We start from the raw sequence: 288,358 nt of genomic DNA, 5'->3' as shown, positions 1-288,358 counted from the left end.
AATTTGAAATTGTGTTAAAACTGCTGCTCTATCTGAATCATAAAAGTTTATTTTGACTTGAGTGTCCCTTTAAAGATGCACAAAAGCTGTCACTCGGCACTCCCTGTATTGCTAGAGTATGTGACCGTACCAGTCAGATATAATTAATTTCCATTACTTTGTACTTATGCGTCACATAGTGTAAGAACACAAATGAAAGATTGGATATTCAAAATGATTTAACAGTGTTTTCTTACTTAAATATTCCAACAAGCCTGATAAGAAGTCACTTTATAAAACCAAGGCCTTTTTCATCCAAATTAAGGCCCAGATTATGAGTTTTGCATTAGAGGCTATGCGGTGCTAATGAGCAGTTTTCCCTCAACGCTCACTTACCTGCCGCGCTGGTATTACGAGTTTTCAGAAAACCGTCGTTAAAAGACAAGAAGTGAGCGTTGAGCAAAATTTTGCTCATTACCGCACTCCAATACCAGCGCTGCTTAAGTCAGCGGTGAGCTGGTGTAACGTGCACAATTTCACTATTGGAATCAACGGGGAGAGCCGGCTGAAAAAAAGTCTAACACCTGCAAAAAAGCAGCGTAAAACTCCTTAACGCAGCCCCATTGATTCCTATGGGAAAATAAAATTTATGTCTACACCTAACACCCTAACATGAACCCCGAGTCTAAACACCCCTAATCTTACACTTATTAACCCCTAATCTGCTGCCCCGACACCTAAATTATAATTATTAACCCTTAATCTGCCGCTATGGACACTGCCGCCACCTACATTATACTTATGAACCCCCTAATCTGCTGCCCCCAACATCGCCAAACCCTACATTATATTTATTAAACCCTACTCTCCCAATGTCGCCGCCACCTACCTACACTTATTAACCCCTAATATGCCACCCCCAACGTTGCCGCCACCATAATAAACATATTAACCCCTAAACCACCGCACTCCCGCCTCACAAACATTAGTTAAATATTATTAACCCCTAATCTGCCGTCCCTAACATCACCGCCACCTACCTACACTTATTAACCCCTAATCTGCCGCCCCAACGTCCCCGCCACTATATTAAAGTTATTAACCCCTAAACCTAAGTCTAACCCTAAACCTAACACCCCCTAACTTAAATATAATTTAAATAAATCGAAATAAATATTCCTATCATTAACTAAATTATTCCTATTTAAAACTAAATACTTACCTGTAAAATAAACCCTAATCTAGCTAAAATATAACTAATAGTTACATTGTATCTAGCTTAGGGTTTATTTTTATTTTACAGGCAAGTTTGTATTTATTTTAGCTAGGTAGAATAGTTATTAAATAGTTATTAACTATTTAATAACTACCTAGTTAAAATAAAGATAAATTTACCTGTAAAATAAAACCTAACCTAAGTTACACTAACACCTAACACTACACTATAATTAAATAAATTAAATAAATTAAATACAATTACCTAAATTAAATTAAATTAGCTAAAGTACAAAAAAAACACACTAAATTACAGAAAATAATAAACAAATTACAGATATTTAAACTAATTACACCTAATCTAATAGCCCTATTAAAATAAAAAAGCCCCCCAAAATAAAAAAAAACCCTAGCCTAAAATGAACTACCAATAGCCCTTTAAAAGGGCCTTTTGCAGGGCATTGCCCCAAAGTAATCAGCTCTTTTACCTGTAAAAAAAATACAAACAACCCCCCCAACAGTAAAACCCACCACCCACACAACCAGCCCCCCAAATAAAATACTAGCTAAAAAAACCTAAGCTCCCCATGGCCCTGAAAAGGGCATTTGGATGGGCATTGCCCTTAAAAGGGTAGTTATCTCTTTTGCAAGCCCAAACCCCTAATCTAAAAAATAAACCCACCCAATACACCCTTAAAAAAACCTAACACTAACCCCCTGAAGGTCAACTTACCGGGAGACGTCTTCATCCAAGCCGGGCGAAGTGGTCCTCTAGACGGGCAGAAGTCTTCATCCAAGCCGGGCAGAAGTGGTCCTCCAGACGGGCAGAAGTCTTCATCCAGACGGCATCTTCTATCTTCATCCATCCGGCGTGGAGCGGGTCCACCTTCAAGACATCCGATGCGGAGCATCCTCTTCATCTGACGACTAACACAGAATGAAGGTACCTTTAAGTGACGTCATCCAAGATGGCGTCCCTTAGATTCTGATTGGCTGATAGAATTCTATCAGCCAATCGGAATTAAGGTAGAAAAAATCCAATCAGCCAAAAGGATTGAAGTTCAATCCTATTGGCTGTTCCAATCAGCCAATAGGATTGAGCTCGCATTCTATTGGCTGTTCCAATCAGCCAATAGAATGCAAGCTCAATCCTATTGGCTGATAGGATCAGCCAATAGGATTGAAGTTCAATCCTACTGTCTGATTGCATCAGACAATAGGATTTTTTTCTACCTTAATTTCGATTGGCTGATAGAATTCTATCAGCCAATCGGAATCTAAGGGACGCCATCTTGGATGACGTCACTTAAAGGTACCTTCATTCTGTGTTATTCGTCGGATGAAGAGGATGCTCCTCGTCGAATGTCTTGGAGATGGACCGCTCCGCGCCGGATGGATGAAGTTAGAAGATGCCGTCTGGATGAAGACTTCTGCCCGTCTGGAGGACCACTTCTGTCCGGCTTGGATGAAGACTTCTGCCCGTCTGGAGGACCACTTTGCCCGGTTTGGATGAAGACGTCTCCCGATAAGTCGATATTCAGGGGGTTAGTGTTAAATTAGTGTTAGGTTTTTTTCAGGGTGTATTGGGTGGGTTTATTTTTTAGATTAGGGGTTTGGGCTTGCAAAAGAGCTAACTGCCCTTTTAAGGGCAATGCCCATCCAAAAGCCCTTTTCAGGGCAATGGGGAGCTTAGGTTTCTTTAGCTAGTATTTTATTTGGGGGGTTGGTTGTGTGGGTGGTGGGTTTGACTGTTGGGGGGGTTGTTTGTATTTTTTTTACAGGTAAAAGAGCTGATTACTTTGGGGGGGGGCTTTTTTATTTTAATAGGGCTATTAGATTAGGTGTAATTAGTTTACATATCTGTAATTTGTTTATTATTTTCTGTAATTTAGTGTTTTGTTTTTTTTGTACTTTAGCTAATTTAATTTAGGTAATTGTATGTAATTTATTTCATTGTATTTAATTTAGTTAATTTATTTAATTATAGTGTAGTGTTAGGTGTAATTGTAACTTAGGTTAGGTTCTATTTTACTGGTACTTTTGTATTTATTTTAGCTAGGTAGTTATTAAATAGTAAATAACTATTTAGTAACTATTCTACCTAGTTAAAAAAACATACAAACTTGCCTGTAAAATAAAAATAAACCCTAAGCTAGATACAATGTAACTATTAGTTATATTGTAGCTATCTTAGGGTTTATTTTACAGGTAAGTATTTAGTTTTAAATAGGAATAATTTAGTTAATGATAGGAATTTTTAGATAGATTTCTTTTAATTATATTTAAGTTAGGGGGTGTTAGGGTTAGGGTTAGACTTAGATATAGGGGTTAATAACTTTAATATAGTGGCGGCGACGTTGGGGACGGCAGATTAGGGGTTAATAAATGTAGGTAGGTGGCGGCGATGTTAGGATGGCAGATTAGGGGTTAATAATATTGAACTAGTGTTTGCGAGGCGGGAGTGCGGCGGTTTAGGGGTTAATATATTTATTATAGTGGCGGCGATGTCCAGTTCGGCAGATTAGGGGTTCACATTTTTCTTTTAGTGTTTGCGATGTGGGAGGGCCTCGGTTTAGGGGTTAATAGGTAGTTTATGGGTGTTAGTGTACTTTTTAGCACTTTAGTTAAGAGTTGTATGCTACGGCGTTGTAGTGTAAAACTCTTAACTACTGACTTTAAAATGCGGTACCAGTCTTGACAGGAGAGGGTGTACCGCTCACTTTTTGGCAGACTCGTAATACCGGCGCTATGCAAGTCCCATTAAAAAAAGAGGATACGCAATTTACGTAAGTGGATTTGCGGTATTTCCAAGTCTGGCCAAAAAAGTGAGCGGTACACCTGTACCTGCAAGACTCGTAATACCAGCGGGCGTTAAAATTCAACGTTAGGAACGGCTAACGCTGCTTTTTAAACCTAACGCAAAACTCGTAATCTAGCCGTAAATATTTTATTGGAAATGAAGCAGCATCCTCTATGTTTGAGCCTTTATCTTTATAAGATTGTTTAGAGGAAGTTACTCAGCAGCAAAGTTCTTCCGCTGAGTGAGACAAGAGTGAATATATTATCAATATAAAGATAAAGTGTTCCTTACACATTTAATAAAGGGTTGTCTCATTCAGAATCAGTGTCTGTTGTTTATTAAAGTTTTAGAAACCATAAAAGGATTTTTCTTTGTGCTTCTTGAGAATAATCTAAGAAATATCTTCATTTAATCTTCATTAGTCACATGTTTGTAGGAAATAACAGGGCTCTCTGGAAAGCAGCATCTTACAGTGACTGATGTGTTTGACATGATAGCCTATAGCAAAAGCTCTTAGTCTGAATCAAACACACAGTAAAATGTGATTTTAGTGCAGTTTAATTTGTATCCACCTATGCTGGGTCACAGTGTGTGTAAGTGAGAGCGCACTGGGGTGATTGTATGTGTGTTTAGAAGACTGTGTGTGTGTAAGTGAGAGCACACTGAGGTGATTGTATGTGTGTTTAGAAGACTGTGTGTGTGTAAGTGAGAGCACACTGAGGTGATTGTATGTGTGTTTAGAAGACTGTGTGTGTGTAAGTGAGAGCGCACTGAGGTGATTGTATGTGTGTTTAGAAGAGTGTGTGTGTGTGTGTAAGTGAGAGCACACTGAGGTGATTGTATGTGTGTTTAGAAGACTGTGTGTGTGTGTGTAAGTGAGAGCGCACTGAGGTGATTGTATGTGTGTTTAGAAGACTGGGTGTGTGTAAGTGAGAGCACACTGGAGTGATTGTATGTGTGTTTAGAAGACTGGGTGTGTGTAAGTGACAGCGCACTGGGGTGATTGTATGTGTGTTTAGAAGACTCGGTGTGTGTAAGTGAGAGAGCACTGGGGTGATTGTATGTGTGTTTAGAAGACTGTGTGTATGTAAGTGAGAGCACACTGGGGTGATTGTATGTGTGTTTAGAAGACTGGGTGTGTGTAAGTGAGAGCGCACTGGGGTGATTGTATGTGTGTTTAGAAGACTGGGTGTGTGTAAGTGAGAGCGCACTGGGGTGATTGTATGTGTGTTTAGAAGACTGTGTGTGTGTAAGTGAGAGAGCATTGGGGTGATTGTATGTGTGTTTAGAAGACTGGGTGTGTGTAAGTGAGAGCGCACTGAGGTGATTGTATATATGTTTAGAAGACTGTGTGTGTGTGTAAGTGAGAGCGTACTGAGGTGATTGTATGTGTGTTTAGAAGACTGGGTGTGTGTAAGTGAGAGAGCATTGGGGTGATTGTATGTGTGTTTAGAAGACTGGGTGTGTGTAAGTGAGAGCGCACTGAGGGTGATTATATGTGTGTTTAGAAGACTGGATGTGTGTAAGTGAGAGTGCACTGGGGGTGTTTGTATGTGTGTTTAGAAGACTGGGTATGTGTAAGTGAGAGAGCATTGGGGTGATTGTATGTGTGTTTAGAAGACTGGGTGTGTGTAAGTGAGAGAGCATTGAGGTGATTGTATGTGTGTTTAGAAGACTGGGTGTGTGTAAGTGAGAGAGCATTGGGGTGATTGTATGTGTGTTTAGAAGACTGTGTGTGTGTAAGTGAGAGAGCATTTAGGTGATTGTATATGTGTTTAGAAGACTGGGTGTGTGTAAGTGAGAGAGCATTGGGGTGATTGTATGTGTGTTTAGAAAACTGTGTGTGTGTGTAAGTGAGAGCGCACTGGATGACTGTATGTGTGTTTAGAAGACTGGGTTTGTGTAAGTGAGAGTGCACTGGGGTGATTGTATGTGTGTTTAGAAGACTGGGTGTGTGTAAGTGAGAGAGCATTGGGGTGATTGTATGTGTGTTTAGAAGACTGGGTGTATGTAAGTGAGAGAGCATTGGGGTGATTGTATGTGTGTTTAGAAGACTGTGTGTGTAAGTGAGAGAGCATTGGGGTGATTGTATGTGTGTTTAGAAGACTGGGTGTGTGTAAGTGAGAGAGCACTAGAGGTGATTGTATGTGTGTTTAGAAGACTGGGTGTGCGTGAGAGCGCACTGGGGTGATTGTATGTGTGTTTAGAAGACTTAGTGTGTGTAAGTGAGAGAACACTAGAGGTGATTGTATGTGTGGTTAGAAGACTGGGTGTGTGAGAGCACACTGGGTGATTGTATGTGTGTTTAGAAGACTGGGTGTGTGTAAGTGAGAGCGCACTGGGGGTGATTGTATGTGTGTTTAGAAGACTGTGTGTGTGTAAGTGAGAGAGCGTTGAGGTGATTGTATGTGTGTTTAGAAGACTGGGTGTGTGTAAGTGAGAGAGCATTGAGGTGATTGTATGTGTGTTTAGAAGACTGGGTGTGTGTAAGTGAAAGAGCCGTGGGGTGATTGTATGTGTGTTTAGAAGACTGGGTTTGTGTAAGTAAGAGAGCATTGAGGTGATTGTATGTGTGTTTAGAAGACTGGGTGTGTGTAAGTGGGAGAGCATTGAGTTAATTGTACGTGTGTTTAGAAGACTTGGTGTGTGTAAGTGAGAGAGCATTGGGGTGATTGTATGTGTGTTTAGAAGACTGGGTGTGTGTAAGTGAGAGAGTATTGAGGTGATTGTATGTGTGTTTAGAAGACTGGGTGTGTGTAAGTGAGAGAGCACTGGGGTGATTGTATGTGTGTTTAGAAGACTGGGTGTGTGTAAGTGAGAGCGCACTGAGGTGATTGTATATATGTTTAGAAGACTGTGTGTGTGTGTAAGTGAGAGCGTACTGAGGTAATTGTATGTGTGTTTAGAAGACTGGGTGTGTGTAAGTGAGAGAGCATTGGGGTGATTGTATGTGTGTTTAGAAGACTGGGTGTGTGTAAGTGAGAGCGCACTGAGGTGATTGTATGTGTGTTTAGAAGACTGTGTGTGTAAGTGAGAGCGCACTGGGGGTGATTATATGTGTGTTTAGAAGACTGGATGTGTGTAAGTGAGAGCGCACTGGGGGTGTTTGTATGTGTGTTTAGAAGACTGGGTATGTGTGAGAGAGCATTGGGGTGATGTATGTGTGTTTAGAAGACTGGGTGTGTGTAAGTGAGAGAGCATTGAGGTGATTGTATGTGTGTTTAGAAGACTGTGTGTGTGTAAGTGAGAGAGCATTTAGGTGACTGTATATGTGTTTAGAAGACTGGGTGTGTGTAAGTGAGAGCACACTGGGGGTTATTGAATGTGTGTTTAGAAGACTGGGTGTGTGTAAGTGAGAGAGCATTGGGGTGATTGTATGTGTGTTTAGAAAACTGTGTGTGTGTGTAAGTGAGAGCGCACTGGATGACTGTATGTGTGTTTAGAAGACTGGGTGTGTGTAAGTGAGAGAGCATTGGGGTGATTGTATGTGTGTTTAGAAGACTGGGTGTATGTAAGTGAGAGAGCATTGGGGTGATTGTATGTGTGTTTAGAAGACTGGGCGTGTGTAAGTGAGAGCGCACTGGGGTGATTGTATGTGTGTTTAGAAGACTGTGTGTGTAAGTGAGAGAGCATTGGGGTGATTGTATGTGTGTTTAGAAGACTGGGTGTGTGTAAGTGAGAGAGCACTAGAGGTGATTGTATGTGTGTTTAGAAGACTGGGTGTGCGTGAGAGCGCACTGGGGTGATTGTATGTGTGTTTAGAAGACTGAGTGTGTGTAAGTGAGAGAACACTAGAGGTGATTGTATGTGTGTTTAGAAGACTGGGTGTGTGAGAGCACACTGGGTGATTGTATGTGTGTTTAGAAGACTGGGTGTGTGTAAGTGAGAGCGCACTGGGGGTGATTGTATGTGTGTTTAGAAGACTGTGTGTGTGTAAGTGAGAGAGCGTTGAGGTGATTATATGTGTGTTTAGAAGACTGGGTGTGTGTAAGTGGGAGAGCATTGAGTTGATTGTATGTGTGTTTAGAAGACTTGATGTGTGTAAGTGAGAGAGCATTGGGGTGATTGTATGTGTGTTTAGAAGACTGGGTGTGTGTAAGTGAGAGAGTATTGAGGTGATTGTATGTGTGTTTAGAAGACTGGGTGTGTGTAAGTGAGAGAGCACTGGGGTGATTGTATGTGTGTTTAGAAGACTGGGTGTGTGTAAGTGAGAGAGCATTGGGGTGATTGTATGTGTGTTTAGAAGAGTGTGTGTGTGTGTAAGTGAGAGCGCACTGGAGTGATTGTATGTGTGTTTAGAATACTGGGTGTATGTAAGTGAGAGAGCATTGGGGTGATTGTATGTGTTTTTAGAAGACTGGGTGTGTGTAAGTGAGAGAGCATTGGGGTGATTGTATGTGTGTTTAGAAGACTGTGTGTGTGTAAGTGAGAGAGCATTGAGGTGATTGTATGTGTGTTTAGAAGACTGGGTGTGTGTAAGTGAGAGAGCATTGAGGTGATTGTATGTGTGTTTAGAAGACTGAGTGTGTGTAAGTGAGAGAGTATTGAGGTGATTGTATGTGTGTTTAGAAGACTGGGTGTATGTAAGTGAGAGAGCATTGGGGTGATTGTATGTGTGTTTAGAAGACTGTGTGTGTGTAAGTGAGAGCGCACTGGGGTAATTGTATGTGTGTTTAGAAGACTGGGTGTGTGTAAGTGAGAGCGCACTGGGGGTGATTGTATTTGTGTTTAGAAGACTGGGTGTGTGTAAGTGAGAGAGCATTGGGGTGGTTGTATGTGTGTTTAGAAGACTGGGTGTGTGTAAGTGAGAGCGCACTGGGGAAATTGTATGTGTGTTTAGAAGACTGTGTGTATTTAAGTGAGAGCGCACTGGGGGTGAGTGTATGTGTGTTTTGAAGACTGGGTGTGTGTAAGTGAGAGAGCACTGGGGGTGATTGTATGTGTGTTTAGAAGACTGGGTGTGTGTAAGTGAGAGAGCATTGAGGTGATTTTATGTTTGTTTAGAAGAATGGGTGTGTGTAAGTGAGAGAGCATTGAGGTGATTGTATGTGTGTTTAGAAGACTGGGTGTGTGTAAGTGAGAGAGCATTGGGGTGATTGTATGTGTGTTTAGAAGACTGTGTGTGTGTAAGTGAGAGCGCACTGGGGTGATTGTATGTGTGTTTAGAAGACTGGTTTTGTGTAAATGAGAGAGCATTGGGGTGATTGTATGTGTGTTTAGAAGACTGGGTGTATGTAAGTGAGAGAGCACTGGGGGTGATTGTATGTGTGTTTAGAAGACTGTATGTGTGTAAGTGAGAGAGCATTGGGGTGATTGTATGTGTGTTTAGAAGACTGGGTGTGTGTAAGTGAGAGCACACTGGGGTGATTGTGTGTGTGTTTAGAAGACTGGGTGTGTGTAAGTGAGAGCGCACTGGGGTGAGTGTATGTGTGTTTAGAAGACTGGGTGTGCGTAAGTGAGAGCGCACTGGGGTGATTGTATGTGTGTTTAGAAGACTGGGTGTGTGGAAGTGAAAGCCCACTGGGGTGAGTGTATGTGTCTTTAGAAGACTGGGTGTGTGTAAGTGAGAGCTCACTGGGGTGATTGTATGTGTGTTTAGAAGACTGGGTGTGTGTAAGTGAGAGCGCACTGGGGTGATTGTATGTGTGTTTAGAAGACGGTGTGTGTGAGAGAGCATTGGGGTGATTGTATGTGTGTTTAGAAGACTGGGTGTGTTTATGTGAGAGCGCACCGGGGGTGATTGTATGTGTGTTTAGAAGACTGTGTGTGTGTGAGAGAGCATTGGGGTGATTGTATGTGTGTTTAGAAGACTGGGTGTGTGTAAGTGAGAGCGCACTGGGGTGAGTGTATGTGTCTTTAGAAGACTGGGTGTGTGTAAGTGAGAGCTCACTTGCGTGATTGTATGTGTGTTTAGAAGACTGGGTGTAAGTGAGAGCGCACTGGGGTGATTGTATGTGTGTTTAGAAGACTGTGTGTGTGAGAGAGCATTGGGGTGATTGTATGTGTGTTTAGAAGACTGGGTGTGTTTATGTGAGAGCGCACCGGGGGTGATTGTATGTGTGTTTAGAAGACTGTGTGTGTGTGAGAGAGCATTGGGGTGATTGTATGTGTGTTTAGAAGACTGGGTGTGTGTAAGTGAGAGCGCATTGGGGTGAGTGTATGTGTGTTTAGAAGACTGTGTGTGTGTAAGTGAGAGTGCACTGGGGTGATTGTATGTGTGTTTAGAAGACTGGGTATGTGTAAGTGAGAGCGCACTGGGGTGATTGTATGTGTGTTTAGAAGACTGGGTGTGTGTAAGTGAGAGAGCATTGAGGTGATTGTATGTGTGTTTAGAAGACTGGGTGTGTGTAAGTGTGAGAGCACTGGGGTGATTGTATGTGTGTTTAGAAGACTGTGTGTGTGTAAGTGAGAGAGCATTGGGGTGGTTGTATGTGTGTTTAGAAGACTGGGTGTGTGTGTAAGTGAGAGTGCACTGGGGTGTTTGTATGTGAGTTTAGAAGACTGGGTGTGTGTAAGTGAGAGAGCACTGGGGTGATTGTATGTGTGTTTAGAAGACTGGGTGTGTGTAAGTGAGAGAGCATTGGGGTGATTGTATTTGTGTTTAGAAGACTGGGTGTGTGTGAGAGTGCACTGGGGTGATTGTATGTGTGTTTAGAAGACTGGGTGTGTGTAAGTGAGAGAGCACTGGGGTGATTGTGTATGTATGTTTAGAAGACTGTGTGTGTAAGTGAGAGAGCACTGGGGTGATTGTATTTGTGTTTAGAAGACTGGATGTGTGTAATTGAGAGCGCATTAGGGTGATTGTATGTGTGTTTAGAAGACTGGGTGTGTGTAAGTGAGAGCGCACTGGGGGTGATTGTATGTGTGTTTAGAAGAATGGGTGTGTGTAAGTGAGAGAGCATTGGGGTGATTGTTTGTGTGTAAGTGAGAGAGCATTGGGGTGATTGTATGTGTGTTTAGAAAACTGTGTGTGTGTAAATGAGAGTGCACTGGGGTGATTGTATGTGTGTTTAGAAGACTGGGTGTGTGTAAGTGAGAGAGCATTGGGGTGAATGTATGTGTGTTTAGAAGACTGGGTGTGTGTAAGTGAGAGAGTATTGGGGTGATTGTATGTGTGTTTAGAAGACTGTGTGTGTGTGTAAGTGAGAGCGCACTTGGGGTGATTGTATGTGTGTTTAGAAGACTGTGTGTGTGTAAGTGAGAGAGCACTGGGGTGATTGTATGTGTGTTTAGAAGACTGGGTGTGTGTAAGTGAGAGAGTATTGGGGTGATTGTATGTGTGTTTAGAAGACTGTGTGTGTGTGTGTGTGTAAGTGAGAGCGCACTGGGGTGTTTGTATGTGTGTTTAGAAGACTGGGTGTGTGTAAGTGAGAGAGCATTGGGGTGATTGTATGTGTGTTTAGAAGACTGGGTGTGTGTGAGAGTGCACTGGGGTGATTGTATGTGTGTTTAGAAGACTGGGTGTGTGTAAGTGAGAGAGCACTGGGGTGATTGTATGTGTGTTTAGAAGACTTGGTGTGTGTAAGTGAGAGAGCATTGGGGTGATTGTATTTGTGTTTAGAAGACTGGGTGTGTGTGAGAGTGCACTGGGGTGATTGTATGTGTGTTTAGAAGACTGTGTGTGTGTGTAAGTGAGAGAGCAGTGGGGTGATTGTATGTGTGTTTAGAAGACTATGAGGGGTACTTATCAAGCTGTCAACCTCAAATACGCTGGAATTCTGCAGCGTATTTGTGGCGAGGCTGATTCGCCTTAGTTATCAAGCCCTAGATACCGGCAAAAGTAGAATTTTGTGACGTAAGCTTCGATCCGCCGGACTCAGTCCGACACAGATCGATTCTTACGTCACTCCAGATGTTCCACACACAAGTGCGGCACAGTCTGACTACTTTTGCTAGTTATAAAAAAACTAGCAGGTACGCTCGGCACTTTTCCGGCCCAGCGTACCTGGTTTTCAATCCGCCACCCTGGAGGCGGCGGATCCCATAGGAATCAATGGGAGTCTGACCAAAGTTCAGGTTCGCTGCTGCCAGACATCCCATTGATTTCTATGGGAAACGTCTGCACCTAACACCCTAACATGTACCCCGAGTCTAAACACCCCTAATCTGTCCCCCCCTACACCGCCGCAACTAAATAAAGTTATTACCCCCTAAACCGCCGCTCCCGGAGCCCACCGCCACTCTAATAAACTTATTACCCCCTAAACCGCCTCTCCCGGAGCCCACCGCAAGCTATAATAAATGTATTAACCCCTAAACCGCCGCTCCCGGTCCCCTCCGCAACTATAATATATGTATTAACCCCTAAACCGCCGCTCCCAGACCCCGCCGCCACCTACATTATACCTATTAACCCCTATCCTGCCCCCCCTATACCGCCGCCCTCTATAATAAAGTTATTAACCCCTATCCTGCTGATCCCGGACCCCGCCGCAACTAAATAAATAGTTTAACCCCTAAACGGCCACTCCCGGAGCCCGTCGCAACCTATCTTAAATTTATTAACCCCTAATCTGCCCCCCCTACACCGTCGCCACCTATAATAAATTTATTAACCCCTATCCTGCCCCCACCTACACCGCCGCCACTGTAATAAAATTATTAACCCCTAAACCTAAGTGTAACCCCTAACCCTAACACCCCCCTAATTTAAATATTAATTAAATAAATATAAATAATATTTCTCTTATTAACTAAATTAATCCTATTTAAAACTAAATACTTACCTTTAAAATAAACCCTAATATAGCTACAATATAAATAATAATTATATTGTAGCTATCTTAGGATTTATTTTTATTTTACAGGAAACTTTCAATTTATTTTAACTAGGTACAATAGCTATTAAATAGTTATTAACTATTTAATAGCTACCTAGCTAAAATAAGAGAAATTTACCTGTAAAATAAATCCTAACCTAAGTTACAATTACACCTAACACTACACTATACTTTAATAAATTAATCCTATTTAAAACTAAATATTTACCTGTAAAATAAACCCTAAGATAGCTACAATGTAATTAATAATTACATTGTAGCTATTTTAGGATTTATATTTATTTTACAGGTAACTTTGTATTTATTTTAGCTAGTTAGAATAGTTATTAAATAGTTATTAACTATTTAATAACTACCTAGCTAAAAGAAATACAAAATTACCTGTAAAATAAATCCTAACCTAAGTTACAATTAAACCTAACACTACACTATCATTAAATGAATTAAATAAATGAGCTACAAATAACTACAATTAAATACAATTCAATAAACTAACTAAAGTAAAAAAAATAAAAAAAGCTAAGTTACAAAAAATAAAAAAAAATAAGTTACAAACATTTAAAAAATATTACAACAATTTTAAGCTACTTACACCTAATCTAAGCCCCCTAATAAAATAACAAAGCCCCCCAAAATAAAAAAATTCCCTACCCTATTCTACATTAAAAAGTAAACAGCTCTTTTGCCTTACCAACCTTTAAAAGGGCCTTTTGCGGGGCATGCCCCAAATAAAACAGCTCTTTTGCCTGTAAAAGAAAAATACAACCCCCCCCCAACATTAAAACCCACCACCCACATACCCCTAATCTAACCCAAACCCCCCTTAAATAAACCTAACACTACCCCCCTGAAGATCATCCTACCTTGAGTCGTCTTCACTCAGCCGAGCATTGTAGCTATCTTACGCCTAGATTTAGAGTTTTGTCGGTAACGACCCGCGTAGCTAATGCATGCTTTTTTTCCCCCGCACCTTTTAAATACCGCTGGTATTTAGAGTTCACAGAATGGCTGGGTTTTCAGTGCGTTAGGCTCCAAATAGGGAGCCTAGAGCATAATTTAACGCCACTGCAACTCTCGATACCAGCGGTGCTTATGGACGCGGCCAGCTTCAAAAACGTGCTCTTGCACGATTCCCCCATAGAAAACAATGGGGCTGTTTGAGCTGAAAAAAACCTAACACCTGCAAAAAAGCCGCGTTCAGCTCTTAACGCAGCCCCATTGTTTCCTATGGGGAAACACTTCCTACGTCTGCACCTAACACTCTAACATGTACCCCGAGTCTAAACACCCCTAACCTTACACTTATTAACCCCTAATCTGCCGCCCCCGCTATCGCTGACCCCTGCATATTATTATTAACCCCTAATCTGCTGCTCCGTACACCCCCGCCACCTACGTTATCCCTATGTACCCCTAATCTGCTGCCCTAACATCGCCGACCCCTATATTATATTTATTAACCCCTAATCTGCCGCCCCCAATGTCGCCTCCACCTAACTACACTTATTAACCCCTAATCTGCCGACCGGACCTGAGCGCTACTATAATAAAGTTATTAACCCCTAATCCGCCTCACTCCCGCCTCAATAACCCTATAAGAAATAGTATTAACCCCTAATCTGCCCTCCCTAACATTGCTGACACCTAACTTCAAGTATTAACCCCTAATCTGCCGATCGGAGCTCACCGCTACTCTAATAAATTTTTTAACCCCTAAAGCTAATTCTAACCCTAACCCTAACACCCCCCTAAGTTAAATATAATTTTATTCTAACAAAATAAATTAACTCTTATTAAATAACTTATTCCTATTTAAAGCTAAATACTTACCTGTAAAGTAAACCCTAATATAGCTACAATATAAATTATAATTATATTGTAGCTATTTTAGGATTAATATTTATTTTACAGGCAATTTTGTAATTATTTTAACCAGGTACAATAGCTATTAAATAGTTAATAACTATTTAATAGTTACCTATTTAAAATAATAACAAAATTACCTGTAAAATAAATCCTAACCTAAGTTACAATTAAACCTAACACTACACTATCAATAAATTAATTAAATACAATTCCTACAAATAAATACAATTAAATAAACTAACTAAAGTACAAAAAATAAAAAAATATTTACAAACATTAGAAAAAAATTACAACAATTTTAAACTAATTACACCTACTCTAAGCCCCCTAAATATAAATATAATATAGGGGTCGGCGGTGTTAGGGGCAGCAGATTAGGGGTTCATAGGGATAACGTAGGTGGCAGCCTAGAGTGGCGGCACCTCAGTTTAGGGGTACATAGGTAGTTTATGGGTGTTAGTGTACTTTAGAGCACAGTAGTTAAGAGCTTTATGAACCGGCGTTAGCCCAGAAAGCTCTTAACTACTGACTTTTTTCTGCGGCTGGAGTTTTGTCGTTAGAGTTCTAACTCTCACTCCAGCCACGACTCTAAATACCGGCGTTAGAAAGATCCCATTGAAAAGATAGGATACGCAATTGACGTAAGGGGATCTGCGGTATGGAAAAGTCGCGGCTGGAAAGTGAGCGTTAGACCCTTTAATGACTGACTCTAAATACCGGCGGTAGCCCAAAACCAGCGTTAGGAGCCTCTAACGTTGGTTTTGACGGCTACCGCCCAACTCTAAATCTAGCTGTTAGGGTTTATTTTACAGGTAAGTATTTAGTTTTAAATAGGATTCATTTATTAAAGTATAGTGTAGTGTTAGGTGTAATTGTAACTTAGGTTAGGATTTATTTTACAGGTTAATTTCTCTTTATTTTAACTAGGTAGCTATTAAATAGTTAATAACTATTTAATAACTATTGTACCTAGTTAAAATAAATTGAAAGTTGCCTGTAAAATAAATATAAATCCTAAGATAGCTACAATATAATTATTATTTATATTGTAGCTTTATTAGGGTTTATTTTAAGGTAAGCATTTAGTTTTAAATAGGATTCATTTAGTTAATAAGAGTTAAATTTATTTAGATGTATTTAATTAATATTTAAGTTAGGGGGGTGTTAGGGTTAGTGTTAGACTTAGGTTTAGGGGTTAATAATTTTATTAGAGTTGCGGCGGTGTAGGGGGTCAGTATAGGGGTTAATAAATTTATTATAGGTGGCGACGGTGTAGGGGGCGCAGATTAGGGGTTAATATGTTTAATATAGGTTGCGGCGGGGTCCGGGAGCGGCAGTTTAGCGGTTAAACTATTTATTTAGTTGCGGCGGGGTCCGGGATCCGCAGGATAGGGGTTAATAAATTTATTATAGGTGGCGGCGGTATAGGGGGGGCAGGATAGGGGTTACTAGGTATAATGTAGGTGGCGGCGGTGTCCGGGAGCGGCGGTTTAGGGGTTAATACATTTATAAGAGTTGCGGCGGGGTCTAGGAGTGGCTGTTTAGGGGTTACTAACTTTATTTAGTTGCGGGGGGCTCCGGGGGCACCGGTATAGGAGGTAGAACAGTGTATTTAGTGTGAGTGCTTAGTGACAGGGGTATCAATAAACCTGTGAAAAAGCCGAAGAGCAGCGAGATCGGATGAGTGATAACTATCACAGTCCGCTGCTCATCGCCCCGTACTTGGTGCGCAGCTTTTTGACAGCTTTTTTGATAACTTAGGCGAACGTATTCAGGTCCGCGGCGGCGATGTGAGTCGAGCTTAGGCGGGCATATTGGACCGGCGAAGGCAGGTAAAGTAGACGGCTTGATAAGTACCCCTCTGTGTGTGTAAGTGAGAGAGCATTGGGGTGATTGTATGTGTGTTTAAAAGACTGGGTGTGTGTAAGTGAAAGAGCATTGGGGTGAATGTATGTGTGTTTAGAAGACTGTGTGTGTGTAAGTGAGAGAGCAGTGGGGTGATTGTATGTGTGTTTAGCAGACTGGGTGTATGTAAGTGAGAGAGCATTGGGGTGATTGTATATGTGTTTAGCAGACTGGGTGTGTGTAAGTGAGAGCGAACTGGGGTGATTGTATGTGCGTTTAGAAGACTGTGAGTGTGTAAGTGAGAGAGCACTGGGGTGATTGTATGTGTGTTTAGAAGACTGTGTGTGTATGTGTGAGAGAGCACTGGGATGATTGTATGTGTGTTTAGAAGACTGGGTGTGTGTAAGTAAGAGCACACTGGGGTGATTGTATGTGTGTTTAGAAGACTGTGTGTGTGTAAGTGAGAGAGCATTGGGGTGATTGTATGTGTGTTTAGAAGACTGGGTGTGTGTAAGTGAGAGAGCATTGGGGTTATTGTATGTGTGTTTAGAAGCCTGGGTGTGTGTGAGAGCATTGGGGTGATTGTATGTGTGTTTAGAAGACTGGGTGTGTGTAAGTGAGAGCGCACTGAGGTGATTGTATATATGTTTAGAAGACTGTGTGTGTGTGTGTAAGTGAGAGCGTACTGAGGTGATTGTGTGTTTAGAAGACTGGGTGTGTGTAAGTGAGAGAGCATTGGGGTGATTGTATGTGTGTTTAGAAGACTGGGTGTGTGTAAGTGAGAGCGCACTGAGGTGATTGTATGTGTGTTTAGAAGACTGTGTGTGTGTGTGTAAGTGAGAGCGCACTGAGGTGATTGTATGTGTGTTTAGAAGTCTGTGTGTGTGTGTAAGTGAGAGCGCACTGAGATGATTGTATGTGTGTTTAGAAGACTGGGTGTGTGTAAGTGAGAGAGCATTGGGGTGATTGTATGTGTGTTTAGAAGACTGTGTGTGTGTAAGTGAGAGAGCATTGCGGTGATTGTATGTGTGTTTAGAAGACTGTGTGTGTGTGTGTAAGTGAGAGAGCATTGGGGTGATTGTATGTGTGTTTAGAAGACTGTGTGTGTGTAAGTGAGAGAGCATTGGGGTGATTGTATGTGTGTTTAGAAGACTGTGTGTGTGTGTAAGTGAGAGCGCACTGAGGTGATTGTATGTGTGTTTAGCAGACTGTGTGTGTGTAAGTGAGAGAGCGTTGAGGTGATGTATGTGTGTTTAGAAGACTGTGTGTGTGTAAGTCAGAGAGCATTGGGGTGATGTATGTGTGTTTAGAAGACTCGGTGTGTGTAAGTGAGAGAGCGTTGAGGTGATATATGTGTGTTTAGAAGACTGTGTGTGTGTAAGTGAGAGAGCATTGGGGTGATGTATGTGTGTTTAGAAGACTGGGTGTGTGTAAGTGAGAGAGCATTGGGGTGATGTATGTGTGTTTAGAAGACTGGGTGTAAGTGAGAGAGCATTGGGGTGATTGTATGTGTGTTTTGAAGACTGGGTGTGTGTAAGTGAGAGCGCACTGGGGTGATTGTATGTGTGTTTAGAAGACTGGGTGTGTGTTGCTTAAAATTAAATTAAAGCACTGGCTTTCAAACCTGTCCTCAGGCCTCCCCAACAGGCCAGGTTTTCAGGATTGCCTTGGATTAGAGCAGGTAAAATAACATAATTTATGTAAGAACTTACCTGATAAATTCATTTCTTTCATATTGGCAAGAGTCCATGAGCTAGTGACATATGGGATATACAATCCTACCAGGAGGGGCAAAGTTTCCCAAACCTCAAAATGCCTATAAATACACCCCTCACCACACCCACAATTCAGTTTAACGAATAGCCAAGCAGTGGGGTGATAAAGAAAGGAGTAGAAAGCATCAACAAAGGAAATTTGGAAATAATTGTGCTTTATACAAAAAATCATAACCACCATAAAAAGGGTGGGCCTCATGGACTCTTTCTTACATAAATTATGTTTTCTTTCATGTAATTGGCAAGAGTCCATGAGCTAGTGACATATGGGATATCAATACCCAAGATGTGGAGTCTTCCACTCAAGAGTCACTAGAGAGGGAGGGAATAAAACAAAAAACAGCCATATTCCGCTGAGAAAATAATCCACAACCCAAAAATAAGTTATTTTCACTTTTGAAGAAAAAAACTTAAATCAAAAAGCAGAAGAATCAAACTAACTTTTCTACCAAAAACTGCTTCCAAAGAAGCAAATACATCAAAATGGTAGAATTTAGTAAATGTATGCAAAAGAGGACCAAGTGGCTGTTTTGCAAATCTGATCAACTGAAGCTTCATTCTTAAAAGCCCATGAAGTAGAGACTAATCTAGTAGAATGAGCTGTAATTCTCTGAGGCGGGGTTTGACCCGACTCCAAATAAGCTTGATGAATCAAAAGTTTCAACCAAGAAGCCAAGGAAATAGCAGAAGCTTTCTGACCTTTCCTAGGACCAGAAAATAAAACAAATAGACTAGAAGTCTTCCTGAAATTTTTAGTAGCTTCCACATAATATTTCAAAGCTCTTACCACATCCAAAGAATGCAAGGATTTCTCCAAAGAATTCTTAGGATTAGGACATAAAGAAGGGACAAAAATTTCTCTACTAATATTGTTAGAATTCACAACCTTAGGTAAAAATTGAAAAGAAGTCCGCAAAACTGCCTTATCCTGATGAAAAATCAGAAAAGGAGACTCACAAGAAAGAGCATATAGTTTAGAAACACTTCTAGCAGAAGAGATAGCGAAAAGGAACAACACTTTCCAAGAAAGTAGTTTAATGTCCAAAGAATGCATAGGTTCAAATGGAGGAGCCTGTAAAGCCCTCAGAACCAAATTAAGACTCCAAGGAGGAGAAATTGACTTAATGACAGGCTAAATACGAACTAAAGCCTGTACAAAACAGTGTATATCAGGAAGTATAGCAATTTTTTTGTGAAATAAAACAGAAAGAGCGGAGATTTGTCCTTTCAAGGAACTTGCAGACAAACCCTTATCCAAACCATCCTGAAGAAACTGCAAAATTCTAGGAATTCTAAAAGAATGCCAGGAGAAATTATGAGAAGAACACCATGAAATGTAAGTCTTCCAAACTCTATAATAAATCTTTCTAGAGACAGACTTAGGAGCTTGTAACATAGTATTAATCACTGAATCAGAGAAACCTCTATGACTTAGAACTAAACGTTCAATTTCCATACCTTCAAATTTAATGATTTCAGATCCTGATGGAAAAACGGACCTTGAGATAGTAGGTCCGGCCGTAACGGAAGTGGCCAAGGCGGGCAACTGGACATCCGAACCAGATCCGCATACCAAAAACCTGTGAGGCCATGCTGGAGCCACCAGCAACACAAAAGACTGTTCCATGATGATTTTGGAAATCACTCTTGGAAGAAGAACTAGAGGCGGGAAGATGTAAGCAGGTTGATAACACCAAGGAAGTGTCAGCGCATCCACTGCTTACCGCCTGAACATCCCTGGACCTGGACAGGTATCTGGGAAGTTTCTTGTTTAGATGAGAAGCCATGAGATCTATCTCTGGAAGACCCCACATCTGAACAATCTGAGAAAACACATATGGATGGAGAGACCACTCCCCTGGATGTAAAGTCTGGCGGCTGAGATAATCCGCCTCCCAATTGTCTACACCTGGGATATGCACCGCAGAGATTAGACTGGAGCTGGATTCCGCCCAAGCAAGTATCCGAGATACTTCTTTCATAGCTTGGGGACTGTGAGTCCCACCCTGATGATTGACATAAGCCACAGTTGTGATATTGTCTGTCTGAAAACAAATTAACGGTTCTCTCGTTAGTAGAGGCCAGAACTGAAGAGCCCTCAGAATTGCACGGAGTTCTAAAATATTTATTGGTAATCTCGCCTCTTGAGATTTCCAAACCCCTTGTGCTGTCAGAGACCCCAAAACAGCTCCCCAACCTGAAAGACTCGCATCTGTTGTGATCACAGTCCAGGTTGGGCGAACAAAAGAAGCCCCTTGAACCAAACGATGGTGATCTATCCACCATGTCAGAGAGTGTCGTACATTGGGATTCAAGGATATTAATTGTGATATCTTTGTATAATCCCTGCACCATTGATTCAGCATACAAAGCTGTAGAGGTCTCATGTGAAAACGAGCAAAGGGGATTGCGTCCGATGCTGCAGTCATGAGACCTAAAACTTCCATTCACATAGGTACTGAAGGGAATGACTGAGACTGAAGGTACCGGCATGCTGCGACCAATCTTAAACGTCTCTTGTCTGTTAGAGACAGAGTCATGGACACTGAATCTATCTGGAAGCCTAAAAAGGTGACCCTTGTCTGAGGAATCAAGAAACTTTTTGGTAAATTGATCCTCCAACCATGTTTCCGAAGAAACAACACTAGTTGATTCGTGTGAGATTCTGCAGTATGTAAAGACTGAGCTAGTACCAAGATATCGTCCAAATAAGGAAACACCGCAATACCCTGTTCTCTGATTACAGATAATAGGGCACCCAGAACCTTTGAAAAGATTCTTGGAGCTGTTGCTAGGCCAAATGGAAGAGCAACAAATTGGTAATGCTTGTCTAGAAAAGAGAATCTCAGAAACTGAAAGTGTTCTGGATGAATCGGAATATGAAGGTATGCATCCTGCAAGTCTATTGTGGACATATAATGTCCTTGCTGAACAAAAGGCAGAATAGTCGTTAAAGTCACCATCTTGAAAGTTGGTACTCTTACATAATGATTCAAAATTTTCAGATCCAGAACTGGTCTGAACAAATTTTCTTTCTTTGGTACAATGAATAGGTTCGAATAAAACCCCAAACCTTGTTCCTGAGGAGGAACTGGCATGATCACCCCTGAAGACTCCAGGTCTGAAACACACTTCAGAAAAGCCTGAGCTTTTACTGGATTTACAGGAATGTGTGAGAGAAAAAATCTTCTCACAGGAGGTCTTACTTTGAATCCTATCCGATACCCAATGATTTTGGACAGATTTTTTTTTTTTTTCAAAATGTTTTTATTAAGAATCCAATCAGTAATAGTTTACAACATCTCAAAGAAAAATTAGTTACAAATCAAATACAGTTTCATGTACATTTTCAGATGACATGTAATTAAAGGAGACATTCCTGTGCGTTTCTAGTACAACTTAGCATGTTTCTTGGATTCTAGTTTTATTACTCTAGTTCTTTTAACTAATTTACATAACTTAAACATAAGAGTCTCAATGTTTCCAGCCATCACAGCTATCAATGAGTTCTAATATTTCTGAAAATATAATAGCCATTCACTAATAAGTCACATTGAGTCAAGGAGATACAGGTTTAGACATTAGGCAAGACAGAGATTTAGTTCAACAAGTTTTTAGGTACTGTTCCCAAGTATTCTGTAGTTCTATAAAACAATCTCTTTTATTTAAGGTGTAGGAGCCATATTCCTCTAGTTCAATTAGTTCAGTAACTTTATTTTGCCACATTTTTATTGAGGGGACCTCTTTAGATTTCCAATTCTGTGCTACCAGTGTTTTAACCCCATTGATCATGATTCTTAAGAGTGGTTTATGGTGAGCCTGTGGGAGCTTGATTGATTTATTAAGTAGCCACACGAGAGGGTCTAGGGGGAGGATTATTTGAAAAATACTTTCTATCTCAGCTATTATATTTCTCCACAGGTAATTTAGGTGAGAGCACCACCACCACATGTGGCCCATGCCACTACCCACATGACCGCATCTCCAGCAAGTATTATTGGTGTTAGGAAATAATTTATGAATCCTCTTGGGGGTCATATACCAAGAATGGAGAATTTTGAGGTTTATTTCCTTTATTCGGGATGATGTGGAGCAGGCCTTGGTATTGTGAAAGATATTGGTGGCTGTTTGGGGCATTATTGGAAGCCCTAGTTCTTTTTCCCAAGCCTCTATGGATTGAGTAAGATCGCCCGGGGGAGGGTGAGTGATAATGCTATATAAATAAGAGAGACTATGTCTGAGTGGTGGGGATGAGGAAAATAATTTTTCTATTACTGTCAATGGTCTAGTCATGTTAGGGTGATGTTCGTGTGTTGTCACGTAATGGTGTACCCTTCTATATGAGAACCAATTAGCGGCCCATGAGTATTCTTTTTCCAGCATCTGGGCTTGGGTGTTTATTTGCTCATTAGCAGTAATTTGGGCAATGACAGTCTCTTTTATTATGTCTTCTTCTACCCCATTTCTAGCAAGCGGAAGCAGTGAAAACTCATCATTGTACGCAAGAGATGTCAGGGGGCTAGGGCATGAAGTCAGATAAGGGTTCATTCTAGTGGCATATTCCCAGACCCTAAGGGTCTCCTGCATAAATGGGTTAGTAATCCGACCACTGGAGACATGAAAATTAGGTTTCCAGCAGATTGAGGGGAGGTGAACCCCCTCATTGAGTCTCTCCTCTAGTCGGATCCACCTCTTATGTGCACTGTGTATTCTCCAGTCTAAAATTCTCTGCAAGAATATAGACCTACGGTAACTCTCAATTTCTGGGACCCCAAGGCCTCCCTGTGTCACTGAGCGAGTCATAATACGTTTATTAATCCTGGGGGGACGTCTATTCCATATGAACGACCCGAACAAACGCTGCATTTGCTGGGTGTAATTATTGGGGATAGGTATGGGAAGTGTATGCATAATATAAAGTAAGCGGGGGAAAGCATTCATCTTAACTCTATGAATTCTTCCTAGCCAGGAGAGATTTCTCCTCGTCCATGACGAGAGATCCCTCATCAAAGCTGTTTTAATCGGGGTGTAGTTTAATGAAAAAAGTGTGTCTACATTATCTGTAAGTTGGACTCCTAGGTATGTCAGGGACCCTTTACACCATTTAAATGAACATCTATTGGAGATCAACGTGTCGTAGAGTCTAGGGCAACCCCTAACATTTCTGATTTGGTTTTGTTTATTTTGAAATTTGTTAGCTTATTGAATAACTCCAATTCTTCTAACAGTGGTGGGATAGAATCTATAGGGTTTTGTAGTGAAAACAGAATGTCATCTGCGTATAATGACATCTTATATACCTCCCCACCTATGGGGAATCCCTGTATATTTCTATTTGATCTAATTTTAGTTGCTAGGGCTTCTATGAGGCAGGCAAACAGCAGTGGGGACAAGGGGCATCCCTGTCTCGTCCCATTTGTTATTTGCAATGAGTCAGATATGATACCATTAAGAGTAATCTGGGCACTAGGTTTGTTGTATAGAGCAAAGATTTTGTGTATAGTCTTAGCCCCTAGCCCAAATGAGTTGAGTACGGCTTTAAGGAAAGGCCATCCGACACGGTCGAAGACCTTTTCCGCATCCGTGGACAGCCAAACAGAGGGAATATTATGCGAACGGGCATACCATAGTAAATGTAGGTTGCGCACTGTGTTATCTTTGGCTTCACGGAAAGGGACAAAGCCCACCTGGTCTTGGTGAATAATTTGGGGCAGTACTTTATTCAGGCGATTTGCCATAATTTTAGCATATATTTTAATGTCTGAATTAAATAAAGAAATAGGTCTGTAATTTGGGATAAACAAGCATTATTTATTTGGTTTCGCTATCAAAGTTATTTTAGCTTGTAAAGCTATGGGGGGAAACATACAGTCCTCTTCAATCGTATGGAAATATCGTAGAAGGTAGGGAGTCAAGAGGTCTTTAAAAGTGGTATAATACTCATTTCCAAAGCCGTCCGGTCCCGGTGCTTTGCCCCCCTTAAGGGATTTGATTGCATTCAGAATCTCAGATGATGTGAAAGGGGCGTCTAAGTCATCTTTTTGTTCTGATGTGATTTTGGGGAGGCCTAATTGTGCTAAATAATCTTGTATGGCATTGTCTGTTGGGGCTGTATCACTACGATTCAGGTTATATAATGATTCATAGTACTGTCTGAACTTTTCTGCTATGTCCACAGATGTATAACAGTCCTTGCCCTTTTCATCCTTAATATGTGTGATATATCTACTAAGTGTTTTTCTCTTCAGTTGTCTGGCTAACATCCTCCCTTGCTTGTTTGCCCCCTCATAGAATTTCTTCTTTAGATATAAAGCGTTTCGTTTAGCTTCCTTGCCTAGGTAGCAATTGAGCTGTTGCCTCTTATGGTCTAGACTGTCTAATAGGGAACGATCACTAGGGAAGGCCTTATGTATTTCCTGTAATTTGTTTAAATCTGCCAATAGAGAAGAAAGGTAAATATGGTTTTGTTTTATTTTGGCAGATTTCATAGCTATTAGTTCTCCACGTAAAAAGCACTTATGTGCATTCCATAAGTGTTGGGGATTAATGCCAGGAGTATCATTTAGCTTGAAATACTCTTCTAGTTTGTTGGCCATTTGAATTCTGATCATGGGATCTTTTAAAAGGGTCTCATCTAGTCTCCAGGTTCGCTGCAGGTGGGGTTGCAGTGGGAAGTTTAGTGTACAACTAATCATGGCGTGGTCTGACCACGTTATGGGAAGAATCTCTGTTCGTGTAACTTGTGCCAGGCTGGTGACATCGATCATGAGATAGTCTATCCTGGAGTAATGTTGGTGTGGGTAGGAATAGAAGGTGTAGTCTCTAACTTTAGGATGGTGCAGGCGCCAAGCATCATGAACTGCTAAGGAGGAGAGATGGGTTTTGACTAGGTGTAGGACTTTGGTAGAGGTTGAATATGTGCCTGTGGAGCAATCTATTAATGGGTCTAAGGCTATGTTAAAATCACCACCAATCATCAAACAACCTTGGCGTGTGTCCATAATTCTTTTACATATATGCTGAAAAAAACTAGGGGAGTCTAGGCTGGGGGCATAGATATAAACTAATGTAATATTTTTATGGTGGAAAGACCCCGTGAGAATTAAATACCTACCCTCCCTGTCCCTGGTAACTGAGTTAACCTTAAGGGGGGTGTTTTTATTGATTAGTATTCCTACACCATTATGCTTAGTGGAGTTTGAGGCAAAATATGTAGGGCCAAATTTCAAAAAGGAGGATTTGGGCTCATGGCCTCTTTTAAAGTGGGTCTCTTGAATCATCACCACATCACAGTGTAGTCTTTTATAGTCTTTAACTGCCACAGATCTTTTTTGCGGAATATTGAGATCCTTTACGTTATGGGACAAGATTTTAAGATTATTCATTGTTATTGTTGACATGAATTGTTAGCATGAAACTTATTTTGGATGACTTGAGATAATGGTATATCGAACTCCTGACTTTGGGATAAACACATGTTGGAACATTCGAGACTTCAAAAACATATATATCGAAACAGTAACAAACAGAAAAAAAACTGTAGTAAACATTTTCAACACATAGTGTATCTGTGAAATTATACACCATAATTGGGGGAAATGGTGTCGTATCTTTGCTCTAAACAAATATTATCAAGTTATAGTATAGGATAGCGGGGGGGGGGGGGTCTGTCTGTGAGAGAGGTGGATCTATTCTAAGCAAACAACATCTGCCTGGTCTATCCCTCTGATATCACAGTAAATGAGTATAAACAAGACTTTCATTACAACATGAAATACAAACTGAACATTATATCATTAGAACAATATTAGTGCTTTGTATGTGTAACATTTCTAGCATATAGGTCAGAATGACCCTTCTGGGCGAGCCCTATTGGTTTAACAGGTGAAGACTTAACTTAAATAATAAGGAAATTTAGCATTTAAGTCCCCGAGGGCATGATAAAAAAGGTTTTGGGGTAACCAAGGGGAAATATATTTTATACTTTTAAGTTAAACCTTTTATTAAGAATGTGTGAGAATCTCATTCAGTGTACAGCTTGCAACATGTTTGCATCACTGGAGCAGCTGCTTCTGGGATTATATGTTTGTGGCAAGTGTGAGCATATTGTCTCTTTAGAAACTCGTATTGGGGAACTGGAGGAACGAATTGCAACACTACATGAAATTCAGACACTTGAAAGGGAAATGGATAGGACTGAGCTGGTTGTTAATGGTTCCAGCAGTGGGAATGGGGAGGATTCAGATGAGGAGACTCCAGGATGTAGCTGGGTCACAGTCAGAGGGCGAAGTAAAGGTAAGCGGAAGAGACGGGCCAGTTCTGAGCTGGTACACCCCAATAGATTTGCCAGATTAAGTGAAGATGTTGGGGATATCAGTTCAGGGGTGGCAGTGTCAGAGAGGGCTGTGTTGCCTAGTATAGTGAACAGTCCTTTAGCTGTGGAAGAGGAGCATACTATGGTGGGCAGTCCTTCAGTCATGGAAGAGGGGCATACAAGTCAGGGCCAAAGGCAGATGTTGGTGGTAGGAGACTCTATTATTAGGAAGGTTGATAGGGTAATTTGTCATCCAGACCCTTTACATAGAACAGTTTGCTGTCTTCCAGGGGCTCGTGTTAGGCATATTGTGGAGCGTATTGATAGATTGTTAGAGGGATGTGGGTCTGATCCTGCAGTCATGGTGCATATTGGTACTAATGAAGGAATTGGTCCTAAAAAATGACTTCAGGGAGTTAGGTAGCAAGCTTAAAGCAAGGACCTCCAAAGTAATATTTTCTGAGATATTACCAGTGCCGTGTGCTAATTCAGTAAGGCAGAAGGAGTTAAGGTCTGTTAATTCATGGCTAAAAACATGGTGTAAAAATGAGGGGTTTGACTTTTTAGAACACTGGGCTGATTTTTCACTAGGGTACAATTTGTACAGTAAGGATGGATTGCACCTGAATGACATGGGTGCAGGTGTGTTGGGGGAAAGGATGGTAGCACGTTTAGAGAACCTTTTAAACTAGGCAAAGGGGGGGAGGGTCAGTTAGAACAAAATAGAACAGAGAGATCAGTCTGTGAATATGACAATCCCTTAATATCTCAAGGAAGGGATGACTTAAGAAATGTCACATTAGAAAATATAGAGGAAAGCACACCAAGTAGCAGCAGAAAGCACATGAAAATTAAATGTATGACAACAAATGCAAGAAGCATGACAGGTAAAATGGGGGAGCTGACGCTCTTAGTTGCAGAAGAGTACTATGATGTTATCAGTATAACTGAAACTTAGTGGGATGATTCACATGACTGGGCAGTTAACTTAGAGGGGTATACATTATTTAGGAGGGACAGGAATAACAAAAGGGGTGGAGGAATCTGCATGTATATTAAACCTAACCTTAAACCTACAATAAGGGAAGATATTTATGATACAAGTGACAATGTAGAGACCCTGTGGGTTGAAATAAAGAGTGGGGGGAAAAATCCTAAAAAAATATTACTAGGAACATGCTACAAGCCTCCCAACATTAGTGACCTGGAGGAAAATCAACTACTTATCCAAATAGGTAAGGCTTCTAATAATAGTGCTGTAATTATGGGAGATTTTAACTACCCTGATATAAACTGGGCCAATGAAACTAGTAATTCAGCTAAGGGGGATAGATTTTTAAATGTTCTCAGGGATAACTTCTTGTCACAATTAATAGAGGAGCCAACTAGGAGTAAAGCGATTTTGGATTTAGTGCTATCAAACAATACAGATATAATATCAAACATAGAAGTTAAAGAACATTTGGGTAACAGTGATCATAACATGGTCACATTTGAAATCTATTTTCAAATGCAGTGTTTTAAAGGCTTAACTAAGACTTTTAATTTCAAGAAAGCAAAATTCAACGATTTAAGGAAATCATTAAATAATATAAATTGGGACAATGTATTTTCTAATAAAAATACAGAGAATAAATGGATAATATTTAAAAATGTGTTAAATAAATATACATATCAACACATACCATATGGTTATAAAAATAAAAATAAAAAAACAAAGCTGTTATGGCTAAATAAAAATGTGTTAAGAGAAATTAGGAAAAAACGTAGGGCATTTAAATTATTAAAAGAAAATAGTACAGACTCAGCATACAATATTTATAAGGAATGTAACAAAGCATGCAAAAAAGCAATCAAATTAGCCAAAATTGAAAATGAAAAATTAATTGCCAAGGATTCTAAGTCTAACCCTAAAAGGTTCTTTAAGTACATAAATAGCAAAAAATCTAAGAAGGATAATATAGGTACATTAAAATGCGTGGAGGGTAGCATGATAAATAATGACAGGGAGAAGGCTGAGGTACTAAACCAGTTTTTTTCTTCAGTATACACAAGAGAGGAACCATTGAATGCTACTTTGGAACAGAATAGAACATGCCAGTCCATACCACTAACTGGGTTTTGTTTAGAGGATATCAGGAAAAAACTGGAAAATATTAAGGTAAATAAAACTCCAGGCCCAGATGGAATACACCCAAGGGTGTTAAGGGAACTTAGCACTGTTATAGACAAACCTTTACTCTTAATTTTTCAAGACTCATTATCCTCAGGCATGGTACCCCAGGATTGGCGTAAAGCTGATGTGGTGCCACTCTTCAAAAAGGGAAGCAAGGATGATCCAGGAAGCTATAGACCAGTTAGTCTGACATCAATAGTGGGGAAGATATTTGAAGGGATTATAAGGGATTATATTGATGAGCATATTCGTGTAAACAAGATTATGAGTTCTAATCAGCATGGCTTTAGGAGAAATAGATCATGTCAAAGTAATCTAATTAGATTATACGAGGAAGTAAGTAAAAATATAGATAAAGGGGAATCAGTTGATGTGATATACTTAGATTTTGCAAAGGCATTTGATACAGTGCCACATGAGAGATTAATGCACAAAATTAAGGGACTGGGAATAGCTGAAAATGTTAGCTCATGGATAAATAACTGGATAAAAGATAGGGAGCAACGAGTAGTAGTAAATGGATCATACTCAGATTGGACAAAGGTAATCAGTGGCGTCCCCCAGGGATCAGTACTGGGCCCTGTTCTTTTTAATATTTTTATAAATGACTTGGAGCAAGGATTAAATAGCGACATCTCTATTTTTGCAGATGATACTAAGTTAAGTAAGGTCATAAGGTCAGAGCAGGACGAACTCTCTTTACAAAGGGATTTGCTAAAATTAGAACTATGGGCAAGTGAATGGAAAATGAGATTTAATACGGAAAAATGCAAGGTTCTACATTTTGGAAGTAAAAATAAGCAGGCTACGTATTTTTTAAATGGGACAAGACTTAGCCAAACACAGGAGGAAAGGGATTTGGGAGTAGTAATAGATAGCAAGCTAAAGATGGGTGCACAATGCAGGGCAGCGGCTTCAAAGGCTAATAAGATACTAGCATGTATTAAAAGAGGCATTGATTCAAGGGAGGAAAGCATAATTCTGTCATTATATAAAGCCCTGGTAAGACCTCACCTTGAGTTTGGAGTGCAGTTCTGGGGACCAATTGCTAAAAAAGATATTGCAGAACTAGAAAAAGTTCAGAGAAGGGCCACAAAGCTAATAAGGGGATTGGAGAAATTAACCTATGAGGAGAGGTTAGCCAAACTGGGTCTGTTTTCTTTAGAAAAAAGGCGCTTGAGAGGTGACATGATTACTTTATACAAATATATTCAAGGCCCATATACAGAGATGGCAGAAGCTCTGTTTATTCCAAGAAAATTGTTTCTGACAAGAGGTCATAATTTAAGGTTGGAGGAAAGGAGATTTAATCTCCTGCAACGGAAACGTTTTTTCACTGTAAGAGCAATAAAATTGTGGAACTCATTACCAAAGGAGGTAGTGAATGCCAATACCATAGATACATTTAAAAATAGTCTGGATAAATTTCTGTATATAAACAAAATTCATGGATATGATTGCTAGTATTAAATGGGTCACATTTTAATGGGGTTATTTAAGCTTAACTGGAGCTTTTTGTAAGTATTTTAGATTTGTATAGGTTGAACTCGATGGACTTCAGTCTTTTTTCAACCTTATCTACTATGTTACTATGTATATTTGCATAGTCAATGAGGACCTCCTAGTAGAAAGAGGATCCCTTTCCATCTTTCTTGCTGTATGAATGTGTTATGCCCCTCTCTCCACTACATGAGAGAGTAGTGTGATGATGGAGGGACTGAATTGGGTAGGCCCCATAAGAAGCTTAGGGTAGGGGGATGCAATCAAAACTTTTTGTGGTGTTATTTAAACTAAACCAAACATCACATCCCAACAATATTTTTAACTTATGTCTTACCCAACCTTCATATTCAGGTACCTCCTTATGGAGTACTACAGTATGGTCGTTGTTGTAACCTTAGATTGAGGTATAATGTTAGGAGGTGTTTTCAAGGGCTTGTGAGTTAAAGGAAAAAGGTCCTTGTGAAGTTGCTAGTGGGAGTCCTCTCGAGGTGGAGGGTCTGTTTTACGTCTCTTAGGTTGTGATTTGATCCATTGAGATCGTTGCTCCCCGGGAGGGTCACGATTATTGTCTTTTAATTGGGAGGATGAGTTCAGGACATTATCCTCTGGGGGATGGATAGAGATATTTAATTTCTTGGAGAAATTTTCTAGGTCTTGGAAGTTCTTATATATGGCTTGAGTGCCCTGGTGAGTAGCTATTATACTGAAGGGGAAACCCCATCGATATCGAATGTCATTGTCCTGGAGAGCTTTTGTGATAAATCTCACCTCCTTCCTCCTCTGAATAGTATGCGGGCAGAGATCTTGATATATCTGCAAGGAACTGTCTCTGAACGAGATTTCTCTTCTAGCCTGTGCTGCGTGCCATAGATCTTCTTTAATGGTGTAGCGTAGAAACTTAATAATTATATCCCTGGGGGGTGCAGGCGGCTTTGAAGGTGGTCTAAGAGCCCTGTGTATTCGCTCAATGTCTTCGGTCTGGAGAGTAGGTGACCTTGGTAATAAAAAGGCGCATAAGTCCTTCAGATATGATTTTAATTGGTCTTGCTGGACCTCTTCTGGGACACCACGTATCCTAAGGTTATTGCGCCTTCCACAATTATCTAAGTCCTCTATCTTTTCCTGTAGGTTTTGGACAATTGAATCTTGTATTGATAACTGAGTTGTATTGGAGCTGACTAAATTATTAAGAGCATCTTGCCCCTCTTCCAGGTATTCAATTCGAGAACCCATATCTGTTAATTCTTTTTTAAGGTCCCTCATTTCTTCTTTGATAAAGGACTTTAAGGAAGCCAGGTCAGACTTAGAGGGAAGGTCTGCAAGTTGTGATTGTAGCATCTTTAATGTGTGATGATGCAAAGATGAAGATTCTATTTGTAAGTCTGAAGGGGACTTGTCTTGAGAGTGAGATGTTTCAGGGGGTGATGTCTCTGATGATTGGAAAAAAGTAGACACTGATGGCGTAGTCGATATTGCTTTAGGTGGTTTATCTGACTTTGGGCCTTTGCGTTGTGACATTTCAGCACCACCTGCAACTCGTCAGACGAATGGGTCAGGCCTAGACAGGATCTTGATCACTCACTCCCGGTGGCTGGTAAGAGGCCCGTTGATTATGGAGTGTTAGTTTATAGTTATGTAGGCCTTGGAGTTTTAAATTAGAAAATAGGCCAGATGAAATCTAGCAGATCGCATAGGCCTCGCAGGGGGTGGATAGATCGCCTCCTCTTTACACACCAAACTTGCAGGTATAATATGAGCTCTCTACAGTCTAAGTATTTCTGTTAGCGTGTAGTGTTTGCGGTGGGGCCCCCACAGTCTGGGCCGTGAAACTCACCCCTGCGTAGGCCGCAGATCGAAACGATGCGGTAGTACACCGGGCAGCTCAGTGGTCCTATGTTTAATCCAGGTGACAGAAACCATTCCGGTCGTGAGTGAGGAAAATGCGGGTGGCCCCTGTGTGGCTGGCTGTATCAGGTAGGTATTCCGTGAATGTGTTATGCGAGCGCCTGCAGAGTTTTCTCTCCTCTATGTAATCAAAGATGGCGGCCTCAAATTCTACCGGGTCAAACAAAAACCACACCTAAAATCTCCCCACGGGTCTGCAGACAGTAAATTCTTTCTCCGTTTCAGGGCTTAAGTGTTAGCTGTTTAGAAATGGCAAATTTAAGACCTCCGCTTATCCTTTATGTGTCATTAGAGCTACGACAGCTACGGAGCTCAGCTAGAACGCAGCCATGTTCCAGCACGGCTTGGCTCCGCCCCGATTTTGGACAGATTTTATCCAAAAATCCTTGAAAAACCTTAATCTGCCCCCTACCAGCTGAGCTGGAATGAGGGCCGCACCTTCATGCGGACTTAGGGGCGGACTTTGGTTTCCTAAATGGCTTGGATTTATTCCAATTTGAGGAAGGCTTCCAACTGGAAGCAGATTCCTTGGGAGGAGGATTTGTTGCTTATTCTGACGAAAGGAACAAAAACGGTTACAAACCTTAGATTTACCCTTAGGTTTTTTATCCTGAGGCAAAAAAACTCCTTTTCCTCCAGTGATAGTTGAAATAATAGAATCCAACTGAGAACCAAATAAATTATTACCTTGGAAAGAAAGAGATAGTAATCTAGATTTAGATGTCATATGAGCATTCCAAGATTTAAGCCACAAAGCTCTTCTAGCTAATACAGCTAAAGACATGGATCTAACATCAATTTTGATAATATCAAAAATGGCATCACAAATAAAATGATTAGCATGTTGTAGTAGGCGAACAATTCTAGATATGTCAGAATCCAATTCATGTTGCGCTAAATTTTCCAACCAGAAAGTTGATGCAGCCGCAACATCACCCAAAGAAATAGCAGGTCTGAGAAGATGACCTGAATATAAATAGGCCTTCCTTAGATAAGATTCAAGCTTCCTATCTAAAGGATCCTTAAAGGAAGTGCTATCTTCCATAGGAATAGTAGTACGTTTAGCAAGAGTAGAAATAGCCCCATCAACTTTGGGGATTTTTTCCCAAAACTCTATAGATTTTGCTGGTAAAGGATACAATCTCTTAAACCTTGAAGAAGGAATAAAGGAAGTACCTGGCTTATTCCATTCCCTAGAAATCATATCAGAAATAGCCTCAGGAATAGGAAAAACACCTGGAGAAACCGCAGGAGGTTTAAAAACAGCATTTAAACGTTTATTAGACTGAACGTCAATAGGACTGGTTACCTCAATATCCAAAGTAATTAACACTTCTTTTCATAAAGAACGCATATACTCTATTTTAAATAAATAAGTAGATTTGTCAGTGTCAATATCTGAGGAAGGATCTTCTGTTTCAGATAGATCCTCATCAGAAGAGGATGAATTATTATGTTGTTGGTCATTTGAAATTTCATCAGCTAAATGAGAAGTTTTAAAAGACCTTTAATGTTTATTAGAAGGTGGAAATGCAGACAAAGCCTTCATAATAGATTCAGAAACAAATTCTTTAAAATTTACAGGTATATCATGCACATTAGAAGTTGAAGGAACTGCAACTGGCAATGTATTAATTACTGATAGAAACACTATCTGCATGTAAAAGTTTATCATGACAACTATTACAAATGACATTCGGTGGAATAATTTCTACAATTTTACAACAAATGCACTTAGCTTTTGTAGAACCCATTTGGATTAGAGGTAATAAGCAGCACCGGAGACTTACGTATGCACTTAAAAGCTTCACTTTATTCAGGCAATTGGATCCTTTAACAAAGCAATAGATGTGTGACAATCTGTGCCAAAAGAGTTGCACCCCATGAGTGATGCCTATATTCAACTTTCTTCCGAAAGTGCACAAATCCCTGTCCAATGTGAAGGGACGTCCAATTATCAGTGGCATAGGCTCCATTTTGGAGCCCTTGTCACAGTGGTTGGACGCGATCCTACAGCCCATGGTACAGAGCCTGCAGAGTTACCTTAGGGACACTAAACAACTCTTAATGGAAATGGAAAATCTAGACTGGCAGGAAGGAAATAAATGGTTGACAATTGATGTCACCTCGCTTTATTCTAGTATACCTCATGCCAGAGGCCTAGAAGCGATCTCCTTTTTCTTAAAAAGACTTACGAATTATACCCCCGTGTTCTGTCAGTATATCCTTAGAGTCACTGAATTTCTACTAACGCACAATTTCTTCGCTTTTGAGGGGGTGCATTACCTCCAGAGATGTGGGACAGCTATGGGGGCGAAGTTTGCGCCCTCATACGCCAACCTGTTCATGGGTTGGTTTGAGCTGTCCCACATCTATGGATGTGATGGCCCTTGGAAAGCGAAGATTAGATATTACAGAAGATTCATAGACGATCTTCTGATTATTTGGCGAGGAGAAGAATCTGAGGCTCAGGATTTTGTTAATTACTTGAATAATAATACGGCAGGAATTAAGTTCACTTTTGAATTTGGACATACCAAAATTAATTTTTTGGATGTAACACTAACAGGAGAACAAGACAAAGTTTCCATACAGGTGTATAGGAAACCCATTTCCAGAAATACTCTGTTACATGCGAAGAGCAGTCACCCAAAGAGAGTATTTTATTCAGTGATGAAGGGACAATTTGTAAGGCTAAAAAGAAATAGCTCCACACAAGAGGAGTATGAAAGACAGGCTCAGGATTTAAAAACTAGACTAGTTGACAGGGGCTACAATAAGAAAGAAATAGCAAGAATAAGTAACCAAGTTAAATTAAGTGATAGAAAGACTCTTCTGGTACACAATGAAACAAATAAACAAAAGAAAACCTTTGAGGGTGTCACCTTTGTTACGCGCTATAGTTCTCAGTATCAAGATATTTGCAACATCATACGCAAACACTTTCACATGTTGAAAGCGGATGAAGAACTAATGAATATAGTCACAAAAGGGTGCAGATACGCCTTCAAGAAAGGTCTCTCAATAGGCAATATGGTAGCCCCTACGCAACTACCTACAATCCAGATTCCCAGCTCCTCTTGGTTAAAACACAATGGGGTTTTTAAATGCAGTTTTTCATCTTGCATAGCCTGCAGTCACCTACAAATTAACAATGAGGGCTTTTCAAGTATTATTACTGGAGAGAAATTTAATCACTATTCATGTCTTAATTGTAGAAGTAGATACATAGTATACCTATTGACATGTAATCTATGCAGGGTCCAATATACAGGTCTCACTACCAGAGAGGCACGTGAGAGGATAAGGGAGCACATCACAAACATCAAAGCAGGAAAAATCACTACGCCCCTTGTCCAACACTTTAAGACCCACCATAACAAAAGCCCAGCCTCATTAGAATGGACTATAATAGAGCAGGTGAAGAATAAAAAGAGAGGAGGGGACAGAGAAAGTATCCTGGCCAAAAGGGAAGTTTTCTGGATTCACCGCCTAAAAACCAGAACTCCCACAGGGCTAAATTCAGAATATGACATCATCAATTATTGGGAATAGTAAGTATTAACCTGATCTAAACTAAGTATAATAATTTAGGTTAGGCTAACCGTTATTAAAACAGTGTATCATAATATTCCAACTTATTTGTAGGTAAAAATAAATCCCTTCAATAGGTGGCATATAGTTTGTTGATAGAAAGGTAGTTGTACAAGTTATGGAAAAAATATAAGTATTGCAAAAAGGTTGATTGTAGACACTATCGTAAGTGGGCCCCCTAATAATTTTTTAGATTAAAGAGGGTTATTACTATGAGAGATCAAGACTAAGATTATTACATTAAAGTCTTGTACCATCAATTGCAATTTGACTTGAATAAATCATCTCTTAGTTCAGTAAAAGAGTGCCTTTTAGAATGTTAAGGTAAGCAGTAGCGTAACTATAAGGGTGAATAAATTATAAAAGTCAGTGCATGTTTATTCCTATGTACAATAATTCATCCAAATTGACATTGTTAATTTTGTTGTTAGCTTATTTCATGTGTGGTCATTGTTTAAATATTTATCAAAGAAAGCAATTGCACAGAATTCTAACAGTCAATGTGGCTAAAATGTATATGCAGCCATTTAAAGGGTTGCACCTTAGGTTTGTTTTTATCCAATCACGTATAAGCACAGGTGTATAAGTAGGTACAGGTGATTGTGAACCACAGCTACGATTACGGCCACAAGGGCTGAAACGCGTAAGCAACGGTTCATGGGGTGCAACTCTTTTGGCACAGATTGTCACACATCTATTGCTTTGTTAAAGGATCCAATTGCCTGAATAAAGTGAAGCTTTTAAGTGCATACGTAAGTCTCCGGTGCTGCTTATTACCTCTAATCCAGTTGACTCTGAAACCGAGCAAGCACGGAAGATTCTAAGGCACTACGGAACCTAGTGCACGCAATCACCACATACCCACTAGCCAAGTGGGAGTATCCCACAGAAAGGGATCGGCCAGCTGTCGCGAGCCAGCAGATGACGTCAGACGCCGAGTGCAGAGCGGTGCAGTGAGGAGCGGGCCTAGGAGGGGAGACACAACCCAGTGCAGGGAGAAAGTCTTGTGAAGAGAAGGATACTTCACTCGTGGAGAGACACTCCTTTGATCGAGGGTACCCCCGTGGACGGGCCGCTCCCAAATACCGCATTAGTTTGAAGCCGACACGGTACCGACAAGAAGCCGGGTGAGTCACCAGATGCTAAGCTGTTCTGAAATTTCATCACTGAACCACAACAGTTTGACACATTGATCTATTCCATTTGACTTTGCATCTGATGAGGTGGACTGTGGTTATCTAGTGCTAACACACAAGTGACTTTTTGTGTTTGTAGAACCCATGTCAGGCAGCAATGTTCCAGCAGAAACTTCAGAGACAGGATCGGATTGGGACATCTTGCTCAATGTAAAAGAAAAAACAACATATAAAGCAAAATTATCTATTTCCTTAAATGACAGTTTCAGGAATGGGAAAAAATGCAAAAGCATAGGCCTCTTGATAGAAAAGAAAGCAGGAGGCAAACAACAATGGGGTATTGAAATAATGAAGAAAAATTGGCGCCAAGTATGACGCACAATGTAAAGTAAACTTTTTTGGCACCAAAAATTACCGGAAATGACACACTTGCATCACTAATGATGCCGCCGTGTGAAAGGTCTCGACGTCACGTATGACGCCGGAAATGACGAAGTTGCGCCAAAAACGTAATTTCCCGTGCCAAAAAGTTCGCGCCAAAAATGACGCAATAAAGTCTAACATTTGACGCACCCGCGGGCCTAATACCCGCAAATGCAAAAGTAGTCAAATTGAAAAAAGACTAAACCCCAGGTAAGAAACACATTTCTTAAAGTGTTTATATTCCCAAATATGAAACTGACAGTCTGCAGAAGGAAATACATGAACCTGACTCATGGCAAATATAAGTACAATACATATATTTAGAACTTTATATAATTTGCATAAAGTGCCAAACCATAGCTGAGAGTGTCTTAAGTAAATGAAAACATACTTACCAAAAGTCACCCATCCACATATAGCAGATAGCCAAACCAGTACTAAAACAGTTCACTAGTAGAGGTAATGGTAAATTTGAGAGTATATCGTCGATCTGAAAAGGGAGGTAGGAGATGAATCTCTACGACCGATAACAGAGAACCCATGAAAAAGACCCCCGTTAGGGAAATCATCATATTCAATAGGTGATACTCCCTTCACGTCCCTCTGACATTCGCTGTACTCTGAGAGGAATCGGGCTTCAACAATGCTGAGAAGCGCATATCAACGTAGAAATCTTAGCACAAACTTACCACCTCCATAGGAGGCAAAGTTTGTAAAACTGAATTGTGGGTGTGGTGAGGGGTGTATTTATAGGCATTTTGAGGTTTGGGAAACTTTGCCCCTCCTGGTAGGATTGTATATCCCATACGTCACTAGCTCATGGACTCTTGCCAATTACATGAAAGAAAACTGTTTACTAATTAGCTGATTATTTCGCCTGTGCTCCAGTTCAGATATTCTCAAATTGTGGCCTGTTAGGGAGGCCTGAAGACAGGTTTGAAAACCAATGCATTAAAAGAATACGAAACCCAACATTTTCTTTTGTGATTCAGTATTTTCCAATTATTTTAAAAAGTTTCCAATTTATTTCTATGATCAAATTTGCAAATTTGATATTAGAAGTAAACTGGAACCTTTTTAACAATGGTATGCTCTGTCTGAATAACAAAATACATTTTTTTATTTCATATCCCTTTAACCATCTCTTGCTTTTGAGTAAAAGTTGTGTTTTTCCAACACTCCCTAGACTGACCTAAACCAGCTACTGTTTTGCACCGAGCTGAAAAAAGCCTACAATACAGAATTAGTTTTTTGGCCTTTCTATAGACTATGGGAAAACTCTTTATTTAGTTTACACAAAAGGAAGAGGTGTTTAATCTTTAGTTGATTTTTACAACATGATGAACATCAAAGAACAAAAAAACTAATTTAATTTTAGAATTTCTTTTTCTACCTTTTTTAATGTGTTTTATGTGTTCAGAGAAAACACATGAATACTTCTTTTCAGTGATACATGGTACAGAGGGGAATTTGGAGAGATAAAGTCACAAAGACGCAAGTGTGTTTTCTATCTGAGAAATACCTAATGAGATTAAAACACAATAAATAGTGAAATGGGATTTTGTTCATTTAAATTAATTTTTTCAATAGCAAGATTTACTGTCCAGCAGACTAGTAATGATTTACTGAACTGGTAATGAATTCTAATGAATATCTTGAAGCTATTATAGTCCTGGTAATTGAGTATAATTCAGCAAGACACTGAAAAAAAAAAAATAGCAGGGAGTAAAATGTATTCCTGGCTCGTACCTTGTGGACATACAAGAGCTTGGATCTTGTGACATTTCCTGAAGTTAAACTGCGTCAAACAATTTAGATTTAAATTAAATAGCACCTTAAGGTTAAGTGGGTGCCAGAACCGGTAATCGCAAATCTATAAAAGGAAACTGAGATTTAGTTTTGTAAAATCACCAGCAGATAATAACATAAACAGCAGATATGCACTGCCTAGTCATCAGCAAAATATTTAGTAGTAGAGGAAAATGAAAGTGTTGTGTATTAAAGGGATAGGTAAGACAAAATTAAACTTGCATGATTCAGATAGAGCGTGTCATTTTAAGACACTTTTAAATTCACTTCTATTTTCAAATGTGCTTTGTGCTCTTGATATCCCTTGTTGAAAAAAAATACGCACATATCCTACACTAGTGGGAGCTGCTGCTGATTGGTGACTGTACACATTTGTCTCTTGTGATTGGCTAACTAGCTGCCAATAGTGCATTGCTGTTCCTTCAGCAAAGGATAAACAGATAATAAAGCAAATTTGATTAAATTGATTTAGAATTAAATTGGAAAGTTGTTTAAAACTGTATATTCTAGCCAAATCATCAAAAAAATAAATTAGGGTTTCCTGTCCCTTTAAAATCATGACCTCCCATTCTATTCTAACAGCATTCCTCCTCAAATTGTCGTGCATTGCTTTTTACAAGATTGTAAAATTTGAAGGAATTCCATTTGAACATGTTGTGATAACCAAAAAGGTTCTCATATATATTTTTGTATAATGATAACAACCTCTATGCCTTGCATGGGGAAAGTTTGACACAACAATATTCGAGTAACTTTTTCATGTTAAAGGATGGCTAACTCCCCCCCCACACACACACACACAAACTGACAATAAATATCATATAACGTATCTAAATATAACATAATGTAGTTACTATTTTAATCCAACGATGCTGCATATCGTTATAAAATATACTTTTATTTTTTGGCGATGTCACAACATCCAACCCCCAAAAAGGGTCGTACATGCTCTAAATAAATGTCCAATCGTATGTCGATCTAATGAATATCATTATGTGACGATTTCTTCACCCTGCGCATGCGCATTTGGTTACTTTAATTCGCACATGTGCAATTACTCTCCCTGATTCCGAAATTACCTACACAGTAGTTTGAATAACGCATACACATTTGAGCGGGTCTCCTACACTCGGCAGAGACATCCAGCGAGTGACGTCTTCAATGACGTTAAGTGCCGCCATATTCCAACCTGGGTTGTCCGCCCAGATTGGACAACCTGCAACGGTACCCACGGAGTGGGTTTGGAAACCAATACAAAATAAAAATTTACATTGCAGCGAAAAGGTACATACAGTACAGTATTTAAAAAGAGAAGTACATTTAAAGGTTTTTTGTTTCTACACATTTAAACGATTTTTACTAACTTTTTTTTTTTTGATTAGTGTCCCTTTAACCTCTTGAAAAGCCATATTTTGTGTCAAGTGGCATTTTTTTCAGGTTTCTGTTCACCGTGTGGGGACTATAAGTATTTCAATAGAGGTTATATTATAATGCCCCATTAGTCACCATTCAATAAGATGCACAAATTAATTTGCCATGATTTTGTTAAGGGTCTAATTGTACCTACACATTGTCTTAATATTGCTTTGTATTTAATACTTATATTTGTTTTTCTTCCTGTAATTTGTTACAGTGAAAATTATTAAAACCTTTAATAAAAAACTAAATATAAAAAAAAAAAACTCAATAAAAACAGTCAACACTAACAAATGCAAAGACATTTGATAAATAGGCCTCTAGGGCCTCTAGTTATGAAGCCGTCTACTTACCTGCATTCGCCGGCCCAATACGCTCGCCTAAGTTCGCCTACCATCGCCGCCGCGGACCTGAATACGTTCGCCAAAGTTATCAAAAATCTGTCAAGAAGCGGACTGTTGTTAACTGACAGTCATCGATCTCGCTGCTCATCGGCTTCTTCGCAGCTTTTTTGATAGCCTGTCACTAAGCACCCACACTAAACTACACTGTTTTACCCCCTAAACCACCGCTCCTGGAGCCCCCCACAACTAAATAAAGTTATTACCCCCTAAACCGCCACTCCCGAACCCCGCCGCCACCTACATTATACTTATTAACCCCTATCCTGCCCCCCACAACACCACCGCCACCTATATTCAAGTTATTAACCCCTATCCTGCGGATCCTGGACCCTGCCGCAACTAAATAAATTGTTTAACCCCTAAACCGCCGCACCTGGAGCCCACCGCCACCTATATTAAAGTTATTAACCCCTATCCTGCCCCCCACTACACCGCCGCAACCTACATTAAACTCATTAACCCCTAAACTGCCACTCCCGGACCCCGCCGCAACTAAATTAAATGTTTAACCCCTAAACCGCCGCTCCCGGACCCCGCCGCCACCTATATTAAACTTATTAACCCCTAAACCTAAGTCTAACACTAACACCCCCTAACTTTAATATTATTTTAATAAATCTAAATAAAACTTACTATTATTAACTAAATTATTCCTATTTAAAACTAAATACTTTTCTGTAAAATAAACCCTAATATAGCTACAATATAACTAATAATTATATTGTAGCTATTTTAGGATTTATTTTTATTTTACAGGCAACTTTGTATTTATTTTAACTAGGTACAATAGTTATTAAATAGTTATTAACTATTTAATAGCTACCTAGTTAAAATACTTACAAAATTACCTGTAAAATAAATCCTAACCTAAGTTACAATTAAACCTAACACTACACTATCATTAAATAAATTAAATTACCTACAATTACCTAAAATTAAATAAAATAAACTAAACTATAGTACAAAAACAAACAAACACTAAATTACAGAAAATAAAAAAGAATTACAAGAAGTTTAAACTAATTACACCTATTCTAAGCACCCTAATAAAATAATAAAGCCCCCCAAAATAAGAAAATGCCCTACCCTATTCTAAATTACCAAGTAACCAGCTCTTTTACCAGCCCTTAAAAGGGCTTTTTGCGGGGCATTGCCCCAAAGTAATCAGCTCTTTTACCTGTAAAAAAAAATACAACCCCCCCAACATTAAAACCCACCACCCACATACCCCACTCTAACCCACCCAAACCCCCCTTAAAAAAACCTAACACTAACCCCCTGAAGATCACCCTACCTGGAGCCGTCTTCACCCAACCGGGCCGAAATCTTCATCCAAGTGGCGCAGAAGAGGTCCTCCATCCAGCAGAAGTCTTCATCCAGGTGGCGTCTTCAATCGTCATCTATCCGGAGCGGAGCGGAACCATCTTCAAAGGAGCTGACGCGGAGCCATCCTCTTCAACTGACGACTGAACGACGAATGAAGGTTCCTTTAAGGGACGTCATCCAAGATGGCGTCCCTCGAATTCCGATTGGCTGATTAGATTCTATCAGCCAAGCGGAATTAAGGTAGGAAAAATCTGATTGGCTGATTCAATCAGACAATCAGATTGAAGTTCAATCCGATTGGCTGATCCAATCAGCCAATCGGATTGAGCTTGCATTCTATTGGCTGATCTATTGTCAACCATCTTGGATGACGTCCCTTAAAGGAACCTTCATTCGTCGTTCAGTCGTCGGTTGAAGAGGATGGCTCCGCGTCGGCTCCTTTGAAGATGGCTCCGCTCCGGATGGATGAAGATTGAAGACGCCGCCTGGATGAAGACTTCTGCTGGATGAAGGACCTCTTCTGCGCCACTTGGATGAAGATTTCGGCCGGTTGGGTGAAGACGGCTCCAGGTAGGGTGATCTTCAGGGGGTTAGTGTTAGGTTTTTTAAGGGGGGTTTGGGTGGGTTAGAGTAGGGGTATGTGGGTGGTGTGTTTTAATGTTGGGGGGTGGTATTTTTTTTACAGGTAAAAGAGCTGATTACTTTGGGGCAATGCCCCGCAAAAAGCCCTTTTAAGGGCTGGTAAAAGAGCTGGTTACTTGGTAATTTAGAATAGGGTAGGGCATTTTTTTTTATTTTGGGGGGCTTTATTATTTTATTAGGGGGCTTAGATTAGGTGTAATTAGTTTAAACTTCTTGTAATTCTTTTTTATTTTCTGTAATTTAGTGTTGTTTTTTTTTTGTACTATAGTTTAGTTTATTTAATTTAATTTTAGGTAATTGTAGTTCATTTATTTTATTTATTTAATGATAGTGTAGTGTTTAATTGTACCTTAGGTTAGGATTTATTTTACAGGTAATTTTGTACTTATTTTAGCTAGGTAGTTATTAAATAGTTAATAACTATTTAATAACTATTGTACCTAGTTAAAATAAATACAAAGATGCCTGTAAAATAAAAATAAATCCTAAGCTAGCTACAATGTAATTATTAGTTATATTGTAGCTATCTTAGGGTTTATTTTACAGGTAAGTATTTAGTTTTAAATAGGATTAATTTAGTTAATCCGAGTAATATTATTTAGATTTATTTAAATAATATTTAAGTTGGGGGGGTTAGGGTTAGTGTTAGACTTAGGTTTAGGGGTTAATAATTTTAATATAGGTGGCGGCGGTATAGGGGGGGGCAGGATAGGGGTTAATAAGTTTAATATAGGTGGCGGCGGGGTCCGGGAGTGGCGGTTTAGGGGTTAAACAATTTATTTAGTTGCGACGGGGTCCGGGATCCGCAGGATAGGGGTTAATAAGTTTATGTAGGTGGCGGCGGTATAGGGAGCGGCAGATTAGGGGTCAATATGTATAATGTAGGTGGCGGCGGGGTCAGGGAGTGGCGGTTTAGGAGTTAACATGTTTATTATAGTTGCGGCGGGGTCCGGGAGCGGCGGTTTAGGGGGTAATAAATTTATTTAGTTGCGGCGGTATAGGGGGGGCCAGATTAGGGGTGTTTAGACTTGGGGCACATGTTAGGGTGTTAGGTGCAGACGTTTCCCATAGGAATCAATGGGATATCGGGCAGCAGCGAACATGAGCTTTCGCTATGGTCAGACTCCCATTGATTCCTATGAACGATTGAAATCCAGGTACGCTGGCCCGGAATAGTGGCGAGCGTACCTGGTAGTAGTTTGATACTTGCGTTCGGAGCATCTGTAGTGACGTAACCATCGATCTGTGTCGGACTGAGTCTGGCGGATCGTAGGTTACGTCACTATATTCTACTTTTGCCGGGCGGTAGGGCTTGATAACTATGGCGAATCAGCCTCGCCATAAATACGCTGCAGAATTTCAGCGTATTTGCGGTTGCTAGCTTGATAACTAGAGGCCTAGGTCTCTAGAACAACTTACACCCATCATCGGCCCATGGAGACACCTTTCGTTCCATCCAGCTAAATTACTTTACCATAACAAATGTTTTACAATTACACATATTTACATAATCCATGTATTGCTGCATGTTGTGATTGTGATTATTGATTTTCTGTGTTGCTAGCGGCTCATATTTGATGATCAAGATATCACGTATTGGGCACCTCAAGGATCTTTAGATGTTAACAACCGTAACGCTCACTAACGCAACACTGGAAAATGTAGGTGAAAAGATGCACAATAAATTTTGAACATGATATTTCCTTTACAACGAGGTTCCTCTGCAACCTGATAAGGATCTATTAACCTAGGCAATTATTTTATAATTATGGTTATCCCTATTGAGGGAGAATTAAAAGCAAGTATTGACTTCAGAGCAGAGATTCATATACAATATTTTTCTGCAATCATCAACAGAGCATGACCAAAATAAAAAATCTATTGAATTAACGAATAGGCTTTGTCCTGTGTGTTGTCTTTTAATTTAGTTTGAAAATGTTAAAGGGACAGCATGCTGTAAAATTGTTTTCCTCTTAATGTGTTAATTTCTGCTTGCTGATTGTAGCCTCAATCCATTTTTCTCAAGAACATGACCATCTAATCTTATCTCTCTCTCTTTAAAATTAAGGCCCGCTTATTTTAAATCTCTGACTATTCCACCCCCCCCCCCCACCTAAGAATGTGATTGCTGCCTCATATTTATATAGCTTTTCTATTGAGAATGCTAAAGTATGCATATTTTCAGTATAGGTAAAAGAGCTCTGTATAAACAAGAAAAGAAGAGAGAAATCTCTGCGCTGATTATCACTATTAAACAAGTGGGGAAAAACAGAGGAATCCCCAACCTCTGAACTGATAATACTAAAGTCTAAAAGATTATCCTCACCAAAGTGAGGAAAACCTTAACCCACAGCGCTAAAAAGCTTGAAACAGTGTTTCAGACAGATATAATATAATTGAAACAATATTAGGATACAAAGTGTATCAAATATAAAATATTTAATAAAAGCACAAATAAAATACATATAAAATGATACACTATAAATAACATATATGAGGATCAAAGGTATATCTAATTAAGTGTAGTAATCAAAAATGTACAATATATAATAAAAACGGACACAAAATGGATTAATTAAAACAAAAATAAGCTCAAAACAAAACACCCTTTCAGGTTAGTTGATGACTGATGTGGTCAAACGATGTGGAGCGGATTGCAAGTACAACGATATCCACAATGGTGTCAACGAAGGAAACCAGAGAGGTACTCAGATGTGTCTACGGTCCCTCCCTTCAGTGGCAACTGCTCCGTAATAATCCCTGGTAGAAGTGTGACTTTGTCCTGGCGTCTTCAAACTAAGCCGGTATATTTTACAAGCTCTACTGGATTACACAGTTTACGAAAGCCTTGGAGGGTCAAGAGAAGTTCAGTATTGGAGCAACGCGTTTCAGCCCGTGCAGGGCCTTTGTCAAGCTCCCGAAGAGAGAAAAAAGGTTAATTTTTAAAGGTAATAACTCCAATCTTATTGGTCCCTGTGTGGGTGGAGTAACTGGATACAATTCGCTACTCAAAGTGCATTACATACATTGTAACATATCAGTCAGTAATTCCGAGAGACATATGTTAAAAGTGGTGATTTAGATGACAATTAAAACAACAATTAGCATAGAACGAATGTATCATCTCTGCAAACATATACAGTATATCTAACCGTTGAAAACTCTCTAAAATATATGTAATAAGTGTAATAATAATATATGTTTGAAGAGATGATACATTCGTTCTATGCTATTTGTAGTTTTAATTGTCTAAATCGCCACTTTTAACATATGTATGGAAAACACAACCTTCTAAAATTTCTCTGTAGCCTAGATTATTTGTCTTGATTAGTCAATTAATATATGATTAGAACTTATCAGGAGCATTGTGTAAGGTGATCCATCTTTCCCAAATTTCATAGTGTAGATATGGGGTTCCCCTGTTTAGGAAAACACTTTCTTCAATGGATTTAAATTACTCAATGAGTTCTCATACTTTGAGAAGCATGGGGGCAGACTGTTGTTTACAATGTCTAGCTAGGGACAGTTTAACTGCCATCATAATATATATAAATAGATATTTTTTTGGTTTAGACATCTTTGGAAGGTGTAAATGGAGGAGGGATTGTTCTGGAGGAGAACCGATAGGGATGCCTAATCTTGTGCAAAGGGTCGCTGCTTGTAGCCAAAGGCTCCATATTTTAGGGCATTCCCACCATATATGGAGGTCTGTGCCTATCGCCCCTCCATATATGGAGGTCTGTGCCTATCGCCTGTCAGGGTACAGGTAAATACATATATATATATATATATATATATATGTCAATAGGACACGGAAATGTGTTTATGTATGAAACCATATTTTTATCAGATATTACTGAAATAGGGTTGAAATTCTGATGTCAGGATTTGATTCACAAAACCCCCACAAGTTTAAATAAACATTTCAGAACTAAATTGTAGACAGGATGTCACCAGAGACCCTGACACTGAAGCATTTGCTCTTAATCGGAAGTGCAAACTCATGTTCAGCTCTTCCCCCATTTAGTATGCAAAATTATTCTAAACACCCCAGTGAGGGAAATAAACATTTGGCTTATTTAACTTTAACAGCCATCTCAGGATACAATATGTTTTTCTACCTGGAAATGTGTGATAAACTCCCTACTCCTCACAGAGGAACCTGTTAGTCTAGTTTAAAGGGACATGTCTTGGGAAAACCTTAGCCTCACACTCAGGTGCAAATGAGCCCTGCTGTATAACGCTGACACTTGAATATACGTATTGTAGACATTGCGTCTAGGGGAGGATAACACACAGTGGAAACATATTTTAAATTCTACTCTTGGGAACTATTGTTAAGAGACAGCTTAAGTAAAATTAAATACATTTTGAAAAAGAAAAAAATGCCAATAGCTTCATGTGTGTTTGAAATAATTCAAATAACCCATATATGTATATATATGGAACTGAAACATATTATATTAAATGAAGATCTGTTGCAGTGAATAGATATAGGAATAAATAAATCCAAATCTATAATAGTTTAAATGGAAATTACAATAAACTCATTGTTAAAAGACAACATAGAAATTAATACATGTGTGTGCATATCTATAAAATAATTTTTCTATTTTTCAGATGGACCATAGAGGAATGCATGCAGGCAGAACTGGTTGGAAATGTGAAACATGCTATATCTACATGAATAAAATGTCATGATTTAAATATTATTAATTTCAGAATAATTAATAGGATAAATTATTTTAATATAATATAATGAAATTCAATTGTGAGTAAGGCTGGTTTAAAGATAAATTTGCATGAGCTTTGCATAGCATATTTTAAATAGTTTTTGTTTTCTTATTATTTCTTATTATTTCTAAATAGTTTTTGTTTTAACACATATCATATTGACTCCTATTTTGATCCTTACAAATATATATATACATATATATCTATGTGTCCATAGTTATTTACTAATAATAAATAATTCAGATATTTAGATTAATTTTATTGTCTTAGCAAATGTATGTTTGATTGTGGGTTTAGTTTAAAGAAAGATTGTTAAATATATCAGTTATAACCCTGCTATATACTCACATATTATTTGGAGAGTACTACTAAGATTTTTATAAATATACTGACATATTATATGGAGGCACTTGCGTGAGATATTATAAATAATTATCATATTGATATAGTATATTTGTGGTAAATAGAAATTATTATAGAAGAGAGAAAAATTTTCATATTTCGAATTGATATTTTGGAAATATAGAAGAATTTTTTTTTTAAATTGAAATATTGATTTTCATGTTCAAGATTGATATTAATATTTTGAAATATTATTAAAAATAAATTTTTGAAAAAATTGATAAAAATATTAATTTTTCATATTTCAAAATTCATAAAAACATTAATTTTTCATATTTCAAAATTCATAAAAATATTAATTTTTCATATTTCAAAATTAATTAAAAATATTAATTTTCATATTTCAAAATTCATAAAAATATTGATTTTTTATATTTCAAAATTAATAAAAATATTGATTTTTCATATTTCAAAATTGATATTGATATTTTGAAAAATATAATTTTCTTTCCTCTCTCTTATTGGTCAAGATTGTATTAGCGTTTTATCCTATTAAGTACAACACTAAAATAACGATGTCTTCAGCAAAAAGTAATGCTAGCGTTTCTGTACAAGATGAAATTGTGCCCTCCCCAAAATACTCTGTCCATGAAGTGATTCAGGAAAAAACGCTCAAATTAGAAGCCATGAACCACATCATGAATAGACTTGACATTGGGGACGATGTCTCCATGTATATTAATGAGTGTAAAGATAAGGCCAAAGATTAAGTTAGAAATATGTGGTTTGAAGATGGGGATTTATACCAAATGTTACTGCAACTTAATAAATGCACAGAATCTAGGGGGCGTGATGAATTAATTTTCGAAACTTGGACGATCCTAATGTATTTGAGCTGTGAGATGTCTAACCAAATGGCAGGACAGAACAGACAATTAGGGCGGCTAAGGGATGAAAATGATTCATTACGAGAATTTCAAGATGCCTTTATTCAGGCAAAGGTAGAGGTTTTCCACGCTAGCCAAAAGGCTTCTGACTTAAATAAATATAATCAGTAATTAGTGGCTGATTTTAAAGCTTTCAAAGAAGAATATGAAAAATGCCAAGATGAAAATAAAACTCTAAAAATTAGATATCGTGAAGCTGAAAAAGCATATGAACAGGCAATAGATAAATTAAAGAAACAAATTAGCAGTTATAAGGACTGGGACATAAATGAGTTTCAAGATACCAGGCGGGAGGATAGACAAAGATACCCAAACTATAGCCCTAATTCAGGCCCAGAGGTAACTTTTTCCCCTAGGCAATCACCTAACTCTGGGGAACCAGAAAATTATTACACCTCAGATGAAAGGCACCCTAACTCAAACAATAAGTCCCCAGTAAGATCCAGTAATGTTCCAAATAAAGTATATGACACCCCCACAATCATTAAATTCCTAAAGAATACAGTACGCCCATTTTCTAAAGGGGGGGCCACTTCCATAATTGGCCATTTAGAGGCTTTTGAAAATGCTTTATCTAAAATGAGTGTTACAAGTGAGCAGTTAAAAATTGAATTTCTACCCTGGGTATTTGAAAGTAAACATCACAAATGCTTAACTAAAGGATATGAATATTCATTCCTGGGGTGAAACAAAACGGCAGTGCAAAAAGGAATTTGGGCAACATCGCACTAAAACGGCAGCGAGAATAGCTGTATACGGTTTAAAATGTAGTGCGAATCAAAGTCCAATCGAGTTCCTTTCTGTATTGAAGAATGCGTACAGCATGGCTGAAGATGATCCCATATTTGAAGGCTCAGAGTTTGTGAATCTGTTTTTTGAAGCACTGCCCACACCCATCAAAATTAACTTAGCTAGAGATTTTGGTGAGAACTGTTCATTGGCTGATCAAAGAGAGTACAAAGTTATACTCTATTCAGCAGTCCAGTGAACAGGGGGATAAGAGGGAGAAAAAGCCCAGTCCTAAAATAGTGACCGAAACTAGGGTGTCCCCTGGCCCCCTAAATTTAGAGTCTAAAGAGAAAACCTACGCGGAAGTGGCCAGAGAAAACAGACCATCTTCACAGAGGTTTAACTCTACCCCTCCCCCAACATGGGATGAGGCGGAGAGAGACTATAGCCAAAGCGGGGGACATACTCAGGCGAATAATTACGCCCAAAGAGAATACCCACAGAATAATGGGTACCCACGCAAGGGTAGATACAATAGATTCTCAGGATAACCAGACACCCCAAGTAAATAATGCTCCCCAAAATAATAATGCTGAACAAATTGCACCCCAGGGGCAACCACGCCAAGATAGAAATAGCGGCTCTGATTCTGAGGGGAACCAATGGTCCAAGAATCATTATTATGGGGCGTCAAGGGATAGGCCCAGGAGTAGGGGTAACTTGTACAATCAAGTAGATCAGCTTAGTACCCAGCTAATTTGGTTGAGCGAACAAGTCGCTAATATAAGTCAAAAACTTACGGCTCAGCAACCGAACTACCGAATACTTTTTTAGGGGTACAGCCAGTGGTCAGCAGTCGACCACAGACACAGTCATAAACACTGTGGTATGACCTGAAAGGGAGGGGAGAGATATACAAAATGTAATAATAAATATAAAAAATGATACTAATCATGTTCTCTCCCCACAGACCGGAAACGGACGATTTAGCTGTGATGACAAGCAACCTCATCCGGGAAAAACTAACCAAATTCTTCCTTTGCAGCACTCTCTTAACTTTATCTCCACAGATGCGGTACACAAGAATCCAGCCGACCCTATCATGGAGTGAACCGGTAGGTACGAAGTTCTTTCTACACGGGAAAACACGACGGATTCAGGTAACACGTGGCGAAGCCCACAGATGTACAAAAATGCAAATTTTATATGTGAAATGATAGAAACTGCAGGGAGGTATTATGTATTAGCTGAGCTACAAGATTCAGTCTACAACCCTATCATGGGATTAATTGTTACTGGGTCTCAGGCAACTATTCTATCCCACAGGTACTACACACAGCTAAATGAGCTAACACCCCACAAACCTAAAATAAAAGAATTTGACGGTTCTCTAATAGGAGTTGGGGGTGACTCCCTAAAAGTTTACGGTATTGCCTGGTTAAAATTTAAATTGGGAAACAGGGTCATAAGACACCCTGTCATTTTAGTGGATCTGCCTACTGATCGTTTAATTATTGGTAGTGATCTCCTGAAGCGATTAAGCACCATAATTGATTGCATAAATAATGTAATTTGGTCACAAGTTAAGAGGCCTATCAATTATGAGAAATCTGGTATATCTCACCCCCGACATAACTGTCACGTGGTGGAAGAGAAACCAGATGCTGTGGAGATTAATTTCAGGAATAACTCCCTGAAATCACTATTTTACAAATAGATGATCAGACTCCTTTAAGTGGCTCTGATGGTAATACTTTTAAAATTTCGCCTGGACAGATTGCGAATATTTCCTTAGATGGCGATGTATTAACCATATCTCTCCACAAGGGGGATCATAAAATCCCTAAGGGGGGAGGCCACGCTCAATACCTCACAGGGATTGAAAGAGCTAAAGAGGATCTATTTATCCCTATACAAATGCATGACCTTGGTACAACAAAATATGCCAAGTTGAGTTTAAAACAGGAAGCTAGCTATATAAGCGAAGGCTTATTAGTGCTGATAGCTGAACCTAAAGTGATTAAATATCTTTCTCCCCAAGACCACTGTGTCCACAACCTGGATAACAGGTTTGAAAGCTATAACATCACAGCCAAATTCTTATTATCTGTATCTATAGGTAATAAATCAGTGAAGCACCTGTTTTTAGTTTTAAACACTCCCCATAATCAAATATACATTGGCAATGATATCTTACATAGATATGCCATACAAATAGATTTGATTAACTCTTGCCTCTGGAGCAGGTTAAAGGGGGACCCTGAAGTATTTCAGGATGAAAATGCAGCCCTGAAATCAAACCAGCAATTGCCATATGCTATGAATATGCAGGTGTCTAGCGATGTTGTAATTCCTGCCGGGGCTGATAAATTTCTTTTATCCTTACAGGTAAAGAGAGGTCAGAAATTAAAAACTTCTGAAACACTAATTTGCCTCTCCCATAGAATACAAAATCTGGGTGTCGCAGTGACCTACACTCCTATGGTGAATATTGGAACTGTTCCAATACATATTATTGTGCATAACATGACCCCACAGGATATAATATTATCCAAGGGAACTACCATAGGATATGCACTGGAATCAAGTTATTACACTTTTGGATTCCAGAATAATGTAATTGGGCTAATACCTGAAGGATACTTAACTGAAGAACAATTAATAGAACAATCCTTTGCATCTATGCCAGAGGGTCCATTTAATAATCAGTCTATTTATCCCTTCAGCTCAAAGGAAGGCATCTGTAAAATTGAAGAAGCCTCTCTAGTATTTGATCAGCCGATCAAACAGCAAGATTACCCTAATACCCAGAGTCATTGGGGAAATGTAAATTATAATCAAGGGGATCTCACCTCTAGGTTGGAAGAAGCCTATGAAATAGGACAGCCTGAAATCTTTCCAGGATTTCAGCAAATAGTCGAGGAGCAAATATCCTTAGCTAATGGCTGTTCCAGCGATGATGAACGCCAACTGCTGCGAGAACTCCTGTTGGAGTACAAGGATACTTTTGCTAGGGATTCTTACGACCGTGGTACTACAGACTTGCACATTGCAAGAATACGAACAGATCCCAATGCACCACCTGTATTTATCAAACAATACAGACTTCCTTTAGCCTCATATGATTCTCTTGCAGAAATCATAAGGAACCTGGAAGAAAGAGGTATTATCAGACAGGTGCACAGCTCTTACAACAATCCTATTCTAGGTGTTCTTAAGCCCAATGGAGAATGGCGTTTGTGTGCTGACTTAAGACAACTAAACAAACGAGTATACATGTCTGGCTGGCCTGTACCATACATTGACCAATGCCTAGCGCCGATGCAGGGATCCAAAATTTTCACTGACATTGATTGTGCACAGGGATATTGGACCATAAAGGTACATGAGGAGGACCAGTATAAGCTGGCATTCTCATTCCAAAAGGTCCAGTATGCATTTCAGAGACTTCCTTTTGGATACATAAATTCTGGACATGAATTTGCTGTATTCATGCATAAGGCTATGCCTGATGCTCTGGAAAGGGGGACCTTATCTTATGTTGATGATGTTTTAATCAAAAGTACAGACTTTGAAAAACACATAGCAGAGCTTAAACACGTCCTCAGCCAACTTAAAAGGGCAGGTGTCAAATTATCCCTACAGAAAGCTCAATGGTGCCGCACTTCTTGGGACATGAAGTTACTTCTGAAGGGCTAAATCCTCAGAAGAAAAAGGTGGAAGCTATAGTGAATTCTAAATACCCCACTAACTTAAAGGAATTGAGATCCTTCCTGGGTATGACAAATTATTCTTGCAAATTCATTGATAATTATGCAGAGTTAGCTAAACCACTACTACTTCTTCTAAAGAAGGATGTGAAATGGCACTGGAGTGAGTCTCAAGAGACAGCCATCAAAGAGCTGAAGAGAAAACTCACACAAGCACCTTGCCTAGCATACCCTGAAGGAGGTAAACCTTTCTTCTTAGAAACAGGTTACACAGATGTAAGCATGAGTGCTGTGTTATACCAAAAGCATGAAAATTTAAGCAAAGCCATAGCTTATGCGAGCAAAGCTCTATCCCCAGTAGAAATAAAATTTAGCGATTGCGAAAAAGCCCTCTTATCTACTGTATGTGCTCTACAAAATTTCCGCAGCTATATACAGGGCGAGAAAATTATTGTAGAAACGGCCCACCAGCCTTTGCTATATTTACAAAGTGAGAGAATAAGAGATGGGAATTTGTCAAATAGCCGCATAACAGCGTGGACTTTTTCCTTACAAGGCTGGCCTTTAGAAATTCGCTACAAGCAAAATAAAAAGAATCCAGTCGCACAGGGGCTTGCTGAGCTCCACGACTGTACTGCTAGAGATCCTGGGGAAGAATTATCAGAAGATGATTTCCTGGAGGAACAATTGCTTTCCCCATATAAAATGTACAATGAGGACCATTGTCAAACATTACCTTGGGTATATGTTGATGGTTGTTCTTACCATGCCACTATTGATAATGAGCGTAGATTAGTCGCTGGCATTGGTATAACTTGGGCAAATGGATTCTCAAATATATCTATGGGTTTTAACATTGGACCAAGATCCAGTCAAGTTGCAGAACTCACTGCTGTTCTCAAAACCATTGAAATGGCTATTGAACATGGTATTCATGAATTTGTGATCATAACTGACTCAAATTATGTGCGTTACAGTTTTGTTGAATACCTGCCAACTTGGAAAAGAAATGGCATGCAGAAAAGCAATAACAAACCAGTCAAGCATGGCAAGCTGTTATGCGAGATTGATAATCTGGTGGAATCCAATGATTTAACCATACACTGGAAAAAGACCAAGGGTCATTCCAGAATTCTAGGTCCTGATAAGGAAGGCAATGATCTTGCGGATTCATTAGCCAAACAAGGAGCCATAACTGGAGAACTCCTTAATATTGACCACTTAATGGGTGCAATTCAGGTAGAAGCCATCACCAGAAACCAAGCAAAACAACAGAGTGAGCCTAACTTGGTACAATGGAGTCAGGATTCTCCTAGTGAGGACCTGATCACTAGTCAAAAAGAAGACCCCATTGTAGGCATCTTCTATAAACACATAGAAGTGAAAAGCAACCCCATCTCAAAAGATGATTATATTGGCAAAGAAGATCTCAGAATCTTAATGAAATCCAGATCACAATTCAAGTTACAGGATGGTTTGTTAATTAGAACCTCCAAAACTGGAATCCAGCAATGGGTAGTACCCACCAAGTTCAGAGGTCTAATGCTTCAACATGCCCATGATGCTCCCACATCTGGTAATCGTGGTGCCAAACTCACGTATGAAATATTGTGTGATTATGCTTTTTGGCCACACATGTTGAAAGATGTTCAAACCTACTGTCAAGGTTGTTTAATCTGTCCACAGTTCCAACCCACTGCGCCAACGCATAGAGCGCCTTTGCAGAAAAGGGGGATGGTAATGCCATGGTCAGATATACAAATTGATTTTATCGGTCCAGTGACTAGGTCATCAAGAGGTAACAAATACATGTTAACAGTGACATGCCTGTTCACTAAATGGGTAGAGTGCATCAGTGCACCTAACAATAGTGCTGAAACATGTGCAGCATTGCTCATCAACCACGTGTTTTCCAGATTTGGTTTACCCCAAAGAATCGAATCAGATCGGGGAACCCACTTCACTAGCAAAGTGATGACAAAAATGTGGAAAATACTAGGGGTTAAAAGAAAACTCCATATTGCTTATAGAGCTGCCTCAAGTGGTGGTGTAGAGTGTTACAACCAGTCCATTGTTAAAATCCTCAAAAAGTTTGTGAGTGAAACGGGTAAAGACTGGGATGTAAAACTACCTCTAGTCTTAATGGCATTAAGAGCAACTCCAAGTAGTGCTACCAAGATGTCACCTTTTGAACTGATGACTGGTAGTAGAATGGTTCTACCTCAGCATCTGCTGTACCGTACATCAGACCAAAACTTGAAACACGCTGCCAATACACATCAATATGTGGAGAACCTAAGGCCTAGATTTGGAGTTCGGCGGTAGCCGTCAAAACCAGCGTTAGAGGCTCCTAACGCTGGTTTTGGGCGCCCGCTGGTATTTGGAGTCAGTGATTAAAGGGTCTAACGCTCACTTTTCAGCCGCGACTTTTCCATACCGCAGATCCCCCTACGCCATTTGCGTATCCTATCTTTTCAATGGGATCTTTCTAACGCTGGTATTTAGAGTCGTTTCTGAAGTGAGCGTTAGAGCTCTAACGACAAAACTCCAGCCGCCTGAAAAAAGCAGGAGTTAAGAGCTTTCTGAGCTAACGCCGGTTCATAAAGCTCTTAACTACTGTACCCTAAAGTACACTAACACCCATAAACTACCTATGTACCCCTAAACCGAGGTCCCCCCACATCGCCGCCACTCGATTAAAATTTTTAACCCCTAATCTGCCGACCGCCACCTACGTTATACTTATGTACCCCTAATCTGCTACCCCTAACACCGCCGACCCCTATATTATATTTATTAACCCCTAACCTGCCCCCCACAACATCGCCGCCAGCTACTTAAAATAATTAACCCCTAATCTTCCGACCGCAAAGCGCCGCCACCTACGTTATCCCTATGTACCCCTAATCTGCTACCCCTAACACCGCCGACCCCTATATTATATTTATTAACCCCTAATCTGCCCCCCACAACGTCGCCGACACCTGCCTACACTTATTAACTCCTAATCTGCCGAGCGGACCTGAGCGCTACTATAATAAATTGTAAAATAGGATAAAACCAAATGGTGTAAGGCAAAGATTGCCGAGCGAGTCTTTAAGAAAGGCAATAGAAAATGTTAAAACCATAGGATTGCTAGCAACATTAAAAGAATAATAAAAAACACTTGATGTTCATATAATTATAATTAGCGTAGAAATCTGAGGTGCGTAAAAAAGGGGCAATTGGCTGTCTAAGAATTGAGTCAGTTATGGATCCATATTTGCGTGTGTACTGTGATGAATTGTGGGTGGTGCGTGCAATAATTGAAGAGTATCCCTATTCCAGAGTAGACCTGGGTGTGGATGCTTGAAAGCTCCCAGAGGACAAATACAATGTGGTTAATTACAACACAGTCAAAATGATAACAAGTGGAATGCAACACAGTGGTGAAGATGATAAAACTGGATATAAAATCAACAAAAAAGTGCACATAAAATAATGACAAAAGGAAACTAGGACTCCGACACAAAAACAGAAGGAATCCAAGTCCAAACAAATGGTGAGATATCCTAAAAAAAGATGAGGTAGCGCTTAAAGTCAAATATAAAGTCAATGAAGCATAAAAAATATAACAATAAAAAAAAAAAAAAAAAAACCAAAAAATTGGTGTTCAACAAAGGAGGCTGGAGAACAAAGTGGGTGCAAAAATCGGTGCGAAAAAATCAGAAAAAGACAAGCATAAAAAGTTAAACCATTTGTAATTCAAATATGGCCAATAGGTGATCCAGATATATCACAGTGGTGGAAAAAAATCAAAGTCTAACCACAACTAAGCAAAGTGGAAAAATTGAAAAAAAGTTGAAAAAATATATATAGTGTCAAACAATAAGATGAAGGTAGAAGAATATATGTATTGGGTGAGACAAGGTAAATTCCAGGGATCCCAATGAACTTTAGGCAATCAACGGCTCAATATTGTCGTCCCCAGTAGATTCCTGTAACCCAAAATAACAACATAGCGTAATACAGTAAAAAATATAGGTAATCGGGTTGAAAAGATGCTTACCAAAGGGTCTACGCGTTTCGGTCCTCCAAAAGACCTTTTTCAAGACTCTTGAAAAAGGTCTTTTGGAGGACCGAAACGCGTAGACCCTTTGGTAAGCATCTTTTCAACCCGATTACCTATATTTTTTACTGTATTACGCTATGTTGTTATTTTGGGTTACAGGAATCTACTGGGGACGACAATATTGAGCCGTTGATTGCCTAAAGTTCATTGGGATCCCTGGAATTTACCTTGTCTCACCCAATACATATATTCTTCTACCTTCATCTTATTGTTTGACACTATATATATTTTTTCAACTTTTTTTCAATTTTTCCACTTTGCTTAGTTGTGGTTAGACTTTGATTTTTTTCCACCACTGTGATATATCTGGATCACCTATTGGCCATATTTGGATTACAAATGGTTTAACTTTTTATGCTTGTCTTTTTCTGATTTTTTCGCACCGATTTTTGCACCCACTTTGTTCTCCAGCCTCCTTTGTTGAACACCAATTTTTTTTTTTTTTTTTTTTTTTTTTTATTGTTATATTTTTTATGCTTCATTGACTTTATATTTGACTTTAAGCGCTACCTCATCTTTTTTTAGGATATCTCACCATTTGTTTGGACTTGGATTCCTTCTGTTTTTGTGTCGGAGTCCTAGTTTCCTTTTGTCATTATTTTATGTGCACTTTTTTGTTGATTTTATATCCAGTTTTATCATCTTCACCACTGTGTTGCATTCCACTTGTTATCATTTTGACTGTGTTGTAATTAACCACATTGTATTTGTCCTCTGGGAGCTTTCAAGCATCCACACCCAGGTCTACTCTGGAATAGGGATACTCTTCAATTATTGCACGCACCACCCACAATTCATCACAGTACACACGCAAATATGGATCCATAACTGACTCAATTCTTAGACAGCCAATTGCCCCTTTTTTACGCACCTCAGATTTCTACGCTAATTATAATTATATGAACATCAAGTGTTTTTTATTATTCTTTTAATGTTGCTAGCAATCCTATGGTTTTAACATTTTCTATTGCCTTTCTTAAAGACTCGCTCGGCAATCTTTGCCTTACACCATTTGGTTTTATCCTATTTTACAATTTATGACGTGTATTGTTTTATCTGATTGTAATAAATCCTCATTTTAAACGTATCGGCAGTTTTGTATATTTGTCCCTTGGCCTTTTTGGCGCTGTACCATTCCCTGTGTTTCAGTATTACTTTTTTCTGGGGGAGGTTAGACCCCATTTTTTTGGTTACAGCTTAGGGCATTCTTAGCGCTTGAATACCACTACTATTATCTACCGCTACTATAATAAAGTTATTAACCCCTAATCCGCCTCACTAACCCTATCATAAATATTATTAACCCCTAATCTGCCCTCCCTAACATCGCCGACACCTACCTTCAATTATTAACCCCTAATCTTCCGATTGGAGCTCACCGCTATTCTAATAAATGTATTAACCCCTAAAGCTAAGTCTAACCCTAACACTAACACCCCCCTAAGTTAAATATAATTTTTATCTAACGAAATAAATTAACTCTTATTAAATAAATGATTCCTATTTAAAGCTAAATACTTACCTGTAAAATAAATCCTAATATAGCTACAATATAAATTATAATTATATTATAGCTATTTTAGGATTAATATTTATTTTACAGGCAACTTTGTAATTATTTTAACCAGGTACAATAGCTATTAAATAGTTAAGCTGATCGGAACAGCCAATAGAATGCGAGCTCAATCTGATTGGCTGATTGGATCAGCCAATCGGATTGAACTAGATTCTGATTGGCTGATTCCATCAGCCAATCAGAAAATTCCTACCTTAATTCCGATTGGCTGATAGAATCCTATCAGCCAATCGGAATTCGAGGGACGCCATCTTGGATGACGTCCCTTAAAGGAACAGTCATTCGTCGTTCAGTCGTCGGTCCGGATGGATGTTCCGCGCTGGAGGTCTTCAGGATCCTGCCACTTCGCTCCGGATGGAAGAAGATCGAAGATGCCGCTTGGAGAAGATGTTTGCCGGTCTGGATGTCCTCTTTTTGCCGGATAGGATGAAGACTTTGGAGCCTCTTCTGGACCTCTTCAGCACCGGATTATGGATCGCCAACCCCCGCTTGGGTTGGATGAAGATCTTGGAGCCAGGACGGATCGGTGATACCTGGATGGTGAAGACAAGGTAGGAAGATCTTCAGGGGATTAGTGTTAGGTTTATTTAAGGGGGGTTTGGGTTAGATTAGGGGTATGTGGGTGGTGGGTTGTAATGTTGGGGGGGGGGTATTGTATGTTTTTTTTACAGGCAAAAGAGCTGAAATTCTTGGGGCATGCCCCGCAAAGGGCCCTGTTCAGGGCTGGTAAGGTAAAAGAGCTTGTAACTTTTTAAATTTAGAATAGGGTAGGGAATTTTTTATTTTGGGGGGCTTTGTTATTTTATTAGGGGGCTTAGAGTAGGTGTAATTAGTTTAAAATTGTTGTAATATTTTTCTTATGTTTGTAAATATTTTTTTATTTTCTGTAACTTAGTTCTTTTTTATTTTTTGTACTTTAGCTAGTTTATTTAATTGTATTTATTTGTAGCAATTGTGTTTAATTAATTTATTGATAGTGTAGTGTTAGGTTAATTGTAGGTAATTGTAGGTAGTTTATTTAATTATTTTATTGATAGGGTAGTGTTAGGTTTAATTATATCTTAGGTTAGGATTTATTTTACAGGTAAATTTGTAATTATTTTAACTAGGTAACTATTAAATAGTTCTTAACTATTTAATAGCTATTGTACCTGGTTAAAATAATTACAAAGTTGCCTGTAAAATAAATATAAATCCTAAAATAGCTATAATATAATTATAATTTATATTGTAGCTATATTAGGATTTATTTTACAGGTAAGTATTTAGCTTTAAATAGGAATCATTTATTTAATAAGAGTTAATTTATTTCGTTAGATAAAAATTATATTTAACTTAGGGGGGTGTTAGTGTTAGGGTTAGACTTAGCTTTAGGGGTTAATACATTTATTAGAATAGCGGTGAGCTCCGGTCGTCAGATTAGGGGTTAATAATTGAAGTTAGGTGTCGGCGATGTTAGGGAGGGCAGATTAGGGGTTAATACTATTTATGATAGGGTTAGTGAGGCGGGTTAGGGGTTAATAACTTTATTATAGTAGCGCTCAGGTCCGCTCGGCAGATTAGGGGTTAATAAGTGTAGGCAGGTGTCGGCGACGTTGAGGGGGGCAGATTAGGGGTTAATAAATATAATATAGGGGTCGGCGATGTTAGGGCAGCAGATTAGGGGTACATAGGGATAACGTAGGTTGCGGCGGTTTACGGAGCGGCAGATTAGGGGTTTAAAAAAATATGCAGGGGTCAGCGATAGCGGGGGCGGCAGATTAGGGGTTAATAAGTGTAAGGTTAGGGGTGTTTAGACTTGGGGTACATGTTAGAGTGTTAGGTGCAGACGTAGGAAGTGTTTCCCCATAGGAAACAATGGGGCTGCGTTAGGAGCTGAACGCTGCTTTTTTGCAGGTGTTAGGTTTTTTTTCAGCTCAAACAGCCCCATTGTTTCCTATGGGGGAATCGTGCACGAGCACGTTTTTGAGGCCGGCCGCGTCCGTAAGCAACTCTGGTATCGAGAGTTGCATTTGCGGTAAAAATGCTCTACGCTCCTTTTTTGGAGCCTAACGCAGCATTTGTTTGAACTCTCGATACCAGAGTTAAATTTATGGTGCGGCCAGAAAAAAGCCCGCGGAGCGTTAACAGCCCTTTTACCGCCGAACTCCAAATCTAGGCCTAAGAAAGCACCTGCAATATGCCTTTGCATTTGCTCAAAGGAATTTAGAAAGAGCCGCAACTGCCACTAAAACCTATGATGATCTCAAAACGTCCAAAAAGGAATATAAAATAAATGATAAAGTTTATCTTTATAACTTTGGAAGAAATCAGGTTAGGGAGAAGAAATTTCTTCCCTCATGGAAAGGTCCTTTTGTCATTACTGACAAAATATCTCCAGTGGCCTATAAAATACGGATCCCCAAAAATGAAAGTTTCATAGATAAATGGGTCCATATCAATCAATTACGGGCATGTCACCCTAGGTCCCAACTACAAGTCATAGAGGGAGAATGAAGTGTCATATCCCCAAATGCACTAAAAACATACTGTAGTTTAAAGATGCCTAGCTGATAAACATGAAGGATAAAAAAATCGACAGACTTTCTACATAGAAGACTGTCTATGATGCATACGGCCAACATCCTCACCAAGTACCACTGACTTTGATCCAATTCAAATACATGCGTCCTACATATATTTGAATTTGAAAGGGGGAATTATGTCAGGGTACAGGTAAATACATATATATATATATATATATATATGTCAATAGGACAGCGAAATGTGTTTATGTATGAAACCATATTTTTATCAGATATTACTGAAATAGGGTTGAAATTCTGATGTCAGGATTTGATTCACAAAACCCCCACAAGTTTGAATAAACATTTCAGAACTAAATTGTAGACAGGATGTCTCCAGAGACCCTGACACTGAAGCATTTGCTCTTAATTGGAAGTGCAAACTCATGTTCAGCTCTTCCCCCATTTAGGATGCAAAATTATTCAAACACCCCAGTGAGGGAAATAAAAATTTGGCTTATTTAACTTTAACAGCCATCTCAGGATACAATATGTTTTTCTACCTGGAAATGTATGATAAACTCCCTACTCCTCACAGAGGAACCTGTTAGTCTAGTTTAAAGTGACATGTCTTGGGAAAACCTTAGCCTCACACTCAGGTGCAAATGAGCCCTGCTGTATAACGCTGACACTTGAATATACGTAATGTAGACGTTGCGTCTAGGGGAGGATAACACACAGTGGAAACACATATTTTAAATTCTACTCTTGGGAACCATTGTTAAGAGACAGCTTAAGTAAAATTAAATACATTTTTAAAAAGAAAAAAAATGACAATAGCTTCATGTGTGTTTGAAATAATTCAAATAACCCATATATGTATATATATGGAACTGAAACATATTATATTAAATGAAGATCTGTTGCAGTGAATAGATACAGAATTAAAAAAATCCAAATCTATAATAGGTTAAATGGAAATTACAATAAACTCATTGTTAAAATACAACATAGAAATTAATACATGTGTGTGCATATCTATAAAATAATTTTTCTATTTTTCAGATGGACCATAGAGGAATGCATGCAGGCAGCACTGGTTGGAAATGTGAAACATGCTATATCTCCATGAATAAAATGTCATGATTTAAATATTATTAATTTCAGAATAATTAATAGGATTAATTATTTTAATATAATATAATGTTAGACACATGATGTTTCATATCAAAATGATCAGAGAGGTGTTGTGATTCTGCCCCATCTGCGATTGATATTGTGAACTTATTAATATAAGGGAATTATGGCATTTATTACACAGTTTAAAGAGATATTTTCTTTCAATGTGGGGTAGTAAATGTATTGCTGTGTTTGTTTGTCATGCTACATGTATTGCTGTGTCTGTTTGTAATGCTGCCACCCGATGGACAAGGTACAGTGTTACGACACAGGTATTACAGCCAGGAGATGATTGGCTGTTAAAGAATGCATCTCCTTGGCAACCTGCATTCACAGGGTGAACCAATCAGAAGGGACAAGCAAAGGGCGTGAACGAACTAGGTCATCAATGATTAAATATAATAGGAGTAGTAAATGCACAGGGGACAGTGGTTCTGTAACTTGCTGAGACTGGTGATCTGATTTTGGCTGCCATCCTTGGGAACATTTCACTAAGCAAGAAGCTGAAAACTTTACCTTGATATATGCAATAACTTTCCTTCAAATGAGATGACCTAGAGACCGCTATGAATTGGTTCAATTTGGTGATGTTTAATTGTTCTAAATTTCTTTTAAATTTGAAACAAGGGTTACTGGCGAGAACACAGTCAATTTGTAATATTTTAGCTTATTTTCAGCCTGTATATGATTAAACTAATCCTAAATTTTAAGTTGTTTATCTGTGCAAATATATAGTTATAACTCAGAATTGGGTTCTTACATAAATAATATATATAACTTCTAGTGTTTAAATTAGAGTATATTGACTGTCCTACTGTTTAGAATAGTGCCAGTCTGAATGTTTAGTGGTTTATATTTAGCCTCATTGTGTTAACTGAATGAAATTCAATTGTGAGTAAGGCTGGTTTTAAAGATAAATTTGCATGAGCTTTGCATAGCATATTTTAAATAGTTTTTGTTTTAACACATATCATATTGACTCCTATTTTGATCCTTACAAATATATATATATATATATATATATATATATATCAATGTGTCCATAGTTATTTACTAATAATAAAGAATTCAGATATTTAGATTAATTTTATTGTCTTAGCAAATGCATGTTTGATTGTGGGTTTAGTTTAAAGAAAGATTGTTAAATATATCAGTTATAACCCTGCTATATACTCACATATTATTTGGAGAGTACTACTAAGATTTTTATAAATATACTGACATGCCCCTCAGTCCCTCCAATATAAAAGGATAAGTCCTAGAAACCCTATGTAGCCTGGTGGATAACCAGTGCCAGCGTGTTAGTAGTATGTAAGTACAGTTCATATATATCGTTATACAATGTATCGCTTTCCTAGTAGTAGTAGAGTCAATTTCAAACCCCAAGTCTCTTTCCCAAGCCAATAAGTTATGAGTTTTCTGAAGATTAGGACAATCTAGTAGACGTTGGTAATATGTTGAGAGAGGTCTCCATCCCTGTGCCCCCGCTTTCCAGCGGGCTTCCCAGATAGAGAGTTGCCTTGGCTTATCTTTAAAGAAGCCCCAACTGTTTAGGAGCGCTCAAAGGCGAAGAGCTTCGAACCTAAGCCTAGGTTGAATATTACAGGTTTGCAGCATTTCAGGGTAAGAGAGCCAGTCCGAGCCACTGTATAGATCAGAGACTAAAGTGTCATCTATATCGCCCCAGGTGCTTAGATTGTGGGAGACCTTTTATAAAGCCTCTAAGACTATGTACTGGCAAGGGGGGTGCCACCATTTGGGAGTGGTGCAACTTATACCAGAGGTACAAACATTCACTTATGATTGTGTTGGAGATAAAAAATAAGGGGACGCAATGTTTTGGTCAACATAGCTGCTTCATAATATAGTCTAATATTTGGTAGGCCTAAACATCCTTTACTAATCAGGTTTTGTAGTATGAACCTAGATATTCTGGGTTTGCGGTCTGCCCAAACGTAGTTGTTAAGCAGGGATTGGTAAGAATCTAGTAGGGATGTGGGAAGCTTAAGTGGTATACACCTAAAAAGATAAGTGATTTTAGGTAGCAGCATAATTTTGAAGGCTGATATTCTACCCATCCATGAGAGATCCATGGGGAGTGAAAGGCTACTCTTAATTTCCAAGAGTAGGGTTTTGTGATTGGTTTCAATCATCCATTTGTAGTCAAGTGAGAGTTTGATGCCTAAATACCATCACTGCTCCATTTAAATGGATATAGAGTTTATAGGTGCTTGATTTGGGGTTTGGTAAAATTAATGGGGTATACCTCAGTTTTTTCTAAGTTTAATTTGTATTGTGAGAGGGAACCAAAATCATGGAATAAGTCAAACAGGGCAGGGAAAGATTTATCTGGGTCAGTGAGGAAGACCGTGATATTGTCCGCAAAGAGGATTCATTTTTTATATGAGCCATGTATATATATTCCTCTGATTTTGGGGTTATTTCAAATTGCAGCTGCTAAGGGTTCAATGGATAGGGCAAACAATAAGGGAGAGAGAGGACATGGTTTCATTGCTGATAAAGAATGGGTGGAAGCAGAATCCTACCCCTCTGACAATGGCAGAGGGGCAGGAATAGAGGGCCCCAAATGCTTTACAAAAGCCTTCTGGCAGGCCAGAGGCCACCATAGTCGTATACATGAAATTTTCATCTCACTCTATCAAATGCCTTCTCAGCATCGAAAGACAGAGTAAGAAGGGAGGAACCTGATTTAAATGTTTCAGAAAAGATATTCAGCAGTCTTCTGGTACAATTAGATCCTTGACGCCTACGTACAAATCCAACTTGATCCCTATGGATCACTGAGGGCAACAAAGGACCCAAACATACGGCTAGAATTTTAGCGAACAGCTTGACATCAGTGTTAATGAGTGAAATAGGCTAATAGCTCTAACATAGTTAAGGGTCTTTCCCCTCTTTTGGCAGCGTCAGGATGGTAGCATCTAAGTATTTTTGCGGGTGGTCCCAGTTTCAAAGGCTCTAGAAAAACCCCTCTGAAGATAGGGAATAAGGACAGCTGTTTAGGTCTTGTAGAAGAAAGGGTAAAGCCACCCAGACCCGGCGCTTTGTGTATTTGAGTCATTTGATCACAATACAGCATTCAGAATACGATACTGGGTCTGTAAAACTCCCTAGTTTTACAGGTTCAATCTTTGGAAGGGAAAGCGAGGATAAGAATTGGGCCATCTGTGGGGGGATCAGCTAGTGGTTCCTCTGGGTTGGGTTGAATGTTATATAGCAAGGTGTAATAGTTTGTAAACGCTTCTCCTATATCTTTAGGGGAGTGGATCCCTTTGTCCCTAATTTTAAGTGTTTGGATTCTATTTTGCTTAGTCCTAGATCTAAGTTTTTTGGCTAGAAGCCTATCAGTCCTGTTTCCCTTGGAGTAAAACGTATATGTTTTAACCTCTGCAAATTCTCTTGTACTCTTTGAGTTTCTTTGTTTGCAATTTCAGTCCTTAAGATACTTATTTGTGACGCTATTGCCGCTTTCTGGTTAGTCTTATTCTCAACTTCAAGAGTTCTAAGTGTCCCAAAAAATTAGGCAAATGTGGCCCCTCTATCTTTTTTGAGGCAAGCAGCCCTTTTCAATAGAGTTCCCTTGATGTAAGCCTTCATTGAGGCCCATAGGGTTTCATCTGGAACGTGACCAGTATCATTAAGTAGGAAAAATGATTGTATGTCTTGTAGGGTCTGCAATGTCCAGGGATTAGCAATCATGTTGTCAGATAAGCGACAGGACGGAGACCTCTTGGAGGGGAATGTGAGGTTTAGCGACGAGAGAACCATGTCATGGTCAGACCAGGAGCTGACCATTACTTTCGCAGCTACCACTCTATCCAAAGTCCACGAATTGCTAAATATAGCGTCGATACTGGAATATGAATTGTGGACCCTGGAGTAGAAAGGGTAGTCACGGCTATTAGGGTGTAGGTATCTCCAGACGTCGAACAAGTTATGGTGTAGCATAAGGGTTTCGAGTGTTTTAGAAGAGGCTGAGAAGGTAGTGTCTAATTGTTTACCTTTGGGAGTCTGCTTGTCTACTGAGGGGTCCCACACTGTATTGAAGTCTCCACCTATTATGAGCTTGCCCCTTTGAAATTTCTCAATGACAGGGAAGAGTTGGTGAAAAAACCTGGATTGGTTGTCATTAGGAGCGTAGACATTAACTAAAGTGCATAAAGCATTATTTAGTTTGCATACTATGAGTATATATCTACCCTCTACATCTCTCTCCACAACCAGCGGTTCATAGGAGATGTCTCGTTTAATCAATATAGCTACACTCCTCTTTTTTTTTAGAGTATGAGGCTGTCACAAAATGGGGGAACTGTTTGGTGTGCGTTTGGTAAGGGAGGGGTTCTACCCAGTGGGTCTCCTGTATGAAAGCTACATCTACGTTGTGTTTATATATTTGCCTGAATAGTAGGCTCCTCTTGTTGGGCGTATTTAAACCCTTAACATTAAGGGTGGCTAGATTAAGCAGCATAACGGTTAGCTACAGTATAGTGTATATATAGCTTGAGCTGCGAATAGGGGCAAACATGGCCGGCTGGGAAAGAAGAGAGAAAAAAAAAGTGGGGGAGGAGAGGGCCTTTAGTACAGGTTTATTCAGTAGCATGAGGGGAACAGTGAGTGCAAAAGTGCACTGCCCAAGGTCACTCCGGGGCTTCCAAAGGGGAAGTCCCAGAACGGCACAAAGATATGCATAAAAATACTTAAGTAGGGGAGAGGCTGAAAACAGACAACACATTAATTAAACTTCAGTCAGTTCTCCCTGGTTGTAAAGGGGGGGAGGTAAGACTAAAGGAGCCAACAATAATTAGGGGGTGAATTAAGGACCTTACAGATGTCTAAGGGCTATTAACAACTGCTTTAGGGACTCTATCAGAACAAAACTAAACATTGTAAACCAAACATATTGAAACCAAAAGCAAGGAGTGTATGTAAACACGAAATTGGGAACCATAAAAGTATTTTTGTGTAGAAGGTAAGGCCACTTAATAGGTAGTTAAGCCAAAGAGAGAGGGAATGGTGGGACAGACTCCAGTACAAAAGTGTAGGGCATTGACAGGTTTTTCCCGCATCATTTAGAGGAGAGATCCCCTATAGTTCTGTGGTTAGAGAAGAGCCAAGGGGAGAATTTTCTACTACTATGAAGTTGCCCTGCTTTGCAATTAACCTACAATTATAACTATAACCATTACATGTTTTGGAACACCATAATAATAATAGGGCGTTGAAAGGGATTTCCTGCATTACACAAACTTTATCTCCCTTTGGCAGCAGATTCCATCGACGAAGGAGAGATTTGGCTTGTTGAGGAGTAGAGGCAGTACATTGTTGACTGTCTTTTGTGATGAAGAGATTCACGGGAAATCCCCAGCGATACTTAATTCCCTGTGTTCTTAGTATTCTGGTGTAGTCTGCAAATGTCCTGCGCAGAAATAAGGTGTGGGCAGATAGATCGGGGGAACATCTGGATAGTTTAGAATTTTCCTGGGAGGGGTTTGCCTCGTGCCATTGTATTGATCAGTTTATTCTTAAAGGAAAAATAGTAGAGTCGAACAACCACATCTCTTGGTTTATCATTAGAGACAGAGCACGGTCTAAGAACTCTATGGGCCCTGTCGATCATGGTTTCGGAGTCTGTGGCATCCTCTAGGATCTCCTTGAACAGTTATTTGAGGTAAATGTCCAGATCTTGTGGTAGGATAGTTTCTGGGATACCTTGTATCCTAAGATTATTTCTCCTGGACCTATCCTCTAGGTTTGCGAGTTCCCCTCAAGTGATTTAATTTGTGCTGCAAGGTTTTCCGAGTAGGAGACAAGATTAGTTTGGTAGACTACTAGGTCTTCCTGCTTCCTTTTGAGAGCATCGGTTCTCTCTACAATAGAGGCTATATCGCTCTTTAGCTCTGCACAGGATTTATCAAACTTCTTGAACAGAGAGTTGTGATGTCCAGCTAAGAGGGTTTTTGATAGTGTCCACGAGAGTGGAGGAGGGTTTTGTGCCTTTCTTAGCCTTGGTAGAGGACAGGGAAGCTCTGAGTAGGCCCCCTATTGAGGCGTTGGAGTCAGCGATATCATTATCTGAAGCATCTGGGGTGGTAGCTGAGGCCGAGTGGAAATGGTCCATAACTGTTTTCTTTTGAGAGGCCGGAAGTTTCTGTTTCTTTTTCTGCAAGGGTGCCATGATCATATGTCCAGATTATAGATAGCAGTGGCCCAGGTAGATGTGCGGGGTCAGGTATAGGACTCTAAGGTCCCGAGTAGAAGATTCAGATAATTAAGGCATCATTCCCCAATAAAGTAATTATTCACAACCAGGGAGAACTTTGAAGCTAGCTTACATTCTCATGTCTGCAGTTATTACTTCGACAGGCAAGCTGTCACTCTTAAAGGCTTAGGAGAAACTGCAACATTTGATTGAAAGTCACACTTGTACTGTTGTGTTTGTCAATAACAGCACTGGCCTATTTTAAATAGAATTTTAAAAGGGGATCACAACTTTCATAGGAACCTATTGAAATCCGTTTCCATCCATACCACTGCTAAACCATCTGAATGCATCTTTAATGTTGTCAGGATGGGCAGACTGTGCACCATTATCTATCACTATATGGTCGATATTGTTTTTGACATCTATTCTTTGTTAAACCACCATTTCCATTTTGGCATGAACTGAAAAAAAGATGGTGATTACGGGTTTCTATGCAAAGGAGCTATAATATGTTCTTTAAAGGGCTACTAACCCCAAATTGTTTCTTTCATGATTCAGATAGAGCATGCAATTTTAAGTAACTTTCTAATTTACTCCTATTATTCTTCCTTCTCTTGCTATCTTTATTTGAAAAAGCAGGAATCTAAGCTATAGCAATAGAACGAAGAAAATATGATAATAGATGTAAATTAGAAAGTAGCTTAAAATTATATGCTCTATTTGAATCATGAAAGAAAAGTTTTGGGTTTAGTATCCCTTTAACTGGATTTAAACATTCCTTTGACTGTATATTGTTAACTCACTGCTTTTCTACACTGTATCTGCCTAGGAGACCCTTAATACAATATTGAGAGCCAAGTTGAATTAGGTGTGTTTTGCTACATAGGAATGTGTTAACACCATGAATGCTAAACAGCTAGGGAAAGTGTACATGTGATATGGTCTTACTGCCTAGCAATATCTGCTTTTGGCCTTCTCTGTTGATGTGAACATGACCTTGTTCCAGAACACATATAGCACACACTTTTATGCTTTTAGTTCTATGACTCATAGGGCCCTAGATCTATTCTACAAAATGAAAGAGCTTATCTTTGAATCTTTTTTTCTCTTTATTGATTTTTAATTTTTATATTAGACTATAAAATAAGTGTCACTTAGGTCACCTCTTAAACAAAGTCCATTGTGACCAGGGTGGATAAAAATCAATGTTTTTTTAAAAAAATATATAAAAAAAATATTTTTTTATTTAAATCTGATTTTTTATAATTTAAATAGGATTTTTCAAAATAAAATGCTTTTAAGGAAAAAATCTATCCACAGATCCACTCAGTAATACCAGCACACAAGTTAAGCGCAATGCGAACGTGACCTCGCGTTCACATTGTCTGGAAGCACTGCGCTCACGTCAATGGGAGCCTCGTTCTCATGCCGCGAGACACGGCAGAGAACCTAGTGCAACGCAGGGGGTAAGTCGCACAGCTTTGGACAGCAATTTTAAAATAGATATGAATATATACAAATATATTCATGTTTTATATGTGTATATACACATATTAACACATACATATATATGTATATAAGCATATACATATATATTGAAAGTAAAAACACAGTTCCCATAGACCGCAATGTAAAGGCACTTTTCAATGCTTTTTTCCCCCTAATACCCCACATCCCCTCACTTTAACCCCTTATAACTGCTTAGTGCAGTTTTTTTAATTAAAAAATAAAGATGCTCATATTTTTTATTTTATGAAGGGAACCATACACTTTATTTTGGGGGGCATTTTTTTAATTAGATAGAGGTCTGACCTCCCCGATCTCAGTCTGGGCCTGATGATCAGAAACTTATGAAAAGTATTTGGGGGCTTTTTCGGAGCACATCCAGAACCTGTACAGCAAGATAAACAGTTCTAAAGCTAGAATGTGCCTTGCTAAAATTCTCTGGGGGACCTTACAGTACTGACAGATAATCTTGCCAGACCATAAACCTTTAGATCATTTCTTAAAGGGACATGAAAGTAAAAATTAAACTGACAGTAAATGTAAAAAATAATGTTACATAATTCTGCACATAGTGCACATTCCCCAGTTTTGCATAACAAACACGGTTATATCAATTCACTTTTTACCTCTGTAATAACCTTGTATTTAAGCCTCTGCAGACTGCCTCCTTATTTTAGCTCTTATGACAGACTTGCATTTTATCCCATCAGTGCTGACTCCTAGGCAACTCTACGTGCGTGAGCACAATGGTATCTATATGGCACACATGGAGTAACACCCTCTAGTTGTGGAAATACTGTTAAAATGCACTGCGATAAGAGGTGGCCTTCAAGGGCTTAGAAATAAGCATATAAGCATACCTAGGTTTAGCTTTCAACAAAGAATACAAAGAGAACAAAGAGAATTTGATGATAAAAGTACATTGGAAAGTAGTACCCTGAATCATGACGTTTAATTTTGACTAAACTGTCCCTTTAAATTCATTGAGCTCTTCAGTCTGACGCATTGTACTGTCTATGTTTGTCTATGCAGATATCGTGGCTATGTGCTGAATTTTATGCACCTGTAGCAATGGGTGTGGCTGAAACACCTGAACTCAAGAACTAGGGGAGTCCACATACGTTTAGCCATATAGTGCAACTCCTTCAGCCATATACTATGTGTATCTCCTTCAGCACACACCCTTTCTGCTTTACCTCTGTCATTCTATGAGGGAAAACTATTTACATGTAAAACTAAAATAAAAAGAAATCTTTAGCATGCGTGCGCGCTGTAACTTAGACTACTATTTCATCACCCCAATATATCGTATTAACAATCCATCAACTCACACCTCATAAACATCATTATCTCAGTCCTAAAGCTCTCTATTAATCCTCACATTACGTTACATTTATACAGTGCTACTGTACTGCTTCTCTACACCGGAACTTCCTGACACCGGAACTGAAATCTGCAGTACTGCGTGCGGGAGACAGTATAGCATGTAACACACGTTTGTGCCCTGCATGCTGGGGGTGAGTGACATACGTAGTAATATTCAGTATCGGGACTGAATGACAAGCTGGGAGTAGAGACTGAATGACAGGCTGGGAGTAGAGACTGAATGACAGGCTGGGGGTAGAGACTGAATGACAGGCTGGGAGTAGAGACTGAATGACAGGCTGGGAGTAGAGACTGAATGACAGGCTGGGGGTAGAGACTGAATGACAGGCTGGGAGTAGAGACTGAATGACAGGCTGGGAGTAGAGACTGAATGACAGGCTGGGGGTAGAGATTTAATGACAGACTGGGGGTAGAGATTTAATGACAGGCTGGGGGTAGAGATTTAATGACAGGCCGGGGGTAGAGATTTAATGACAGGCTGGGGGTAGAGACTGAATGACAGGCTGGGGGTAGAGACTGAATGACAGGCTGGGGGTAGAGACTGAATGACAGGTCGGGGGTAGAGATTTAATGACAGGCTGGGAGTAGAGACTGAATGACAGGCTGGGGGTAGAGACTGAATGACAAGCTGGGGGTAGAGATTTAATGACAGGCTGGGGGTAGAGACTGAATGACAGGCTGGGAGTAGAGACTGAATGACAGGCTGGGGGTAGAGACTGAATGACAGGCTGGGGGTAGAGACTGAATGACAGGCTGGGAGTAGAGACTGAATGACAGGCTGGGGGTAGAGACTGAATGACAGGCTGGGAGTAGAGACTGAATGACAGGCTGGGAGTAGAGACTGAATGACAGGCTGGGAGTAGAGACTGAATGACAGGCTGGGGGTAGAGACTGAATGACAGGTCGGGGGTAGAGATTTAATGACAGGCTGGGAGTAGAGACTGAATGACAGGCTGGGGGTAGAGACTGAATGACAAGCTGGGGGTAGAGATTTAATGACAGGCTGGGGGTAGAGATTTAATGACAGGCTGAGGGTAGAGATTTAATGACAGGCTGGGGGTAGAGATTTAATGACAGGCTGAGGGTAGAGATTTAATGACAAGCTGGGGGTAGAGATTTAATGACAGGCTGGGGGTAGAGATTTAATGACGGGCTGGGGGTAGAGAGTGAATGACAAGCTGGGGGTAGAGAGTGAATGACAGACTGGGGGTAGAGATTTAATGACAGGCTGGGGGTAGAGATTTAATGACAGGCTGGGGGTAGAGATTTAATGACAGGCTGAGGGTAGAGATTTAATGACAGGCTGGGGGTAGAGATTTAATGACAGGCTGAGGGTAGAGATTTAATGACAGGCCGGGGGTAGAGATTTAATGACAGGCTGAGGGTAGAGATTTAATGACAGGCTGAGGGTAGAGACTGAATGACAGGCTGGGGGTAGAGAGTGAATGACAGGCTGGGGGTAGAGATTTAATGACAGGCTGGGAGTAGAGACTGAATGACAGGCTGGGAGTAGAGACTGAATGACAGGCTGGGAGTAGAGACTGAATGACAGGCTGGGGGTAGAGATTTAATGACAGGCTGGGAGTAGAGACTGAATGACAGGCCGGGGGTAGAGACTGAATGACAGGCTGGGGGTAGAGACTGAATGACAGGCCGGGGGTAGAGATTTAATGACAGGCTGGGAGTAGAGACTGAATGACAGGCTGGGAGTAGAGACTGAATGACAGGCTGGGGGTAGAGACTGAATGACAGGCTGGGGGTAGAGACTGAATGACAAGCTGGGAGTAGAGACTGAATGACAGGCTGGGGGTAGAGACTGAATGACAGGCCGGGGGTAGAGATTTAATGACAGGCTGGGAGTAGAGACTGAATGACAGGCTGGGGGTAGAGACTGAATGACAAGCTGGGGGTAGAGATTTAATGACAGGCTGGGGGTAGAGATTTAATGACAGGCTGAGGGTAGAGATTTAATGACAGGCTGGGGGTAGAGATTTAATGACAGACTGGGGGTAGAGATTTAATGACAGGCTGAGGGTAGAGATTTAATGACAGGCTGGGAGTAGAGACTGAATGACAGGCTGGGGGTAGAGAGTGAATGACAGGCTGGGGGTAGAGATTTAATGACAGGCTGGGGGTAGAGATTTAATGACGGGCTGGGAGTAGAGACTGAATGACAAGCTGGGGGTAGAGATTTAATGACAGGCTGGGGGTAGAGATTTAATGACAGGCTGAGGGTAGAGATTTAATGACAGGCTGAGGGTAGAGATTTAATGACAGGCTAAGGGTAGAGATTTAATGACAGGCTGGGAGTAGAGACTGAATGACAGGCTGGGGGTAGAGACTGAATGACAGGCTGGGGGTAGAGACTGAATGACAGGCCGGGGGTAGAGATTTAATGACAGGCTGAGGGTAGAGATTTAATGACAGGCTGGGGGTAGAGATTTAATGACAGGCTGGGGGTAGAGATTTAATGACAGGCTGGGGGTAGAGAGTGAATGACAGGCTGGGGGTAGAGAGTGAATGACAGGCTGGGGGTAGAGATTTAATGACAGGCTGGGGGTAGAGAGTGAATGACAAGCTGGGGGTAGAGAGTGAATGACAGACTGGGGGTAGAGATTTAATGACGGGCTGGGGGTAGAGAGTGAATGACAAGCTGGGGGTAGAGACTGAATGACAGACTGGGGGTAGAGATTTAATGACGGGCTGGGGGTAGAGAGTGAATGACAAGCTGGGGGTAGAGACTGAATGACAAGCTGGGGGTAGAGACTGAATGACAAGCTGGGGGTAGAGACTGAATGACAAGCTGGGGGTAGAGACTGAATGACAGGCTGGGGGTAGACACTGAATGACAGGCTGGGGGTAGAAATTTAATGACAGGCTGAGGGTAGAGACTGAATGACAGGCTGGGGGTAGAGACTGAATGACAGGCTGGGGGTAGAGACTGAATGACAGGCTGGGGGTAGAGACTGAAGGACAGGCTGGGGGTAGAGACTGAATGACAGGCTGGGGGTAGAGACTGAATGACAGGCTGGGGGTAGAGACTGAATGACAGGCTGGGGGTAGAGACTGAATGACAAGCTGGGGGTAAAGACTGAATGACAAGCTGGGGGTAGAGGCAATGACAGGCTGGGGGTAGGGACTGAATATCAGGAACTGAATGACAAGCTGGGGGTAGAGACAATGGCAGGCTGGGGGTAGGGACTGAATGTCAGGAACTGAATGACAGGCTGGGGGTAGAGACTGAATGACAGGCTGGGGGTAGAGACTGAATGTCAGGCACTGAATGACAGGCTGGGGATAGGGACACAGAAGGAGTCACAGAAAGGGGGCGGATGTCATGTTGTGTGTAGGGACTGAGGATAAATTGTCTGGTAATAAATGCCCTGCAGTGTATGGTGACCGAGAGATATAGGGGGCAAAGGACGTAGATCAGCGTGACCAAGTATACAGAAAGGGACAGTGGAAGAACAGACAGTACGTGAAATTCCCTGTCTTATAGAAAGTGATGGAATGATATTTGTTAGAGGTCAGGGCAGAAGAGGAGGATAGTGCTTGTACCTGGGGCAAAGGAACAGAGGTCAAAGAGGCTGACAGATGAGATTGGATGAAAACCTATTGACAAGAGAAAAGCGACTACATGGTGACAATAAAGCCAGTGCAAGATAAAGAAGTGTAAATAAAACAGTATAACATAGCAGGATTGTGATGGCTGGAATGACAAAAAAGTGGTTAAGATGACTGAGAAGAGACTGCTGACACTTTATTAAATAGTGACAATGACATGATGACAGAGGGCAGCAAGGTAAAAGAGGAGGAGGTGCAGAGACGACAGTTGTGTTATATGGTGATAACAGCAGAAACCCACCTGAGAGATCAGTGTCACTCTATGTTACAGGCTGAGATGGAGGCGAGAACTGGGGACTGGCAGCAAGAAAGTCAATTTGTTTGATAGACAAAGAGAGTGGAGATCACTATTAGACTGTTCTATTCCACAGTGACTTCCACCTCACTATCTGCCATAGCGTCCTAGTAAACTAACATAAAGCTGTGTATTGGGGACCACTGAGGTGCTTGGGCTTTGTTTAATTGCAATATTGATGTGAAAGGGAGAGACACAGGGATGTGGCAGGTTTAGAATCTCCTGAGAGCAATCTTCCCATTTTATATTTTAGAGCTCAAATTTACAGCAAGGCTTGGCAAGCCCAGGTAGCCATGTGCCCTGTTTTTTATTGACTGTATTAATTATGCCTTCCCTGGTTTTTATATACCACTTCATTTCACTTTAGTGACCCAGGCCAAAGAGTTTACAGTTTAACAGTGATTTATCATTGTCACAGGCTGTAAACTATAATACAGGTCATTGCAGAAATGATCTGCAAATAATATCAATGATGCTGCAAAGCAATATAAAAGAACTTGATGTTTTTTTTTTTATTTGGATGTTTTCAAATGTATTAAAATGGAGAATTTGAAAGTAAATGTAAAGGGATTTGGGAGTTAAAGAAACATGAAACCTTAAATTTCTCTTTCAGGATTCAGATAGAAGATACAGTTTTCAATGACTTTCCAATTTACTTCTATTATCTTAATTTGCTTTGCTCTTTTGGTATCCTTTGTTGTAAAGTTTACCTAGGTAGTATCTGGGTGCTCGCTGCAGATTGGTGGCTGCACATAAATGTCTGTTGTCTTTGGCATATCAGTGTGTTCAGCTAGCTCCTAATAGTGCACTGCTGCTCCGTCAATAAATTATATGTAGATAATGAAGCAAAATTAATAATAGAAAGTTGTTTAAAATTGTATACGTATCTACTCGTTTGAATTGCATGTCCCTTTAAGGGGACATAAGTGTGAAAAAAGAAAATAGGCTAAGATGTTGGAGCATTTTATTCATGTACTATTGCTTGCACTATAACTGCCCAAAGGGGTTAAACACATAGTTTAAGTCGGCAGCAGTGCACAACTGGGAGAAAGCGGAAACCCTGCAGTGAGCCAATAACAAGAGGCATATGTGTTTAGCCACCAACTTACATTAGTGCATTGTTCCTCCTGAGCCTACCTATGTGTGCTTTTCAACAAAGGATACCAAGAGTGCAAAGTCAATTGTAAAGTCTCTGAAAACGACATGCTCTATCTGAATCATGAAAGTTTAATTTTGACTTTTATGTTCATTTAAGCCTTAAAGTAAATGTAAAATTTCATCAAGTAATTCCCGGTTTTTAAAAATACTATTAAAAACAGGGGCACTTTCATTGATGAAACTTTACATTGCGCCATATTTGTAGAAATACTTACCTCTTCGTCTTGAAAGCCGCTCCAGCGCTTCGCCAGCCCGTCGCAAGCCTCTTCCTACGTCAGAAATAACGATTCCGGCCTTCGTCCAATCACGGCGTTGCTTTAGGCAATGCTTCCCCCAGGGGGTGAAGCCGAGATTGGAGGATGCCAGAATCGTCATTGCTGACGTAGGAAGAGGCTTGCGACGGGCTGGAGCGGCTTTCAAGACAAAGAGGTAAGTACAGGTAGCCCTCAGTTTACGCCGGGGTTAGGTTCCAGAAGGAATGGTTGTAAATCGAAACCGTTGTAAATTGAAACCCAGTTTATAATGTAAGTCAATGGGAAGTGAGGGAGATAGGTTCCAGGCCCCTCTCAAAATTGTCATAAGTAACATCTAATACATTATTTTTAAAGCTTTTAAATGAAGACTTTAAATGCTAAACAGCATTATAAACCTAATAAAATAATCACACAACACAGAATATATAATTAAACTAAGTTAAATGAACAAAAACATTTGCTAAACAGCATTATAAACCTAATAAAATAATCACAACACAGACTTCACTTGCATTTTTCTGCAAACATTTCTTTCTATGCATTCCAATCTGGACTGATTTATAGACAGGAAGATCTTGTTCCTTTGAAATCTGCTCGATAGCTCATGTCTGGTTAAACCGATTAATTTCAGCTTGCTTGGCTTTGCTGCAAAACAAGCAGACAGCTCCACCTACTGGCTATTTTAATAAATGCACTGCTTCTCAATGCTTTTCAATAGCAGTCACATGACTGGGAAAAAAGGTTGTTATTCTGAAATGGTGTAAATTGAACCGTTGTAAAACGAGGGCCACCTGTATTTCTACAAATATTTTCATCAATGAAAGTGCCCCTGTTTTTAATAGTATTTTTTAAAAACCAGGCACTACTTGATGAAACTTTACATTCACTTTAACTTTGAAGGGATATTAACCAATTTTTTTTCTTGATTCGGTTTGAGCAAGCAATTTTAAGCAACTTTCTAATTTACTGCTATTATAATTTGTTTTCTTGGTATCTTTATTTGAAAAAGCATAAATGTAAGCTTAGGAACCAGCCTATGTTTGGTTTAGCACCTGGGTAGCACTTGCTGATTGGTGGCTAAATGATGCCACCAATCAGCAAGCGCTACCCAGGGTACTGAACCAAAAATTGGCTGGCCCCTAAGCTTACGTTCCTGCTTTTCAAATAATGATACCAAGAGAATGAAGTAAAAATGATAATAGGAGTAAATTAGAAAGTTGCTTATAATTGCTTGCTCAATCCGAATCATGAAAGAAAAACATTGGGTTTAATATCCCTTTAAAGCATTGTTTCCAGTCCTTGCTTTTCATTTAGTTGTTTTGCATAGGTTTAAAGTAAACACCTTTTCTGCATTCTGGGATTTGACCTCAGCTCTTAGGTAAACTATGTTTTTTTGTAGGTTGTGGACAATGCAGCTAACTAGATGCAGTATCAGTCGTGTGTATTCAGTGGCAGCGTGTTCAGAATGCTTGTTCCCTATAATAGCACAAGTGGTATACAGAGAGGTGCTGCACTGAGTCACGAAATAGCTAAGACTATTTTAGTTTAATGTTTATTTTTGTTACAATATATTTTTAAATAAACCCCTTGGCACGCGTTGTGCTGCAGCCCCTCCCTGGCAGTCAAATGTTGTTGTTTTTAATTTTAAAAGGTCCATTGGTGTTTGTAGACTGATCACATGGTCACTTGTCCTTTAAATCAAAAATAAAATGTTACATTACAGTACTGTATTTTATTTTTAAAGAAATCCCCTTCTACTATGCGTGTTTAACCACTGGTAGCGTGTTAAACACAGTCATTTTCGCCATGCCGCTGCAGCATACAAGCTAATGTGCCAATCATACTTACATATGCTCTGTGTGTGAGACTTTGACTATGTATTTAAAGGGACATAAAAACCAAATTTTTGATGCTGCAGATAGAACAATTTTAAACACGTTTCCAATGTACTTCTGTTATCAAATTTTCTTTATTTTCTTGCTATACTTTGTTGAAAAGCAGGGATGTAAGCTCAGGTGTTTGTAGCACTATATGGCAGCAGTTTTGCAACAATGTTATACATTAGCAAGAGCACTAGATGGCAGCAGTTTTATAACAATGTTATACATTAGCCAGAGCACTAGATGGCAGCAGTTTTATAATAATGTTATACAATAGCAAGAGCACTAGATGGCAGCAGTTTTATAACAATGTTATACATTAGCCAGAGCACTAGATGGCAGCAGTTTTATAACAATGTTATACATTAACAAGAGCACTAGATGGCAGCAGTTTTATAATAATGTTATACAATAGCAAGAGCACTAGATGGCAGCAGTTTTATAACAATGTTATACATTAGCAAGAGCACTAGATGGCAGCAGTTTTATAACAATGTTATACATTGGCAAGAGCACTAGATGGCAGCAGTTTTATAACAATGTTATACATTAGCCAGAGCACTAGATGGCAGCAGTTTTATAATAATGTTATACATTAGCAAGAGCACTAGATGGCAGCAGTTTTATAACAATGTTATACATTAGCCAGAGCACTAGATGGCAGCAGTTTTATAATAATGTTATACAATAGCAAGAGCACTAGATGGCAGCAGTTTTATAACAATGTTATACATTAACAAGAGCACTAGATGGCAGCAGTTTTATAACAATGTTATACATTAACAAGAGCACTAGATGGCAGCAGTTTTATAATAATGTTATACAATAGCAAGAGCACTAGATGGCAGCAGTTTTATAACAATGTTATACATTAGCAAGAGCACTAGATGGCAGCAGTTTTATAACAATGTTATACATTGGCAAGAGCACTAGATGGCAGCAGTTTTATAACAATGTTATACATTAGCCAGAGCACTAGATGGCAGCAGTTTTATAATAATGTTATACATTAGCAAGAGCACTAGATGGCAGCAGTTTTATAACAATGTTATACATTAGCCAGAGCACTAGATGGCAGCAGTTTTATAATAATGTTATACAATAGCAAGAGCACTAGATGGCAGCAGTTTTATAACAATGTTATACAGTAGCCAGAGCACTAGATGGCAGCAGTTTTATAACAATGTTATACATTAACAAGAGCACTAGATGGCAGCAGTTTTATAACTATGTTATACATTAGCAAGAACACTAGATGGCAGCAGTTTTATAACAATGTTATACATTAGCAAGAGCACTAGATGGCAGCAGCTTTATAACAATGTTATACATTAGCAAGAGCACTAGATGGCAGCAGTTTTATAACAATGTTATACATTAGCAAGATCACTAGATGGCAGCAGTTTTATAACAATGTTATACATTAGCAAGAGCACTAGATGGCAGCAGCTTTATAACAATGTTATACATTAGCAAGAGCACTAGATGGCAGCAGTTTTATAACAATGTTATACATTAGCAAGAGCACTAGATGGCAGCAGTTTTATAACTGTGTTATACATTAGCAAGAGCACTAGATGGCAGCAGTTTTATAACAATGTTATACAATAGCAAGAGCACTAGATGGCAGCAGTTTTATAACAATGTTATACATTAGCAAGAGCACTAGATGGCAGCAGCTTTATAACAATGTTATACATTAGCAAGAGCACTAGATGGCAGCAGCTTTATAACAATGTTATACATTAGCAAGAGCATTAGATGGCAGCAGTTTTATACCAATGTTATATAATAGCAAGAGCACTAGATGGCAGCAGTTTTAGAACAATGTTATACATTAGCAAGAGCATTAGATGGCGGCAGCTTTATAACAATGTTATACATTAGCAAGAGCACTAGATGGCAGCAGTTTTATAACAATGTTATACATTAGCAAGAGCACTAGATGGCAGCAGTTTTATAACAATGTTATATAATAGCAAGAGCACTAGATGGCAGCAGTTTTTATAATAATGTTATACATTAGCAAGAGCACTAGATGGCAGCAGCTTTATAACAATGTTATACATTAGCAAGAGCACTAGATGGCAGCAGCTTTATAACAATGCTATACATTAGCAAGAGCACTAGATGGCAGCAGCTTTATAACAATGTTATACATTAGCAAGAGCACTAGACGGCAGCAGAGCACTAGATGGCAGCAGTTTTATAACAATGTTATACATTAGCAAGAACACTAGATGGCAGCAGTTTTATAACAATGTTATACATTAGCAAGAGCACTAGATGGCAGCACTATTTCCTGTCATATAGTGCTCCAGACGTGTATGCAGTCTATCTAGACATCTCTTCAACAAATAATAACATAAGAACAAAGCAAATTTGATAATAGAAGTAAATTGGAAACTTTATAAAAATTGTATGCTCTGTCTGAATCACAAAAGTAAATGTTTGGGATTCATGTCCCTTTATACTGTTTGTACCGGTTAAACACATAGTAACCTAGGGTCAGTCATTTTAGTGTCCCTTTAGAAATGCCACTAGCTATTTTTATGGAAGACATAAAGCAATGCTATCATTAAAGGGACATGAAACCCAATTTTTTTCTTTTATGACTCAGATAGGACATTCAATTTTAAACAACTTTCTAATTTACTTCTGTAATCAAATTTTCTTTGTTTACTTGGTATCTATTGTTGAAAAAAATCTCAGTATCGTGCACGTGTCAAGAGCACTATATGGCAGCAGTTTTGCAAGAATGTTTTCCATTTCTAAGAGCACTAGATGGCAGCACTATTTCCTGCTATTTAGTGCTTCAGATGCCTACCTAGGTATCTCTTTAACACAGGATATCATGGGAACGAAGCAAATTTGATAATAGAAATAAATTGAAAACTTTTTTTTAAATGATATGCTCTGTCTGAATCACATTTTTTTTTTTGAGTTTCATATCCATTTAACATGGCTTGAAGTAATAATTAGAAGTGAAATAGCTAAATAAATAAATGCTACTGATAATGAGTTTGCCATTTTAGCTATAGCGTAATAAAATGAGGTCTAGCGATCTGATGATTTTTTCCTTGCACTGCTCTTTAAAACCACCTTTCTTTTCTTGTGTTCCAGTATTAAATCTTTTAAAGATGTTTTAAAATGATTTATGTCGTCTTTATTTTTTTCAGACTTCTGCAAGAGTTTCAGTGTAATTATGGCGAGAGTTGTCCGCATCTTTAAGACTCTCAGGAACCACTGGAAGAAAAGCACTGTGGGTTTTTGCTTGCTGGCATATGGTGGAAATTGGGCATATGGCAAATACTGGTGAGCATCAAAATTTGTGTAACAAGGGACAGTCTACACCTTAGTCATCTATAAGTCCTACCTTAGATTAAGCTACACATAGCCTCCTGCACCACTTTCTATATTATGCAGCAGGAATGGTTAAAAAAAGTTATTTTAAAATTACTGGTTTCTGGCCACTTTGAAATGGCTGACAAGCTCCTCCCACTGATGACATCACAATCTGGGCTACATCTAGGCACACTGCTGAATAGCATTTACAGTCTATTGAATCCAACTAGTGAGCCTTTTGTGATTGGATGCCATATGCAGCCTAGACTGTGATGTCAACAGTGGGTGGAGCTCGGCAGCCATTTCATAGTGGCCAGAAATAATATTCATTTAACTTTTTTACCATTCCTGCTGCATAATATAGAAATCAGGAGGCTATTTGCAGCTTAAAGGGACACTGAACCCATGATTCAGATAGAGCATGCAATTTTAAGCAACTTTCTAATTTACTCCTATTATCAATTTTTCTTCGTTCTCTTGCTATCTTTATTTGAAAAAGAAGGCATCTAAGGTTTTTTTGGTTCAGAACTCTGGACAGCATCTTTTTATTGGTGGATGAATTTATCCACCAATCAGCAAGAACAACCCAGGTTGTTCACCAAAAATGGGCCGGCATCTAAACTTACATTCTTTCATTTCAAATAAAGATACCAAGAAAATGAAGAAAAATTGATAATAGGAGTAAATTAGAAAGCTGCTTAAAATTTCATGCTCTATCTGAATCACAAAAGAAAAAATTTGCGTTCAGTGTCCCTTTAAGTAAGACTTTAAGATGACTAAGGTGTAGACTGCCCCTTGAAGTTAAATGCCATGTAAATAAATAATTGTTTTTCAGCAATTCCTTTTGGGACATAAAGAGAAATGCATGGCTTTCAGTCTACACATTTAAAGGGATAGGAAAGTCAAAATTAAACTTGCATGATTCACATAGAGCATGTCATTTTAAGACACTTTTAAATTCACTTTTATTTTCAAATGTGCTTCGTTCTCTTAGTATCCCTTGTTCAAAATAAATATGCACATATTATACACTACTGGGAGCTGCTGCTAATTGGTTCCTGCACACATTTACCTCTTGTGATTGGCTAAATAGATATTTTCAGCTTCCTGTCAGTAGTGCAATGCTGTCCCTTCAGCAATAGATAACAAGAGAATGAAGAAAATTTGATAATAGAATTAAATTGGAAAGTTGATTAAAATTGTATGTTCTATCTGAATCATTAATTGAAAATTTTGGGGTTTACTATCCCTTTAAGCATTATTTTAAAAATGTACATGTGTCAGTTTTGCATATCTTTTTAAGAGCTAACCTCTTGTGCCAGTTTTTTTTAGGGTAAGAGCAATACAGCCAATCAGCAGCTATAGTCTGTGTGTATGTTCTGTGCTACCTACCGACAGAGAGTAGAGGTGCCTGGTGCAGTCATATTGGCTGTAGCTCTAGCTAAAAATTCTATCTCTGCAGTCTTTGTCATTTTCTTAACACCTTAATAATTTAAAAAATAATGAACAGTTTGAATGCAAATATTTATGGTTTGTGGCAAGTGCCAATATGATAAAAACTACCAGAATTCTTCCATATCCATTTAGGTGATCAAAAGTTGTAAGCAGTCACACAACTACTTTTAACATAGTATACCTTTTCAAACTCAGTACTGTGCTGTCATAATTATTTTTTTTCTCTGCATTTTCAAATATGTCATTAAATTGACAAAATTGTCTAAGTAAAACAGGAGTTTAAAAGTGTAAATTTGTCATTTTTTATGGCAGCAGTGTAAAAGCAGGGATGGATGACTCATTAAATGATCACTTATAACACAAAAACTATGCAGGAGAGTTTGGGGAAAATATTATTTATTTTGTTTGCTAGTTTTTGGTTTGAGAATATAATTTAACTGATAATGCCATTCTTTAAAAAAAAAAAAAAAAATAGGTTGAAGACATCTTTATAATAGATTAAATTACCACCTAAAATAGAATGCTTACATTTCTTAGGCAATCTTATCACCCATCAGTTTAGGGGTTAAATGTCTAAGGGTCTATCAGGCGATTACCATGGTAACAGTGATCAGATGATAGAACTAAAGTCAAATGGAACAAATCCTGTGGTGGGGTTCTCCCTCACAATACTTAGGCCCTGATCAAAACATTCACAATGTGGTGATATATTAACATTAAAGGGACAATTTTTATTATCATTTTCTTTGCTTTGAAAAAAGGTTTTGGTAATTTTAATGTGATCAATTCAATAGTATAATTTTGCACTAATTGTTGCTTAGTTTTATGACTGTATAATTTGACCAATCTCAGGAATGTAACAAAAAGCATACTTTGTGAGATTATATTAACACTCTTTACATTGCCCTTTTAAATGTAATATTCACACTACATGCAGACACACATGACTATTTAAAGTTTCTTGTGGGCTGGTAAGTGTTCTCATTTACTCGTCCAATGAGCGAGATTAGTAAGAAAGCTTCACTTTTGTTCTTGGCCAGTTCTACATAATCAATACACTTATATATTAATATACCATAACCCCTTAACGACCGAGGATGTACAGGGTACGTCCTGCAAAAAATGGTCGTTAACGACCAAGGACGTACCTTGTACGTCGTCGGGTTTCAAACGGTGGAAGCGATCCTGATCGCTTCCAGTCGCTTTCAGGGTATTGCAGCAATGCCTCGATATTGAGGCATCGTGCTATACCCTTTACTAACCATCCAATGCAGTGAGAGCCATGCTGTGGCTCTCTCTGCATTGGCCAGCAAAGGTGCTGATCGTTGGTGGGTGGGAGCCATTGCAGGGAGGCGGGTGGGCAGCCATCGCTGAAGGAAACACGTCAGAGGGGGCGGGATCACGTCCGGGGACGCCGGGAGCAGGCACGGGTGCGCGCACAGGAGCGGGTGGGAACGCTACACTATGGGACAAATAGTTAAGGGAAGGAGGGAGAGAGGAGGGGGTACAATTTTATCTAAGGGATCTGGGAGGGGGTGGAAGGTAGGTTATTGAGGGGGGCAGCTACACTACAGAAAAAAAAAATAGTTTTTTTTAACAAAAAAAGCTAATTATATGGCAAAATGGGTAACCCAAGATGGCGGACAATAAGGTAGAGGGGGGGTAAGAGAGCTGTTTGGGGGGGATCAGGGAGGTTGGGGGCTAAGGGGGATCCTACACAATTTTTTTTTTTAAAGCCTTTAATTTTAGTACTGGCAGACTTTATGCCACTATTTAAGATGGTGGGGACAATTGTGGGGTGGGGGAGAGAAGAGAGCTGTTTGGGAGGGATCGGGGGGTGGGATGTGTCAAGTGGGAGGCTGATCTCTACACTAAAGCTAAAATTGACCCTACAAGCTATCTAATTAACCCCTTCACTGCTGGGCGTAATACAAATGTGGTGCGCAGCGGTATTTAGCGGCCTTCTAATTACCAAAAAGCAATGCCAAAGCCATATATGTCTGCTAATTTTGAACAAAGGGGATCCCAGAGAAGCATTTACAACCATTTGTGCCATAATTGCACCAGCTGTTTGTTGTCTACTACACTACACTAAAGCTAAAATTAACCCTACAAGCTCCCTAATTAACCCAATTCACTGCTGGGCATAATACACAGGTGGTGCGCAGCGGCATTTAGCGGCCTTCTAATTACCAAAAAGCAATGCCAAAGCCATATATGTCTATTTCTGAACAAAGGGGATCCCAAAGAAGCATTTACAACCATTTGTGCCATAATTGCACAAGCTGTTTGTAAATAATTTCAGTGAGAAACCTAAAGTGTGTGAAAAAGTGAACAATTTTTTTTTTATTTGATCGCATTTGGCGGTGAAATGGTGGCATGAAATATACTAAAATGGGCCTAGATCAATACTTTGGGTTGTCTGCTAAAAAGAAAATATACACATGTCAATGGATATTCAGGGATTCCTGACAGATATCAGTGTTCCAATGTAACTATCGCTAATTTTGAAAAAAAAGTGGTTTGGAAATAGCAAAGTTCTACTTGTACTTATTGCCCTATAACTTGCAAAAAAAAGCAAAGAACATGTAAACATTGGGTATTTCTAAACTCAGGACAACATTTAGAAACTATTTAGTATGGGTGTTTTTTGGTGGTTGTAGACGTGTAACAGATTTTGGGGGGTCAAAGTTAGAAAAAGTGTTTTTCTTTCAATTTTTTCATCATATTTTATAAAAAAATTTTTATAGTAAATTATAAGATATGATGAAAATAATGGTATCTTTAGAAAGTCCATTTAATGGTGGGAAACACTGTATATAATATGTGTGGGTACAGTAAATGAGTAAGAGGAAAATTACAGCTAAACACAAACACAGCAGAAATGTAATAGCCCTAGTCCCAAACAGTCAGAAAATTGAAAAGTGCTCTGGTCACTAAGGGGTTAACCTCTGTGATTACCTTGTATATAAGCCTCTGTAGACAGCTCCTTTATCTCAGTGCTTTTTACAAACTTGCATTTTAGCCAATTTGTGCTTGTTCCTGCATAACTCCATGGGAGTGAGCACAATGTTATCTGTATGGCACACACAAACTAGAACTGTCTGGCTGTGAAAAGCTAATAAAATTCACAGAGATAAGAGGCGGCCTGCAGGGGCTTAGAAACCAACAGAAGTTTAGAGATTGTTTGTGCAAAGCTGGGAAATAGGTAGTAAAGGCGTTATCTATCTTTTTAAACAATAACAAAAATCAAATGTTCTTAAAGTTTAAACTGCTGTCCAACTGTTTCTCTGCTGCCACATTAAATAGTGAATTTTCAATAAAGGAAGAAATTATCATTTTTTTAATCTATGCACATATCTTATATATACATACCAGTGTTCTCCCCAGGATCTTTTTAGCGCGGTGCACCACCCGGCTATAATTTTAGACAATATTAAGCTAACATTAGGTCATATTAAAAATGTTTAATTTTTATTGCACATATTATTAAACACATATATAATTAATTATGCTCTTAATTTGTACTTTGGATAGCAGAAAATTATATAATATTAGGAAATATTACACTGCCCCCACCCGGCTGCTTCATAATGACACCCGGTTACTTTATAATGACACCCGGTTACTTTATAATGTCACCCGTCCGGCAAAATTTTCTGTGGAGACGCTGTGTACATACACATACAGTAGGGCTGTGCAATGAATCACATTTTTTTGTCTTGCAATTTTCAAATTGCAAGAGTGTGCGATATAAAAAAATATATTAAAAAATCCTGCATTGATACATATTGCAGTTAGGTCTGTGCAAAAATTGACAAAACCTTAAAGGGACACTGAACCCAAATTTTTTCTTTTGTGATTCAGATAGAGCATGACATTTTAAACAACTTTCTAATTTACTCCTATTATTATTACCTACCTATTCTTCATTCTCTTGGTATCTTTATTTGAAATTCAAGAATGTAAGTTTAGATGCCGGCCCATTTTTGTTGAACAATCTGGGTTGCTCTTGCTGATTGGTGGATAAATTCATCCACCAATAAAAAAGTGCTGTCCAGAGTTCTGAATTAAAAAAAAAAAAAGCTTCGATGTCTCCTTTTTCAAATAAAGATAGCAAGAGAACGAAGAAAATTGATAATAGGAATAAATTAGAAAGTGGCTTAAAATGTATGCTCTATATGAATCATGAAAGAAAAAATTTGGGTTCAGTGTCCCTTTAACTAATTATTGTAATTTAAAAATTGTTTACACTGCTCTGTGACTGCTAGGTTTGTTGTTTGTATTTTACAGTTTAATGCATTTTATATTGAGAATTGTATGTTTAACAGTTTGTTTGTTTTTAAATGCGATTAAAATCGCAATAACGATATTTCATGGCCAAAATTGCAATATTTTTTTTTTTCCCATATCGCACAGCCCTGCAATATAGGGTTGTCCATTTCCTCTAATCTCTCAGATGTCCTACACACATTCACCATAACAGAGGTAGCGAACTATATCACATACTAGAATGCATTTTCTTTTCTTTTTACCACACTTGCGCACCTTGTTTTATGTCATTAAAACCATACTCCTTTTGCAAGCAGGATGCTTGAAGCCCAAATCATCAGCCAGCACAAACCAGGCAAAACACCCAAGTAACGTCCCACATCTATTTTTAATGTAGGTATAAGATATATGCAAAATTGCTGTCAGATCTCAATGGCACAAATCATATTGTCCTTGCAAACCAGGCTTGAAGCAGCACCATTGGATCACTTCTGCAAATAAATAGCATTAGGGAGAATAGGACCCCTGAAGTCCTTATTGCCAAGAAGGCAGAAAAGGTGTTTGACAGGGTGAGCTGGCAATGTTTAGGTTTGTATATGCTGATGAAATGCTCTTCACTTTAACAAAACCAACAGAGACAATACCTGCCGACCTATCCAAATTACAAGACTGCAGGAATCTTAATAACTTTTATATCAATAACAGCAAATCAGAGAATATTTGTACACGATCATGTACACCTCGTGTGGATAGCAAAATGACTCCTACCAAGAGGCATCTCAACAACCTTCTTTCACAAGAGACTGGTGCCTTATTAGGCATATTATAGGAGCAACATGTTTTAATCGTAGTAATGTTTGTTGTTACCTTTCTATGTTTTTGTGTGTGTTTGTTTTACAGTGCATTTATTTAATATCTTAAAAAATAATTAATTTATAACTATAACATAAAGTAAGTATTAGTACACTACTACACTCTTTCTATTCAATAATCATATTGACTTTCTTACTGCCTTGTTGTATTACGTGTCTGCTTTTCAAGAGACATGATAGTGCATTACAGGTACAAGTCCCCAAGTCCGGAATACCAAAATCCAAACTTATTCTGAAATCTAAACTTTTTTTAATTAATACTTTTAAAAATAAATAAAATATTTAACAATTACGATATTTCCCAGCTTGTAAGTCACAATCTTCTCTGCCTGTGTCTTTGTTTTTTGTTTTTTTATATTCTAAAATGCAAACAATAGTCAATATTTATTTAAAACAACAAATATTACATTATTACTGTATTGTACTGTCTGAGGGTACTATGTATACAAAAGTACTGGGTGGGGCATAAAGATCTCCCATATTTTTAAGGGGTATAAAAAAAATGAACAAAGCTATCTAGAATAAAATTGTATTTATTTCTGAAAAGTACATAAAAAACAGTTTTGTGTTAATGGATTTTAAAAATCTTATCAGACAAATGGAGGCCAGCGTTGGCATTACATTGTTGAAGACGTTCCCGGGAAGTTCTCCATCACTCTCTGGGTCATCTCAGGCGGAATGGCGTCGATTTCCTGTCTGATCCTTTCCTTCAAATATTCAAGAGACAGAGGATGATGTTTGAAAACCTTTTCCTTTAGGTATCCCCAAAAGGAAAAAGTCACATAGGCTTAAATCTGGTGACCGTGCCGGCCACTCCACGTCTCCCTTTTAAAGGGATCAAATGCCCAGGAAACATTTCCCTTAACACTCCAAGCGAAGGTTGTGCTGTGTGAGCTGTGGTCCCGTCCTGTTGAAACCACACATGTTGTGTATCCACATCATCCAGTTTGGGGTGCAGAAAGGTCTCCAACATTTCAACGTACTGGTCAGAGGTCACAGTTACTGTTGCACCACCTTCCTCAAAAAACTACGGGCCAATCACACCAAAGTCGGCAACTGCACACCAAACAGTTACGCAAGAAGAGAGGAGCGGTCATTCGTAGAGTTCACGAGGGTTATGTTCAGCCCAGTAGTGAAAATTCTGCTTATTTACAGCTCCACTGATATGGAAGTGAGCCTCATTGCTACTCAGAAGAACAGCTGCAGCGGGAACCTGTTAAAGAATTTCCTCACATAGGGCTCTGCGGTTGACATGATCTCTCTTGCTTAATTCTTGAGCCGACATCATTTTGTAAGGATGCAGATTTAAATCGGCATGCAGAATCCTCCTCAAACTCCAACTCGATATCCCAGAATACACACAAACAGTGTACAGCTCCACAGTATCACAGGTGCAGGTGGTGAGAGGGACTGTCAACCTCTATAACATATAGAAAAGTAGAAAATTCCACAGCACCACAGTAAATTTTCAATGCTTTATTGGAACATCTTTATCCCATGCAGGTACAAAGTAGGTAGGCAGCAACGTTTCGGGATGTTATCCCTTAATCATGCTCATGAGCATGATTAAGGGATAACATCCCGAAACGTTGCTGCCTACCTACTTTGTACCTGCATGGGATAAAGATGTTCCAATAAAGCATTGAAAATTTACTGTGGTGCTGTGGAATTTTCTACTTTTCAACTCGATATCCCAAGTTCCATGGCATGCTTACGAGAAAAAACGCCTTGGCGATTGCTGAATGGATCCTCTTAATGCTTCCACATTTTTTGGTGTTCTAGTGGTCCTAGGTCTGCCAGGTGATTTTCTTTTCAGTGTGGATCAAGTTGACCGAAGGTTAGAAATTCATAGCAAAATCGTTTTCGATCTGGTACAGATGCATTTCGACTGAGCGTGAAGCGTGTACAAAACGCTCTCAGCATCACTATCACAGAACGGTTGTTCACCGGTCCAAATCATGATGGGTACTGAAAATGGTAGAGCCTGACCTACCCCACTTCTCTACCCCCACTACAGCCCGCACAGTGCCCCCTCGAAATGTGGGAGATCTTTATGCCCCAGCCTGTATTACAAATTAGATAAAACTACCTTTAGGTTACATGTATAAGCTGTTTTATGACATTTAAATATTGCCTAAATGACATAGGATATTGTTGTTTGCACTTGGTCCCATCCCCTCTCCAGACTGTCTAATTTTACGGATGCAAATATTCCAAAATCCAAACTATTCGGAAATCTTTTCCGGTCATAAGCAGTTTAGAAAAAGGGTTTTCTACCTGTAGTATTATGCACTAATGCACAAGATAATTTTATTACTGGCTTATATGTGACTGTTTAGCACACCTAAAAATATAGGGCTAGATTACAAGTGGAGAGCTAATCTTATCGCGTTTACGGGCGCTCAATAAATAACCAGCCATGACAAGTGGCTGGTTATTGCTACTGTGAGCTCGGTCGAAAAATTAACCAGAGTTCAGATTACTGGTTCATTTTCATAACATGCCCCTAAATAAATATGTTTTTCTTTTTTCTTAACCCCTTAAGGACAAGGCCATTTTTCAGTTTCTTTCCCTTAAGGACCAGGGCTATTTTAACATTTCTGCAGTGTTTGTGTTTAGCCTTAATTTTCCTCTTACTCTTTTACTGTACCCACACATATTACATAGCGTTTTTCTCGCCATTAAATGAACTTTCAAAGGATACCATTATTTTCATCATATTTTATAATTTACCATCATTTTTTTTAATAAAATATGAGGGAAAAAATGGAAAAAAAACACACTTTTTCTAACTTTGACCCCCAAAATCTGTTGCACATCTACAACCACCACAAAACACCCATGCTAAATAGTTTCTAAATTTTGTCCTGAGTTTAGAAATACCCAATGTTTACTTATTCTTTGCTTTTTTTGCAAGTTATAGGGCAATAAATACAAGTAGCACTTTGCTATTTCCAAACCATTTTTTTTTTCAAAATTAGCGATAGTTACATTGTAACACTGATATCTTTTAGGAATCCCTGAATATCCCTTGACATGTATATATTTTTTTAGAAGACAACCCAAAGTATTGATCTAGGCCCATTTTGGTATATTTCATGCCACCATTTCACCACCAGATATAATGAAATAAAAAAATTGTTCACTTTTTCACTAACTTTGGGTTTCTTACTGAAATTATTTACAAACAGCTTGTGCAATTATGGCACAAATGGTTGTAAATGCTTCTCTGGGATCCCCTTTGTTCAGAAATAGCAGACATATATGGCTGTGGCATTACTTTTTGGTAAATAGAAGGCTGCTAAATGCAGCTGCGCACCACACTTGTATTATGCCCAGCAGTGACGGGGTTAATTAGGTAGCTTGTAGGGAGCTTGAAGGGTTAATTTTTAGCTTTAGTGTACAGATCAGCCTCCCACCTGACACATCCCACCCCCTGATCCCTCCCAAACATCTCTCTTCCCTCCCCCACCCCACAATTGTCCCTGCCATCTTAAGTACTGGCAGAAAGTCTGCCAGTACTAAAATAAAAGGCTTTTTTTTGTTTTGTATTAATTTAAAAATTCTGTGATGGACCCCCCCCTTAGCCCCCAACCTCTCTGATCCCCCCCAAACAGCTCTATAACCCTTGCCCACTACCTATTTGCTGCCATCTTGGGTACTGGCAGCTGTCTGCCAGTACCCAATTTGTCTCCCAAAAAAGTTTTTTTTTTTTTTTTTTAAAATGTTATGTAATTTACATTTTTCTGTAGTGTAGCTGCCCCCCCTCCCTCTCCCCCTCCCAGATCCTTTTGATCATTAATTCCCCCCCCCCCCCCATCTCCCTCTCTCCCACTCTGCACTTTCCCATTCATTGGTGGCAGTGGTTGTTGCGCAATCGTGCACACACATGAGTGCGCATGCGCTCCTTGCAGATCCCCCGCACGCTCCTGGCACCCGGCATGCACATTCAGGAACTAGATGCCGGGTAGCGATGGGCAGCCCACCCGCCTCCCTGCAGCTGCTCCCACCCACCGATTGGCTCCATCGCTACCGGTGCAGAGAGGGCCACAGAGTGGCTCTCTCTGCATCGGTCTTGGGAAAAAAAGGTATTGCAGTGATGCCTCAATATCGAGGCATCAAGGCAATACCTTAAAAGCGTCTGGAAGTGATCAGGATCGCTTCCAGACGCTTTAAACCCTAATGTCGTACAGGGTACACCTCTGGTCTTTAAAGACCAGTTTGTGTGTGATGTACCCTGTACGACATGCATCGTAAAGGGGTTAAAATAAAAAAGAGCATTTTTTTAAAAATAAAAAAAAACTGCACAAAGCAGATTTTAGAGGTTAAATTTGGCGGTATGGGGTGTTAAAAACAAAACGGCACTAAAAAGTGCCTTTACATTGCGGTCTATGGGGAACTTTGTGTTCCCTGAAAATATATATTGTGTATGCTTATATACATATATTTGCATGTGCTAATATGTATATAAACACATAAATATATATGTATATAAGTATATATATTTATATTTGCTATCATTGCTGCCTGACTAACCCCCTTCGCTGTGCTAGGTTCTGACAGCATAAGAATGAGACTCTCATTGGAGCCTATGGAAGCGTGCTCTTGTGAGCGCAAATATGTCGCTTTTGCAAGGGTGATATTTGCGCTACACTTAGTAATACCAGCGCACATAAATGAGCACTGGTGTTACAAGTAAGGTGCAATGTGAACACTAGGTTGCGTCCGCATTGCACCTAACTTGTAACACCAATGCTCATTTATGTGCGCTGGTATTACTAAGTGTAGCGCAAATATCACCCTCGCAAAAGCGATATTTTTGCGCTCCACTTGTAATCTGGCCCATAGCCGCTAACAGTTTTTAGGAGCCGTATGTTCTTGTATGCAGCTGTTCAGAGCCGGTCATTACACCTACTTTGACCACACAAGGTTAAAACAAACAAAACAATGACAGCAATGACTAAATGAGGAGGCAGCTTGCAAGTCATAAGCTGCATGCGGGGGAGCTCTCCGACTGGGCTGTGACAGCTCTGTAATTTTGCCAAGAAGTACCTGAAAAATCACTGACTTTGCACGGCACTTTTTGGTTGTTTTGCTTTCATTATAACGATAATTTTCATGTCTTGTTTCTTATTTCTCAGTGTCCTGCAGTGTAACTTATTTGGAAGTTTTCTTTTATAGTCTATGCATAATGTAGTTTATTCTCCTCCTGTTTTTTTAAATGAATTTCTCAGTTGGAGAATCTCAGTGCTGGCCATTCAGATGTAATGTAACCCTTTCATTACTTACGGGTTACTAGTTCCTTAAAGATACTTTCTAATTCAAAAGATATGTTATGCTGCGTAGCTGCAGTGTTCAGTTCTTGAGCTGAACTTTAACCCCTTTGATGCCACTTTTTCCTGTTCCGTAGCACTGACTGTGGGGTATATAGTATTTGTTACAGGTTATTAGTGCTCATACTATTTATAAAATACTACATAGTGATTTGTGTGTGTGTTGTATTGGTTGGTTAAACTAGATTTTCACAGCACTTTACTTACGGGTATTACTGAAGGTAATCCTTGTATACAATGTGTAAGAATATTTATTTAAAAAAAGTAATTTGCTGAATATATGTATTCCCTAATAGGGTCTCTGCTCACCCAAGTGAATTTGCTTTGTCATTTTGGTATTCTTTGTTGAAAAGCCAGCTCACAAGCAGCAATGCATCACTGTGAGCTAGCTAAACACATGGGGGAAATGGAGGTGAGAGTGTTAGGAGGAGATTGTGTGTGGGGTGGGAGGATGAGGAGGTGGTTGCATGTGAGGGAGAATAAATAGTAGACTAGGTGCTTATGTAAGGGAGAGTGAGCATATTATATTAAATATCATAGTGAGGTCATCCAAAGCTTCCAAAAAGGGAGTGGGACAGTTTAAAGGGAAAGTTAACATTTACAAGATGCTACATAATTCTTGACTGCACTGGCCTTGTTAGGCGGGATCAGACTGATATACTTCAGGAAAGGTATTTTCTGTGAAAAACACGATTGGGCTAAAATAAGTGGATTGGACTGTGATTGGCTTACAGGGATTGTTTTATCGTGATTTATTTTTATTTTCATTTTTTTACGGATGTGACATCAGTGACTCTGTTTGGTTGTTCAACTAGGATTGGGGACCCTGTCTACAAGTGTAGTGTATTTCACCTTTTTATTTTCACCATAAGGTTTTCATGTAACACTTTATTTCACTTTGTCATGTGTAGTTCATCTACCAATGATATATATATATATATATATTTTTTTTTTTTTTTTTTTTATTCTATAAAAGCCAAGAATCTATACTGTATGATCTACCTTACGGACTTCCATCTATGTCTGTTCTGAAGTTGGACTTTACTGTTAAATGCATTTTGCTACTTAATATCCAATAAGTAGTATGGTGCGTTTAGGTTTTACTGCATATATTTATGGCTTTATACTAACAGGGTTAACAGTATTGTCTCATAAATTTAGCCTATAGACTTCTTAATTAAGGGGAGCTTTTCTCTATCATGGCCATGGTTGTGTATGTTTTAATATATTTAAGGTATATAAGGATTTTGTATATGTTTTAGATACAGGTAGGTAATACATTTATATATTCTATATGATGTTGTGCATTCTGATTCTCTGTTCTTTGTGTGTTTTTGATGCTCCCACAAATGCAGATTCTCTGTTAATTTAATAATAGTACTATATCGGAAGTGCTGGCTAAGGAATCCATTTATTTATTTCTGGTCTTTATTCTATTTTTTCTTTTATATTGAGATATATATATATATATATATATATATACATATATATTCAAAGTTAAAATGACATAACGTTTCGGCACATTGCTGCGCCTTAGTCAAATGTCAGCATTATAACAGTCTAACAAGCAAACCTAAAAGCAATGACAAACATGTATTAAATCAAACTTTTTATACCCATCTCATAGCACTATCGTACCGCCATCAAACATTCACACGTGAGTGACGTCATTGACAAGCGCCAACGCTCGTGACATCATGACGTATGAGACCATGTTGCCATAGCAACGTGGTATACACAACTTCAAGGGTTATAGTACTGGCTTTAATGTATATAAAGGGAAGGATATTAATACACACAAATGTATATCTGCATCATACATCGTTGCTGTTAGCAAAGAGGCTAAGGAGAATAGTATAACCATTACATAAGCGGTTAATACGTAACACGCTATAATAAGCATATAACACTATTACAAATTGATAGTGCCTTAAATGAAGCCCCACTAGTGATGCAGCTAACAATGTGCGGTAAAAGCACATTGAAATTACACAAACAAAGCACACCCAATCTGAGGTCCAAATTACCTGATGTCAAACAGAATTGGTTATATATACAATTACACCGGATCACAAAGTGGGGCTAAATTTACAGAGCCACTTTTTACTGAGATTCACATTACCAAAACTAAAGCAATACATAACTTATACCCCAACAGTTAAATCCTTTGGATTCCTTCAATGTCTAATGGAGCATATATAGAAACTTTCACAAGCAGTGAGAAGCCATAGATGCTTAGCTCAGATATTGCATCTGTTAATAAAAAGGGCTAAAATCCAATGAGGTGTTGAGGCCCCTTGGGGCTAGAGTTTCCATCCGATAGATCCATTGACTTTCCAATTGTAGCAGTTTTTTTGCTCAGTTACCACTCCTAGGCATGGGAGGTACATGATCGATCAACAGATCGTAGGCTTGAAACACCATGTTTGAACTTGATGAAGTGGCGCGCCACAGGTTGGTCAGACTCACCCTTGGTCAGTGCCTCACGAATGGCACAATGGTGATTGGCCATCCGCTCCTGGAAGCTAGTTAATGTCTTCCCAATATATACCCTTGAACACAAGCATATCCGCATGTAGACCACAAACGTACTGGTACAAGACAACCTATGGCGTATCGTGTACCTATGGTTGTTGTGTGGATGTTGGAACGTGGTGCCCCTAAGCATACCATTACAGGTGATACAACTACCACATGGGAAACAGCCCATCTTAGCTGATTTCAACCATGTCTCCTTTTTGTAGTGTTTCACAGGGTCAGTTCTGACCAACAGGTCTCTTAGGTTGCTCGCCCTATGGTACACTATTCTGGGGGCAGTCATCCTCTGAAATGGGAGTGTGGTATCCGTCTCCACAACCGGCAATGTCGCCGTACAGCCTTTGCCAAGGTGTCACATCTAGGTACATACGTGGTGATCATATTAAGCTGTTCTCATCACAACATCATCAGTATTCAGCAACCTCTCCTGGATCGATACAATTTCCTCTCTAGTATAGCCCCTCAAAGAGAGCTTGTCTTCCATCTCCATCAGTTGTTTATTCATAATGGGTTTCTCACTGTTGTTCCTGATGACCCGAGTAAGCTGCGAGGTGATAATTCCCTTCTTTTGTTGCCTGGGATGAAAACTTCTAGCATCCAATAAGGAATTGCGATCTGTTGGTTTTGTGTATAACGATGTACCAAACCAATATCGATCACAGGCATCAATCTTATATTTATAAACACACAGAAAACCTGGCGCTCTGTACAAGCAAACGGCACAGTAATAGTTAAAAGCAGAAATGGGAGAGTTATTTGCATTTGGTGCCAAATAGTTTAAGCCTAGGACCACGTCAAGGTCTCTCCCCTCCTGGCACCCTAACCAGCAGCCACACAGTGCATGCTTTCAAACAAGCAAACTGAGAACCAACCATGGTGGCACGGGCCTTTGTAATTGCCCTAATAGGCTGCACTCTCTGGATTAGGTGCACATCCTAAGTCACTGTAAAACCCTCAGCCCTGAATACTTACAGACAGATGTACAGTTTCCAGCAACTCAGGCAGTTAACCCCCGACCAGCCTGGGTGACAAGCCCATAGGGACAATCGCAAAACAAAATTATCAACACAACACACAGAAAACCTGGTACTCTGTAGCAAGCACACGGTTATATTTAGCAAAAATGTGAGTGTTGGTTGCATTTGGTGCCAAACGGTTTAAGCCCAGGACCACTTTAAAGGGACATGAAACCCAAATTTTTTATTTCATGATTCATATAGAGAATACAGTTTCAAAAAGTTTCCAATTTACTTCTGTTCTCAAATTTGCTTTGTTCTCATGCTATTCTTTGTTGAAGAGATGCATAGATAAGTAGCGTGCACATGTCTGGAGCACTACAGGAAATAGTGCTGCCATCTAGTGTTCTTGCTTGTATAACATTGTTGCTATATAGTGCTGCAGACACATGTACACTTTTAAGCTTACCTTTCTGCTTTTCAACAAAAGATAATTGAGGAAAATTAGATAATAGAAGTAAATTGGAAATTTGTTTAAAATGTAATGCTTTATCTGAATCCTGAGACCCTAACCAGCAGCCACACAATGCTTGCTTTAACAAACTGAGAACCAACCAGGGTGACATAGGCCTTTGTAATTTCATTAAAGGGACACTGAACCCAATTTTTTTTTTCATGATTCAGATAGAGCATGAAATTTTAAGCAACTTTCTGATTTACTCCTATTATCATTTTTTTCTTCGTTCTCTTGCTATCTTTATTTTAAAGCAGGAATGTAAATCTTAGCAGCCAGCCCATTTTAGGTTCAGCACCATGGATAGCACTTGCTTATTGGTGGCTACATTTACCCACCAATAAGAAAGCATAACCTAGGTTCTCAACCAAAAATGGGCCGGCTCCTATGCATCACATTCCTGCTTTTTAAATAAAGATAGCAAGAGAACGAAGACAAATTAATAATAGGAGTAAATTAGAAAGTTGCTTAAAATTACATGCTTTGTCTGAATCATGAAAGAAAAAAAATTGGGTTTAGTGTCCCTTTAGGGCAGCACATAACAAACATAGAGATGGACTGCACTCTCAGACTGTTCAGTCCATTTCTGTGTGTGTGTATATGTATATGTGATGTGTGTGTGTATATGTATATGTGTGTGTGTGTGTATATGTATATGTGTGTGTGTGTGTGTGTATATGTATATGTGTGTATATATATATATATATATATATATATATATATATATATATATATATATATATATAAATAATGCAGAATGAATCTTCTGCAATTAGTCACTTACACAGGACTTAGAAATAACATAGTAATGATGGGGTTAAACGAGTATTGCCTAACCATTGTTCATGCAAAACATATTTTATCACGTTTTAATTGTTGTGCTTCTACGTTTAAGCAGCATTGAATACCGATGCTTAACAAATATAGCACTGCATAAATGTGCACCAAATGAGTGACTTATAATTTAGAAAGTGGAAATCTATTCTGCAGCTCTTCACAGTTCAGTGGGGCACTAGCAAATTCAGACACAAGCCAGAGAGGCAGTCTTATTGTATATCCTGTTCCACTGTGTTCCTAAAAGAGGTTTAGCAGTGTGTTTGTATGAACGGTTATCAAATCCAGGTCAACCTGTTAAAGGGATTTACAAGTGCCAAAATCTACTGTGTTATTGCACTATTGCTCGCATATAACTATAGGGTCCATCACAATCCTTTAGACACGTTTATTCTAATGATTTTTTTAACAGAATTCACAAAGTCTTTAGGGATTTTTTGTAGATAAATCATTTTGATATTTTTTATTATAAAGGATTGTAATCGACCCCTGCAAAGGTATTAAACAGATAAAGTCAGTTCCATAGCAGCAATACACTATTCAGACCTAGCTGAATTGCGATGGCTTAGGGACATACAACTGCAAAAAAGAAAGAAAAGGAAATGCCCTGATGCACCAGAATATTTTTATTATTGCACTATTGCTTGCATATAACTTTACAGGGTTTAATCACATAGTTATAGTCAGCTCTACAGCAGCAATGCACTAATGGGAGCTAGCTGAACACACCTGGTAAGGCACTGACAAAAGTCAGCTAGCTCCCAGTAGTACATTGCTGCTCTTGCGCCAACCTAAGTAATTCTCAAAAAAAGGCTACAAAAATAACAAAGTAAATTTGATAATAGAAAAAATAAAATTAAAACTGCATGCTCTATATAAACCATGAAGTTTAACTTTAAAGGGCAAGTAAATACAGTAGATTTGCATAATTAACAAATGCATAATAACAAGACAATGCATTAGCATTAGTGGTAGATTTGTTTCTATTTCCACTCCCCCTTTGTCATGTGACAGCCATCAGCCAATCACAAATGTATATTCTGTCAATTCTTGCACATGCTCAGTAGGAGCTGGTGACTCAAAAAGTGTAAATATAAAAAGACTGTGCACATTTTGTTAATGGAAATAAATTAGAAAGTTGTTTAAAACTGCTGCTCTATTTGAATCATGAAAGTTTAATTTTGACTTAAGTGTCCCTTTAATGCTAACTATATTCAACACCAATTTCTCTCTCCTTTTTCTGTTGCAGTGATAACATGTTGAGGAGGGCTGCATGCCAGGAAGCACAGGTAAAATGTATAACCGGTAACCATTTTATTAAACTCTACTCACATACAAAGGGTTAAATATTTAAAATAGTAAATGAAAATAAAAAATTGCAGCAATTCTTTGATGGATAATGTTTGCGCTAAGATAATGTTATATGTGCAGAATTATATAAAATCATTTTTTAGGTTTACTGCCCCTTTAATTGCTGTGCACCCCAAGTTCATACTAGAAATACTTGTAGCCCCTCATTTGATGCACCAAGGGGTGTACTTTCTGCAAATGTGTGCTTTGTGTACCCCATTTTAATTTCTCAGGTGGCCAGAACTGTTTAATTGCTGAAAACAGTACAGTAAATTCTAAAATGCTGTTTTTGATCTTTTATCAAATTGACATGCCTGCAATAAAACAGTGTCATTTTTCTTAATTTCTGCTTATTTCAAACAGGTTACCTACTACAAATATTTATCCACACAGGTTTTGATGATAGAGCTTAGGAAAATAAAATTACATACTATTATTTTTTGAGTCAGGAGTAAAAAAATACACTTTTTTTCACATTTCAGGTGCTATTTTTTAAACCTGATGAAACATACACAAATAATAATCCCTTAAGGACCAAGGATGTACAGGGTACGTCCTGCAAAAACTGTCACTTAATGACCAAGGACGTTACTCTACGTCCTCAGGGTTTTCAAGCGCTTTTAGCGTATTGCAGTGATGCCTCGATATTGAAGCATCCTGCAATACACTTTCTTAAGCATCCAATGCAGAGAGAGACACTCTGTGCCCTCTCTGCATCGGCCTGCGATGATGCTGATCGTTGGTGGAAAACATTGCAGGGAGGTGGGCGGGCGGCCCATCGCTGGGAACTGGCCGGTGAGGGATCTCATTTGCTGGTGCGCGCGCGCGACCACTTCACAAGAAGTGGTGGGAGAGGGAGGGGGGAATAATGTTAGGAAAGGGATCTGGGAGGGGGTAGGGTATTGAGGGAGGGCAGCTACACTACAGAAAAAGTTTGATTTATATAAAAAAAAGGGCAAATTTTATTGAAAAGTGGGTACTGACAGACAGCTGTCAGTACCTAAAATGGTGGCAAATAGTGAGAGGGGGGAGTGTTAGCTGTTTGGGGGAGCTCAGGGAGGTTGGGTGGTAAGGGGGGATCCAACACTGCAGACAATATATAATTTAAAAAACAAAAAAAATAAAAAACAAACAAAAACCTTTTATTTTTATACTTGCAGACTTTCTGCCAGTACTAAAGATGGCGGTGACAATAGTGAGGTGGGGGAGAGAAGTGAGCTGTTTGAGAGGAGTCGGGAGGGATCAAGGGGTGGGATGTGTCAAGTGGGAGGCTGATCTCTATACTAAAGCTAAAATTAACTCTTCAATCTACCTAATTAACCTTCACTGCTGGGCATAATACAAGTGTGGTGCGCAGTGTTATTTAGCGGCCTTCTAATTACAAAAAAGCAATACCAAAACCATATATGTCTGCTATTTCTGAACAAAGGGGATCCCAGAGAATCATTTACAACCATTTTTGCCATAATTGCATAAGCTGTTTGTAAATAATTTCAGTGAGAAACCTAAAGTGAAAAAGTTAGTAAAAAAACTGAACAATTTTTTTTTATTTGATCGCATTTGGCGGTGAAATGGTGGCATGAAATATACCAAAATGGGCCTAGATCAATACTTTGGGTTATCTACTAAATAAATATATATATATATATATATATATATATATATATATATACATGTAATTGGTTATTCAGAGATTCCTGACAGATATCAGTGTGTTAAAATGTAACTTATGCAAATTCTGAAAAAAATGGTTTGGAAATAGCAAAGTGCTACTTGTACTTATTGCCCTATAACTTGCAAAAAAAGCAAAGAACATGTAAACATTGAGTATTTCTAAACTCAGGACAAAATTTTGAAACTATTTAGCATGGGTGTTTTTGGTGGTTGTAGATGTGTAATAGATTTTAGGGGTCAAAGTTAGAAAAAGTGTGTTTTTTTTGTTTTGTGTTTTTTTTCATCATATTTTATAAAAAAATTACCGTAAATTATAAGATACAAAGAATCTAATGGTATCTTTAGAAAGTCCATTTAATGTCGAGAAAAATGGTATATAATATGTGTGGGTACAGTAATTGAGTAAGAGGAAATTTACAGCTAAACACAAATACCGCAGAAATGTAAAAACAGCCCTGGTCCCAAACGGTAAGAAAATTTGAATCTGCTAGGTCTGCTGAAAAAAAGAATATATCGTTTGTATAGTTTATTCACACAAACTTTACTTCTAAAAGTGTTTAAACGTGAACTGCAAGAAAAAGCTCAAAACCAGCTTAGCACACAGGTGGAAAATGGCTTAGCACCCAAAGGGTTAAATTTAAAACATATTTATTTTGTATGCTTATCATTTGCAATGTATTGTTTAATTGCTGTTCTATACTGCAGATACATAAAGAAAATGTGTTTTATGTCCCTTTAAATATCATTAAGGAAGCACTTGTTATTTTATGAATATTTAATATAGCTATAAGGCAGGGCTTGACAAATTTGTTCAAACTTGCCCATTCTCATGAGCGGATTGGCCCACACTCAACATGAAATCGAGTGATATCATTGGTAAAGAGGCACCACTGTAGGTATTAGAGAGAGGACTAAAAAGGATCCAGCTGCCCCAGCTTTTATAAGGTATATAGTGATAGTTTATAACCACCAGTGCCAAAGTAAATAAAAGTGTTATGCCAAGCTGAACACAAGATTGGCAAAATACAAACAATAATTGTAGCAAAATAACAATATTTAGCATATAGAAAACCTGGATCTTTCTGTGTTAAAGGGACATATGAAAGCTAAAAAGATTTAACCCTTTGAGTGCTAATGACTCTGAGCCGTCACAGAGTTTCTCACTCTGGTGCTATTGACGGCTCAGAGCTGTCATGAGCACTCTCCACCCTCGAGGGAAATCTGGGGGCTCCTAACCGCTCCTACCCCGGCGATCGTGCCTGTAGAGTGACAGGCATCGCCGGGGCTTTACGTGATGCGCGGTGACGTCACTGCGCAACTTTATTTATACTTAACAATGTTAAGTATAGGAGGAGAGGGCATGCTGCTTAGAAGCCTTTATCTCACCTTTCAAACAGTGTAAGTCTTGGGGGTCTGTAAGAAAAAAAAATAATTAAAAAATGTTTTTTAAAAAAAATTAAAAAAAACCTTAGAAAATATTTAGCACTCAAAGGGTTAAAGGGATAATGTACTCAAGCAAGTAACTTATAACAATTAATTGTATAACAAGCAACTGCAAAGACACAAATTTTAAATGGGCTGGTCTCTTAACACCCCCCCCCCCTCACACACATGCACAACAGATTGCCAGAGCCATATGATTGTGCATCAAGTATAATAAGTTGCAGATTTTTTATGTGTAGTTTTATCTTCAGATTTTTCTATCAAATAGTCATTGTCTCCTGTTTCTAATATAAAGATTATTTTACTTTACCAGCTGATAACATTTCTCCTTATTAGGTTTTTGGGAATGAGCTGATTTATCCCAATATGGCAGTAAAGAAGGCAACAGTATTCCTAAACCCAGCAGCTTGTAAAGGGTACGTACATTTCTGTATTGACTAAGTTCTAAAAGTGCCATAGAATGACATTCAGATAACCTCGCCTTACCGTATGCTCTTTAGTAAATATCCTTTTGGTAAATGCGGAACATAAACAGTAAAGAACTCACCAGGGTCTTGTAAAACTGGAGTAAGACTGAGATTGTAAAATTAATATTATTTTGATTTATTGTTTTTTTTTTCTTTCCTATGGCATGAAGAGTCCACTACGTCATTCCAATTACTAGTGGGATATTCAACTCCTGGCCAGCAGGAGAAGGCAAAGAGCACCCCAGCAAAGTTGTTAAATGTAACTTCCCTTACCCATAACCCCTAGTCATTCTCTTTGTCAATGGAGGAAGTACAAAGATGGTGTCTGAAGATCCTTTTATGTGTACTTTCCCCTGCAAGCAAGGATTGGGGCTATGCTGTGTCCATGTCAATCTCTTTAGTAAGAGTAATGGTGGCTCTTAGCAGTTAGAAAGTGGCAAGGTTGTCTTTGCTTTATTTCTAACATTATTGCTACCCCTTTATAGAAAGCCAGGGTTGGTTACTCTGTTCTTTCTTTTTCTTAAGGTCCCTGATAGAGAGTGGAGTGTCTATCACACCTAAGATGCTGTTCCTGAGCTGAATACACAGGTAAGTGCATTTGCCTTTTAGGTACTGAAGGACAGCACTTTGGGGGTTAATTCCTTTAGTGGATCTATTATTGGGACAGTTTTAACCTTAGGTTGGGTTAACTGTTTGGGCAGTTTTTTTGGCAGGCACTGGCATGTGAGCGTTAAGGGGTTAATTCCTTTATGTGACTTATGAGAAACTTATTATCTTAAGAGGCTGGGCTGGTTTTAATATTGCTTTATTAGACAGCAAGGTTTTTTGGTCCTTATTATATAAGAGGGTATATTATATAAAGAGGTTTATAGTGCTTAAATTTTTTTTGTATTTATTTCTCAGTCAGAAACGAGCGCTTTTACTGTGGCACAGTTTCTTTTCAGAGTTCAATCACGTGACGCTCTTCAGTGGATGGGATGCATGAGTAACTCCTTACAGTTTATATCAAGGTTCTGGTGCGGTAAGACTCCTCAGCTCGCTGAGGTATAGAGGTGTTAGTTATAAAAATTTTTTTTTCAAATTTACAACTCTGTCTTTTTTATTTCTCCTACATTGGTGTGTCCGGTCCACGGCTTCATCCTTACTTGTGGGATATTCTCATTCCCTACAGGAAGTGGCAAAGAGAACACACAGCAGAGCTGTCCATATAGCTCCCCCTCTGGCTCCGCCCCCCAGTCATTCTCTTTGCCGCTCTGAACAAGTAGCATCTCCACGGGGGTGGTAAAGAGTATGTGGTGTTAGTTGTAGTTTTTTATTTCTTCTATTAAGAGTTTGTTATTTTAAAATAGTGCCGGCTTGTACTATTTACTCTACAGCAGAAAGTGATGAAGATTTCTGTTGAGAGGAGTATGATTTTAGCACCAGCAACTAAAATCCATTGCTGTTCCCACGCAGGACTGTTGAAACCAGAGAACATCAGTTGGGGGGAACAGTTTGCAGTTTAACTGCTTCAGGTATGATCAGTCATTTTTCTAACAAGACCATGTAATGCTAGAAGACTGTCAGAAATTCCCTCTGGGATAGGTAAGCCATTTTTTCTTAGACTCTGTATAAAATGATGGCTTATATTTAGGGCTCTATGCTGGTTGACACTATTGTGGGCTTTAAAATCGATTGCTTTTTAGCATGTTTTTCACTATAAATAAGGTGTTTTTGCAGACTTTAAAACACTTTTGGGGTTTAATTTCGGCCTGGCACTTATTTGGACACCTAAATCTAGTCAGAAAGGCCCCTCCACTCTGGAATGAAGAGGGAGGAGGCCTCATTTTCAGGCCTCAATTGCGCAGTTGATTTTGCCTAGGCAGTCCATGCAGCTTCATGTGGGGCATCAGAAAGGACTCCAGAGAGGCTTATTTCCTACTAAAATAATCCCTAAGAAAAGGCTACAGGGGAAGCTGGGGCTAGTTCTGTAGTGTGTTAACCGGTTAATAACTGTTATTAGCTCCGGTTTGGGCATTAAGGGGTTAATTGGTCTGAAAATGTGTGTGCAATCTTTTCAAAGCATTAAGGCTCTGTGGTGAAAATTTCTTGTTTTTTTGATGTTTCAGTAATAATGTGTGCTCTTTTATTATTTAAAGAGACAGTAATGTTTTTGTCATAAATAATTTTGATTGCATTGTAGTTCTGTTTAAGCCTGTCAAACATGTCTGCATCTTCAGATAGACTATGTTCTGTATGTCCAAAGGCCAAGGTGGTTCCCCCGTTAAATTTATGTGTGCAATGTGCCATAGCGTCCAACAAGCTTAAGGACAGTACAATCGCACTTAAAAATATAGCCCAAGATGATTCTTTAGCTGAAGGTAGTGAAGATAGCTTGCTTTCCTCTCCTTCTGTGTCAACACCAGCTATGCCCGCGCAGGCGATGCCCAGTACATCTAGCGCACCAATTGCGATTACTATGCAACAATTAGCATTTTTTATCCAAACTGCCAGCCTTTCCTAGGAAGCGTGATTGCTCAGTTTTAAACACAGACAATGAGCAAGCAGACGCAGAGGATAATTTATCTGTAGTGCCCTCACATCAAGCTGACTTGGTGGTGAGGGAGGGCCTGTCTGAGGGAGAAATTTCTGACAGGAAAAGTTTCTCAGCAGGCAGAGCCTGATACCATAACATTTAAATTTAAGCTAGAACACCTCCTAGCTGCACTTGATGATTGTGATCCTTTGGTGATCCCAGAAAAATTGTGTAAAATGGACAATTTCCTAGAGGTCCCAGTACACACTGATGCGTTTGCGATACCTAAGATGGCGGATATAGTGACTAAGGAGTGGGAGAAGCCAGGTGTTCCTTTTGTTCCCCCTCCTATATTTAAGAAAATGTTCCCCATTGTTGACCCCAGAAGGAACGCATGGCAGACGGTCCCTAAGGTAGAGGGGGCAGTTTCAACGTTAGCTAAGCGCACAACTATTCCAATAGAGGACAGTTGCGTTTTCAAAGATCCTATGGCTAAAAAATTAGAAGGATTGCTTAATAAAATTTTTGTTCAGCAAGGTTTCCTTCTTCAAACAATTTCGTGCATTATTCCTGTCACCACGGCGGCGTCTTTTTGGTTCGATGAACTAGAAAATTTGCTCCAGAAGGAGACTCCATATGATGAAGTCATGGACAGAATTCACGCACTGAAGTTGGCTAATTCCTTTATTTTAGATGCCGCTTTTCAATTAGCTAAATTAGCGGCGAAAAATTCAGGTTTTGCAATAGTAGCGCGCAGGGCGCTTTGGAACTGTTCCAAAAGCAGAACAAGGACTGGGTTTTTACTCAAACCTGTTTGTAGTTCCCAAAAAGGAGGGAACGTTCAGGCCAATTCTGGACTAAAAGATCCTAAACAAATTCCTCAGAGTTCCATCATTCAAAATGGAAACAATTCGAACAATTTTACCAATGATCCAGGAGGGTCAATACATGACTACCGTGGACCTAAAGGATGCATACCTGCATATTCCGATCCACAAAGTTCACCAAGAATTTTTACAAAGGTGTTAGGATCCCTTCTAGCAGTGCTAAGGCCAAGGGGCATTGCGGTAGCACCTTACCTAGACGACATCTTAATTCAGGCGTCGTCCTTCCACAAAGCGAAGGCTCATACGGATATTATTCTAGCCTTTCTAAGGTCTAACGGGTGGAAGGTGAACGTAGAAAAAAGTTCTCTGTCCCCGGTCACAAGGGTTCCCTTCCTGGGAACAATAATAGACTGAGTAGAAATGAAAATCTTTCTGACGGAGGTCAGGAAGTCAAAACTTTCAAATGCTTGTCAAGTTCTTCATGCCATTCCTCAGCCTTCTGTGGCTCAGTGCATGGAGGTAATCGGTCTAATGGTTGCGGCAATGGACATAGTCCCTTTTGCCAGAATTCATCTAAGACCTTTGCAACTGTGCATGCTCAAGCAGTGGAATAGGGATTATGCAGATTTGTCTCCCCAGATACAAATGGACCAGAAAACCAGAGACTCGCTCCTCTGGTGGTTGTCTCAGGATCACCTGTCTCAGGGAATGAGTTTCCGCAGACCAGAGTGGATCATTGTCACGACCGACGCCAGTCTCTTAGGATGGGGCGCGGTCTGGGACTCCCTGAAAGTTCAGGGTCTATGTTCTCGGGAAGAATCTCTTCTCCCGATAAACATTTTGGAACTGAGAGCGATATTCAATGCGCTCATAAGATTTCAGTCGGACATCATGACGACTGTAGCATACATCAATCATCAGGGAGGAACAAAGAAGTATCCAAGATCATCAAATGGGCGGAGGATTACTCCTGCCATCTATCTGCAATTCACATCCCAGGAGTAGACAACTGGGAGGCGGATTATCTGAGTCGTCAGACTTTCCATCCGGGGGAGTGGGAACTTCACCCGGAGGTTTTTGCCCAGTTAACTCAACTATGGGGCATTCCAGATCTGGATCTGATGGCGTCATGTCAGAACTCCAAGGTTCCACGCTACGGGTCCAGGTCCAGGGATCCCAAGGCGACATTGGTAGATACCTTAGTGGCGCCTTGGTCGTTCAATCTATTCTCCTCCCCAGGCTAGTAGCTAGGATCAAACAGGAGAAGGCTTCGGTAATTCTAATACCTCCTGCGTGGCCACGCAGGACTTGGTATGCAGACCTGGTGAATATGTCATCGGCTCCACCATGGAAGCTACCTTTGAGACAGGACCTTCTAGTACAAGGTCCATTCGAACATCCAAACCTAGTTTCTCTGCAACTGACTGCTTGGAGATTGAACGCTTGATTCTATCTAAGCGTGGGTTTTCGGAATCAGTTATAGATACTCTGGTTCAGGCTAGAAAGCCTGTAAACAGGAGAATTTACCGTAAGATATGGCAGAAATATCTCTATTGGTGCGAATCCAAGGGTTACTCATGGAGTAAAATTAGGATTCCAAGGATTCTTTCCTTTCTCCAAGAGGGATTGGAGAAAGGTCTGTTAGCTAGTTCTTTAAAAGGACAGATATCTGCTCTGTCCGTCTTGTTGCACAAACGTCTGGCAGCCGTGCCAGATGTTCAGGCGTTAGTCAGAATCAAGCCTGTCTACAGACCTGTGACTCCTCCATGGAGTCGAAATTTAGTTCTTTCAGTTCTTCATGGGGTTCATTTGAACCTTTTACTTTCCATAGATATTAGGTTACTATCTTGGAAAGTTTTGTTTTTGGTTGGTATTTCTTCTGCTAGAAGAGTTTCTGAATTGTCTGCTTTGCAGTGTAATTCACCCTATCTGGTGTTTCATACAGATAAGGTAGTTTTACGTACCAAGCCTGGTTTTCTTCCAATAGGAATATTAACCAGGAAATAGTTGTTCCTTCTCTGTGTCCTAATCCAGTTTCTAAAAAGGAACGTTTGTTACACAATCTAGATGTGGTTTGTGCTTTAAAATTCTATCTAGAAGCAACAAAGGATTTCAGACAGACATCTTCTTCGTTTGTCGTCTATTCTAGTAAGAGAAGAGGTCAGAAAGCTACTGCTACCTCTCTTTCCTTCTGGCTAAAAAGCATCATCCGATTGGCTTATGAGACTGCTGGACGGCAGCCTCCTGAACGAATGGGCATTCAAGAACGAGGCTTCTGTTGAACAGATCTGTATGGCAGCGACTTGGTCTTCACTGCATACATTTGCAAAATTTTACAAATTCGATACTTTTGCTTCTTCGGAGGCTATTTTTGGGAGAAAGGTTTTCCAAGCAGTGGTGCCTTCCGTTTAGGTTACCTGACTTGTTCCCTCCCTTCATCCGTGTCCTAAAGCTTTGGTATTGGTTCCCACAAGTAAGGATGAAGCCGTGGACCGGACACACCAATGTAGGGGAAAACAGAATTTATGTTTACCTGATAAATTTCTTTCTCCTACGGTGTGTCCGGTCCACGGCCCGCCCTAGCATTTAGTCAGGTTTAAAATTTAAATTTTTTTGTACACTACAGTCACTACTGCACCCTATGGTTCTCCTTTTTCTCCTGGGGGGTGAGCCAGAGGGGAGCTATATGGACAGCTCTGCTGTGTGTTCTCTTTGCCACTTCCTGTAGGGAATGAGAATATCCCACAAGTAAGGATGAAGCCGTGGACCGGACACACCGTAGGAGAAAGAAATTTATCAGGTAAACATAAATTCTGTTTTTGCTAATGTCAGTTGCTTGTGGCTGATTTATTTACTGGATTGGTGAATTATTATTATTTTTATATTTAAGATTTGAAAATCAATTTTATGGTTTTGGATCCAGACCAAATTACAACTATTTCCTTTGATAAATGTTTGCTTTGTCTGGAGGCCCAGGTTGTACTGCCTGTGCAATTTTGTGCAACTTGCTTATCTAAGAGCCTTAAGTTTAAAGGCAAATTACTGCCTTCTGATCCATATGTGTCTCAGGACAATGCTGTTCAGGAAATGCCTCAGCTTTCTCCTCAGACGTCCCAAGCTCTGATTGTCTCACATGTAGTGTTTATTTGCCTGGAGATTTTACTGCGCAGATAACTTCTGCGGTGTCGGCAGCTTTATCTGCTATCCCTATTTCGGGTAAGTGTAAGAGGAAATCTAAACATATTTCTGCTGGTAAGGTTTCTGACCCCTCTAAATCTGCTTTGGTCAACCTTTCCTAACTGTTTGATGAAGAGGATACTTCAGTAGCTTCGGAAGGTAAAATCTCAGACTCTGACATGATGGGGAAAATTCTTCAGAATCTGAAGAAGTTCATTTCAGATTTAAGCTTGAACATCTCCAGTTGCTTCTGAAGGAGGTTTTAGCTACTTTGGACGACTCCGCACCTTTGGTTGCTGTCAACCCTAAAAATTCTGCTAAACTTAATAGAGTTTATGATTCTCCCTCATCTGTGGATGTTTTTCCTGTTCCAGACAACATGTCTGAAATTATAGCTCAGGAATGGGATAAACCAGCAGTTCCTTTTTCCCCTTCCTCTGTTTTTAAAAAGATGTTTCCTGTTGCTGACTCCATTCGTGACGCATGTTGCACTGTGCCTAAAGTAGAAGGAGCTATCTCTACTCTAGCTAAGAGAACTACCATTCCTATGGAGGATAGTTGTTCCTTTAAAGGGCCACTAAACCCAAAATCTTTCTTTCATGATTCAGATAGAGAATATAAATTTAAACAACATTACAATTTACTTCTATTATTTATTTTGCTTATTTTTTTAGATATCCTTAGTTGAAGAAAAAGCTATGCACATGGTGAGCCAATCACACGAGGCTTCTATGTGCAGCAACCAATCAGAAGCTACTGAGCATATCTAGATATGCTTTTCAGCAAAGAATATCAAGATAATAAAACAAATTAGATAATATAAGTAAATTAGAAAGATGTTTAAAACTGCATTCTCTTTCTAAATCATGAAAGAAAAAATGTGGGTTTCATGTCCCTTTAAGGATCCTATGGATAAGAAGCTAGAGGCTTACTTAAAAAAGATGTACATCCATCAAGGATTACAGTGGCAACCTGCGTCAAGTATTGCTACGGTTTCAGGTACAGCATCTTATTGGTGCGGTGCCCTGTCTGATCTGATATCAGAAGAGACTACGATTGAGGAGATCCAAGATAGGATCAAGGCTCTTAAATTAGCCAATACCTTTATCTGTGATGCCAACATGCAGGTAAATAGACTGGGAGCTAAGATGTCTAGCTTCACTGTCCTAGCTCGCAGAGCTCTGTGGTTAAAATCTTGGTCAGCTGATGTATCTTCAAAGGTCAAGCTTTTGGCTTTACCTTATAAAGGTAAAACCCTATTTGGTCCTGGTCTGGTGGAAATCATTTCAGAGATTATGGGTGGAAGGGATCTTTCCTACCTCAGAACAAGAAGAATAGACCTAAGGGTCAACAGACTTCTATTTTTTTGTTCCTTTCCCAACTTTAAAGGACAGAAGTCTTCCTCCTCTTCTTCCAGACCAATCCAGGTTCTCTTGGATATCCAGCCAGCCTTGGAATAAGGGAAAGCAAAACAAGAAGCATTCCACTGATTCTAAATCAGCATGAAGAGACTGCCCCCGATCCAATTTTTGATCAAGTGGGGGGCAGGCTTTCTCTTTTTCAGCAACCTTGGATACGCGATGTCCCAGATATGTGGGCTGTAGACATAGTATCCCAAGGTTACAGAATAGGATTCAAGTCTTGCCCTCCAAGGGGCAGATTTCTCCTGTCAAGACTATCCTTAAATCAAGTAAAGAGGGAGGCCTTCTTAAACTGTGTAGAGGACCTATTCTCCCTGAGAGTGATTGTTCCAGTTCCTGTAGAGGAACAGGGACAAGGATTCTATTCAAATCTCTTTGTGGTTTCAAAAAAGGAGGGAACTTTCCGTCCCATCCTAGACCTAAAATGCCTCAAAAATTTTCTCAGGGTTCCGTCCTTCAAGATGGAAACTATTCGTTCTATCCTTCCATTGGTTCAGAAAGGTCAGTTCATGACGACTATAGACCTGAAGGACACATATTTACACGTTCCCATTCACAGGGATCATCGCCAGTTTCTAAGGTTTGCCTTTCTGGACAAGCATTTCCATTTTTTTGCACTTCCGTTTGGTCTTTCCACGGCTCCCAGAATATTCACAGAGGTTCTGGGAGCTCTATTGGCAGTGATGAGATCCCAGGGAATTGCTGTGGTGCCTTATCTAGATGACATCTTGGTTCAGGCGTCATCTTTTCAACTAGCAAAATCTCATACAGAGATGTTGTTGTCTTTTTTACATTCCCACGGGTGGAAAGTGAATCTGGATAAGTGTTCTAGTTCCAGCTACAAGTTTCCTAGGGACAATCATAGATTCCCTGCCCATGAAGATTTTCCTCACGGACATCAGAAAATCCAAGCTTCTTGCCTTTCTCTCCAGTCTGCTATTTGTCCATCAGTGGCTCAATGCATGGAAGGGATTGGTCTCATGGTGGCACCCATGGACATCATTCCTTTTGCTCGGTTCCATCTGTGACCGCTGCAGCTTTGCATGCTCAGTCAATGGAACGGAAACCATTCAGATTTATCGCAGAGGATAAATCTGGATCCCCTAACAAGAGGCTCTCTCGTGGTAGATTTCACAGGAACATCTGTCTTGGGGCACTTGCTTCCTGAGACCATCCTGTGTGATTGTGACTACGGACGCCACCCTAGGTTGGGGAACTGTTTGGGGTTCTCTAAAGGCTCAGGGCCTGTGGTCTCGGGAAGAGTCTTCCCTTAAACTTCTTGGAATTGAGAGCAATCTTCAATGCCTTGACAGCTTGGCTTCAATTATCTTTAGTCCGGTTTATCAGATTCCAGTCAGACAACATCACCTCAGTGGCTTACATCAACCACCAGGGAGGAACTTTGAGTTCCTTGGCCATGAAGGAGGTGACTCGCATTCTGCAGTGGGCGAAAGCTCACGATTGTCTCCTATCTGCCATCCACATTCCAGGAGTGGACAATTGGAAGGCGGATTTTCTGAGCAGACAGACTTTTTATCTCGGGGAGGGGGCTCTCCATTTTGAAGCGTTCTCAAGGATAACCCTCAGATGGGGGGGTTCCGGAGTTTGATCTGAAGGCGTCTTGTCAAAACGCCAAGCTTCCAAAGTACGGATCAAGGTCAAGAGATCTTCAGGCCGCTCTGATAGATGCTCTAGCGGTTCCTTGGAATTTCGGTCTAGCATACCTGTTTCCTCCGTTTTCTCTCCTTCCACGAGTCATTGCTCATATCAAATAGGAGAGAACTTCTTTGATTCTAATAGCTCCTTGTAAGAAAAGTTACTCCAGCCTTGGCAGGTTTCATAAAAAAAAGACCTTTATTGTACCATGGTGCACACAAAAGCAACAAAGTTTCAGACCTGTGCTAGATTCTCAGACATGACTTAGGACGTAGCACAGGTCTGAAACGTTGTTGCTTTTGTGTGGACCATGGTGCAATAAAGGTCTTTCTTTTATGAAACCTGCCAAGGCTGGAGTAACATTTCTTACAAGATTTGCTGATACGGAGGGGTGGCTGACTCCTTGCTCCTGTGCCTGATTGTTTTGACTGCTCTTCCCCACCTTTTTGTTTCATTCTAATAGCTCCTGCCTGGCCTCGCAGGATCTGGTTCACGGATCTGGTGAAGCTGTCATCTCTTCCACCTTGGAAGTTACCTCTGAGGAAGGACCTTCTAATTCAGGGTCCATTCCTCCATCCAAATCTAGATTCTCTGAAGCTGACTGCTTCGAGATTAAACGTATAGTCCTGTCTAGACATGTTTTTTCTGGAGCGATCATTGATATTATTGTCACGGATACCAGACGGCTAAGGCTATAACCCCCCTACAACCTCACCCGTGATGTTTCTCAGTGGTTTTGGGCTCCTCAGAGGAACCACCATCTCTGAAAGCTGTTTGTTTGCTTTGTGTTGGCTTGTTTTTGTGTTCAGAGAAAAGTTGGTGTATGACCAGGAAAACCCTCCTAGGCTGGCCGGGCTCCTGGAACTCCTGGTCGGCCGCCTTACAACGGACACCCGCCTAACCCCTCTCAGGCTGGCCAGGCTCCTGGAACTCCTGGTCGGCCACAGGACAGCAGAACACCCGCTAATTTTAACCCAGGTCGCTCCAGCAACCATGTGCCCCAGAGCTCCGCTCTTTTGGGAATTAGTAGCCCGTGAGGAGTACAAGGGGTGGTGTAATTACCGGAGGGGAGCTCCTTTGGGAACTGGGGGTTTTGGACACCCCTAACCCCATAACTTCAACGGACTGTAACTCCGGTTTTAAAATGACACCCTGGAAGTGCCGCCGCTCTACCGGGATCACCCGAAACCGCCACCCCTAAGTATTGGGATTATGTGAGACTGTGGCTCCTATGGAGGTGCCGGGCTGTCTGGAGAGGCGGGAATGGCGGGAAAATAGTGGGATTGTCCAGGGTCTTATCAAGATGAACTGACTTTATAAAAGGAGTGTGTGTTTTCAATAAAATCAGTTCCTGTTAAACCTGAATGCTAGGCTGTCTAGTTATTTGGGTTTGCTCCAGCTAAAATCACTTTTCCTGGGCTACATAGCAGCCTGTTCCAGGCAGAGGAAGGACACTCTGACAGAGCTACCTAGTCTGGTAGCTGGAGTCTGCTACAGGGTGGGACCCTGAGTACTGGTGCTGTCAGGCATCAAGGGTGGCTACAGGCTGTGGTCACTTGCCAGCTTCATAGCTGCAATCGGCAGGGAGGAAGCAGGACCCGTTTGGCGGAGCTACCCAGTCGGGGTAGCCGGGGGTATCCGTCACATTGGCTGGCAGCGGTGGGATCTGCTTCTTTTACAAGGTTCCTGCTGACAGAGGAGATGTACCACAGTAGCCGGTAAATATGGAGGCAGAGTTCCTAGGGAGAGTACAAAAGATGCTGACTGGAACAAAGGATCCTTATTCGGAACAGGATATTCTTACATGGAGGAACCTTGCCCTCCGAGACCTTTGGTGGGAGGCTCTGCAACAGGAGCAGGAATATGGAAAGGTCCTCCCCACAAATGACACAAGATTCCGTGTACGGTGGACCGTGAGACTGCCTTTCCTGGGAGAACAGCCAAAGAAGGAATGGCTAGCTGTTCTACATAGACTGATCCAGCAAGAGATGTGGGTGGAGGACGGCTATCGAGCCCTCCAATGGCTTGCTATGCAAGCGCAGCCATGGCTGGAGGAAGGATCCCCCACAGAGGGCTTTGGCTTCGGCGGCCCTGGATTGTTGTTTACAAAAAGGACAGAGGACCCACAGTTTGGGAGCGAGACAGACGAAGGTCTGGAGGATATCTCTGGGCTCCAAGAGGAACTGCTGGATCTCTTGGAGGAGACCTGGCTGCTGGACGATCTGGATTTTATAATTGACCAGGAAGAGGCACTGGTCAAGGAATACAAGAGGCTGCTGGATCTTGCTAAGCAGCGTGCCAGGGGCATACAGATCTGGTGTGCAGCCCTCTGGGATTCATGGAGCTCGACTGTGGAGGAGTGGCAGCAAAGAGAAAGGGAACCAGGGCTGCTGGATCCTGATCAGCAGTCTGGCTCTGAGCTTATAGACTTGGACAAGGGAGTCACCCCAGAAGAAGTGCTGACAACAGGGCAGAGAGCCGCAGGCCTCTTCCCAGCACCTGTAACAGCTCCAGGAAACCTGGGACCGGAGGTAGTCGTCCTCCCTCCCCTTACAGAGAACCCCTTGCAGGTAGAGATGGATGTCAATAACTCTCCACAGCAGCAGAAACCCTTCCTGGGAGTGGAGACAGTCGGTCTCTCTCCCCAGCAGCAGAGCCGGGAGAGGAGACAGTCGGTCTCTCTCCCCAGCGGCAGAGCCATCCCCTGGGAGCGGAGGTAGTCGTCCTCCCTCCCCGTAAACTGAACCCCTTCCCGGGAGAGGAGACAGTCTGTCTCTCTCCCCAGCGGCAGAGCCTGGAGCCGGGAGAGGAGACAGTCGGTCTCTCTCCCCAGCGGCAGAGCCATCCCCTGGGAGCGGAGGTAGTCGTCCTCCCTCCCCGTGAACAGAACCCCTTCCTGGAAGAGGAGACAGTCGGTCTCTCTCCCCAGCGGCAGAGCCAGGAGCTGGGAGAGGAGATAGTCGAGCCATCCCCTGGGAGCGGAGGTAGTCCTCCCTCCCCGTAAACTGAACCCCTTCCTGGGAGAGGAGACTGTCGGTCTCTCTCCCCAGCGGCAGAGCCTGGAGCCGGGAGAGGAGACAGTCGGTCTCTCTCCCCAGTGGCAGAGCCATCCCCTGGGAGCGGAGGTAGTCGTCCTCCCTCCCCGTGAACAGAACCCCTTCCTGGGAGAGGAGGCAGTCGGTCTCTCTCCCCAGCGGCAGAGCCATCCCCTGGGAGCGGAGGTAGTCGTCCTCCCTCCCCTTAAACAGAACACCTTCCTGGGTGAGGAGACAGTCGGTCTCTCCCCAGCGGCAGAGCCATCCCCCGGGAGCGGAGGTAGTCGTCCTCCCTCCCCTTACAGAGAAATCCTTGCAGGGAGAGACGGGTATCGATATGTCTCCCCAGCGGCTGAATCCCTTTCTGGGAGAGGAGACAGTTGGTCTCTCTCCCCAAGGGCTGCACAGTTTCCCATGGAGTGGAGGTAGCAGACCTCCCTCCCCAGCGGTTGATCTCCTTCTCGGGAGAAGAGACAGACGTACTCTCCCCTCAGTAGCTTGGCAGGGTCTCTACCCTTTTCTTGTCCTGGAGTATATCTCACAGGGGGCAGGCAAGGGGGGTACCCGCTCATGCAGTTGGTGCCACAAGTTTGGGCACCCGAGTTTTGCCTACCGCATCAAGGAGCAACCTCAACCTACAGTCTGGGGTGGGTATATCGCCGGCACTGGCTCTGTTTGTGGGTGGGTCAGCAGGTTCTCAACAGAGTGTCACAGAGGGAGACAGTTTGGCCATGGAATTTAAGGACGCTGGAACTTGTGGAACAGCAATTGTTTGGGAGCCGGCCTTAGCAAACTTATCTGGGACTTTGCATTATGTGACTATCCCTACGCCAGCAGGAACCCCCCAGGGTGCCCCAAGCTCAGGAGAGATGGTATAACCTCTCTCAGCAACGGAGAAGTGGAGGGCCACCGTCGGACAGTCCCAGGCCGACCCGTTAAAGGTCTAGCCGGGTCTGACGAACTGGAGGGGGGGGGGAGATGTCACGGATACCAGACGGCTAAGGCTATAATCCCCCCTACAACCTCACCCGTGATGTTTCTCAGTGGTTTTGGGCTCCTCAGAGCAACCACCATCTCTGAAAGCTGTTTGTTTGCTTTGTGTTGGCTTGTTTTTGTGTTCAGAGAAAAGTTGGTGTATGACCAGGAAAACCCTCCTAGGCTGGCCGGGCTCCTGGAACTCCTGGTCGGCCGCCTCACAACGGACACCCGCCTAACCCCTCTCCGGCTGGCCAGGCTCCTGGAACTCCCGGTCGGCCACAGGACAGCAGAACACCCGCTAATTTTAACCCAGGTCGCTCCAGCAACCATGTGCCCCAGAGTTCCGCTCTTTTGGGGATTAGTAGCCCCTGGGGAGTACAAGGGGTGGTGTAATTACCGGAGGGGAGCTCCTTTGGGAACTGGGGGTTTTGGACACCCCTAACCCCATAACTTCAACGGACTGTAACTCCGGTCCCCAGTAATGAATCATGCTGATTTTTGGACTGTGGCATCTGGGGACCGAGAGCTTTAAAATGACACACTGGAAGTGCTGCCGCTCTACCGGGATCACCCGAGTATTGGGATTATGTGAGACTGTGGCTCCTATGGAGGTGCCGGGCTGTCTGGAGGGGCGGGAATGGTGGGAAAATAGTGGGATTGTCCAGGGTCTTATCAAGATGAGCTGACTGTATAAAAGGAGTGTGTGTTTTCAATAAAATCAGTTCCTGTTAAACCTGAATGCTAGGCTGTCTAGTTATTTGGGTTTGCTCCAGTTAAAATCACTTTTCCTGGGCTACATAGCAGCCTGTTCCAGGCAGAGGAAGGACACTCTGACAGAGCTACCTAGTCTGGTAGCTGGAGTCTGCTACAGGGTGGGACCCTGAGTACTGGTGCTGTCAGGCATCAGGGGTGGCTACAGGCTGTGGTCACTTGCCAGCTACATAGCTGCAATCGGCAGGGAGGAAGCAGGACCCGTTTGGCGGAGCTACCCAGTCAGGGTAGCCGGGGGTAGCCGTCACAACTATGCTTCAGACTTGTAAACCTGTTAATCGCAGGATTTACCATAAGGTATGGCGTAAATACCTTTTTTGGTGCGAAGCTAAGGGTTTCTCCTGGAGCCGGGTGAGGAGTTCCCGAATTTTATCTTTTCTTCAGGATGGCCTGAACAAACGTTTTTCAGTCAGTACTTCTACACTGTCTATTATTTTGCACAAACGTCTGGCAAATTTACCAGATGTTCAATCTTTTGTTCAGGCTCTGGTCAGAATCAGACCTGTGTTTAAACCTGTTGCTCCTCCTTGGAGCCTTAACCTAGTTCTTAAAGTTTTGCAGCAGGCTCCGTTTGAGCAGATGCATGTTGTTGATATAAAATTGTTATCTTGGAAGGTTTTGTTTCTTCTTGCTATTTCTTCCGCTCGCAAAGTTTCTGAGCTTTCAGCTCTGCAGTGTGTGGTTCCCCATACCTTATTTTTCATGCAGATAAGGCGGTCCTTCGTAGTAAATTGGTGTTTCTCCCTAAGGTGATGTTGAATCGAAACATTAATCAGGAAATTGTTGTTCCTTTTTTTGTCCTAATCCTCCTTCTCATAAGGAACATCTTTTGCATAACCTGCATGTTGTGCGTGCTCTAAAATTTTACCTGCAATCTACTAAAGATTTTCGCCAGTCTTCTACCCTGTTTCTTGTTTTCTCTGGAAAGCGTAAGGGTCAGAAGGCCACTTCTACTACCCTTTCCCTCTGGTTAAGAAGTATGATTCGTTTTGCTCATGAGTCAGCTGGACAGCAGCCTCCTGAGAGAATTACGGCTCATTCCACTAGGGCTGTCTCCTCATCTTGGGCTTTCAAAAATGAAGCTTCTGTGGAACAGATTTGCAAGGCGGCAACATGGTCCTCTTTGCATACTTTTTCCAAATTCTACAAATTTGATACTTTTGCCTCGGCTGAGGCCTCTTTTGGGAGAAAGGTTCTTCAAGCGCCAGTGCCTTCAGTTTAGGTCCTCCTGCCTTGTTCTCTTTCTCTTTTAATTCCGTGTACTCTAGCTTGGGTATTGGTTCCCACTAGTGATTGGAATGACTTTGTGGACTCTCCATGCCATAGGAAAGAAAACAAAATTTATGCTTACCTGATAAATTTCTTTTTTTCCGGGCATGGAGAGTCCACGACCCCGCCCTCTTTTTAAATTATAATTCTGCAGTTTTTTGAGTAAACCTCAGACACCTCTATACCTTTTGTGTTTCTTCTTTTTCCATTTTCCTTCGGCTGAATGACTGGGGATTATGGGTAAGAGAAGTTACACTTAACACCTTTGCTTGGGTGCTCTTTGCCTCCTCCTGCTGGCCAGGAGTTGAATATCCCACTAGTAATTGGAATGACGTTGTGGACTTTCCATGCCCGGAAATAAATAAATTTATCAGGTAAGTATAACTTTTGTTTTTTAATCTTTTAAGAATTTAATATCAGTTTGTTAAATATCACTTGCGTATTTACACAACCCAATTTTTTTCCACCAGACTAACTCATCAAATTTTAACAAATTATATAACTATTATAAATGTGTCATGTTTAATAATATTCATTGTATATTACCTGCATTACAACTCTTATCTGATTATTATTATTATTATGACAACAAAAACATTATTGCTATTCTTTTTATTTATTATAATAATAATTAGAAAAAAACAAGACACAAAACAAGAAAGTGAATGTGTTGACCACTCAAGCAAACAATTTAATTAAGTGAAATCTGTGTTAAATTAGGAGATTTCTTAGTATATTCCTCTATTATCATTTGGTAAACAGAAAAAAAGTAAAAATCAATTGATATCAATATAGTGTTGTAAAGTAAGGAGAATAAAGTTGTATTGGTCATACAAACACCTTTCAATAGTCATCAGTGAATGGACTCATTTTTTAAGTTGTAAATGAAAGGGACAAAATACTCCAATTTTCCTATAACTGCATGTAATAGACACTACTATAAAGAAAAATGTGCACAGATACTGATATAAATAGCCACTATAAAACCTTACTAAGAAGTTACAAGTATAGCCCTGTTGAAGAGGTTAGGCTGGGACACCCAGTGAAAGGGGCTGGGAAACCAGAAAGAGCAGACACTCCCTCCTTGGTTACTTGGGGCTTGGTTATGAGTTAGAAAATCAGCACAATGTTATTAAAAAATAAGCAAAACTGTAAATTTTTACAAAAACACTACCAGATGGGCTGTATAAATGGATCATCTACAAAACATTTATGCAAAGAAAAATCTAATGTACAATGTCCCTTTAACAATAGAATAGTTAGCCATTGTGCATTCCTGTAGTGAAGATGGGAAAGGCTTCAATAAATATGTATTAACACACAAAAGTAAATGCATAAGGAAGTGTAATTATGTAAGTGCCATTTTAACAGGAGTAAACATAAAATGAATCTGCAAAAATATTTATTTTATGACAGTGTCATATAATACAACTAAATCCATAGCTCAAGAAGCATAGACTGATTGAACAGGCTGGCATTGAAAATGTTCTCTGTTTTCCTTTCCATCGGATCATGTGACAGCCATCAGCCAATCACAAAATACGTATACGTATATTCTGCAATATAAGAAGATTGTGCACATTTAGTTAAAGGGACATAATACTCATATGCTAAATCACTTGAAACTGATGCAGTATAACTGTAAAAAGCTGACAGGAAAATATCACCTGAGCATCTCTATGTAAAAAAGGAAGATATTTTACCTCACAATTTCCTCAGCTCAGCAGAGTAGGTTCTGTGTAAAAAGTTATACTCAGCTGCTCCCAGCTGCAGGTAAAAAAATTAAAAAAAATGAAGAAATGAACAGCAGCCAATCAGCATCAGCAGTGCTGAGGTCATGAACTCTTACTGTGATCTCATGAGATTTGACTTAACTCTCATGAGATTTCATAGTAAGCTTCCTTTACCTGATTGGTGAAATAATATGAGAGTGCACGATGCTCATCCTTTGAGCTGTCCTAGGACAGACACACTAATATGCTGCTTAGAAATCCTTTACAATGGGAGGTGGCTACTGAGGAACTTTTGAGGTAAAATATCTTTCTTTTTTACATAGAGATGTTCAGGTGATATTTTCTAATCAGCTTTTTACAGTTATGCTGCATCACTTTCAAGTGTTTAAACATTTGGGTATTATGGCCCTTTAATGGAAGTGAATTGGGAAAGTTGTTTTGTGCTTTGAATCATGGAAGCTTAATTTTGTTTTTAGTTTTCTTTAAGAGAATCAGCTAATATATTATAGACCATTTTTGTCTTTTCTGTTGAGAAAAACTAAATTAACTACTTGTCTATAGTTAAACTGGCTAGAACACTACATCACCTCTAGATATAAAAGTTAATAAAATTACAGTTGCTTAAATATTAAAGACTGGGGGCATACCAATTTAAAAAGAAGACCTTAAATGTTCCTAATATTTTTTTGCAAAAAGTTTTTAAAATGTTAATGGAATTGGAATGGGTGGCTTAAAATAAGTTATTTTCTGAAATACATTTATTTTGGGGAGATTCCTCCCAGCCACAAAATTCCCAAGCGGGACAACCATAAGGAGAGTTATTGACTTAACTAAGATAATCCCTAGATGTTGGATGCGGGTAGAAGAAACAACAAAGTCCAATATATGCTGTATCCTAGCCACAATTGCTGTTAAAGTGGTGAGATTAATTATTTCTGATTTAGTAAAATGAATCGCAAAGTTGGATCATTGATGATATCGTGTGAATGAATAAGATCATAAGCACAGATTGTCCTATACTTGTTTGTACCCAGGTGAACTTGCTGAGTACCATGATGCACCTCACCCGTTTTAGATTTAAAAACAAACCTCATATTAAACCTACAGTTGGTGTAAACATTTGATTGTTGGCCACTTCCTGTGAACATGTGCAACATGTGTATATCAGTTTTATCTTACTAGCTTCTGATATTTCTGTTAAGCAATAAACTAGCATTTTTATTTACTTAAGGCATTATAGGTATTTTCATTTGCTCATTGTATCTTGTTGAAATCTTTTTATATAACTATATCCATAGCTTCTCTCTTTCTTTTTTATAGAAAGGCCAGGAGTCTGTTTGAAAAGAACGCAGCTCCCATTTTACACTTAGCGGGCATAGATGTTACTGTGGTAAAGGTGAGTGATTATGGCAAAGCAACGGAAAATAAAGCCAAACATTAATGTATGGTTTTACAAAGTGCCTCTAATTATCAGTATTTTAAAAGCTTAGTATCTTTTAGTTCTACACTCTAACGTACCTATGTGTGAGATATAGGTCCACTTTACTCATAAAGAAAAAAATTATCATTGTGGGTATTTGCGCTGCAGCCCGTTAAGTCACATTATTTTAGTTTACCTCCCTGTTCTCATTTTCATGTCTTGAAGGGATTGGTTTGTTTGACCTGTATATCTGTAAAGGTTTGCCCATTTGCACATGCATCGTGTTTATTTCTTGGAACATATCAAAGGCATGTTTAACAAGTTGGGATGTATTTATCTCTAACTGGAAAATGAGTTCTGTCCGGCAATCACCACGCCCCTTGAACGCACACACACCGTGACCATGCCCCTGACCACACCCCCACTGGCACCGTGCCAGGTGGTCCCAGTTTCACCTCTAAAACTTATGGTAAGCCTATTTAAGTTCCATATATAAATTTATGACAATGAAACACAAATAATAGTATACAGGTAGCCCTCAGTTTAAGCCGGGGTTAGGTTCCAGAAGGAATGGTTGTAAATCGAAACCGTTGTAAATTGAAACCCAGTTTATAATGTAAGTCAAACTTGACATAAGTAACACCTAAAAAAAAGGTGGGCATGCTGCTTAGAAGCCTGTATCTCAGGCATCTAAGCAGCTACAGATTCCCAAGACCCACAGTTGGAAAGGTAATCGCCTAACCTTTCCAACGGTATAAGTCTTGGGATCTGTAAAAAAAAGAAAAAAAGTTTAAAAAAAATTTATGTAAAAACATTTTAAAAAAATCAGCGTAGCACTCAAAGGGTTAAGTGAAATCTCATGAGGTCACAGCAAAGCAATGCAAGACCTCATCACTGCTGATGCTGATTGGCTATTGTGGTGTGTTTTTTTCAACTTGCAGCTTTACAGCAGCTTTAACTGTTCAGAGCACATACTAATATGAGCTGAAGAAATTGTGAGGTAAAATATCTTCCTTTTTTACATAGAGATTCTCAGGTGATATTTTCATGTCAACGTCTTACAGTTATGCTGCATCACTTTCAAGGGAGGTGGGAAGAGAGGTTGAGGAGGAGGCTGTGTTTGAGGAGAGAGGGCTAAAGGGATGAACAGAAGCTGTGTGTGAGGATTAGTTTGATTCAGAGGGTGAGCAGGTTGTGAGAAAAGGTTTGTGAGAAGATGAGTTAGAGGGAGTGAGGTAAAGAAACCTGTTGTGTGTGTGAGAGTGTGAGGAGAAGAGTTAGAGGGAGTGAGGTAAAGAAACATGTTGTGTGTGTGAGAGTGTGAGGAGAAGAGTTAGAGGGAGTGAGGTAAAGAAACATGTTGTGTGTGTGAGAGTGTGAGGAGAAGAGTTAGAGGGAGTGAGGTAAAGAAACATGTTGTGTGTGTGAGAGTGTGAGGAGATGAGTTAGAGGGAGTGAGGTAAAGAAACATGTTGTGTGTGTGAGAGTGTGAGGAGATGAGTTAGAGGGAGTGAGGTAAAGAAACATGTTGTGTGTGTGAGAGTGTGAGGAGAAGAGTTAGAGGGAGTGAGGTAAAGAAACATGTTGTGTGTGTGAGAGTGTGAGGAGAAGAGTTAGAGGGAGTGAGGTAAAGAAACATGGTGTGTGTGTGTGAGAGTGTGAGGAGAAGAGTTAGAGGGAGTGAGGTAAAGAAACATGTTGTGTGTGTGAGAGTGTGAGGAGAAGAGTTAGAGGGAGTGAGGTAAAGAAACATGTTGTGTGTGTGAGAGTGTGAGGAGAAGAGTTAGAGGGAGTGAGGTAAAGAAACATGTTGTGTGTGTGAGAGTGTGAGGAGAAGAGTTAGAGGGAGTGAGGTAAAGAAACATGTTGTGTGTGTGAGAGTGTGAGGAGAAGAGTTAGAGGGAGTGAGGTAAAGAAACATGTTGTGTGTGAGAGAGTGTGAGGAGAAGAGTTAGAGGGAGTGAGGTAAAGAAACATGTTGTGTGTGTGAGAGTGTGAGGAGAAGAGTTAGAGGGAGTGAGGTAAAGAAACATGTGTGTGTGAGAGTGTGAGGAGAAGAGTTAGAGGGAGTGAGGTAAAGAAACATGTTGTGTGTGTGAGAGTGTGAGGAGAAGAGTTAGAGGGAGTGAGGTAAAGAAACATGTTGTGTGTGTGAGAGTGTGAGGAGAAGAGTTAGAGGGAGTGAGGTAAAGAAACATGTTGTGTGTGTGAGAGTGTGAGGAGATGAGTTAGAGGGAGTGAGGTAAAGAAACATGTTGTGTGTGTGAGAGTGTGAGGAGAAGAGTTAGAGGGAGTGAGGTAAAGAAACATGTTGTGAGTGTGAGAGTGTGAGGAGAAGAGTTAGAGGGAGTGAGGGAAAGAAACATGTTGTGTGTGTGAGAGTGTGAGGAGAAGAGTTAGAGGGAGTGAGGTAAAGAAACGTGAGTGTGAGGAGATGAGTTAGAGGGAGTGAGGTAAAGAAACATGTTGTGTGTGTGAGAGTGTGAGGAGAAGAGTTAGAGGGAGTGAGGTAAAGAAACATATTGTGTGTGTGAGAGTGTGAGGAGATGAGTTAGAGGGAGTGAGATAAAGAAACATGTTGTGTGTGTGAGAATGTGAGGAGAAGAGTTAGAGGGAGTGAGGTAAAGAAACATGTTGTGTGTGTGAGAGTGTGAGGAGAAGAGTTAGAGGGAGTGAGGTAAAGAAACATGTTGTGTGTGAGAGAGTGTGAGGAGAAGAGTTAGAGGGAGTGAGGTAAAGAAACATGTTGTGTGTGTGAGAGTGTGAGGAGAAGAGTTAGAGGGAGTGAGGTAAAGAAACGTGTGTGTGAGAGTGTGAGGAGATGAGTTAGAGGGAGTGAGGTAAAGAAACATGGTGTGTGTGTGAGAGTGTGAGGAGAAGAGTTAGAGGGAGTGAGGTAAAGAAACATGGTGTGTGTGTGAGAGTGTGAGGAGAAGAGTTAGAGGGAGTGAGGTAAAGAAACATGTTGTGTGTGTGAGAGTGTGAGGAGAAGAGTTAGAGGGAGTGAGGTAAAGAAACATGTTGTGTGTGTGAGAGTGTGAGGAGAAGAGTTAGAGGGAGTGAGGTAAAGAAACGTGTGTGTGTGAGAGTGTGAGGAGGTGAGTTAGAGGGAGTGAGGTAAAGAAACATGGTGTGTGTGTGAGATTGTGAGGAGAAGAGTTAGAGGGAGTGAGGTAAAGAAACATGGTGTGTGTGTGAGAGTGTGAGGAGAAGAGTTAGAGGGAGTGAGGTAAAGAAACATGTTGTGTGTGTGAGAGTGTGAGGAGAAGAGTTAGAGGGAGTGAGGTAAAGAAACATGTTGTGTGTGTGAGAGTGTTAGGAGAAGAGTTAGAGGGAGTGAGGTAAAGAAACATGTTGTGTGTGTGAGAGTGTGAGGAGATGAGTTAGAGGGAGTGAGGTAAAGAAACATGTTGTGTGTGTGAGAGTGTGAGGAGAAGAGTTAGAGGGAGTGAGGTAAAGAAACATGTTGTGTGTGTGAGTGTGAGGAGAAGAGTTAGAGGGAGTGAGGTAAAGAAACATGTTGTGTGTGTGAGAGTGTTAGGAGAAGAGTTAGAGGGAGTGAGGTAAAGAAACATGTTGTGTGTGTGAGAGTGTGAGGAGAAGAGTTAGAGGGAGTGAGGTAAAGAAACATGTTGTGTGTGTGTGAGAGTGTTAGGAGAAGAGTTAGAGGGAGTGAGGTAAAGAAACATGTTGTGTGTGTGTGAGAGTGTGAGGAGAAGAGTTAGAGGGAGTGAGGTAAAGAAACATGTTGTGTGTGTGAGAGTGTGAGGAGAAGAGTTAGAGGGAGTGAGGTAAAGAAACATGTTGTGTGTGTGAGAGTGTGAGGAGATGAGTTAGAGGGAGTGAGATAAAGAAACATGTTGTGTGTGTGAGAGTGTGAGGAGAAGAGTTAGAGGGAGTGAGGTAAAGAAACATGTTGTGTGTGTGAGAGTGTGAGGAGAAGAGTTAGAGGGAGTGAGGTAAAGAAACATGTGTGTGTGAGAGTGTGAGGAGAAGAGTTAGAGGGAGTGAGGTAAAGAAACATGTTGTGTGTGTGAGAGTGTGAGGAGAAGAGTTAGAGGGAGTGAGGTAAAGAAACGTGTGTGTGAGAGTGTGAGGAGATGAGTTAGAGGGAGTGAGGTAAAGAAACATGTTGTGTGTGTGAGAGTGTGAGGAGAAGAGTTAGAGGGAGTGAGGTAAAGAAACATGTTGTGTGTGTGAGAGTGTGAGGAGAAGAATTAGAGGGAGTGAGGTAAAGAAACATGTTGTGTGTGTGAGAGTGTGAGGAGAAGAGTTAGAGGGAGTGAGGTAAAGAAACATGTGTGTGTGAGAGTGTGAGGAGAAGAGTTAGAGGGAGTGAGGTAAAGAAACATGGTGTGTGTGTGAGAGTGTGAGGAGAAGAGTTAGAGGGAGTGAGGTAAAGAAACATGTTGTGTGTGTGAGAGTGTGAGGAGAAGAGTTAGAGGGAGTGAGGTAAAGAAACATGTTGTGTGTGTGAGAGTGTTAGGAGAAGAGTTAGAGGGAGTGAGGTAAAGAAACATGGTGTGTGTGTGAGATTGTGAGGAGAAGAGTTAGAGGGAGTGAGGTAAAGAAACATGGTGTGTGTGTGAGAGTGTGAGGAGAAGAGTTAGAGGGAGTGAGGTAAAGAAACATGGTGTGTGTGTGAGAGTGTGAGGAGAAGAGTTAGAGGGAGTGAGGTAAAGAAACATGTTGTGTGTGTGAGAGTGTTAGGAGAAGAGTTAGAGGGAGTGAGGTAAAGAAACATGTTGTGTGTGTGAGAGTGTGAGGAGATGAGTTAGAGGGAGTGAGGTAAAGAAACATGTTGTGTGTGTGAGAGTGTGAGGAGAAGAGTTAGAGGGAGTGAGGTAAAGAAACATGTTGTGTGTGTGAGTGTGAGGAGAAGAGTTAGAGGGAGTGAGGTAAAGAAACATGTTGTGTGTGTGAGAGTGTTAGGAGAAGAGTTAGAGGGAGTGAGGTAAAGAAACATGTTGTGTGTGTGAGAGTGTGAGGAGAAGAGTTAGAGGGAGTGAGGTAAAGAAACATGTTGTGTGTGTGTGAGAGTGTTAGGAGAAGAGTTAGAGGGAGTGAGGTAAAGAAACATGTTGTGTGTGTGAGAGTGTGAGGAGAAGAGTTAGAGGGAGTGAGGTAAAGAAACATGTTGTGTGTGTGAGAGTGTGAGGAGAAGAGTTAGAGGGAGTGAGGTAAAGAAACATGTTGTGTGTGTGAGAGTGTGAGGAGAAGAGTTAGAGGGAGTGAGGTAAAGAAACGTGTGTGTGTGAGAGTGTGAGGAGATGAGTTAGAGGGAGTGAGGTAAAGAAACATGGTGTGTGTGTGAGAGTGTGAGGAGAAGAGTTAGAGGGAGTGAGGTAAAGAAACATGGTGTGTGTGTGAGAGTGTGAGGAGAAGAGTTAGAGGGAGTGAGGTAAAGAAACATGTTGTGTGTGTGAGAGTGTGAGGAGAAGAGTTAGAGGGAGTGAGGTAAAGAAACATGTTGTGTGTGTGAGAGTGTTAGGAGAAGAGTTAGAGGGAGTGAGGTAAAGAAACATGTTGTGTGTGTGAGAGTGTGAGGAGATGAGTTAGAGGGAGTGAGGTAAAGAAACATGTGGTGTGTGTGAGAGTGTGAGGAGAAGAGTTAGAGGGAGTGAGGTAAAGAAACATGTTGTGTGTGTGAGAGTGTGAGGAGAAGAGTTAGAGGGAGTGAGGTAAAGAAACATGTTGTGTGTGTGAGAGTGTTAGGAGAAGAGTTAGAGGGAGTGAGGTAAAGAAACATGTTGTGTGTGTGAGAGTGTGAGGAGAAGAGTTAGAGGGAGTGAGGTAAAGAAACATGTTGTGTGTGTGTGAGAGTGTTAGGAGAAGAGTTAGAGGGAGTGAGGTAAAGAAACATGTTGTGTGTGTGAGAGTGTGAGGAGATGAGTTAGAGGGAGTGAGGTAAAGAAACATGTGTGTGTGAGAGTGTGAGGAGATGAGTTAGAGGGAGTGAGGTAAAGAAACATGTTGTGTGTGTGAGAGTGTGAGGAGATGAGTTAGAGGGAGTGAGGTAAAGAAACATGTTGTGTGTGTGAGGAGATGAGTTAGAGGGAGTGAGGTAAAGAAACATGTTGTGTGTGTGAGAGTGTGAGGAGAAGAGTTAGAGGGAGTGAGGTAAAGAAACATGTTGTGTGTGTGAGAGTGTGAGGAGAAGAGTTAGAGGGAGTGAGGTAAAGAAACATGTGTGTGTGTGAGAGTGTGAGGAGAAGAGTTAGAGGGAGTGAGGTAAAGAAACGTGTGTGTGAGAGTGTGAGGAGAAGAGTTAGAGGGAGTGAGGTAAAGAAACATGGTGTGTGTGTGAGAGTGTGAGGAGAAGAGTTAGAGGGAGTGAGGTAAAGAAACATGGTGTGTGTGTGAGAGTGTGAGGAGAAGAGTTAGAGGGAGTGAGGTAAAGAAACATGTGTGTGTGAGAGTGTTAGGAGAAGAGTTAGAGGGAGTGAGGTAAAGAAACATGTTGTGTGTGTGAGAGTGTGAGGAGATGAGTTAGAGGGAGTGAGGTAAAGAAACATGTTGTGTGTGTGAGAGTGTGAGGAGAAGAGTTAGAGGGAGTGAGGTAAAGAAACATGTTGTGTGTGTGAGAGTGTTAGGAGAAGAGTTAGAGGGAGTGAGGTAAAGAAACATGTTGTGTGTGTGAGAGTGTGAGGAGATGAGTTAGAGGGAGTGAGGTAAAGAAACATGTTGTGTGTGTGAGAGTGTGAGGAGAAGAGTTAGAGGGAGTGAGGTAAAGAAACATGTTGTGTGTGTGAGAGTGTGAGGAGAAGAGTTAGAGGGAGTGAGGTAAAGAAACTGTGTGTGTGAGAGTGTGAGGAGAAGAGTTAGAGGGAGTGAGGTAAAGAAACATGTTGTGTGTGTGAGAGTGTGAGGAGAAGAGTTAGAGGGAGTGAGGTAAAGAAACGTGTGTGTGAGAGTGTGAGGAGAAGAGTTAGAGGGAGTGAGGTAAAGAAACGTGTGTGTGTGAGAGTGTGAGGAGATGAGTTAGAGGGAGTGAGGTAAAGAAACATGGTGTGTGTGTGAGAGTGTGAGGAGAAGAGTTAGAGGGAGTGAGGTAAAGAAACATGGTGTGTGTGTGAGAGTGTGAGGAGAAGAGTTAGAGGGAGTGAGGTAAAGAAACATGTGTGTGTGAGAGTGTTAGGAGAAGAGTTAGAGGGAGTGAGGTAAAGAAACATGTTGTGTGTGTGAGAGTGTGAGGAGATGAGTTAGAGGGAGTGAGGTAAAGAAACATGTTGTGTGTGTGAGAGTGTGAGGAGAAGAGTTAGAGGGAGTGAGGTAAAGAAACATGTTGTGTGTGTGAGAGCGTTAGGAGAAGAGTTAGAGGGAGTGAGGTAAAGAAACATGTTGTGTGTGTGAGAGTGTGAGGAGATGAGTTAGAGGGAGTGAGGTAAAGAAACATGTTGTGTGTGTGAGAGTGTGAGGAGAAGAGTTAGAGGGAGTGAGGTAAAGAAACATGTTGTGTGTGTGAGAGTGTGAGGAGATGAGTTAGAGGGAGTGAGGTAAAGAAACGTGTGTGTGAGAGTGTGAGGAGAAGAGTTAGAGGGAGTGAGGTAAAGAAACATGTTGTGTGTGTGAGAGTGTGAGGAGATGAGTTAGAGGGAGTGAGGTAAAGAAACATGTTGTGTGTGTGAGAGTGTGAGGAGATGAGTTAGAGGGAGTGAGGTAAAGAAACATGTTGTGTGTGTGAGAGTGTGAGGAGAAGAGTTAGAGGGAGTGAGGTAAAGAAACATGTTGTGTGTGTGAGAGTGTGAGGAGAAGAGTTAGAGGGAGTGAGGTAAAGAAACATGTTGTGTGTGTGAGAGTGTGAGGAGAAGAGTTAGAGGGAGTGAGGTAAAGAAACATGTTGTGTGTGTGAGAGTGTGAGGAGAAGAGTTAGAGGGAGTGAGGTAAAGAAACATGTTGTGTGTGTGAGAGTGTGAGGAGAAGAGTTAGAGGGAGTGAGGTAAAGAAACATGTTGTGTGTGTGAGAGTGTGAGGAGAAGAGTTAGAGGGAGTGAGGTAAAGAAACATGTTGTGTGTGTGAGAGTGTGAGGAGATGAGTTAGAGGGAGTGAGGTAAAGAAACATGTTGTGTGTGTGAGAGTGTGAGGAGAAGAGTTAGAGGGAGTGAGGTAAAGAAACATGTTGTGTGTGTGAGAGTGTGAGGAGAAGAGTTAGAGGGAGTGAGGTAAAGAAACATGTTGTGTGTGTGAGAGTGTGAGGAGAAGAGTTAGAGGGAGTGAGGTAAAGAAACGTGTGTGTGAGAGTGTGAGGAGAAGAGTTAGAGGGAGTGAGGTAAAGAAACGTGTGTGTGAGAGTGTGAGGAGATGAGTTAGAGGGAGTGAGGTAAAGAAACATGTTGTGTGTGTGAGAGTGTGAGGAGAAGAGTTAGAGGGAGTGAGGTAAAGAAACATGTTGTGTGTGTGAGAGCGTTAGGAGAAGAGTTAGAGGGAGTGAGGTAAAGAAACATGTTGTGTGTGTGAGAGTGTGAGGAGAAGAGTTAGAGGGAGTGAGGTAAAGAAACATGTTGTGTGTGTGTGAGAGTGTTAGGAGAAGAGTTAGAGGGAGTGAGGTAAAGAAACATGTTGTGTGTGTGAGAGTGTGAGGAGATGAGTTAGAGGGAGTGAGGTAAAGAAACATGTTGTGTGTGTGAGAGTGTGAGGAGAAGAGTTAGAGGGAGTGAGGTAAAGAAACATGTTGTGTGTGTGAGAGTGTGAGGAGATGAGTTAGAGGGAGTGAGGTAAAGAAACGTGTGTGTGAGAGTGTGAGGAGATGAGTTAGAGGGAGTGAGGTAAAGAAACATGTTGTGTGTGTGAGAGTGTGAGGAGAAGAGTTAGAGGGAGTGAGGTAAAGAAACATGTTGTGTGTGTGAGAGTGTGAGGAGATGAGTTAGAGGGAGTGAGGTAAAGAAACATGTTGTGTGTGTGAGAGTGTGAGGAGAAGAGTTAGAGGGAGTGAGGTAAAGAAACATGTTGTGTGTGTGAGAGTGTGAGGAGAAGAGTTAGAGGGAGTGAGGTAAAGAAACATGTTGTGTGTGTGAGAGTGTGAGGAGAAGAGTTAGAGGGAGTGAGGTAAAGAAACATGTTGTGTGTGTGAGAAGATGAGTTAGAGGGAGTGAGGTAAAGAAACATGTTGTGTGTGTGAGAGTGTGAGGAGAAGAGTTAGAGGGAGTGAGGTAAAGAAACATGTTGTGTGTGTGAGAGTGTGAGGAGATGAGTTAGAGGGAGTGAGGTAAAGAAACATGTTGTGTGTGTGAGAGTGTGAGGAGAAGAGTTAGAGGGAGTGAGGTAAAGAAACATGTTGTGTGTGTGAGAGTGTGAGGAGAAGAGTTAGAGGGAGTGAGGTAAAGAAACGTGTGTGTGAGAGTGTGAGGAGAAGAGTTAGAGGGAGTGAGGTAAAGAAACATGTTGTGTGTGTGAGAGTGTGAGGAGAAGAGTTAGAGGGAGTGAGGTAAAGAAACGTGTGTGTGAGAGTGTGAGGAGAAGAGTTAGAGGGAGTGAGGTAAAGAAACGTGTGTGTGAGAGTGTGAGGAGAAGAGTTAGAGGGAGTGAGGTAAAGAAACATGTTGTGTGTGTGAGAGTGTGAGGAGATGAGTTAGCCGCAACTTTAAACCTCTAAAAACTGCTTAGTGCAGTTTAAAAAAAAAATGAAAATGCTCATATATTTTATTTGCCAAAAGGCACTACACAATTGTTTTTTTTTTTGGGGGGGGGGTTGGCAGTTGATGCACATTTTAAAACTTAACCAGAGTTCTGACCTCTGTTTCATTTTTTTAAACAGCTTGTGATAGCAATAATCAGACACTTGTAATAGCTGGTTAAATTAGCAATCAACTTGTAATCTGGCCCTTTATGGGTAATGACATTTTGAGTTTAATCTCCCTTTAAGCACAATTTACTAAGGTAATTTACAGAAAAAGCAAGCTGAATAAATAATGGATTCATATTGCATGTTTACTGTGCTTGATTCATTAATATTTTATGGAAACTTCAATACTTCTGAACTTAATTCTCCATGTTACAGAACAGCTGAACTATATCCTAAGGCATAAACAGACACATACATAACTGGAAATTTCTAATAGTCCCAGACGAGTATAAAATTGCAGTGGACAAGTGGAAAATTTGTCTTTTCCCCTATCTTTAACATTGAGGGGACTAGTAACTTTTCCCCTCTGGACTAGTACATTGTCTCCCCTGACTAGTAAACAAAAGTGATATATTTTTTTTTTTTTTTTTTCAAACCGATTTTTATTTTTCAAATAAATTTACAGAGTGGAAGTCGCAGCAAAAGTGATATTTTTTACCCCTGTAATATACAGCTAGCTTTTCAGCTTCAGATTTGTGACATACAACAACTAAATCCTTGCAGGTTCAGCAAGAAGACACTAACTTGCTCTAAGCTCTTGCACTGAGCATTTAAGCAGAGAAATGCCAGTTGGTTTATAGGTCACAACAGCAGTAGCGGACCCTGACTTTGCTAGTCGCTAAAGAAAATTGCAAGTGGAAAAGAGGAGCGGGAGGGGGAATATAAAATGCAATCAAGTGTTACGGATTAATTAGAACAGTTTGGAGCAACCTCCCAAGTCCAAAATTAGAAGATGCTTGCTGCACTGCCGCTGTGAATATTAAACATGCAGAGGATTTGTGGAAATGAAAAAAGGTAAAGCAGTTAAACTCTGTGCAAGTTGGTTTTCTGTAGTAATGCAGCATTGAAGCAAACTTGGAACAGGTTGACTATTTGTGAGTGTTAAATTTTTGGTAAGCCAATGACAAGAGGCTTTATGTGCAGCTACCAATAAGCAGCTAGCTCACAGCTTCTAAACCTACCAAGGTATGCTTTTCATCAAAGGATACAGGCCCCAATACTCGTCATCCTTGCAGTCTGATGGTCTGTGGAGATATTTAAAGAAAAGCGGTGATGTATCAACTATAGAGGTCAATGGGAGCGCGACGTCACCACCTGCATCGCCAACATCGCCACTCATCAGCATTTTGCTGCGGCAGGGGGGCCTATTTGAAGTGAGCCTGCACGGTGCAGACAGTGCGCTCACTGAAATTAAAAATAGTTTGTGTAGGCACTCCAAATCTTGCCGACGGGACATAAGTTTTGTTACACCTACTCTAATTAATTACCTCAGGTGATGTAGTCTCGACAGCTGATAGCTGGCAAGACAAACATTACTGCTACCCTCCTTGCAACCTGCACTTCGCTGATTTGAACATATCGATCTTGTGTCGATGTGTTTGAATCAAAGTGTAGGCTACTCCCCTAGCACGCCCGCTAACTCCCCTGAATGCCTATAACTACATCACATCTAACCTACACTCCCTCTGCACCGCCTCACTACCTCCCACTGACCACCTACATCAGAGCTAACCTACACTCCCCCTGCACCGCACAGCTAATTCCCCTGACCGCCTACTCCTACGTCACGCCTAACCTACACACTCCTGCAACACCCAGCTAGGTCCCTAATACCACCTACACTTACGTAATGCTAACCTACACTCCCTTGGAATGCCCCAGCTAACTCCTGCATACTGTCTTAAAAATACCTCACTATAATAAACTATAGTAATAGTAAAATGAAACACACCCAAAAAAAAACTCTTACACTAAAATAAATTACAAAAGCCCTCAAAGGGACAGTATACACCAGAATTTTTATTGTTTAAAAACATAGATAATCCCTTTATTACCCATTCCCTAGTTTTGCACAACCAACACAGTTATATAAATACACTTTTTACCTCTGTGATTACCTGGTATCTAAGCCTCTGCAAACTGCCCCCTTATTTCAGTTTTTTTAACAGACATCCATTTTAGCCAATCAGAGCTGGCTCACCTGAACTCCACATGCGTGAGCACAGTGTTATCTATATGACACACATGAACTAACACCCTCTAGTGGCGAAAAACTGTCAAAATGCCCTGAGAGAAGAGGTGTCCTTCAGGGGCTTAGAAATTAGCATACGAACCTCCTAGGTTTAGCTTTCAACTAAGAATACCAAGAGAACAAAGCAAAATTGGTGATAAAAGTAAATTTGAAAATTGTTTAAAATTACATTCTCTATCTAAATCATGAAAGTTTGTATTGGACTAGACTGTCCCTTTAAGAGAGCCTTTTTGTAGGGCCTTGCCCTAAAGACATTTCAGCTCTTTTACAAAAAAAGTACAACTTTTGGAATGTTAGGTTTTTTTAGTGTGTTTTTATTTTATTTATTTTTAATATTTTTTTATTGAGATATTTGTCAGTAACAAAAATAAGTCGATGTCCAATGATAAACAAGAAAAGAAGTGAAAACAATGTACATATTGTATACAGTGAGCTTTGGAAGTCTAGGTAAACATTGGTAAGACTGCCCAAATTAAAGTGCAGCAAAGATCTTGACTGTGCATCTGTTACTAAGATCTAACTTTATAAGCATATATCCAATAATAGTATTGATAAGCACAGAGCAGAAGTATTGCATAGTAAAATGAATCTTATAAAAAGGAAAACAACTTTCAAGCACAATTACAACTATGTAGGGCTGTGCACAGTAACATACTCAAATACATCCTAATCAAGTTCACTGCTCTGTTGGTATTCTCTAACAATGTACACAATGCATACAGTGAGCTTGAAGGTCTAGGTAAACATTGTCAAGATTGCCCAAATCAAAATGCAGCAAAGAACTTGTGTATATCTTGACTGTGCATCTGTTACTAGGAGCTGACTTTCTAGACATATGCCTAAAAGTAGTATATATAAGCACAGAGTAAACATATTGCATAGTAAAATTAACCACAAAAAATGAAAAACAACATTCAAGCACAATTACAACTATGTAGGGCAGTGCGCAGTAACATACTCAAATACATCCTAATCAAGTTCACTGCTCAGTTGGTATTCTCTCTACCAAACACTTCAAAGAAAAAAATAACATAACTGGACCTATGGTGATTTCTCTTTTTTTAGATTTACTATAGTTATGTGGTATTTACTGAACTGGCCAATTTTGGACCAACTGAATCACGAAAATAATATCTAATGGTAGTTACGTAGGGACCACTCTTGGGCCATATGATATAAGTTATACATTGAACATACAATAATATGCACTTAATGGTTTTGGACCATGGTATACAAAAGAAAACATAAGTCTGGCGTAACACAAACTGACTATAGTTATGCTAGTCAGTAGGAAGCACCTTGATGAAGGGATTACTCGGTTGGGTGAAGATTATCCAAAAAGACAACCTGACTAATATTAAATAGTCTTAGGGCTAAGTAATGGATGATGTCCCTATAAGATATGACGTGTTTGCTGTGGTAAGGGAGACTACATATGTCTAAAATTATATGAAAAAAAGAAGCTGCCTGGGCTAATTATAGGATACTAACACATTGCTGTACACTTGGAAAGGAATACCTGGTAGGTGACAAATAAGTGTGAAAACACATAATCTCCTAGGTAGAATATCAACCGACATATAAGGTTCCTCCTAACACAAACTCCCAGCTATGACAGGTGTTAAGCTAGGTTGTTTAGTTTAATACTATTAATCTTGGGGCAACGTCCCCTAAAACGCACTTTTTCAGTGTGTAATAGCTGCAGCCAAAGAGTAATAGCGTGGCTTGGCTTTATGTACATTCATAGACAAAGAGGCCAATTTATCAAAGGTCTTGTGGACCTGATCTGACAGTGCGGATCAGGTCCGCAAGACCTCTCTGAATGCGGAGAGCAATACGCTCTCCGTATTCAGCATTGCACCAGCAGCTCACAAGAGCAGGCGGACAGCATTATGGAGCAGCAGTCTTTAGACCGCTGCCTCATAACTGCTGTTTCTGGCGAGTCTGAAGACTCGCCAGAAACACGGCCCTTCAAGCTCATTTCGGAGCTTAATTAATGGGCCTCTATGTGTCTTGGTAATGAGATCTAAAACCCCTGCTATAGCTATCCCTCCATAGCAATATCTTAGATACAAGTCTGTTGAGTATGTTCCACTCCAGTAGGAGAAATTTAAAAATCACCATTATGAATACTGTATACTGCTCATTTAGCAAGATAAATTGCTGAAACAACTAGATTAAGTTGTGGGGTTTGATCCTATGTGTAGGTAAAATACAAGTCGATATACTTAGCTTAGTGGACATATATATCTTAGGGGCTTGGGTAATGAAAGCTGAAACTGTAATATCAGGAGCCTCTCCCATAAAGCGTCCTAAGTACTTAACATGAGAACTCAATCGTAAAAAAAAAAAAATCAATTGTTTGGTAATCATGGCTGTTAGTATAGCATGTGTCATATTGAGAATTATTCATATAAAGCGATAAACTTAGGTAGGTGCTTCACCATCTATGAATATTACTCAAAAAGGCGTCTGTCCAAAGTTCCTGCATCGCTATAAGCTTGTGGAAAAAAGCGATAAAGGAGGTGTAGTCTTTATATGGAGCTAGCCAATTCCAGCTCTGAGTTGAACCGATCTAGGAGCATATGTAACAGGCCATACATAAGCAAGGTTACTGCAGCTGGATAGGAGTGTTGTGCCAGGTTCAATGCTCACGGCAGAGTGATGCAGTTGATATTCAAGACAGGTGCGTAGCCGTTTCCAAATGATAGCTTAATGCTGTCCGCATGTAAAATGAAACCAGCTTCTCCAGTAAACGCTCCACTGCCTAGGAAGTCCGGGTAAGAGCCAGATGCAGTAGGAACTTTGTCTAGTCGTACACTAATTACAGGTTGACACTCTCATGCAGTCTGAGCCCAGAGTCCCCCAACGATCGGCCGCCTCGCCAGGGTACTAAGGGGCAGTGTCTTCAAATCTGCCTCATAGTTGGGGGGGTGATCACTTATCTTTGAAAAGTTTCCTGCACGTGGCTCCTCCCGGGCCGGTGCTGAAATACAATCACACTGTCCGTCTAGTACAACCTGCTCCCCAACAACAGCAATGAAGGGTCTGTCTCGCTCTTTTCTCCGCCACGCAGTAGGGGAGGTGTGTGCTGGGATACAGGCTGCCTCTTCTCCAAGTATATCGCTGCCCCCATCTTTCAATATTCTCACAAGGGAATCAAACTGCGACTCCATCTTGTCTGCCAACAGTTGCAAAAGAGAAGTAGCGGCACACACCATTATGGGATACTTTAAAGTTCACTGACAACTGGAAAGGTGCTTCACTCACTATGGGAATATAGAAATCTAGCCAGTATTAGTTATAGCTTGCTACACGCTTTACCCGGCCTCCTTGGGAACCGGCGGGGGGGGGGGGGGGGGGGTTAAGATGGTGAATGATGTAAGCAAACTCCGGTAGTGTGGTTAGGATCCTCAAAGTAAAATAGCTCATCAGTTTTCGATATTGCCGTTATCCAGCGACACTGGTCAATAAATGTGCACAATTTTTTTTGCAAAAAATTAGAGATTATAAGTGAGATATTCAGTAGATTAAGCTGATATCCAGCAGAGCTCTCTTGTGTTGCGTCTTGCCATGGCTGCGGCTCAGACACGCCCCCGGTTTTTTATTTTTAAGAATAGGCTTTTTTATTTTTACTTTTATTTTCTATGGTAGATTTGGTTATTGTGGGAGGTTACTTGTATTGTAGTGGGGGTTGTAATTGTTTTTTTGTGTAAAAGAGCTGAAATCTCTTTAGGGCAATGCCTTACAAAAGGCCCTTTTAAGGGCTATTGTAATTTATTTTAGTGTTAGGGTGTTTTTTTTGTTCTGGGTGGGTTTTTTTATTTTACGGGGCATGTAGATTAGTGTTAGGTACAAATAGTGTTTTTTTAATTTTGTTATTATATATTATTTATAATAAGATTTTTTTTAATTGTAACTTAGGAGGTTTAGTTTAGAGGGGGGTTTGGTGTTGGGTAGAGTATGTTAGGTTAGTTTGCATTTGGAGTATGTGGTGGTATAGGGGTTAATAGTTTAGATACTTGCGTTGGGTATGTGGCAGTATAGGGGTTAATAGGATAGATACTTGCAGTGGGTATGTGGTGGTATAGGGGTTAATAGGATAGATACTTGCGGTGTGTATGTGGCAGTATAGGGGTTAATAGTATATATACTTGCTGTGGGCTAGAGGCTGTATACGGGTTAATAGTTTAGATACTTGCTGTGGGTATGTGGCGGTTTAGATTTTTATTAATGTAGTACTTCGGGGTACTTCGGTTTAGGGGCATTAGGATTAGTGGTTAGGCACGGTGGTTATATTTCAACGGAGCCTCTTACTATGTATCGCCAATATGGGCGGTGATGCCAGCATCACCAACCAATGACATGTATAGTAAACTCCTCTCATCGATGCTGCTATGTCAGGAGCTTGGAATATTTCTACAGGCTCGCTCGACATAGCGGAGGATCCTTTTGATCAATGGGGACACAAAGCAAATTAGTTAATAGAAATAAATTGAAAAGTTGTTTAAAATGTTGGGTTTCCTTGTAGTGTAATAATAAGAATGTTCTTATCTGTTATTGCACTGTGTTATTAACCACTTCAGTGCCAAGGGATTGATTGTCTTGTAGTATGCATTTGGACTTCTTTCTTTCTTTTATGGTTTACCTTGGATGATTCGGATAGAGCATATAATTTCTTTCATGTAATTGGCAAGAGTCCATGAGCTAGTGACATATGGGATATACAATCCTTCCAGGAGGGGCAAAGTTTCCCAAACCTCAAAATGCCTATGAATACACCCCTCACCACACCCACAATTCAGTTTTACAAACTTTGCCTCCTATGGAGGTGGTGAAGTAAATTTGTGCTTGATGATTTCTTCTATGATAAGCGCTTCTAAGCATTCTAAAGCCCAATTCCTCTCAGAGTACAGTCTTTGTCAGAGGAATGTGAAGAGAGTATCACCTATTGATTTTATGGTTTTCCTTGCAGGAAATCTATCAAGGGTTCTCTATCGGTCGTAGGGATTTATCTCCTACCTCCCTTTTCAGATCGACGATATACTCTTATATATCATTACCTCTGCTGATACTTTTTCAGTGCTGGTTTGGCTATCTGCTAAATGTGAATGGGTGTCTTTCGGTAAGTATGTATCATTATTTTAAGACACTCTCAGCTATGGTTTGGCGCTTTATGTATTAATATAAAGTTTTAAATATATGTATTTTACTTATATTTGCCATGAGTTAGGTCTATGTGTATTTCCCTTTGCAGTCCAGCAGTTTCATTTTGGGGATCATGGTTAGGAAGTTTGTCTTACCTGGGGTATAGTCTTTTTTTTCCAATTTGACTTGTAAACTTGCGGGCATATTAGGCTTGCGAAGGCGCAAAATGCTGTTTTTTATTGCGTCATTCTTGGCACGAGAATTTTTTTGGGAGCGAATGTGCGTCATTTCCTGCGTCTTAGTTGATGTGTGGTTGTTTGACACGTAATTGCGTTTGTTATGACGTGAGTTGCGTCATTTCTGGATGTTTGTTGTTTTATTTATATTTTACCTCACTTCCTATATGCTCCTTGCTTTCTTTATGCTCAGAGGGCTATGCTATTTGCTTTTTTGTCAATTTTAGCATTTGCATTTTTCCCCATTCCTGAAACTGCTATATGTGGAAATCTGATCCTGTCTCAGAAGTCGCTGTAGGAACCATGCTGCCTGAACACAGTTCTACGAAAGCTAAGTGTATCTGTTGTAAGCTAGTGGAGATTATATTTCCAACTGTAGTATGTAACAGTTGTCATGATAAGCTTTTGAATGCAGTAAAGGTTTCTATTAGTGCTAGTACAGTATCTGTTGTTTCTTCAACATCTAAAGTACATGATATCCCTGTTGATATGAAAAATTATATTGCTGATACGATACAGAAGGCTATGGCTGCTATACCGCCTTTAAATAAACGTAAAAGGTCTTTTAAAACTTCTCATATTACTGATGAAATTTGTAATGACCGACAACATACTGATATATCCTCCTCTGATGAGGATCTTTCTGACTCAGAAGATCCTACTTCAGATATTGACACTGATAAATCATCTTATCTTTTTAAGATTGAGTATATTCGTTCTTTGTTAAAAGAAGTGTTAATAACATTGGATATTGAGGAGTATGGTCCTCGTGATAATAAATCCAGTAAACGTTTAAATTCTGTTTATAAACCTCCTGTGACTACTCCGGAGGTTTTTCCTGTTCCTGATGCTATTTCTAATGTGTTTGCCTAGGAATGGTCTAAGCCTGGTACTTCTTTTGTTCCTTCTTCAAGGTTTAAAAAGTTGTATCCTTTGCCAGTGGTTAATTTAGAGTTTTGGTGAAAAGTCCCTAAGGTTGATGTGGCTACTTCTACTCTTGCTAAACGTACTACTATTCCTATGGAAGATAGTACCTCTTTTAAGGATCCTTTAGATAAGAAGATTGAATCTTATCTAAGGAAAGCTTATTTGCATTCTGGTTATATGCTTAGACCTGCCATTTCTATGGCTGATGTAGCGGCTGCATCAACGTTTTGGTTGGATAGCTTAGCACAACGAGAAAAAGACTGATTTGCATAGCATTGTTTGCTTCAACATGATAATCATTTTATCTGTGATGCTATTTTTGATATCTTCAAGAGTAATGTTAAATCTATGTCTTTGGCTATTTTAGCTAGAAGAGCTTTATGGCTCAAATCATGAAATGCTGACATGGTATCTAAATCTAGGTTACTATCTCTTTCATTATAGGGCAATAATTTGTTTGGTTCCCAGTTGGATTCAATTATTTCCACTATTACTGGGGGGAGGGAGTTTTTTTGCCTCAAGATAAAAAGTCTAAAGGCAAATCTAAAGCTTCTAATCGGTTTCGTTCCTTTCGTCAGAATAGAGAACAGAAAACCGTTCCTTCCCCTAAAGACTCGAGTTGGAATAAATCCAAGCCTTACAAGAAACCAAAGCCAGCCCCCAAGTCTGCATGAAGATGTGGCCCTCGATCCAGTTCTGCTGGTAAGGGGCAGATTTAAATTATTTCAAGACATTTGGGCAGATTCCATTCGGAATAATTGGATTCAGAATATTGTCTCCCAGGGGTATCGAATAGGTTTCAGAATAAGACCTCCTGTGAGATTTTTTTCTCTCTCACGTTCCAACAAATCCTGTGAAAGCTCAGGCTTTTCTGAAGTGTGTTTCGGATCTAGAGCTTTCAGAAGTAATTGTACCAGTTCCATTTCTGGAACAGGGTCTGGGTTTTCTTCAAATCTATTAATTGTCCCGAAGAAGTAAAATTCTTTCAGACCAGTTCTGGATCTGAAGTTTTTGAATCAATTTGTAAGGGTCCCAACTTCCAAGATGGTGACCATAAGGACTATTCTGCCTTTTGTTCAGCAATGTCATTATATGTCCACGATAGACTTACAGGATGTATATCTTCACATTCCGTTTCATCCAGACCACTATCGGTTTTCGAGATTCTCTTTTCTAGACAAGCATTACCAATTTGTTGCTCCTCCATTTGGCCTAGCAACAGCACCACAAATCTTTTCAAAGGTTCTCGGTACCCTTCTATCTGTAATCAGAGAGCAAGGTATTGCAGTGTTTCCTTATTTGGACAATATCTTGGTACTGGCTCAATCTTTACATTTAGCAGAATCTCACACGAATCAACTTGTGTTGTTTCTTCAAAGACATGGTTGGAGGATCAATTTACTAAAGAGTTCCTTGATTCCTCAAACAAGGGTCACCTTTTTAGGTTTCCAGATAGATTGTGTCCATGACTCTGTCTTTAACAGACAAGAAAGGAATAAAATTGGTTTCTGCCTGTCGAAACCTTCAGTCTCGATCAGTCCCTTCAGTGGCTATGTGCATGGAAGTTTTAGGTCTCATGACTGCAGCATCGGATGCGATAAGGCAACGAAGACCCCGTACAATTGCGCAGCTGAAGAAATGCATAATGGATGAATGAGGGAAATTCTGCTTGCTAAACATATCCAACTGGTGTCTTCAGTGCCCAAACACTTAATAAGTGTCATTAAATGAAAAGGTGATGTTACACAATGGTAAACAGTCGACTGTCCCAACTTTTTTGCAGTGTGTTGCAGTCATCAGATTTGTTGTTTATTATCAAAAATACATTAAAATCACAAAATAAAACATCAAATAATGTGTTTTCAATATAGTACAGGGTGAATTGAATTTTCAAATGACTCTTTTTGTTAGATTTTTTTGCATTTTCCATACTGTCCCATCTTTTTCGGAATTGGGGTTGTCCTTTAACCCTTAGTTATATTCCTGTAGCCACACTAAGCAAGTGCTTAATGCCTTGTTGTCCTATCATGTTTAGTTATATTCCTGTAGGCACACTAAGCAAGGGTCTAATGTCTGGTTATCCTATCACCCTTAGTTGTATTCCTGTAGGCACAATAAGCAAGTGCCTAATGCCTTGTTATCCTATCACCCTTTGTTATATTCCTGTAGGCACACTAAGCAAGGGTCTGTCTGGTTATCCTATCACCCTTAGTTGTATTCCTGTAGGCACAATAAGCAAGTGCCTAATGCCTTGTTATCCTATCACCCTTTGTTATATTCCTGTAGGCACACTAAGCAAGGGTCTGTCTGGTTATCCTATCACCCTTAGTTATATTCCTGTAGCCACACTAAGCAAGAGTCTAATGTCTTGTTATCTAATCACCCTTAGTTGTATTCCTGTAGGCAAACTAAGCAAGGGTCTAATGTCTTGTTATCCCATCACCCTCAGTTGTATTCCTGTAGGCAAACTAAGCAAGGGTCTAATGTCTTGTTATCCCATCACCCTCAGTTGTATTCCTGTAGGCACAATAAGCAAGGGTCTAATGTCTTGTTATCCCATCACCCTTAGTTGTATTCCTGTAGGCGCAATAAGCAAGTGCTTAATGCCTTGTTATCCTATCACCCTTAGTTATGTTCCTGTAGCCACACTAAGCAAGTGCTTAATGCCTTGTTGTCCTATCACGTTTAGTTATATTCCTGTAGGCACACTAAGCAAGGGTCTAATGTCTGGTTATCCCATCACCCTTAGTTGTATTCCTGTATTCGCAATAAGCAAGTGCTTAATGCCTTGTTATCCTATCACCCTTAGTTGTACTCCTGTAGGCAAACTAAGCAGGGGCGAGTGCCTGGTTATCCTATCACCTTTAGTTATATTCCTGTAGGCAAACTTAGCAAGTGGTTAATGCCTTGTTGTCCTATCGCCCTTAGTTATATTCCTGTAGGCACTCTAAGCAAGTGGTTAAAGGGACACTGTACCCAAATTTTTTCTTTCATGATTCAGATAGAGCATGACATTTTAAGCAACTTTCTAATTTACTCCTATTATCAAATTTTCTTTATTCTCTTGGTATCTTTATTTTAAATGCAATAATTTAAGTTTAGATGCCGGCCCATTTTTAGTGAACAACCTGGGTTGTCCTTGCTGATTGGTGGATAAATTCATCCACCAATAAAAAAGTGCTGTCCAGAGTTCTGAATCTCAAAAAAAGCTTAGATGCCTTCTTTTTCAAATAAAGATAGCAAGAAAACGAAGAAAAATTAATAATAGGAGTAAATTAGAAAGTTGCTTAAAATTGCATGCTCTATTTGAATCACTAGAGTAAAAATTTGGGTTCAGTGTCCCTTTAATGTCGGGTTATCCTATCACCCTTAGTTGTATTCCTATAAGCACACTAAGCAAGTGCTTAATGCCTTGTTGTCCTATCACGTTTAGTTATATTCCTGTAGGCACACTAAGCAAGGGTCTAATGTCTGGTTATCCTATCACCCTTAGTTGTATTCCTGTAGGCAAACTAAGCAGGGGCGAGTGCCTGGTTGTCTTATCACCTTTAGTTATATTCCTGTAGGCAAACTTAGCAAGTGGTTAATGCCTTGTTGTCCTATCACCCTTTTTTTATTTTCACAAGATAACAATTGTTCTCTTTCTTACAGAAACTATTTTTTCTGCTAACATATACAGCTAAACCAAAAATGGGCACGGCTCCTTAGCTTAGATTCCTGCTTTTTCAAATAAAGATAGCAAGAGAACGAAGAAAAATGGATAATATAATAACAGGTTTAGTATCCCTTTAACACTAAATATATAAGTAGATATCTCCTTTAAGGTTTGTTTTTTTTAAGCACAGGGCTTCCCACTGTTCTGCTCTGATGCAACATGTCTGGAAACTAAGAAATTCTTCATTTTAGGAATCTCCAATAGCAGTGCATTATGTCCAATGAAGTATTTATGCGCCGTACACTGGATCAGACAGGTGTTCGGTGTGTACAAGGCAGGGTCTGCTCTAAAAACAGTCTTCCTTAAATTGCTGTGACAGTTCAGGATGAAGGGTGATGATTAGCATCGCGGCCGGTAATTACAAGAAACCTATTTTCATTTTACAGATGGTTAATTATGGCATAAAAATAGCATGCCTTCTCTTAGAAGAGTTATGGGTGTGAATGCATATTACACAGAATATTTCTGGAACAATGCTGTATATGTTAGCAGTAAAAATAGTTTCTGTAAGAAAGAGAACAATTGTTATCTTGTGAAAATAAAAATCTCTAATATTTAAAGGGACACTGAACCCAAATTTATTATTTTGTGATTCAGATAGAGCATGCAATTTTAAGCAACTTTCTAATTTACTCCTATTATCAATTTTTCTTCATTCTCTTGGTATGTTTATTTGAAAAAGCAAGAATGTAAGTTTAGATGCCGGCCCATTTTTGGTGAATAACCTTGGTTGTCCTTGCTGATTGGACAGCACCAATAAACAAGTGCTGTCCATGGTACTAAACCAAAAATTTGCTGTCTCCTTAGCTTAGATGCCTTCTTTTTCAAATAAAATAGCAAGAGAACTTAGGAAAATTGATAATAGGAGTAAATTAGAAAGTTGCTTAAAATTGCATGCTCTATCTGAATCATGAAATAATTTTTTTGGGTTCAGTGTCCCTTTAAGTGGTATTATATCTCGGGATGCAAATGTCTATACAATTGAAGGGGTAAATTTCGATTTCACATTGCTCACCAAAAGTACAGTATTTTAAAAGAATCTCTGAAGGGTAATTCAATTATTAAATTAAACTTTTACAATGCGCACACTGTTTACACTGATCAGTACACAACACGTAACCCATACCCTTCACTCACTTACCCAGAATCCCACTACTCATTTGTCTTCATATACAGTAGCATACCTGAAGCTTACACACAGTGGTGCTGCTGACCGATGCACATCTACCAGTGCACTCACCTGCAGCAGCTTTACTGACTGCTCTCACCCGCAGCAGCTTTACTGACTGCTCTCACCCGCAGCAGCTTTACTGACTGCTCTCACCCGCAGCAGCTTTACTGACTGCTCTCACCCGCAGCAGCTTTACTGGCTGCTCTCACCCGCAGCAGCTTTACTGGCTGCTCTCACCCACAGCAGCTTTACTGACTGCTCTCACCCGCAGCAGCTTTACTGGCTGCTCTCACCCGCAGCAGCTTTACTGGCTGCTCTCACCCGCAGCAGCTTTACTGGCTGCTCTCACCCGCAGCTGCTTTACTGACTGCTCTCACGCGCAGCTGCTTTACTGACTGCTCTCACGCGCAGCTGCTTTACTGACTGCTCTCACCCGCAACAGCTTTACTGGATGCTCTCACCCGCAGCAGCTTTATTGGCTCCTCTCACCCGCAGCAGCTTTATTGGCTCCTCTCACCCGCAGCAGCTTTACTGGCTGCTCTCACCCGCAGCAGCTTTACTGGCTGCTCTCACCCGCAGCAGCTTTACTGGCTGCTCTCACCCGCCTCAACTTTACTGGCTGCTCTCACCCGCAGCAGCTTTACTGGCTGCTCTCACCCGCAGCAGCTTTACTGGCTGCTCTCACCCGCAGCAGCTTTACTGGCTGCTCTCACCCGCAGCAGCTTTACTGGCTGCTCTCACCCGCAGCAGCTTTACTGGCTGCTCTCACCCGCAGCAGCTTTACTGGCTGCTCTCACCCGCAGCAGCTTTACTGGCTGCTCTCACCCGTAGCAGCTTTACTGGCTGCTCTCACCCGCAGCAGCTTTACTGGCTGCTCTCACCCGCAGCAGCTTTACTGGCTGCTCTCTCCTGCAGCAGCTTTACTGGCTGCTCTCACCCGCAGCAGCTTTACTGGCTGCTCTCTCCTGCAGCAGCTTTACTGGCTGCTCTCTCCTGCAGCAGCTTTACTGGCTGCTCTCTCCTGCAGCAGCTTTACTGGCTGCTCTCACCCGCAGCAGCTTTACTGGCTGATAAACTAAATGTCCTCACTGGCAACAGGTTTAATAATTGTTCTGCTGGCTGCACTTACCTTATCAGTTCTATTGCACTCACACAGCAGTTAACTGTCCTACATTATTTCTGCCGTTTTATGTACTCATTGATTCATTTACCCACGGCAATGCTACTGACTACATGGATTTTGTTGAATGCAATGATTTTTAGTCATAATTTTGTTAGCAAGTAGTACATCATACACAAGGCGTACATCATCTCAAATGAGCCATTGTTGATGCAATTGAAGGCACTGCCATCTCTCTGGGCAGACACACTTTTTATAACACTGGTACTCCGTGCATAGCTACGTATTATTCATGTGCCATACATTGAAAGCAAAATATGTTGTTTTGTATAGGAAAATATCATAAGAGTATGTCTGGACATTATCTAGACGCGCTTCCAGCACCTATAGACAATATATATAATATACATGCACTGTAGTGATCTCACTAATGCACTTATAAGTGGAGATTTTGGGCATAGAGCTAATTTCTGGTCTTTTATGTTTTTAGACAGACTATGAAGGACAAGCTAAAAAACTACTGGATGTAATGAAGCATACAGATCTCATCATTGTGGCTGGAGGAGATGGAACACTGCAAGAGGTAAGCGCCTTAAATGCATATTCATTTGCCTCTCACTGTGTGCAGACATAAGTATATTTAGTTGCAGAGAAAGAGCACTTGGTATTCAGTTGCTTATGGAGTATATAACAATATGCAAACAATTTACATTCCCTGCTCCTGGTACGGCAGCAGATAGACAGGTTTAAAGGGACATTAAACACGAAATAAATCATTGCTTGAATGGTGTATTCAGAGTAGAGATTAGCCTGAGAATAATTTGTACATGTACTGTAGTTTTTAAAATTATATTAGTTGTTTAAATATTGAAAACATTTTACTATCCATAAAGCAGTGGGCGTCACCATATTGTAACTTAGGTTACCTTTTCTGCTGAGGCCAATTAGAATGGTTATAAATGGCTTACTAGAGTGTGCAACCAATGACTGGGGGGAATATAGCTGTGTCTGCAATTCCATGTTTAACATGAATTGGAAAGCCTACAATATTCAGAATTAAATTACTGGAAAGGAGAACAAAAGTAATACTGAAAGCGTATTGCAAAGTTGTTTTACTCTACATACAGTATAATTAAACAATTTATATTAATATCTTGAGGAGTCTAATGTCTCTTTAACAGTGTCTGAGACTTACTAAACCTCATTAGGATTATGCTTGAGGTAATGTATTTAATTTAGTCAACTGAGCTGGTTTAGCAATACAAGTCATTTATGCTTATTTCCACTCCTCTCTTCAAGCACCAATAACAAAGCAGATCACTGGGGTAGTCAGTGAGTGGCTTATTCATTATCACACAACACTTGCACGTGTCCTCTTATTCAAGAAAACTTTGGAGTTCTACAACTGCTCTAAATCCTCAGTAAAAATTGACTAAAAGGATTTGTCTTATTTATAACATATTCAATTTGTTCTACCTAAGAATGAGAAAAAGACAAACAATTATGGGGACCGATCTCAAAAAATGACATTGCACAAAAAGTTCAGAGAATGGCCACAAAGCTAATAAGGGGAATGGAGAGTTTAAGCTATGAGGAGACGTTAGCCAAACATGGTCTGTTTTCTCTAGAAAAAAGGCGCTTGAGAGGTGACATGATTACTTATTACAACTATATTCAAGGCCCATATACAGAGATGGATGAAGCTTGGTTTATTCCAAGAAAATTGTTTGTGACAAAAGGACACAATGTAAGGCTGGAGGAAAGGAGATTTAATCTCCTGCAACATAAATGTTTTTTTTTCACTGTAAGAGCAATAATTACCTAAGGAGGTAGTAAATGCCAATTCCTTAGAAACATTTAAATATGGTTTAGATACATTTCCTTTTAGAAACAGAATTCAGGGATATGATTACTAGTTTTAAATGGGTCTCCTTTTTTTTATTTGATCAAACTGGAGCTTTTTTTGTATATTAGGTTTGTATAGGTTGAACTCAATCGACTTCTGTCTTTTTTCTATCTAATCTACTACGTTACAATATATTCCTTAATTGCCAGTTGCTTACACATGTACCATCTGATATTACTTGTATAATATCATTATATAAAAGTATATTATAAAAACACCACGCTGTGCTCAGGCATCTCTCTTTGGTAGAAATTATTATATGTGTAGTTTTCACTAATCTCTCCAGCACACGGTCCTGTTCCCCCGTCTGTATCCCCTAAAATGTATTTAGAACTCTTCTCATTAGTTTTAGTGTACACCCATCCTACTTTTTTGGCTTTCTCAGTCATTTGAGAATATCTCTATAGCAATCTCTGCTTTACCTCCTCATACATTATCCAAGGGTTCAACAGGGCTAAGAATTGTTCCTTTTTATCTAGTATATCTGGCGATAAGATAGCCATCTGGTAAAAGTATTTGTGTTTATTTTCAATAATAGTTATGTCTTCCAAAATCCTGCACTAATTACTCTTACAGCTGCACATGTCTATTACTTTGTTAGCCCTGTTGGGTAGGCCAGGACTGAGTTAAGGCCTATTTAGGGTTTAGCGGGTTTCCTTATTAAATATAGCACTCAGTAGTGCAGAGGTTTGTGACATGAGCATTCCCACCACTTGTATATATGTTCCCCTTTCTCCACAACCTGTAAAATGTACACATTGTTGATGGGTTTTTTTATGAGAAAAGCCTAGTGCAGTTATAGTACCATTAAATGCCATCTTGATGTAATTTTCTTGTAAATTAGCACTATACGAGAAGGCTGTGCCCTTTTTCAATATCTTAACCCAAATCTTTATTGACCATTCCTCGTTGAGGTCCATCTCCTATTTAGTCATACATTTTCATCTTCCTGATATAGTAAAAATAGGACAGAGGTTTGTTCTGACACCTTTAAGTTGATGTCCTGTCAAGCACGAGAACTTTAAATATGTAGCAGAGGTTGTGAAATTAATTCCAGTTAGTTCTCTTACTCAAGGCCTGAGTTGTAGTTATAAAATGATCCCCAACATCTAAGTTTCTGTATTATTCAATCATTATGATAAATTGGTTATTTAGTGCCTCAGCACGTGATATTTCCTGTAATTTAAGTCTGTCAAGGCTCGTGAAACTTAAGCACATGGCAAGTTTCACAAGCCTAAACCTGTCACATAGCTGTCCCTTATTTGCAGCTTAGCTTTTTTCTTAAAGCCAAATTGTTTTAATTTTGTTAAGACAGTGGCAAGGCCAGGTATCTCCAAACTCAAGTCTAGATTGGCTCCTCCAGATAAGGAATTGGTGGGTGCAGTTTGACCTGTGAAAAACTGTTAAAGCGATCTCTGTATCTGTTGTAATATAATTCAGACCCTGCTATGTTAATCATTTGGAACACTGCAGAAAAACGCTGTAATTACAAGGTGTTTATTGTCCCTTTTGTAAATTAATTGACGTCACACTGCGCAGATGTGTTTGCTCTGCCTCTTTCATGTCTGAAAGCTAAAAATTTCATGTTAAAGGGACATGATACCCAAATGGTGAAGCAGTTTAAACTGATGCAGCATATCTGGAAAAAGATCATCTTAACCCCTTAAGGACAAAGCCATTTTTCAATTTCTTTCCCTTAAGGACCAAGGCTATTTTTACATTTCTGCGGTGTTTGTGTTTAGCTGTAATTTTCCTCTTACTCATTTACTGTACCCACACATATTATATACCGTTTTTCTCGCCATTAAATGGACTTTCTAAATATACCATTATTTTTATCATATCTTATGTTACTAAAAAAAATATATAAAATAGGATGAAAAAATGGAAAAAAACACACTTTTTCTAACTTTGACCCCCAAAATCTGTTACACATCTACAACCACCAAAAAACACCCATGCTAAATAGTTTCTAAATTTTGTCCTGAGTTTAGAAATACCCAATGTTTACATGTTCTTTACTTTTTTTGCAAATTATAGGGAAATAAATACAAGTAGCACTTTGCTATTTCCAAACAACTTTTTTTCAAAATTAGCGCTAGTTACATTGGGACACTAATATCTTTCAGGAATCCCTAAATATCCCTTGACATGTATATATTTTTATTAGAAGACATTCCAAAGTATTGATCAAGGCCCAATTTGGTATATTTCATGCTACCATTTCACCGCCAAATGCGATCAAATAAATAAAATCGTTCACTTTTTCACAAATTTTTTCACAAACTTTAGGTTTCTCACTGAAATTATTTACAAACAACTTGTGCAATTATGGCACAAATGGTTGTAAATGCTTCTCTGGGATCCCCTTTCTTTAGAAATAGCAGACAAGTATGGCTTTGGCGTTGCTTTTTGGTAATTAGAAGGCCGCAAAATGCCACTGCACATCACACGTGTATTATGCCCAGCAGTGAAGGGGTTAATTAGGGAGCATGTAGGCAGCTTCTAGGGTTAATTTTAGCTTTAGTGTAGTAGACAACCCCAAGTATTGATCTAGGCCCATCTTGGTATATTTCATGCCACCATTTCACCGCCAAATGCGATCAAATTTTTTTTTTTTTAATTTTTCACAATTTTAGGTTTCTCACTGAAATTATTTACAAACAACTTGTGCAATTATGGCATAAATGGTTGTAAATGCTTCTCTGGGATCCCCTTTGTTCATAAATAGCAGACATATATGGCTTTGGCATTGCTTTTTGGTAATTAGAAGGGCGCTAAATTCTGCTGCGCATCACACGTGTATTATGCCCAGCAGTGCAGGGGTTAATTAGGTAGCTTGTAGGGAGCTTGAAGGGTTAATTTTAGCTTTAGTGTAGATATCAGCCTCCCACCTGACACATCACACCCCCTGATCCCTCCCAAACAACTCTCTTCCCTCCCCCACCCCACAATTGTCCCCACCATCTTAAGTACTGGCAGAAAGTCTGCCAGTACTAGAATAAAAAGGTATCTCTCTTTAAAAAAAAAAAAAAAAAAATATTTACATATGCTGCTGTGTAGGGTCCCCCCCTTAGCCAACAACCTCCCTGACCCCCCCCCCCCCAAACAGCTCTCTAATCCTCCCCCTCTCCCTGTTTTGGTGCCATATTGGGTACTGGCAGCTATCTGCCAGTAACCAGTTTATACAAATATATATCTTTTTTTTTATTTTATTTTTTATTTTCTGTAGTGTAGCTTCCCCCCCAAAAAGACCATCCCCCCACCCCCTCCCAGATTCCTTAGCAATTTATTAACCCATTCCCTCCCCCCTTTCTCCCACTTAGAAGTTTTTTTTTCTGTAGTGCAGCTGTTCCCACCCGCTCCCTCCCCGTGCACGCGCCCGCCCGCCACCTCCCGTGCACGCGCGCACATCCGTGCGCGCCCCCAGCGACCACGCCCCCCTCTTTATCATAAACGTCATTGATGGCCGCTCACCCGCCTCCCACTTTGGCTCCCACCCACCAACGATTTTCAGCCATCGATGTCCGGTCAGAGAGGGCCACAGAGTGGCTCTCTCTGCACCGGAGGGGTAAGAAGTGTTATTGCAGGATGCCTCTATCGAGGCATAACTGCAATAACCGGAAAGCGGCTGGAAGCGATCAGGATCGCTTCCAGCCGCTTTAAACCCCAATGTCGTACAGGGTACGTCGCTGGTCTTTAAAGACCAGCTTGTGAAAGACGGACCCTGTTCGACATGAGTCGTTAAGGGGTTAAAGGGACACTGAACCCAATTTTTTTTTTCTTCCGTGATTCAGATAGAGCATGCAATTTTAAGCAACTTTCTAATTTACTCCTATTATCAATTTTCCTTCGTTCTCTTGCTATCTTTATTTGAAAAAGAAGGCATCTAAGCTAAGGAGCCAGCCAATTTTTGGTTGGGAACACTGGACAGCACTTGTTTGTGGGTGAATTTATCCACCAATCAGTAAGAACAACCCAGGTTGTTCACCAAAAATAGGCCAGCATCTAAACTTACATTCTTGCTTTTCAAATAAAGATACCAAGAGAATGAAGAAAATTTGATAATAGGAGTAAATTAGAAAATTGCTTAAAATTGCATGCACTATCTGAATCACAAAATAAAATGTTTTGCTTCAGTGTCCCTTTAACATATCTATGTAAAAAAGGGAAGATATGTTACCTCAAAATTTCCTCAGATGCCACATCCCATTGTAAAGGGACTTTAAGCAGCCAATTAGGAGGCTAGTCTCTGACTTGCAAGAGAGTGTGCATCTGGCATGTGCAGGCACAGTCATGTTATTTCCCTTCTCAGTATAAGGAAGTTTACTATGAAATCTCATGAGATTTCAGTAAATCAAAGTGTGACTTCGTCACTGAGGAAGCTGATTGGCTGCTGGGTTTTTCTTCTTCAACATGCAGCTGACAGTAGCTGAAGAATAACTGTTCACACAGAACTTTCTGTTGTGAGCTAAAGAAATGTTGAGATTAAATATCTTCCTTTTTAACATAGAGATATTCCGGTGATAATTTCTTGAAAGCTTTTTACAGTTATGCTTCACCACTGTCAAGCGATTTAGCATGTGGGTATTATGTCTCTTTAAATTAAAAAGCAAAAACTGCATCAAGGTTATGAAAGCTAATGCATCTTCTATGTGTCCTTACATTGTTTCTTATCCGTGCCCCTTTAAATGAAATTTATATAGCAAACTTAACAGGCAACTCTTACAAAATAACTGTACAGATTGCAGTGGTACAGTAATAAATACATTTACATTTGAAAATCTCACATATCCACCAGACCAAGTTCATTAAATTCCTTTTGTAATTGGATAATAATTATGCCTTTTGGTACTTTTAAACCTTTCTCCTTTGGCAGCTGCCACATCACTAGAGAATGGGCTATAATTGAGAGGTGCAAAATGAATGCAAAATTCCAGTTGTTGTCGCAGCCTGAGGTGCATTCAGTACAATGTGAGCTCTTTGTTTGAAATCAAACATGGCTGCAGTAAACGCATGGCAAGCAACATCTACTTTAAACTGTACCGTGTGGGTTGACTATTCTTCTAGTAATACATCTGATGGGTCAGAATAATAAGGAACGTTTTATATTGTTTCTTGCAGGTTATCACAGGTCTCCTCCGCAGGGCCGATCAGGTACGTGTGTTCCCCTTGGTCTCTTATTCTAAGTCAGCATGGATCTCTGCGTCATAACATTAAATAGACTAAACAGCATTTGCCCAAACAGAGAAAAATGACACAGTATTATTTACTGCTGATCTTTTGCCAGGTTTCATTTGTTAAAATCTTCAGAATTCTATATTCATTTTTTTATTGTTGGGTTTCCACTTGTTTTTTTTTCCTCCCAGCAGCTGTTGCCATAACAACCGTTGCTGGTTTAGTGAGCGCTGAATGGCAGTGGCCATATTAACTGTTCAATGAGGCAAATTTTCCACAACTGGTAATTCTACCGTTCAGTAAAAAAATATAAAAATGTTGGATTTCTAAATACTAGAGTTTAAAAAAACAAAAAGAGGAGACAATGCTATATGAAGGAGTACGGGTTCCATATGCACTTTCTCTTCATACAATCACCAATTTTCTTTATGCAGCTCAAGTTATATAAAGCTTAAAGGGACAGTCTACTCCAGAATTGTTATTGTTTAGAAACATAAATAAATCCCTTTTATTATCCATTCCTCAGTTTTGCATAACCAACACGGTTATATTAATACGCTTTTTTTTTACCTCTGTGATTACCTTGTATCTAAGCCTATGCAGACTATCCCCTTATTTTAGTTCTTTTGACAGACTTGCATTTTATCCCGTCAGTGCTGACTCACAAATAACTCCACGGGAGTGAGCATAAGTTTATCTATATGGCACACACGAACTAGTGCTGTCTTACTGTAAAATGCACCGAGATAAGAGGCAGCCTTCAAGGGTTTAGAAATTAGCATATGAGCCTACCTAGGTTTAGCTTTCAACAAAGAATACCAACAGAACAATGCAAATTTGATGTTAAAAGTAAATTGGAAGTAGTTTAAAATAGCACGCCCTATCTGAATCATGAAAGTTTAATTTTGACTAGACTGTCCCTTTAAAGGGATATGAAACCCAAACATTTTCTTTCATGATTCATATAGAGCATACATTTTAAACACGTTTCCAATTTACTTATCTAATTTGCTTCATTCTCTTTGTTGAAGGAGCAGCAGTGCACTACTGGGAGCTAACTGAACACATCAGTAAGCCAAAAAAAAGACATGCAGCAACCAATTAGCACCTAACTCCCAGTTTCGGAGCCTACCTAGGTATGCTTTATAACCGAGGATACCAAGGGAACTAAGCAAATTAGATAACAAAAGTAAATTGGAAAGCTGTTTAACATTGTATCTGGGGTGTCATGTCCCTTTAACGCATGTGACGACACGTGTTCATCACACAATGCTTTCAGAGCAGAATGACAACCATCGCCCTCCCTGCCACGTGCTTACTGGGGTCAAAGAAGTGGCCCTGCATTGCTGGGAGAATCTGGTGACGTTACCACGTATGGCCGTGCTGATGTCACAAAGCTCAGGAAACAAGGAAGTTCACAGTAGCTGCACTGGACTTAAGGGAGCTGGGTGGGGCTAAGTGTTTAAACCCCTTGATCTCAGCTTGGGGGTATAAAGTTAAATTAAGATTTAATAAAACATGTTAAAACACTACACATTATAACAGGCCATCAAAAAGGCATAGTGACCCTGATGCCACCTTATTTTAAAGCCCAGAAGTCCCCTATATAAATTTTATAGCCAGGTGATTACTAGTTTAGTTAATAGTGAACAGGTGGTGTGAATAAATGTGGTTTTATTTGAGCAGAGGTTCATGGGAGCCCCTATGTGCAAATCAAAATTTTAAATATATATATATAGTATCTCACAAAATTGAGTACACCCCTCACATTTTTATAAATATTTTATTATATCTTTTCATGTGACAACACTGAAGAAATGACACTTTGCTACAATGTAAAGTAGTGAGTGTACAGCCTGTATAAAAGTGTAAATTTGCTGTCCCCTCAAAATAACTTAACACACAGCCATTAATGTCTAAACCGTTGGCAATAAAAGTGAGTACACCCCTAAGTGAAAATGACCCAAATTGGGCCCATTTAGCCATTTTCCCTCCCCGGTGTCATGTGACTCAGTGTTACAAGGTCTCAGGTGTGAATGGGGAGCAGGTGTGTTAAATTTGGTGTTATCACTCTAACACTCTCTCATACTGGTCACTGGAAGTTCAAATTGGCACCTCATGTTGCTCTACATAAAGATGGCCTAGGCTATAAGTAGATTGCAAAGACCCTGAAACTGAGCTGCAGCATGGTGGGCAAAACCATACAGCGGTTTCACAGGACAGGTTCCACTCAGAACATGCCTCGCCATGGTCGACCAAAGAAGTTGAGTGCACGTGCTCAGTGTCATATCCAGAGGTTGTCTTTGGGAAATATACGTATGAGTGCTGCCAGCATTGCTGCAGAGGTTAGAGGGGTGGTGGGTCAGCCTGTCTGCGCTCAGACCATACGCTGTACACTGCATCAAATTGGTCTGCATGGCTGTCGTCCCAGAAGGAAGCCTCTTCTAAAGATGATGCACAAGAAGGACCCGCAAACAGTTTGTTGAAGACAAGCAAACTAATGACATGGATTACTGGAACCATGTCCTGTGGTCCAATGAGACCAAGATAAACTTATTTGGTTCAGATGGTGTCAAGCATGTGTGGCAGCAACCCGGTGAGGAGTACAAAGACAAGTTTGTCTTGCCTACAGTCAAGCATGGTGGTGGGAGTGTCATGGTCTGGGCCTGCATGAGTGCTGCTGGCACTGGGGAGCTACAGTTCATTGAGGGAACCATGAATGCCAACATGTACTGTGACATACTGAAGCAGAGCATGATCACCTCCCTTCGGAGACTGGGCCACAGGGCAGTATTCCAACATGATAACGACCCCAAACACACCTTCAAGATAACCACTGCCTTGCTAAAGAAGCTGAGGGTAAAAGTGATGGACTGGCCAAGCATGTCTCCAGACCTAAATCCTATTGAGCATCTGTGGGGCATCCTCAAACAGAAGGTGGGGGAGCGCTCCGTGATGTCGTCATGGAGGAGTGGAAGAGGACTCCAGTGGCAACCTGTGAAGCTCTGCTCAACTCTATGCCCAAGAGGGTTAAGGCAGTGCTGGTAAATAATGGTGGCCACATAAAATATTGACACTTTGGGGGTGTACTCACTTTCCACTTGGGGGTGTACTCACTTTTGTTGCCAATGGTTATTATGAGGGGACAGCAAATTTACATTGTTATACTGGCTGTACACTCACTACTTTACATTGTAGCAAAGTGTCATTTCTTCAGTGTTGTCAAATGAAAAGATATAATAAAATATTTACAAAAATGTGAGGGGTGTACTCACTTTTGTGAGATACTGTATGTGTGTATGTATGTGTGTGTATATATATATATATATATATATATATATATATCGATCGTTTCGGCCTTCTATGGGCCTCGTCAGTGAGGTGCAGTTGTATCTCTCTAAGGGCAAGTGTGCATGGAGTCCATGTCTGGTTTCCCCATTACTCTTAGGGTGACCCAAGAGCATTTACATAAAACACAACTAAAGAACAGCACTCCATGAGAGAACAGAAGCTGGAAAAACCTTCCATGCATGTCCATTTTTATAATAACTCCTCAGGGTGCACAGTCTTTTAGCACACTATGCCCCTTTCACAGAGAAAAAATATATCCTGAAGCATATCAGTCTGACCCTGCCCAATGACAGTCCAGCGCCGAAATACCAGGCAATTCTTCTCTGAACAAGGGAAGCAACAACCCCAGAAGATCGTTTGGCCTTCTATGGGCCTCGTCAGTGAGGTGCAGTTGTATCTCTCTAAGGGCAAGTGTGCATGGAGTCCACGTCTGGTTTCCCCATTACTCTTAGGGTGACCCAAGAGCATTTACATAAAACACAACTAAAGAACAGCACTCCATGAGATAGAACAGAAGCTGGAAAAAACCTTCCATGCATGTCCATTTTTATAATAACTCCTCAGGGTGCACAGTCTTTTAGCACACTATGCCCCTTTCACAGAGAAAAAATATCCTGAAGCATATCAGTCTGACCCTGCCCAATGACAGTCCAGCGCCGAAATACCAGGCAATTCTTCTCTGAACAAGGGAAGCAACAACCCCAGACGATCGTTTCGGCCTTCTATGGGCCTCGTCAGTGAGGTGCAGTTGTATCTCTCTAAGGGCAAGTGTGCATGGAGTCCACGTCTGGTTTCCCCATTACTCTTAGGGTGACCCAAGAGCATTTACATAAAACACAACTAAAGAACAGCACTCCATGAGATAGAACAGAAGCTGGAAAAAACCTTCCATGCATGTCCATTTTTATAATAACTCCTCAGGGTGCACAGTCTTTTAGCACACTATGCCTCTTTCACAGAGAAAAAATATCCTGAAGCATATCAGTCTGACCCTGCCCAATGACAGTCCAGCGCCGAAATACCAGGCAATTCTTCTCTGAACAAGGGAAGCAACAACCCCAGACGATCGTTTCGGCCTTCTATGGGCCTTGTCAGTGAGGTGCAGTTGTATCTCTTTAAGGGCAAGTGTGCATGGAGTCCACGTCTGGTTTCCCCATTACTCTTAGGGTGACATATACATATACACACACACACCAAAACGCCATAATTTAAATGAAAATAACCCCTTCTTCTTTTCACTGTTTAGAAAAAAACACACTTTTTTGTTTTTTACATTTTTAAAGGATCTGAAATTTAATATTACCAAGAGCAAAATTTTGCATGTAGGATCCAAAACCCAAAGTTATTACTGACTGTAACTAAAAAGGAACCAGTAAGACCAGTCCAATACTTGGTTTGGGAGGGATCAGGTAGGGATCTGGGAGTGGGAGGTGTCAGGTGGGGGGTAATGTCTTCTGTGCATCAAAAAAACATAAATTATGCTAACCTGATAAATTAATTTCTTCCATGTTGGTGAGAGTACACAATCCAATACTCCTGGACATTGCTCTTCTTTACCACTAGGAGGAGGCAAAGATTACCAAACCCCAAGAGCTCTATAAAACCTCTCCTACCGCACATGTACCTCAGTCATAACGTATAGCCAAGCAAAATGAGGTAAAAAAAGGAATAAGACCCATAAAAGGAGCAGGGAAAAAGATGTGCTCTAGAAAAACTAACCCTAAATACATAGTGTTGGGGTCTCATGGACTCTCACCACAATGAAAGAAATTAATTTATTAGATAAACATAAATTATGTTTTCTTTCATATGGGTGGTGAGAGTCTATGATGTATTACTCTTGGGAACTAATACCCAAGCTGTGGAGTCCACGAGTAATAACATAAAGGGAGGGATTTAAAAAAAACATATTTTTTTACTGAGAAATTAAATCCACAACCCCACAAAAAACCCAAAAGGGTATGTGTGTGTGGATATGTGTGTGTGGATATATATATTTATATATATATATATATATATATATATATATATATATATATATATATATATATATATATATAATTTTTTATTTATTTGTTTAGTTTTTTGCACTCTTCTAGCAGAAGAGAGAGCAAAAATAAATAAAACTTTCCAAGAAAGCAGTTTAACATACCTTATGCATAGGTTCAAAAGGAGGAGCCTCCAAGTAAAGATCCAATGGAGCAGACATTGGCTTGCTTACAGGCTTAATACAGGCCAAAGCCTGGACAAAACCATGAATATAAGGAAACTTCCTATGAAACAAAACTGAAAGAGCAGAAATCTGCCAAAGAACTATCCTGTAAGAACTGCAAAATCCTAGGAATTCTAAAAGAATGCCAGGAAAAAGCATAATCTATACACCAAGAAATAAAGGCCTCCAGACCTTATGATAACTCTTCCTAGTTACAGGCTTACAAGCCCGAATTAAGGTATCAATCACAGAATCAGAGAAACCTCTATGTTTAAGGACTAACCATTTATTTTCCATGCCATCAAGTTCAGAGACTTGAGATCCGGATGGAAAAATGGACATTGACATAGATTGTCTGACTGCAGAGGAAGAGGCCACGGAGGTCAACTGGATATCTGAACCAGATCTGCATACCAAATCCTGCAAGGCCAAGCTAGGACAATCAGGATTACTGAACATTTTACTAGGCTTACCTTGGAGAAGAAGCAGAGAAAGAAACAGATAAGCAAGCTAAAATGACGAAGGATCTACTAGAGCATCTACAAACTCTGCTGAGGATCCCTGAATTTCACAAAGTACCTGGGAAGTTTGTTGTTCATCGAGAATCCATCATATCTATCTCTGGAAGACCTCAAAGACCCATATTCTGGTAGAACACCTTCTGGTGAAGAGACCATTTACCTGGATGTAGAATTTGACAACTGAGAAAGTCTGCTTCCCAGTTTTTCACTCCTGGAATGAGTCGCAGAGACTAGACCGGAATTGATTTCCACCCATGAGAGAATTTGAGATACTTTCTTCATGACTAAGAAACTGTGAGTTCCCCCTGATGGTTGACATAGGCCACTGCTGTGACATTGTCTGTTTGGAAATGGAGATGGATTCCCTTTTCAACAGAGGTCTGAAAATAGCACTAGAATATTTCTTGGCAGCCTCGCCTCCTGAGGATCCCAAACTCCCTGGGCTCTCAGAGACCCCAAAACAGCTCCCCAACCTGAAAGACTGGCATCTGTAGTGATCACAGTCCAGGTATGAGAAGCAAAAGAAGCCTTCCCAATAATGAACTGATGATCCAGCCACCAAGTCAGAGACTTGTACTGGGATCCAGAAAAATATTTTGAGATAGCTGAGTATGATCCCTTAACCACTGATGAAGCATACAAAGCTCAAGAGGTCTCGTGAAATTGTGCAAAAGGAATTGCATCTGAAGCTGCAATCATGAGAACCAGAACTTATATACGAAGAGCAACCGAGGGACGAAAGGAACTAAAGGTTCAGACAAGCTGACACCAATTTTAACCTTCTCTGCTCTATAAGATAAATACTCCATGGACACTGAAAAAGTTACCTTTGTCTGAGGAACCAAAGAACGCTTTGGAAAATTGGTCCTCCAACCATGTTGTTGAAAAAACAATAAGTGTGTTGGTGTGAGATTCTGCTAAATGAAAAGATAGAGCTTGACTCAAGATATCGTACAGGTAGGCAAACATTGCAACACCCTGAGATATGATCACAGACAATAGGGCATTTTGTGGAAATTCTTGGAGCTGTAGCCGGAACAAATGGTAGAGCAACAAACTGAAAATGCTTGTCTAGAAAGGCAAACTTCAGAAACTGGTAATGGTTCCTGTGGATTGGAACATGAAGATAAGCATCATTTAAATTGTGGACATAAACTGACCTTGCTGGACACAAGGCAGAATAGTCTGAATAGTTTCCATTTTGAAAGAAGGAACTCTTACAAACTTGTTCAGAGCTTTCAGATCCAGGACTGGTCTGAACGTACCTTCCTTTTTAGGAATATTGAAGAGATTTGAATAAAATCCCATCCCCTGTTCCTGCAAAGGAACTAGTACAATCACTCCCATAGTTTCCAGATCTGAAATTTGACTGGAACAAAGCTTGAGCTTTTAAGGGATTCCTTCGAACATTGGACAGAAAAAAACTTCCTCTGGGAGGCCTTGTTCTGAATCCTATTTGATAACCCTGGAAAACTATATTTAGAACCCAGGGATCTGGAACAGGCTGGAACCAAGCCTCCTGAAAAAGGCATAACCTAGATCGGGAGCCACCCCTTCATGCAAATTTGGTAGTAGGGATAGATTTCATAGCATGCTTTGACTTGTTCCATTTAGTACTAGGCATCCAGACTGGGCTACAGGTGCCTTGCTTCTCAGCAGAGAAGTCAACATTTTGTTCCTTATTCTAATGAAAGGAACAAAAACAATTGAAAGCTTTAGATATTCCCTTAGACTCCTTGTCCTAAGGAAGAAAACCCTCTTTACCACGAGTAACAGTAGATATAATAGACTCTAAATCAGAACCAAGCAGTTTCTTTCCCGGAAAAGAAAGAGACAAAAGTCTGGACTTAAACTCCATGTCAGCAAGACCAGGCTTTAAGCCATAAGGCTCTTCTAGCAAGGACTGCCAAAGGCATTTTTATTTATATTGATTTTCATAATATCAAATACAGCATCACAAATAAAGGAATTAGCACTTTTAAGTAAACCCAAAAGATCTTCACTAGCAGAGTCATTAGCCAAGTGTCCTGAAAGACTAGATAATCAGTAAAATGAAGCAGAAGCAACATCAGCAATAGAAATAGCTGGCCTAAGCAAATACCCTGCCTGTAAAAAGGCCCTTCTATGAAAGGACTATACAAAGGGTTTTTAAAAGAAGTACCATCTTCCAAAGGGATAGTAGTATGCTTAGCAAGAGTGGAAATAGCCCCATGAATCTTAGCAACAATTTCCCACAATTCAACATTAGCAACAGATAAAGGATATACATTTTTAAACCTTGCAGAAGGATTAAACAAATTACCAGACTTAAACCATTCCCTAGACACCATCTGAGAGACAGCCTCAGGGATAGGAAAAACCTCAGGGAGCTTAGCAACAGCTTTAAAAACTGAATCTAAATGATTAAAAGGCTTATTATTGGATACCTTAGAATCTTTAACCCATAAAGTAAGTAAAACATTTTTCAAAAGAGAACAAATATGTTCAGTCTTAAATAAAAAGTATCAGGTTGAACACCAGAGGAAACTTCACCTTATGAAGACATAACAATATCCCTGACTTCAGTGGACATAGTGCTAGTAGAAAGTGTATTCTGAACTGACCTTTTACACTTACTTGAAGGCGGGAGAGCAGCCAGCACTTCAGAAACAGCAGTTTTAATGAGATTTTTCACTCCTGGTGATATATATATATATATATATATATATATATATATATATATATATATATATATATATATATATATATAACACTCTACTGTAATAAACAAACAGAAGGAGCAGTAATACCAAAAGAAGCAGAATTAGGTTGGTTTGAATGCATTACCATAGATAAACATGTCACATAAATGAGCTGGAGGAGAAACCTTTTTTACTATAAACACACTTACTAATGGTAGGAAGGTGTTCAGGAGACTCGGCTTATAAGGAAGGTTTAGGGACAGAATCAGGCAGCTCTATTATAGCACTGAGAAAGCAAAGCAATAAACAATTTATAACCCCTTAAAAAGAAAGCTCTTGAGGAATGGGATAAAACTTACCCCCTCCTAAAGTAGCTTTAAAAAAATGTATAAGTTCAAAGTACGCTAAGCCAAAGTGCAAACAAAGCAGGAGACATAAACTTCACATGTGATGCTTAGATAATGCACAACAGCTTTGAATTAAGCATGCGAAAAAACTAACAATTATAAGGGAATTAAGCGTGCCAAACCCAATTTGCACAAAACCGAGGACCTACATGGGGTAACCCGACTTGCGTAATCTAATCAAAGTGCGAAAAAACAATGTGCGCAAAAAAGCAAGGGGAATAATGTATAGTGTCTGTCTTGGTGGGCTTTTATTTTTGCACATCCAGTGTACATAGATTAAGATTTATGCTATGCATATTTAATACAATTTATTCCTGTATAATTTACATACAAATGTTACGATTCTTGGTGAACAATTTTGTTATGATTTTTGATGCAACTTGACAATACAATTTTTTCCTGCATGTTTTTGGGTGAATGGTTAATGTTGTATGATTTTTATATTGCAAATTTAATTTTGCACAAATGCATTATGCAATATATGCCCCTTAGCGAGTCATCCTATTCTCAGTGCAAAAAGTGGCTTTATAGAATTCCTCCAGGGAAATAGAAGGGCTGGCAAGCATTCTTTTAGAATCTCACCAGCCTAGAGATCTTTTTATAATCCGGCACATAGGAAGGGGTAAAAGCCATTTTGGGGGGCGCCAGACTAGTTTTCTAAGCGCCGCTAGCACCCATTATAATCGAGCAGTGACTAGTGTCAGCTCATCACATGACAGCTTGTAACTGCAGAGACCTGACCAATCTGGAGCTACAAGTGGGCAAATGAATTATGCGTAGCTCCAGTCAAATACTCTACCAATCTGTAGCTGTGCGACTATCAAAATTAAGCAAGCGGTGCGCCCAGGGATTTGACCCAGGGGAGAACACTAAGCTCATATCCTATGCACTTTTTCCAATTCTGAAATTGTGTTGCAGTTTGGATTTTGATTGCTCCAATGATGAAAAGGCATATTGGGAGCAACAGCCAATAAACACAATGAGAAATATTTGAATCAACTTCTATATGTTTAACTCCCCAAAAAAAGATTAAATGCATAGGTAAAATAATTCTGGGGTTGCAGGAAACTGCTGGTAGCCAATCAGGAGCAGCAGTGCTGTACTAGAAGCTAGGTAGTTATTGGTGGCTACACACATATGCCTATTGTCATTGGCTTACTATATGTGTTCATCTTGGCCCCGGTAGTTCATTGCTGCTATGGAGCTGACTTTAACTTTGCAGCAGTTAAACAAATATTTATATGTAAGCAGTAATGTAATAAACCACTGAATATTTTCTTTCTGCACTTCTATATATCTAAATAGACCCTAAAATAAAAAACAACTGGTTTATTCATCATATCCACACTCTTACAAATAGTATGCAATATTCTCATTTACTTTAACATGTATATTGTAATCTAAGAACAATCTGACTAGTGAACTAGGAAGTAGGTTTAGTAACTCTATAACATATTGATGTTTTGTTCCTACAGGCCTCATTCAGTAAGATTCCTATTGGATTCATCCCTCTGGGAGCAACCAACAGCCTCAGTCATACCCTTTTCCCTCAGACGGACAATAAAGTTCAGTAAGTGCACACTGCATTTACATTTTAAATACTCACAAATATTACATAGTTTCCATCTTAATGGGAGGAGCGTCCACTGCTTCATTCATTACTTGTGGGAATTAAGAACCTGGCTACCAGGAGGAGGCAAAGACACCCCAGCCAAAGGCTTAATTACCTCCCCCACTCCCCTCATCCCCCAGTCATTCTTTGCCTTTCCTCACAGGAGGCTGGCAGAGAAGTGTCGGAAGATTCGGAGAAGTCTCATATAGAGGGTAGTACTCTTCGAAATGGGACTGGAGTTTTAAGTAGTGATGTCAGCCTCTCAGTGAGAGCAAGGGTGAATGCTAGAGTCTGGTGATGCAGGGAAAGTCTTTCTGCGAAACCATCCCGACTCAGTTTAACAGTTCCATTAGCAATCAGTGTTGACGAGTTTCGCTGCCTGCTTTTCTTCTCTCAAGTCCATGTCAGGAGTGATGCTACTACCCTGTCACACTTGAAGGGCTGTGTTCCTGTTCCACGTCGTTGATTCTGTTAAGATCGTTTCATTTATATATATATATTTGATTACGCATGAAGACAGGGTCACAGTGTAGCTCCTTTTATCTTTATAGAATCTAAGATAATACCCTCCGAAGGGGGCTGTTGAACAGGTGGGATATTATTATGCATAATATTGTTTATTGTGTTTGCTACTGCATTTGTGTGAGATGAGGCTCTGTCAGTGTGGAACACAGTTCATTAGCGAGAGGTTGAGGCAGGCTTTTTGGCGCATACTTCTCTCGAGTGCAGGGGCGGTCTTGAATGGCTCTCCATGTGACCGGGTGTGGCCTTTACAACTTCCTCTTTCTTGACCGTTCGGAGGAGACAAAAGCTGTTTCTTGCAGTCCGGGTCATAGGAGGTGGTGAGTGCCCTGGCCATTGGGATATAAAGGTGCCATTTTTTTTATCAAGTCCGTAATAAAGGCGCAAGCTATGGAGGACTCTGATATGTTAGAGAATATCCTGTCTGTTATTACAAAGAACTGCATTCCTGCCTGTTATTACATAGTTCCAGTCTACAGCATATGCAAGTATCCTGCCTGTTATTACAAAGATATGTATTCCTGCCTGTTACTACAGAGTTCCAGTCTACAGCCTATAGACTTTGCCTTATCTAGTTTGCATATCTCTGCATTGGTAACTGTCCTATCAATAAAACCATCACCTTTATTGCCTAAAACCTTGTACCTGTTTCATTATGCCAAAAAGGAAAGACTCACGCAGAAAAAACACAACTTTAACCCCAGAACCTGACACCTCTGCACAACAGCTCCCAACTCCTGAACCTGCTCCCTTGCAGAGTATGACAGTATATTGTGAGGAGGTTCCAGTTGAACCGCCTACGCAACTCTGTTCCACATGCTTTGACAGTATTACTATTTCTAAAAAGAATAAAGTATTTAGTACGACTGAGCCATCCACCTCTGAGGGTTCTCCGCTCCGCAAGGTGCGTTCCCTGCAATCATCTCCGATTAAACAAGCAGTTCCCAAGGACACTACTAATCCTTCTGCAGGAGGGGCCCTTTGGCCTCCAGACTTCGCTGATCAGTTACAGACGGTGGTTTCTGCGGCCATTAATGCGATGCCTCGCCCTACTAAGCGCAAGCGGAGGGTATGGCACGGCTATCCGTCTCAGGGTTCTTCAACTCTGCTAGATGTTTTGGACAGAATATCCGCTGAGGAGGACAATTCCAACTTATCGGAGGATGTTGCTTCTGGGTCGGAATCGGCTACTTCTAGGCCTCTGTTAGCAGAGGAGCCTGATTTTAAATTTAAGATCGAGCATCTGCGCTTTCTGCTAAAAGAGGTGCTTGCTACATTGGAGGTTCCGGAACCGAAACTACCGAAGGAACCTTCGATCCCTAAACTATATAGGATTTATGAGGACAGGGTAGTGCCCCAGGACTTCCCGGTTCCAATCAAGATGGCTAACATTATTAAGAATGAATGGGAGAAACTTGGTTCGTCCTTTTCCCCCTCTTCTTCTTTTAAAAAGCTTTACCCAGTTCCAGAAGCGCAGCTTGAACTGTGGGGAACCGTCCATAATGTGGAGTGCTATCTCCACGCTCGCTAAGAGAATGACTATTCCGCTAGAGGATAGCTCCTCTTTCAAGGAACCCATGGATAAAAAGATAGAGTCCATGCTGCGGAAGATGTTCCAAATCACGGGGTTTGTTTTTCAACCAGCAGCGGCGGTGGTCGTCGCGGTTGCTGGTGAGGCTACAAACTGGTGTGACACACTATCAGCAATGGTCGAGGTGGAGACCCCTCTCAATGAAATTCTAGAATGAATTAAGGCCTAAAGAGTGGCTCATTCGTTCATTTGTGATGCTAACATGCAGATTATTTGCCTGAATGCTAAGACATCAGGTTTTTCTGTTTTAGCCCGCAGGGCTCTGTGGTTAAAGTCGTGGTTTGCTGACATGACTTCTAAGTCTCGTTTGCTTTCCCTTCCATTCAAGGGGAAGGTTTTGTTTGGCCCGGGCCTGGATTCGATCATATCAATGGTCACGGGGGGCAAGGATGCCTTCTTGCCTCAGGATAAGAAGGCTAAACTTAAGGGGTCTACTTTTTGTCCCTTTCAAGTCTTATCCACCCAGAGGCAGATTTCTCCTGTCAAACATATCTTCAAGACCAGAAAAGAGAGACGCCTTCCTGGGGTGTGTGAGGGATCTCTCATCTCTCGGGGTAATCGTCCCAGTTCCTCTGGCAGAAAGAGGTCTGGGGTGCTATTCAAACCTTTTTGTGGTCCCAAAGGAGGGCACGTTTCGTCCAATTCTGGACCTAAAGACCCTAAACAAGTTTTTGTCAGTCCCATCGTTCAAGATGGATACGATCAGGTCGATTTTGCCCCTGATTCAAGAAGGGCAATTTATGACTATAGACCTGAAGGACGCTTACCTTCATGTTCCAATCCACAAGGATCACTTCAGGTTTCTAAGGTTCGCCTTCCTGGACCAACACTTCCAGTTTGTGGCCCTTCCGTTTGGTCTGGCGACGGCCCCAAAAGTCTTCACAAAGGTTCTGGGAGCTCTACTCACAGTAGAGAGAGCCAGAGGAATTGCAGTGGCGCCTTATCTGGACGATATCCTGGTCCAGGCTCCGTTCCACAGTCTTGCGGAGGATCACTCGAGAGCTCTTCTCCTTCGGTTCCACGGGTGGAAGATAAACAAAGGAAAAAGTTCATTGGTCCCCAGCAACAGGGTAGAATTCCTAGGTACGATAATAGATTCAGCCATGAAGATATTCTTGACGGATCAGAGACGTTGCAAGCTTGCATCTAACTGTCTAGCTCTTCAAACATCCTCCAGGACATCTATGGCCAGGTGTATGGAGGTGATCTTGCTCATGGTATCCAGCATAGATGTCATTCCATTCGCCAGGTTCCATCTCAGACCTCTTCAGTTGTGCATGTTGAGACAATAGAACAGCGATCATTCAGATCTATCCCAACAGATATCTCTAAACAGACCGGTGAGGGAGTTCCTATCTTGGTGGACCCAACCGGGGCAGTTGTCTCAGGGGATATCCTTTTTGAGACCATCCTGGGAGATTGTGACCACGGATGCAAGTCTATCAGGATGGGGAGCTGTATGGGGTGCCAGAAGGGCACAGGGCAGATGGCCTTGTGAAGAGTCGAGTCTACCTATAAATATTTTGGAACTTCGAGTGATATTCAACACTCTGAGGGCTTGGCCCCTTCTGGGGTTGTCCCGATTCATCAGATTCCAGTCGGACTTCATTACCTTGGTGGCTTACATAAACCATCAGGGAGGGATGAGAAGCATCGTAGCAATGGGGGATGTATCTTGGATTCTGGAATGGGTGGAGACTTACAATTGTTCACTCTCAGCGATCCACATTCCGGGTGTGGACAACTGGGAAGCGGATTTTCTGAGCAGACAGACGTTTCATCCAGGGGAATGGTCCCTCCATCCCGAGATGTTCGCGGAGATCTGCAGCAGATGGGGGACGCCGGAGATAGATCTCATGGTGTCCAGACTCAATTGCAAGCTTACCCAGATATGGGTCGCGATCCAGGAATCCCCAGGCGGAACTGATAGATGCCTTGGCGATGCCCTGGGACTTCAACCTAATTTACATTTTTCCACCGTTGCCTCTTCTACCTCGGGTAGTGGCCTGCATCAAGCAGGAGCAAGCTTCTGCTATTCTGATTGCTCCATAGTGGCCGCAGAGGATGTGGTTTGCGGATCTGGTGGCGATGTCGTCATCTCCGCTGTGGAAGTTTACCTTGTTGCAGGGATCTGCTAGTTCAAGGTCCTTTTCTACATCAAAATCTTGATTATCTGAGGCTGACTGCGTGAGGATTGAACGACTAGTCTTAGCCAAGGGAGGGTTTTCGGAAAGAGTAATTGACACCCTCTTTCAGGCCAGGAAGCTGGTCACTCGTCGCTTCTACCACAAGGTGTGGAGGACCTACTTATCCTGGTGTGAGGAATGAGGATATCCCGGGCATAAGGTCAGGGTATCCAGGATTTTGGCCTTTCTCCAGGACGGTCTAGATAAGGGTCTTGCAGCCAGTTCCCTGAGAGGACAGATCTCGGCTTTATCTGTACTGTTGCATAAGAAGCTTGCGGAGCTTCTTGACATTCAGTCCTTTGTTCAGGCGCTGGTTAGGATCAGGCCTGTTTTCAGCAACCCGGCTCCTCTTTGGAGCTTAAACTTGGTTCTTAAGGTTTTGCAGAGGGCTCCGTTTGAGCCTATGCATGCACTTGACGTTAAGGTTCTTTCTTGGAAAGTCCTATTAATACTGGCTATTGCATCGGCATGCAGAGTTTCTGAGTTGGCCGCCTTGCAATGTGAGCCTCCCTACTTCACACTGGATTGGGATTCGTTCCCAAGGTAGTGTCAAGTCGTAACATCAATTAGGAAATAGTGGTTCCTTCTTTGTGTCCTAACCCTTCTTCTTCGAAGGAGCGGTTACTTCATAATCTGGACGTAGTTCGGGCTTTGAAGTTATATCTTCAGACCACGAAGGAGTTCAAACAGACTTCATCCTTATTTGTTGTGTATTCAGGGAAGCGCAGGGGACAAAGGGCCTCTGTTACCTCTCTATCATTTTGGTTGAGGAGTATGATCCGTCTGGCATATGAGACAGCGGGACATAAGCCTCCTCAGAGGATTACGGCTCACTAGACTAGAGCTGTGGCCTCTTCTTGGGCCTTTAAGAATGAGGCTTCTATGGAGCATATTTCTAAGGCGGCCACTTGGTCTTCCTTACATACTTTTGCAAAATTTTATAAATTTGAAGTTTTTCCTTCGGCGGAAGCAACTTTTGGGAGAAAGGTTCTGCAGGCTGTGGTGCCCTCAGTTTAGGATCCGCCTATCCTCCCATTTTGTTCATTCAGTATCCTCTAGAGCTTGGGTATTTGTTCCCACAAGTAATGAATGAAGCAGTGGACTCTCCTCCCATTAAGATGGAAAACATAAATTATGCTTACCTGATAATTTCATTTCCATCTGTGGGAGGAGATTCCACTGCACCCGTCCGTTCTCCGGTGGGCGGACCTAAATTTATTGTTAATCTTCTTGCACCATTTATACCCTGATATTTCTCCTACTGTTCCTTGTTCCCTTGGCAGAATGACTGGGGGATGAGGGGAGTGGGGGAGGTATTTAAGCCTTTGGCTGGGGTGTCTTTGCTTCCTCCTGGTGGCCAGGTTCTTAATTCCCACAAGTAATGAATGAAGCAGTGGACTCTTCTCCCACAGATGGAAATGAAATTATCAGGTAAGCATAATTTATGGGGGTTTTTTTACTAATTTTTGGGTTTATTTCAGAGAATGCAGTTTTTTCCCCCTGTTTTTTTGCTCAACAAAAGATTTTTTAAATTTTTTAGCTTGTACAGTTTGTAGGCCAGAGCCAGGAATATTTTCACATGTATGCAATACATATACAGTACAATAAGGGTCATGATCCATGTTTAATTGCTGCTGGGGGAAGATAGTCTTAGGGGGGAAAAAACCTTCCTTGCTTCTATCACCTCCCTATGTGAAGAAGTTAATAATTTGAAAAAGAAAAGCAGCATACAAGCCCTCTTTGAACACAGCAAGCTCACATTTCACAGCACCCCTGATGTCTGATAGAGCAGGAGACTCTTCTGTATAGTAATCACATCCATCTTAGAGTAGCTTGGGAAATGTAATTGGAAAGAGGATTTTCTTGTCATTCTATAGAATATGTTGCATAGCTGTCAGCTATACTAACCAAAATATGGAGTTTGAGCTCTTGCCCCTCCCTCCCCCCCCCCCCCCATACCACAATGGAAGAAAGAACTTCCTAGATTCTGGGCACCTCTCTTGTTGGAAGTAAAAGAATCACACAAGTAGCTTATTATAAGAAAAAGAATGTGTCACATAAACATTTCAGAAAATGTCAGATTCAGGTTTAAACTGTATACTGGACAATTCCATGCTAGGAACATACTAGTTTTACATTGTCCAGGTCCAAATATAAATGGACATTTAAAGTACAAACTATTTTGGGGTTTTATAGCCCCTGAATAGCTTGCAAAGCAACTCTGCAATAATTATGCCAATAAAAAAAAGCTGCTTAGCTTTTTTTTGTTTAACACAACCACTGCACTTGGGAACATGCATGGCCTCTGATTTCTGTGTATTCTCTGAGAATGAGTTTGATTGGCTGTCAAGGGCATTACGGTTTGTATGCACTGAAGGCTCTGATATACACACTCCACGCCTAATCCTATGCTTATTTTAGAGAAAAAGGAATGGCTTTGTAAACTGTTATGAAACTATAAAGACCCGGAATAATTTTTACTAAAGTGTTCTTATAAGAAAAACACCTTCACTTAATGTAACAAATTCTTGAAATATGTTTTTACACTGAAGGTAAGGTTTTAAGCTGTGTATTTTATGGGTTTACTTATACCCAGCTCATTGTAGATATTCCTTTTTTAGGTTTCTATGTTTGAAATCCTAATTTGTAGTTTGCAAGTGTTCTTTCATTCGGCCATGTCAACATAAATATCAAGTCCAGTAATGTCTAAGCTGATAGTAGAATTAAAAAATGAATCATCTTACTTGTTGTTTTTTTAATATATACAAATGACCAGTATATCATTTACTTCTACAAAACAAAGATGTGTACCTGGAAAAAAGAGTTTCCCCTAGGCATTGGTAGAATACTGAACCTAGGGTAAGAGAGTCCAACATAGAGAATCTTCTGAGATAATACAAAGCCGCACATGTTTATGTTACAGTCACCAGTTTTGTCACAGAAAGGGTTAACTGAGCCTTTCTACTTTAACCAGATTGTCACAGTTTAGCCACTCCAGACAAGCCTGTGACTTAGTTCAGTGGGTGCAAGGGTTTACAAACACTTTCTAGTTTGTACAAGACCTTAGAAAAATGCCCAAACTTTCCTTTAATGCCACCCACATTAACCTATCTCACCACTTTAGGATTATTCCTAAGGAAAAACCCAGACTAATAAATTAAAAATCCCATTTTGGCAAAAATCATTCTAAAAAGAGTCACAGTGCATTTATATAAAACAAAGGAATTAAACAAAATTACACACGGCAGCAGTTTAAAATGAAAAGGAGAAACATTACGGAACCTATAACTTTACCAGAATAACCTCTGCCTCAGGGAGACGGAATGAAGAATAGTAAAACACGCTGTGCACGCAGCCTTCCGTGTAGAATGACAAAATTATTTTGCTAAAATCACAGTTAAATACATTTTTTCCTGAGGTCAGTTTTCTGACCAGGCCCTTGGTAGGCCATAAAAAGCCCTGCAGCCCTATCTGAAGTTATTGAATAATTTATAATTTTTAGTTATGTATATCCATTACATATACCCTTGTGACATCATGAAGATTATTTTGATACCAAACAGGACATATCTGTCATATTTTGTCACCCAATAACACAAATGTGGTTAAAACATATCTTAAGATATACCAGAGTGCCGCCTTTGACCGACCTCAGGTTGGTGCCTTGAAAGGGACACTGTTTTCTGTCACCATGGGTTGACATTTTTTGACTCTAAAAATCACTGTAGTGAGAAGACTTAATTGTCCCCCTGTATCCTTTTGAACCACATGTAGGTAGTAAAAATCAGTGATCCCATAAGTTTGACTTTTAGAGTTCTGGGCTATATTACAAAGCTGTAAATTAACAAAGCAAAGAAAGTAAAAATTACCCATTGTATAACTCTGACTGCCAGACTGTGATTTTATATTGATCTCTTTACGGATTTGCTCACGTTTTAAATCTGAAAAAGATTTTTTTTTAAAGCATAATAATGTAGTAGGAAGAGCACAGCTGTCATTGTTTGTAGAAATACTGATAACCTCAGTCTCAGATGTGTGTGAAGTGGATGTGATAAAAAATATGTAATAGAATTTAGGAATGTTCCGCCATTGTAATTAACCATTGTACTTAAAGGGCCACTAAACCCAAAATCTTTCTTTCATGATTCAGATGGAACATACAAATTTAAACATTACAATTTACTTCTATTATTTATTTTGCTTCATTTTTGAGATATCCTTATTTGAAGAAAAAGCAATGCACATGGGTGAGCCAATCACATGAGACTTCTATGTGCAGCAACCAATCAGCAGATACTGCGCATATCTAGATATGCTTTTCAGCAAAGAATATCAAGAGAATAAAACAAATTCGATACTAGAAGTAAATTAGAAAGATGTTTAAAAATGCATTCTCTTTCTAAATCATGAAAGAAAAAATGTGGGTATCATGGCCCTTTAACTATTGCCAATGCGAAACCTGTTTGTACTCCCAACTTTTCTGATTATCAAGAAATATGGTTCATTGTGACTTGTGTTAGATATTTGAACATTAAACAAATGAAGACTCAAAAGCTCATGATGGAATCCCTTAAATTTTAAGCTAGTTTCTAATTTACTCCTATTATCATTTTTCCTTCATTCTCTTGGTATCTGCATTTGGAAAAGCAGGAATGTAATCCTATTAACCGGCCCATTTTTGGTTCAGAAGCCTGAGTAGCATTTGCTGATTGGCGACTACCTTTTGCCACATCCGCATTATCTCAGATTTGCTTTCATTTTTCTTCCCTTTTAGGCTATCTTCACTCTCATTAAAAAAAAAGTAGGTATTCAAATAGATCTTCTAGAATGTAATTGGTATTCCTATAGTGGCACATTTCTGGCCTGGCAAGGCTTGATGTTCAGTCTAGAACATAATCCCCTTGTTTGTATTCATGCATCCATCTGTCTGGTAGTAAAGTTCCAGACACATTTAAACTTTATAGTCCAACCAGAAAGGAAATTATCTGCTGGAACATTTTATATTAGTCATATTGTCTGTGCTTGGATGAGGATCATTTGAGAGTCCACCTCAGCTTTTCCAGTGGTACAGATGGACAGCTGGAGGATGTGTCCCATTCAAGGCTACTTCCTGAAGGATTTTCTTTTCTAACAACCTTGGCTTTCGATAAAAAGAGACGATTAACCCCTTAGTGACCACAGCACTTTTCCATTTTCTTACCGTTTGGGACCAGGGCTATTTTTACATTTCTGCAGTGTTTGTGTTTAGCTGTAATTTTCCTCTTACTCATTTACTGTACCCACACATATAATACACCATTTTTCTCTCCATTAAATGAATGGACTTTCTAAATATACCATTATTCTCATCATATCTTATAATTTACTATAATTTTATTTATAAAATATGATGATTTTTTTTTTTTAAAAAAAAACACACTTTTTCTAACTTTGACCCCCAAAATCTCTTTCACATCTACAACCACCAAAAAATACCCTTGTTAAATAGTTTCTAAATGTTGTCCTGAGTTTAGAAATACCCAATGTTTGCATGTTCTCTGTTTTTTTCTTTTGGCAAATTATAGGGCAACTAGTCCTAAAGCCCGTGTACACGGGCCAATTTTTTAGGTACCGCGGTTCCATTCTCTCTCTCTGTCTCTGTGTCTCTCTCTCTCTCTCTCTCTTGCAGCGGTCGGGTGGGTGCGCGTGCGATCAGCTGTGCGCTTTCTAAGGCCAAGTGTTTGTCTCTGCTGCGCATGACGGCTTCAGACAAACACTTGGCCTTTTATAATATAGGATAGGTACAAGTCGCACTTTGCTATTTCAAAATTTGCGATAGTTACATTGTAACACTGATACCTGTCAGGAATCCCTGAATAACCCTTCACATGTATATATTTTTTAAAAAGAAGACAACCTAAGGTATTAAACTTGGGGTACTTTGACTGTTTTCATGCAACAATTTTACCACCAATCTATGCCAAAGTTTGAAAGAAAAGAAAAAAGTGGTTATTTTTTTACAAAATAGCAATGTAAGAATACATTTACTGAGAATGTTAAGGGATACTGCCAAATAACACCCAAATATGTGTTCAGCAACATCTGCTGAGTACAGTGATACCACGCATGTATAGGTGGGTTGGGTTCTCAGGGGGCTAAAAGGCCTTATGTTTAGGGGGCGCATTCCAGTTTTCCAACTTGGAATTTTCACATCTGTCATCATGTACCCATGTCCTATTTGGGACATTTCTGAAGCCAGCCAATGTAATTTACCCCCATCAAACCATATATTTTTGAAAAGTAGACACCCTAGGGTATTTGAAATGCTGGTATTTTAACACTTTCCATGCACTAATTCAACTACCAGTCTTTGTCAAACGTTTGAATAGTCATTATTTTGTGTTATTTTTCACACACGTTAGAATTTAGGCATGGATTCTTAGTTCCTGTTATTTGTTACTGCAAAATAACACCTCAATATGTGTTCAACGACATCTCCTGAGTACAGTGATACCACCCATGAATAGGTTTGTTGGGTTCTTAGGGGGCTAAAAAGCCTTATTTCTCCAACATAGGTGTGTCCGGGCCACGGCGTCATCCTTACTTGTGGGATATTCTCTTCCCCAACAGGAAATGGCAAAGAGCCCAGCAAAGCTGGTCACATGATCCCTCCTAGGCTCCGCCTACCCCAGTCATTCTCTTTGCCGTTGCACAGGCAACATCTCCACGGAGATGGCTAAGAGTTTTTTGGTGTTTAAATGTAGTTTTTATTCTTCAATCAAGAGTTTGTTATTTTAAAATAGTGCTGGTATGTACTATTTACTCTGAAACAGAAAAGAGATGAAGATTTCTGTTTGTAAGAGGAAAATGATTTTAGCAACCGTTACTAAAATCGATGGCTGTTTCCACACAGGACTGTTGAGATGAATTAACTTCGGTTGGGGGAAACAGTGGGCAGACTTTTGCTGCTTGAGGTATGACACATTTCTAACAAGACTTGGTAATGCTGGAAGCTGTCATTTTCCCTATGGGAACCGGTAAGCCATTTTCTTAGTTTAGTATAAGAATAAAGGGCTTCACAAGGGCTTTAAAGACTGGTAGACATTTTTCTGGGCTAAAACGATTACTTTATAAGTATATTTAGTGGATTATAACTGTAAATAGTTCTTTTAATCTTGGGGATGTATTAAAAAAACGGCAGGCACTGTATTGGACACCTTTTTCACTGGGGGCCTTTTCTAGTCATAGGCAGAGCCTCATTTTCGCGCCACTAATGCGCAGTTGTTTTTGGAAAGCAAGGCATGCAGATGCATGTGTGAGGAGCTAAGAACCACTGAAAAAGCTTATTGAAGGCGTCATTTGGTATCGTATTCCCCTCTGGGCTTGGTTGGGTCTCAGCAAAGCAGATACCAGGGACTGTATAGGGGTTAAATGTAAAAAAGAGTTAAAGCTTTCAAATTTGGTGTGCAATACTTTTAAGGCTTTAAGACACTGTGGTGAAATTTTGGTGAATTTTGAACAATTCCTTCATACTTTTTCACATATTCAGTAATAAAGTGTGTTCAGTTTAAAATTTAAAGTGACAGTAACGGTTTTATTTTAAAACGTTTTTTGTGCTTTGTTATCAAGTTTATGCCTGTTAACGTCTGAACCATCAGATAGACGATGTTCTGTATGTTTGGAAGCCAAGGTTCCTCCCCATTTAAATATATGTGATGAATGTGACATAGTGTCCAAACAAAGTAGGGACAATGATGCCACTGATAATGATGTTGCCCAAAATGATTCCTCAAGCGAGGGGAGTAAGCATGGTACTGCATCATCCCCTTCTGTGTCTACACCAGTCTTGCCCGCACAAGAGGCCCCTAGTACATCTAGTGCGCCAATCCTTCTTACTATGCAACAATTAACGGCTGTAATGGATAATTCTATTAAAAACATTTTGTCCAAAATGCCCACTTATCAGAGAAAGCGCGATTGCTCTGTTTTAGATACTGAAGAGCATGAGGACGCTGATGATAATGGTTCTGACATACCCTCACACCAATCTGAAGGGGCCAGGAGGGAGGTTTTGTCTGAGGGAGAAATTTCAGATTCAGGAAAAATTTCTCAACAAGCTGAACCTGATGTTATTACTTTTAAATTTAAATTAGAACATCTCCGCGCACTGCTTAAGGAGGTGTTATCTACTCTGGATGATTGTGACAATTTGGTCATTCCAGAAAAGTTATGTAAGATGGACAAGTTCCTAGAGGTCCCGGTGCCCCCCGATGCTTTTCCTATACCCAAGCGGGTGGCGGACATTGTACATAAGGAATGGGAAAGTCCCGGCATACCTTTTGTTCCTCCCCCTATATTTAAAAAATTATTTCCTATGGTCGACCCCAGAAAGGACTTATGGCAGACAGTCCCCAAGGTCGAGGGGGCGGTTTCTACTCTAAACAAACGCACTACTATCCCTATAGAAGATAGTTGTGCTTTCAAAGATCCTATGGATAAAAAATTAGAGGGTTTGCTTAAAAAGATGTTTGTTCAGCAAGGTTACCTCCTACAACCAATTTCATGCATTGTTCCTGTCACTACAGCAGCGTGTTTCTGGTTCGAAGAACTAGAAAAGTCCCTCAATAAAGACTCTTCGTATGAGGAAGTTATGGACAGAGTTCAAGCACTTAAATTGGCTAACTCTTTTATCTTAGACGCCACTTTGCAATTAGCTAGATTAGCGGCGAAAAATTCAGGTTTTGCTATTGTGGCGCGCAGAGCGCTTTGGCTAAAGTCTTGGTCAGCGGATGTGTCCTCCAAGAACAAATTGCTTAACATCCCTTTCAAAGGTAAAACGCTGTTTGGCCCTGACTTGAAAGAGATTATTTCAGACATCACTGGGGGAAAGGGCCACGCCCTTCCTCAGGATAGGTCTTTTAAGGCTAAAAATAAGCCGAATTTTCGTCCCTTTCGCAGAAACGGACCAGCCTCAAATTCTACACCCTCTAAGCAAGAGGGTAATAGTTCTCAAACCAAACCAGCCTGGAGACCGATGCAAGGCTGGAACAAGGGTAAGCAGGCCAAGAAACCTGCCACTGCTACTAAAACAGCATGAAGTGTTGGCCCCCGATCCAGGACCGGATCTGGTGGGGGGCAGACTCTCTCTCTTTGCTCAGGCTTGGGCAAGAGATGTTCAGGATCCTTGGGCGCTAGAAATAGTTTCTCAAGGTTATCTCCTGGAATTCAAGGAACTACCCCCAAGGGGGAGGTTCCACAGGTCTCAATTGTCTTCAAACCAAATAAAAAGACAGGCATTCTTACATTGTGTAGAAGACCTGTTAAGAATGGGAGTGATTCATCCTGTTCCATTAGGAGAACAAGGGATGGGGTTTTACTCCAATCTGTTCATAGTTCCCAAAAAAGAAGGAACATTCAGACCAATTTTAGATCTCAAGATTCTAAACAAATTTCTCAGGGTTCCATCGTTCAAGATGGAAACCATTCGAACAATTCTTCCTACCATCCAGGAAGGTCAATTCATGACCACGGTGGATTTAAAGGATGCGTATCTACATATTCCTATCCACAAGTAACATAATCGGTTCCTAAGGTTCGCCTTTCTGGACAAACATTACCAGTTTGTGGCACACAAAGGTACTAGGGTCCCTTCTAGCGGTGCTAAGACCAAGGGGCATTGCAGTAGTACCTTACTTGGACGACATACTGATTCAAGCGTCGTCTCTGTCAAAAGCAAAGGCTCATACGGACATTGTCCTAGCCTTTCTCAGATCTCACGGGTGGAAAGTGAACATAGAAAAAAGTTCTCTGTCCCCGTCAACAAGAGTTCCCTTCTTGGGAACAATAATAGACTCCTTAGAAATGAAGATTTTTCTGACAGAGGCCAGAAAATCAAAACTTCTAAGCTCTTGTCAAGTACTTCATTCTGTTCTTCTTCCTTCCATAGCGCAGTGCATGGAAGTAATAGGTTTGATGGTTGCGGCAATGGACATCGTTCCTTTTGCACGAATTCATCTAAGACCATTACAACTGTGCATGCTCAGACAGTGGAATGGGGATTATACAGACTTGTCTCCGACGATCCAAGTAGATCAAAGAACCAGAGATTCACTCCGTTGGTGGCTGAACCTGGACAACCTGTCACAGGGAATGAGCTTCCGCAGACCAGAGTGGGTCATTGTCACGACCGACGCCAGTCTGTTGGGCTGGGGCGCGGTCTGGAAACCCCTGAAAGCTCAGGGTCTTTGGTCTCGGGAAGAATCTCTTCTCCCGATAAACATTCTGGAACTGCGAGCGATATTCAATGCTCTCAAAGCTTGGCCTCAACTAGCAAAGGCCAAATTCATAAGGTTTCAATCAGACAACATGACGACTGTTGCATATATCAACCATCAGGGGGGAACAAGGAGTTCCCTGGCGATGGAGGAAGTGACCAAAATAATTCAATGGGCGGAGTATCACTCCTGCCACTTGTCTGCAATCCACATCCCAGGAGTGGAAAATTGGGAAGTCGTCAGACTTTCCATCCGGGGGAGTGGGAACTCCATCCGGAAATCTTTGCCCAAATAACTCAATTATGGGGCATTCCAGACATGGACCTGATGGCGTCTCGTCAGAACTTCAAGGTTCCTTGCTACGGGTCCAGATCCAGGGATCGCAGGGCGACTCTAGTAGATGCACTGATAGCGCCTTGGACCTTCAACCTAGCTTATGTATTCCCACCGTTCCCTCTCATTCCCAGGCTGGTAGCCAGGATCAATCAGGAGAGGGCTTCGGTGATCTTGATAGCTCCTGCGTGGCCACGCAGAACTTGGTATGCAGACCTGGTGAATATGTCATCGGCTCCACCATGGAAGCTACCTTTGAGACAGGACCTTCTTGTTCAAGGTCCATTCGAACATCCAAATCTGGCTTCACTCCAACTGACTGCTTGGAGATTGAACGCTTGATTTTATCAAAGCGTGGGTTTTCAGATTCTGTCATTGATACTCTTGTTCAGGCTAGAAAGCCTGTAACTAGGAAAATTTACCATAAAATATGGAAAAAATATATTTGTTGGTGTGAATCTAAAGGATTCCCATGGAACAAAATAAAAATTCCTAAGATTCTATCCTTTCTACAGGAGGGTTTGGAGAAAGGATTATCTGCAAGTTCTTTGAAGGGACAGATTTCTGCTTTATCTGTTTTACTTCACAAAAAACTGGCGGCTGTGCCAGATGTTCAAGCTTTTGTTCAGGCTCTGGTTAGAATCAAGCCTGTTTACAAACCTTTGACTCCTCCTTGGAGTCTCAATTTAGTTCTTTCAGTTCTTCAAGGGGTTCCGTTTGAACCCTTACATTCCGTAGATATTAAGTTACTATCTTGGAAAGTTTTGTTTTTGGTTGCAATTTCTTCTGCTAGAAGAGTTTCAGAGTTATCTGCTCTGCAGTGTTCTCCTCCTTATCTGGTGTTCCATGCAGATAAGGTAGTTTTGCGTACTAAACCTGGTTTTCTTCCGAAAGTTGTTTCTAACAAAAACATTAACCAGGAGATAGTTGTGCCTTCTTTGTGTCCGAATCCAGTTTCAAAGAAGGAACGTTTGTTACACAATTTGGATGTAGTTCGTGCTCTAAAATTCTATTTAGAGGCTACAAAGGATTTCAGACAAACATCTTCTTTGTTTGTTGTTTATTCTGGTAAAAGGAGAGGTCAAAAAGCAACTTCTACCTCTCTCTCTTTTTGGCTTAAAAGCATCATCCGATTGGCTTATGAGACTGCCGGACGGCAGCCTCCTGAGAGAATCACAGCTCACTCCACTAGGGCTGTGGTTTCCACATGGGCCTTCAAGAACGAGGCTTCTGTTGATCAGATATGTAAGGCAGCGACTTGGTCTTCACTGCACACTTTTACCAAATTTTACAAATTTGATACTTTTGCTTCTTCTGAGGCTATTTTTGGGAGAAAGGTTTTGCAAGCCGTGGTGCCTTCCATCTAGGTGACCTGATTTGCTCCCTCCCATCATCCGTGTCCTAAAGCTTTGGTATTGGTTCCCACAAGTAAGGATGACGCCGTGGACCGGACACACCTATGTTGGAGAAAACAGAATTTATGCTTACCTGATAAATTACTTTCTCCAACGGTGTGTCCGGTCCACGGCCCGCCCTGGTTTTTTTAATCAGGTCTGATGAATTATTTTCTCTAACTACAGTCACCACGGTATCATATGATTTCTCCTATGCATATTCCTCCTTTACGTCGGTCGAATGACTGGGGTAGGCGGAGCCTAGGAGGGATCATGTGACCAGCTTTGCTGGGCTCTTTGCCATTTCCTGTTGGGGAAGAGAATATCCCACAAGTAAGGATGACGCCGTGGACCGGACACACCGTTGGAGAAAGTAATTTATCAGGTAAGCATAAATTCTGTTTTTTAGGGGGCACATTCCAATTTTCCAATTTGGAATTTTCACATCTGTCATCATGCACCCATGTCCTATCTGGGTCATTTACTGAAGCCGGCCAATGTAATTTACCCCCATCAAACCATATATTTTTGAAAAGTAGACACCCTAAGGTATTTGAAATGCTGGTATTTTAACACTTTCCATGCACTAATTCAACCACCAGTCTTTGTCAAACTTTTGGGTAGTCATTTTTTTGTGTTATTTTTTCACACATTATACTTTAGGCATGGATTCTCCAGTCCTGTTATGTATTCCTGCTAAAGAAGACCACAATATGTGTTCAGCAACATCTGAGTACAGTGATACTACCTATGGATAGTTTTGTTGGCTTGTTTGGGGGGTGCAATGCCAAACTTCTGACATGTTTGGGATTTTTTTGATTTAACATATCTTTTTGTGATTTAACATATCTTCTTTGCCTATCTTCTTTTTGGGGGCCTTTTTACATACCCCAATTTATTTGTCATGAATGTATATGGAGTGTTTTGATGCTTTTGATGCAACCGTTTTAGCCAAAAAATTGGAGAAAGTGTATGGTGGTAATATTTCAATTCTCATTTTTACACACACATTGCTTTTTGACTATGATTTAGGAGAGCCTGTTGTAAGTTATTAGAAGAAAACACACCAGGTTGTTTTCGGCAAGACGCCCTGAGTACACCGATACCCCCCATGCATAGGTTTTACAGGGGTTTTGGTAAAATACAGCACCAATTTTAGAACTTATAAAAAATAGAACAGTGAAATTTAAAATCTGGCATAGTAAAAGTAAAAAAAACATTAACAGTAAACATAATCGAACCCCCCAAAAAAAACACAACGGCAAATGTAAAAGAAAATATTTTTTTTACCAGTGTGTGATACTGCTTAAAGCAGTCCCCAATGCAGAGTCCAGGCTGTCCAGGGCAATCAGGACAGTAAAAGGTGGTGTCCTTTCTCTGCCCCCTCTTGGTACAAACTCCGTAATTTTTTTATTTTTATTTTTTTGTTAAATCTTTTTTATTGAAAGGAATCTGTCCATACTTTACAACAATCTTTGGCAAATATATCATCATAGAATTTCAAGAGGAAAAGAAAAGAAGATATAAAACATATAAAACATTGGTACAGACAAATAAAACGTGAACAGAATATCACTACAAAAGCACCTTGGTTTGCAATAAATGTCATGTCTCTTAATATAAACCTTGATATTATGCATGAATATTAAAGCTACAGTGCAATAGTTCTCTGCCAGTGTTATCTTTAATTTAGTATTTGATTTTATGTTATTTCTCAAAGGGGTCTCTAGTTAATGCTTGATATTGTTTGAAAAGCTCAAAGGTTTTTAATGTATTCATCCCACAATGCTTGTAGCATGAGAAAGCTTTCTATATTACCATTTTTATAAGCAGTGTATTCCTCCAGCTCCAGCAGCTTTGCCACTTTGCTTCTCCACATATTCATGGATGGGGGATGTCTTTAGATTTCCATGTCCTTGCAATGAGGACTTTAATAAAAATCCGGAGTAAGGGTTGTAGGTGTATAGTGGGCAATTGTACAGATTTATTTCATAACCAAATCTGGGGATCTGGGGGGATAGTTGCCTGCAAAATGTGTTCAACCTCATTAATGACCTCGTACCAATAATGATTAATTTGTGAACACCACCACCACATATGTCCCATACTGCTCCCTACATGGCCGCACCTCCAGCATCTATTACTAGTTTTGGGGAATAGGCGGTGCAATTTTCTGGGGGTTAGGTACCAACAATGTAATATCTTGTAGTCTAAGCTGAGGTAGAGGACTTTTTGGTGTTACAAAACATATTTATTGCCGTTTGTGGGAGGATGATTATTCCCAGCTCTCTTTTCCACATTTCCATGGCATATGGAAGATTGCCTGGGAGGGGCTGTTTCAAGATTTTGTATATAATAGAGAGGGAATGTCTCACCGGGGAACTAGATAAATAAAGTTTCTCTATATTGGTGGGGGAACGGGTTAAGTTGCATCTATGTTCATGAGTGGTGATATAATTATGTAATCTCCTGTAGGAGAACCAGTTCCTAGCCCATTCATACCCTTTATCAATCAGTTGGTCTTGTGTGCTTATGGAATCGTTAGTAGTTATGTGATGGATAGGAATATCTCTATTGGTTCTATCCAGCGAATGGTGGATACTAAAGGAGGCTATCGAGAAGTCCGGGTTATGAATTAGAGAGGTCAGTGGGCCCGGTCTAGACGACAGGCAGGGGTAACGCTTAAAAGCTCTCTCCCACTTGGAAACAGACTCCCTCGTAATTGGATTGGAAATCATCTTAGACCTTTCGAGAAAGTCAGGTCTCCAACATAGGCTTGCAAGTGGGACCTCCGATCCTATGTTCTCCTCCAGTCAGACCCACCTCTGGGTCTGGCTTTATTTATTCTGGGCGGCTTCCTTTGCCATACAAAGGAGCCAAATATGCTCTGAATCTGAGGGATGTACCTAGGGGGCAGAGGGATCAGAAGTGCTTCCATAATATAAAGGAGTCTTGGAAAAATGTTCATTTTTAAAGTATTTATGCGCCCAAGCCAGGAAAGTTTCTTAGATCCCCAAGAGGATAGGTCACGTATGATTGCAGCTTTAATTGGGAGGTAATTCGTTTGGAATATCTTATTAAAAGAGTCGGGCAGATGGATGCCAAGGTATTTCATTGCCCCACAACACCACCTAAATGGGCATCTATTTTTAAGGGAACTGACCGTGTGCTCCAGAAGGTTGAAGCCCAAAATTTCAGATTTGTCCTGGTTAACCAAGAAGTTCAAGAGATTATTAAAGGTGGAAAGTTCAGTCAGGAGTTGGGGCAAGGATTTTTCCGGGTTCGTCAGTGTAAAAAGGATATTGTCCGCAAATAAAGAGAGCTTATATCCATCCCGTCACAAAGAAATCCCTGTTATTTCTAAATTGTTCCTAATTTTAGAATCTAAGGTCTCGACAAGGCATACAAAAAGTAGGGGCCAGAGAGGGCAGCCCTGACGAGTGCCGTTCCTAATTTCTATCGACGGAGATAAGGTGCCATTAATAATGAGCGCTGGGGGATGCGATTTAAAGTGGTAGTGCCAAAGCCGAAGGCCTTCAGGGAGGCTCTCAAGAAGGACCAGTTAACACGGTCAAATGCCTTTTCGGCATCTGTTGAAATAAATACAGTCGGGGTATTAACATCATTGACGTGCCAAATTAAATGAATATTGCGGACAGTGTTGTCCCTCGCTTCCCGACCCGGGACGAATCCAACTTGGTCTCTATGAATTAAGCTAGGAAGAAATCTGTAAATATGGATTGTCATTATTTTAGCGAAGATTTTTATATCAGTGTTGATAAGGGAAATCGGGCGATAATTAGAAACTTGATCTGGTGGTTTGTTGGGTTTAAGTAGAACCGAGATATGTGCCTGGAGTGCCGACGGGGGGAAAGACCTGTTATCATCTATACTCTGAAAGTATCTAAGTAGGTAGGGGACTAATATTTCCTTGAATTGGGAGTAATAGGAGTTTCCGAACCCATCTGGCCCCCGTGCCTTCCCAGAAGGAAGTGAAGAGATAGCATCCAAAAGCTCCTCTTCTGTATAAGGGGCATCTAATTCTCTATTTTGATCTGCAGACTCCGCATTTTTTATGAGGAATCTGCTTTGCGGCAGTAGGGGGGATTTTAAAAATAAAATGGGTAGCCCCAACTCTGCTCTCTCCCATCACCGCCCGGGGAGCAGGTGCATCTTGGTACAAAATCCCTGAAATGATCTGGAGCTGAAACTGTAAAAAAGTTTCAGGGTTTGCTTTTTTTAACAACAATCTGGGTTGCAATCTGCATTAAATAAATTGCAATCTTTTTGTACTAGGCCGTTATCTTCCGCATAAGTAGGTAGGGCTGCAGCAGCTGATCTGCTAGATCAACCCAACCCATATGCCGGTTATAAACTTTGATGCACACTGGCTTCATTGTGCTCTCAGCTTTGCCACGTGCAGAGACCTCCACAGTCCTCTCTGTCTGGATGGTTGAGTATACCCAATCTCGCTCTCACAGAGCGTATACACCTTTACTCCATACCTGGAGCGCGTGGAAGGAATATACTGCTTTAATCCCAGCCTTCCCTTGTACTTCATCAGGGATTCATCATGCATACATTCCTTCCAGAAAATGGGGGTAGAGCAAATGGGGCTACTGCTCCAGTAGGAGCGGATGGAGGGTTTCTTTATGATGCCCATCATCATAGTCAATGCCCATTGCGGCTTTGCCAAAAAAGTGTCAGGCTTTGATGGGCATATAAATTAGTTTGGGCGACAATGTTCCCCAATACATCATCGCCCAGAATCACCTCCATAAACTGTTGGGGGCTAAATCCTGCCACATCCACATTGATGCCAGTATTTGCAGTGAAGGGCAGGATATCTGGCCTCTGGTGATGAGGCATTACCCACTCTTCAGCAGCAATGGCAGCTGGAGCAACACGTCTCCTTCTGGCAGGGGGGCTTGCAGCCACAGATACATTACTATTAGTTGAGACTGTAATTATGTATCTAAGCTTATGGCAGGGTCAAAATTGGGGTCCGAGTCCGACAAGGATGGCATACGCCTCCTCAGCACTATTTGTTCTCTGTGACATGATTTATTTTTTATCTGTCGCAGAGAGAAAAAAATCAGCACAAAAATTAAATTTAAATTGACTAAATAGCTCTGAAAAGAGCCTTTGGTTCCCAATTTTTTTTTTTTATAATATTGACTGGCAAGCTAGGGGTTAATGGCTCTGAAAAGAACCTTTGGGTTTCACAATTTTTAACAAATATCTCTCTCTCTCTCTCTCTCTCTCTCTCTCTCCTAAACACAGATCTCTCTTTCTCTCTCACAAAAACGTAAGTGAGGAGAGGGAGGGAGAGCCACGCTGGTCAGAGTCAATATTTACTAATATTGACATGATCAGACAAATGGAACATTTTATTATGATTTTTTGTGTGTGTGGGAGGCTCAGATTGGATGTCCCTAGCCTGCCCCTATGATGAGGCAGGGTAGGGACATCCCCTGAAGCCCCATAATGCACTGGCAATCTCCATCTTTGAAGCCACATGGGGAGGGGGGGCTATATGGCTATTTTATTAAAAAAAATATATATATATATATGAGTGATCAAAACAGAGCCTGGCAGTCAGGAACAGTATTGCAGGATACCTCAACATCGAGGCATCGCCGCAATACTGTTTGAGTGGCTGGAAGCGATCTCAATCACTTCCAGCGTTCAGGTTACCCGAGGACGGGTCAGGCGCGTCCTTGGTCCTTATCTGACACCCTTTGTAGGACAAGCCTGACACGTCCTCGGTCGCCACGGGGTTAAAAATATATAATGTCCTTAAGAGAAATAAGTTGACACCCAATAATTTTTATAGGAAACTAGAAACAAATCCAGCGAGCTCCAATAAAAAAATAGTGGTAAGTTTATTTGATAGATTGAAAAACACACTTAGAATAAGGGGGTAAAAAAGATCTCACAGTTCGATGTATTTTCTCCTTTAACGATAATGTAGCAGAGCTATACCATGGTAAAATAGAGGATGATGAAACTGATTTGATAATGGCTGAATAAAACAAGTTTTTGAGACAGATCACGTTTTTTAAGTTGCCTTAATAAGTACAAACATTGTTGATACTTTTTAATTAAAGTAAAAATATTAAAGGGACATTAAATACAAACATTTTCTTTCATGATTTAGATAGAACATACAGTTTTAAACAACTTTCCAATTTACTTCTATTATCAAATTTGCTTCATTCTCTTGGTATCATTTGTTGAAAGCACAGCAATGCATTACTGGTTTCTAACTGGTATATATATGAAGCTACCAATCAGCACCTAGAACCTAGGTTATTTGCTGCTCCTGAGCTTTCCTAGAGAAACCTTTCAGAAAAGTATAACGAGAAGGAAGCACATTAAACAATAGAACTAAATTGTAAAGTTGTTTTAAAAATTGCATGCTCTTTTTGAATCATGAAAGAAAAAATGTGGGTTTCATGTCCCTTTGACTTCTAATTTCAAATCATGTTGAATTGTTGTGCTATGGAATTTGTACAATGTAACTTTATAGATGATTCTTTAATGGGACATTCCAGCCAAAATTGGAATCCACATGGATTCATTTCAGTTTTGTGTAGAAGCATTTTTGTAATATACATGTATTAGCAAAAATGCTTCTAATAAAAGCTATAGCTGTTTCAAAAGTGTATTTACGTATGCACCGTGCACCAGCTTTTTAAACACAGCACTTGCTCAGAGAGCCTAAGGTGCTTGCACCAACTGGTAATGACTCAATTTGTTAATTGCTGACATAATACAAGCCCCACTGGTGCTCTGAGCAGCTGCAGTATTTAAAATGTTTCACATGCAAGTGCAGAGAAAAATGCTAACACTAAAACGTTTACTAGAAGCATTTTTGCTAATACTGTACATATATAGTGTTCATTTGTTCCTATTCAACGATGTAATGAATCTATGTGCATTTAAATATTGACCGGAATTCCTCTAAATTGGAACTTTCTGTTATAAGTTCCACTTTTGCTTATGGCTGCGTTGTGTCTTTAATAAACATAGCTGTACTTTGTGATCTGCTAACGGTAACAGGGTTGCTAAACTTTTTGACACTACATGTATTAGTAGACACAGCAGCACACTTGTGACAGAGCTGCAGCCAGGGGTGGAACTACAGGGGGTGCAGAGGTTGCAACTGCAACCGGGGCCCCGAGGGGGGAGGCAGCATAAAAAAAAATGTTGACCTGCCACTGCCTGCACTGATATCATGTGAGTGTGATGTGATGCTTCACTAGTGTCTCTGTCTCTGACTACAGGGGTTAGTGTTTCTGTTTTACCCATTGGTGTTTATGTGTGTATGTATGTATGTGACTGTGTGTGTATTTATGCATGTATGTGTGTATGTTTGTGTATGTATGTATGTGACTGTGTGTGTATTTATGCATGTATGTATGTGACTGTGTGTATGTTTGTGTATGTATGTATGTGACTGTGTGTGTATTTATGCATGTATGTGTGTATGTTTGTGTATGTATGTATGTGACTGTGTGTGTATTTATGCATGTATGTGTGTGTGTGTGTGTGTGTGTGTGTGTATGTATGTATGTGACTGTGTGTGTATTTATGCATGTATGTATGTGACTGTGTGTGTATGTTTGTGTATGTATGTATGTGACTGTGTGTGTATGCATGTATGTGTGTATGTTTGTGTATGTATGTATGTGACTGTGTGTGTATTTATGCATGTATGTTGTGTGTGTGTATGTATGTGACTGTGTGTGTATTTATGCATGTATGTGTATGTTGTGTGTATGTATGTATGTGACTGTGTGTATTTATGCATGTATGTTTGTGTATGTATGTATGTATGTGACTGTGTGTGTATTTATGCATGTATGTGTGTATGTTTGTGTATGTATGTATGTGACTGTGTGTGTATTTATGCATGTATGTATGTGACTGTGTGTGTGTGTATGTATGTATGTGACTGTGTGTGTATTTATGCATGTATGTGTGTGTGTGTGTGTGTGTATGTATGTATGTGACTGTGTGTGTATTTATGCATGTATGTGTGTATATTTGTGGAACCAGCGAAATACAGACCTCGTTACTACAGCATGGGGGGGCGGGCGGGAGGTAAACAGTGTCACTATACAGTACCACTATATACAGTATGGGGGGCTGGACCATGTCAGACTACTGTGGTCACTTTATAAAGTACTGGGGTGGGTAGGGTCAGGCCAGCCATCTCACCGGCAGATTACAGAATGGGTCACTAACTAACTATATACAGTACTGGTGGGTTAAACAGTGTCACTATAAACAGTAATAGGGGGGTCAGACTGTGGGCTGATTCACATTTTTCTTCTCTGTTAAATGTTAAAAAAAAAAAAAAAAGATATGTATCAAATTCACCTTTTTTTGGGTGGGTGGAGGGGGAACCTTTTTAGATTCTTGCACCTGGGCCCTGTGGTTTCTAGTTACGCCTCTGGGTGCAGCCTCATTCTCTTTATAAAAACAAAGCTGTGTTTAGAGGCCTAGCCTAGTACCTATTTCAGTGGATTTTTTTATGCAAATTTAAAAAAAAAAGACATCTGTAAAATCATTTGAAGTTTACTGAATTAAGCAATGCTGAATGGAATTAGAGTATCAGCAATGTTTAGTTTAGTAATGGTAAAATAAATGTTATTGCTTTGTCACAGCAGAAGTGACAGTTGAAATAACTGCATTTTATTGCCTGCAAATGTTGGTTTGATTGTCTGTTGTATATACCCTAAGACTGTGGATACCAAGTGGAATGACATACCCTTTAAATATTTGTCAAATTACAACGCACTTGTAAAGTTTTAATTGGCTTCTGGCTTTCTCTCCCTGTCTGACCTATACAGACATGAGATTCCGTCTAGCTATGCAGTCAAAACAAACATCACACATTTCACTGATAATAACCTTTTCTTCTAGGACTAATTGACATTCTGCCGCCCCAGTTTTAAAGCCGCTGATGAGCCAGAAGAGAAATATTACTGGTGCTCATCCTTCTATGTGTACTTGCAGTAATTTTTAATGGAAATTTTATTGTGCCATTGTCATTAAAATAAATTGAGGTGTAAGATGGCAGCTGTATTTTACAGTTAGGAAAAGTAATTGAGATGATTACAGAAGCCTTTGGGGGAAAATATTGTCAGTATTACCAAGAAATTGCTTTTTTCTTTATATTGTGTAATGGCCGAAGGTTACGTAGCCTGTGATAGTCCTTTCTGTCACTGCGTGTAGTGCACCATGTAGACTTGTTGGTTGCGGTGTAGTGAGCATGCAGAGGTATTGGGAATGGTCCCTTCTGATTTCTTGCTAATCCAGTATTTTCTAGACTTTGCAAAGTAGCATTATTTCACCTGGCAGCCATATACACAAAATGTCACACACACTCATTTAAACACACTCTCTCTCATGCAAACACACACTTGCACTCTCTATCATGCAGTCTCGCACACACTAATTACAGCAAAATTAAACAGGCCATTTTAAGGGACCTCTCCTGATAAATTCAGACCCTTTCCAAACGTTGTGCACTGCGAGCTGTGCATGGGATATGGAGTGTACCACCTTATTGGAATTCGCCTCTTCGAATTTAACAATTATTTTAGCATTGTTTTAGATGACTTATAAAACATAATCGGAACTGGAAGTGTAGTGCAAACAACACCCACAAATAGCTGCCATTGGCTCTCTGATTATGAGGTTGGACTCTGGATACTGTGCTGTGAGGTTGGGTTTAATGTATTCATAATGCAGCCGATCTATCTTCTATAATCAGTTTGTGTGTCTTGTTGGTGTGCCCGATCTAGCGTACAGTGCAGTAGCTTTAAACCAATCATACACTGCTGAGACCCAGTAGCTAAAAACAAAGGCTGTATATAAGTAGGTTTATTAGCAATATATTTTTAAAGAAGTCTTCTAAATGACATAAAGCTGTGGGCCATGTAAAAAGAACACAGCTAAAATAATAAATGTAGCACGTTTCCCTTGTATTCGGTTACCCAGAATGCAGCATAATCATGACCATGTTGTGATATACTGCAGTGTGTTTTGTTTCCTCTTCGCACGTTTCCCATTTTATTCTACCATTTTTATGTTCTTTTCCCCCTTCTTTTCAGGCACATATCTGAAGCTACACTTTCCATCCTGAAAGGAGAGACTATAAAACTAGATGTTCTACAGATAAAGGTGAGGGTGCAGTCCCTTATTAATCGTTATTACCCTTCTTAACTGAGTTACAATGTAAATTAGCCGCAGTACTCAAGACAACGCCTCTCTAACATGTCCACATACTAATTCTAATTGTTGTAGAGTAGATAAATAATGTTGTTACTAAATCTGTGAGATTTATTTGAAATTCCTACTTGTATAATCCTTGATACCTCTCTGTTACATTTAAAGGGACACTGTACTGCAAAATTGTTTTCCCCTTAAAGTGCTTTTCAGTGACTTGTTTTATCAACTGCAGAATATTAAATGTATGGAAAACTTGTCCTTTTAAGTTTGTGAAAACCACAACCAATTTGAAGGGAATGAGCTTGAAGAAAAAGTCAACATCATTATCTTATCATTTACACAAATGCCTCCTTATCAATCTCTTTATGCACAAAGGAGAGAGAAAACTGAAATAAATTATTCAATACCTCTTTTTCCCATTTCCATTGGGCTGCTGCTGCATCTTGTTTACATAGCCTTTCTACATGGAATACTGCAGTATTCATATTTTCAGTATAGGTGGTGGTTTGAACAGGTAACACAGTTATTTAAATTGACAAAGTAAAATAACTATTTGTAAACATTTTAGGTAAAATAGATCATTGGGGATTCATGAAAGTTGAGAGAAATGCACAGCACAGTACACTGTCCCTTTAACCGGGGTAATAGTTGCTGCTTATAAAGAAGAGGCAGAGGTAATATTAAGCTTATTTTGGCACAGAAACAAATTACAAGACTTCATAAACTTTATTGAAATCAGTTGAATTCTGTTTTAAGATAAAGGAACCTAAGGTAGAAAAGTATAGTTGTGAAATTGCTTTGTTTAACTATAATGAAACCGATAGAATATAAAGAAACGGTAAATACTTTCATTTCCATCGTTCATTTAATCAGGAAGCAGAACAGACCAGTGTTTCATGATTTATTTGTAATAATGCTATACGTTATACAGGGGACCAGTGTGCTGCCACAGTTATACAATACAATGGAATTCTTCTGTGGCACTTTATAATTTTGTGGAGTTTTGCTATTTTTAAAGGAATTAAAGGGACATGAAACCCATTTTTCTTTCTTTCATGATTTAGAAAGAGCATATTTACTAATTTGCTTCATTCTCTTGATATCATTTGCTGAAAAGCATATCTTGATATGCTCAGTAGCTGCTGATTAGTGGGTACACATAGATGCCTCGTGTGATTTGCTCATCTATGTGCATTGCTATTTCTTAAACAAAGGATATCTAAAGAATAAAGCAAATTAGATAATAGACGTAAATTGGAATGTTGTTTAAAATTGTATTCGCTATCTGAATCATGAAAGAAAAAACTTGGGGTTTAATGTCCCTTTAACGTAAGATTTAAACATCTGCAGATACATTTGTAGCAATATGCACTTTGGTATCTCTCATATCCATTCATCCAGTACGCTAGCTCTTGGTTTACAACAGGGTAGCATTCCTGAACTAAATGTAGCAAATAAACAAATAGAGCAAAATGAACCTTATAATATATTGTTATGTTACAGGCCCCGCTCAAAATTGACGACATTAGTACAATGTAAATATGAAAATAACGTCTCTGTAAAAGAATAGTACATTTTTAAATTATTATTTTTTTTAAAGCTTTTTTTTGTTAACAACCGCGTCATATTTTTGTTGACAAATCACAATCTTCCCAATAGTGTCGTTCACTTTGCTGCAACAAAACCCCCGCACTGGAAAAAACAGACAGCTGCCTTAACCAGTGCAGGAGCTACAGCAACATTAACAGCGCTATGGAGTGTGTTGTGATTTTGTGACATTAAAAAAACACAGTGCAGACAGGCAGGCTAAGTAGAAGGGTCCGGGTTTTTTTGGCACGGACCAAATGTAGTAAAGGCTTTCTCAATTTCTCAATTATTTGCAATAATCATGTACATACTGCACAATTTTTGATCATTACATACAGCAGTAGACTCTCATTCATTAAATGTATAATACAAATAAAATGCAATAACACTGAATTTGAATTTAGGCAGTAGGTTTTTTTTCTGACAAATTTCAGTTATCTTCCATGTCTCTACCCACTGATCAGCCAATCACACGCTCATACACTGTGAACTCTCGCACATACTCAGTAGGAGCTGGAGCCTCAGAAAGACTGTGCACAATCTATACTATAATTGCGTTTGTAATGTCCGTCGGCAGTTGCGCATGCATCCTCAATGGAATGTTGGCAGCGTGAGGACAAAAGAATTCACCTGGATGCAGCGAAGCTGCATTCCGGTGAATTCCGTCCGAAAATGGCAGGGTGGTGAAAGAATCCACCGATTACGCTGCATCCCGGTGGATTCAGTGAAGGCAAACGGAGCATTACAAAAGCAATAACTAATCGCCCACCTTAAAGTATTTTTTTTTAAAAACTAACCGCCCGCATCAAGTATTAAAAAACAAAACACCGCCCACACGAAATATAACAACAACAAAAACCTACACAAAGTATTAACTCCTTAACCGCAAAACCCCTACATTGCAATAAACCTATTTACCCTATTAACCCCCAAACCGCAAAACCCCTATATTGCAATAAAACTATTTACCCTATTAACCCCTAAACCACAAAACTCCCACATCGCAATAAACCTAATTAACTTATTAAACCTTTAAACCGCCAAAACCCACAACGCAAATAACTATTTAAATAACTAAGTACAGTACACTAACCTAACACCCCCTAACACCTCATTAAATAAACCCATATTACCTAAAATACATTCTAAAGTTACAAAAAAATAAAAAAAAGCTAACTTTACAGAAAATAAAAAATAAAATTACAAAATTTAACAAAATTAAACCTAATCTCTATGAAAATAAAAACACCCCCTACTCTAAGAATAAACTACCAGTAGCCCTTAAAAGGGCTTTTTGCAGGGCATTGCCCCAAGATAACCAGCTCTTTTACAAAAAATATACAAAGTCCCACCTAACATTAAACCCCCCCCACCCCCCAAAATAAAAGAACCTAACACTTAAAAACCTAAACTACCCATTGCCCTGAAAAGGACATGTGTTTGGGCATTACCCTTAAAAGGGCATATAGCTCTTTTACTGCCCATCCCTAATCTAAATAAAACAACAACCCCCCCCCCCCCCAAAAAAAAAAACCTTAAAAAATCCTAAGTCTAACCCCCAGGTTGGTACTCCCAGTTCCTGCAGTCCAGTGGAGAAGGTCCTGTTCCAGGCGATGAAGTCTTCTTCCAAGCACAACCTCTTCTTCTTCCAGGAACATCCTGCGCGGAGCGGTGCTCTCATCCTATTGGCTAATTTAAACAGCCAATAGGATTTGAGTAGCTTTCATTCTATTAGCTGATTTGAATTGGAAGAATCAAATCAGCCAAAAGAAATTCATGGGATGCCATCTTTAATTGCGTACCTTGAATTCACTATTCAGTGTACGGCGGAGATCGTATGAAGAGGATCCTCCACGCTCCATGGCTCTGTGGTCGCCGGTCTTCAGCTCCGCTCCGCGCAGGATGTTCCTGGAAGAGGAGGTTGAGCTTGGAAGAAGACTTCATCGCCTGGAACAGGACCTTCTCCCCCGGACTGCAAGAACCGCGAGTACCAACCTGGGGGTTAGACTTAGGATTTTTTAAGGTTTTTTTGGGGGGGTTTGTTTTATTTAGATTAGGGATGGGCAGTAAAAGAGCTAAATGCCCTTTTAAAGGCAATGCCGAAACAAATGCCCTTTTCAGGGCAATGGGTAGTTTAGTTTTTTTTAGTGTTAGGTTTAAGGGCTACTGGTAGTTTATTGTTAGAGTGGGGGGGTCCTTTTTATTTTTATAGTGATTAGGTTTAATTTTGTTAAATTTGGTAATTTGATCTTTTTATTTTCTGTAATGTTAGCTTTTTTTATTTTTTGTAAACTTTTTTTTTTTTTGTAACTTTAGAATTTATTAGTTTAGGTAATTTGGGTTTATTTAATGGGGAGATAGGTTAGGGGTTGTTAGGTTAGGGGGTGTTAGGTTAGGGTACTTGGTTATATAAATTAGGTTATTTCTCTTGTTAAGTGTATCCAGTCCACGGATCATCCATTACTTGTGGGATATTCTCCTTCCCAACAGGAAGTTGCAAGAGGGTCACCCACAGCAGAGCTGCTATATAGCTCCTCCCCTCACTTCCATATTTAGTCATTCTCTTGCAACTCTCAACAAAGATGGACGTAGTAAGAGGAGAGTGGTGTATTATAGTTAGTTTTTTAACTTCAATCAAAAGTTTGTTATTTTTAAATGGTACCGGAGTGTACTGTTTCATCTCAGACAGCATTAGAAGATGAATCTGCCTGTGATTTCTATGATCTTAGCAGAAGTAACTAAGATCCACTGCCGTTCTCACATATTCTGAGGAGTGAGGTAACTTCAGAGGGGTAGTTAGTTGTAGTAGGTGGCGCAAAACAAGTTGCTATTCCCAATGTGTCTTACTGTAAATATGTGTGATAATATGTGGGCTCAATATATGTTAATGTTTTGATGAGTCCTAATTTTATATTCTCTTTTGGAAAAAATGGATGTCGAAACTATTTAAACCCCTTAATGACCACAATATACCCTGTATGTCACTGGTCGTTAAGGGTTTTTTCAGGACATAATATCAAAATTTAGCAAGAACACTATATTAATGCCCTCCCTCCAGCAGGCTTTGTGGAATAGAGCAGTCTCAATGCTGGTGGCAAGACCGCGCTATAAAACAATCAAGTCCCAAAAAAAGGCCAGTGACATACAGGGTACGTCGCTGGTCCTTAAGGGGGTTAAGAAATAAATATGATCCTTTATTTGATTATGGTAAATTTACCCAATAGTAGTGATGCTAAAAGTACAGTTAAACAAAAATTATTACAATTCCTTCAAAGTTTAAAAAATGACACCGGTATCTCTATGTATAAAAATGTACATAATATATAAAAAATAAATTAAATTAAATAATAACGTTGAAATCTTATAATTTATACAGTTTTGGGTTTATCACAAGTTGTAATTTCTAACAGAATGTTTGTAGATACAATTTTATAGTGGATAAAACAATAGTTGCTGTATAGTTCATATAGGATACTTTGTTTCAAGTTCAGCTATGCAATTGAGATCTTATCTTAGGCAACTATATATCAAATGTAGAGGTATGTTGGTGCGATTTTTATCACACTATAATATAAGTATACAAATTAGTACCTTGAAGTGTATCTGTTTGATATCACTTTTGTGAGATAATTGCGGTTAAATAAACGCCGCTATGCCAGTGTTTTGATTAAGTTTCAAGATCAAGCTGGTGGCAGTTCTATATGAGCTGCTGGCGGTTAAATAAATGCCGCTTTGGTTTCCTCTTATTAGGTGGGCTTATCTGTTTGCTGCGAGAAAATTCACTTTTATATAAGTGTTTGGGTAGTTGTCGTGGCCGCTCAGTTACCTTATCCTTTGTCGGTCAGTGACCGATCGCGCTCTTAAGGGTTTCTTGGTGGGATCTTCGTTGCGGTTAAGTGCTAACCGTTTGCTGATGTTTTTTAAGTATCTCCGGTTTTTCTATTCTGTGGCTTGTCTGTCGGTCAGTGACTGATCACGATGGTATGGTTGTTGGATAACCTCCTGATGTGGAATTTTTGTGTGTCTTTCCGGTCTGTTGTTCCCAGGTTTCTTAGATGTCGGTCAGTGACCGATCTGGGTGCTGAAATGTGGTTGTTGGGATAAGTAGAAAGTTTGTAGGATAAGTAGAAAAAGGATTTCTAGTTATCAATGTGATCTTTGCGGTTAAAATATATGCCTGCTCAGTGGGAACTTGAATATTTCAACTGGGTATAGCTGGTATTCACTTTGTCTTCTCAAATCCTGTGCAGGTGTGCTCTGGTATCAACATGTTTTGGCTGGACAGCCTTTTTCAAGATCTTTGTCACTGACCGACAAAGGATAAGGTAACTGAGCGGCCACGACAACTACCCAAACACTTATATAAAAGTGAATTTTCTTGCAGCAAACAGATAAGCCCACCTAATAAGAGGAAACCAAAGCGGCATTTATTTAACTGCCAGCAGCTCATATAGAACTGCCACCAGCTTGATCTTGAAACTTAATCAAAACACTGGCATAGCGGCGTTTATTTAACCGCAATTATCTCACAAAAGTGATATCAAACAGATACACTTCAAGGTACTAATTTGTATACTTATATTATAGTGTGATAAAAATCGCACCAACATACCTCTACATTTGATATATAGTTGCCTAAGATAAGATCTCAATTGCATAGCTGAACTTGAAACAAAGTATCCTATATGAACTATACAGCAACTATTGTTTTATCCACTATAAAATTGTATCTACAAACATTCTGTTAGAAATTACAACTTGTGATAAACCCAAAACTGTATAAATTATAAGATTTCAACGTTATTATTTTAATTTAATTTATTTTTTATATATTATGTACATTTTTATACATAGAGACACCGGTGTCATTTTTTAAACTTTGAAGGAAATGTAATAATTTTTGTTTAACTGTACTTTTAGCATCACTACTATTGGGAAAATTTACCATAATCAAATAAAGGATCATATTTATTTCTTAAATAGTTTCGACATCCATTTTTTCCAAAAGAGAATATAAAATTAGGACTCATCAAAACATTAACATATATTGAGCCCACATATTATCACACATATTTACAGTAAGACACATTGGGAATAGCAACTTGTTTTGCGCCACCTACTACAACTAACTATAACTCTTTAAACTTTGGGATAAAGTTTACTTCAGGTGTGCTAGATTCCCCACCAGCTAGACAGTCTAAACCTACCAAACATTCAGTAACTTCAGAGGGGGAATGGCGTGCAGGTTTTCCTGCAATAAGGTATGTGCAGTTAACATATTTCCAGGGATGGAATTTGCTAGAAAAATGCTGCTGATACCGGATTAATGTAAGTTAAGCCTTAAATGCCGTGATAGTGACTGGTATCAGGCTTATTAACAGAGATACATACTCTTATAAAAGTGCAATATAAAACGTTTGCTGGCATGTTTAATCTTTTTTATATATGCTTGGTGATAAAACTTATTGGGGCCTAGTTTTTTTTTTTTTTTTCCACTTGGCTGGCTTGATTTTTGCCTAGAAACAGTTTCCTGAGGCTTTCCACTGTTGTAATATGAGTGGGAAGGGCCTATTTTAGTGCAGCTAAAAATACTGACAGAGACATTCAGCTTCCCTCTGCATGATACAGGACATCTCTGAAGGGCTCAAAAGGCTTCAAAGTCGTGTTTGAGGAGGGTAACAACCACAGTAAACTGTGGGCAGTTGTTGTGACTGTGTTTAAAAAACGTTTTTGTCATTTATTATTCCGTTTTTTGTTATTAAGGGGGTTAATCATCCATTTGCAAGTGGGTGCAATGCTCTGCTGACTTGTTACATACACTGTAAAAATTCTGTTAGTGTAACTGCCTTTTTTCACTGTTATTTCAAATTTTGTCAAAATTTGTTTCTCTTAAAGGCACAGTAACGTTTTTTATATTGCTTGTTAACTTGCTTTAAAGCGTTTTCCAAGCTTGCTAGTCTCATTGCTAGTCTGTACAAACATGTCTGAAACAGAGGATACTTGTTCATTATGTTTAAAAGCCATGGTGGAGCCCCATAGGAGAATGTGTATTAAATGTATTGATTTCACCTTAAACAGTAAAGATCAGTCTTTATCTATAAAAGAATTGTCACCAGAGGGGTCTGTCGAGGGGGAAGTTATGCCGACTAACTCTCCCCACGTGTCGGACCCTTCGCCTCCCGCTCAAGGGACGCACGCTAATATGGCGCCAAGTACATCAGGGACGCCAATATGGAGATTACTTTGCAGGACATGGCTGCAATCATGAATAATACCCTGTCAGAGGTATTATCCAGATTGCCTGAATTGAGAGGCAAGCGCGATAGCTCTGGGGTTAGACGAGATACAGAGCGCGTAGATGCTGTAAGAGCCATGTCTGATACTGCGTCACAATATGCAGAACCTGAGGACGGAGAGCTTCAGTCTGTGGGTGACGTGTCTGAATCGGGGAGACCTGATTCAGAGATTTCTAATTTTAAATTTAAGCTTGAGAACCTCCGTGTATTGCTTGGGGAGGTATTAGCTGCTCTGAATGACTGTGACACGATTGCAGTGCCAGAGAAATTGTGTAGGCTGGATAAATACTATGCAGTGCCGGTGAGTACTGATGTTTTTCCAATACCTAAAAGGCTTACAGAATTATTAGTAAGGAGTGGGATAGGCCCGGTGTGCCCTTTTCCCCACCTCCTATATTTAGAAAAATGTTTCCAATAGATGCCACTACACGGGACTTATGGCAGACTGTCCCTAAGGTGGAGGGAGCAGTTTCTACTTTAGCAAAGCGTACCACTATCCCGGTTGAGCACAGTTGTGCTTTTTCAGATCCAATGGATAAAAATTAGAGGGTTACCTTAATCCGGAGGTGTTTGCAAGGTTTTATTTTACAGCCCCTTGCATGCATTGCGTCTGTCACTGCTGCGGCGGCATTCTGGTTTGAGGCCCTGGAAGAGGCCATCCATACAGCTCCATTGACTGAAATGGTTGACAAGCTTAGAACTCTTAAGCTAGCTAACTCATTTGTTTCTGATGCCATTGTTCATTTGACTAAACTAACGGCTAAGAATTCCGGATTCGCCATCCAGGCGCGTAGGGCGCTATGGCTCAAATCCTGGTCAGCTGATGGGACTTCAAAGTCTAAATTACTCAACATTCCTTTCAAGGGGCAGACCTTATTCGGGCCTGGTTTGAAAGAAATTATTGCTGACATTACTGGAGGTAAGGGTCATACCCTTCCTCAGGACAGGGCCAAATCAAAGGCCAAACAGTCTAATTTCTCTTGTTAAGTGTGTTCAGTCCACGGGTCATCCATTACTTATGGGATATATTCTCCTTCCCAACAGGAAGTTGCAAGAGGATCACCCAAGCAGAGCTGCTATATAGCTCCTCCCCTCACATGTCATACCCAGTCATTCTCTTGCAACCCTCAACAAAGAAGGAGGTCGCCGAGAGGAGCTGGAGTTTTTACTTAACTATTCTTCAATCAAAACGTTTGTTATTTTAATGGCACCGGAGTGTGCTGTTTTTTCTATCTCAGGCAGTATTTGGAAGAAGAAACTGCCTGCGTTTTTTTTCTATGATCTTAGCAGGCGTAACTAAGATCCACTGGCTGTTCTCGACATTCTGAGGAGTGGGGTAACTTCAGAAACTGGGAATAGCATGCGGGGTCCTCCGCAAATGAGGTATGTGCAGTACATTATTTTCTGGGAATGGAATTGACTAAGAAAATACTGCTGTTACCGTATGATGTAAGTACAGCCTTAAATGCAGTAGTGACAACTGGTATCAGGCTGATAAATGTATGCGCAGTCGAGTTATTTTCTAGGGACTAGAATTTGACTGAGAAAATACTGTTAAAACTGAAATAATACTTAAGCCTTAATCTGCAGTGGTAGCGGACTGGTAGCAGGCTTAGTGATAAATTTGCATGACATTGGAAAATGTTGTTTTTTAATAAAACGTTTACTGGCATGTTATTCGTTTTTGTGAGGTACTTTGGTGATAAATCTCTTTGGGCATGATTTTTTTCCACATGGCTAACATATATTTTCTGCATGGAAACCGTTATATCAGGGCTCCCACTGTTGTAATAGGAGTGGGAGGGACCTTGTTTTTAGCGCCTTGTTGCGCAGTTAAAATTATAGCACAGTCTTCCTGCTTCTTCCTCCTTGATCCAGGACGTCTCTAGAGAGCTCAGGGGTCTGCAAAATTCATTTTTGAGGGAGATAATCAGTCACAGCAGATCTGTGACAGTGTGCTTGACTGTGATTAAAAGCGTTAAATCTTAATTGATATCCGTTTTATCCGTTTTGGGTATTGAGGGGTTAATCATCCTTTTGCTAATGGGTGCAATCCTCTGCTAATAATACACTTCTTGTTAAGAATTGTTTAATTATATTTGTATTTTTGAAGCGCTGCAGTGTTTTTTATATTGCTTGTAAACTTATTGAAAGTGATTTCCAAGCTTGCTAGTTTCATTGCTAAGTCTGTTTAAACATGTCTGATTCAGAGGAAACTGTTTGTTCATCATGTTCAAAAGCCAATGTGGAGCCCAATAGAATGATGTGTACCAATTGTATTGATATTGCTTTGAATAAAAGTCAATCTGTACCGATAGAGAAACTATCACCAGACAACGAGGGGGAAGTTATGCCGCCTAACTCTCCTCACGTGTCAGTACCTGCGTCTCCCGCTCGGGAGATGCGTAGGATTGAGACGCCACAGTACATCTAGGCCCTTACAAATCACTTTACATGATATGGCTAATGTTATGAAAGAAGTATTTATATAATATGCCAGAATTAAGGGGCAAGCGCGATAGCTCTGGGTTAAGGACAGAGCGCGCTGATGACACGAGAGCCATGTCTGATACTGCGTCACAATTTGCAGAACATGAGGACGGTGAGCTTCATTCTGTCGGTGACGGTTCTGATCCGGGGAGACCGGATTCAGAAAATTTCAAATTTTAAATTTAAGCTTGAGAACCTCCGTGTGTTACTAGGGGAGGTATTAGCGGCTCTGACATGATTGCGACACCGGTAGGCAATTCCAGAGAAAATGTGTAGGTTGGATAGATACTATGCGGTGGGCGGGTACCGGGTGTGTACTGACGTCTTTCCTATACCAAAAAGACTTACAGAAATTATTAGTAAGGAGTGGGATAGACCCCGGTGTGCCTTTTTCCCCCTCCCCCGATATTTAGAAAAATGTTTCCTATAGACGCCACCACACGAGACTTACTGGCAGACGGTCCCCTAAGGTGGAGGGAGCAGTTTCTACTTTAGCCAAGGCGTACACTATCCCGGTGGAGGATAGCTGTGCTTTCTCAGATCCAATGGATAAAAAATTAGAGGGTTATCTAAGAAAATGTTTGTTCAACAGGGTTTTATATTGCAGCCCTCTTGCATGCATTGCGCCTGTCACGGCTGCAGCGGCATTATGGTTTGAGTCTCTGGAAGAGGCGATTCGCACAGCGCCATTGGATGAGGCTTTGAGCAAAGTTAGAACCCTTAAGCAAGCTAATGCGTTTGTTTCAGATGCCGTAGTACATCTAACCAAACTTACGGCTAAAAATTCCGGATTCGCCATACAGGCACGCAGAGCGCTCTGGCTTAAATCCTGGTCAGCGGATGTAACTTCCAAGTCTAAGCTACTTAACATTCTTTCAAAGGGCAGACCTTATTTGGGCCCCGGCTTGAAGGAAATTATTGCTGACATTACGGGAGGTAAGGGCCACGCCCTTCCTCAGGACAGGGCCCAAACCAAAGGCCAAACAGTCTAATTTTCGTGCCTTTCGTAACTTCAAGGCAGGAGCAGCATCAACTTCCTCCGCTCCAAAACAGGAAGGAACTACTGCTCGTTACAGACAGGGTTGGAAAGGCAACCAGTCATGGAACAAGGGCAAGCAGGCCAGAAAGCCTACTCCCGCCCCTAAGACAGCATGAAGACAGGGCCCCCCTATCCGGAGACGGATTTAGTGGGGGGCAGACTTTCTCTCTTCGCCCAGGCTTGGGCATGAGATGTGCAGGATCCCTAGACGTTGAAGATTATATCTCAGGGATACCTTCTGGATTTCAAAACCTCTCCTCCACAGGGAGGTTCCATCTATCGAGGTTATCAACAAACCTAGTAAAGAGAGAGGCATTTCTACAATGTGTACAAGACCTCGTAATCATGGGAGTGATCCACTCAGTTCCGCGATCGGAACAGGGACAAGGATTTTACTCAAATCTATTTGTGGTTCCCAAAAAAAGAGGGAACCTTCAGACTAATCTTGGACTTAAAGATCTTAAACAAATTCCTAAGGGTACCATCGTTCAAGATGGAAACCATTCGAACCATCCTACGATGATCCAAGAGAGTCAATATATGACCACAGTGGACTTAAAGGATGCTTACCTTCACATACCGATTCACCAAAGATCATTATCGGTACCTAAGGTTTGCCTTTCTAGACAGGCATTACCAGTTTGTGGCTCTTCCCTTCGGGTTAGCCACGGCCCCCGAGAATTTTTACGAAGGTTCTGGGCTCACTTCCGGCGGTACTAGACCACGAGGCATAGCGGTGGCTCCGTACCTAGACGACATTCTGATACAAGCGTCAAGTTTTCAGAATGCAAAGTCTCATACAGAGATAGTTCTAGCATTTCTGAGGTCGCATGGGTGGAAAGTGAACGTGGAAAAGAGTTCTCTGTTACCACTCACAAGGGTTCCTTTTCTAGGGACTCTTATAGATTCTGTAGAGATGAAGATTTACCTGACGGAGTCCAGGTATCAAAGATTCTCAATGCTTGCGTGTCCTTCATTCCGTTCCAAGCCCATCAGTAGCTCAGTGCATGGAGGTAATCGGCTTAATGGTCGCGGGCAATGGACATAGTGCCATTTGCGCGCCTGCATCTCAGACCGCTGCAAACTATGCATGCTCAGTCAATGGAACAGGGATTACTCAGATCTGTCCCCTTTGCTAAATCTGGACCAGGAGACCAGAGATTCTCTTCTCTGGTGGTTGTCACCGGTTCATCTGTCCAAAGGAATGACCTTTCGCAGACCAGATTGGACGATTGTAACAACGGATACCAGCCTTCTAGACTGGGGAGCAGTCCTGGAATTCCTGAAGGCTCAGGGATCGTGGACTCAGGAGGAGAAACTCTTCCAATAAACATTCTAGAATTAAGAGCAATATCCAATGCTCTTCTGGCTTGGCCTCAGTTAAGCAAGACTGAGGTTCATCAGATTTCAGTCGGACAATATCACGACTGTGGCTTACATCAATCATCAAGGGGGGAAACAGGAGTTCCTTAGCGATGTTGGAAGTCTCGAAGATAATTCGCTGGGCAGAGTCTCACTCTTGCCACCCTGTCAGCGATTTACATCCCAGGCGTAGAGAACTGGGAGGCGGATTTCCTAAGTCGCCAGACTTTTCATCCGGGAGAGTGGGAACTTCACCGGAGGTATTTGCTCAACTGATTCGTCGTTGGGGCAAACCGGATCTGGATCTCATGGCATCTCGCCAGAACACAAAGCTTCCTTGTTACGGGATCCAGGTCCAGGGACCCGGGAGAGCGGTGCTGGTAGATGCATTAGCAGAGCCCCTTGGGTTTTCAACATAGCTTATGTGTTTCCACCATTTCTGTTGCTACCTCGACTGATTGCCAGGATCAAACAGGAGAGGGCATCGGTAATTCTGATAGCGCCTGCGTGGCCACGCAGGACCTGGTATGCAGACCTAGTGGACATGTCGTCCCTGTCCACCATGGTCTCTTCCTCTGAGGCAGGACCTTCTAATTCAGGGTCCTTTCACCATCCAAACCTAATTTCTCTGAGGCTGACCTGCCTGGAAATTGAACGCTTGATTCTATCGAAGCGTGGGTTTTCGGATTCGGTTATTGATACATTAATACAGGCTCGGAAACCTGTGACCAGAAAAATTTACCATAAGATATGGCGTAAATATTTATATTGGTGCGAATCCAGAGTTACTCATGGAGTAAGGTTAGGATTCCTAGGATATTGGCTTTTCTACAGAGGGTTTAGAAAAGGGTTTATCCGCTAGTTCGCTAAAGGGACAGATTTCAGCTCTGTCTATCCTTTTACACAAACGTCTGGCAGAGAATCCAGAACGTCCAGGCCTTTTGTCAGGCTTTGGCTAGAATTAAGCCTGTGTTTAAAGCTGTTGCTCTTCCGTGGAGCTTAAACTTGGTTCTTAAAGTTCTTCAGGGTGTTCCGTTTGAATCCCTTCATTCCATTGATATTAAGCTTTTATCTTGGAAAAGTTTTGTTTTTGATGGCTATTTCCTCGGCTCGAAGAGTCTCTGAGTTATCTGCCTTACATTTTGAGTCCCCTTATCTGATCTTTCATTCAGACAAGGTAGTACTGCATACTAAACCTGGGTTTTTACCTAAGGTTGTTTCTAACAGGAATATCAATCAAGAGTTTGTTGTTCCATCATTATGTCCCTAATCCTTCTTCAAAGAAGGAGCGTCTTTTGCATAATCTAGACGGTGGTCCGTGCTCTGAAGTTCTACTTACAGGCAACTAAAGATTTTAGACAAACTTCTTCTCTGTTTGTCGTTTACTCTGGACAGAGGAGAGGTCAAAAGGCTTCGGCTACCTCTCTCTCTTTTTGGCTTCGTAGCATAATACGTTTAGCCTATGAGACTGCTGGACAGCAGCCTCCTGAAAGAATTACAGCTCATTCCACTAGAGCTGTGGCTTCCACCCTGGGCCTTTAAGAATGAGGCCTCTGTTGAACAGATTTGCAAGGCTGCAACTTGGTCTTCACTTCATACTTTTTACAAATTTGACACTTTCGCTTCTTCGGAGGCTGGTTTTGGGAGAAAGGTTCTACAGGCCAATCTGTAGGTTGGGGTGCCAGTCTGGAAACTCAGGGTTCATGGACTCAGGAGGATAAACTCCTCCCAATAAATATTCTGGAGTTAAGAGCAATATTCAATGCTCTTCTGGCTTGGCCCTCAGCTAGCAACACTGAGGTTCATCAGATTTCAGTCGGACAACATCACGACTGTGGCTTACATCAACCATCAAGGGGGAACCAAGAGTTCCCTAGCGATGTCAGAAGTCTCCAAGATAATTCGCTGGGCAGAGACTCACTCTTGCCACCTGTCCTGCGATCCATATCCCAGGTGTAGAGAACTGGGAGGCGGATTTTCTAAGTCGTCAGACTTTTCATCCGGGGGAATGGGAACTCCATCCGGAGGTGTTTGCTCAATTGGTTCTCCGTTGGGGCAAACCAGAATTGGATCTCATGGCGTCTCGCCAGAACGCCAAGCTTCCTTGTTACGGATCCAGGTCCCAGGGACCCAGAAGCGGCACTGATAGATGCTCTAGCAGCGCCTTGGTTCTTCAACCTGGCTTATGTGTTTCCACCGTTTCCTCTGCTCCCTCGTCTGATTGCCAAAATCAAACAGGAAAGAGCATCAGTGATATTGATAGCACCTGCGTGGCCACGCAGGACCTGGTATGCAGACCTAGTGGACATGTCATCCTTTCCACCATGGACTCTGCCTCTGAGACAAGACCTTCTAATACAAGGTCCTTTCAATCATCCGAATCTACTTTCTCTGAGACTGACTGCATGGAGATTGAACGCTTGATCCTATCAAAGCGTGGCTTCTCCGAGTCAGTAATTGATACCTTAATACAGGCACGAAAGCCTGTCACCAGGAAAATTTACCACAAGATATGGCGTAAATATCTTCATTGGTGTGAATCCAAGAATTACTCATGGAGTAGGGTTAGGATTCCTAGGATATTGTCCTTCCTCCAAGAGGGTTTGGACAAAGGATTATCAGATAGTTCTTTAAAGGGACAGATTCTGCTCTGTCCTTTTACACAAGCGTCTGGCAGAAGTTCCAGACGTTCAGGCATTTTGTCAGGCTTTAGTTAGAATTAAGCCTGTGTTTAAACCTGTTGCTCCTCCATGGAGCTTAAACTTGGTTCTTAAAGTTCTTCAAGGGGTTCAGTTTGAACCCCTTCATTCTATTGATATCAAACTTCTTTCATGGAAAGTTCTTTTTCTGATGGCTATTTCCTCGGCTCGAAGAGTCTCGGAGTTATCTGCCTTACATTGTGATTCTCCTTATCTGATCTTTCATTCAGATAAAGTTGTTCTGTGTACAAAACCTGGGTTTTTACCTAAGGTGGTTTCTAACAAGAATATCAATCAAGAGATTGTTGTTCCATCATTATGTCCTAATCCTTCTTCAAAGAAGGAACGTCTTTTGCATAATCTAGACGTAGTCCGTTGCCTTGAAGTTTTACTTACAGGCTACTAAAGATTTTCGCCAAACATCTAACCTGTTTGTTGTTTACTCTGGACAGAGGAGAGGTCAGAAGGCCTCGGCAACCTCTCTTTCTTTTTGGCTTCGGAGTATAATCCGTTTAACCTATGAGACTGCTGGACAGCAGCTCCTGAAAGGATTACAGCTCATTCTACTAGAGCTGTGGCTTCCACCTGGGCCCTTTAAAAATGAGGCCCTCTGTTGAACAGATTTGCAAGGCTGCCAACTTGGTCTTCGCTTCATACTTTTTCCAAATGTTACAAATTTGATACTTTTGCTTCTTCGGAGGCTGTTTTTGGGAGAAAGGTTCTACCAGGCAGTGGTTCCATTCCGTTTAAGTTCCTGCCTTGTCCCTCCCCATCATCCGTTGTACTTTAGCTTTGGTATTGGTATCCCACAAGTAATGGATGATCCATGGACTGGATACACTTACACAAGAGAAAACATATTTTTATTTCTCTTGTAGTGTATCCAGTCCACAGCCCGCCCTGTCCTTTTCAGGCAGGTCTAAATTTTAATTAAACTACAGTCACCACTGCACCCTATGGTTTCTCCTTTATCGGCTTGTTTCGGTCGAATGACTGGATATGGCAGTGAGGGAGGAGCTATATAGCAGCTCTGCTGTGGGTTATCCTCTTGCAACTTCCTGTTGGGAACGAGAATATCCTCACACGTAATGGATGATCCGTGGACTGGATACACTACAAGAGAAATAAAGTTTATCAGGTAAGCATAAATTATGTTTTCTTCATCTGTAGTTTAAAAATAATTAGACTGCCCTCTGGGCGGGCTTATCGACTAGTTTGATAATAAAAGTAATTTGCACTATATTAAACATGAGTTTAATTCTAACATTTGTGTCCCTTTAATAGTTTTCCAATATTGCTGGTAAATAATCCCTGTCGGAAGAGACTTCACATAAGTGCAGTATTTTCCTTATATCCATTTCTTGATATTACGGATTATTACATTTAGTCCTGTTCTTTTTAAATCAGGGACACAGTCAATACCTTGATCCAGCGAATGTTTGTGCCTCTGCTTTCTCGGTCACGTGGTATTAATCTTGCTACAGACAAATAGGGTAGCACCAGACTCAGAGGTTTCTCTTCGTGTCCATCCTCATAAGCAGTTACCAAACTCCTATTCAATAGACAGCTGTCTATGACTGTCAGTGCCGCAACCGTTGTTACTGTGAAACGGTGCAAAACAAACAGATGTAAACCGAGAGCTCAACAATTCTGTATAAAAATAAGTAACCAGCGCCCAGGACTGATATCTGCTCACTATAATAAAGACACCCTAAATAGGTCTAAAAAAACAGACATAGATTAGGATATATAGGAGCGCCACTGGCTAAGATATACCACAGGAGTCAAAATATTAAATCAAAAATTATTTATACAAGTCTTTAATAATTCGACAAAAAATGACAAAAATTAACAAAATTTAACAAATGATGAGATCAGAATGTTGAACCAAACTAATGAACTCACTATAGTACAAAATCTAGGGAAAATAACCTCTTGATTCCTACTACATGAATATAATCCAGAAATGGATTGGTACAGCTCATAAATTTAAAATAGAGTCGTGAAACGTAAGTGTCAATATAACCATAACAATGAAAAATGATTTCAAATAAAGAAAAATGAAAAAATGAAGAAAAAATGAGGAGAAAAAAAAAAAAAAAAAAAAATATATATAATAGTGAAGATAACAATCCAATTAAGGATTAGTTTCTTAGTGAAGGACCCATATTTTTGAGCCTCAAAATAAATTCATTTATCAAATTTAAATAGATAGTGATAGAAAATGGATAAAAAATGTATACATATATAGGAACAAATCAAATCCCTGCAATATATAATACTCTTGAGTGTAATGTGCAATAAATAGTACAATCCAAAAACTAAGTGAATTAAAGCAATACAATCAAATTATTGAGTCAATGCCAATACTATCAAAAGTTGGGTGGGTCTCACCATTTATAAACCTAAAACTCAACTAGGCTGGTACCAGCTGTAATTTCTATTAGCTTTGGGACACACTGGTCTATTCAAATAATAAACTTACATAATAATTGATATAAATCTAGTTATAAATTCATATCAAGTAACAAATTAGATAATAAACTTTTCAATAATTGATACTAAATCTAGTTATAAATTCATATCAAATAATCAAATTAAAAAAACAATTAAAACATTTAAATGATCGAATGAAATTATTGTGAGAAAAAATTGTCCAAAAAGATATTGTCCAAAAATATATCAAATCCTGATGAAATGTTAATGGTAGTTCCTTCCTTAAAAGTAAAAGTCCTTGAGTCTATTGAAGTCCAAAGTCCTAATCCTTTGATAGATGTGTATATATAAAAAAACCTAGAAAAAAAGGAAAAAAAGTGCACTAAACAAAATGTGCTTACTGGGTATGGACTATTGGAATAGTCTTACCGTTCAAAAAGCCCGGTCCTGGATATGATTAGCCTCTCAATCTAATTTTCGGATAGTCGTCTACGCGTTTCGGCCCTCTCAATGTCTTCACATGTCCTTGAAAAAGGCCCCATTGAGAGGGCCGAAACGCGTAGAACGACTATCGAAAATTAGATTGAGAGGCTAATCATATCCAGGACGGGGCTTTTTGAACGGTAAGACTATTTCCAATAGTCCCATACCCCAGTAAGCACATTTTGTTTAGTGCACCTTTTTTCCTTTTTTTCTAGGTTTTTTTATATATACACATCTATCAAAGGATTAGGACTTTGGACTTCAATAGACTCAAGGACTTTTACTTTTAAGGAAGGAACTACCATTTACATTTCATCAGGATTTGATATATTTTTTGGACAATATCTTTTGGACAATTTTTTCTCACAATAATTTCATTCGATCATTTAAATGTTTTAATTGTTTTTTAATTTGTTATTTGATTTGAATTTATAACTAGATTTATATCAATTATTGAAAAGTTCTATTATATAATTTGTTACTTGATATGAATTTATAACTAGATTTATATCAATTATTATGTAAGTTTATTATCTTGAATAGACCAGTGTGTCCCAAAGCTAATAGAATTACAGCTGTGGTACCAGCCTAGTTGAGTTTTAGGTTTTATAAATGGTGAGACCCACCCCAACTTTGATAGTATTGCATTGACTCAATATTTGATTGTATTGCCTTTAATTCACTTATTTTTGGATTGTACTATATTATTGCACATTACACTCAAGAGTATTATATAGGTGCAGGGATTTGATTGGTTCCTATTTATGTATACATTTTTTATTCCCATTTTCTCTATCACTATCTATTTTAAATTTGATAAATGAATTTATTTTGAGGCTCAAAAATATGGGTCCTTCACTAGAACAAAACTAATCCTCTAACTTGGATTGTTATCTTCACTATTATATATTTTTTTTTATTTTTTCTTCATTTTTTCATTTTTTTCTTTATTTGAAATCAGTTTTTCATTGTCTATGGTTATATTGACACTTACGTTTCACGACTCTATTTTAAATTTATGAGCTATAACCAATCCATTTCTGGATCATGTAGTAGGAATCAAAGGGTTATTTTCCCTAGATTTTGTACTATAGTGAGTTCATTAGTTTGGTTTCAACATTCTGATCTCATCATTTGTTAAATTCTTTGTTAATTTTTGTCATTTTTTGTCAATTATTAAAGATCTGTATAAATATTTGATTTTAATATTTTGATCCTGTGGTATATCTTAGCAGTGGCGCTCCTATATATCCCTAATCTATGTAAACGAGAGCTCGCTGCACCCCCAATGCTTATAACCTGGCCTGTCTACTTTAAGAGAACATTTGGGAAACACTGGTGTAGGCAACATGTTTTTCTGTCCCTGGTTTGTCAGGGCAAACTTCTGTCTGCTTTTCTCTTTTAGGGAGATCAAGATCAAGCAGTTGTTTGCCAGTAAATGGATTGCGATGGGGCAGCTACGAGACACAGCTGCTAAAGTTAGCAAGTAAGTCGTTCTCTGGAAACTTTCACTTGGCTAAATAGATATTTAAATCAAAATTTGAATAATAGTGGTTTTTCAAATAATTAAAAAATGCTAGAGTAAGGTTATTGTGTTCTCAATGATCTATTTTTAACTGTTGGAGTGTATTAACTTTCAATACATCATTATGGCTATTGAAAAGCTATGTAAACTAGTGGCATCAGCAGAAATCAACCTCAGTGGGGGGTGGGAAAAGATAGAGCCCCCAGCCCTTTTGAAAGGGTGTTCCTGTACAATATTTGATACAATGACCTTCTTATAAAATGCTTGTCTGAGTACATTGCCCCCTTTAAGGACCCCAACCCTTCAACATTCTTCACAGTTTTTGCCTGTCATACCCTGACCCATAACAAAGGAGATAAGATTACCATAATCCAGGGGTTTATTGAATATGGCTGTAAACTATGGTATAATTGTGATATTTTTTAATGTAGATATTTTACAAGTAGAGCTTAAGTGACACTAATCCGCCCAAAAAATATTTCATGATTCAGATAGAGAATACCATTTTAAACAACATTCCAATTTACTTCCTATTATCTAATTTGCTTCATTCTTTAGATATCCTTTGTTGAAGAAATAGCAATGCACATGGGTGAGCCAATCAGACGAGGCATCTATGTGCAGCAACCAATCAGTAGCTACTGAGCCTATCTAGATATGCTTTTCAGCAAAGTATAGCAAGATAATTAAGCAAATTAGACAATAGAAGTAAATTAGAAGGTTGTTTAAAATGGCATGCTCTTTCTAACTCATGAAAGAAACAATGGGTTAATGTCCCTTTAAATGCTGTTTTTGCTATGTGTATTAAAATGACTTCTTTCTGTCCATACTGGTCTTACTTACTGTAATCAATAATTATATTTATTGCATGTGTGTAGCGTGGTTAGCCATATGTTAATTGGGAAGAAATACAATTTAGCAAATAATAAAGCTGATAACTGAATGTTTCAAGACTACCATGTCATATTGTTATAATACATAGACATCTCTTTTTCATTGCAAATAAATGCTAAGTATTTCACACTGAATATTTACTGAACCTTTCTAAGCAGCTGATTCTGTAAAGCCTCCTCTAAACCTAAATAATTCTAGCTTGACACATTACATTACAATATAATGCTAAAAAAAGTGTTTGTGTTATTCCACTCCAAGCTGGCAAGTTTTTGAAAATCGGGGCCTCAACTCCACTTTTTTATATTTACCCTAGAAGGGCTTTAACAGAGCCCCTATATCCTCCCGTATTTTGCTTCTTTCAAATGAGGTTCCACTGTCCCCTAGAATGAAAATGGGGATCATTTGCCCCAATTAGAAAATGGTTATTTTTAGTGATGGGAAGAGGGCTGCTATAGAGCCCTACATTTCTCCTTTAGATTTAATCCCCCTCTTGAAAAAGGGAATCCCCCTTTTTAAATGAGGTGTTATACTCCATTCTAATTGTAAAGCCCCAGGTACAAACCTGTGCAGTGTGTGAAGAGGGGGTGGTGGGCACATCTTAGAGCCTGTATCCCAACATATAAGCTCTCCATTCTGGTGAGAAGTCTCATCAGTACAGCGAGGTCCCTCAGAGGCAAATATCAGCTTTAGTGCTGTTTATATAACTATGTGTGGCTCTGGGTGCAAAGGAAAGACAACTATATTTCTCTTGTTAAGTGTAGTCAGTCCACGGGTCATCCATTACTTATGTGATTATATCTCCTTCCCAACAGGAAGTTGCAAGAGGATCACCCAAGCAGAGTTGCTATATAGCTCCTCCCCTCACATGTCATATCCAGTCATTCTCTTGCAACTCAACATAGATAGGTCGTTGTGAGAGGTCTGTGGTGTTTTTAAACTTAGTTTATGTCTTCAATCAAAAGTTTGTTATTTTAAATGGCACCGGAGTGTGCTGTTTGTTCTCAGGCAGTATTAGAAGAAGAATCTGCCTGCGTTTTCTATGATCTTAGCAGAAGTAACTAAGATCCACTGGCTGTTTCTCGCACATTCTGAGGAGTGAGGTAACTTCAGAAAGGGGAATAGCATGCGGGGCCCCCCTGCAAACAAGTTATGTGCAGTAAATTACTTTTCTAAGGAATGGAATTGACTAGAAAATACTGCTGTTACCAATGTAATGTAAGTACAGCCTTGAATGCAGTGGTAGCGACTGGTATTAGGCTGATGAGTGTACGTGCACTGAAGTATTTTTCTAGGGAATGGAATTTGTCTAAGAAAATACTGTTAATGCTGAAGTAATGTTTGAGCCTTAACTGCAGTAAAAGCGACTGGTAGCAGGCTTATTAATAACACTTCATAATCTTTTAATGTCCAAAACGTTTACTGGCATGTTAATCGTTTTTTGTGAGGTACTTGGTGATAAAACTTATTGGGGCATGATTTTTCCACATGGCTAACGTTTATTTCTGCATAGAAACAGTTAACTGAGATTTCCCACTGTTGTAATATGAGTGGGAGGGGCCTATTTTAGCGCTTTTTTTGCGCAGTAAAAATTCAGTCACAGTCTTCCTACTTCATCCTCCATTTTCCAGGACGTCCCTAGAGAGTTCAGGGGTCTTCAAAATTAATTTTGAGGGAGGTAATCAGTCGCAGTAGACCTGTGACAGTGTGTTTGACTGTGATAAAAACGTTATTTGTTAAATTGATATCCGTTTTTGGGTTTTAAGGGGTTAATCATCCATTTGCTGGTGGGTGCAATCCTTTGCTAATTTAATACATTTACTGTGAAATTTTGGTTGCTATAACTGATTTGGTTCATTGTTATTTCAACTGTGACAGCTTTTTTGTGCTTCTTAAAGGCGCAGTAGCGTTTTTTATATTGCTTGTAAATTTATTTGAAAGTATTTTCCAAGCTTGCTAGTCTCATTGCTAGTCTGTTAAAACATGTCTGACACAGATGAATCTGCTTGTTCACTATGTTTGAAGGCCAATGTGGAGCCCCATAGAAATTTGTGTACTAAATGCATTGATGTCACTTTAAATAAAAGTCAATCTTTACATGTAAAGAAATTATCACCAGACAACGAGGGGGAAGTTATGCCGACTATCTCTCCTCACGTGTCAGTACCTTCGCCTCCCGCTCAGGAGGTGCGTGATATTGTGGCGCCAAGTACATCAGAGAGGCCCATACAAATCACTTTGCAAGACATGGCTACTGTTATGACCGAGGTATTATCTAAATTGCCAGAATTAAGAGGCAAGCGCGATTGCTCGGGGTTAAGGACAGAGCGCGCTGATGATGGGAGAGCCATGTCTGATACTGCGTCACAATTTGCAGAACATGAGGACGGAGAGCTTCATTCTGTGGGTGACGGATCTGATCCAGGGAGACTGGATTCAGAGATTTCTAATTTTAAATTTAAGCTTGAAAACCTCCGCGTACTGCTAGGGGAGGTATTAGCAGCTCTGAATGATTGTAACACGGTGGCAATTCCAGAGAAATTATGTAGGCTTGATAGATACTATGCGGTACCGCTGTGTACTGACGTTTTTCCTATACCTAAGAGGCTTACAGAGATTATTAGCAAGGAGTGGGATAGGCCCGGTGTGCCCTTTCCCCCCCCCCTCCTATATTTAGGAAAATGTTTCCAATAGACGCCACCACACGGGACTTATGGCAGACGGTCCCTAAAGTGGAGGGAGCAGTTTCTACTTTGGCTAAGCGTACCACTATCCCGGTGGAGGATAGTTGTGCTTTTTCAGATCCAATGGATAAAAAATTAGAAGGTTACCTTAAGAAAATTTTTGTTCAACAAGGTTTTATCTTACAGCCCCTTACATGCATTGCGCCTGTCACTGCTGTTGCGGCATTCTGGTTTGAGTCTCTGGAAGAGGCCATTCGCACAGCTCCATTGGATGAGATTATGAACAAGCTTAAAGCACTTAAGCTAGCTAACGCATTTGTTTCTGATGCTGTTGTACATTTAACCAAATTAACGGCTAAGAACTCTGGTTTCGCCATCCAAGCGCGCAGAGCGCTATGGCTTAAATCATGGTCAGCTGACGTGACTTCTAAATCTAAATTGCTTAATATTCCTTTCAAAGGGCAGACCTTGTTCGGGCCTGGCTTGAAAGAAATTATTGCTGACATTACTGGGGGTAAGGGTCATACTCTTCCTCAGGACAAGGCCAAATCAAAGGCCAAACAGTCTAATTTTCGTGCCTTTCGTAACTTCAAGGCAGGAGCAGCATCAACTTCCTCCGCTCCAAAACAGGAAGGAACTGTTGCTCGTTACAGACAGGGCTGGAAAGCTAACCAGTCCTGGAACAAGGGCAAGCAGGCCAGAAAACCTGCTTCTGCCCCTAAGACAGCATGAAGAGAGGGCCCCCTATCTGGAAACGGATCTAGTGGGGGGCAGACTATCTCTCTTTGCCCAGGCTTGGGCAAGAGATGTCCAGGATCCCTGGGCGTTGGAGATCATATCTCTGGGATACCTTCTGGACTTCAAAGCTTCTCCTCCACAAGGGAGATTTCATCTTTCAAGGTTATCAGCAAACCAAATAAAGAAAGAGGCGTTTCTACGCTGTGTACAAGACCTCTTATTAATGGGGGTGATCCACCCAGTTCCGCGGACGGAACAAGGGCAAGGATTTTACTCAAATCTGTTTGTGGTCTCCAAGAAAGAGGGAACCTTCAGACCAATCTTGGACCTAAAGATCTTAAACAAATTCCTAAGAGTTCCATCATTCAAAATGGAAACTATTCGAACCATCCTACCCATGATCCAAGAGGGTCAATACATGACCACAGTGGACTTAAAGGATGCCTACCTTCACATACCGATTCACAAAGATCATTATCGGTACCTAAGATTTGCCTTTCTAGACAGGCATTACCAGTTTGTAGCTCTTCCCTTCGGGTTGGCTACGGCCCCGAGAATCTTTACAAAGGTTCTGGGCTCTCTTCTGGCGGTACTAAGACCGCGAGGCATAGCGGTGGCTCCGTACCTAGACGACATTCAGATACAAGCGTCAAGTTTTCAAATTGCCAAGTCTCACACAGAGATAGTTCTGGCGTTTCTGAGGTCGCATGGGTGGAAGGTGAACGTGGAAAAGTGTTCTCTATTACCACTCACAAGGGTTCCCTTCCTAGGAACTCTTATAGATTCTGTAGAGATGAAAATTTACCTGACGGAGTCCAGGTTATTAAAGCTTCAAAATACTTGTCGTGCCCTTCATTCCATTCCACACCCGTCAGTAGCTCAGTGCATGGAAGTAATCGGCTTAATGGTTGCGGCAATGGACATAGTACCATTTGCGCGCCTGCATCTCAGACCACTACAATTGTGCATGCTCAGTCAGTGGAATGGGGATTACTCAGATTTGTCCCCTCTACTAAATCTGGATCAAGAGACCAGAGATTCTCTTCTATGGTGGCTTTCTCGGCCCCATCTGTCCAAGGGGATGACCTTTCTCAGGCCAGATTGGACGATTGTAACAACAGACGCCAGCCTTCTAGGTTGGGGCGCAGTCTGGAATTCCCTGAAGGCTCAGGGATCATGGACTCAGGAGGAGAAAGTCCTCCCAATAAATATTCTGGAGTTAAGAGCAATATTCAATGCTCTTCTAGCTTGGCCTCAGTTAGCAACTCTGAGGTTCATCAGATTTCAGTCGGACAACATCACGACTGTGGCTTACATCAACCATCAAGGGGGAACCAGGAGTTCCCTAGCGATGTTGGAAGTCTCAAAGATAATTCGCTGGGCAAAGTCTCACTCTTGCCACCTGTCAGCGATCTACATCCCAGGCGTGGAGAACTGGGAGGCGGATTTTCTAAGTCGCCAGACTTTTCATCCGGGGGAGTGGGAACTTCATCCGGAGGTCTTCGCTCAACTGATTCATCGTTGGGGCAATCCAGATCTGGATCTCATGGCGTCTCGCCAGAACGCCAAGCTTCCTTGTTACGGATCCAGATCCAGGGACCCGGGAGCGGCGCTGATAGATGCTCTGACAGCCCCTTGGGTCTTCAACATGGCTTATGTGTTTCCACCATTCCCGATGCTGCCTCGACTGATTGCCAAGATCAAACAGGAGAGAGCATCAGTGATTTTGGTAGCGCCTGCGTGGCCACGCAGGACCTGGTATGCAGACCTAGTGGACATGTCGTCCTGTCCACCATGGTCGCTGCCTCTGAGGCAGGACCTTCTAATTCAGGGTCCTTTCAACCATCCAAATCTAATTTCTCTGAGACTGACTGCATGGAGATTGAACGCTTGATTCTATCAAAGCGTGGCTTCTCGGAGTCGGTTATTGATACTTTAATACAGGCTCGGAAACCTGTTACCAGAAAAATTTACCATAAGATATGGCGTAAATATTTATATTGGTGCGAATCCAAGAGTTACTCATGGAGTAAGGTTAGGATTCCTAGGATATTGTCTTTTCTACAAGAGGGTTTAGAAAAGGGCTTATCTGCTAGTTCGTTAAAGGGACAGATTTCGGCTCTGTCTATTCTTCTACACAAACGTCTGGCAGAAGTTCCAGATGTTTAGGCTTTTTGTCAGGCTTTGGCTAGGATTAAGCCTGTGTTTAAGACTGTTGCTCCGCCGTGGAGCTTAAACTTAGTTCTTAACGTTTTGCAAGGTGTTCCATTTGAACCCCTTCATTCCATTGATATCAAGCTGTTATCTTGGAAAGTTCTGTTTTTGATGGCTATTTCCTCGGCTCGAAGAGTCTCTGAGTTATCTGCCTTACATTGTGATTCTCCTTATCTAATTTTTCATTCAGACAAGGTAGTTCTGCGTACTAAACTTGGGTTCTTACCTAAGGTAGTTTCTAACAGGAATATCAATCAAGAGATTGTTGTTCCATCTTTGTGTCCTAACCCTTCTTCAAAGAAGGAACGACTTTTGCATAATCTGGACGTAGTCCGTGCCCTGAAGTTCTATTTGCAGGCAACTAAGGATTTTCGTCAAACTTCTTCTCTGTTTGTCGTTTACTCTGGACAGAGGAGAGGTCAAAAGGCTTCGGCTACCTCTCTCTTTTTTTGGCTTCGTAGCATAATACGTTTAGCCTATGAGACTGCTGGACAGCAGCCTCCTGAAAGAATTACAGCTCATTCCACTAGAGCTGTGGCTTCCACCTGGGCCTTTAAGAATGAGGCCTCTGTTGAACAGATTTGCAAGGCTGCAACTTGGTCTTCACTTCACACTTTTTCGAAATTTTACAAATTTGACACACTTGCTTCTTCGGAGGCTATTTTTGGGAGAAAGGTTCTTCAGGCAGTGGTTCCTTCCATTTAAAGTTCCTGCCTTGTCCCTCCCATCATCCGTGTACTTTTTGCTTTGGTATTGGTATCCCATAAGTAATGGATGACCCGTGGACTGACTACACTTAACAAGAGAAAACATAATTTATGCTTACCTGATAAATTTATTTCTCTTGTAGTGTAGTCAGTCCACGGCCCGCCCTGTCTTTAAGGCAGGTTTAAATTTTAATTAAACTCCAGTCACCACTGCACCCTATGGTTTCTCCTTTCTTGTCTTGTTTCGGTCGAATTACTGGATATGACATGTGAGGGGAGGAGCTATATAGCAACTCTGCTTGGGTGATCCTCTTGCAACTTCCTGTTGGGAAAGAGATATAATCCCATAAGTAATGGATGACCCGTGGACTGGATACACTACAAGAGAAATAAATTTATCAGGTAAGCATAAATTATGTTTTTAATATAATTACATTTTGCATGATTTCTTTATGAGTGACACTTGTGTTATAAGGCCCAATTCTCTAACATTTGCTGGCATGGAGAGACATATTAGACTAGCTCTCACTTGATTCATTTTATAAGCATAGTATTCCCCATCTCCCTCTAGTCATTGGTGCCGCTATATTGAAATTTAGTTTTCACTACATTCTAGTGCTGACGTGCTTGCAGATGTGCAGTAACTTTCCTTCAGATACCTGCAGTATAACCTGAGTTCTGAAATAGCAGCATCTATAATAAGAGCGAGGTGCATGGAATGTATTTAGTGTCCCTTGAACTTGGAAGTCCCAGCAAGTGGTCAGCTGCCTCCCATAAAACGTTAAAAAAGCTCTGGCAGTGGAGAGCAAATGGAACAGGCAACTGTCTTTAGATTTAGTTGTTGAAATGAATATACAGAAGGTGGCAGGGCTTGTTTCCTCCATAGAATACAAAGTGATATGTAGAACTCTGTGTCTAATTTATCTTGTACCTTAATTACAGATTGCACAAATAAGTAAATTATTTCTGTACGTATTCCTAACCGTAAATATGCGCACGTCTAGTGGATTGTTTGTACTTTTTTCTGCCTTCTCTTTACAGATATTGGTATCTCGGTCCATTAAAGGCTAGAGCTGCTCACATGTTCAGCACTCTGAAGGTAATATCAAGATTCTGCTATTTAAAGGGCCAGTAAACCTAAAAATAATGTTATATAATTCTGCACATAGTGTAGAATTATATAACATTATATTAGTGCTAGTTTTTTATTACATAATATATCCGGTGATTTTTTTATAAAAAGAAGAGGGTTTCCCAGACCCGCCCTCTGTGCTCTACTGAGCGGGTCTGGTTTTCCCTCAGAGCGCATCAAGCCAGCTGTTTAGTCACAGCCTGGCCCGACCGCGCCATTACATTCAATGCAGCTCGCTCCTGCCCCCTCATCACATGACTGTGACTATTTATTATCTATTGAGTTGCATTAACTACTGTGTTGTGCTAACTCCTAAATAACTCCCCGGGTGTGAACACATTGTTATCTATATGGCCCACATGAATTAGCAGTCTCCTGTTGCGAAAAGCAAAAACAAAAGCATGTGATTAAGAGGCTGTCTATAGAGCCTTTGAAACAGGCAGACATTTAGAGGTTTAAAATGTTATAAAGTATATTAATCTAACAATGTTGGTTGTGCAAAGCTGGGGAATGGGTTGTAAAAGCGTTATCTATCTTTTTATACCATAACAATTTTTGTGTAGACTGTCCCTTTAAATCTCATCCTTCACACCTAGGAATAAGTAGAACCTCTCAACAATTTTCATTGAGCTCTACCTTTATATACATATTGGTTATGTCTTATATCCATTAGAGCCAAGCTGGGGCCTATATATTGGGTGGCCTTTATCTGGCACTACTAGGAGAGTGAATACACTGAGATTATATTCAGCATTAATATAACACTTCTATTCTCCTACACTTGTGTCATGTTCTGATATTGGTAGGGTCAGTACCCAGCATGTGCATATGAAGGCAGAGTGGGGACACCTTGCTAGGTCCTGGGAAGTGTATTCTGCAAGAGTTTTCTTTCTTTCACTCCTCACATTCAGTCCTTGGCTAAATCCTGCCTCTTCCGCCTTAAAAACATCTCTAAAATTAGACACTTCCTTACACAAGACACAACTAAGATTCTAATCCACCCCCTCATCCTTTCCCGCCTCGATTACTGCAACTCTGTCCTGTCTGGTCTCCCTATCTGCTGCCTAGCTCCTTTACAATCCATAATGAATGCCTCTGCCAGACTCATCTTCCTTACACGTCGCTCTTCATCTGCTGCACCTCTCTGCCAATCCCTTCAATGGCTTCCTTTTGCCTTCAGGATTAAACACAAAATTCTCACTCTGACATACAAAGCCTCAACTGCACTGCTCCCCCCTATATCTCAGACCTTGTTTTTTAAGTGGTTAGTCTGCTTGAAAAAAACAATATATGATCTTTGTGTGTATCTCACATTAAAAGCACTAAAACTGATTTTTAAATAATGTGAGTGTAAAAGGTGAAGAGGCTATAATACAGAGGTGTAAAATGTCCTAGCAGTAAAGGGTTAAAATAAACTTCCTTTCTGTTAAGCCACAGCAAAAAGGGTGTTCAAATGTGTTTTTTAATGTTCACGTGATCAGTCAATGCACAATTTATTTCTAGAAATGAGTTGTGCACAAACATGCATGTCATTATACATTAAACTTTTCATTTTTATGCTTTATAACTTTTTTTAATTATTAACCCCACTGCTATATTTCTTTTTTCAAACCCCTGTGCTAAGCTAATATTGAACTTTTAGTTTTTTCTGCTTATTGTTAAACACTATTGTAAGTCATATGTTAGTGTGTAACACACACACACACACACACACACACCTTTTTTTCAACAGGCCCAGTAGATTCAAAATATACCATTATTTTATTTATATTTAATGATGTAAGAAGACTGCAGAAAAAAAATGTATTTTGTAAAATGATGGTCCAACGTCTTTCTTAACATATGGGATATATTTCTCGCCACTAGGAGGAGGTCAAGAACCCATATAAGAGGTTAAAATCCCTCCCATCTCTCTATAGTTTTGTTCTTGGCCTCGTAGGAGATGGTTGAGAATAGTGGTTGTTCCAGCTACTTTCTTATGGATTACAAATTGGCAGCTCAGACCTATGTGAGACCCAGAATCCCTAGGGAGTGTCGTTTACCAAGAAAATAGAAGAAACTTCACTGCAGCTGAATGTTACAGGGGCATAGAAATACCCTGTTATGTGCACAGCATTTCCCTAATGTTACTCCAGCCATAACTACCCTCAGGCGTCACAGGAACTCGTCCCAAGCCTCCACTGAGGGACTCAGGTATTTCCTACTGCAATCCTCTACGGTACTTAATACCTGCACTGGATGGCATATCTACTGGATACTGCTGCAGCTGCATTGACATGCCTGGTAAACTAGTGGAGGGGTGCTTCATAAGTTAAGGGACTTTACAAAGCACAGACATAGTCCAGAGGGTATTTGTAGGTACTCTGACTCAGGTACAGCAAAACAGGGGACTTAACCTGCTCTCCTCATGACACAATTTGTTTCTCCCTATGAGGTCCCTAAAGGTTCTATCATCATTGGGAACACTATCAAGGTGGCCTCTGGCCCCTTACAGCCCTCTTGCAGCTCTAAGGACAATTTTGGGGGCACTTTTAAAATTTAGGTGTATGGCCCTTTAAGAAGACTGGCATTTGCTTAGTGCAATATGCGTCTTGATAGAGGAGGCTCTGGTTAGGCTGGGGACCAGTGTTTAATAGTTTTTATGGGGGTTTTATGCTTGGTGCACTATCTTTTATTTAAAAGAACCAAGTGTTTTAACCTTTTAACAAGGCCTATATAATATATCTCAGTCGGCAGATTAGGGGTTAATGTTTGAAGTTAGGTGTCGGCGATGTTAGGGAGGGCAGATTAGGGGTTAATACTATTTATTATAGGGTTAGTGAGGCGGATTAGGGGTTAATAACTTTATTATAATAGCTGTGCGGTCCGCTCGGCAGATTAGGGGTTAATAAGTGTAGGCAGGTGGAGGCGACGTTGTGGGGGGCAGATTAGGGGTTAATAAATATAATATAGGGGTCGGCGATGTTAGGGCAGCAGATTAGGGGTACATAGGGATAATGTAAGTAGCGTGGCTTTACGGAGCGGCAGATTAGGGGTTAATAATATTATGCAGGGGTCAGCGATAGCGGGGGGCGGCAGATTAGGGGTTAATAAGTGTAAGGTTAGGGGTGTTTAGACTCGGGGTACATGTTAGAGTGTTAGGTGCAGACGTAGGAAGTGTTTCCCCATAGCAAACAATGGGGCTGCGTTAGGAGCTGAACGCGTTTTTTTGCAGGTGTTAGGTTTTTTTTCAGCTCAAACAGCCCCATTGTTTTCTATGGGGGAATCGTGCACGAGCACGTTTTTGAAGCTGGCCGCGTCCGTAAGCAACTCTGGTATCGAGAGTTGCAGTGGCGTTAAATATGCCTGTACGCTCCCTTTTTGGAGCCTAACGCAGCCATTCTGTGAACTCTCAATACCAGAGGTATTTAAAAGGTGCGGCCAGAAAAAAGCCAGCGTTAGCTACGCCGGTCGTTACCGACAAAACTCTAAATCTAGCCGATAGTTTTTTAAGTTTTAGTCTGCATTTTATATACTGTTGTACTTTTCATGCTCTTTGGAATATTATTTGCAGTAATGTACATTATGCAGGTTTTTGTACACTATTGGGATATAAAATTGCTAAGAGCTGTCTTTTGCATGTTCAGCAGCATTACATATCCTATTCTATTAGTATACTCCGTTTCTCTTACTTGGTGTATTCAGTCCACGGATTCATCCTTACTTGTGGGATATTCTCAATCCCTACAGGAAGTGGCAAAGAGAGCACACAGCAAAGCTGTCCATATAGCTCCCCTCAGGCTCCGCCCCCCCAGTCATTCTCTTTGCCGCTCTAACAAGTAGCATCTCCACGGAAGGGTAAAGAGTATGTGGTGTTAGATTTGTAGTTTTTATTTCTTCAATCAAGAGTTTGTTATTTTAAAATAGTGCCGGTTTGTACTATTTACTCTGAGGCAGAAAGTGATGAAGATTTCTGCTGAGAGGAAAAAGATTTTAGCATGTTGTAACTAAAATCCATTGCTGTTCCCACACAGGACTGTTGAGTACAGGAGAACTTCAGTTGGGGGGAACAGTTTGCAGGCTTATACTGCTTAAGGTATGTTCAGTCATTTTTTCTAACAAGACCTGGTAGTGCTAGAAGACTGACAGAAACCCCATGAGGGAAGGTAAGCCATTTTCTAAGACACTGTATAGAATGATGGCTTCAGTTAAGGGCTTTAATACTGACAGACACTGTGATGGGCTAAATCGATTACTTTATTAGAGTAATCTTATGTTTATTAAGCGTTTTTAGACGTTGTAAACACTTTTTGGGGACTTTTTTATGCCTGGCATTTAGTATGACAGCTAATCTGACTCAGAAAGGCCCCATAACTCTGGAGTGATGAGGGAGGGGGCCTCATTTTCGCGCCTCAATTGCGCAGTTAATTTACAACACAGCTCCATGCAGCTTCATGTGCAGAGCCTTTAGAGTACAGGAGGACTTCAGGGAGGCTTAATTTGCACCTGCAATTACCCCTAAAGGAAGGTAAAGCCACAGCAAAGACTGTGGCATCGTACTGTAGTGGGTTAAACCGGGTGTTTACTTCATTTTGCTCCGGTTTGGGCATTAAGGGGTTAAACTATTTGAAAATGTGTGTGCAATCATTTCAAGGCATTAGGATCATGTGGTGAAAATTTCATTAAGATCGGATGTTTTTTGATGATTTGGTAAAAAAGTGTGTGCCTTTTTATTATTTAAAGAGACAGTAACGTTTTTTCAAAAAGTATTTTTTTCAACATTTTAGTGTTGTCTGAGTCTGTCAAACATGTCTGAGCCTTCAGATAGACCTTGTTCTTTATGTTCAAAAGCCATGGCAGTACCCCCATTGCATTTATGTTTAAAGTGTGCAAAAACATCTAAGCATTTTAAAGATCATCCAGTGACAATTAAAAATGCTGCCCAAGATGATTCCTTAACGGAGGGTAATGAGGATAGTCCTTCCTCCCCCCACGTGTCTACACCAGTTACGCCCGCGCAAGCGATCCCTAGTACCTCTAGCGCATTGTACCCTATCACTTTACAACAATTAGCAGCAGTATTGGATAATTCCCTTGCAGCATTTTTATCCAAACTGCCAGTTTTTCCAAGAAAGCACGATAGCTCAGTTTTAAATACAGAGGATGAGCAATCTGAAGCTTTGGATAATTTATCTGTAGTACCCTCACAAAACTCAGAGGTAGCAGTGAGGGAAGGGCTGTCTGAGGGAGAAATTTCTGACACAGGAAAAGTTTCTCAGCAGGCAGAGTCAGATTCCTTAGCGTTTAAATTTAAGCTGGAACACCTCCGCGTCCTGCTTAAGGAGGTTTTAGCTACGCTGGATGATTGTGACCCCATGATCCTATGGATAAAAAATTGGAAGGATTGCTGAAGAAAATTTTTGTTCAGCAAGGTTTTCTGCTTCAACCAATTGCCTGCATTATTCCGGTAACTACTGCAGCGGCTTTTTGGTTCGAGGCTCTGGAGGAGTCGCTCCAGAGGGAGACTTCATACGATGAGGTCATGGATAGAATTCACGCTTTGAAGCTGGCTAATTCTTTTATCACTGATGCCGCTCTCCAATTAGCTAAACTAGCGGCAAAAAACTCAGGTTTTGCCATTATGGCGCAAAGAGCGCTTTGGCTCAAATCATGGTCGGCGGATGTGTCGTCCAAAACAAAACTGTTAAATATTCCCTTCAAGGGGAAAACCCTATTCGGTCCAGAGCTGAAAGAAATTATTTCAGATATCACTGGGGGCAAGGGCCATGCCCTTCCACAAGATAGGCCGTTTAAGGCCAAAAATAAGGCTAATTTTCGCTCCTTTCGCAACTTCAGGAGCGGACCTGCTGCAACCTCTGCTGCCGCAAAGCAAGATAACGCTTCCCAGCCCAAAGCAACCTGGAAACCCTTGCAGGGCTGGAATAAGGGTAAACAGGCCAAGAAGCCTGCTCCTGCTACCAAGACAGCATGAAGGGGTAGCCCCCGATCCGGGATAGGATCTAATAGGGGGCAGACTTTCTCTCTTTGCTCAGGCTTGGGCAAGAGACGTTCCGGATCCCTGGGCATTAGAAATAGTTGCTCAGGGGTACCTTCTAGAATTCAAGGATTCTCCCCCAAGGGGAAGGTTCCACATTTCTCGTTCGTCTTCAGACCAAACAAAGAAACAGGCGTTCTTACGCTGTGTAGAAGGTCTACTAAAGATGGGAGTGATACACCCAGTTCCAATTGCAGAACAAGGACTGGGCTTTTACTCAAACCTGTTCGTAGTTCCCAACAAGGAAGGAACTTTCAGGCCAATCCTGGATCTAAAAATTCTAAACAAATTCCTCAGAGTTCCGTCTTTCAAGATGGAAACCATTCGGACAATCTTGCCGATGATCCAGGAAGGTCAATATATGACTACCGTGGATCTAAAGGATGCGTACCTACATATTCCTATCCACAAAGATCACCATCAGTTCCTAAGGTTCGCCTTTCTGGACAAACATTACCAGTTCGTGGCCCTTCCTTTCGGGTTGGCCACCGCTCCCAGAATTTTCACAAAGGTGCTAGGGTCCCTTCTAGCGGTACTAAGACCACGGGGCATTGCAGTAGCACCTTACCTAGACGACATATTAATACAGGCGTCGTCCTTTCACAGAGCCAAGGCTCATACGGACATCGTTCTGGCCTTTCTAAGGTCTCACGGGTGGAAGGTGAACGTAGAAAAGAGTTCTCTGTCCCCGCTCACAAGGGTTCCCTTTCTGGAAACTCTAATAGACTCGGTAGAAATGAAAATCTTTCTGACAGAGGTCAGGAAGTCAAAACTGTTGACTACTTGCCGAGTTCTTCATTCCATTCCTCGGCCTTCCATGGCTCAGTGCATGGAAGTAATTGGTTTAATGGTTGCGGCAATGGACGTAGTCCCTTTCGCCCGAATCCATCTCAGACCACTGCAGCTGTGCATGCTCAAACAGTGGAATGAAGATTACGCAGATTTGTCTCCTCAGATTCAAATGGATCAAAAAACCAGAGAGACTCTTCTCTGGTGGTTGTCTCAAGATCACCTGTCTCAGGGAATGAGTTTCCGCAGACCGGAGTGGATCATTGTCACGACCGATGCCAGTCTGGTAGGCTGGGGTGTGGTCTGGAACTCCCTGAAGGCTCAGAGACTATGGTCTCGGGAAGAATCTCTTCTCCCGATAAACATTTTGGAGCTGAGAGCGATATTCAATACGCTCCAGGCGTGGCCTCAACTAGCAGAGGCCAAATTCATCAGGTTTCAGTCGGACAACATCACGACTGTGGCGTACATCAATCATCAGGGAGGAACAAAGAGTTCCCTAGCGATGAAGGAAGTAACCAAGATCATCAAATGGGCGGAGGATCACTCCTGCCATCTATCTGCAATTCACATCCCAGGGGTGGACAACTGGGAGGCGGATTTTCTAAGTCGCCAGACTTTCCACCCAGAGGTTTTTGCTCAGCTGACCCAGCTATGGGGCATTCCAGAGTTGGATCTGATGGCGTCCCGTCAGAACACCAAACTTCCCCTTTACGGATCCAGATCCAGGGATCCCAAGGGGGCATTGATAGATGCATTAATAGCGCCTTGGTCATTCAGTCTAGCTTATGTCTTTCCACCGTTTCCTCTTCTCCCTCGGCTAATAGCCAAAATCAAACGGGAGAAGGCTTTGGTAATTCTGATAGCGCCTGCGTGGCCACGCAGGACTTGGTATGCAGACCTAGTGGACATGTCATCGGCCCCACCATGGAAACTGCCATCGAGGCAGGATCTTCTAATCCAAGGTCCTTTCAAGCATCCAAATCTAGTTTCTCTGCAACTGACTGCTTGGAGATTGAACGCTTAATCCTAGCTAAGCGGGGTTTCTCTGATTCAGTTATAGATACTCTGATACAGGCCAGAAAGCCTGTCACCAGGAAAATTTACCATAAGATATGGCAGAAATATCTTTGGTGGTGTGAATCCAAGGGTTACTCGTGGAGTAAAGTTAGGATTCCAAGGATATTGTCTTTTCTCCAAGAAGGTTTGGAGAAAGGCCTGTCAGCTAGTTCCTTAAAAGGACAGATATCTGCTCTGTCTATTCTGTTACACAAGCGTCTGGCAGCTGTACCAGACATTCAGGCGTTTGCACAGGCCCTAGTTAGAATCAAGCCTGTCTACAGACCTGTGGCTCCTCCATGGAGTCTAAATTTAGTTCTTTCAGTTCTTCAAGGGGTTCTGTTTGAACCTTTGCATTCCATAGATATCAAGTTATTATCTTGGAAAGTTTTGTTTTTAGTAGCTATTTCTTCTGCTCGAAGAGTTTCAGAAAAGTCTGCTTTGCAGTGTGATTCACCCTATCTGGTGTTCCATGCAGATAAGGTGGTTTTACGCACTAAACCTGGTTTTCTTCCAAAGGTGGTTTCTAATAGGAATATTAACCAGGAAATCATTGTTCATTCTCTTTGCCCTAATCCAGTTTCTAAGACGGAACGACTGTTGCACAAACTCGATGTGGTTCGTGCTTTAAAGTTCTATCTAAAAGCAACCAAAGATTTCAGACAAACATCATCCTTGTTTGTTGTGTATTCTGGTAAGAGGAGAGGTCAGAAAGCAACTGCTACCTCTCTGTCATTTTGGCTGAAAAGCATCATCCGATTGGCTTATGAGACTGCTGGTAAGCAGCCTCCTGAACGAATTACAGCTCATTCCACCAGAGCTGTGGCTTCCACATAGGCTTTCAAGAATGAGGCTTCTGTTGAACAGATTTGTAAGGCAGCGACTTGGTCTTCACTGCATACATTCGCCAAATTTTATAAATTCGATACTTTTGCTTCTGCGGAGGCTATTTTCGGGAGAAAGGTTTTGCAAGCAGTGGTGCCTTCCGTTTAGGTTACCTGACTTGTTCCCTCCCTTCATCCGTGTCCTATTGCTTTGGTATTGGTATCCCACAATTAAGGATGAATCCGTGGACTGAATACACCAAGTAAGAGAAAACAGAATTTATGCTTACCTGATAAATTACTTTCTCTTACAGGTGTATTCAGTCCACGGCCCGCCCTGATATTAAGTCAGGTTCAAATCTAATTTACAATAACTACAGTCACCACTGCACCCTATAGTTTCTCCTTTTTCTCCTAACCGTCGGTCGAATGACTGGGGGGGGCGTAGCCTGAGGGGAGCTATATGGACAGCTTTGCTGTGTGCTCTCTTTGCCACTTCCTGTAGGGATTGAGAATATCCCACAAGTAAGGATGAATCCGTGGACTGAATACACCTGTAAGAGAAAGTAATTTATCAGGTAAGCATAAATTCTGTTTTTATAGTATATACCCTTTAGGGCACTGGTTTTAAAACCTGTCCTCAGGCCTCCCCAACAGGCCAGGTTTTCAGGATTACCTTGGTTGAGAACAGGTAAAATAACCATGTTTACAAAATATAAATTTCACACATTGTACTCTGCAGGTTTATTTCCTAAATAAGTTCTGCAGGATTTATCCGTATTTTAATACAACAGTGGAGATCCTTTAGATATAATATCTATATTCTACATATTATCTATATTTTCTACCTATGTTATGTGTAATTTGTTGCTATGCACATGTATGTCATGCAGATATTGAACATTGATCATGAATATTTTCATTTACAGTGGAGATTCTTTATAGATAAGCTCTATTTGTATCTCTTTTATAATACATATATGTATGCACATCCGTTTATCATGTAGACACTGAGCATTGATCATGAATATTTTCATGGATCATGTACATTGTGTATTTACTTTCTAAAGTATACACAGTCTCTGGTTATCTGTACATGACTTTACAAGTATCTAATGTATACCTGTTGATCTAGATGTGCTGCTCCTTTAGTCCGTAAAGGCTACATGGCAATATAAATATGTGCAAATGCTGAAGAAGTTACATGTAGAACACAGCTGCAACTTACATTGTGTATGGATTCAATAAGCTTTGTATAAGTTTATATATTTTGAATCCATCAGGAAAAATAGTTCAGATATCCAGACTGATTCTCTTTATCCTTCAAGAAATCGAGAGTTTTGTTCTCTTTGAAGCAGACTCCTCCTTATTGACCAGTGGTCCTATCTCATGTTGCCAAATATCCTTCTGAGGTGGCAACCTTTATATAAGGATTTGGAGGGTAGGGTAATAAATGAATCCCAGTACCTGTGTAACCTCAGGGTCAAGAGTTTTTACCCTATTTCCATTCATTGTCCAAAGGGATTTACACTCCTGTACCGGATTTAACATCCCTAAACAATGTTGAGGAGGGTTCCTACTTGTATAATGGGAACATTCCTCACTGTTTTTTATCCTTCATCAAAAGGGTCAATTTTTGGCTAGTATAGACCTCTAGGGCTCCACATTGATTACTTTCAATTCCTGAGGTTTTGTTTATCTGCAAAACTTTTACCACCAGTGGTGGATGATATCTTGCCAGTGCTCAGAATCAGGACATTTCAGTTGCTCCATATCTGAATGACATACTAGCGCAAGGTTATACCCTGGTAATAGCTACTGCTCATACGCTCTAGTTTCTGTCTTCAAGACCATGGTTGGAGTATTGATGTACCCAAAAGACTCATTATATTCCGCTATAAGGGTAGCATTTACAGGAGTAATATTAGATTCAATCCATATGCATCTAGTTTCCTGACAGAACTTTGCAAGTTAGGATTCTCTCTTCCTACCATGAAATACCTTCTGTTGATAGCTCAGTGCATGGTGCAGTGGGACTTATGGTAGCTGCTTCAAATTCAGTTTATTTTGCCCTGTTTTCACTTGAGACCCCTTTATAGGCTTGCTCCCTTAGTTGTCAAATAATTATTTTCATTTGGCATTTGGATTGCTTTTGATTTTCCGTCAGTCAATTTTTTTCTTGAGGACACAAAGTCTGTGTTTGACCCTTGGGTCATCCTTTCTTTGTCAGTCTTGGCCTATTGTGCCGATGAATGCCAGTCTCTCTGGCTGGGGGTGGTCTGGGTTTCTCAAAGAGTGCAAGGAGTTAGGTTTCCCCTAGAGGCAAGGTTAACAATCAACATTATGGAACTTAGAGCCATCTTCGGGCTTTCAGCCCTGGCCTCTATTGAAGGAGGAAAAGTGTATCTGTTTCCAGTTGGACAACAACTCGGCGGTGTCCTATATAAATTATCAAAAGGAATATACGCAGTCCACTGGCCATGCAGGAAGTGTATAAATTCTGTCTTAGGCAGAGAGGTCTTTTTGCTCTCTATTGGCCTTTCACATACCAGATATGAACAACAGAACATTTTCTATAACTCGGATATCAAATTGGGCTTACAGGACATAGATCTGATTACCTTTCATTTAAATCACATGTTTCCAAGCTATTGTGCGAGATCAAAAGATCCAAAGGCTCTCCTAATAGACGCCTTTTTGTGTCCATAGGACATTCATCTAGCATACCTGTTTCCAAGGATCATACTTGAACCAAACAGGAGTCAACGTCAGTAATATTAATTGCTTCAACCTGAATCTGCTGGACTTGGTATGCGGATATAGTGCAGATATTTCTTGCTCTCCTTGGCTTCTTCCTTTGAGACAAGACCTGTTGTCTCAAAGTTCTCTTTTCATCAAGATCTGTAATATCTACATTTAATGGCGTGGAGCATTAACGCCTTGTTTTGAGACATAAAGGTTTCTTGGATTTGGTTATTGAATCTTTGATGCAGGCTAAAAAAGCCTGTAACACAAAGAATTTATTAGTGTATTTGGAAGGTATTTTTTTAATGGTGTTCTTCTAGAAGGTTTTCTTGGTATTCCTTTAGGATTCCTAGACTCCTTCGGTTTTTTCAGGATTGCCTTTACAAGGTTGTGTCCACTAATTTCTAAAAGATCAAATTTCTGCTTTATCTATTCTTTTTCATAGGATGTTGGCTACATTTCCTTAGGATCAGACTTGTCCAGCTGTTCATTAGAGTAAGGCCAATTCTGATTCCTATTTCTCCACCTTGGAATCTACTTTCCTCTGCATACATGGTTCTTTGCTTGAACAATGTATGCAGATATATCCATTCCATTGATATCTACTTTTGATATCTACTTCTACCTTGGAAAGTACCCTTACTATTAGAAATCTCTTCAGCAAGGAGAGTTTATGAGTTGTTAACCTTGTCTTGTGATGTCCATTTCTAATTATTCACAAGGAGAAGGCTATACTTTGTACTAAATATGATTTTCCTTCTAAGGTAGTTTCATAGGAAAACACCAATCAAGACGTGGTTGTTTCTTCATTGTGTTCAGATCCTGCTAACTCTAAGTAGTTGCTCTTACATAATCTAGAGGTAGCCAACACTTTGAAGTTATATCTCCAAGCTACTAAAGATTTCAGACAAACTTATATTTTGTTTTTGCGCTACTGGGACTTGTAAGGGGCAGAGAGCTACTAAGGTAGCATTGGCCTCTTGGCTCAAATAAGTGATTCATAGGGCTTACTGAAGTGTAGTATTCAGCTCTTCTACAAGAGCAGTTACAACACCATGGGTTTTTAAAAATTTGGCATCATTGGAGCAGCTTTTGGCAGGAAAGTCCTTCAGGCTGCAGTGTCGGCTAAATAAGAACTGCCAGAAAAAATTGTCCAACCCTTTCCGTAACATAGACAATCAGCTTGGGTATTAATCCCATATGTTATGGAGGACTGTGGACCATCATCATTTTTCAAAAGAAAACAAAATTTATGCTTACCTGATAAATTATTTTCTTTTGGAATGATGATGATCCTCAGGCCCCACCCATTTCAATGTTTGGGCGACAGTTCTAATGACACATCTACAGACCTGCTTTGTCTTTGCTCTCTATATGTTTCCTATTCTCTACTCAGCTACACGTTAAACTAAAGAGATTGTAGGTGTAAGGGATTTAAAGCTCTCATATGAGTTATTGACCTCCTCCTAGTGGCGGGAAATATATCCCATATGTCTTGGAGGACGGTGGACCACCATTCCGAAAGAAAAGATTTGATCAGATAAGCATAAATTTAGTTTTTTGTTAAGATTTTAGTAGACATAACAGATTTGTTTTACTAAGTCCATTTGAGACTGAGGGGTTTAACCAACCTCCCCCATCCAGGTCCCTTTGCTGCCTGACATTTCAGCTTTCCGCCTCATTTGTAATGTCACCACCTGCTTTTGTGGCAACGCCACCCTTCCGTTAGAGTCTGAGAGTGCCCTGGAGCCACTTGTCTTTTTCCTTTGGATATATATATATATATATATATATATATATATATATATATATATATATATATATATATATATACTAGTCCTAAAGCCCGTTGACACGGGCCGTGTTATGTTATTTATTTATTTATTTATTTATTTATTTTTTTTTTTTTTCTTCTCTCTCTCTCTCTCTCTCTCTCTCTCTCTCTCTCTCTCTCACTCTCTCACTCTCTCTCACACTCTCTCTCTCTCTCTCACACTCTCTCTCTCTCTCTCTCTCTCTCTCTCTCTCTCTCTCTCTCTCTCTCCCCCCTTCCTGCCGGGTCCTCGCGCGCCTCTTACAGCTGAGCTGCTGCCGGGTCCTCGCGCGCCTCTTACAGCTGAGCTGCTGCCGGGTCCTCGCGCGCCTCTTACAGCTGAGCTGCTGCCGGGTCCTCGCGCGCCTCTTACAGCTGAGCTGCTGCCGGGTCCTCGCGCGCCTCTTACAGCTGAGCTGCTGCCGGGTCCTCGCGCGCCTCTTACAGCTGAGCTGCTGCCGGGTCCTCGCGGCAAGAGTTTGTCTGAACTGCGCATGACGGCTTCAGACAAACTCTTGTCTTTTATTATATAGGATATATATATATATTTATTTATTTTTTACAGTAATTATAATTATTAACTATTAACATTTATTCAATATTTTATTTTAAATTTCCATAACACACCTTAAGATAACTAATTATTCGTGTGCACTAACTAAACAACATAGAAAAAAATGTAATTTTATTATTAAATATACCATAGAATTTTTTTTTAATTTTTATTATTAAATATATATATATATATATATATATATATATATGTTAATCTAAAATTTATATCTATATGAATATATATATAGAGGTGTGTGTGTGTATATATATATATATATATATAGAGAGAGAGAGAGAGAGAGAGAGAGAGGTGTGTGTATGTATATATAATGATAAATGATAAAACTCACAGTTAGAGCTAAAAACAGTATGATCGCCATTGTAGTTAGCGAAATCGCCAAACGCTGACAATGTGGGCGTGGCCAAAACCGGCCCTCAGAGGTAGACATCATCAGATCCTCTCCATACAATGAATTTTGTGACAGGCAGGCTCGATACTTGCAAGGGAGAAAAAACAATTAAAGTCAAACATAAATGGCACTCAAATGTAGATACACATGAATAAACAAATAGTCTTATGTCAGAGTTGGCCCACTCAGTGTTATTAACAGATATAGGATCAAATTAACAACAAGAACTATACAATATTTACATAGAGTAGCAACAACCAATCATAGGCACTGTTTATGTATATGACATTCATCATGTGTGTGGAAGGATAATATCAACTTATCACCAGCTATGCTGATATAAATGACAATTTAAATGTGGGCACATCAACCCTCACAATCATAGCATATCCATTACAGAATAATAATTGCAGTTAGCGAAACCGCAAAGACAGAGCAACAGGGGCAATTACCCGAACCATACATAATCATCATAACGGAGAATGCAACTTGCTAGGCAATATCGCTAACTGCAAGTGAGCAACAAATATGTAGCAAAAGATAGATTAAGCAGTAACTGAACTATCACCAGCCTGTACACATGAACATATCCCCAGGTACAAAAAAGAATATACAGATTCACATAAAATAATGATTATATAGTCCCAGGGTTACGCCAACCAATCATCGGGTCCATACAGGTGAATGACTTCAGTCATATGTGTGGGAAGGGAACCATAGCAACCCATCATCCGTTTAATGGACATAAATGGCACTTCCCATCTATATGGATCTGTACAACGTAGATCAAAATATGTCCTTCATACAAACCAAAATGATACATGTAAATTGGACAAGCCCTAAAAGGAGAAAAAATAACTAAAGATCAGATGTAGGTCATATATATACATGGAGTGAATCAACAATGTTCGCAAACAAACATAACTCTTTTACAAATTAATATTCATATGTGCTAATTAATAGCTGTTATAAAAGATGTTCACCACTTCACACACCCAAATATATTCAACCCGTGGGTAGGCACAAAATGTGTTCCACCAACGGCAGTTTCAATGGTCATGATCATACAGTGGATCATTACATCACAGGCCAAGAGTACGATTAGACATCAACATCTATGAAGGAATTAAAGTATAAATTGAGACAATGTAAGCATATATAAGATCCCTCGCATATCCCCCATTAGACAATCCCTTCCCCAACTAAACTGTGGGAACGATACCATAACCATAATTACAAAAAGGTTTGCCAATCTAGTTGGCGATTCAAGCCATGAGGATGTAATGTTCTTAAATTGAAGATCCATTAGGATTTGACTTGGAGTAGGCGCTGGTTCCCATCACCTCCCCGCTTCAGCGGTGGTACATGATCGATCAGAATGAACCTGAGATCACTGACGGTATGTTGTAACTGCATGAAATGTTTAGCCACAGGTAGATCAGATGCTTGTTTCTTGATGGCCTCACAAATTGAATGTCTATAGTTTGCCATCCTTGTACGTATTGTATCACTCGTTTTCCCCACATAAAAAAAAACGGCCACAGGTACAGTTTAGCACATACACCACATGTGTGGTAGTACATGTGAGGTAAAACTTGATGTTGAAGCGTTGGTTTGTATGGGGGTGTCTAAAGTGATGCCCCTGGATCATTGAATTGCAGGTGGTGCACCCAGAGCATCTAAAGCAACCTTTCTTCTTACTTTTGATCCAATTCTTTTGGTAGCAATGTTCAGGGTCCGTCAGCATAAGCTGGTCTCTTAATGATCTGCCCTTTTTAAAAGCTATCATCGGTGGGCCACATTTATCGAAGGGAAGAGTTGGGTCTGTGTTGACCACTGCCCAGTGTTTTTTAAAAGTCTTTGCAAAACTTCTTTTGTCTGGAGAATATTCAGTGGTGAAAAGTATTCTCTTGGTTTCTCCCACCAGGTTTTTATTCTTTACATTCATTTTCTGTGCTGATAGAACATCCTTTTGTGTTAAATGTTCCATTTCTTTGCAGAGTTTTTGGATCCTGGGGTTAGAGTATCCCCTCTGGACAAAACGCTTGTCCATATCTTCTAGCTGAGCCAATTTCTTAAGGGGATCAGTGTTATTACGTACAGTTCTTAGCATCTGAGCCCTAGGAATTGAGTTGACCAAGCTCATGGGATGAGCACTAGAGGCACATAGAATGGAGTTTTTGTCCGTTGGTTTGGCATATAATGTCTTTGCCAAATGATCCGTTTCCTTATAGATCAATAGATCCAAAAATTCAATCTGTGGTATCATATTTCAATTTGAATTTCACTGGATGCTGTAAATCATTCAGCTCCTGAAACCAGTCTTCCAGATCTTTAGTGGTACCATTCCAGATAAAGAACAGATCATCTATGTATCGTCTATACATAGATATCTGTGATCTCTCAGCAACTTACATGATGTTCACTTCATAATCTTCCATAAAAATATTGGCATATGATGGGGCCATATTCGACCCCATCGCCATGTCTGATATTTGCAGATAGTAATCGGTTTCGAATTTGAAAAAAATTAATTCAAGACAACATCTAATCAACTCAAGGAGCACATCAATGGGAGGACCAACATATGGTGTCTTCAGCAAGGCCTTCTGCACTGCCCCAATTCCCTTATCATGGGGAATAATTGTATATAGACTGTTCACATCCGCTGTTACAAGGAGACTGTCGGGTTCTAGATGGTATAATCCATTCACTATTTCTTCAATAAGTTGTGAGGAGTCCCTTAAAAAGGAAGACATTCTGATAACACAGGGTTGTAGATGAAAATCTACAAATTTGGCTAGAGGTGATAGAATAGAATTTCTGGCGGATACGATAGGGCGTCCTGGTGGCTTCTCGAGTGATTTGTGAATTTTAGGCAACGTGTAAAGAATCGAACATGTCGGAGTCCCAGTCGTCAAGTATTGATGGATTTGATCATCAATAAAGTTATGTTGAAGTGTCTTCTTTAGCAATTCATCAATGGTTCTTTGAAAAATCATGGTAGGATTCCTATCCAATTTGCGATAGACTAGTGGGTCAGCCAATTGCTCAAGGATTTCATTCTTATAGTTGTCATAGTTCATAATGACAACCGCACCGCCCTTATCAGCAGGGCGAATGACCTATTTACATGTTTTTATGTTTATTTGTTTAAATTTGTTTTAGTAACATGTTGTCACTAACATCCTATTGGTATATGAGACACGATAAGATTTGTCTGTTTAAACAATAATACTTGTGTGTAGAATTGATGGGTCATATAGCACATGATCTATTTGGGGCTGTCCTATTCTGAGTTGGCGGAGGAGTTAACACTTGATTTAAACACTGCTGTTTGTTCACTCTTTGTTTGGTCTGATGAAGGGGTGATTGATCCCCGAAACGTCACATTTTTGTGCTATTTAAAGCACTTTTTCACAAATCCAGCGAGTGCAAGCTTCTTCTTTATTATATACATATATATATATATATATATATATATATATATATATATATATATATATATATAGTATTTTGCAGTAAAAATCATGGCCATATACCTTTGAACCTTTATAAAAGGTATTATTAATATGAATAATTTAGTGTTTATATGAGTATTACAGTATTTTTTTTAATGTATTTATGTTGTATTTAGTGCAACTTTTATTTTATCCATAACCCTATGGTCTTTAAGGTTGCGCTTCTGTGAGTGTGATATTTATATATCACACGCGCTAACATTATCGCACCACTTGTAATCTATCCCTTTATAGTGGATTAAAATTTTTGTTTAATGTCCCTTTAAAGTTGTTGTTCATATGTAGCCCCACAAATTTCAGTCAAGAAACGGGGGTCAACTTCCAATGCTTGAGGGGCCCAAACAGATCTGTTTTTTAGGGATCTCTCTAAAAATTATCAGGTGGTCTCTCGTGCTCCGGCTGGAAGATTATGAAACCCCAAAAGTTTGTGGTCTTCTAAATATGGAGGTCAGTGTTTTCCAAAGAAAAGTTTGCCAGCTGGGTGATTAATGAAGTAGCCTTGGAGTGACTATGTAATATTTGCTTATATTAAATCATTTTCTGCTATCCAAAGCACAAATTAATTGCATAATGTAGCATAAATGTATTTAATGACAATTTGTGCATTTTTAATATTAGCTCATTTTAGCTTAGTATTGGCTAAGTTTTAGCCGGGTGGTGTGCCCACTTAAAAGATCCTGGGTAGTACACTGGAGGTGAACCCCCTAGGGTTTTTATACTAAGTAAGATGTTAACTGCTGGAAGTAGAAACAGTATATACAGTATATAAAACCGTACAAAATACTGGAAAGCTTTTTCAATCCCACCATTTCTAATAATTGAGCCTTAGTCACTGTGTGCTTTTTAGATATCAAAAGGCTGAGTTTTACAAGAGTCCGCTGAAAAGCTATTTTTAACAATAATTATTCTCCAAAAATAGAAACATCCTGGACATTTTCTCAATGAAGTAAATGATCAGGAAATGTGAATGGAAGCTGAACATGTAATTTAGTAAAGACAAACAAGTATTTTTGGTCTAAGAGGGTATTTTAAGATCTATTCTGGGTGTTCCGTTAAATAGAAACAAATGACAGCAGTTAAATGTACTTGCGCACGTTGTGTAGCAATTTTTAAACAGTTATTTATGTTTTGCAGATGTTATCATAATCAGAGATTTATTTTTTTAAACACTTTAAGAATTTTCTGAGATCCTGAACAGTCAGCATTATGAGTATTTCTCCCTTTCTTGATATTCTAGGATTGGCCCCAACGACATCAGGCTTCTATTATGTATCTGGGCCCTACAGAAAGACCCCCTGAAGAGTCTGATGAAAAGCCAGCTCGTGCTCCATTGTATATTAGAATATATCGCAGGCTTGCTCAGTACTGGGCTCCTCCAAAAGTTGGTATGTTTTACAGATCAATGGTTATACTAGAAGGGGTCAGCAACCTTCGGCTCCCAGATGTTTTGGAACTACATTTCCCATGATGCTCAGATAGCCTAAAGAGTGTCTCAGCATCGTGGGAAATGTAGTTCCAAAACATCTGGGAGCCGAAGGCTAAGAGCTTTAACTCTTTAAAGGGATGTGAAACCAAATTGTTTCAGTCATGATTCAGATAGAACATGCATTTTTAAACAACTTTCTAATTTAATTCTATTATCACATTTTCTTTGTTCTCTTAGTATCTTTTGTTGAAAAGCATGGACATAAGCTCAGGAGCAGGCACGTGTCTGGAGCACTATATGGCAGCAGTTTTGCAATTATGTTATCCATTTGCAAGAGTACTAGATAGCAGCACTATTTCCTGTAATGTAGTGCTCTAGGCACCTACCTAAGTATCTCTTCAACAAAGGATACAATGAAAACAAAGCAGATTTTATAATGGAAGCAAATTGTATCCTCTGCATGGATCACAAAAGAAAATATCTGGGTTTCCTATCCTTTTAAGTGCTGCTTTGTTGCCTATAAAACACATGGATCCAAATGTACTGCAAGTGACTGGCGCGGTGAACGTTCTTTTAACATTATTCAGCTTACTAATATCTTTTATTTTGTGAATAATTTATAGTTGTGATACTTCTTTTTTCAATGTGACAAAAAAACATAATAATTTGTCAATAAACAAGTTTCCTCATGGTCTCTTGTAGATCTATAGCAGTACTGGTGGGTAGATGTTAGGTAGAAATTAACCAGAAGCCCCCACCCTATATGCGCCCCTATACACGCCCCTATATACACCCCTATATACGCCCCTATACACACGCCCCTATACACACGCCCCTATATACGACCCTATACACACGCCCCTATATACACGCTTTCCTGCTTGCTTGAGTTAGTTATGTTTCTCCTATCTTGCAAGGTTTGACTGCTACTTACTACTGCAGGGGACCAGCCATCCCCTGACCAGTGCTGGGCCCCAGCCTGTCACCTTGCAAGTGGTGCCAACATACACTTAACCCTGTACATGTCAGAGGATTGTTTCTGTGGTTCCCCAGTGGACTGTGGCTGACTTTCAGAGGATGGTGGTTACCCTCATCCATACAGAATGGATCCTGCACTATCTGTCATTTACCCCTATACGGCGAACAAGTGCAGGAGATCAGAGGACATCTCACGTATGTCCATCACAACTGGCAGATACAGTGGAGATTGTGTTCTCCACAGTTAAAGGGATTGTAAAATAAATTCTTTAATTATGTTTACAAAAGAAAACGTTGCAATATACTTTATTTCTCCAACATTGGTGTGTCCGGTCCACGGCGTCATCCTTACTTGTGGGATATTCTCTTCCCCAACAGGAAATGGCAAAGAGTCCCAGCAAAGCTGGTCACATGATCCCTCCTAGGCTCCGCCCACCCCAGTCATTCTCTTTGCCGTTGCACAGGCAACATCTCCACGGAGATGGTTAAGAGTTTTTTGGTGTTTAAATGTAGTTTTATTCTTCTATCAAGTGTTTGTTATTTTAAAATAGTGCTGGTATGTACTATTTACTCTGAAACAGAAAAAGATGAAGATTTCTGTTTGTAAGAGGAAGATGATTTTAGCAGACAGTAACTAAAATCGATTGCTGTTTCCACACAGGACTGTTGAGATGAAGTAACTTCAGTTGGGGGAAACAGTTAGCAGTCTTTTCTGCTTAAGGTATGACTAGCCATATTTCTAACAAGACCATGTAATGCTGGAAGGCTGTCATTTCCCCTCATGGGGACCGGTAAGCCATTTTCTTAGTTAAACATAAAAGAATAAAGGGCTTCAAAAAGGGCTTAAAAACTGGTAGACATTTTTCTGGTCAGTAACAAAGAAAGCGGGTCTCAGGCATAGAAGTAGTTTGTGAAAAAAAGCACATTTATTGCTGGCATCACTTAGGAGAGATTACAGTACATAAAAACAAGCTACATGTAGCAGGGAATGGTCAGACGCGTTTCGGCTCACGCCTTCATCCGTGACCTGTGAATTATACAATGCTGGACATATAAATACCCTCAGTGAAAAGCTGATTGGACAATTTACCTAATGAATAATTGATTGAGGAGATCATAGTGACCGCCCCTGTGAATATTTTAACCCTTCACTCTAAAGGAAAAAGGAGAAAAGAAAAAGAAAAGGAAAAAACACACATTGTTCAAAATATAAAAGTTTGCCCCTATGCATATCAATGTTACACATCTTTTTCCCCATACAAGGGTTTTACATTTTATGTTTATTTATATTCAACTTCACTGAGTGAGAGTGCAAAATAGAAATCTGGGGGAGGCCCTTATCAGTTACTAATGAATTATATATTTGCCATTTTTATCGCAGTCTCCATCCATACCAGATATTGATATTATATTTAAGCCTAACAGGTTAACGTATGGTATAGATCGAAGCTTGCAACACTGGCAAAACATCCACCCAGAAAACTATAAAAAACATAATTGCTCTATCACTGAGAATAGCCGAACACAAATTTGCTCGCCTAATATTAAGATGGTATGAGAAAGATTGTGTCTATTCTACAAATCATATGGGACAATCTAATAAAACTTGATGAAACATATAAGAGCATCACATAGAGCCCAGAAAGGAGGGGAAATGAAATTATCTGGGTTAGTAACTTATCAGAGAGATGTCACATAAATAAAACTAAGTTTGTAGTGAATATTCCCTCTTGTTGTTATAACTATTGTACTGAAGAATAAACCTAATTTCTAATAACCCCAAGGGGTGTATATAACAATTTGCCCATGTGTTTCATCAAACCTAACTGTATGTTGTTTCTAAATCAGTTAATATTGAATGAGTTACCTATTTCCAGACATTAATTATGTCTGAATCAATATTGAAACCCAAAGGTACCCTTGTTCTCAGGGTGAAAATCCAAAAGGCTTCTCTTTTGGAAAGTATCTCATCCACATTACCCCCTCTTACAGGACGGCGAATTAACTCAATCACCAGCCATCTGAATGAGTCCACCTTACAATCATGTTCGACAATAAAATGCTCTGCCAATGCTGAACATGGATTGACATTGGAGATATCATTGAGATGTTCCCTAATCCTTTCTCGGACTTCCCTGGTGGTCATACCTACATATTGTAGGTTACAAGATGTGCACTTGATCATGTAGACAACATACTTATTTCTACAATTGGAGAAATGATCCACATTATATATCCGTTGAGTAACGCACGATTGAAATTGCTTCGTAACCATCGCTTGGCCACATGCTTTGCAGCTTGATTTGCCACACTTGAAGTGACCTTTAGTGGTTAACCAACTGTCTTTTTTAGCATAACCACGAATCATACTGGGAGACAAGTGGTTGCCTAAGGTTTGATTTCGTCTTGAGACGAAACGAAAGCCTTTTTTGACAATAGGGTTCAAAGATGCATCACCCATTAATATGGGTAAATTCTTCTTTACAATTTTAATAATGGCATCATATTGTCTACTGTATCGTGTGCTAAAAATTATTTTATCATCTTGTGCAACAATTTTTTTTGACCTATGCCTAGGTTTGTCCTTTAGGAGAGATGACCTGTCCATAGCTTCCACTTGAGCTGCTGCTTTCTCTATTATAGAGACCTCGTATCCTCGTTCAATAAATTTTTGTCTTAATGCAACACCCTCTAATAAGAAGGTCTGTTCGCTAGAACAATTGCGTTTGAATCTTATGTATTCGCCTTTTATCATACCAAAGCCTGTGCACCTAGGATGCAAACTCTTTGCATGCAACAGAGAGTTGGACTTGATTGGCTTAGAGTACAGCTCAGAGATGACGACCCCATTGCAAACATCACCTATAAGTGTTAAGTCCAAATATGGAACCTTGATGGAGTCACAAGTATATGTGAAACTTAATCCATATCTGTTATTGTTGAGGTTTGCAACGAATTCATCAGCCTCTTGCACTGTACCCCCCCATATAAAAAGCAAATCATCGATATAACGTCTATAGAATTTGATACAATGTTGAAAAGAGTTTTCCTGTCCATAAACGTGGAACAGCTCCCACCAACCCATGTATAGGTTGGCATAGGAGGGGGCAAATTTTGCCCCCATAGCTGTTCCACGTTTCTGGAGGAAAAACTCATTTTCAAAAAGAAAATAATTATGGTTAAGCAAGAACTCTATTATATCAATAACATAATTTCTGAAATCCGTTGAATAATTACTATACCGGTCCAAGAAAAATTTAACGGCCCGTAGGCCTAAATCATGCGGTATGGCCGAATACAGACCAACAACATCCACAGTAAGCCAAACTTGATTCGAGGACCAGATCTCATTATCCAAAAGATTCAGAAGATGCTTAGTGTCTCTTAAGAAGCTAGGAACAAGTAATACTAATGGTTGGAGGATACTGTCGATCCAAGCTGATAATCTCTCCAAAAGGGAGCCAATGCCCGAAACAATGGGCCTTCCCTTGATAGACTCCAGAGACTTGTGGATCTTTGGAAGATGGTGAAAGATGGGAATGATAGGATCCTTGACATAAAGAAAGTCAAAAGTGTCACTATCAAAAAATCCAGCTTCTCTCCCATCATCCAATAGATCATACACAAGTCTCTGGTAGTCAAGTGTTGGATTTTTTCCCAACTTTGCATAGACTTGGGTATCATTGAGTTGACGATTAGCTTCTTCAATGTAGTCCCCTCTATTGAGTACCACTACATTACCCCCCTTATCCGCCTGCTTGATTATGATATTATAATTCTCTTGCAGGGATTTAAGGGCAACTTTCTGTGATAGAGATAAGTTTTGGACCTTGATAGTAGTACTCAAACTATCGTGTAGACTCTGCAAGTCCATCTCTACTTGTTTATGGAAGAATTCCAATACATTACCCCTACTTCTTGTGGGGTAAAAAATGGACGGTGGCCTAAAGCCTACATGTGTGCTTTTGACCCCAAAGTTTGTCTTATTGGATTCGACTTCTAATTCCAAAAGAGACATATAGTCACGTACTTCGTCAAATGTTAGATCAATAGGGGTAACTTCTAAGGTGTATGGATCACAATTGCTATCTGAGACAAAAGGCTGGGACATATTTTGCTGTGTGAAAAACTTTTTTAATGTCAATTTACGTACAAACTTATTGACATCAATAATAGTGTCAAAAACATTAAAGTCTTCAGCTGGTACAAAACCTAGTCCCAGCTGTAGTAATTGCTCTTGTTCATGTGTCAGATCATATGAAGAGACATTCATTACTGTGTGACTTTGTATCTGTTTTTCTGTCGATTCACTCTCAGGCCATATCTCTTTTCTGTTTGAAGTGACCCTCTTGCCCCTTCTTTTCCTCTTCCTAAACCTATGCCTTTTGTTCTTTGTTCCTTGGGAAAAACCTGTACTATACCTGCTTGATTCGCATTATCAGAGGCCTGTACATTAGCTGTTGCCTCCCTATCATCAAGTACTATCTCAAATGTGGGTGTGATGGTACGGTTAGATTCTTGATTATGACTACTTGCGTTATCTACAATGTGTGATAGTGGAACCTCATTGATTGTCATGTTTTCAATACCCAAATTATGACTATTATGGCTGTCATACCTGTCTTGTACCTCCTCTCGAGTCTCCTGGAGTATGGTAGATTTGACGCTCTCCTCCTCTGTTGAAGAGGCATCCGTGTCTGAAAAAGAGACTTGTTTAGTACGTGATTTTTGATTTTTCTTATTGTATCTCCTGGGTTTTCTTTTAAAATTAGACCAGAGGTACACCATATTGTTTTTATAATCTTACAAGTCTCTATCAAATTTCTTATACTTTAAAGCATCAATGTCCTCTTTAACAGAAGTTACAGTCCCTTTTAGGATATCATCGAAATTGTTATAATCCTTATGTGTCAAAAACTGGTTCATGTCTTCTTGTAGTGTGGTAATTTCACTGCGTATGTGCTCTAACTGATCTTTTTTATATACAATGAGCATATTCATTAATCTAATTGAGCAATCTGTTAACACAGTGTTCCATCTTTCTATAAAGGCCTTGTCAGTGACTAAAAATATAGGAAACTTAACAATTCTTAATCCTCTTGGGATCATGTCCATACTCAAATACTTTTCCATGAGGTTTATATCCCACCAAGTTTTATGTTCTTTAATGAGGAGGTCCTCCAATTTAGAAAAAACATCTGTGATGGTGATTCTCCTTGTCTTACATGAAAATAGCTCACTCAAAGTAGGCCTCAATTTGTCCAAATCAGGGCTTCAAAAAGGGCTTAAAAACTGGTAGACATTTTTCTGGGCTAAAACAATTGCTTTACTAGGCATATTATGCAGATTCTAACTAATTATTGGTATTATAATCTTGGGGAACGTTTAGAAAAACGGCAGGCACTGTGTTGGACACCTTTTTCAGATGGGGGCCTTTCTAGTTATAGACAGAGCCTCATTCTGGGACTGTATAGGGGTTAAATGTAAAAACGGCTCCGGTTCCGTTAATTTAAGGGTTAAAGCTCTGAAATTTGGTGTGCAATACTTTTAATGCTTTAAGACACTGTGGTGAAATTTTGGTGAATTTTGAACAATTCCTTCATACTTTTTCACATATTCAGTAATAAAGTGTTTTCAGTTTGAAATTTAAAGTGACAGTAACGGTTTTATTTTAAAACGTTTTTTGTGCTTTGTTGACAAGTTTAAGCCTGTTTAACATGTCTGTACCATCAGATAAGCTATGTTCTATATGTATGAAAGCCAATGTGTCTCCCCATTTAAATTTATGTGATAATTGTGCCATAGTGTCCAAACAAAGTAAGGACAGTAATGCAACAGATAATGATATTGCCCAAGATGATTCCTCAAATGAGGGGAGTAAACATGATACTACATCATCCCCTACTGTGTCTACACCAGTTATGCCCACACAGGAGGCCCCTAGTACATCTAGTGCGCCAATACTTATTACCATGCAACAATTAACGGCTGTAATGGATAACTCCATAGCAAATCTTTTATCCAAAATGCCTACTTATCAGAGAAAGCGCGATTGCTCTGTTTTAAACACTGAAGAGCAAGAGGACGCTGATGATAACTGTTCTGACATACCCTCACACCAATCTCAAGGGGCCATGAGGGAGGTTTTGTCTGATGGAGAAATTTCAGATTCAGGAAAAATTTCTCATCAAGCTGAACCTGATGTTGTGACATTTAAATTTAAATTAGAACATCTCCGCGCACTGCTTAAGGATGTGTTATCTACTCTGGATGGTTGTGACAATTTGGTCATTCCAGAGAAATTATGTAAGATGGACAAGTTCCTAGAGGTTCCGGTGCCCCCCGACGCTTTTCCTATACCCAAGCGGGTGGCGGACATAGTAAATAAAGAGTGGGAAAGGCCCGGCATACCTTTTGTTCCCCCCCCTATATTTAAGAAATTATTTCCTATAGTCGACCCCAGAAAGGACTTATGGCAGACAGTCCCCAAGGTCGAGGGGGCGGTTTCTACTCTAAAAAAAAGCACTACTATTCCTATCGAAGATAGTTGTGCTTTCAAAGATCCTATGGATAAGAAATTAGAGGGTTTGCTTAAAAATATTTTTGTACAGCAAGGTTACCTTCTACAACCAATTTCATGCATTGTTCCTGTCACTACGGCAGCGTGTTTCTGGTTCGAGGAACTAGAAAAATCGCTCAGTAAAGAATCTTCGTATGAGGAGGTTATGGACAGAGTTCAAGCACTTAAATTGGCTAACTCTTTTGTTTTAGATGCCGCTTTGCAATTAGCTAGATTAGCGGCGAAAAATTCAGGGTTTGCTGTCGTGGCGCGCAGAGTGCTTTGGCTAAAGTCTTGGTCAGCGGATGTGTCTTCCAAGACAAAATTGCTTAACATTCCTTTCAAAGGTAAAACATTATTTGGACCTGATTTGAAAGAGATTATTTCAGACATCACTGGGGGAAAGGGCCACGCCCTCCCACAGGATAGGTCTTTTAAGGCTAATAAGCCTAATTTTCGTCCCTTTCGCAGAAACGGACCAGTCTCTAATTCTGTATCCTCTAAGCAAGAGGGTAATACTTCACAACCCAAACCAGCCTGGAAACCAATGCAAGGCTGGAACAAGGGTAAGCAGGCCAAGAAGCCTACCACTGCTACCAAAACAGCATGAAGGGATAGCCCCCGATCCGGGACCGGATCTAGTGGGGGGCAGACTTTCTCTCTTTGCTCAGGCTTGGGCAAGAGATGTTCAGGATCCTTGGGCGCTAGAAATAGTTTCTCAAGGTTATCTCCTGGAATTCAAGGAACTACCCCCAAGGGGAAGGTTCCACAGGTCTCAATTATCTTCAAACCAAATAAAGAGACAGGCATTCTTACATTGTGTAGAAGACCTGTTAAAGATGGGAGTGATACATCCAGTTCCAATAAGAGAACAAGCAAGGGGATTTTATTCCAATCTGTTCATAGTTCCCAAAAAAGAGGGAACATTCAGACCAATTTTGGATCTAAAGATCCTAAACAAATTTCTCAGGGTACCATCGTTCAAAATGGAAACTATTTGAACGATCCTACCTACTATTCAGGAAAATCAATTTATGACTACAGTGGATTTAAAGGATGCGTACCTACATATTCCTATCCACAAGGAACATCATCAGTTCCTAAGGTTCGCTTTTCTGGACAAGCATTACCAGTTTGTGGCACTTCCATTTGGATTAGCCACTGCTCCAAGGATTTTCACAAAGGTACTAGGGTCCCTTCTAGCGGTTCTAAGACCAAGGGGCATTGCAGTAGTACCTTACTTGGACGACATCCTGATTCAAGCGTCGTCCCTGTCAAAAGCAAAGGCTCATACGGACATCGTCCTAGCCTTTCTCAGATCTCACGGATGGAAGGTGAACAAAGAAAAAAGTTCTCTGTCCCCGTCAACAAGAGTTCCCTTCTTGGGAACAATAATAGATTCCTTAGAAATGAGGATTTTTCTGACAGAGGTCAGAAAATCAAAACTTCTAAGCTCTTGTCAAGTACTTCATTCTGTTCCTCGTCCTTCCATAGCGCAGTGCATGGAAGTAATAGGATTGATGGTTGCAACAATGGACATAGTTCCTTTTGCACGAATTCATCTAAGACCATTACAACTGTGCATGCTCAGACAGTGGAATGGGGATTATACAGACTTGTCTCCGACGATTCAAGTAGATCAAAAGACCAGAGATTCACTCCGTTGGTGGCTGACCCTGGACAATCTGTCACAGGGAATGAGCTTCCGCAGACCAGAGTGGGTCATTGTCACGACCGACGCCAGCCTAGTGGGCTGGGGCGCGGTCTGGGAATCCCTGAAAGCTCAGGGTCTATGGTCTCGGGAAGAGTCTCTTCTCCCGATAAACATTCTGGAACTGAGAGCGATATTCAATGCTCTCAGAGCTTGGCCTCAACTAGCAAAGGCCAAATTCATAAGGTTTCAGTCAGACAACATGACGACCGTTGCATATATCAATCATCAGGGGGGAACAAGGAGTTCCCTGGCGATGAAAGAAGTGACCAAGATAATTCAATGGGCGGAGGATCACTCCTGCCACTTGTCTGCGATCCACATCCCAGGAGTGGAAAATTGGGAAGCGGATTTTCTGAGTCGTCAGACATTCCATCCGGGGGAGTGGGAACTCCATCCGGAAATCTTTGCCCAAATAACTCAATTATGGGGCATTCCAGACATGGATCTGATGGCGTCTCGTCAGAACTTCAAGGTTCCTTGCTAAGGGTCCAGATCCAGGGATCCCAAGGCGACCCTAGTAGATGCACTAGTAGCACCTTGGACCTTCAACCTAGCTTATGTATTCCCACCGTTTCCTCTCATCCCCAGGCTGGTAGCCAGGATCAATCAGGAGAGGGCCTTGGTGATCTTGATAGCTCCTGCGTGGCCACGCAGGACTTGGTATGCAGACCTGGTGAATATGTCATCGGCTCCACCATGGAAGCTACCTTTGAGACAGGACCTTCTTGTTCAGGGTCCATTCGAACATCCGAATCTGGTTTCCCTCCAACTGACGGCTTGGAGATTGAACGCTTGATTTTATCAAAGCGTGGGTTTTCAGATTCTGTAATAGATACTCTGATTCAGGCTAGAAAGCCTGTAACTAGAAAAATTTACCATAAAATATGGAAAAAATATATCTGTTGGTGTGAATCTAAAGGATTCCCATGGAACAAGATAAAAATTCCTAAGATTCTATCCTTTCTACAAGAAGGTTTGGAGAAAGGATTATCTGCAAGTTCTCTGAAGGGACAGATCTCTGCTTTATCTGTTTTACTTCACAAAAGACTGGCAGCTGTGCCAGATGTTCAAGCATTTGTTCAGGCTCTGGTTAGGATCAAGCCTGTTTACAGACCTTTGACTCCTCCCTGGAGTCTAAATCTAGTTCTTTCAGTTCTTCAAGGGGTTCCGTTTGAACCCTTACATTCCGTAGATATTAAGTTATTATCTTGGAAAGTTTTGTTTTTGGTTGCAATTTCTTCTGCTAGAAGAGTTTCAGAGTTATCTGCTCTGCAGTGTTCTCCGCCCTATCTGGTGTTCCATGCAGATAAGGTGGTTTTGCGTACTAAGCCTGGTTTTCTTCCGAAAGTTGTTTCCAACAAAAATATTAACCAGGAGATAGTTGTACCTTCTTTGTGTCCGAATCCAGTTTCAAAGAAGGAACGTTTGTTACACAATTTGGACGTAGTCCGTGCTCTAAAATTCTATTTAGAGGCTACTAAAGATTTCAGACAAACATCTTCCTTGTTTGTTGTTTATTCTGGTAAAAGGAGAGGTCAAAAAGCGACTTCTACCTCTCTTTCCTTTTGGCTTAAAAGCATTATCCGATTGGCTTATGAGACTGCCGGACGGCAGCCTCCTGAAAGAATCACAGCTCACTCCACTAGGGCTGTGGCTTCCACATGGGCCTTCAAGAACGAGGCTTCTGTTGACCAGATATGTAAGGCAGCGACTTGGTCTTCACTGCACACTTTTGCCAAATTTTACAAATTTGATACTTTTGCTTCTTCGGAGGCTATTTTTGGGAGAAAGGTTTTGCAAGCCGTGGTGCCTTCCATTTAGGTGACCTGATTTGCTCCCTCCCTTCATCCGTGTCCTAAAGCTTTGGTATTGGTTCCCACAAGTAAGGATGACGCAGTGGACCGGACACACCAATGTTGGAGAAAACAGAATTTATGCTTACCTGATAAATTACTTTCTCCAACGGTGTGTCCGGTCCACGGCCCGCCCTGGTTTTTTAATCATGAATTATTTTCTCTAACTACAGTCACCACGGTATCATATGATTTCTCCTATATATATTTCCTCCTGTCCGTCGGTCGAATGAATGGGGTGGGCGGAGCCTAGGAGGGATCATGTGACCAGCTTTGCTGGGACTCTTTGCCATTTCCTGTTGGGGAAGAGAATATCCCACAAGTAAGGATACTGTTTTTGTCGCCTTTTCGTGTAATTTAATACTGAAAATTGTGTGTTTTTCTAGTTTCTATTAGAATTGGAAGTGCAGACCCCAGACTTACCACTGCTATATTCCACATAGCCATTGGTTGCAGAATATAGTGACCACTGACTCATTTATAGCTTTTCCCGATTGGCCATCAGAGAATATTAGCTATAGAATTCCCAGGTTCCAACAATGAGGTGCCCTTTGCTTTATGGATACTAGATATTTATAGAGTTGTATTATTTTACAGAACGCACCTACATATTATTTTCAGACTTATTTTTACATTGATTACATCCTTTTCGCTAGCATTTATTAAGTGTTTAATGTCCACTTTAATTAGTTAAAAGTTGACTAGATTACAAGTGCTGTGCAAAATATCGCTTTTGCAAAAGCTAGCTGCAATACGAACGTGACCTCGCATTCACATTGCTGGGAAGCATTGCGCTCACAAGAGCGTGCTTTCATAGGCACAGCATGAGAACTAGCGCAGCGAAGGGGGTAAGTCAGGCAGCAAATATACACATATTACTCGCTCCACAAGACTCTCTTCTAGTTTTAAAAGCTTCAAGTGCTCTCTAAAGACTCTACTGTTCAGGGACGCATACAACCTATGCTAACCTTTCCTAATATCAGTTCCTCTCCTCCACTGCAATCCCCTGAACCCTCTTAGCATGTAAGCCTAAAAGTCCAGCTGTTTGTAGATCACCTTCTTAAGAGCTGACTACAACAGTGCAACTCTTGGCAGGGCCCTCTACCCTATAATTGTTTTGTTGTACTCCCCCTTTGTTTGGAATCTGTTGGCGCTCTACAAATAACCGATAATAATAATAATAATAATAATAAATATATATGTATATCATATATATGTATAGCATATACATATATATTTAACACCCCACAGCTGCCAACCTTAGCCCCCAAATTACTGCTTGGTGCAGTTCTTTTATTAAAAAATAAAAATGCTACAATCTGATCTCTGGTTAATTTTTATAAGCGCTAATTGCTACCGCAAGCTCACTGTAGCAATAACCAGCTACTTGTAAAGGCTGGTTTTTAATCGCAAATTTGCCGTTTGCGGGAGCGTGATAAATTAGTGCTCCATTTGTAATATAGGCCAGTATGTAATAACTTTTGTCCGTGTTTCCTATATCCAGTCATTGAGCTCCATTTATCATTTGACAGGTGGACATGGTTCTCTCTCAGGAAGCTTGACTGCCCAGCTTTGCGGCTGCTGCCTTCATTTATCATTGGGGCTTGTGCAATGCCGCCCCCTGCTCACACTTCGTTGACAATCATCCTGATTGGATCAGGATGATTTAAGTCTCTCACACTTTTTTTAGGTGGTGGGTAAGACCACATCTACTTAACGAGTGAGCATGAAACGCTAATGCCCCGAAAGTGCATCCTCATTTTAATAAATAGGGCCCATTGTCAGGGATAAGCTAGTTTGATATTGGATCTCATGTACAAGTTCTGATAGTGTATAATCAATTCTACATTGCTTTTTACAGAAGTTCCAGTAGAAGAAACTCCAGTGCCCTGGGAGGAAGCCCAGCTGTCTGCAATCGAACTGTCTTTTACTACTCAGAATCACCAACCAAATCTCTTGGTAAGAAACAATCAAACCCAGCAGTCTGAACAGACATCTAACTCATATGCAGTCACATTACAAGCAGTACAGTTTTTAATTCCTATGTTATATTTTTTTCTACCATTCCATTTGGAAATATATTCATTTTGATATGATCTTCAAACTCAGAAAAACTTTTTCAATACAGGACACTGAAATGGTAATAGATTTATCAAAAGAATATTTCTACTAACTGATATATCATTTTTTATACTCTCTCATGGTAACATATATTACCATATTATCAAGATGGCCACTGTGTAGGCTAAGGGAGTGGTGTTCATGCTCAGGAAATATCAAACATCTGTAACATTGCATTTGACATTGCCACTAATGGAAAGCACAGTCTAGCTAGTGGAGAGAAGGTTAATAAGCGGCCTAAGGTTAGAACATTCCTGGATGGACCTCAGGGAGACATTCATTTAACCTAAGTGTTATTTCCACATGGTATAGACATAGTTCTTTACCTTTCTTCCTTGGTTCACATAACGGTTCAGACGTGGAAGTCATTATTTTTAATATGAGGCTAAACAAGGTTAATTATGCTTCAGGTAATCATTTTGCCCTTTGATCTTTAAGAAAGAGGATACAAACCTTACGTCTACTTATAATACAATTTATGACTATTGGAGATATGTTTTTTCCTTTTTCTTAGCTTTATCAATTCTCATTTATAATTAACAAATTAATGAATTAGATAGAGCATCTAATTTTTTTTAGACTTTTTAATTTAATTCCGTTATCACATTGTGCACAGTTGTTTTATAAGCACACTGTCTGAGGCACCAGCTCTTACTGAGCATCTGCAAGAGTTCAAACTATAAACATATATGAGTCTGTGATTGGCTGATAGCTGTCACATGATACAAAGGACTGGAAAATTGAAGTAAATGTTGAAATTTGTCAGAATTGATTATGCTATTCTACTGTATTGAATGGTCCTTTAATCATCCAGGTCACAGATCCTTCTTCCAGGTTGAAACAACCTTTTTTCTTTTTTAATTTCTATGTGTGGTGAAGATGTGGTAAATTACCTAAGATGAATACTGTTGTATGCCTGTTGTCTAAGCATGCAGTTATGTTTCCTAATGGATTGGCAGACAGAACCTCCTTGTAGGCCAACTGAGGTCACTTACATGGTTTCAGCCATGTTGTCTTATTAAATCCAAACTTTAAATTACAAAAGAAGAAAATCACAAATTTTTCGAGCAAGGAATTTTGTTCTGATTTCTAGAATGTTTATAGGAAGTGTTAATTTCCGACAGTCATTTTACCTTGCCTTTCTATTCTGGTTGTGAGAAATGCCTGTGTTACCCCAATCCATCTAAAGTTAGGAACAGCTGCCGGATCATTCAGTGCTCGTGAAGACAGTGGAAATCTGCCAATTCCACAAATATTACCACACATGAAGATGTCCACAGCACCAATGATATAAAAAGTGTCTTTATTGACAAAAAATCAACAACGTTTCGTGACTACTGTCACTTAATCATGCTATACACAAAATACTCAGTGATGCCTCTTTTAAACTGTTTGGCTTGGCGCCATTCACTTCTATACTCGGGCGCCACCTAGTGATACAAGTGTATAACCTATCTCTAAACATTTTTTTGCTAAACATATTATAGCATATTCATTATTATTTCACTCAATTTTTAACACAATTTTTTTATATACAATTTTTTATAACTCATGATCACATCTCTATTTCATTTGCCACCAGCATATCTACCTTGTACAAGGGCCTACTCTCAAAACAATACCTAAGTATTATTTACTCCTATTACTACATATTACCAAAATACTGACCACTCAAAGTCTCTATTCATGCCATTTGGAACCAAAGTCCCTAATTTATTAATCCAATACATCTCTTTTTGTTGAAGTAATTTCTCACGGTCATCTCCCTTTCTTTGTGGGCCCACATGATCAATTACTTGCCACCTGAGTTGGCTAGTACTATGGCCTTTTTCTAAAAAGTGGTGAGATACAGGTGCCTCTCTGTCCCCGCATCTAATATTGGAGTGGTGCTGACTCAGTCTATCTTTTACTTTTCTTACTGTCTCTCCAATATAGATGAGGGAACATGGGCATTTAATTAAATAAACAGCATAAGTTGTATAACAAGTAAAAAAATTCCTAATGGTTAGTTTTTGTCCACTCCTGGGGTGAAAAAACTCTTTTCCTCTTATTATTGAATTACAACTAATGCATCCTAAGCAAGGGTAACACCCTAAGTTCTTTTTACTTAAGTAACTTTGTTGTTTTTGTTCAGATGGTCCTATATCTGATCTCACAAAGTAATCCCTTACATTTTTAACCCTTTTATAAGCTATAATGGGTTTATCCTTAAATTCCATTATTTGGCTATTACATCTCTGGAGTATAGGCCAATGTTTGTTTATTATTTTGGCTATTTGATTACCATGTACACTATATTGGGAGGAAAAAAACATTCTCTTACTGTTTTTATTCTTTTCCCTATTTGTAGCTCCTAAACTTTGGCTGCATTTATCCAAAATGGTTTGTGGATAACCTCTATTAAGAAATTTTACTTGCATTTCTTTGGATCTCTTATTATAGTTTTCAGGTTTTGTTAAAATTCGTTGGACCCTCATTAATTGACTTTTAGGAAGTGATTCTACTAAATGGCGTGAATGGAAACTGTTGTACTGTAGGAGTGTATAACCTATCTCTAAACATTTTTTTGCTAAACATATTATAGCATATTCATTAATATTTTACTCAATTTTTAACACAATTTTTTATATACCATTTTTAATAACTCATGATCACATCTCAATTTCATTTGCCACCAGCATATCTACCTTGTACAAGGGCCTACTCTCAAAACAATACCTAAGTATTATTTACTCCTATGACTACATATTACCAAAATACTGACCACTCAAAGTCCCTATTTATGCCATTTGGAACCAAAGTCCCTAATTTATAAATCCAATACATCTCTTTTTGTTTAAGTAATTTCTCACGGTCACCTCCCTTTCTTTGTGGGCCCACATGATCAATTACTTGCCACCTGAGTTGGCTAATACTATGGTCTTTTTCTAAAAAGTGGTGAGATACGGGTGCCTCCCTGTCCCTGCAACTAATATTGGAGCGGTGCTGACTCAGTCTATCTTTTACTTTTCTTACTGTCTCTCCAATATAGATGAGGGAACATGGGCATTTAATTAAATAAACAGCATAAGTTGTATCACAAGTAAAAAAAATCCTAATGGTTAGGTTTTTGTCCACTCCTGGGGTGAAAAAACTCTTTTCCTCTTATTATTGAATTACAACTAATGCATCCTACAGCTCACCGTCATCTCCCAAGTAACATTGGATGACGGTGAGCTGACGCTACTTAATAGAGGACTGTCTTTGTCCCAGTAAACAGACAAGAACTTTATTGATCTCAAAAAAGTCAGGTTTTATCGAAATATCAAATTGAAAGTCCAATTTGGTGGCGATGTTGATAATAATAATGCCCCATATAAGGACTCTAAAGAATGGACTTTGAAAAATCTAGGTCTATGGAAAAAAAAGTAATTCTAAGCCTGTTATTTGTAATGATAGCATTAATACATTTATTCAAATGGTTAATATTGATGTAAGTAAATTGCAGCAGCAGGTAACTAGGGATGGTGTAGTTACAAAGAGTAATATCAGTAAGGTAGAAAAGAAAGCCATACAAACATTTAAAAATAAATTGGATAATGTTATTCTGAAGGGGGCTGATAAGGGGGGAGCATCAGTTATTATGGATAAGAGGTACTACATAGAGGAAATTAAACAACAACTTAATGATCCAGGGACTTATAAAAAACTGACACAGAATCCTGTTCATGGAATACAGAGAGAATTGTTGGCCTGTCTGGAGAGAGCAGCAAAGATTGGAGTGATTGATACAAAATTGAAAGAATATTTGTACAACAAGGAACCCGAGGACACCAGTTTTTTACACTGTACCAAAGATTCACAAAAATCTTGCTGCTCCTCCAGGCAGGCCCATAATATCCAGTGTAGATTCAGCCTTTTCTAATGTGTCTATTTTTATCGATAAAATGTTGCAAACAGAGGTAATGAAGTGCAGTTCGTATATTAAAGATACAGGAGATTTTTTTTTAAAAAAAGTGCAAGATCTGTATTTACCCAATGACCGTTTTTTGATATATACTTTAGATGTCAAAATCCTCGATACATGTATAAAACACGAAACAGGTATAGGTGTTATTAAGAAAGTTTTGCATGTGGATAGAGGATTTACACAACAACAATGGTCATTTATTGAGGAACTTTTAAGGCTGATACTGTACTGGAATTATTTCATGTTCCAGGACGACTGGTTTATCCAGATAAGAGGGACGGCTATGGAGTCCAATGTGGCCCCATCATACACCAATTTATTCATGAATATGGTAGAAGAAAAAGTAGTTTATGAGAATGAACTGTTTAAAAACTATGGAGGCACCTGGTGGCGCTTCATAGTTGATATTTTTGGCGTATGGTGGGGTCCCGTGGACACCCTTATCAAATTTGTTACTGACTTAAATTCAACAGTTAGAGATTTGGAATTTACATTAAACTTTAGCAAAGAAAGTATTATGTTTTTAGATACTAGAGTGTATAAGAAAGATTCCAAATTGGAATTTGATTTATATACCAAGGAAACTAATAGGAATACACTCCTACAGTACAACAGTTTCCATTCACGCCATTTAGTAGAATCACTTCCTAAAAGTCAATTAATGAGGGTCCAACGAATTGTAACAGAACCTGAAAACTATAATAAGAGATCCAAAGAAATGCAAGTAAAATTTCTTAATAGAGGTTATCCACAAACCATTTTGGATAAATGCAGCCAAAGTTTAGGAGCTACAAATAGGGAAAATAATAAAAACAGTAAGAGAATGTTTTTTTCCTCCCAATTTAGTGTACATGGTAATCAAATAGCCAAAATAATAAACAAACATTGGCCTATACTCCAGAGATGTAATAGCCAAATAATGGAATTTAAGGATAAACCCATTATAGCTTATAAAAGGGTTAAACATTTAAGGGATTACTTTGTGAAATCAGATATAGGACCATCTAATCAAAAACAACAAAGTTACTTAAGTAAAAAGAACTTAGGGTGTTACCCTTGCTTAGGGTGCATTAGTTGTAATTCAATAATAATAAGAAAATAGTTTTTTCACCCCAGGAGTGGACAAAAACTAACCATTAGGATTTTTTTTTACTTGTGATACAACTTATGCTGTTTATTTAATTAAATGCCCATGTTCCCTCATCTATATTGGAGAGACAGTAAGAAAAGTAAAAGATAGACTGAGTCAGCACCACTCCAATATTAGATGCAGGGACAGGGAGGCACCTGTATCTTACCACTTTTTAGAAAAAGGCCATAGTACTAGCCAACTCAGGTGGCAAGTAATTGATCATGTGGGCCCACAAAGAAAGGGAGATGACCGTGAGAAATTACTTCAACAAAAAGAGATGTATTGGATTAATAAATTAGGGACTTTGGTTCCAAATGGCATGAATAGAGACTTTGAGTGGTCAGTATTTTGGTAATATGTAGTAATAGGAGTAAATAATACTTAGGTATTGTTTTGAGAGTAGGCCCTTGTACAAGGTAGATATGCTGGTGGCAAATGAAATTGAGATTTGATCATGAGTTATTAAAAATTGTATATAAAAAATTGTGTTAAAAATTGAGTAAAATTATAATGAATATGCTATAATATGTTTAGCAAAAAAATGTTTAGAGATAGGTTATTATACACTTGTATCACTAGGTGGCGCCCGAGGATAGAAGTGAATGGCGCCAAGCCAAACAGTTTAAAAGAGGCATCACTGAGTATTTTGTATATAGCATGATTAAGTGACAGTAGTCACGAAACGTTGCTGATTTTTTGTCAATAAAGACACTTTTTATATTATTGGTGCTGTGGATATCTTCATGTGTGGAAATGCCTGTGTTAAGGATTACATTTTTAGTTTACGTCTATTAAGATTGTTTTTAAGATAGTTTTATTTAAAATACTAAATTTCTCATCAGCACAAACGAAATAAATTTATCAGTAAGTATAAATCCTGTTTTCTTTCATGTAATTAGCAAGAGTCCATGAGCTAGTGACGTATGGGATATACATTCCTACCAGGAGGGGCAAAGTTTCCCAAACCTCAAAATGCCTATAAATACACCCCTCACCACACCCACAATTCAGTTTTACTAACTTTGCCTCCCGTGGAGGTGGTGAAGTAAGTTTGTGCTAGATTCTACATTGCTATGCGCTTGTCAGCAGGCTGGAGCCCGGTTTTCCTCTAAGAGTGCAGTGAATGTCAGAGGGATGTGAAGAGAGTATTGCCTATTTGAATTCAATGGTCTCCTTCTACGGGATCTATTTCATAGGTTCTCTGTTATCGGTCGTAGAGATTCATCTCTTGCCTCCCTTTTCAGATCGACAATATACTCTTATATACCATTACCTCTACTGATTCTCGTTTCAGTACTGGTTTGGCTATCTACTATATGTAGATGAGTGTCCTGGGGTAAGTAAGTCTTATTTTTTGTGACACTCTAAGCTATGGTTGGGCACTTTATATGTAAAGTTCTAAATATATGTCTTTAAACTTATATTTGCCTTGATTCAGGATGTTCATTATTCCTTATTTCAGACAGTCAGTTTCATTATTTGGGATAATGCATATGAATGATCATTTTTTTCTTACCTTAAAAATTGTTTCAATTGACTTTTCCCTGTGGGCTGTTAGGCTTGCGGGGGCTGAAAATGTTTCAATTTATTGCGTCATTTTTGGCGCGGACTTTTTTGGCGCAAAAAATTACGGCGCCCTAATTGACGCCGGAAGTTGTTCGTGGTTGCGTCATTTTTTTGAAGTTTTTGCGCCAAAAATGTCGGCGTCACCGGATGTGGCGTCATTCTTAGCGCCAAAAAATGTAGGCGTTGTACTTAGCGCCAATAATGTGGGCGTCATTTTTTGCGCCAAAAAATGTGGGCGGCATTTTTGTCTCCACCTTTTTTCACATTATTTCAGTCTCATTTTTCATTGCTTCTGGTTGCTAGAGGCTTGTTCATTGGCATTTTTTCCCATTCCTGAAACTGTCATTTAAGGAATTTGATAAATTTTGCTTTATATGTTGTTTTTTCTTTTACATATTCCAAGATGTCTCAAATTGACCCTGGATCAGAATCTACTTCTGGAAAGACCCTGCCTGATGCTGGTTCTACCAAAGTTAAGTGCATTTGTTGTAAACTTGTGGTAACTGTTCCTCCGGCTGTAGTTTGTGATGAATGTCATGATAAACTTGCTAATGCAGATAGTATTTCTGTTAGTAATATTCCATTACCTGTTGTTGTTCCCTCAACATCTAATGCTCAGGATGTTCCTGTTAATATAAAATAATTTGTTTCTAAATCTATTAGGAAGGCTCTGTCTGTTATTCCTCCTTCCAGTAAGCGTAAAAGGTCTTTTAAAACTTCTCATTTTTCAGAGGAATTTTTAAATGACCGTCATCATTCTGACTTGTCTGCTTCTGATGAGGATTTATCTGGTTCAGAAGATTCTGTATCAGATATTGACACTGATAAATCTTCATATTTATTTAAAATGGAATTTATTCGTTCTCTACTTAGAGAAGTTTTAATCGCATTAGATATGGAGGAGTCTAGTCCTCTTGATACTAAATCTACTAAGCGTTTAAATTCGGTTTTTAAACCTCCTTTAGTTATTCCAGAAGTTTTTCCTGTCCCTGATGCTATTTCTGAAGTAATTTCTAGGGAATGGAATAATCTGGGTACTTCATTTACTCCTTCTCAAAGGTTTAAGAAATTGTATCCTGTGCCATCTGACAGATTAGAGTTTTGGGACAAAATTCCTAAAGTTGATGGGGCTATCTCTACCCTTGCTAAACGTACTACTATTCCTACGGCGGATAGTACTTCCTTTAAGGATCCTTTAGATAGGAAGATTGAATCCTTTCTAAGGAGAGCTTATTTATGTTCAGGTAATCTTATTAGACCTGCTATTTCTTTGGCTGATGTTGCTGCCGCTTCCACTTTCTGGTTGGAGGCTTTAGCGCAACAAGTGTCAGATCATAATACTCATAGCATTGTTAAACTTCTTCAACATGCTAATAACTTCATTTGTGATGCCATCTTTGATATCATTAGAATTGATGTCAGGTATATGCCTTTAGCTATTTTAGCCAGAAGAGCTTTATGGCTTAAAACTTGGAATGCAGATATGTCTTCTAAGTCAACTTTGCTTTCTCTTTCTTTCCAAGGTAATAAATTATTTGGTTCTCAGTTGGATTCTATTATTTCAACTGTTACTGGGGGGAAAGGAACTTTTTTGCCTCAGGACAAAAAATCTAAAGGTAAATACAGGGCTGCTAATCGTTTTCGTTCCTTTCGTCAGAATAAGGAACAGAAGCCTGACCCTTCCCCTAAAGAAACAGTTTCAGTTTGGAAACCTTCTCCAGTCTGGAATAAATCCAAGCCTTTTAGAAAGTCAAAGCCAGCTCCTAAGTCCACATGAAGGTGCGGCCCTCATTCTAGCACAGCTGGTAGGGGGCAGGTTACGATTTTTCAAAGATATTTGGATCAATTCGATTCACAGTCTTTGGATTCAGAACATTGTTTCACAAGGGTACAGAATAGATTTCAAGGTAAGGCCACCTGCAAGAAGATTTTTTCTCTCTCGCATTTCAATAAACCCAGTGAAGGCTCAGGCATTTCTGAAATGTGTTTCAGATCTAGAGTTGGCTGGAGTAATTGTGCCAGTTCCAGTTCTGGAACAGGGTCTGGGGTTTTACTCAAATCTATTCATTGTTCCACAGAAGGAGAATTCCTTCAGACCAGTTCTGGATCTAAAGATATTGAATCGTTATGTAAGGATACCAACATTTAAAATGGTAACTATAAGGACTATTCTGCCTTTTGTTCAGCAAGGGCATTATATGTCCACAATAGATTTACAGGATGCATATCTTCATATTCCGATTCATCCAGATCACTTTCAGTTTCTGAGATTCTCTTTTCTAGACAAGCATTACCAGTTTGTGGCCCTTCCGTTTGGCCTAGCAACAGCTCCAAGGATCTTTTCAAAGGTTCTCGGTGCCCTTCTATCTGTAATCAGAGAACAGGGTATTGTGGTATTTCCTTATTTGGACGATATCTTGGTACTTGCTCAGTCTTCACATTCTGCAGAATCTCATATGAATCGACTTGTGTCGTTTCTTCAAAGACATGGTTGGAGGATCAATTTACCAAAGAGTTCCTTGATTCCTCAGACAAGAGTAACCTTTTTAGGTTTTCAAATAGATTCAGTGTCCATGACCTTGTCTCTAACAGAAAAGAGACGTCTGAAATTGGTTTCAGCTTGTCGAAACCTTCAGTCTCAATCATTCCCTTTGGTAGCTTTGTGCATGGAAATTCTAGGTCTCATGACTGCTGCATCGGACGCGATCCCCTTTGCTCGTTTTCACATGCGACCTCTTCAGCTTTGTATGCTGAACCAGTGGTGCAGGGATTATACGAAGATATCACAATTAATATCCTTAAATCCAAATGTACGACACTCTCTGACGTGGTGGATAGATCACCATCGTTTAGTCCAAGGGGCTTCTTTTGTTCGTCCAACCTGGACTGTGATCTCAACAGATGCGAGTCTGACAGGTTGGGGAGCTGTATGGGGATCTCTGACAGCGCAGGGGGTTTGGGAATCTCAGGAAGCGAGATTACCAATCAACATTTTGGAACTCCATGCGATTTTCAGAGCTCTTCAGTTCTGGCCTCTTCTGAAGAGAGAATCGTTCCTTTGTTTTCAGACAGACAATGTCACAACCGTGGCATATGTCAATCATCAAGGGGGGACTCACAGTCCTCAGGCTATGAGAGAAGTATCTCGGATACTTGTATGGGCGGAATCCAGCTCCTGTCTAATCTCTGCGGTTCACATCCCAGGTGTAGACAATTGGGAAGCGGATTATCTCAGTCGCCAGACGTTACATCCGGGCGAATGGTCTCTTCACCCAGAGGTATTTCTTCAGATTGTTCAAATCTGGGGACTTACAGAAAAAGATCTGATGGCTTCTCTTCTAAACAAGAAACTTCCCAGGTATCTGTCCAGATCCAGGGATCCTCAGGCAGAGGCAGTGGACGTGTTGTCGCTTCCCTGGAATTATCATCCTGCCTATATCTTTCCGCCTCTAGTTCTTCTTCCAAAAGTGATTTCGAAAATTATATTGGAACGTTCGTTTGTACTGCTGGTGGCTCCAGCATGGCCTCACAGGTTTTGGTATGCGGATCTCATTCGGATGGCCACTTGCCAACCTTGGACTCTTCCGTTAAGACCAGGCCTTCTATCTCAAGGCCCTTTTTTCCATCAGGATCTCAAATCATTAAATTTGAAGGTATGGAGATTGAACGCTTAATTCTTAGTCATAGAGGTTTCTCTGACTCAATAATTAATACTATGTTACAGGCTCGTAAATCTGTGTCTAGGAAGATTTATTATCAAGTCTGGAAGGCTTACATTTCTTGGTGTTCTTCTCATAAATTCTCCTGGCATTCTTTTAGAATTCCTAGAATTTTACAGTTTCTTCAGGATGGTTTGGATAAAGGTTTGTCTGCAAGTTCCTTGAAAGGACAAATTTCTGCTCTCTCTGTTCTTTTTCACAGAAAGATTGCTAATCTTCCTGATATTCATTGTTTTGTACAGGCTTTGGTTCGGATAAAACCTGTCATTAAGTCAATTTCTCCTCCTTGGAGTCTTAATTTGGTTCTGAGGGCTTTACAAGCTCCTCCGTTTGAACCTATGCTCTGGATATTAAATTACTTTTTTGGAAAGTTCTGTTCCTTTTGGCCATCTCTTCTGCTAGAAGAGTTTCTGAATTGTCTGCTCTTTCTTGTGAATCTCCTTTTCTGATTTTTCATCAGGATAAGGCGGTGTTGCAGACTTCATTTAAATTTTTACCTAAGGTTGTGAATTCTAACAACATTAGTAGAGAAATTGTTGTTCCTTCATTATCTCCTAATCCTAAGAATTCTCTGGAGAGATCTTTACATTCTTTGGATGTAGTAAGAGCTTTAAAATATTATGTTGAAGCTACTAAAGATTTTAGAAAGACTTCTAGTCTATTTGTTATCTTTTCTGGTTCCAGGAAAGGTCAGAAGGCCTCCGCCATTTCTCTGGCGTCTTGGTTAAAGTCTTTGATTCATCATGCTTATGTCGAGTCGGGTAAAACTCCGCCTCAAAGGATTACAGCTCATTCTAGTAGGTCAGTTTCTACTTCCTGGGCGTTTAGGAATGAAGCTTCTGTTGATCAGATTTGCAAAGCAGCAACTTGGTCTTCTTTGCATACTTTTACTAAATTCTACCATTTTGATGTTTTTTCTTCTGAAGCAGTTTTTGGTAGAAAAGTACTTCAGGCAGCTGTTTCAGTTTGATTCTTCTGCTTATAATTTCAGTTTTTTTTCATTATTAAGATTAAAACTTTTGTTTTGGGTTGTGGATTATTTTTCAGCGGAATTGGCTGTCTTTAGTTTATCCCTCCCTCTCTAGTGACTCTTGCGTGGAAGTTCCACATCTTGGGTATTTATTATCCCATACGTCACTAGCTCATGGACTATTGCTAATTACATGAAAGAAAACATAATTTATGTAAGAACTTACCTGATAAATTCATTTCTGTCATATTAGCAAGACTCCATGAGGCCCACCCTTTTTTGTGGAGGTTATGATTTTTTTGTATAAAGCACAATTATTCCAATTCCTTATTTTTGATGCTTTCGCTCCTTTCTTATCACCCCACTTCTTGGCTATTAGTTAAACTGAATTGTGGGTGTGGTGAGGGGTGTATTTATAGGCATTTTGAGGTTTGGGAAACTTTGCCCCTCCTGGTAGGAATGTATATCCCATACGTCACTAGCTCGTGGACTCTTGCTAATATGAAAGAAATGAATTTATCAGGTAAGTTCTTACATAAATTATGTTTTTAAGATACTACATTTAAATTTCTCCTTTATTTCACTCCTTATTCTCTTCTCTTTCCAAAGGCAGGGAGAGTTAACAATTTCATTCCTTACTGTTGGGAAACACAACACCTGGCCACCAGGAGGAGGCAAAGACACCCCAACCAAAGGCTTAAATATCCCTCCCACTTCCCCCATCCCCCCCCCCCCAGTCATTCTTTGCCTTTTCGTCACAAGAGGAGAAGTGTCAGAAGATTCGGATAGTCCTTAAATGGGTATTTCCCCTTCAAGAGAGGATTGGAATTTTAAGTAATCATATAAACCTCTCAGTGAGAGTATTGATGAGTGTTAGAGTCTGGAGATGCAGGGAAAGTTTTTCTGCAAAGCGATCCAGACTGTCTATCTAACAGCTCCCAGGCAATCAGTGTTAACGGGTTACACTGCTTGCTTTTCCACACTCAGGTCCCTGTCAGAGCATTGCTGCAAGTCTGTCACACGTGAGAGGCTGTATCTGTTCCACAACATAGATCCTGGAGGGTAAGTCCGCTTTATTTATGATTTAGCAGGGACTCCTATTATTAGGGTCACGTGTGACTCCTCATAACCTCAAAAGGATCAGGGGTTAATATCTCATTTAATTTAGAGATTATTTTGGAACAGTTTGGGGAATATATGTACTGCCTTGTTCTATAAGGAACACTTGTAAAGGTTTGGGTTTAAATAGACTGCGTACTTTTGGCTATGGAACAGACGGGTTTCACTTTTGTTTTTGTGAGTTGCACAGCTCCTAATAGCTTTGCGCGCTTTTCTCATAGCAGGGGAAGTCCCTTCTTGCTCACCACGTAATCTGGTGCGACTACATTAGTTTTCTTTACAATCCTGCTGCAGGAACTCTGGCAATCCTACGGAGAGCGTTTTCTATAACTTGTTTGGGTCTAGGAGTTGGTGAGTGCCCCAGCCATTGGGTTATAAGAGTGCCTCTCTTATTAATAAACCGTTGTTGTTTGAAACTGTTTTTCTTACGGTGGGATTGCATCTTCATCAATGGCGGACTCTGATAATATGTTAGAAGGTTCTACACCTTCTATATTAAATAATAATACCTGTTTATATTGTGAGCAGGCGGTGGTTTGTCCACCTGCTCAATTTTGTTCCAATTGCCTGGATACTGTTCTAAAGTATAAGAAGGGAGCCAAGTCTGCTAACCCCCCTAGCATAATTAGTCCCTCTGAGCCATCAACCTCTCAGGACTCTGTGGTCCGGGAGATGCCTACACTATCCCCTCAAACCGCTTCACATGCAGTTCCCCGCGACACGCCTATTACTCCGGCTGGAGGGGACTTTTCCCCTGTGGACTTTACTACGCAGTTGCAATCTACTGTGTGTGCTTTACCTATCTCTGGGAAACGAAAGAGAAAGGTTAAACATAGTTCTACTGAATTAGATACAGCTAATTTCCAATCAGATTTAGCCAGTATGTCTCAACTGTCTGAGGATGAGCTAACCTCTGTAGCATCAGAAGGTGAACTTTTGGAGTCGGAGACTTCATTTACTAAACCCCCTCCTTCCGAGGAGACCTCCTTTTAGATTTAAGATTGAACATCTGCGTTTTTTAATAAAGGAGGTTCCGGAAGCAAAACTGCCTGATGAACCTAAGATTCTTAAGTTAGACAGGGTTTACGAGAACATAAAGGCCCAACAGACTTTTCCTGTCCCAGTTCGCATGGAGAATATTATCAGTAGTGAATGGGAAAGAGTTGGAACTCCTTTTCTCCAACATAGGTGTGTCCGGTCCACGGCGTCATCCTTACTTGTGGGATATTCTCTTCCCCAACAGGAAATGGCAAAGAGCCCAGCAAAGCTGGTCACATGATCCCTCCTAGGCTCCGCCTACCCCAGTCATTCTCTTTGCCGTTGTACAGGCAACATCTCCACGGAGATGGCTTAGAGTTTTTTAGTGTTTAACTGTAGTTTTTATTATTCAATCAAGAGTTTGTTATTTTAAAATAGTGCTGGTATGTACTATTTACTCAGAAACAGAAAAGAGATGAAGATTTCTGTTTGTATGAGGAAAATGATTTTAGCAACCGTTACTAAAATCCATGGCTGTTCCACACAGGACTGTTGAGAGGAATTAACTTCAGTTGGGGGAACAGTGAGCAGTCTCTTGCTGCTTGAGGTATGACACATTCTAACAAGACGATGTAATGCTGGAAGCTGTCATTTTCCCTATGGGATCCGGTAAGCCATGTTTATTAAGATTGTAAATAAGGGCTTCACAAGGGCTTATTAAGACTGTAGACTTTTTCTGGGCTAAATCGATTCATTATTAACACATATTTAGCCTTGAGGAATCATTTAATCTGGGTATTTTGATAAGTTTATATCGGCAGGCACTTTTTTAGACACCTTTCTCTTTAGGGGCTTTCACAAATCATAGGCAGAGCCTCATTTTCGCGCCGGTGTTGCGCACTTGTTTTTGAGAGGCATGACATGCAGTCGCATGTGTGAGGAGCTCTGATACATAGAAAAGACTTTCTGAAGGCGTCATTTGGTATCGTATTCCCCTTTGGGCTTGGTTGGGTCTCAGCAAAGCAGACACCAGGGACTGTAAAGGGGTTAAAGTTAAAAACGGCTCCGGTTCCGTTATTTTAAGGGTTAAAGCTTCCAAATTTGGGGTGCAATACTTTTAAGGCTTTAAGACACTGTGGTGAAATTTTGGTGAATTTTGAGCAATTCCTTCATATTTTTTCGCAATTGCAGTAATAAAGTGTGTTCAGTTTAAAATTTAAAGTGACAGTAACGGTTTTATTTTAAAACGTTTTTTGTACAAGTTTGATACTTTTGCTTCTTCTGAGGCTATTTTTGGGAGAAAGGTTTTGCAAGCCGTGGTGCCTTCCATCTAGGTGACCTGATTTGCTCCCTCCCATCATCCGTGTCCTAAAGCTTTGGTATTGGTTCCCACAAGTAAGGATGACGCCGTGGACCGGACACACCTATGTTGGAGAAAACAGAATTTATGTTTACCTGATAAATTACTTTCTCCAACGGTGTGTCCGGTCCACGGCCCGCCCTGGTTTTTTAATCAGGTCTGATAATTTATTTTCTTTAACTACAGTCACCACGGTTTCATATGGTTTCTCCTATGCAAATATTCCTCCTTAACGTCGGTCGAATGACTGGGGTAGGCGGAGCCTAGGGGGGATCATGTGACCAGCTTTGCTGGGCTCTTTGCCATTTCCTGTTGGGGAAGAGAATATCCCACAAGTAAGGATGACGCCGTGGACCGGACACACCGTTGGAGAAAGTAATTTATCAGGTAAACATAAATTCTGTTTTTCCCCTTCGTCAACTTTTAAGAAGTTATTCCCGGTCCCTGATTCTCAGCTAGAATTGTGGGGTTCCATCCCTAAGGTGGATGGCGCCATTTCGATGCTAGCTAAGCATAACACTATCCCTCTGGAAGATAGCTCTTCCTTTAGGGAACCTATGGACAAGAAGTTGGAATGTTACCTGAGAAGAATGTTCCAACACACAGTGTTTTTATTCCAACCGGTGGCAGTGGTAGCCGCTGTGGCTGGGGCAGCCACCTACTAGTGGAAGACTCTGTCAGAACTTATCGAGGTGGAATCTCCCCTCAAGGATATTCAGGAGAGGATTAAGGCCTTAAGAATAGCTAACTCTTTTATCTGTGATGTAAATATGCAGATTGTACGTCTGAACGCAAAGGCTGTCACTGTGACAGTTGTTAATTAAGATCAGACTTGTGTATATAGAACTCTCCTTTTATTGGTTGCTACTTGTTTAAATAAGACTCCTGGTGCTGTGTGCACTTTATGTCTGAGGAAACGGCGCAGTAGACGCCTTATGTTCTTATTTTGTGTAATTTGTTTTTAATACAATTTTTAGACAATACTTGAGCATCTTTGGAGTCTTTTTTATTTTACATCATCTACCGAGTGGGAACACAGAGGTTCCTTTTGCCATGTGATCAGTGTGCTTGAAGATTAGTGAACTGGGCCACTATAATAGCCCAAATTGTGAGCACCCCTTGCACCATTGGGTCGTATTTGGGTTGTTGTCATCTCATTTACCTGCACTAGGAGGCGCCCTTTTTCTATGTGTTTATTCTGAACTCAAAAGGCTTCTGGCTTTGCGGTCCTAACTTGCAGGGCTCTCTGGTTGAAATCTTGGTCCGCGGATATGGTTTCTAAATCCAGGCTCCTTTTCTTACCATTCAAGGGGAAGGTTTTTTTTGGACCAGAACAGGGAAAAAAGGAGCACAATGAAATAAAATGTAAAAAATAAAACAAAATAAAAGAAAATTCATTAAAAATAAGAAAAAAAAGAAAAATGTATTTCTCCCGATACAGCAATAAATATGTGTACAATAACAATAATACAAATCAGCAAATCAACAATAAGCTGTAAAAAACTGAAAAAATATATATTATAACAATTTTAAATATTAGTAGTCTTACCACTTAACCCACTCTAAACCAATGGGAATAGTTGAAAGGATTACTTGTAAGTGGTTTTAGATGATTCCTTAAACAATATGGAAATCTTTATATATAGTGTTCTTCTGCTCCTTTGTAACCCACTGGTGCGTTCTCTGTGGTTTTCAGAGTAGAAAAAAAGGTGATCCTGGAAAAACAGAACAGATGGAGCGCAACCCCATGTACAGAAAGTGATATTTTAATACTACACTTAGATCATCTGTGTACTTTCTGTACACAGTGTTGCGCTCCATCTGTTCTGTTTTTCCAGAATCACCTTTTTTCTTTATTTGGGCCAGGTCTGGACTCCCAAGATCTGGACAACCCAAGAGTACCTGGAAGCCGGCTCAGTCCTGGTATAAGTCAAAGCAGAATAAGAAGCCTGCAGATAACAAATCTGCATGAAGGGGTGGCCCCTGATCCAGGATCGGATTGTGTAGGGGGCAGATTGTTGTTTTTCTCAGACGCCTGGTTTCAGGATGTTCAGGATCGTTGGGTACTGGAGGTTGTATCTCAAGGATACAGGATAGGATTCAAATCTCACCCGCCCAGGGGCAGATTCCTCCTCTCCAGACTGTCTACAAGACCAGAGAAGAGGACATCCTTTTTAGATTGTGTACGGGATCTAGCCTCCTTAGGAGTAATGATCCCGGTACCTGTATAAGAAAGAGGTCTGGGGTTCTATTTAAACCTCTTTGTGGTTCCCAAAAAGAAGGGAACTTTTCGTCCAATTCTGGACTTGAAGTGCCTAAACAAATTTCTAAGTGTCCCCTTCTTCAAGATGGAGACGATCAGATCGATCCTTCCCCTGGTTCAGGAAGGACAATTTATGACTACCATCCATCTGAAGGATGCATACCTGCACGTTCCGATCCACAAGGATCATTTCCAGTTCCTGAGATTTGCCTTTCTGGATCAACACTTCCAGTTCATAGCACTTCTGTTTGACTTAGCTACTGCACCCAGGATATTTACAAAAGTTGTGGGTGCTCTACTTGCTGTAGCACCTTACCTGGACAATATCTTGGTACAGGCACCATCTTTTCGTCTGACAAGGAATCACTCGGAATGTCTTCTAAGTCTTCTTTGGTCACATGGATGGAAGATAAACTTTGGAAAAAGAGTTCGCTTACGCTAAATACCATGGTGAATTTCCTGGGTACATTTATAGACTCGGTATCCATGAAGATCTTTCTAACAGATCAGAGACGCTGCAAGCTGGTAACAGCGTGTCTTGCCCACCAGGCTTCATTAAACGGACACTGAACCCAAATTTTTTCTTTCGTGATTCAGATAGATCATGCCATTTTAAGCAACTTTCTAATTTACTCCTATTATCAAATTTTCTTCATCCTCTTGGTATTTTTATTTGAAAATCTTGCTGATTGGTGGATAAATTCACCCACCAATAAACAAGTGATGTCCAGTGTCTGAACCAAAAATTGACTGGCTCCTTAGCTTAAGTGCCTTCTTTTTCAAATAAAGATAGCCAGAGAACGAAGAAAAAATTATAATAGGAGTAAATTAGAAAGTTGCTTAAAATTGCATGTTCTATCTGAATCATGAAAGAAAAAAATTGGGTTCAGTGTCCTTTTAAGACCTTCGGTGGACCAGTGTATGGAGGTGATTGGACTCATGGTGTCTTGTATGAACATTATTTATTTTGGCAGATTCCATCTCAGACCTTTACAACTATGCATGCTGAGACGATGGAACGGCGACCATCCAGACCTGTTCCAACAGATCATATTGGACAGCCTGTCGAGAGACTCGCTCTCTTGGTCTCTCTGTCAAGATCACCTGTCTCGAGGCACGTGCTTCTTGAGACCGTCGTGGGAGATTGTGAATATGGACACAAGTCTCTCTGGCTGGGGAGCCGTTTGGGGTGCCAGGAAGGCACAAGGGTTGTGGACTCAGGAGGAGTCCACCCTTCCGATCAATATCTTGGTACTCGGGGCAATCTTCAATTCACTGAAGGCTTGGCCCCTTCTGAGTTCGTTCCAGTTTATCAGATTTCAATCAGACAATATAACTACGGATGCCTACATCAACCATCAGGGAGGAGCGAGAAGTTCCTTAGCGATGTGGGAGGTGTCTCAAATCATAGAATGTGCAGAAGCCCATAACTATGCTTTCAGCGATCCACATTCAGGGTGTGAACAACTGGGAAGCAGACTTCCTCAGCAGACAATCTTTTCACCCGTGAGAATGGTCCCTCCACCCTGAAGTGTTTGCAGAGATTTGCAGCAGATTGGGGATGCCAGAGATAGATCTCATGGCCTCTCGTCTGAATGCCAAACTACCCAGGTACGGGTCGTGATCGAGGGATCCTCAAGCAGAGTTAATAGACGCTCTAGCGGTTCCATGGAGGTTTAGACTTCTATATCCCTTTGCTCCGTTGCCTCTTCTCCCTCGTGTGGAGGCCCGCATCAAGCAGGAGCAAGCATCAGTGATTCTAATTGCTCCATCCTGGCCGCGGAGGACCTGGTTCGCGGATCTGGTGAGAATGTCCTCTTCTCCACCGTGGAGGTTACCTTGTGGCAGGGACCTGCTGATACAGGGTCACTTCCTACATCAAAATCTAGATTCTCTGAGGCTGACTGCGTGGAGATTAAACGGCTAGTCTTATCCAGGAGAGGCTTCTCTGATAGTGTCATAGACACTTTGATTCAAACTCGTAAGCCGGTTACTCGGCGCATCTACCATAGGGTGTGACGGACTTACCTACACTGGTGTGAGGAACGTGGTTTTTCTTGTCATAAGGTCAAGGTTACCAGAATTTTATCATTTCTCCAAGATGGATTGGAAAAGGGCCTATCTGCCAGCTATCTGAAGGGACAGATATCAGCCCTGTCGGTGTTACTGCACAAGAGATTAGCTGAGCTTCCAGTTGTGCAGTCCTTTGTTAAGGCTCTGACTAGGATCAGACCTGTGTTTAGACCTGCAGCTCCGCCTTGGAGTCTCAATCTTGTTCTCCATGTTTTGCAGCAGGCTTCGTTTGAGCCCATGCATACTGTTGACATTAAACTGTTATCATGGAAAATTTTGTTTCTATTAGCCATTGCCTCTGCTCGCAGAGTCTCTGAGATTTCGGCTTTACAGTGTGACCCACCTTACCTTGTTTTTCATGATAATAAAGCGGTTTTACGTACTAGGTTGGGTTTCCTTCCTAATGTGGTGTTAGATCATAACATTAATAAAGAGATCGTTGTTCCTTCCTTGTGTACTAATCCTTCTTCAGCGAAGGAACGTTTGCTTCACAAACTGGATGTGGTTCGTGCTTTGAAGTTTTACCTTCAGGCTACTAAGGAGTTTAGACAATCTTCATCTTTGTTTGTCGTTTATGCAGGTAGACGTAGGGGGCAGAAGGCCACTACGCCATCCTTGTCTTTCTGGTTGAGGAGTGTCATCCGCTTGGCTTATGAGAAAGCGAGACAGCAGCCTCCTGAGAGAATAACGGTTCATTCCACTAGAGCAGTTGTTTCTTCCTGGGCTTTTAAGAATGAAGCCTCTATGGATCAGATTTGTAAGGTGGCTACCTGGTCCTCCTTACATACTTTTCCTAAATTTTACAAATTTGATGTCTTTGCTTCGGCTGAAGCAGCTTTTGGGAGAAAGGTTTTTACAGGCTGTGGTGCCCTCAGATTAGGGCCTGCCTTTTTCTTGTTCCCTCCTGTATTCCTTCAGTGTTTCTGGAGCTTGGGTATTGTTTCCCAACGGTAAGGAATGAAGTTGTGGACTCTCCCTGCCTTTGGAAAGAAAACAAAATTTATGCTTACCAGATAAATTCCTTTCTCCTACTTTTCCTCGTTCCCTCGGCCAAATTACTGAGGGGAGGGGGGAAGTGGGAGCGATATTTAAGCCTTTGGCTAGGGTGTCTTTGCCCCCTCTTGGTGGTCAGGTGTTATATTTCCCAAAAGTAAGGAATGAAGTTGTGGGCTCTTCCTGTCAGGGAAGAAAGGAATTTATCTGGTAAGCATATATTTTTTTTGTTTAAAGGGACATGATATTCAAATGAAGCATTTAAAAGTGATGCAGCATAACTTACTAAAAAATATCACCTGAACACCTCTATGTAAAAAAGGAAGATATTTTGCCTTAAAATTTCCTCAGTAGTCACATTCCATTGTAAATTGACTTTAAGCAGCCAATGAGGATGCTAGTCCCAGGACTTGCAAGGAAGTGTGCATCTGGCATGTGCATGCACAGTCATGTTATTTCTCTCCTCAGCTTAAGGAAGTTTACTATAAAATCTCTAAAGATTTTAATAAAGTGTAACCTCAGCACTGATGAAGCTGATTGGTTGTCTGTTTTTTCAATATGCAGCTGAAGCGTAACTGTTAGCAGAACACTTACTATTTTGAGCTGATGAAAATTTTAGGTAAAATATCTTCCTTTATTATATTAGATATGTTTAAGTGATACTTTCTAATCGGTTTTATACAGTTGTGCTTCGTCACTTTCAACTGGTTCAGTATATGTCCCTTTAAGCATTCAAGCTGTTATTATGTATTACTGTGTTAATATTCAAGGCATAAATAGCTTAGCAGCCACATGAAGACATAAAACAACCAAGAGAGGTAGGTGGAGAATATGAAGTTTCTGATGAAAAAAAAGACTTAATCACATTTTATTTTCTGACGAGCCAGTGATAAGAGGCATAACCAAACTAATTTTGTTGTTAAAAGTAAATTTAAAAGTCTCTAAAATTACATGCTCCATTTAAACCATAGAAGTTTAATGTTGACTTTCATGTCCCTTTAAGGAATTTTACTTTGTGGATCACATGGGCAAAACAGCTCATTTTGGTTTTCGGCCTCACCAGAGGTTGTGTTTTAGATTCAAACACACAAACTATTTATTATCTGTTCAAGGATTCATATAAGTTACGTCAAGATGTCTCTCCTGCGCCTGCTCCCTTCATTTCCCCATGTTCTTCCTTTAGAATGTAAGCTCACAAGTCCACCGTCTTACTTTAAGATGGTTTACACTTTAGTGTCTCACAGGCAGGACCCTCTACCCTTTATGATTTATGTAAATGTCTTGTGATTATTGTATACTTAATGTTAACACTTTATAAATAAACGATAATAATTACTAACAAGTCATGGAACTTTGCAGTGTTATACAAATGAATAATAATATTTATTACCTTACAGGCTTTTAATATTGCTAAGAAATATGTAACATATTGCAATGGTTATACGCTGATCTCGTAATCTGTGCTGAATTGTAAATAATTCTGTGCCACTCTCTTCCCAGCGCACAATGGATTCCATGAGTATTTGTATAGAGCCCGACACTATTGGTAAAGGAGACTTCATCCGTCTGGGGTAAATCTGCAGTGATATTTTATTCCGTTAGGGCCACACAAGATAAACATAAGATGTTAATATAAATACATGAACATTTCAGTTATAATGACTGTAAGACAAGATTTGTGTGTTTGATCACAGTAAAGATTCTGTATACAGACGTATACCTGCCCCACCTGATCTAGACTCTATTAGCTTTTAGTAGAGAGACATTATAATTTCTTTATTCAACACAAAATCTGGAGCAGTGTCAATAAAAGGGAGATTAGACGCTAAATATATAGAAAACACCATTTAAAAATGTAAATATTTTTTTTGCATGAAAGAAGGTTTAGTTAAAGCTTTTTATTTTGAAACCACCAGGAAGTGCACAACTCCTAAAGTTCTTATACAGTGACGCCTCACAAGCTTTAAAAATAAGCAGTTATTTTCTCACTACAAAAATATCTGGTTTACAAAAATATAATGTATTTTGCAATTCCCTCTTGGAGATGCAAGGAATGCCCCTTTAAGAGATAGGTATTCAGATTGCAAAAGGATGATATTATATAGTGTCTGTAATAACAGCTTCTTTCTCTTCCAGCACACAGAAGATAAATGATCCCCTTTTGTGTCCTAAAGACAGCCAAGTTATCCAAGCCAGTCACTGCAGCCTGCAGCTCCCAGAGGTACGTAGCCCTTCCCCTACTGCTGTAAACCTGTAATCAGCCAGCCATGAAAGAGAACTGTGTGACCCAAATGCTTGTTTGTAAGTACTTTATATTCTGGTGGAATGGGAATCATATGAACAGTATAAGCATTAAAAGCTATGTATTGCATTATTCCTTGGTCATCTGTTAATGGGAATATTCTTCTGATAAATGTAAACAGATCTTAGTATATTAATTCTGAGATTAGTGTTGTGCGATTCTATTCTCGTCCCAATGATACAAACTTGATCTGATGTAGTTAGAGACCTGACATCTGATTTCTACTTATACTTAGAAAGGCCTATTATAAGCTTTTGCTAAATCTCACTCTTGAAGCTATGTACTAGAGCTATGGCTTCAATATGGATTAAATATAATGAAGCTTTGATTTAATAATAGTGCAAGGCAGCAAGTCTGACCTACCTGTATTACATTCGTGTAGATATGTTTGTTGGTACCAAGTGACATGGAGATATGTTCTGCACAGTCAGTATCTTATCACTGTCACTAATATAATATTGTGTAAACATGTTTTAATTCATTAACATATGGAATCAATTCTATATCTGCTAAGAGAAATCTTATTTTTCACTACCTTATCTCTTTATACGGTAGAAGCCCACAAGTCTGCTATTTAACTCATGACATAACTTACTTTGTCTGGGGTTGTCATGTTCCTTGTTCAGAGGAGAATTGCCTGGTATTTCGGGGCTGGACTGACCTTACTTGGCGGGATCAGACTGATATGCTTCAGGAAAGTTTTCTTCTGTGAAAAGCACACTGGTCTAAAAGAGGCTGCTTCCGGGTGGTAAATCGCCATAGAACAAGCCACTGAGCTGTTGTTCGTTCCTGGTAGAGCGCTTCTCTCTTTGTATGCAAATAACTTACTTTGCACAACAGCCTTATATGCATTAATACATAATCCCTAAATATATATCCTCACAAGTAAGTAAACTCCAAACAGGCATTTGTAATATTGCTGCAGTAATAAAAGGTGTCTAATGTCCCTTTCAAGTAGAAATATGTTGTCCATTTTTCTTTGAGGCCTTAAATAACAAGCAATGTTTTTGTTTCAGGGCACAGAGGGGCATTTCAGCATTGATTCTGAAGAGTATGAAGCTATGTCTGTAGAGGTAACGCTCCTGCCACGTAAACTGCAGTTCCTCTGCCACCCCACACGGAAACAGCAGCTTAGTCAGAACATTTCAGAGGACGTGAGCACTTAGATACCTGGTTAAAGGAATACGACGCTGCAGCTCCACACAAGGACATACTAAAGCACAAGCTCTAAAGTATGGTCTTCTTGATGCAAGAGGGATAACCGGTCTGCTACCAGCGTGCTTTGTAAATCCGTTAAAGATACTGCAAGTCCGTCCTGTTAGAAGTGACGTTACCTACATTGTTCATCTGTAAATGTATGGCCGATTTTATAAACAGATGAGCAGCCTTTAATCTGGGCTTTGTGCATTTTCTGTATAAGTGACACACAAATCACCATCAATATACAAAGGTCTTATTAAAACAAAACTATGGTCAATTATAACCAAACGTGTTTATTAAAGAAAATGGATTTAATATTTATGTTTTATTTATTTACTTTTCATTTACCCTTCCTCTCCAGGAAATCATGGCCTATTATACTGTAGTTTTTCAGTGTTTCTTTGAAGATCACCTAAAATAACCTTAATCAATGAATTATTAAAAACAGATATAGATGAATCTCAATCACTACATTTATTTTGTGTTAAAATACTTTTAAAGGTGTAACCACAAAAGAAAAGTGGGTTTGCATTTCTCCTCCTGTTCATGTCTGAACACTGGTTTCAAATGCTGTATTTTTTCTATGACTCGTAAACAAATACTGATGACTTATGATTAAGGGCCAGAGCGTTAACTGCACTAGAAGGAGGGAAAAGAGCTGTTTGAGAGGGATCAAGTAGGGATAAAAGGGTGGGAGGTGTCAGGTAGGAGGGTAATCTCTACACTACAGCTAAAATTAACCTTAAAAGTTACCATATTAACCCCTTCAATATTAGAAATGTGGTGCACAGCTGCAGTTAACGGCCTTCTATTACCAAAAAAACATGCCTGTCTAATATTTCTGAACTAAGGGGATCCCAGAGAAGCTTTTACAACCATTTGTGTTAGGACTGCACAAGTGGTATGTAAATAATTTCAGTGAAAATGTTTTGATAGGTAAATAATAAAAAATAAATTAAAAAAAAGACTATTTCTGTTTAAATGGAGGGATAGCAAAAATACCTTTTTCTCTTGTAAAGGTGTATCCAGTCCACGGGTTCATCCATTACTTGTGGGATATTCTCCTTACCAACAGGAAGTTGCAAGAGGACACCCACAGCAGAGCTGTCTATATAGCTCCTCCCCTAACTGCCACCCCCAGTCATTCTCTTGCAACTCTCGACAAGAAAGGAAGTATCAAGAGATATGTGGTGACTTAGTGTAGTTTTTACCTTCAATCAAGAGTTTGTTATTTTTAAACGGTACCGGCATTGTACTGTTTTACTCTCAGGCAGAAATTGGAAGAAGAATCTGCCTGGAGGTTGATGATCTTAGCGGTTTGTAACTAAGGTCCATTGCTGTTCTCACACATAACTGAAGAGTATGGAAAGAAAACTTCAGTTGGGGGGACGGTTTGCAGATCACCTGCTTTAAGGTATGGTCAGTATATTTTTTTCTAGAGAGATGATAAGGTCTAGAAAATACTGACAATGCCTGGTATATTTGAGGTAAGCCTGATACAGTGATTTAACAACGACTGGGATCATGCTTACAAGATAAGGGTAATATTCATGTTAACTCTCATATTACTTAGTGTAAAAACCTTTGCATAACTTACAGTAAAAACGTTTTTTCTCTGAGGGTGATAAATCTTTATTTGGGGCCTAGTTTTCCACATGGCTTGTTAGATCACTCCTAGGAGTACTTTTTTAAGGCCCTCTGACATTGAGTGCTTGGTGGGAGGGGCCTATTTTCACGCACTTTATGCGCAGTTGATATTCAGACTGAGACATCCAGCTTCCCTAAAGGAGTCCTCTGGCAGCTAGGACTGCTATAGCTGGTTTTTATCCTGCAAAAATCGTGTTTAAGGGCAGGTAAGTTTTTTAACGGTTTTACCGTTTTTCTAATCCGGTTTGGGGCCTAAGGGGTTAATCATCCATTTGCAAGTGGGTGCAATGCTGCTTTAGTCTCTTATACACACTGTAAAAATTTCATAGAGTTTACTACTTTTTAACACTGTTTTGCAGTTTATGTGGTAGATTTTTTCTCTTAAAGGCACAGTACCGTTTTTGTTTAATTGCTTTTTCACATTTATTAAAGTGTTTTCCAAGCTTGCTGGTCTCATTACTAGTCTGTTAAACATGTCTGACATAGAGGAAACTCCTTGTTCATCATGTTTAGAAGCCATTGTGGAACCCCCTCTTAGAATGTGTACCAAATGCACTGACCTTTCTATAAGTTATAAAGACCATATTATGGGTTTTAAAGATTTATCACCAGAGGTTTCTCAGACTGACAAAATGGAGGTTAAACCACCTAGCTCTCCCAATGTGTCAGAACCTATATCTCCCGTGCAAGTGACGCCAAGTACATCTGGCGCGTCCAATGCATTTACCTTACAAGATATGGCGGCAGTTATGAATCATACCCTCACAGAGGTATTGTCCAAACTGCCAGGGTTACAAGGAAAGCGAGACAGCTCTGGGGCTAGAACAAATACAGAGCTTTCTGACGCTTTAGTAGCTATGTCTGATATACCCTCACAATGTACAGAAGCCGAAGCAGGAGAGCTTCTATCTGTGGGTGACATTTCTGATTCAGGGAAGGCGTTACTTCAGTCTGACTCTGAAATGACAGCATTTAAATTTAAGCTTGAACACCTACGCTTGTTGCTCAGGGAGGTTTTAACAACTCTGGATGACTGTGACACCATTGTAGTCCCAGAGAAATTGTGTAAAATGGACAAATACTTTGCAGTGCCTGTTTACACTGATGTTTTTCCAATCCCTAAGAGGTTTTCAGAAATTATTACGAAGGAATGGGATAGACCAGGTGTACCGTTCTCTCCCCCTCCTGCTTTTAAAAATATGTTTCCCATAGATGCTGCTACACGGGACTCGTGGCAGACGGTCCCTAAGGTGGAGGGAGCAGTCTCTACCCTAGCTAAGCGTACAACTATCCCCGTCGAGGACAGTTGTGCTTTCCTAGATCCAATGGATAAAAAATTAGAGGGTTTACTTAAGAAAATCTTTATACAACAAGGTTTTATTCTCCAGCCTCTTGCATGCATTGCCCCAGTCACTGCTGCAGCGGCTTTCTGGTTCAAGTCTCTTGAAGAGGCTCTACAGGTGGAGACCCCGTTGGATGATATCCTAGACAGGCTTAAAGCTCTTAAGTTAGCCAATTCATTTATTTCTGACGCCGTTTTTCATTTAATAAAGCTAACGGCTAAGAATAAAGGTTTTGCCATTCAGGCGCGTAGGGCGCTATGGCTTAAATCCTGGTCAGCTGACGTTACTTCAAAGTGTAAGCTTCTCAACATTCCCTTCAAAGGGCAGACCCTATTCGGGCCTGGACTGAAGGAGATCATTTCTAATATTACTGGAGGAAAAGGCCACGCCCTTCCCCAGGATAGGTCCAACAAATTAAGGACCAAACAGACTAATTTTCGTTCCTTTCGAAACTTCAAGAGTGGCGCAACTTCAACTTCCTCTACTGCAAAACAAGAAGGAAATTTTGTCCAGTCCAAGCCAGTCTGGAGACCTAACCAGGCTTGGAGCAAGGGAAAGCAGGCTAAAAAACCTGCTGCTACCTCTAAAACAGCATGAAGGAGTAGCCCCGATCCGGGACCGGATCTAGTTGGGGGTAGACTTTCTCTCTTCGCCCAGGCTTGGGTAAGAGACATCCAGGATCCCTGGGTTCTGGAGATTGTTTCCCAGGGATATCTTCTGGATTTCAAAGCCTCATCTCCAAAAGGGAGATTTCATCTCCCACAATTATCTGCAAACCAGATAAAGAGTCATTCTTACGTTGTGTTCAAGACCTTCTGGTCATGGGAGTGATCCACCCAGTTCCAAGGGAGGAACAGGGGCAAGGATTCTATTCAAATCTGTTTATAGTTCCCAAAAAAGATCCTAAACAAATTTCTCATGGTCCCATCCTTCAAGATGGAGACTATTCGAACCATCCTACCTATGATCCAGGAGGGTCAATATATGACTACAGTGGACTTAAAGGATGCTTATCTCCACATTTCGATACACAGAGATCATCATCGGTTTCTCAGGTTTGCCTTCCTAGACAGGCATTACCAGTTTGTGGCTCTTCCCTTCGGGTTAGCCACGGCACCAAGAATCTTTACGAAGGTTCTAGGGTCCCTACTGGCGGTTCTAAGGCCATGAAGCATAGCGGTGGCTCCTTACCTAGACGACATTCTGATACAGGCATCAAATTTTCAAATCGCCAAGTCCCATACGGACATTGTTCTGGCATTCCTGAGGTCTCATGGGTGGAAGGTGAACGAAGAAAAGAGTTCTCTCTCCCCTCTCACAAGAGTTTCCTTCCTAGGAACTCTGATAGATTCAGTAGAAATGAAGATTTTTCTGACAGAGGTCAGGTTGTCAAAGCTTCTAACTTCCTGCCGTGCTCTTTATTCCACTTCTCAGCCGTCAGTGGCTCAGTGTATGGAAGTAATCTGCTTAATGGTAGCGGCAATGGACATAGTTCCGTTTGCCCGCCTACATCTCAGACCACTGCAACTTTGCATGCTCAATTAGTGGAATGGGGATTACACAGATTTGTCCCCTCTGCTAAATCTGGATCAAGAGACCAGAGATTCTCTTCTCTGGTAGCTATCTTGGGTCCATCTGTCCAGGGGAATGAGCTTCCGCAGGCCAGAATGGACTATAGTGACAACAGATGCCAGCCTTTTGGGCTGGGGCACAGTCTGGAACTCCCTGAAGGCTCAGGGTTCATGGACGCAGGAGGAAGCCCTCTTTCCAATAAACATTCTGGAACTAAGGGCGATATTCAATGCTCTTCAGGCTTGGCCTCAGCTAACTGCGGTCAGGTTCATCAGATTTCAGTCAGACAACATCACGACTGTAGCCTATATCAACCATCAGGGGGATACAAAGAGCCCCCTGGCGATGTTGGAGGTTTCAAAGATAATTCTTTGGGCAGAGGTTCACTCTTGCCATCTCTCAGCTATCCATATCCCAGGAGTAGAGAACTGGGAGGCGGATTTCTTAAATCGGCAGACTTTTCATCCGGGGGAGTGGGAGCTCCATCCGGAGGTATTTGCCCAGTTGATTCAACTATGGGGCAAACCAGAACTGGATCTCATGGCGTCTCGTCAGAATGCCAAGCTTCCTCGTTACGGGTCCAGGTCCAGGGATCCTAAGGCAGCGCGGATAGATGCTCTAGCAGCGCCCTGGTCTTTCAGCCTGGCTTATGTGTTTCCACCGTTTCCTCTGCTCCCTCGTCTGATTGCCAAGATCAAGCAGGAGAGAGCTTCAGTGATTTTGATAGCTCCTGCGTGGCCACGCAGGACTTGGTATGCAGATCTGGTGGACATGTCATCCTTTCCACCATGGACTCTGCCGCTGAGGCAGGACCTTCTACTTCAAGGTCCTTTCAAACATCCAAATCTAATTTCTCTGCATCTGACTGCTTGGAGATTGAACGCTTGATTCTATCAAAGCGTGGTTTTTCCGAGTCGGTCATTGATACCTTAATTCATGCTCGAAAGCCTGTCACTAGGGAAAATCTATCATAAGATATGGTGTAAATATCTTCATTGGTGTGAATCCAAGGGTTACTCATGGAGTAAAGTCAGGATTCCTAGAATCTTATCCTTTCTCCAAGAGGGATTGGAGAAAGGATTGTCTGCTAGTTCCTTAAAGGGACAGATTTCTGCTCTGTCTATTCTTTTGCACAAACGTCTGGCTGAGGTTCCAGACGTTCAGGTGTTTTGTCAGGCTTTAGTTAGAATTAAGCCTGTGTTTAAACCTGTTGCTCCGCCATGGAGTTTAAATTTAGTTCTTAAGGTTCTTCAAGGGGTTCCGTTTGAACCTTTGCATTCCATAGATATTAAACTTTTATCTTGGAAAGTTCTGTTTCTAGTAGCTATCTCCTCGGCTCGAAGAGTTTCGGAGTTATCTGCTTTACAGTGTGATTCCCCTTATCTGATTTTCCATGCAGATAAGGTAGTTTTGCGTACCAAACCTGGGTTTCTTCCTAAGGTAGTATCTAATAAGAACATCAATCAGGAGATTGTTGTTCCTTCATTATGTCCTAATCCTTCCTCAAAGAAGGAACGTCTTTTACACAATCTTGATGTGGTTTGTGCTTTAAAGTTTTATTTACAAGCTACGAAGGATTTTCGTCAAACATCTGCTTTGTTTGTTGTCTACTCTGGACAGAGGAGAGGCCAAAAGGCTTCGGCAACTTCTCTTTCTTTTTGGCTGAGAAGCATAATCCGCTTAGCTTATGAGACTGCTGGCCAGCAGCCTCTTGAAAGAATTACAGCTCATTCCACTAGAGCGGTGGCTTCCACATGGGCTTTTAAAAATGAGGCCTCTGTTGAACAGATTTGTAAGGCGGCGACTTGGTCTTCGCTTCACACTTTTTCTAAATTCTACAAATTCGATACTTTTGCTTCTTCGGAGGCTATTTTTGGGAGAAAGGTCTAACAGGCAGTGGTGCCTTCTGTTTAAGTTCCTGCCTTGTCCCTCCCTTCATCCGTGTCCTAAAGCTTTGGTATTGGTATCCCACAAGTAATGGATGAACCCGTGGACTGGATACACCTTTACAAGAGAAAACAAAATTTATGCTTACCTGATAAATTTATTTCTCTTGTGGTGTATCCAGTCCACGGCCCGCACTGTCATTTTAAGGCAGGTGTTTTTTATTTTTAAACTACAGTCACCACTGCACCCTATAGTTTCTCCTTTTTTCTTGCTTGTCTTTGGTCGAATGACTGGGGGTGGCAGTTAGGGGAGGAGCTATATAGACAGCTCTGCTGTGGGTGTCCTCTTGCAACTTCCTGTTGGGAAGGAGAATATCCCACAAGTAATGGATGAACCCGTGGACTGGATACACCACAAGAGAAATACATTTATCAGGTAAGCATAAATTTTGTTTTTCTTATTTGGAGCAGACCGGTGTTTCTCAACAGCAGTCCTTAAATTGACAGTCTACTCCAGAATGTTTATTGTTTAAAAAAAATAGATAATCCCTTTATTATCAATTCCCCAGTTTTGCATAACCAACACTGTTATATTAACCCCTTAGTGACCAGGCCATTTTTCAATTTTCTTACCGTTAAGGACCAGGGCTATTTTTATATTTTTGCAGTGTTTGTCTTTAGCTATAATTTTCCTCTTACTTATTTACTGTACCCACACATATTAGATACAATTTTTCTTGCTATTAAATGGACTTTCTAAAGATACCATTATTTTCATCATATCTTATAATTAAAAAATTACAACATATGATGAAAAAAATGGAAAAACACTATTTTTCTAACTTTGACCCCCAAAATCTATTACACATCTACAACCACCAAAAACACCCATGCTAAATAGTTTCTAAATGTCCTGAGTTTAGAAATACCCAATGTTTACATGATGTTTGCTTTTTTTTTGCAAGTTATAGGGCAATAAGTACAAGCAGCACTTTGCTATTTCTAAACCATTTTTTTTTATTTATCAAAATTAGCGATAGATATCAGTGTTACAATGTAACTGTCAGGAATCCCTGAATAACCCTTCACATGTATATATTTTTTTTAGTAGACAACCCAAAGTATTGATCTAGGCCCATTTTGTTTTGTTTTTTTATGCCACCATTTCACCGCAAATGCGATCAAATAAAAAAAATCGTTCACTTTTTCACAAACTTTAGGTTTCTCACTGAAATTATTTATAAACAGCTTGTGCAATTATGGCACAAATGTTCAGAAATAGCAGACATTTAGGGCTTTGGCATTACTTCTCTGCATCTGTTGCCTAAAAAAGGGTAATGCACGATGCCTCAATATTGAGACATCGCTGCAATACCCTGGAAGCGATCACGACCGCTTCCAGTGCTTGAAACCCCAGAGGACGTGCCAGGCACGTCCTTGGTCTTTAACGACCGTTTTTTGTAGGACGGGCCAGGCACGTCCTTGGTCGTTAAGGGGTTAATATACCTTTTACTTCTGAGATTACCTTGTATCAAAGCCTCTGCAGACTTTCCCCCTAGCTCAGTTCTTTTGACAGACATGCATTGTAGCCAATCAGTGCTAACTAAATAGCCCTGAGGTTATCTATATGGCACACATGAACTAGCAGTCTCCAACTGTCAAATTCTGTCAAAATGCACTTAGATAAGAGGCAGTTCAACGGCTTAGAAATTAGCATATGAGCCTACCTAGGTTAAGCATTCAACAAAGAATACCAAGAGAGCAAAGGAAAGTTGATGATAAAAGTAAATTGAAAAGTTGTTTAACCCCTTAATGACCACAGCACTTTTCCATTTTCTGTCCGTTTGGGACCAAGGCTATTTTTACATTTTTGCTGTGTTTGTGTTTAGCTGTAATTTTCCTCTTACTCATTTACTGTACCCACACATATTATATAACGTTTTTTACTATAAAAAAATTATAAAATATGAGGAAAAAATGGAAAAAAACACACTTTTTCTAACTTTGACCCTCAAAATCTGTTACACATCTACAAACACCAAAAAACAACCATACTAAATAGTTTATAAATTTTGTCCTTAATTTAGAAATACCCAATGTTAACATGTTCTTTGCTTTTTTTGCAAGTTATGGGGCAAAAAATACTACACAAAATAATACACTTTTCTCCAACATAGGTGTGTCCGGTCCACGGCGTCATCCTTACTTGTGGGATATTCTCTTCCCCAACAGGAAATGGCAAAGAGCCCAGCAAAGCTGGTCACATGATCCCTCCTAGGCTCCGCCTACCCCAGTCATTCTCTTTGCCGTTGTACAGGCAACATCTCCACGGAGATGGCTTAGAGTTTTTTAGTGTTTAACTGTAGTTTTTTATTATTCAATCAAGAGTTTGTTATTTTGAAATAGTGCTGGTATGTACTATTTACTCAGAAACAGAAAAGAGATGAAGATTTCTGTTTGTATGAGGAAAATGATTTTAGCAACCGTAACTAAAATCCATGGCTGTTCCACACAGGACTGTTGAGAGCAATTAACTTCAGTTGGGGGAACAGTGTGCAGTCTCTTGCTGCTTGAGGTATGACACATTCTAACAAGACGATGTAATGCTGGAAGCTGTCATTTTCCCTATGGGATCCGGTAAGCCATATTTATTACGATCGTAAATAAGGGCTTTACAAGGGCTTATTTAGACTGTAGACTTTTCTGGGCTAAATCGATTCATTATTAGCTCATATTTAGCCTTGAGGAATCATTTTATCTGGGTATTTTGATATAATAATATCGGCAGGCACTGTATTAGACACCTTATTTCTTAGGGGCTTTCCCAAAGCATAAGCAGAGTCTCATTTTCGCGCCGGTGTGGCGCACTTGTTTTTGAGAGGCATGGCATGCAGTCGCATGTGAGAGGAGCTCTGATACTTAGAAAAGACTTTCTGAAGGCGTCATTTGGTATCGTATTCCCCTTTGGGCTTGGTTGGGTCTCAGCAAAGCAGATACCAGGGACTGTAAAGGGGTTAAAGCTTATAACGGCTCCGGTTCCGTTATTTTAAGGGTTAAAGCTTCCAAATTTGGTGTGCAATATTTTTAAGGCTTTAAGACACTGTGGTGAAAATTTGGTGATTTTTGAACAATTCCTTCATGTTTTTTCGCAATTGCAGTAACAAAGTGTGTTCAGTTTAAAATTTAAAGTGACAGTAACGGTTTTATTTTAAAACGTTTTTTGTACTTTCTTATCAAGTTTATGCCTGTTTAACATGTCTGAACTACCAGATAGACTGTGTTCTGAATGTGGGAAAGCCAGAATTCCTATTCATTTAAATAAATGTGATTTATGTGATAATGACAATGATGCCCAAGATGATTCCTCAAGTGAGGGGAGTAAGCATGGTACTGCATCATTCCCTCCTTCGTCTACACGAGTCTTGCCCACTCAGGAGGCCCCTAGTACATCTAGCGCGCCAATACTCCTTACTATGCAACAATTAACGGCTGTAATGGATAATTCTGTCAAAAACATTTTAGCCAAAATGAACCCTTGTCAGCGTAAGCGTGGCTGCTCTGTTTTAGTTACTTAAGAGCATGACGACGCTGATATTAATATCTCTGAAGGGCCCCTAATCCAGTTTGAGGGGGCCAGGGAGGTTTTGTCTGAGGGAGAAATTACTGATTCAGGGAACATTTCTCATCAGGCTGAATCTGATGTGATTACATTTAAATTTAAGTTGGAACATCTCCGCATTTTGCTTAAGGAGGTATTATCCACTCTGGATGATTGTGAAAAGTTGGTCATTCCAGAGAAACTATGTAAAATGGACAAGTTCCTAGAGGTGCCGGGGCTCCCAGAAGCTTTTCCTATACCCAAGCGGGTGGCGGACATTGTTAATAAAGAATGGGAAAGGCCCGGTATTCCTTTCGTCCCTCCCCCCATATTTAAAAAATTGTTTCCTATGGTCGACCCCAGAAAGGACTTATGGCAGTCAGTCCCCAAGGTCGAGGGAGCGGTTTCTACTTTAAACAAACGCACCACTATACCCATAGAGGATAGTTGTGCTTTCAAAGATCCTATGGATAAAAAATTAGAAGGTTTGCTTAAAAAGATGTTTGTTCAGCAGGGTTACCTTCTACAACCCATTTCATGCATTGTCCCTGTCACTACAGCTGCATATTTCTGGTTTGATGAACTGATTAAGGTGCTCGATAGTGATTCTCCTCCTTATGAGGAGATTATGGACAGAATCAATGCTCTCAAATTGGCTAATTCTTTCACTCTAGACGCCACTTTGCAAGTGGCTAGGTTAGCGGCTAAGAATTCTGGGTTTGCTATTGTGGCGCGCAGAGCGCTTTGGTTGAAATCTTGGTCGGCTGATGCGTCTTCCAAGAACAAGTTACTAAACATTCCTTTCAAGGGGAAAACGCTGTTTGGCCCTGACTTGAAAGAGATTATCTCTGATATCACTGGGGGTAAGGGCCACGCCCTTCCTCAGGATAGGCCTTTCAAGGCAAAAAATAGACCTAATTTTCGTCCTTTTCGTAAAAACGGACCAGCCCAAAGTGCTACGTCCTCTAAGCAAGAGGGTAATACTTCTCAAGCCAAGCCAGCTTGGAGACCAATGCAAGGCTGGAACAAGGGAAAGCAGGCCAAGAAACCTGTCACTGCTACCAAGACAGCATGAAATATTGGCCCCCGATCCGGGACCGGATCTGGTGGGGGGCAGACTCTCTCTCTTCGCTCAGGCTTGGGCAAGAGATGTTCTGGATCCTTGGGCGCTAGAAATAGTCTCCCAGGGTTATCTTCTGGAATTCAAGGGACTTCCCCCAAGGGGGAGGTTCCACAGGTCTCAGTTGTCTTCAGACCACATAAAAAGACAGGCGTTCTTACATTGTGTAGAAGACCTGTTAAAAATGGGAGTGATTCATCCTGTTCCATTAAGAGAACAAGGGATGGGGTTCTACTCCAATCTGTTCATAGTTCCCAAAAAAGAGGGAACGTTCAGACCAATCTTAGATCTCAAGATCTTAAACAAATTTCTCAAGGTCCCATCGTTCAAGATGGAAACCATTCGAACTATCCTTCCTTCCATCCAGGAAGGTCAATTCATGACCACGGTGGATTTAAAGGATGCGTATCTACATATTCCTATCCACAAGGAACATCATCGGTTCCTAAGGTTTGCATTCCTGGACAAACATTACCAGTTTGTGGCGCTTCCTTTCGGATTAGCCACTGCTCCAAGGATTTTCACAAAGGTACTAGGGTCCCTTCTAGCGGTACTAAGACCAAGGGGCATTGCAGTAGTACCTTACCTGGACGACATTCTGATTCAAGCGTCGTCCCTCCCTCGAGCAAAGGCTCACACGGACATCGTCCTGGCCTTTCTCAGATCTCACGGCTGGAAAGTGAACGTGGAAAAGAGTTCTCTATCCCCGTCAACAAGGGTTCCCTTCTTGGGGACAATTATAGACTCCTCAGAAATGAGGATTTTTCTAACAGAGGCCAGAAAGACAAAGCTTCTGGACTCTTGTCGGATACTTCATTCCGTTCCTCTTCCTTCCGTAGCTCAGTGCATGGAAGTGATCGGGTTGATGGTAGCGGCAATGGACATAGTTCCTTTTGCGCGCATTCATCTAAGACCATTACAACTGTGCATGCTCAGTCAGTGGAATGGGGACTATACAGACTTGTCTCCAAAGATACAAGTAAATCAGAGGACCAGAGACTCACTCCGTTGGTGGCTGTCCCTGGACAACCTGTCACGAGGGATGACATTCCGCAGACCAGAGTGGGTCATTGTCACGACCGACGCCAGTCTGATGGGCTGGGGCGCGGTCTGGGGATCCCTGAAAGCTCAGGGTCTTTGGTCTCGGGAAGAATCTCTTCTACCAATAAATATTCTGGAACTGAGAGCGATATTCAATGCTCTCAAGGCTTGGCCTCAGCTAGCGAGGACCAAGTTCATTCGGTTTCAATCAGACAACATGACGACTGTTGCGTACATCAACCATCAGGGGGGAACAAGGAGTTCCCTAGCGATGGAAGAAGTGACCAAGATCATTCTATGGGCGGAGTCTCACTCCTGCCACCTGTCTGCTATCCACAT

General features: G+C 40.2%; 1 protein-coding gene across 1 annotated transcript; it reads left to right on the top strand.

Annotated features, from left to right (window-relative positions):
• Window positions 1–71,837: 71,837 nt before the first annotated feature.
• Window positions 71,838–276,127, top strand: AGK (acylglycerol kinase). The gene is given in 17 exon segments (XM_053718997.1): window positions 71,838–71,986; window positions 82,246–82,381; window positions 100,435–100,474; window positions 103,989–104,068; window positions 122,822–122,897; window positions 147,603–147,695; window positions 154,143–154,175; window positions 164,844–164,938; window positions 191,387–191,456; window positions 211,302–211,322; window positions 211,325–211,386; window positions 219,697–219,754; window positions 238,775–238,922; window positions 251,929–252,026; window positions 273,811–273,881; window positions 274,447–274,531; window positions 275,629–276,127. Coding segments are annotated over 16 exon segments (1,290 nt in total). The 5' UTR covers window positions 71,838–71,986; window positions 82,246–82,271; the 3' UTR covers window positions 275,779–276,127.
• Window positions 276,128–288,358: the final 12,231 nt, after the last annotated feature.

The sequence above is a fragment of the Bombina bombina genome, chromosome 6, assembly GCF_027579735.1.
Source record: "Bombina bombina isolate aBomBom1 chromosome 6, aBomBom1.pri, whole genome shotgun sequence".
Classification (NCBI taxonomy): Eukaryota; Metazoa; Chordata; class Amphibia; order Anura; family Bombinatoridae; genus Bombina; species Bombina bombina.
Note: the sequence above shows the minus strand (reverse complement) of the source record. Positions and strands in the feature narration are given on the sequence as shown.